At 43.0% G+C, this 288358-nt stretch overlaps 6 protein-coding genes and 1 long non-coding RNA gene across 18 annotated transcripts; 4 read left to right on the top strand and 3 right to left on the bottom strand.

Moving 5' to 3' along the window:
* Positions 1 to 39518: 39518 nt before the first annotated feature.
* Positions 39519 to 44692, top strand: EEF1E1 (eukaryotic translation elongation factor 1 epsilon 1). Its single transcript, XM_083624120.1, has 4 exons — positions 39519 to 39675; positions 41897 to 42097; positions 43275 to 43370; positions 44075 to 44692. The coding sequence occupies exons 1-4, from the start codon at positions 39565 to 39567 to the stop codon at positions 44210 to 44212; spliced, it is 546 nt and encodes a 181-aa protein (XP_083480246.1). The 5' UTR covers positions 39519 to 39564; the 3' UTR covers positions 44213 to 44692.
* A 5484-nt stretch (positions 44693 to 50176) lies between these two features.
* BLOC1S5 (biogenesis of lysosomal organelles complex 1 subunit 5) lies at positions 50177 to 81919 on the top strand. 10 transcript variants are annotated; one of them, XR_014550635.1, is made up of 10 exons: positions 50177 to 50552; positions 53525 to 53607; positions 55864 to 55993; positions 57385 to 57443; positions 61389 to 61581; positions 67580 to 67722; positions 69922 to 70087; positions 79167 to 79848; positions 80182 to 80324; positions 81492 to 81919. XR_014550635.1 is itself a non-coding variant. In XM_083624078.1 (6 exons), exons 1-5 carry the CDS (start codon positions 50192 to 50194, stop codon positions 61563 to 61565), a joined length of 810 nt encoding a protein of 269 aa, XP_083480204.1. In that variant the 5' UTR covers positions 50177 to 50191; the 3' UTR covers positions 61566 to 61581; positions 62310 to 66092. The 10 variants fall into 10 exon arrangements, 2 of the variants coding, with proteins under 2 accessions (XP_083480204.1, XP_083480203.1); XR_014550631.1 differs by lacking the exon at positions 79167 to 79848 and having other exon boundaries at positions 81545 to 81919; XR_014550632.1 differs by lacking the exon at positions 79167 to 79848.
* Positions 81920 to 85921: 4002 nt separating this feature from the next.
* Positions 85922 to 112992, top strand: TXNDC5 (thioredoxin domain containing 5). The gene is made up of 10 exons (XM_083623980.1): positions 85922 to 86391; positions 90284 to 90433; positions 93011 to 93116; positions 94414 to 94510; positions 96332 to 96447; positions 101505 to 101591; positions 102890 to 103033; positions 104252 to 104334; positions 108684 to 108813; positions 111395 to 112992. The coding sequence occupies exons 1-10, from the start codon at positions 86180 to 86182 to the stop codon at positions 111515 to 111517; spliced, it is 1248 nt and encodes a 415-aa protein (XP_083480106.1). The 5' UTR covers positions 85922 to 86179; the 3' UTR covers positions 111518 to 112992.
* On the bottom strand, positions 112829 to 201948 carry BMP6 (bone morphogenetic protein 6). Its single transcript, XM_083623927.1, has 7 exons — positions 199989 to 201948; positions 136183 to 136375; positions 123122 to 123270; positions 120963 to 121160; positions 116870 to 116946; positions 115613 to 115723; positions 112829 to 114253 (listed from the first exon to the last, which is right to left on the bottom strand). Exons 1-7 carry the CDS (start codon positions 200644 to 200646, stop codon positions 114104 to 114106), a joined length of 1536 nt encoding a protein of 511 aa, XP_083480053.1. The 5' UTR covers positions 200647 to 201948; the 3' UTR covers positions 112829 to 114103.
* A 5044-nt stretch (positions 201949 to 206992) lies between these two features.
* On the bottom strand, positions 206993 to 232469 carry LOC310767134 (enoyl-CoA hydratase EchA19-like). The gene is made up of 6 exons (XM_083624064.1): positions 231544 to 232469; positions 227329 to 227496; positions 223263 to 223360; positions 220753 to 220897; positions 218830 to 218979; positions 206993 to 209714 (listed from the first exon to the last, which is right to left on the bottom strand). The coding sequence occupies exons 1-6, from the start codon at positions 231674 to 231676 to the stop codon at positions 209491 to 209493; spliced, it is 918 nt and encodes a 305-aa protein (XP_083480190.1). The 5' UTR covers positions 231677 to 232469; the 3' UTR covers positions 206993 to 209490.
* A 371-nt stretch (positions 232470 to 232840) lies between these two features.
* On the top strand, positions 232841 to 236511 carry LOC310767265. Its single transcript, XR_014550819.1, has 2 exons — positions 232841 to 234004; positions 234969 to 236511. It is a non-coding gene; the product is annotated as an uncharacterized lncRNA (long non-coding RNA).
* Positions 236164 to 283857, bottom strand: DSP (desmoplakin). Of its 3 annotated transcripts, none has more exons than XM_083623649.1 (24): positions 282853 to 283857; positions 266794 to 266896; positions 264825 to 264973; positions 263889 to 264060; positions 261363 to 261491; positions 260530 to 260580; positions 259635 to 259796; positions 258742 to 258846; positions 258187 to 258282; positions 257328 to 257453; positions 256574 to 256726; positions 255714 to 255868; positions 254718 to 254844; positions 254071 to 254287; positions 252561 to 252772; positions 251545 to 251711; positions 250769 to 250907; positions 250210 to 250403; positions 248991 to 249153; positions 248558 to 248641; positions 247437 to 247544; positions 246131 to 246229; positions 242127 to 244421; positions 236164 to 240069 (listed from the first exon to the last, which is right to left on the bottom strand). In XM_083623649.1, the coding sequence occupies exons 1-24, from the start codon at positions 283071 to 283073 to the stop codon at positions 236869 to 236871; spliced, it is 8628 nt and encodes a 2875-aa protein (XP_083479775.1). In that variant the 5' UTR covers positions 283074 to 283857; the 3' UTR covers positions 236164 to 236868. The 3 variants fall into 3 exon arrangements, with proteins under 3 accessions (XP_083479775.1, XP_083479776.1, XP_083479777.1); XM_083623650.1 differs by having other exon boundaries at positions 243456 to 244421; positions 282853 to 283850; XM_083623651.1 differs by having other exon boundaries at positions 243924 to 244421; positions 282853 to 283850.
* Between the last annotated feature and the right edge of the window lie 4501 nt (positions 283858 to 288358).

The raw sequence follows: 288358 nt of genomic DNA, 5'->3' as shown, positions 1-288358 counted from the left end.
AACCCATTCACACCAAAAATTTCAGTGTATGGCCTCTTAGCTGGGGGGCGGGTGTCCCTTATTGACTCCTGTTCACAGGTTGGTTGCCATGTGCAAGGTTTCACTTTTGACATGCCAATTCAAATGATTGGTATTCAGTGCTCGTGCTATAGTGCCAGTGGCCAAACTCTGTGCTTGGCAGCCCATGCACTTGGGTAGTTGCAGGGGCTGGGAGACAAAACAGACAAGGGTCTACTCCGACAGTGCACACTCAACCCTGAAGCTAATTAGGTGGCCCTGTGCAACTTTTCTCCCAGCATAAAAGGTAAAGGGACCCCTGACCATTAGGTCCAGTCGTGGCCGACTCTGGGGTTACGGCGCTCATCTTGCTTTACTGGCCGAGGGAGCCGGCGTACAGATTCCGGGTCATGTGGCCAGCATGACTAAACCGCTTCTGGTGAAACCAGAGCAGCGCACGGAAACGCTGTTTACCTTCCCGCCGGAGCGGTACCTATTTATCTACTTGCACTTTGACGTGCTTTCGAACTGCTAGGTTGGCAGGAGCAGGAACCGAGCAACGGGAGCTCACCCCGTCGCAGGGATTCGAACTGCCGTGCCGACCTTCTGATCGGCAAGTCCTAGGCTCTGTGGTTTAACCCACAGTGCCACCCGCGTCCCATTCTCCCAGCATAACCTACCACAAATGGTTGTTGATAAGGAAGTAAGAACTGCCTCTCTCATTCCTCTGCTCTCCCCACTGTTTTAAACCCATGCATTTCCCTCCTTTTGTTGTCTGTCCATAGATTGTAAACTGTCCAGAAGGACCTGCCTTATTGTGCTTCTTTTACTTGGTAAACTGAAAACAGGTTAATGTTGCTGCATAAATAATAAAGCACTGGGTACATTCTTTTTTTAAAAAAAAAATACACACACACACTGGTACCCCGGTTTACCAACTTAAATCTGTTCCAGAAATCCGTTCTTAAACTGAAACCATTCTTAAACCAAGGCGCGCTTTCCCTAATGAGGCCTCCCACCGCCGGTGCCCTTCCACCTTTCGGATTCTGTCCTTAGACTGAGGTAAAGTTCTCAAACCAAGACACTACTCCTGGTTTTGCAGAGTTCATAAACCAAATCATTCATAAACAGGACTGTTCTTAAACCGAGGTACTACTGTGTGTGTGTGTGTGTGTTGGCACACCTTCCAGATTTTGAAAAGTTTCCATCTGACATCCATACGGCTCTCCTTTCTGCAGAACGCATTCCCTAATACGTTGAAGCAGCGAACAGTTTGCATAATCTCTTTGCTTTTCCCTGACTGCCAGTAATGAAATGCTGCTCTTTCTGAAATAATTTCCTGACTATTTGCTAAGATTCATCTCCGACATTTCATTAAATATGATCATTTAACTGTACAAGTACAAATGTATTTTTAATTTCGCTTACTGCAGATATTACAGATGTGGGGGGGGGAATGAATTTGTATTGCTCTAGGACAAATATATCGTTCACGTGTGCACACCACTGCCTGCACCCACCCACCCACACGCAGAAATATTAAAAATTACTGAAACTTCCACCAAGATTTATACTTAACATTTCCATTTTCAGTGTTGCCAGTGAAACATATTGTATGTCACTCAACCATACATGATGCTATGAGGAATGAGTGGGTGATTACAGTGGGAGGGCTTTATCAGCATCTCCAGCTTTCGGGCTTAAATATCATGCCAAGCTGTAATTTGTGGCTTTAAGACGTAAGGTGAATTGGACAGGGATTTGAGGGGCACGTTTTTAAATTATCAAACAGGCCTTTAGCCCAAGGATTTGCCACCATAATAGGTGAAAGCAGATACTGTCATTAAAATGTATTTGGAATTAGCAAACCACAAGCTGCATTTACTCCACCGGCGAATGTTGTGTCAGGCTAACGTACACCAGAGTGAGCCAAAATCTCCACAGCAGAGGAATAACAAGTCTCAGTGTGGAAGATACCCCCCACCCCATACTTAATGCAATATTTCTGTGGCCGTCAATAACACGTTCCAATTTTCCACAAGGATTTCATTTCCACCTCAGACAGGCGCTGAAAAATGCATGCATTCCAACAACAGACTTCATGTGATATTAACCGACCAGCACCTCTGACAGTTACAGAAAGAGACCGACACCTCTAACCGTAGTGTGTTAAATAGTACATTTAGGAAAACTTTCCTGAGGTCACACTGCTAAGAAAATCTCCTGAGCATTAGTGTATGCGCACTGAGGTGTCATGGTATCTGTCCTGCAGGGTCCCTTACTGACAAGAAAAAGAGCCATATTCCATATGTATTTCCTCTGTATGTTTCTTTAATCCTTTATTAAAAAGCAAAAAAAAGCAAGTTTCTTTCTTAGACCAAAACATACAACCATTGTGAGACTTCCTTTCCACACCACATGTCACTTGTGGGTAGTCATTTGTATGCACTAACTCCTCATACAGACCAGGACATTTTCCCCAGGCAGTGACAGACATATGGGCTCTACTGAGGTATGAGTACAAGTGGGAGAGCTGCTATAAAGCCACAGAGAAAAGGCTCCCATGTTAATATATGAAGCTGTGAGCATCATGGGTCCAAGATACCTTAAGGACCTCCAGATATCCCAGCCCAATCACGGAAAACATTTGGTAGAGGGCTGTTAGTTGCCCCCCATGTTACAGAAACCCAACTGGCCTCAACTAGAAACCAAGCTGGGCTTTTTTTCAGCTGGAACTCTCCGGAACTCAGTTCTGGCACATCTCAGGTGGGTGCCATTGACATTATAAGAGAATAGGGAAGGTGTTCGTGGTGAAAAATAGCACTGAAACCGAGCATTTAGTGTCAGTGGTCCCATGTTTCAGAATATTCTTCCAGCAGAGATTTGGCAGGCATCTGCTTATAAACTTTGTTATGCTGACAAGGCCCATGCAGTTGTTTACGACTTTCTTGAACGGCCAGTCATTTTGACGATTGTTTTGTGCTGCTTCAAATGATTTCCCCCCCCCCCAGCAATTTATATTGCTGCACCCTACCCTGATATTTTATGAGAGGGTGGTTCATAAATGATTTTGTAAATAAAATTGGTTCTGCTTCAGTGAACCGTTAGCGGGGGGCGGGGACTCACTGGTGGTTGACAACTAGCGTGACGTGACATTCACCTGGCAGCAACTGTGCAGATTTGGGGGGTCCATGAATATAAATCGTACCACAAGGACTGGCAGGAAGAAAAATCCAATAAAGTTTAATCTGCAGATCAGTCAGCCATTTTACAGCAGGACCAAAACCAGTCCAAGACATTTTGTTGCCTGAGGCAAAGGACAGGATGCTCCTCCCACCCCAACCTGGCTCCATGTACAGACTGGAAATCTAATCTTACATCACAACACTGCCAAGGGAACAGCATCTTTCACTGCATCTGAGGGTGGTAAGCTAGCTGAGGAGTCACAAGGCAGTCTGCTTTAGCCTTCACGTCATGGCTGCCCTCACCCCATCCCACCTCACAAGGGTAGGGCCAACCCTGCTCAGTCCTCCTTCCTATTCCCACAGCCTCATGTGAGCTTATGGCGTGTCCACAAACCACCAACTTTTAAGAAGAAGAAAACTGACAAGTGGGGAATCATAGCTCGGTGGTTGTGCATGTACATTGCAGGCTAAAGTTTCCAGGTTCCATCACTGGCATTTCCACTCAAGGGCTGGAAAAGATAGCCATTTTCATTTTAAATCTTCATTAATACACATACATTTTTCATTTCTGTGTGAACTGAAACTATTATAGTTAACAAGCGGTACCTTCTGCTAGCTTCACTTCAGGCTTCCTGTTCCAGCCCTTCAGGTCTAGATGTATGGCAGCCCACAAAGACACTGGATCATTGTGTCTGAATGTAAGGTTAGCATAGTTAACAACAGATATCTCCCGCCTAATGCAATGTGACTTCTTTTTTTTAAAAAAAAATACTACTTTTCTAAGCACCTCCAGCACAATATGCTATGTCGTCCTGTTAGATGTATTTTCTCCCTTTCGTTACTCTTCTGCGCTTTCAAACATCAAAAATACCCTATGTGTAGTATTTGTATATTACATGCGCTTGCTTGATTGCAATTTGTTATAAAGCACCCAACAGTTTTATACCCCACTGCTATAAGTGATTTGAAATGTTTTTGCTCGCTGTGTTCTTTTAAAATATAGGCTGTTTTCAAAAGTTATTTCCTTCCTTTCGACAGAGCTGGTGGAAGAATTGGCTTGATATTTTGACCAAGCAAATTACACCAGCTAGTAGGTGCTTTAATTTGTGTGCCCCAGGCTTAAACAATGCCACTTCCAGTTAGAGACCCAAGTGTTGCTGCTCTGCTGTGCTTGTAGTTAGAGATCCAGAATCATGTGAGCGTAAATGTGTGCTTGCATGAACTGAATGAGAGTGTGTGCATGCATGTGCATTTTTTAATCTCTCCAAGTGATGTAGCAGAGGTGAAGCTCCCATTAGAAGATACCATGCATTTGGTACATGTGAGAGAGCCAAACGAAGGATGTCCCTGGTGATCAAAAGTTGAGGTGTATAATTCCCGCTAATTCCAACTGATCTTGAATGCAGTATGTCAAAAGCTTTAGAAAGAATAAGAGGACAACACTAGATCAGTGTGACACAACATACAGCCAGCTACAAAAGACTAGCTAAACAAGCTAACTCTGGATTGTTTATTTACTGGAACATAACATGCACAAAAAAGGACGGCTCTTTTAAAGCAGTGTACTTCATTTTCCTGCTCTACAAATTTATAGGCATACATTCATGAACAAATAGCGATCAAATGAGTTTGATTAGTTTGAGGTCCTGTAGCCCTAAGGGAAGCACAATTAAGAGTTCCCCCCCCCAAAAAAAAGATCAGTCATCTTGCATGCTGAGCTCAGTCACTGTGTACTCATTAAGTTGCTGCAGATACCACTAACGAAGTGTTGCATCCACAGAGAACGTCCAGGACAATGTTTGGGACACTGAGAGTGTACTGTGCATTCTTGTGTATTTCTCCAAAATCTGGAACCTGGTACAAAATTTGACTTCCTGAAAACAGAGTTCTCACCTGCCTGATTTTCATCTAGGCAATATGAGAATCAAAGACTTACTGTCAGTTGTCCAGATCTGGATGAGCCACACACAGAGATGGCTTGGTGGGGAAACAGATTGGCTACAACAATGTTTACTTCACTCTTCCCAAGCTATCACTTGATTCATTCCTGATGGGCTTCATGCTCAACTCCACTTGGAAGCCTGGGGAAGGAGAGGGAAAGAGCTGTGAGTGGCAAAGAAGGGAGAATATTGGCTAGAATGGCTTTTCCCAGCACAGGCCTCCATGCTGTTTCACTTGGAAGCTGAGCCTAGACCTGTGTTTAGAGGGTGGGTGGGGGTCGCTCCAGCACAAAATCCTGGGTGTGTCAAGTGACAGCAAAAGATAGAGGAGAAACAGAAGCAATGGTGTCTCCAAAAGCCCTGTAAGATCAAACCACGTGTCCATCCACTCAGCATTGTGTTTGCAACTGTGCCTATAACCAGATCCCTCTAGGGCAGGGATAGGGAACCTATAGCCCTCCAAGTGTTGTTAGACTACCACTCCGATCACCCTGAACACTGATCATGTTAGCTGGAGCAGGTGGAAGCTTGTGCTGAATGATATCTGAAGGGCCACAAAGCTCCTCATCCCTGCTATAGGGAAATTACAAGAAGGAATCAAGCTACTGTCTGAGCTGTTTGTGCCCAAGAGTAGATAATTATATATTATAATAGCAAATACAGGCCTGTTGTTGTTGTTGTTGTTTAGTCGTTTAGTTGTGTCCGACTCTTCATGACCCCATGGACTAGAGCACGCCAGGCACTCCTGTCTTCCACTGCCTCCCGCAGTTTGGTCAAACTCAAGTTAGTAGCTTCGAGAACACTGTCCAACTATCTCATCCTCTGTCGTCCCCTTCTCCTTGTGCCCTCAATCTTTCCCAACATCAGGGTCTTTTCCAGGGAGTCTTCTCTTCTCATGAGGTGGCTAAAGTATTAGAGACTAAGCTTCAGGATCTGTCCTTCCAGTGAGCACTCAGGGCTGATTTCCTTCAGAATGGATAGGTTTGTTCTTCTTGCAGTCCATGGGACTCTCAAGAGTCTCCTCCAGCACCATAATTCAAAAGCATCAATTCTTCGGTGATCAGCCTTCTTTATGGTCCAGCTCTCACTTCCATACATCACTACTGGGAAAACCATAGCTTTAACTATATGGACCTTTGTCAGCAAGGTGATGTCTCTGCTTTTTAAGATGCTGTCTAGGTTTGTCATTGCTTTTATCCCAAGAAGCAGGCGTCTTTTAATTTCATGACTGCTGTCACCATCTGCAGTGATCATGGAACCCAAGAAAGTAAAATCTCTCACTGCCTCCATTTCTTCCCCTTCTATTTGCCAGGAGGTGATGGGCCCAGTGACCATGATCTTCGTTTTTTTTGATGTTGAGCTTCAGACCATATTTTGCACTTTCCTCTTTCACCCTCATTAAAAGGTTCTTTAATTCCTCCTCACTTTCTGCCATCAAGGTTGTGTCATCTGCATATCTGAGGTTGTTGATATTTCTTTCGGCAATCTTAATTCCGGCTTGGGATTCATCCAGTCCAGCCTTTCACATGATGAATTCTGCATATAAGTTAAATAAGCAGGGAGACAATATACAGCCTTGTCGTACTCCTTTCCCAATTTTGAACCAATCAGTTGTTCCATATCCAGTTCTAATTGTAGTTTCTTGTCCCTGTAGCTTGTGAATTTGTCTAATTCTTTTTAAACATTGTCTAGCCGCAGATTTCCTCAACCTGATGCCCTCGAGCTATTTTGGACTACAACTCCCATCAGCCACAACCCAGTATGGCCAATGACAAGGAAAATGGGAACTGGAGTCACAAACACCTGGAGTCCATCAGGTTGGGGGAGAATGATCTAAGCTAAGTTTTCCTCCCCCCCAAGATATTGTCATTGCCTCTATTCAACCAAAACAAAGACCTCCAGTCCAGAATCCCTCCCAGCTGACTGATACCATAATGTTGCTTGCACTTCAGAATATGACCCTGAAGCCTTGACCTTGTGGGAAGCAACAGATCTCACAGCAACAGCCACATCTTCTTGACAATCATGAAAGCAGAACAAATGCCTTGAATAATCTGTTGCATTCAGTGTTTGATTCTGATTTGGGGGGGGGGTTCATCTACACAGCTGCAAATAAAACGTTTTAAATGTGTTGTAAAGTGCAATATACAAATGTGACAGCAGACGGCGAAAGTGAGCTATGAAAAATTCAATGTATTTTTCCAAAAAAAAAAAAAATTAAGCAAACATATTCACAGCATTTTTTATGTGTGTGTAGATTCCACCTGGGTTTTGTTTTTTAAAGTGATGTCCATGATAGTCATTACTAAAATGTCATGTGAGGAGGATAAGTGGGGGAAGTGACAGCTTGAAAAAGACAGAGATGACTCTGAGTCAAAACTTTCTGAGGAGCAGCATTCCGGTTATGGAAGACCACCCCCAAAGAGATTCATCTAGTGGCAACACTGCAGTTACTTAGGCACCAAGCAATAACTTTTTTAAAAAATGCCCAGGCATTTTCATAGAGTTTCTGATTTAGTTGTGCAAGTTTTAGTCCATTTTCAGAGTATTGTCTGCTGTTTCCCTCTTGTTCTGTGTATTTGTTTTAAGCTATAGAAAACTTTTGTGCAGCTGGAATGTAGGCAACTGATCAAAAGTTTTAGAGCCGCAACTGTTGCTCCAGCCACTTGCTGCCTCAGGATTCATCTGCCACTGGCATGCATGTTCACACGTTACAGAAGGTTTCCTCTGAGAAAATGCGGGCTGCAAATAAAGTTCACCCTCCCCAATGCATTGTTCCTTTCAATGCAAATAGCAGCTGCGGGGAGGGAGAGTTTTTTTGTCAGGACCACAACAGGAGGGGAGGGGTTAACATGAAGATGATACCTTGCATTACAATAGTTTCCGTTTTGAAAGGGGAAGTGAAGTGCTCCTATATACACAAACCCATTGTGGAGGTGTTCACTTAAATTTGTAAAGTTTAAATGGAATAACATTTTGTTTTGTGATGGAGTTGCCAGCATTTGTATTTGTAGTGCTGCAATGCTCAGCTTTTAGAAAATTCAACAATCACTGAAGTATTCACCAATCACTGAAGCAAACATTTAAATCAGTCTGAAAGACATTCTCGTAGCCCCACATTCCCTTCATCTGTTGCATACTGGGTAGCTACAAATCTACTTTTACTTTGAAAGCAAAACAAAACAGGCCTTTATCTAACAAAATGCCTCTAGCAAGTAAATAAGCATCTTTTAAAAACTATTAAACTTCCTGTGGCAAGCGCCCTTCAGGTCCTCGGCATCATGGGAACAGGTAAATTGAGATGACAGGTTCATTTCTACGGAGCATTTTAGGGTGTATTTATTTTGGCAGAGGTCTCCGCTTGTCATCTTATAGAAAAATCCAAACTTAGCTCTTAGATTTATTTATTTTTTTATCTGTCTCGCTGTTAACTTATAAACACTTGCAAATGCCCCGTAAAAAAATGTTCCTCTATGCTTTTTGCTACAGAAACCCTGCATGTAGGAAATGTAACACACACACACATCAAATGAAGTAAGATAGATAACCACCAGCAGGAGAGGACCTTTTTAGTAGTGGCATCCCAGGTATGGAATAGCCTTCCCAAGCAGGCTCACATCATCTTTGTGGGGCAGGTGAAAAACTTTTTGTTCACGCATATTATACACTCACACACGCGTATATTATACATACACACATGCATATATACTCATACACAATCACTTTCCAGAGGGGTCGCAGTGTTAATCTGTTGCAGCAAAACCTAATGAAGAATCATGTGGCACCTTAAAGATGGTTATTGTGCCATAAACATCTGTGTCATATATATGCCATCTTTAAGGTGTGCAGTATATGTCATAACTTCTGCCAAAAGAGAGAGGGTGGTGCTGTGGTCTAAACCACTGAGCCCCTTGGGCTTGCTGATCAGAAGGTCAGCAGTTTGAATCAACACGACGGGGTGAGCTCTCATTGCTCTGTGCCAGCTCCTGCCAACCTAGCAGTTCAAAAGCACACCACTGCAAGTAGATAAACAGGTACCACTGCGGTAGGAAGGTAAACAGCGCTTCTGTGCACTCTGGCTTCTGTCACGGTCCTCTGTTCGCCAGTAGTGGTTTAGTCATGCTGGCCACATGACCCGGAAAGCTGTCTATGGACAAACGCCGGCTCCCTCAGCCTGAAAAGTGAGATGAGCGCCACACCCCATAGTCACCTTTGAATGAACCACCCAGGGGTCCTTTACCTTACCTTTTTTACCATAACTTCTGCCATTGTTATTATTTTCATCCAGACCTCAGGAAGGAGCTTCACCCAGAATAGAAGAATGGTGGGCCTAGTATCATGCTTCCAAAATAACAAAAATATTCATACTGGATCAAAATATGAGTTGTTGTGGCATTTCTCTCACATTTGGATACCGTTTTTAAAAACTGATTGGCGTTGTCTTCTGTTAAAGCTTCCCTAATTATAGGTACTGTATGTTCACCTTTCAGTGGTAGAGGGATGTGAGAAGATAGATTCAGAATATTGCTGCAAAATTATAAAGTGTTTCAGACTGTGTGGGGAAGGGCAGAATTACTGCTAGGCAACTAAGTGTGATAAAAAAGAGAAAAATCAAGTTGAGAGATGGGGATGGCGAGTCCACAATAATTGCTAGGAAGTAAGTTTTTCTGAGTATTACTCTCAACTTGAGCACATACATAAAGGCAGAGATGACAACCAATAATAATGTTTGCTAAAAAGGCGGGTCTAGGTCATTTCTGTATCTGGGCTCTACAAATTTGATTGACTGTGACAGACAGTGCTGAGTAATTGCTATAATCATTCTAGGAGGCACTGTACCTTGGCCAAGCAAAAGAAAGATGCAGTAAATGGCATCAGAGGATAGCCACCCCCTCAACCTGACATCTTTGACAGCAGCGCTTTGATCTTAATGGGAGGGTTAGTCAGAGTTACTGCCATCCCCACAGAAGGAGAGATGAGCAGGAACCCGGCGAGTCCCCTCCTACGTTAACCAAAGATAAGGGCCTCATTAAATTGCACAGGGGTGCTTATTTGCAGGTTGACTTGCTGTGGCATTCAGTTGGTGGAGAGTTGCGATAACAATGAGAAATGCAAAAGCATGTCAGACGGAATCGGCTGCCGTTTCCCGGCTCCTGGAGAGGAGCAACAATTAGGATGGTGTGTCTTCAAAACTTTCATGTCAATAGGGCGACGCATCCAGTTTAAATGAGACACAGTCAAATCTACTTAAAGCAAACCGCGGTAGGAAGGGTTCTTCCAAACTGCACGCCACTTTTGAGTTACCCAATTGTTCTTGCAAGTAAGCACAATGGGGGGAGCCCATTTCACCCTAATTTGCTATTTCCCTTTCATCCATTCAATTTCCTCCTGTGTCTTAACATGCTGCGTTCTGATACCATCAACATTTTTTAAAAATTAAGATCTCCTGTCGTCGCTGGAAAAGGGACAAAAAGTGGTCAATGGCCTTGTAATGTTTCTGTTTCTTCCTCACTATTGAAACACTAATGGAGGTTTTAAGTGTAGCATTGCCTTTATGGAAGTATTGTTTGGTGACTAAAGGATCCTGCAAAATCTGAGCATAGCCCACCTGCAAAAACATAGGTTGGTTCTGGAGCAAAAAGAGGTAAAAGCATGCTGAATACCCTCTATACTTTGTTGAAAATGGCAGGCATGTTAACTCGTTGATAAACTCAAATTTCTGCCCCAAGACATCTCTCTTTATTACTCACTCACTTGATGAAGAAAAGAAACATTTTCCTTGCTGGAATACTCTACTCCTCAATGTTTCATTTCACAAACGTAGGAAGAATTGGCACAGGAATATAAGCCAAAATGCAATTACGTTCCAGGTAAATTGGAAAACATTATTAAATATGCATATAGAAGAGCTAGACTTGCTAAAGAAAAATCAGCATAAAGAAAAATCAGCATGACTTCTCCAAAGCTAAGCCGGGTCTCAACAATCTTTTAGAGTTCTTCAAGCATGTTAATAAACATGTGGATGCAGGTGATATGATTTAAACTGTATACCTGAACTTTCAAAGTCATGGGATAAAAGGACAGGCCATCTTAAGGATCACTAACTGGTTGTGTGCCCAGGTGCTGTGAACCCACCCCATCATGACATTACAGTAAAGCCAAAAACTAGAAAACACCATTAACATGGGTTAATATTAGGTCACAGCTTTATCGATTTCAGATGTCAGTGAGTTCAGCATGGCACTGGGTTAACTGCATTGGACTGGCTGCCACCACCAGCAGCCCACCTCCTTCTTTTTTTCTCCTCATTTCTCCTCATTTTTATATGCAATTGTGCCTGATATACACTGTTTTGCAACACCATTTCCCCTAATACAACACATTTTTCTACGTCCATTTTCGCTAATGTATGTATTTATATGCACACTTCCCCTTAGTGTATGCATGTTTGTGTCGGCATCTAGGGGGTCGAAAGGCCCAGCTGGCTCAGCCCCAGCTGGAACGTCTACTTCTCAGCCTTACCGCTATGAAGGTTCATCAACCTCTGCTCCGATGTACATCAACGACTCAAGCTTGCACAATTGAGCACACTTTACTCAGCAGTGTATACTGCACAACAGAAGAGGCTTGAGGCTGTAGATACATACTAAACTACACATTTATTTTACATAAATCAAGACAAAGAAACATGTCGTCTCTCCTTGCCGTCTTCTCAGAGAGAGAGTAAAAACAGGAAAAAACCAGCTATACAGAGCGGAAGTTCTACTTACGCCAGCAATCTGTGCTAGAATGTAAACAGACATGTGACACACAACAATCCCGTGTCTGCAGCAAAGGGTGGAATGGAATCCCAACAGTTTGTACACGTTACTTGGCTGGGGAACTGAATTGCAGAATTCGGAGAAGTGCGAATTTGAAAGGATGGCTGATCAGGATTCAGAATGTGTGAATCTAGGTACCTTTGCCTTTAAATGTGAACTGATCAAATGTCTCCCCCATCTCGACATGTGAGCAAAGCATGAATAGGGCTTGCAAGCCCAATACTTGCAAGCATTTTCTATTCTCAGTTGGAATCAGGCAGCCTTCAGAGGAAGGGGAAAGACAGAGAGGCAGAAAGCATCCACTGCAGCCAACGGTGCCAGCATCACCTGTGAGAGAACAAGGTGTTATGCAACTGGGAGACAAGTTGCAATTGCCTTCCATCAGAACTGTTACAAGGAAAAGTTAAACTAGGATAAATGAAATTGACATGCATTTTACTGAGGCTAAGAGGAGCATTTGCAGACTACCGGGAAGAATCACTGCACTACTGTAATGGCAACCGAGAGTGAAAACGCTCTCATGTCTTAGCTTGGCTCCTTCTGCATTTTTCTTTGGCAAAGTGCTCCACGGGTTAAGGGGGAAATATTGGGCAATTCACACATGATGCCTATCAGAGTAAGTTTGTCAAGCAGACGAAAAGAGACAGGACTATTAGTTCAAATGTATATTGTTCCACCCTGTATGTGTGTTTTTTGGGGGTGCGGATTAATGTAAAAACTTCTTGCTACAGATGCTTGCATGTTTTCTTACTCTGTTTCTTTAGATGATGGTAAAGAGAAATCTGAACTCTGCTTTCATCTGCCTATGGGTGGAATTTTGTCCTGGAACCTGATACAGTAATAGAGTGACCCTGTGGGTTGCCAGTATTGCCTGCTCTCTGTTTATCTTTTTATATATATATATAATGATATTTATTAAAATTTCAAAAGAAGATTACAAAGGTAATAAAAAAAGGTAAACAAAAGAAAACAAAAAAATACAAAATACAGAGAAAATAAAAGCAATTAAAAAATAAATCCATCTTTCTATGTCTTGCCTTTCATTTACTTGTTTCCCTGACCTCCTCACGCCTCCCTTTTTTGTATTCCAGTTCAAATGGTTATTTCAGCAAATCCTTTCCCTCTTTGTTTTTATCTTAATTCCTTATCATAACATATTATAACTTTATATTTCCATCTATTAGCAATCCTTTTTTTAAAAAAGCTTAAGACTTAAATCTTATTCATTCCCATTTCTCATAACCATAGCACCTTCTTACATAATTCTTTTTAACATTTCTGCTAAAGCCAAATAGTTTCATTCCAACATTTTTCTAATACTCATTAATTTTACAAAGCATTCCTGAATAGATTTTTATTTTTTTTTCAGTCTTCATCCAACGTCTCTTCCTCCTGGTCCCGGGTTTTGTCAGTCCTTTCTACCCCATCCAACTAGTTCATTAACCTGGTAACCTTATGTCCGAGGCCCTTAAGTCTCTTCCATGTCCCTTCCGCAGAACTTCTTCATATTTATACCTGTACTTTACTTTGTCTTCTGCTCTTTTCACTCGCGGAGACTCCAGCTTGCTAATATTTTTGACCCTTCTCGACAGATCAGCCCCTTTTCCATAGTCAACACTGAACTTCATGTGATATTTAAAAGCATATTTCAAAGTCCCTCCAACATTGAGGACCCCCACCACCCCAAACTCCTCCTGACCCAAAGCCAGACCTGAAAAGTCAAGACATCCCTGCATAGGAGGGTCTATCCAACCCCCCATCTCCAAGCCAAGCACAACTCTATCTCTCCAAATCTGGCTTTTTCCAGGTTCATTCATCGGGTCCAACAACTCATGTTCCTGTTGAGCCACAGCTCCCTCCATCTCTACCTCCCGAAGTCCAGCCACAGTCCCTTCCCTTATCTGATCTGTCAGAGCAGACTCCTGGATTAATTCCTGAGTGGGTTCTGTATAGATACCCACTGCCTGTCCAAAGTTTCTGATCGCAGCAGTCATCAAATCCATCTTCTCATGTAACTGTTCCAATATAGCACTTGTCTTACAGAAAGCACGCACCAGAGCTTCCGAGTACATTCTTATACAAGGTCAAAGTCTGGTCCCACGATCTTAATCTGTTGCAGCTGTGAAGCTCCCCAGTTCAGATTTAATAACAGTTTTACCAGCTCCCTCTAGGGGAAAAGCTTCTATTTGTATCCATCTCTCTCTCTTCTTTTTTTTTTTAAATATAGCAACTCTAGCAACAAAGTTTCCTTTTTCAGATATTTTGTCGAAATTTTGTTCCTTTTAAATACGAAAGGGACCACTGGAGTCACTATGTTTCTCTTCTTTTAACTATTTGTCAAAAGCATTTGTCTATAGTCAATGAACTTCCCGAAAACATCCATCCTGACACCCCGCTCCCAGGTTCGAGACGGTGGAAAATTCCTTTTCTTTACACTCTCTTCTGCAGTTTAAACAGTCCAGAAAGAAACAACCCCCCTCTTCTCCTGCTTCCAAGGGGGGTTCAGTAATTTTAAATGATGAAAATTGATCCTTTACAAACGTTCTTCTAAACTCTAGCTTGCCGTGTCTTTGCTTTAATCTATCTACAAAAAGCGGAAGGCTGACTTCCTGTTTGGACCTTACCGCTTCAGTGCCAAATTAGAAGAAATTTCTTTCCGATTTTCCACTTTGCTCACTAGTCATTGTTTAAAGTCCAGTTGTCTCCTTTATTTCCGAATTTAACCTACTCACGGGTAGTTGTTTTTGTAGCCAGATTGTCACAGGAAAAAGGCAGCGCTCTCCGGTAACGGCTGTGCGGCTTCGCCCCACGGAAGAAGCAGTTGACTCTCAGCACCGCACCGCTTCCCCGCTTCGCTCCGGAGCCCACAATTGGGTTCCTTTACGGTCACAGGCTTCACCGCCTGTGATTTTTTAAAGGGTCCCCGCTTCGCTGTAGCGGAACAGACCCAATTTCTGTAGAGCCGGTCCCTCCAGATCAGAGGGAGTCCGCCATTACCGATGGCGCCACCCCGGAAGTCCTCTCTGTTTATCTTTATCCTACTAAAACGACTCTTCAGCCAGAACTGATTTTCCCAAGGCCGCCAGTCTCACACATAAGCGGTCTAGTCTTCCAATCGAAACGAAGTCTGCTTCTAAAGAACTGTGACTATGAACAAATAGGTGAAATACCCAGCCTTTTCAATGATGTGGGCACATCAGAGACACAAAACAACACAAAACTTTCATTCAGCTGGCAACAACAACAAGCCAAGTGAATCATATTTTGGGGAATAAAATATGAGATTTGTAATGCTGCAATAAATATTTAGACTTGTGCTACATTTTTATTGAACTGATGAGGGAGAATAAATGTCATTTTTGACACCAGATCTATCAAATTCTGATTCATTCACACTGGGATAAATGTCTAGTAAATCCATTTAAGTGACAATATAAAGTATCATGACAAGCACAGTCTATATTGGGGCTTGTGGCACAAATCCTATGACGCTCATTCGCTGAGGAGGCACACGGTGGCACAGAATGTTCTGTTCTCGGGGATGCTAAGCCATTTGAGGGTCAACTTCAGTGATGGGAGGGAAAGTTCTCAGTTGAGCTGCAAAGTAAAGCACCACAAGAAGCAAGCTTGTGGGAACAAGGAAGTGGTCAAAGGACATAAGGAATGTAAGAGAGAATGGAATTTGGAGGCAAGCAACCTAAAGAAAGAGTGCAGGACAAACAGTATATTGATAAAAAGGAAAGTGCAGGAAGGTTAGGCGAATAAGGTTTCAGGTAAGAGGCAAATGAGACAGGGAAACTATCAAAATGGGAGAATATTATTGTGGCCCCATGTCCTATGCAGACCCTCCAAGCGTCCCTATTTTCCAGAAACAATCCCTTATTTACAGAAGCCATCCCAGTTTTGATTTGATCCTGGAATGTCCCACTTTTCCTTAAAAGGGTAAAGGTAAAGGACCCCTGACAGTTAAGTCCAGTCGTGAACGACTCTGGGGTTGTGGCGCTCATCTCGTTTTACTGGCCAAGGGAGCCGATGTTTGTCTGGAGACAGTTTTTCCGGGTCATGTGGCCATCATGACTAAGCCGCTTCTGGCGAAACTAGAGCAATGCACGGAAACACCGTTTACCTTCCTGCCAGAGTGGTACCTATTTATCTACTTGCATTTTGACGTGCTTTCAAACTGCTAGGTTGGCAGGAGCTGGGACCGAACAACGGGAGCTCACCCCGTCGTGAGGATTCGAACCGCCAACCTTCTGATCGGCAAGCCCAAGAGGCTCAGTTGTTTAGACCACAGCGCCACCCGCATATCCACTTTTCCTTAAGACGTCTCTATTTTCATCAGAGAAATTGTGGAGGGTATGGATGTCCTTATTTTCATCAGAGAAATGTTGCAAGGTATGCTTCTGAGCTTCCCAAAGGCATCAGGTTGGGCCACTGTCCAAAATGAATGGTTGTCTTGAGAGGCCTTTCGGGCAAGAAGATGCAGAAGGGCAAATCTGGTGGGGAAATCTGGTGGAGTGGGGTATAAATAGTAAAATTATCATTATGGAATGAGAAGTCCCTATATTCAGCGGAGAAATGTTGGTGGCTATGAAGTTCACGTAAGGCCCAAAGGAAGAAGGGATATGCTTTATTGACAGAAATGAAATGAATAGGCAATGAAGGTTTGGGGGATGGGTCACAGAGCGAAGGAAACAGCATTGGTAGGTCTTGATCCAAGACGCGAACAAGGGAGTTCTGTCAACCGAAGCTTCTCTTAACAATTCTGTGGGGACAAGGGCCAAAAAATGTCAGTAGGTGCTGAATGCCTCATATTGATTTGACCTAACCAGCCAATTCTCTGGCTGCAGGCTTCTACTTTGGTGTAAATCCGCATAAGTGGTATTGACTGTCATGTATACCACCTGAAGATTAGGCTCATGAATCTGATGGTGTTTGTCCACACTCCCGCCCACCGGTGTTGAGTCATATTAAAATCCCAGCCTGATCGGCCTGTGAATCAGTTACGGTTTTAATTGTGGGGATTTACTAGCCAAGGAACATTGTGCTTGAATCTGATTATGACCTGCTTCTACAAGTGTAACACTCGGCAGGAAAATCAATCCTGCTTCTGTAATGAAGAAAAACAAGTCATTTTCCAAAAAGAAATATGATTATACATTCACAGTTTGGGTTGAAGAAACAGGAGGCAGGCTAATACAGAGCAGTTTTGCTCAGAGGGACTATCTGCTAGCTGAGGCCAGCATAACAAGATTCGATTCTAGTTTAATGTGGCTGCGGCTCAAATCCCATTGGAGAGTTTGTTTGACAATCTGACAAAGTTATCTCAAGAAAAATAGGTTAAAAAACATAAACTTGACTTGGGTAACTGCATTTTCTCCTCAACACATGGAGTATTTATTTTTTTATTTTATTTTATTTTTTGCCTGGAGGCCCTCTTAGCCCTCAACCCCACAGGTAATACCACTTTGTGCCTCTGCATAAACCAAAAATGTTTTTAGCAAGCGTTTTGCTCAAAGGAACGGCCTGTGTTGTGATCTTAATATGGAAAAAGAAACTCGCTTTTTAGATACATTTCTGTATAAAAAGCAGGGGGAATGAGCGAGGGAGGTATGAAACACAATTTGCCATTGCTGGGGGTCCACAGATGCTTCTTGGGTTATGTTATGCTGATCCCCTGGCATGCCTCAATGTGATGATTATAACAGGATAGTCATCAGATGTTGTTGTTGTTTAGTCGTTTAGTCGTGTCTGACTCTTCGTGACCCCATGAACCAAAGCACATCAAGCACTCCTGTCTTCCACTACCTCCCACAGTTTGGTCAAACTCATGCTGGTAGCTTCGAGAACACTGTCCAACCATCTCGTCCTCTGTCGTCCCCTTCTTCTTGTGTCCTCCATCTTTCCCAACATCAGGGTCTTTTCCAGGGAGTCTTCTCTTCTCATGTGGTGGCCAAAGTATTGGAGCCTCAGCTTCAGGATCTGTCCTTCCAGTGAGCACTCAGGGCTGATTTCCTTCAGAATGGTTAGGTTTGATCTTCTTGTAGTCCATGGGACTCTCAAGAGTCTCCTCCAGCACCATAATTCAAAAGCATCAATTCTTCGGCGATCAGCCTTCTTTATGATCCAGCGCTCACTTCCATACATCACTACTGGGAAAACCATAGCTTTAACGATAAGGACCTTTGTTGGCAAGGTGATGTCAGATGTTATTTATCCATAATTTTTCACCCTTGAATCTCAAGAGAACTATGCAGAGGTGACAGCATTGTTATCCCTGTATTACAGCAAGGGAATTTATGGCGTGTCCATAGAGGAGTTTCCTGCACTCCAGTGACATCATCTCAAAAGTGGTGTGTTGCACGGTCGTATTGAATTGTGTGGGTCACATCCTTATTTTGGGCCTACTGCCCCATAATTCCTTGGTCTAGTGCAAGAATGGGGAACCAGCCCTGTAGTCAAGGTGGGGCAAATGGGTGCACTGGCTCCCCCAAGCTCTGCTTCAAGCCACCACACCCTAACACAAGTTTTGTATTTCTTTAAAAACAACCACAAACACCTTGTGACATGATAGACAATGACACCCTCCATTTAAACAATGGCAGCTTGCTTTAAGAACAGGAGTTTTTAAAGAATTGGATTCTCTGAAAAATTCAGTGAATAAGGCAGGGCAAACTAATACCAGAAGTCTCATCTGGAAGAGCCCCCTATAGACTCTAGGAATTGCAGGTGTGGAGATTAAGAATTCTGTCAGAATTCCCTTATCAAAATACTATTCCCAGGGCTTAATTGGAATAAAATCTATATATATTTGCAGTGTAGATGACATCCTTTCTGGTTCCCTGGCACTCATGCAATAGCTTCTGAGACTAACATCATTTTGTGCTCGATGAAGTTTCAGCAGTGAAACCTGTAAGAGATTTCATGTATCCTTAGGGACCACCTGAGCCCTTATATCCCAGCTCAATCACTTGAGATTGTCTTTGAGAATATTGCTGGTTGTCTTCCAAGTCAGCCACCTGATGTCAACCGGAAACCAAGCCTTCAGTGTCATTGGCCCAGTCCTGTAGAATGCTCTTCCAACAGAGATTCAGCAGACTTCTATATGTTTGCTGAAAACACTTTTCATAGAATTGTAGAGTGGGAAGGGACTATGAGGGTCATCTAGTCCAACCCCCTGCAATGCAGGAATCATTTTGCTCAACATGCAGCTTGAACCCACAGCCTTGAGATTAAGATTCCCGTGTTCTATCAACTGAGCTATCCAAGCTATTTTTTTCATAATACTGTAGCTGGTGCTCTGTGTGTTTTTTATAGTATTTATGTATTTTTATTGTATGTACAATTGTTACAAACTGTTTTGATATGTTTTATGAAATTACTGTATACAAGCATAAAAAGGTAAAGGTACCCCCTGCCCGTACGGGCCAGTCTTGCCAGACTCTAGGGTTGTGCGCTCATCTCACTCTATAGGCCGGGAGCCAGCGCTGTCCGCAGACACTTCCGGGTCACGTGGCCAGCATGACAAGCTGCATCTGGCGAGCCAGCGCAGCACACGGAATGCCGTTTACCTTCCCGCTGGTAAGCGGTCCCTATTTATCTACTTGCACCAGGGGGTGCTTTCGAACTGCTAGGTTGGCAGGCGCTGGGACCGAATGACGGGAGCGCACCCCGCCGTGGGGATTCGAACCGCCGACCATGCAATCGGCAAGTCCTAGGCGCTGAGGTTTTACCCACAGCACCACCCGCGTCCCTGTATACAAGCATATTTATAAATAAATAATGCATTGAAATATCATTGACTCAGGAGTGTGTAACAACCTTTGAAAAAGACAGATTCCATCTGGAAATTGCACTAGAAAGGTTGGGTCGCTGCTTAGCTTCACTGTGATTTCTATCCCATTCCAAAAGACTGGGATAAATTAAATAATACAGTGTATTCTTACCATATATTCGCAAACATTCAAAATTCAGATTATTTTTCCAGTTTAGGTTTTGAATTAACACTTCCAAATTCATAATTCAACTCTGCATTATCCATGTGGTATGCTCACCTCAGCATTTGGATTTTAATGTCTGTGGCCGCAATCTTTTACAAGACTACTCAGAAGTAACTCTATTTTAATTCAACGGGGTGTAACCCCAGTTAAGTGGATAGAGGATTAGCACATCATGATGTTTTGGTAGGCTTCAACTATGAAACTTCATGAGCTGCCAATTGTCAATGGGTCCTATAGCTAGCAAACGGTTTTCAAATTTTAATGAAAACATTCATTAAAACGCTCAGGCAAATTAGAAGGTCTTAGCTTGGCATCTAAAATTCAGCAACCAAGGTGCCACGCAGAAGTCTCTGGAGAAGCACTCTACAAAGGGAGACTTTCAGTTGTTAGTGCCTAATTGCTTTCAGATTTTTAAAAAAGTTCCTATAATGCACAGGTGCAAGGGAAAGCTGGGTTTGTTCTAAAGCACACTCTTGTTTTACAGTGTGCAATGGTGAGGCTCAACAGTGAACTGAGGAACATGGACCAGAGTCTACCATTCAGACTCGGGTAGGGCCCTACCATTAGGCAGAGAGATACAGCCACCACAGGCAGATGATGTTGCAAGCATCCTGTGCCACTCAGTTTTCCCTTCCTCCTGAGGAACGTGATTCCTACTCGTTGCTGGCCTTGGCTGGTTGTAGCTGTCTTGCTTAGTTGCCTTCTCCCAACATGTCACAGTCAATGCTGTTGAGAAAGGTCCCATACCAAGAAAGTAGGTAGAAATACAGCCAACACAGTCCGCTTACTTCAGCAGGTGTCACACCTGTGCAATCATTTCTCTAAGCTAGCCTGCTGCCTTCAGGTGTGTTGAAGGAAGCTATCCAATCTCCAGCGTTGAAGTAAGAGTCAACCATCATTCCAATCAGCTTCTATATATGGAACCAGAAAGGCGTCATCTTGTCCTTTGCCTCCAGCTGGCCCTGTTCAGACATGACCTATGACAGATGTGCAGCAGTTCTTTGACAGACAAGTTCATTGAAATAGGATCTGTTAAGGAAGAAAGTTTGAAAACTTGGGTGATTTATCAGTGGTATCAGGTGCCAGCATAGTTAAATACCAGACTGCACGTCAACTCTCAAATACTGTCAAACGTCAACCATTGACACAGAATATCGTTGGGTATTAAATACAAGTACCAAATATTCAGACACTGTTTAGCAAATATTATAGAATTCAGAGGATTATCAGGGGAATGCACAACATCAGCATCAGCAAAGGAGAATTTTGGAAGCATATTCATTTCAGCTCTAGCTTAAAGGTGGGCTCTCCCCTCAGCCACGCAAAGCAGAGATCAACAAAATCATGTTGACATCCTACTTTGCACACTCGAGAACTGAGCTCCGACACTTGAGGTGAAGAAGTTCCCAGGCTGAGTCCAGCTAGGTCAAGGCTCCAATAAATGACAAGCTCGTCCTCAAAAGCTGATGCCATAATGAATCTGTCAGGCTTTAAGGTGCCACAAGTCTCTTTGCTGTTTTGGCTATGGAGAATAAGCAACAGTGAGGCACGAGGATATCAAAGAATGCCTGCTTAAGGCTTGCATACTGATTAAATTATGTGACCCAGATTAGCAGTACTTCCAACATTTATCTTTAATAACAAATGCAGTAATGAAGAAAGTTCATTCTTTTCTGTAATTAATTAGCTAAACCAGGGCAGATTTGTGTTTGATTTCATTCTCATGTTTCATCTACAGCTCACGCAAACATTAAAGTATAAGAACTGAGAGAATTCTTATGCTTGATTTGCCCTCCTCCACCCTTCCATTGTGCTTGTATCTTCTTTGTTTAGGCTGGGATTTTAACTCGTTTTTGTTGCATTAGATGGCCCCATCCGTTGTGAAAGGTAAAGACTTAGGTCACCATCTCTGCCTTTTGATTAAGCACGTATTCTAGTTTTGTTGCAGATCTGCAGCTCATTTAACTTCATCACTTCTCAGGCGGGAACTTAAGAAGCCGCCGTATACAGAGTCAGATCATTGTTCCTTCCACATAAATATTGTCCAAACTGAAGAAGAAGAAGAGGAGGAGGAGGAGGAGGAGGAGGAGGAGGAGGAGGAGGAGTTTGGATTTGATATCCCGCTTTATCAGTACCCCGAGGAGTCTCAAAGCGGCTAACAATCTCCTTTCCCTTCCTCCCCCACAACAAACACCCTGTGAGGTGAGTGGGGCTGAGAGACTTCAGAGAAGTGTGACTAGCCCAAGGTCACCCAGCAGCTGCATGTGGAGGAGTGGAGACGCGAACCCAGTTCCCCAGATTACGAGTCTACCGCTCTTAACCGCTACACCACACTGGCTCACTTAATGGCAGTTCTTCAGGTTTCAGATGGAAGTCTTTCCCAGCCCTACCTGAAGAGGCCAGGGATTGAATCTGGGCCCTTCTGCTTGCAAGTCATTTACTCTACCAGTGAGCTATGGCTCTTTCCCATACAGAATTAAACATGAACTGTAATGTCTGTACCCTGCTAAGAGGAGGCATATTCATAAGCAGCTGGCCATAGGCGGAGCAGAGCACACACACACAAGCCAGAGAGACAGGTAGCATGAGAACGATCTTAAGACTCTGTGAGTTGCTATCTTGTTCAGAAAGAGTTCAGTTGTACACATTTTGCAGTATAGACAGGATGTAAATGGTAAGTGATAGTACTGTGAATGGTGCACCAATTATTATTGCCAAAGTTTATTTATTTTAAGGAGTTGTACTCTGCCATTCAGTACAGTCATACCTTGGGTTGAAGTAGCTTCGGGTTGAGCATTTTTGGGTCGCGCTCCACGGCGACCCAGAAGTAACGGAACGCATTACTTCTGGGTTTTGCTGCTCGTGCATGCACAGACGCTCAAAATGACATCACGCGCATGCGCAGAAGCGACAAATCGCGACCCATGCGCACGGGGGGTTGCGTTCGCTTCAGGATGTGAACGGGGCTCCGGAACAGATCCCGTTCGCATCCAGAGGTACCACTGCAATTCCATATGTCAATAAAAACTCTTTAAAAAACCAAAAAGGCACTAAAACAACTGAAGACTATGCAGCATAAAAACCTTAAGACTCTCTTTTATAAATAACCCAAAATAAATAATTTTAAAGCCTAGAAAATTTTTTAAAAGGTGTTTTCTTCACCCAAAAGACACCTGAGTAGGAACAAGGGGAGTCTCCCTGAGGAGATCATGCGAGAGATGAGCTGCTACTTGACAAACCCCACTCCTCTCATGCATGCTTTTTACCATCTAATAAAAATTAATTTGAGTTCTTTTTATTGTAGGAAGGGAGTTCAGTGAAGCTCGTAACCCAGTTCTTGACTGTACTTCCCATCCATTTCCTAGAGAAATACTTAAAAGTAGAATTAGAGATTAGAAATGTATGTATCTTTCATTAATATTTTATTAAAATAATTTCAGTTATAGAAAATAAAGTGATGAAAAAGAAGGGAGAAAAAAGTGCAAAAATACATTAAGAAAGAAAGATATAGTAAGGTGCACTAAATATAACCAGTTACATTTCCATACATTATTATATAGATATATAAATAACATTATTGTCCTAATACGTTAATGATTATTAATTAACTGCTATGTTTCTGGCTGAATCTAAGTGCTAGTACAGTACTGGCCTTTCCAGTGGCCCCCAATGTTCTGTGACCAGGTTCCCTTATGAATCATTTGCTTCTTTAGACCTGCCTAGACTTTAAACCTGGCCTCAGAAGCATTGCCTACTATGCTGCCTCTGAGAAGGCTGTAGGGCCTTCTCAGTGGTTGTGCCATAGCTGTGGAATACCTTCCAAACAGAATGCCTGTTAACGTTTCATTGTTTAAATACTGCTCTTGCTTTACTTTTAGTCAGGGCTAAACGTGACACGGATTATGGAGGCAGGAGGATAGATGAAGGCTGGAACTGGTGTCTGATACCCCAAGAATTTATTAAAGCCTTGGCTCTGACGGTGCAGAGAGGAACCATTTGGGCTTTCTGCAGGCAAAGGGGATGACTGCCATTTGGGTTCTGCACTAGCCAGCAGAATGTCTTGGGCCAGTATTGGCTTTTCTCTTCATCTCAGATGTCTTTTGTGGTTTGAACTGATGCCTTTGATTCTATAGGACTCCTGTTAATTGCACTGCTGAATGCCACGTTTAACATTTTGTTATTAATTTTACTCTTTCATATATATAAACTGCTTCATCGCCAGAAGTTACTGAACTTCTAAAGACAATGAAACTAATTCTACCATTCTACAATTAATATTCCATAAAACATCTGGCTCGCACATCAGGGAAAGTCTCCTTAAATATGTTTAAGTGGTCTGATTATGAAGGTAGAAGAGTGGGGTATAATCTTTATCAACGCCATCATTTGCTCCCTGCTACCGGGATAATTTTATTTAACCACAACTCCCCCCCCTAAAAAAAAGCTACATGTGAACCAATTGCCTCTTGTAACAGCAGCTTCTGTTCAGATTGGGTTTAAAACAGTTTCTTGTTTGGGCAAATGAGACCTAAGGGTGTTTCTATAGAACACAGAATTGAAAAATATAGTTGGATTGAGGTGAGGGGAGAAAATATGTTCAATTTTAGTTGCTTGTGTGCGCGCACATCTAATGTATATGTTCCTAATTCAATTCTCCTCCCCACCACCACAAAACATGTACACATGAAAATCCATCCTTAGTTTGTAGTACCGAACAATTATATTGTATTCATTAACTCAATCAACCTCCCCTTAACAGTGTGAGTTTGATTGCTGTATTGCCTACAGGTAAATCTCCATCAAAATTACAACCGTCAGTTAGTCCTCTTTTTTTTATAAACTGAGGTAAAGATTATGTTGCTATTGCTCGTTCCTCCACTAGCAAGGTGCTTGCTTATCGTGTTCCTTTTTCTTTTTCTTGTAAAGGATGTGTTTTCTGAGATAATATGGTGCCACAGCGACCTCAGGTGGCTAAACAAACAGGCAGCATCAGGAAGGCGGAAGGATGAAATGGCAGCAGTCACAATGACAGTATATTGCAGAACAAATTCTAAACAGGGCCTGGTTGCCATGTGAAGAAGAATAAGGTGGGAATGACGTGATTTGGGTGTTAAGGTGGCAGAATGGGCTGTACCACTTCAGACTGCAGGAAGGGGGTGACATTTATGAATGCTCCTCTTAAATAAGAAAGAAACAGTGTTTGTGCTTGATATTATTATTGTCTGACTTCCCCCTTCACATACAATAGGATGCGCCCATAGCAGCAAGTGGGGCAGGAAAGAATTTCCCCCCTGATATGCTGGGTGCTTTACTTGCAGGAAAGTTAGCTTGCTTTTAAAATGAGGGCACTTTTTTTTTTAAGGTGCCTCTCATTTGCACCCTCTATTGGTGCATTCCGCTCCCACTAACACATTCTGCTGCACGTATAGTCAAAAGTCTTGTGTGGTGTGCATTATTTCTCTTAGGCAAATACTCCTTTGGGGGAAAAACAAGTGTTCTTTGGAAAAAAACAGGGTGTTCCAGAATACAATGAGGGGAGCTTGGGACCCTCTGGTTGTTTCAGAGGACACAGACAATTCAGAATACATTGATATGATATTTAGATACGCTGGTCCACATTTCAGTGTTGTGAAGTCACATAAGATGGTTATTATCGTATATTCCAGGGCTGTCCAACAGGTCGATCACAATCTACTGGCCGATCACGAGATGCCCCTGGTGGATCCTGGTCGATCGCAGGATCCTCAACAACTTTGGCTTCCCTAGAAATAGCTCAACAACTTTAATGAAACTTTCCTAGAAAAAGCCCAACAACTCTGGTCAATCCAATGGGTAGATCACTGCCAGTTTTTTTATAGTGTTTGTAGATCACAGTCTCTTGGAAGTTGGACAGCCCTGATATATTCCATTGGCTGTAGGCCATAGATGTATTCTTTGCAAAGTCTAACAACTTTTCCTATCTACGTTACAGAAATACATGGTGTCTGTTTAGTGCCTTGAGTTGTTTACTCTTTTGCATAGACTAAGCTGGAACCATCCCCTGTGCTTCACCACTTCATCTCAACACTGTGGCTTGTCTGGTTGGGATTGGTGAAGCCTAGTTGACGCAGCATCCTTTGAAGGCTGCTCCCTGGGCTGTGCTCACCAGCAGGGGTCAGGTGACCTGGCTAGGTTTAGCTATTGGCTTGCTGTGCTTTGCTCCCCACCTTATCTCTTGCCTAGAAGGGATTCCATAGAGGAGGGGTGGTACACCAAGACGTCAATTCACCAATACCCGGCCTTCCTGAGTGGGTCTGTACTTTGGTGTGAAGTCGGATGGAAGAGAGAGGATAGTTAGGGAGGGATGAGACATTCGTTTTGGTTCTCCTTTTAACACAAACATACCTAATTCACACTTCCCGGAACTATACCCAAACCGAAATGCAGCTCTCTTTTGAAATCCGTACTTCTCTAGATTTTGCAATGCAATTCTCCCACCAAAATAAAGTGACAAAGTTGTATGCAACAATGTGTGAATTAGGATAAATTCAAAGGCTGATAAATTTTCACTTTATAAAAAAAAGAATTGCAAATGACACAGAAATGTAGTGAACTGGACTGAAGAATGGACAAATGTGAAACTCGTAGAAACGGAAATTGATTAATTTGTCCATCCTTACGTGTAGTAAATGGGCAAGAGAGGTTTGGGATCTTTGGATGTTGCTTAGTAAGAGATACCATGTTCTTTGCAGGGCCCTTAACCCTCCCCATCCATAGAACAGCCTTATGCTCAGAGACTCTTATAGGAGAACTACTGTTTGCAAAGCCCTTTAGCATGAATTGGTCTTGAAACTCCATGGCAAGAATGGCATGCAGAACTGTAACTTTTATTTCCATATACCAGCTTTGTAGCATCTGACTCCACGTATCCATAAATTTTCTCTTGTCTGCCAAGTCCAGCTCTGAGGTATTTAATTTCACAGTACAATGAGCAAGTCATATTCGTGATTGTGTGTGTGTGTGTTTAAAAAAAAAATCATTTAGAGACTTACTGTTTTAGTATTCGCATCATCTGGAGAACTGGAGAGGATCCAGAGGTTGTTGATGTGTCAGAAAAAATCATTTGCAGGCAAATCCCACCCACTGCTTATATGTAGAAAATAGACATTTTCCATTCTACTCGCAGCCCGGAGTCAGTTCCATTCCATGTGCTGTAATGTGTTTCAGAACAGCCAAGTTCCCCTCTCCCTTGTTTCTCCCCCAGAGGACTGGATCGTGGGTTATTGGTTAGGGAAGGTTGTCTAAATCATGGCAGTGGAAATAAAAAACCCTGACAATAAAAACAGTAGAAATAACAATGCTTTTCTTTCGTTGATAAGTGAAAAGAACATGCTTTCTCTACCACTCTTGAGGTACAGAATACCTGACATGGGATGGTGTACAATATTTTTTTCAATTTTGCGAGGGTTTTCGGTGCATCGCTTAAGTTAGTGGTGACACAGCAAAGCAAAACACGGGCTGTCAGGTAGAAGACCGTCAGAAATGGGCCGGATTCTCAGCAGCTGGGAAATCACCCTCCCTTCCTTGAGGTTGCAGCCTAGTACTGATGTAACATCGTATGCATTATCTTTATTTTTATGCGCTTATCCAGGTATAAAGCCATGGATCTTGACTGCTGTGTGTGATTGCATCTGCATATTTCCAGTGCAGCAGGGGATCCAATAAGGCAGCAGCAGGAAATATGGCAACCTGTAACAGAGCGATGGCTGTCCATTTTTGGCCCAATGGACTCATTCATTCTCCGTCAGCTCCCTGGGAATGCAGTCCAGTAGTGTGTGTGGCCAAAAGTGGGAGTGGTCAGCCCACACTCCTTCATATATACAAAACACATACACAGGTTATGTCCAGGCACACAGCCACTCCTCTCCATCAGCTGAGATCACCCTTCCCCATATATCAAGATCTGATTACTAGCGCAGAGGTGATTTACATCCCCATCAGGGTATGTAGGAGAGATGTTTAAACTTCCTTACCCTCAAGTGCAGTGTCTACTGTTACGAGTTTTGTGGGGGAGGTAGTCTGAATGCCTGGACCCCCCCCTTCTAATTCCTGGACCCCACCCCCTTCTAATTCCTGGATCCAGCATGGATTCAATTGCTGGAATAGCTGGGCCAGCCTTGGCAATCGCCTGGGAGACGAGCCATTAAGAAAGACAATGGGGAAGGTAATGTCCCATTCAGAAAGCTATTAAGAAGGCAAAGACTGTGCCAGATGGCAAGTGGATGAGGCTCCCTCTGCTCAGAGTTAGTTAGAAGAACAAAAGCCAGGGTTTGGAGTGTGGGATCAGCTGAAATGTGACCTGGAGGGGAAAGGTTGCCGTCTGGTAAAGGTGGCAAGCTGGGAAGATGGTCTGATTGAATCCACAGCTGTAGATATGGGAGAAGCAACACCCTCTTGGGGTGTTGTTGTTGTGAACCCCCCCCCCCCAGCATAGTCTCAGGACGTATATATCTGTAAATAAACCATATATCACAAAGTCACCACAGTTTCCACTGCGTTTCATTTCCAAAAGGAAACACAAACCTGGAAGCCCTGGAATCTCGCAGCACTCAGAAATTGGGGTGGCGTGCAACACTTCTTTATTTCCCTTTTCTCCACCCCTGCCAAAATCATTGGGTTCTTGCGGGGCAGAAAAATTTGCTTGGAAAGCCAATCAGTCCCCAGGCTCTGGGGTTAGCCAGCTGTGCTGTAATGTATCAATAGGGCCTTAGAATACACTGGAATAACAGGCTATGAACACACCATACCCATTTAAAACACATTTTTTCCCCTCACCCAAAAAAATCCTGGAAACTGTCGTTTGCTAAGGGTGCTGATAATTGTATTTCTGTGAGGAGTAAACTAAAGTCTCCAAGATTTTTTGGGAATTATTTGTACGCAGCCTATGTGTGCTTTTGCTCTTCCAAAGCAATCTGGGTCTATTGGATAGAAAGGTGCTATATTCAATCATCCAGTTGTATTTTTCCTTCCTAAGGCTTTATTGTGCATCATCCATTCAAAGTTGAAGCGAAAGGACAGTGACATAAACCTGATGAGGCATTATGTGGGTTGCTCCACCTGGACCTAGACTTTCTCAAAGAACAGCCTTTAAAAAACTTGGCATGATTCATGCTAACCTTCCTATTTTCATGAATGGTGGAGCCTTAGATGCCAAGAGTGCAGGTGGAACTGCAGGTGATGGAAGAAGGTGGACAAATTAAGGAACCAGCCATTTCAGAAAAACCAGGAATATAGCAGAGAGAAGCTCTGTATTAAGTTTCAGTGAGATGGAGACCAGAGGGGATGTGGGGAGGATAGAATCCTCTTTCACTGGGAACCTTTCTTCCTTTTTAACAGGGTTGGGGAGTCTGTGGCCTTCTATACATTGTTGGATGGCAAGGTTGATGGCAGTTGATCTCGAATGGAACGGTTTGGAGCCAATTTCCCCCCATTTATTGGATTATCCCCATATCAAGCAAACCCAAATTTACAGGGGAAAGCTATGAAAATTAGATGGGAAAGTAAACAGCTGCAAACACGCAGACAAACCCATAGCATTTTCTCTCATTTTATTCCCACAGCAATCCTGTGAAGAAGAAAAAGTGACTCTCTATTTGAAATAAACGCCATTCAATGGTGCTCAATTTTTGCTGGATTTTGCCCCACGTCACCAAATACTGACAGAGGCTGGTATTTTTCTAAGGGAACTGTTAATATATTCATTGCAGAAATGAGCAACTACTAACGCCAGCCTATTCATTCAAAAGAGCAGGTTATCGTCGTTCTTGCTGTGCTTGACAATTCCTATCATTTCTGCTTAATTTTAATGTCTGTGCAGTACTTTAGATACTCTACTTTCCATGAGAAAGATAGAATAAGGAGGTCTCCCACAAATGAGATAATCTGTTTGGAGAGAGCTGACCTAAGAAAGAGATAACAGAGATGAAAATTTCTTGACATTTTTATGAACTCATCATTTCTGCCATTTAATATATATACTGGGGAAATCCTATTTCCACTGATTGATTACTTTAATGAATAAATGTACTGCTCTCTCAATGATTTGGTGTGTCGAGCAGATTAAATTCCCTTTCCTGGCAGAAAATGAACTTGCATGAAAAAGATTTGAAGACATGTTCCTATTCTACACGCACATTTAAAAAAAAAAAGAAATCTCAAAATGCTTTGATTTGTACTTCTTTTCTAAACTATTACCAGTTATCTTCTCAATCTGGTGTATTCACTGCATAGTTAAGTATTATCAATAACTTTTTTATAAGTGACTAGTATATTAATTGTGCAATCTCATACATAACTACTTCATGTAGGCTTAAGACTGCAGTTCTGTGCACACTTAGGCTGCCATCATAACTCCACTTACCTGGGAGTAAGCACCATAGAATTCAAGAGGACTTACTTCTCAGTAGACATTGTGAGGATTGCAGCTTTGCTAGTAAGAAGAAGAGTTTGGATTTGATATCCCACTTTATCACTACCCGAAGGAGTCTCAAAGTGGCTCACATTCTCCTTTCCCTTCCTCCCCCACAACAAACACTCTGTGAGGTGAGTGGGGCTGAGGGACTTCAGAGAAGTGTGACTATCCCTAGGTCACCCAGCAGCTACATGTGCATGAGCGGGGAATCGAACCCGGTTCACCAGATTACGAGTCCACTGCTCTTAACCACTACACCACACTGGCTCTCAAAGACATCAGAAAGATAATACTGCATGTCAAGTAGAAATCCTAATCCAGCCCTCCAAACCCATTTTCAAGGAGCTATGGAGAAATGTGAAACATGGAATATATTTGAAATTTCCCTTCAGGAAGGAGGCATCAGAATGAAAAGCAGGATGCACATTCAGTGAGGAACCTCAACTTGACACCCCTTCGCTACCATTGCACACAGCAATTCAAAGCTAAGAAATGTTAAACAAAACGGAAAACCCAGTCCATTCGCAACACAGTCTTTTACTCCCAACCATGGTGCATCACTAGTTTTGTTTTTAATCTGTTTTTTTAAAAAAAACACGTATGCACCATTTTTTCATCAAGAGATGTGCGAGGCAGTGCATGATAATAAAACAGAACAATACAGTTTGTTCAAAAACGCAGTCCTGCTCTGTGAAATGCAATTGGCAGAAGCACAGTGCAACCCTAGGCAGGTTCATTCACAAGTAGGTCCCATTGTGTTCCACAGGGCCTGCTCACTAGTAAGCATATTTAGGACTGCATTGGAAGCTGCCTTGCACCAAGTCAGACTATTGGTCTATCTAGCTCAATACTGTCTACACAGACTGGCAGCAGTTTTCTGGGGTTTCAGGCAAGTTTTTGGACTGCACCCTTAAGCTCTGAATTCATAACCTTTGTGGACCTTCTTGTTCATAAGCCATTGTTTGCCTAATCTGCTGAGCCACCATTTCATGGCAAAAGAAAGGAAATAGTAGTAAAAGAACAAACTGCTATATATTTCCCTTCAGTTGATCCTCAAAGAAGCCATTCTGCCCAATGCAAGGCTCTCAAGAAATAAAGGATTTTCTTCGCCTTGTGCTTCCCTTTTCAGTTTGCCATGCAGTATCACATTCTGTCCCCAAAATGCATCATACTGTATGCATATGCTGATGTCAATAGAGATGTTTTCCTTGGCTGCGGTTAATGTCAGCTTGGAAAAAGAGCTTTGACAAGCAGACGCAGTCTTAAATTCATAGAGAGAGACACAAATTCAGTTGTCCTTATGCAAGCTGATAGATTAAATATAGATTTGCACATAGCGATCATGTCCACTATGATGTTTTTCGGTTTGAGAGAGTTGTTGTGCTAGGAGGTTATATAACAACTAGCATGGGCCAAAATCTTGAGCTTTTTTTTTTTTTTAACCCTCCTGTCTCTGTGGAAGAATAAAATTACTTTGCGGTTTGATAATCCAAACTGCTCTTTAGCAATTTACAAAAACTCCTGTTGTATCCTGCAACTGTAAATTACGAAAAGCAACATCATAAATAGAGCTCCCATGAGACTGCGTTGGACTTGGGCCTGGGAGATGAGGGCTGAAACCCATATATTGCAGCTCAAACTAGAAACTAATCAAAAGACGACAGACATTTTTTACCCCAGTTTGGTTTGATGGTATCGTTCATACAAATATACAATACCTTTCCAGATCCTCACCACCATTGACAATTATGACTGGTGTAGATAGTCAACATACCCTCCAATATCCCACTGATCAAAACTGGGAAGCTAATTTTTTGGTCCTGAGCTCTTGCGGGCAAACCAATATGGAACTCATTCTTCAAGTGTTATTTTTCTAGAAAAAGAGGTGCTGGAACTCTCCATGAACACCTCCCTTGTTGCGTGTTGAGTCCCACAATGCCACCCCCCAAAAAATTCACACTTCACACATCAATTTTTGTTTAAGGTTTTTGGCATAATTTTGGCCACAACTTTATTCAAAATACAAAAATGTGAGTGGTGCTTAGGCATTGGTTATGACTATCTGTCCTTGCCCTCAAGGACAGAGCTGGCCTTCCGGACACCAACGGAAGCCAGCGTGGGAAACAAGTATTGGGTGAGAAAATGAAGCTGAGCCACAGACTCTCACTTCTCACCCTCATGTTCCTGTGGGGCTTGCACGGCCCAAGTCCGACTCCGGGGACAAGGACGAAAAGAATGGCAAGCCCCTGGATTCCTTTAACGGAAATCCCTTTCCGCATCATTTGGAGGGATAGGCACTTACCCCTCCAAGAACCAATTTAACCAATGCCTAACCGCCAACCTTACAAGTTGTGACGATTTGCTACGCAGTAGGCAAAAACCAAATGGCACCAGCCAATCAGCCAAATGGCAAAATTCCTACCAGGCCCCCGCTCCAAGGCGGACGACCCCATGACAGGCATAGCAAGGTCAAGCAATCAAGAAAAACCACCCTATAAAAGGGAGGGAGGGCGGGTGATCCGGCGCAAAACGGCCAAGAGGACGTCCAACGTCTGGCCCCTGTATTTAAAGACTCTGACCCCTCCTCCAAATTGGCAACAATCAAAACTCCCCAGCAACCCAAATTTAACCACTTAAAGGCTTGGGTTCCTTACCAAATTTGCCTAGTCACTGCAGGGTGGCCTGTTCCCCCAACCGCAACACGTGCTCTCTGTTAGGGAGAACACGCTTTCTCATATAATGGCAGTGGCACCCACCTGAGAGATGTCAAAACTGAGTTCCGGTAAGTTCTGGCTGGAAAAAAAGAGCCCCTGGCTACAGCTTATATGGTTGTGAAGTGAACCTAGGGAGAAACCAGCCAACACAGGTTGACGACCTGGTTCATACTACACAAGGATCGGATGCACTGATAATAGTGTGTATTTCTGATCCCCTAAAATCTAGGGCTATGAAGAGGTCCCTTAAATGGATTTTGAAGCACTTGTGCAAACAAAACTAAGGCAAAACTTGAGGCAGAACCCAATCACTCTGCTGGTATCCGGAAAGCCATTCTCAAGCAGTCCTCACTGTAGTGGTCACATGAAGCCTATCACATGAAGAAAACTGGCACACTTTAGGGTTAGAGCATGAGCTGTGAGGGGACACGGGTGGTGCTGTGGGTTAAACCACAGAGCCTAGGGCTTGCCGATCAGAAGGTTGGCGGTTCGAATCTCCGCGACGGGGTGAGCTCCTGTTGCTCGGTTCCAGCTCCTGCCAACCTAGAAGTTTGAAAGCACGTCAAAGTGCAACTAGATAAATAGGTACTGCTCCGGCGGGAAGGTAAACAGCGTTTCCGTGCGCCGCTCTGGTTCACCAGAAGCGGCTTAGTCATGCTGGCCACATGACTCGGAAGCTGTACACCGGCTCCCTCGGCCAATAAAGCGAGATGAGTGCCGCAATCCCAGAGTCGGTCACGACTGGACCTAATGGTCAGGAGTACCTTTACCTATGAGCTGTGAGCAGGAAGTCCACACCCATGTGCTCAGTGGCCTTGGGCAGGTCCCTTTCCTTCCTTCTACCCTGCTGCGGCGGTGGCCCTACTTGCAAGGTTGTTGTAAGGAAGACTTACCGTATTTTTTGCTCTATAAGACTCACTTTTTCCCTCCTAAAAAGTAAGGGGAAATGTGTGTGCATCTTATGGAGTGAATGCAGGCTGCGCAGCTATCCCAGAAGCCAGAACAGCAAGAGGGATTGCTGCTTTCACTGCGCAGTGATTCCTCTTGCTGTTCTGCCTTCTGAGATTCAGGAAAAAAAAAATTCTTGTTTTCCTCCTCCAAAAACTAGGTGCGTCTTGTGGTCTGGTGCATCTTATAGAGCGAAAAATACGGTAAATATCGAGCACTTCTGAATTCTATGTAAGACTTACAAATTATTGTTATTAAATTAAAGCCTAATGGGGGGCAGGGAGACCAGTGTATTAGAGAATGGGTGCTAGTATTGCATGTTCAGGCAACCCCATTTTAAGGGGCAGCGTTGAGGTCACCCCTCTTCCTGGGGCAAATTCAGAACATCAGAAAGACATTCTGTTGCAAAAATTTCACGACAAGCTGCCATCATCTCCCGTGGGGCAAATCCAGGAGCCTCCTTGCTGCTGAAGATGTGCCAATGGACCCTGCCTCAGGTGCTGACAGCACTTCTTTAACACATCCGCGTCTCTAGCACAAGTCTCGTTCACAACAGCAGCTGCTACTGATCTAGCTGCTTGCTGGTTAGAAGTCTCTCCCTCCCTCTCTCTTGGCTAAAAGGCTTTCGGAGGCTTCATAGACTGGTTTCCTATATGGAGAGATGTGGTCCGCTTGCTAGTATGCAGTGCACATTCAAGATGCCTTGATCTCAGGATAAGGATCTCAGGTAAGACAAAACTGGAAGTGAAAGACGTCTTGTCATCTGGCGGGCCCTTCCTTTCAACATTACGGATTAGATTGGGCTTGAATTTATTTGCTGCCTTTCCACAAAGGGAATCATGTTCAAGGTGGCTCACAAGGTAAACAAGGGGCAATAAAAGCAGTTTTTAAAAAAGCAGTAAGCATGTGTGTATATCAGCAATATACATAAAAATCAAATAATTTATTCAAATAAATAATCATTAAGCAAAAATGTTGTTCTAGAAAGGCAGGTCCATAGGAACCTCAATGATTCAGTCAGTTCAAGCAAAAACTGCAGTCTTTTTCACACACACCCAAGTCCACATGAAAGCGAATAACAGCAATATCTCTGTGTTTAATTGTATGGAGGTTGAGGCTGCAATCACACACTGACTTAACCTAACACAAGCCTCATCCACAATGAAAAGCTTGAGTAAATATGCAGAGGGGAACAACCACAACATCGTTTTTAAAACATGGAGGTTTGTCGGCTGGAGAGCAGAAGTGAGAGATGCAAATTATTCTGGGTGGGCATTATAAACATTGGGGTTGTGGAAAAAATAAATTAATAATAACAAATAAAAGGGAGGATGGAATGGGGCTGTGTGTATCCAACTGCTACGGGCCCTTTTTAAAGCTGATTTCTAGCCCCTTCTGTGCAAACTTGAATTCACCTTTAACCATGCCACTGTGGCATCAGAGATTAAATATGGTACAAATGAACATGGGAGAATCAGCCTGGGCTAAAATGGCTGGAAGTCGGCACCAGCTGTTAATTACATTTGTATTCCCCACTTCCATCTTTTCCTCACAACGACCCTGTGAGGTGGGTTAGGCCGAGAGTGTACAATTCATGCTCTCTCCCACTGCCAAATCCAGCATTTTATTTATATATTTGGTTGCTTTGGCCCCCTGCAAAGACTGAAATGCTGGTTATGAATCACTACTAAGATGCTTTTTAGAAATCTCTGATCCAGAAATAACTTGCATTCCCCATGCATACCTCTCCGTGGAAAATACAACACAGAGTAGAATGCATAATCATAGCAAGATAAAATGAAGATTTCCTTCTATAGGGGGACTTGAACTCATCCCAATGGCAAAGGTTCAAGGGTTGTATTAGCAACAGGAAAAAGATTTGCCCTAATGTATTAGTTTCGAAAGACTTTCCTTTCATATGCCATCCAACTTTGTATTCTTGATTTATAATTAAATCTCCAATACCCAGTGCAAACCGAAAGCGCATGCAGGCAATATCTAGCTGCCTTGTTTAGCTTTGGCCTTAATTGGCGAAGGCTTCTGCAATGTTTGAGACTCAAAGCTACATTGACAAAAAATTATGGTACAGCTAACAGCAAGATGACACACTCAAAAATGCGCTGGCAAGCAAGGCTCATTTTAACAGATCCTACAGTGACATCCATAAAGCTGTCAGGCTTTCTCCGAAGGACAGTCATATCCGCTTCATGTTTCATGCGCCAAATTAATTGTTTCTGACGTTTAATTTATAACCTAAGGTACTTTCAAGTTAAAACTTGACTATGATAACAGTAGATTAGAGTTGCGCTCTGTTTGACAGAATAGATATTTCAAGTTCTTTCCACTGAGACTGAGGGTCCTGACATGGGTGTGTGTTGCACGCGCATGAACCCATATAGCAAGCATGCTCACAGAACACTGATCCCTCTAAGCAAAGTGTAACTGCACCATCACCCTCCCTCTGCAAGGCATGTTGCCATCACCATGCTTTAATCATGAAGCTCCATCTACTGGAAGAAAGGAGAAATGCACACCAGAAAAAGCTCAGGTGCATGCCTGCATAGTTTTGCAGTCCAAAGAGAGCATGCTTTTAACATGAATAGGTGGAAATCCAAGAAATAAGTCGTCTACATTGCAAGATACATCATGCTGAGCAAAATGTCAAATGCGCTATTTATTGGGGGACTGCATGATATAGACATGGCAAGCAGGATTATTCACAAAAGATAGCTACATGGCAGTCAGTGGAGAATTTGACGCTGACTTCAGGAGCAGTGGCATTTAGATATAGATATATAGATATAGATATTTCTTGATTTCCACTTATAAAGATTTCCTATCTAAACAGCAAAAAAAGTCCCTAGAAATAGTAGGTGTATTAATAATAATAATAATAATTTATTATTTATACCCCGCCTATCTGGCTGAGTCTCCCCAGCCACTCTGGGCGGCTCCCAATCGAGTGTTAAAAACAATACAGCATTAAATATTAAAAACTTCCCTAAACAGGGCTGCCTTCAGATGTCTTTTAATGATAGGATAGCTGCTTATTTCCTTCACATCTGAAGGGAGGGTGTTCCACAGGGTGGGCGCCACTACCAAGAAGGCCCTCTGTCTGGTTCCCTGTAACCTCACTTCTCCCATTGAGGGAACCACCAGAAGGCCCTCGGCGCTGGATCTCAGTGTCCAGGCAGAACGATGGGGGTAGAGACGCTCCTTCAGGTATGCATGACTAATCAGCAGGTCTGTTAGATGCTAAGCTCCAAATATTTTTGAAAATCAAAAGAAAGATCTGCTACACAATATATGACCATGTTTTGATGGTGGCAGAATAGCAGGAAATTGTGCTGGACTGCAGTGTTCTTTTGGCATTTGGTACCAGAATATGGGGTCATGGGGCATTCATGTAAAAACTCACATTATCAGTCAAGGCTCCAAAAGAATTTGGTTAAACTGGATTGCACATGGTTTCTGCGTACTTCAATAATTATGATGATGATGATGATTAATAATAATAATAATTTCTTCCCCATAAGGTTCCAGGGTGTATTACAGTGTTAAAATAGTATTAAAATCAGCTAAAATAATTAATATTAACAAACCTACAATATAACCAATAGCCCATCATGTCTTTTTGGAAGACAAGTTGGGATTATTGCATCTGAACGGGGTCAGCACTCACTCCTTGACCTAGGTGGAATCTACACACATATAAAAAAGCTCTGAAAATGCTTTTTTTAAAAAAAAAAAAATAAATAAATTGAATTTTGCATAGCTCACTATCGCCATCTAGTTTCACATTTGTGTATTGCATTTTACAGCACATTTAAAACATTTTATTTGCAGCTGTGTAGCTGAGTCCCTAGTTCACATCATCACAGTAAACCCTAGCCCAAGTGAGAGCAACAAGCCACAATCACTTGCCTAGTGTTACATCTGAACCAGGGATCATGGTTTGTTTTGCTCAAGCAAACCCCAATGGATATTGAGTAATTGAACAATGAATAAACCTTGGCTTCACACTGTAGTCGGTTTGGATCAAAAAGGACATTTCCAAGGGAGGAGCATAGGCATAGTTGGTATTTATGTTAGATGGGCAGGATTTATGTTGGGGGGGCAGAACTGAACTATTTGCGAGGTGATTGGTCAGTTAGGTTTTTTTTACTTACTTGGGGCAGCTGCCTCCCTGGCTACACCCATGGTCCAGAGGGTATGCAAATTTAATAAAAGAAACCACCCTGTGATCCTCGGATGGAGGTATAGAAATTAAACAAACAAACAATAAATAGTCTACAAGGCAGAGTCCCCTCCTGCTGTTGTTCCCCCCAAAAAATAGGAATTCAATGGCATGCTGCATTTGATTCTGAGAGTTTCTATACAGCCACCAGGAGTGGCAGCAACTAAAACCACCTTATGCAATTAAAGAGAATAGCCAAAAAAATGATCTACAGGCGGTAACTGATGCTCAGTAAGATTGCAAAAATGTGTGAGAAGATCAAACTTATGTTGGAAATGTCTGGAAGTTGAAGGATCATTAATACACATGTGGTGGCTATGCAAGCTTGCAAAGAAATTTTGGGGGATGGTTTACAAGGAATTTTTAAAAAGTTTACTTTAGATTTACAGGGGATCTGACAGATGAATGGGAGATACGGTTTGTCAGTATTAAAGGACAGCTAAATAGAAACTTAACCCCAAAAGTTAGGACCAAGATTCAAATCCTGACTGGGTAACTTTGCTCACTAGTAACATTGAACCATGAGGACGAGATGGTTGGACAGTGTTCTCGAAGCTACCAGCATGAGTTTGATCAAACTGCGGGAGGCAGTGGAAGACAGGAGTGCCTGGGACAGGTGAGGCTGCTGATCCCTTATTTTGGCTGCAGATTCCTTATTTTCGAGGCTGCTGATCTCTTATTTTCAAATCTGAAAGTTGACAGCTATGGAGAGGAAAGGGTGGAAATTTATTTGGGGATGCAGCAATCCAAAGAATATGAAACAGAATGTCAGTGAAAGAGAAGATTGGGACAGTCTGCTCACTGACTGGGCACGTAAATCCATGCCTATACTGTAAATGTGTGCAATTTTAAAAACGAAAACAAACAAGCAATCTTCTGAGGACGAGGAGGAGAAAGGTCTTATGGCATGATCCAGTTCCTTCGTGCAGCTCCTTCCAGATATCTGGCAGCCTCTCGCTGGAGAGATGCACGCTGCGTTTGCTGCCCCAGCACACGGGACTGCGATGGATACCGCTTTAAACCGGCAGCATCCTCTTGGGCGCCAAGCAGGCTGGGCTATCAAGGGGCGCGCGCGTGTGTGCCCTCTCGCGCATGCGCGCCAACGCGCCCGCCACCTTGCTCACGTCAGTCCTTCCCCGGCGTTTTCTCCCATTCGGCCGGGGAGAGAGTCACGCCTCGCGAGGGGCGGGACTAAACGAGCCTCCCCCAATCGCGGCGCAGGCCGCTCGGCTGAGAGCGCCCCACCCCCTTCTTCTTCCCTTTCGCCGAAAGATGGCGGCCGCCGTCGTGGGGCCTGGCCCGGCCGCCGAGGAGCTGAGCCTGCTGGAGAAGTCCCTGGGCTTGAAGAAGGGGAACAAGTACAGCGGGCAAGGAGAGCGGAAGGTGAAGACGGACTGGGGGTGCCGGGGAGGGAAAAGGGGGCTGGCGGTTAATGGAGGGAGGGAGGAGCTGGCTGCCTTCGCCAGGCAGACCGACCGAGGCGCGTTTGAATGGAGATTCTCCTCAGAACTGGCTTGGAAGGGGGATCCCCAAAGCTCATCTAGTCCAGCCCCCTCTGACAGATGGTACTGTGGAATGGGCCGGTGCCAGGATGTTTTGCAGCTCTAGGCAAAGCTAACTGCATACACAAAATAATTGCGAACTTCGCAGGTGTCTCGTGGGGGGGGGGGGAGGGAGACCCGAAAAGTACAGCGCTTGAAACTGGAAGAATAATTAGCAAGAATAAGTAACCCGACTATACACACACACACACACACACACACACATATATAATTTTTATTTATTTTCCATTTAATAATATAAATTCACATCATTCTTATCCACTTTGCCTCCCTGGCTCTTTAGATCCTATCGAATTCCTTCCCTCCCCTCCCGGCTCATGGCTTTCAAAATTAACCTTTATATCATTGTAATTTGCACGTTTTCCGATTCTAATTACACTCATTACAAAATGGCTCAAATTTTAAATAAAAATAGAAAGGTATAAAAATTCTCATTAAAAGTCTTCAGGCAATCCTACTGATGATGTTAACTGCTTACAATAGTCTTTCAGATCTCGTATAAATTTACTCCAGTCCTTTTGGGAATACTTGATCATGCTGGTTTCGGATTTTTCCTGTCAGCTTTGCCTGTTCTGCAAAGTTAACCCGACTATTTGATTGCCTTTCTCAAATGCAAAAGAAAACGCTAAGGCACACAAATCCTTTTGAATAATCTGTGAGCCTCTAAGGTCCCTCTGGGGTCTGCGCCCTAGTTAGTCTCATGATAACACAGGCGCTGGTTATTAGCAGTTTATTTTGGGGCTGCGATTTGCACCCACCCCACTGAGCGTGATGGGACTTGCTTTCTGCCCAGACGTGCACGAGGTTGCGCTGGAAACGTTGGCAGAGGCTCCGCCCGCTCTCCCGTTGCCATTCATTTTAAATAAAAACTAATCTACACGATCTTAAATCTATACATGAGCACCAATGGATGACTTCTCATGCATCTTTCTCTTAACTGCTTCCTTCTCTTCACTCGGGCATAAAAAAACAACAACATATGTTTCTGTTGTATGGCTAGGCCTTAAGAAAATGTCTCAGCTTCTGATATTACAACTTTGGAAATGAAACATTGGTTTAGGGCTGTGTCTGGGTTGATTCTCTCCAGGTTGGCTTCTTTGGAAAAGGGAGTGAACGGGTGTGGGTTATTGATACACATTCATCGGATCTGAGTATTGCAGTTAACAATTCCATTGAAGGGGGGGGTGTTTTAAATGTCGGAACACTCTTATATTGGAGAAAATATGGTCTTTTGTGAACCCTTCTCCAAAATATGTTAGGTTGTTTTTAGTAAATTATCTCAAACTTTCATGTGCATACTGAAATGGTTCTTTCTGGGCAACCCTTAACCATGTGGTGGTGCTGGATGTATATGAACTTGAACGTGGTTCTTGCTGATAACCCATGAATGCTCCTAAAATAATAATAAATAACAATAATAATTTTATTATTTATACCCTGCCCATCTGGCTGGGTTTTCCCAGCCACTCTGGGTGGCTCCCAACAGAATATTAAAAACATGATAAAACATCAAACGTTAAAAACTTCCCTAAACAGGGCTGCCTTCAGGTGTCTTCTAAAAGTCAGATAGTTGTTTATTTCCTTGACATCTGATGGGAGGGCATTCCACAGGGCGGGTACCACTACCGAGAAGGCTCTCTGCCTGGTTCCCCATTACTTATTTTGTAGGAAATCAATAGCTGAAATACTCCATACTGGACCCACTTGTATTTGAAATATTATGAAGCAAGGCTTTGGGCCCCTTGGTGTTATTTCTCCGTTCAGTTTTTCAGCTTTCTTTGTGTGGGTGTGTTCTGCTCAAAATGATAAAAAAACGCCATGTGTAGAGGGTTATAAAACCGCATTTCTTCCTGTAATCACTTGAGTCTAGTCTTAATTCATTTATTAAATGGGATTAATTTCCAAGAAATTTAGTTGGATTTTTATTTCACACAAGGTAGCTTTTCTTTTATAAAATGGAGTTTGACAAGATGCCTTGCAGCAGAAGTTCAAATATTGTTCTACATCCGAATAACTGAATTGGCTTGAATTCCTTCTCTTAGACTCCTGTACTACAGATGAACAATGGCCCCAGTCTGACAGGACTGACAACTATAGCCATCCATCTAGTCAAACAAGCAAAGAAGGAACAGCTGCTTGGGAGCACCGCAGAAGAGAAAGCAATAGTTCAGCAGTGGTTAGAATACAGAGTAACGCAAGTAGATAAACAGTCCAGTAAAGAAGATATTCGACTAATTTTGAAGGTAAGAGTAACAATTTCTCACACTGAAAGTTTGGATCTCAAGGTAGCATAAGTGCTGGGTTGTTTCCAATTAAGTTTTACTCAGAGTAGACACACTGAAATTAGCAGTGTGCTTTTTTTTTTTTTGCAATATGGACTGAATTTAACAAGTGACAGTTCATATATAATATCTCTTAAGGTATTCATGGTAGTTGACTATCCCATTGAAATCAATGGGATTTAAATGTGCGCAGCTTCGGCTGCACAATGCTCTGTGCTTAGTACCAAATTTTCAGTCTGATTTTACAGTCGTTCTAATTCTTAGTTATTGGATTGTGTGACTGTCCTCTTGAAAAGAGCTGTCATTCACTGGTAACCAGTGGAAGCTGCCCATTGGAACCAGGAGACAGACCAACAATAGGTAGGGCCAGAGTCAATAGCAGCCGGAGTCAACTAGTTCTGGTTGTGTCCCCCTCCTCCTCTTTGCTGAATTCTGCAAAGGTAGCACGGAGACTTGAGAAGGAAGCTGACAGCCAAGGCCACCCCCTGAACTCATTGTAAAGAAGGAAGGAGGCAGGTGGGAACTGGTTGAGAGCAGTCTGAACTTGGTGAGGCAGTGCCCCATTAGCCCTTATGGATCATCCTCCACTACTTGTCTTCCATCCTTAGTTCATGCCAACTATTCTGAGTAAGGATACATTATGCCTATACAGTGGTACCTTGGGTTAAGTACTTAATTTGTTCCAGTGGTCCATTCTTAAGCTGAAACTGTTCTTAACCTGAAGCACCACTTTAGCTAATGGGGCCTCCTGCTGCTGCCGCTGGAGCACGATTTCTGTTCTCATCCTGACGCAAAGTTCTTAACCCGAGGTAATATTTCTGGGTTAGCGGAGTCTGTAACCTGAAGCGTATGTAACCTGAGGTACCACTGTATATTATAAGGAACTGTTGGGAGAGGAATGGAACAACAATTTTCACTCTGTATTTTCAGTCCCTGTCTGCTTTGGCACCCTGAGTCAGCATTGAGCAGAGTGGAAGAACTGGTTGAGGAATTGGGAGACTTGCCCAGACTACATATTCAATTACTCTGTAGTGATTGTGCATACATATAAGCCTATCAGTCGTGGTGACAGTATGTGGAAGAGTATATTTTAAGTATTTCTCCTTTTTTGAAGTGCATTCATTTTGTTTCTTTCTAGGACCTGAATTCATACCTTGAAGACAAAGTCTATATTACAGGACACAATTTTACTTTAGCAGATATTTTAATGTACTATGGACTGCACCACATCATAGTGAGTACAAGCTTGTTACAGCTTTGGTTGGGAGATGCCTTTCTCCTTTCAGAATTTGATTTCCGTTCCTCTGTCAATAGTAACTTCAGAAGAAAAGGGTCATAACGTTTCAAGGTTTTCCCATTATGTTAGTGTAGAATAGAAAAACGTTAGGTGTTTTCCTGACTGTATTTCCATAATATCAAGGTTATCTGTATCTTATATACCTGGAGCATGAAAGCACAAATTGGGGTTCTTCCCTCCATCTCTAATACTTCGGGGTGGAATGGGGGCAAAGGACCAGTCCAAGGTCATCCATCTTGAAGTTTACTCCCGCCCCCCTTAACCTTTGAAAATGCTGTTTCCATATTTTGCAGCTATTACATTAGCAAATAGAACAATAAGCACAGAATAAATTGTATTATTTGAATATTGGGGGTGGCAAAGTTAACATAAGTAACATATCTTGGGTTAGGCCAAGTTTATGTGATAGCAGAACAGATGAAACAAGAACAATAAAATAACTCATGGTTTTTTGTTGTTGCATAGGACAGAGGATTGGATCATGGTGATAAACTAATGAAGAATCTTACTTAGTATGAAATCAAATGCATGAGCCATACTTCCACAATTCAAATTTTGAGACCTGATTTAACAGGTTAATGGACACTCTATATTGCTGTTAATCATAATATGTGAAACTTACTTTTTCTTCCATTATTTAGGCCGACCTTACAGTGCAGGAGAAGGAGAAATACCTTAACGTCTCTCGTTGGTTTAATCATATTCAGCATTATCCAGGTATCCGGCAACATCTGTCTAGCATAGTCTTCATCAAGAACAGACTCTATAATACACATTAAGTGCTGTGTTAGGATTTCCTAGGAAGTGAAAAACGTCCTTTAGAACGACTAATGTGCAAGCCTTGGTTTCTGCCATTTCCATATGTGAAGCTGAACAGTTGGTGCCTAAAGTAATAAAGTTGCATTGAGTAGCTGTCTAGAAATACGGACTTCATTAAAACAGTTGTTTTGGCAAATTTCAACAAGTGAAATGTGAATCAAGCTTCTTAAAGTAGAACATTTATTTTAACCATACAGATACATAGGAACTTAGCTTTTATCGTATGGAAACGTATAGAACTTTTACTGCAATATGTCAGCTGTGCTATTGGTCTGAATTGTATCATGCATAGTACTCCCTTGTATTTTTCTCCTATGAATGTTTACACTTGTTTTGTAAAAAGTTAACTATGAAAAAATATATTGTGCCAATAATTTTGAAGCAGAAGCCAAATGTATTGGTAGCAAATCATATTTATGTGATAAATTATTTTAAAAGCCCTTGTTTTTATTATTTATTTCTGGGGTTGGGGAAGATAGAAATTGATACAAAAGATTAAAGTATCAAGGGTGAATGGAATAAGGAACTTATCTTTTAAAAACAAAACTCATACTATCTTAGTTCCGCAGAAACTTCTTCATTATATTTTCTGCTATTTTCAGGTTCCTGCCTTTTGTGCCTTATTATTTTCAGGCAGCAACTTATGCCCAGTGCAAACAAATGTAGGTGGTCTTCTCTCTAGTTTAGGCACATTCCCTGTTCAGTAAGAGGAGCTGGTGTTTACATATTACAGTACATTTAGGAATTGTTGACCTGCAGAATTGTTTGCAGGCATTTGTTAATAAACACATCTCTGTTGGTAACCTGACTGGTACCGGAATAGGAAGGTACCCAGAAACTCCATGTGTATCATTCCTGACCTCCTCAAGAAGGGTAATTACACAGTGGGTTGCATCGAACTGCATGAATGGAACAGACTTTATCTCCTGCCATTCTAACAAGTGGAGGCCAACTGTATCATTTTGCGGAAGCTGCTACATACATAGTGTCCATCATCATATAGTAGATAGCGTGAGACCCGCCACTTTATCCCTTTCTTAGCTGCTATTATTGTTTTATTTAGAAGAATTGCACTGGCCAGCCCCATTTTAAGTAACAACAAATATTCTGCTTTGCTTTTATGAGAGAGCACCCACCCCCCATAGTTGGATAGAATGAAGAGCATTAACCTAACCTGGGGCTTTAAATCACTGTTCACGTTTGATGAGAAATGTATTTATTTATTCCTCCTTAACTTTATCCTTACAGTACTATGTACACCGGGATGAAATGATTTTCAATTCATTGTCAGGTGATTTCCCACACCTTGTAATGGGTTCAGACATGTGGCAATCTGTCTTGGTTCCGTCTGGTATGAAACACTTTGTTTTAAAGTGGGAGAAGAATAAGAATCTTGCTATGCACAGCAAGGGATATGGCAGTGCCATGGAAAAGTATGAAATTCAAAGAGTGATCTCAAGGTGTCCTATGAAAGTACCATTTATATATTTACATACTGTTGGGTAAATCACTGCCTTTCAGCCTAACCTAACTCTCAGAGTTGTTCTGGAGATTAAATGAGGGAGAGAACTATGTGACCATCTTGAGCTCCTTGGGGGAAAAGGTGGGGGGGGAGGAAATATAATAAACTTAAATATGCATTTATAGCCATGCAGTCTCAAAACAGGTTAGCTACTATTACCATTAGTAAGATAATACTATTTCTTTGATTTAAGCAGTACGGATACAACTTTGCCCTATACCATCACTCATAGGAGTTAAGTCATCAGAAAACAAAAGATTGGGAAGAAAAGTTTTAAAAGGTTTTTGCCTGCAGGTAGGACAGCTGCTATCTCTTATCTTTTCTAGTGATAGTTTCCATTAAATTTATAGGGATCTATTATCCTGCTTTAAATCATCCTTACTCTGGACTGGCCATATTTCACTTTTTATCTTTTTTTGTCATAGAATTAAATACATATTCAATCCTTTCTCATTTACATTTTAAACAATAAAAGAAAAACTGCCTCCCCTGTTTCTATGGACTTTTAACCATCAATCTAAAACTTGTAGAAATATGGCAGTTTAATAGATTGGTTGCTTTTTAACTTTTGCCCTTTGGAGAGCAATATTTCTTCTCGGCATCCATAATTAGACAAGCCTGCTGTTCTCCATTATCAGAACACTCCATTTCATATATCCTCCTTACACTTTAAACACTTTCCTGTGCATTAGGAACCATAGTGCTATACTTCTGATGTAGTGAAATGAAATTATGTCCTTTCACTTTCAAATAAATCGGGTCAAATCTTTATCACAAAGCATTTATAAGAAAGTACCCCTGTTGTATATTCGTATGCTTTTTGAATATACAGATTCTTGCAAGCACTGTCACGTACACAACCTTCGCATTCTACCACTCCATGTTGTGCGGTGGATTTATATCATTAGCTATAGCCCCCCAAGCTTTAGAGTAATGTGGAAAGAAGTTAAAGATTGGAGAGGGAGCTTGATTTTGTAGTGATTGCTTGTTACTGCTTTGCCTAGCGTTTCTGCAGGCGTAACTTTTATTTCCTGTATGGGTAGTGACTGCAATCATTTCAGCTGCTGCTGAAGAGAGCCTGGCTCATCCTTCACTCCCCAGAAAAAAAGGGGGAGGTTGGTAATTTTTTATTGTGGTTGCATCTTAAGGATTCCCCCTTTTCCATTCCTGTGTTACCTTGGCCCCCTTTAGGAAGATATGGAGCCATTAAACTTTCCATTTTATTGGATGAACTAAATCTCTTTCAGCTTTTTCCAGTCTCATGATCTAACGTGACAGCTCGTCGGTGATGTCTATTCCACTTCAAAGAGGCAGGTAGCCTAGGGCCAGCCAGCTGTATTGTGGATTCCGTGGATTTGGCTTGCTGTTCCTGCTGGGTGTCATCTGTCTTCTTAGTCTTGCAGTGGGTAATTTTTGTGCTCCCCCTAACATCATCTGCCTGAGCAGTTCCTGCCTGGCAGGCCTGTCTGTCCAGGTTGAGCATCAAATATGGTAACCGTATGACTAATCTGACAAGGCAACTACTCCAAAAAGTGCAGCCCCAGGCTTGCTTTGACCAGGATCATCATCACAGCCCACAAACTTCCAACAATCACGACCATGGTCTCAGTCTTCCATCACAGATGCTGCCCATGGACTTATTCTGCTCACGCAATGTATGTCTCCCTTTCTGCTCACCCCTCCAACCCCTCTCTTAAAGGCTGTCATTCCAAATCTTTGTGTGTCGTGAGAAGTCTGCCTCAACAGGTTTGGGTTTCCCTGCCTGTTGCCAGCATTTGACTCAAACACCGCCACTTGGATGAAACAATCCTTTAGTGGATTATCATTGCTAGACAGCCTGTGGGAAAAATGACAGGACTTGGCATGTTAATCCGAAGATTTTACAATCCAGAAAGCCGCTAACACTAATCATAAATGGCAAGATGATCCCTAAAAGAGAAAGCGGGTTCCCTAGCAAGGCAAAAGTGACACAATTTGTTTAGTAAATCTTCCCCAAAACTCTATATGATGACTACATATGTTGATTTTCATGCTCAGAGCCATAAATATTCCCAGAGCTTTATGACTTGATGACTCTATCGTATGAACTGACAGGTACAGGATCTGCAAACGCTGCCTTTTTATAACTACTGCCTGCTTTCCTTTCCATTAGAAAGAAAAAACCGCTTCAGTGACTAAACTGTGACAAAATTATGTGACCATACAATGCAAAAAAGCAACAACCTGAATTGTGCACCTGTGCACCAGACCCTATTTTATGAAAGCAAAATTTGTGGCTTTGAAGGCCACCTGTTACAAAACTGGCTGCCATTCAGTTCAGTTCTGTAATTCATACATTGCATTTCCCCCCACTGCCTAGAAATATCTCTATAGAAAAAGGCATTTAGACCATCATGTATGAAATGTAGCCTGCATGTTTTGTTGTATGACTGCAGGAGTCATACATTTTTGCCAAAATAGCTGTTTTGCTATCAGAAACATATGTGCTCTTTCCTGTAGGAAAATTATCTCTGTGCAAGGGGTAGGGAAACAGATATGAGACACCTCGACATCTGACAATTGGTTGCAAGGTGAAAGTCCTGTCTTTGGATATGAACTGGTGCTAAAATCTTATCTGGTGATTGGAGCGGATAGGAAGGAATTCTCAAAGCAACACCTGGAAAATTATTGACACTATATTATTGGGGGTGGGGAAGTCAAATGATCAACAACATTATGAATAATCAGTGGATAGTGCTGTGACAAAAGCACACTACAGAATAGCCGTAGTTGTGGGCAAGTAGCCAATACCACCTGCCTACCACTCCCCTCCGATGCCTGTTTTTGCTAAATCACTTCACAGCTGACTCTAGTGTACCTTTCTGACAGCTGCCTTTACACCTTGGTGCTCCCTCCTCTATGGAGGGAAAAACATTGGTATAATACAGCTTACAGGGCCCTTCTGTGCAGTCCGTGCAAATGTCCAAGACAACACCAGCACCAAATTTTCTTGCTTCCTATTGCACTTCCCTCACCATCAGAATTTCACTACCCTCAACCTAAAGAGATGCTAGCTACATAAACCATGCTTCCTCTGTACAGCTCATTGGGTTAGGTGAAAGGGAAGTTTGTGTAATATTGGTGTTTGTGTGTACAGTGGATGCTCGGTTGCGATTTGGCGCTTCTGCGCATGCGCCGAAACCCAGAAGTAACCCGTTCCGGTACTTCTGGGTTCGGTGTGGTGCGCAACCCGAAAACGCACAACCTGAAGTGTCTGTAACCCGAGCTTATGACTGTACAGTATTTGGCTTTTTTTACAGTTGTTCTTGATGCTCTCTCTTTATGGTTCTGATGTCCCGGTGTGTCTGAGGAAAGATGGAGAAGGAGGTGGCTAGGCAATCAGTCTACACCTTAAATGTTTTGAGCGACAATCAAAACAATCAACAATGCTTTTTATTTTATTACATGTTTTTACCGTCTATCGAGGGCAGATTCACACCATACATTCAAAGGGCACTCAGAGCACATTTAAAGCACATGAATTACCACAAATCATTCTAGAACCCTATAGTTTTCCCCTCACAGGCCTACAATTTCCAGTACTCCTAATAAACTACAGTTCCCAGGGTTCTCTGGGAGAAGTTGCACATTGTAAATGGGCATTCAATGTGGATTGAGTTTAAAACTCTTAAAAGGCTTTCAAGCCACTTAAAAAAAAACTGGTAAAAATTTAAAATACAAAAACAAGCCAGGTGCACTATCACCCATCAACAAAGGCTGCAATCCTAAGACTTAAAGGTAAAGGGACCCCTGACCAGTTGTGACCGACGCTGGGGTTGCAGCACTCATCTCGCTTTATTGGCTGAGGGAGCTGGCGTACAGCTTCCGGGTCATGTGGCCAGCATGACTAAGCCGCTTCTGGCGAACCAGAGCTGCGCACGGAAATGCCGTTTACCTTCCTGCCGGAGCAGTACCTATTTATCTACTTGCACTTTGATGTGCTTTCGAACTGCTAGGTTGGCAGGAGCAACGGGAGCTCACCCCGTCACGGGGATTCAAACCGCCGACCTTCTGATCAGCAAGCCCTAGGCTCTGTGGTTTAACCCACAGCGCCACCCGCATCCCTAATCCTAACGCTTTACCAGGGGGTAAATCGCATTGAAGTCAGTGCGACTTACTTCTGAGTAGACAGGGTTAGGATTGCACTGTCAGGCATCCGAACAGTTAGAAAACTTGCATTTAAAAAAAATATATATGCCGCCCCTCCAAATTAAAAACAGCATTTTTACATAAAAAGTCGGGGGGGGGGGGAGAGATAAATTAGTACAAAAATGTAAAAGTAAAAAAAATAACACACTCACACACAAACACAAAGGGATCTAGCTATTTTATCCCAGCTGGAGGCTGGTTTCTTTTTAACTCTTTAACACTAACCATCATGACAGCACTGAACGAGCATATAGGCTTGGGTGACGTCACAGCGACCTACTCTCCCCCCCCCCCGCACTCGGGCGGCGAGCTTCCCCGCAAAACGAAAGCGCGCTCCTTGCGCATGCGCCGTACTCGCAAGGCTTCCCCGCCCTGCTCTCGCACACACTATGGCAGCTGCGCATGCGCTATCCAAGCATTGAGCCCAAAGTCAGCCCCTCCGCGGCGGTTGCTGGCAGTAAGGAACGAGATGAACGGTGGGGGTCCCGTGACCCTCAGCCCAAGTAAAACTGGAGAGCCGCCCCTGTCCGGCGGCGCTAGTAAGAAGCGAGGCTCGCTGGGGGTATCGTCCTCACATCCTATATTAAAGGGTAAGAAGGGCTCGGATTTTTAACCCTCAGTGAGAGAATAACAAACGCGGGTGGTGCGCATGCGCAGCATCGGTTTCTCAGGCTGAAAAGTTTTTTCCTAGAGCGCATGCGCGGCATAGGTTCTCAAGTTGGAAAGGCGCCCCCTGGAGCGCATGCGTGAACGGGTCCTGTTTGAATGGGCTTCTCTAGTTTAGGCGGCTGTTGCAAAGGTAAAACTTACAAACGTGCCCGGAATGGAAAGGGGCGCTAGAGCTGGTGAAATTGGATAACTCGTGAGGAACTCGTGAAACCGAGTTCAGCGGTGCTTTTTAAAGAAGTGTGTAAATAGGATTGCAGAGTCCAAAAAAATGGTCATGGCCGTTTAACTTGCATAACATTTGATCATTTGGATCCTAGGTAAGTTATGCATCTCACTGTGAAAAAATTCTGTGGAAGGAAGAGTTTTATTTGAAGAGGAGATCTACTCTGTTAGTATGAACAGTGGAAACAAATAAGAGCATATTCATAAGAAATTCCTTATCTGCTCTCTTCCACATAATCATTGAGAGAATATACTTTTAAATGGGCTGCTGCCCACCCTTTTTGAAAAGGTTACCAAAAGTTGAGTATAAAATAAGAGTGATATACCAGGGATGGGAATCTCATTCAGCCTGAGAGGAGATTTTAACGTGGACAGTTTTCCAAGGGCCACATTCCGAGGGTGGGTGGAGCAAATGACAAAACAAATAAAACAAAACAGGCCAACATACATGCTGGCAAGCCAGCAGAGATTCCTCTGCCTGACTTTTAAGAGTAACTAGCAAGTCATGACCGTGTATTTTCTAAATTCTGCCAGTTCTAATAGTGTTAAGCACCTAACAGCAACAATAGCCAACCACTGTGCCTCGTTCTGAGGCTGCAATACTATTCCTGAGAGTAAGTCCCACTGAACTTCCTTTTGAGTATCCAGCAGTGTTTGTACTGCAAGTTATTCCATTTTCTTAAAACGTTTAAAAGTTGCCAAGTGTTTGACTCTCCATGGATTTGGAAGGCCTTGCTGCAAAGCCAGACCTGGAACAGCTCACTGCCCTGGAACCTCCAGCACTTTTCTGGCCTGAGAACAGGGCGTACTTTGGTAATATGGCGCTCTGAGCGAGGACAAAATATGGCAACGCCCCCTGCCCAGATAAATATAGGTTTTATTGTTGGAAGGTTGCAGCACCTGCTGTGAGTGTGATATGAGAAATACATGCTTTGTTGCAGCTGGGGCAGATGCATAGCTGTCAACGTTTCCCTTTTTTTAAGGGAAATTCCCTTATTCTGAATAGGATTCCTCGCAAGAAAAGGAGAAAGTTGACAGCTATGGGCAGATGAAGGCGTTTGGTTGTGCTGCTGCAGATGCACCACAACATTTCTTCCCTCTGGGCTCCTCCCAGAGGTCATTCCTGGAGGTGGCAAAGGAAAGGGAATGAAACTTAGACAGGTGGGATACCTTTCAAATGCCATGTAGATCATTCCACTTTTTACTGTGCTTCCCAGTGCTGTGTAATACAGACTCATATTATTAACAAGGGACTTTTGGCATGGTATTCTATACAGTGTGCTGCTTGAGCAGCAATCGAGTGGTGGGGGGTAGGATTAGTATAGTGCTGCTTGCAAACAAGGGGCTGTAATGTGGATTCAGCCATAGTCAGAAGAATGTTTGGGTACAATATTCCCTGCAAATGTTTCCTTAAGATTTTGCATATAAAAGTGCACAAAAATTGTTACTCCTTGGTACACGCCTGATTTCAGATCCTTGGAAATTGCTTAGAGATTAGCGCTGGGATCCTCAAATTGCTCTGAAAAATTCCTAACAATCCAGGCCTATGCTAGGTTATACATGGGTTTAGGTACAACTAATTCTACATAGATCAGGTTTTTAAAATCCCAAAAATTATGATTGAACTGCAAGACCTTTCAGCTTGGAGAGTGGTGGCAAATGTTGAGAGGCTTGACAATGTCAAAGATGGAAAGGGTGCAGACTGAGCATAAATACCCCAGTGAGTTGAATGTTAGTTAGGCCTCTTTTATTTCTTTAAAAATGTGCTACTCCAACTATTTTATAAAACATTAGAAAAAATTTCATTAATCTCTGTGTACAAGCTTTAAAAAGCTCAGTTATTTCTCTTAAATATTATTCTGTCTACAGTTCTAATTGCCTTTTTTCCCTTTAGGAAGCATAGTATGTAGTATTTGGATAGTGTAACTTAATGTTGCAAAGTTATGTGCCTATCCTTTCATAGTTAAAAGGCCCTTTACATGTTTGGCTGCCTCCTCTGTTAGCCAAGGGGAAGGCATTTAAGGGTGATACAGCCCAGGCTTCGTATACAGTGGTACCTCGGGTTAAGTATTTAATTCGTTCCAGAGGTCCGTTCTTAACCTGAAACTGTTCTTAACCTGAAGCACCACTTTAGCTAATGGGGCCTCCTGCTGTAGCCGCCGCGCTGCCGGAGCACGATTTCTGTTCTCATCCTGAAGCAAAGTTCTTAACCCGAGGTACTATTTCTGGGTTAGCGGAGTCTGTAACCTGAAGCGTATGTAACCTGAAGCGTATGTAACCCGAGGTACCACTGTAATTCATTGGCTGTTTTACTGCACTCAAACTTTGAACTAGGCCTGGGTGATATAACCATATATCACCCAGGACTGATATTAGGGGCAGACCGTGATGACGAATATTATTATAGTGAAATATAGTAAAAGGCAGCAAGTCTAGCAAAACTATTTCATCATCCTGAAGGCTGTTCCCTCCATGTAGCTAATGGAAAAACAGTGAAAAAGATAAAGTACAATAGAAAGGAAGAAGTGGCCTGCCAAAAGAGGAGATGGAGTTTGGGGGTTGGAAGAGAGAGAATATCGGAGAGGCAAGAACCACCACGATTTCTTGCAGGTCCCTGATAATGCATACATGTTTTATTTATCATGAACATGTCTCGTTACTTTTCTTATAGATGTTGGAGAAATATATTCCAGACTTTTGGATCACAGACCAGTTATTCAAGGAGAAATTCGTTATTTCATTAAAGAATTTGAAGTAGGTTTGATATTCTATATTTTGAAATAATTTACCTTGTAAATGGGGGATGGATAGTTCTAAAGTACAGTCATCTTAAGATTTCAGAGAAATGTTTCATGAATGGCTGTTAATCTTTTTTATAAATAATAAACCCATCATTTTGACAAGTAAATATTTTTATAAATTACAACAATTATTCAATCAGCTTGTTAACATTTCATACTCCCGACTCCTTCCCCCTCTTTCTGTGGTTCTTTCGATTTCTTTCCATCTTCCTGCATGCTCCAAATTATCTCAACATATTCTGTTATATATTCTCATATATATCTCATATATATATTGAAACTGCAGGTTTTTACATTAATCCTGCCAGTGTCTTAATCTGTTTACAATTTGTTTGTAAATGCTCAATAAACCATTGCAATTCCTTCAAAAAAAATTGTTATCTTGATTTCTTATTCTTCCAGTAAGTTTTGCCATTTCTGTGTAGTCCTTAACTTCTGTATCCATTCCTCTCTCATCAGGACCTCTTCTTTTTTCCATTTTTGGGCAAATAACATTCTTGCAGCTGTGGTTGCATACATAAATAAATTTCTATACTGTTTAGGTAGTTCTGATCATATAATTCCTGAAAGAAATGCTTCTGGTTTTTAAAATAAATGTTATCTTAAACATCTTTTTCAGTAAGCTTTAACCTTATTACAAGACCACCACATATGAAAAAAGGTACCTTCTTTCTCTTTCTCCAACACATATTCGATTTGGATTTATACATTACTGCCAATCTACTAGGTGTTAGGTACCATCTATATAGCATTTTCATATATTTTCTCTTAAACTATAACCTGCTGTAAATTTTATATCCACATTCCATAAATATTTCCACCCATTTCTATATTATTACCAATATCTATTGCCCAATATACCATTGAAGATTTCTTATTTCTTTCGGATTTTCCACAACTCTTATCTCCTACATTTATTCTATTAATGCAGGGTTTTTCTTGTTTCTTCTTTATTTTCCAAGCCAATAATTTCCCTGACTTGTTCAAATTGTTTCTGCTTTAAATATTTAATTTTCCACTCTATTTCCTGGTTTATTATCATTGAAGATTCCGTTTGCAACATCTTGATATCCTGTTTCATTATCTCTTTTTGAGGGGAATTTATTAATTCTTTTCCTTTTTATTTCTTGTAAATTTTCTTGTTTTTTCTGCCCTCTTATCTTTCTTTCGTATGCACTTTTTTGGCAAGTAAATATGGAATAGATTATCTGCAGCTTTTGGATGTTTGCATTGCTCATGACTCTGTCTCTTGAAAATGCCAGCTGTTGACATTTGGGGACCAGATCTTTAAAAGCATGAAAATCATAATTTGGCAGTGTTTCAAAGCATCTAAAACTTGAAGTTTCATTTACCACCACAAAGACTATTAGTGTGATTTTTCTTTGTTTTTTACTTTTTAATAAAAGATCAGATTGTACGGCTTCTGGCCTTACTGTTTATCTGCCCTTTAAGATCCATCCAGATGGAAAGACTCACCTCTCCTTGTCTCCTGCCACTGTCTTTAATACTATCACTGCTGCTGTTTCTAATAGAAGAAACTACCACAGTAGTTTTCTCTCTCTTCATGTTTTCATGAAGGAACAAATGATAGCAGTAGCAGGAAAAGGCCAGCAGGGGAGGAGGAGGAACTGGTACAAAGAAATAGGCATTTGAGAGCATTCATGGGGAATCTCCTTCCCTTACCTGCAACATTTAAAATTATCCCAAGGAAATAATACTAAGTTCTTGATTTTCATAACCTGTCCGAAAAATGAAAGCATCTTTTAAAATTACCCATAATGTAATCAAACCTATATTTTCCCATTTTAACTAGATACCTTTGGGGTTTTCTTGTTTTTAAATGTTGAATATATTTTCCACAAGATGGCAGCAAAACCTCAACTGAATGGCCAGAGCAGAGGTGTATGTGGACCCTGAATTTAGTGATAGCTTCCAATTGGTTTCTGTTAAGGATTTTTGATGAAATGAGCAAAAGCAAAACTTTGGGTTTTAATTTTTTCGTTTTTGAAAAATGAGGTGTGTTAATAATGAGGTTGTGCTCCATAAACATTTGGAAGCATTAAGTGAGAAAGGTCTAGATATCCTGTACTGTTTAAAAACATTTTTAAAGGGGGGGGGTCCATTTACTAACTTAAAGGTAGTATCTAAATAACAGCAAATGAACCTTGTGGAATATATAGAAATGCCCCCTTTTTAACTTTCTCAATAGGAAAAACGTGGTTTCCGAGAAGTGCGGGTTCTTGAAAACTTGAAGAACACAACTTTTGAGACAAATGACCAAATTCTGCCAAAGTGTGAACAAATGATGCAAGGGAACCTAAATGAAGCTCTCGGGAGATGTAAGCTAGAAATTATTGGTTTATTCTATGCCTTTTACAAAGTGTTTGAATTCTTAGACAGACACTAAACAGCTCCACATAAAGTAGCCATCAGATGGCCCTTTTATTCACACCATTATGGGCCATATTCAAAAGGAGATAAAGATGTGAGTACAGTGGTACCTCGGGTTACATACGCTTCAGGTTACATACGCTTCAGGTTACAGACTCCACTAACCCAGAAATAGTGCTTCAGGTCAAGAATTTTGCTTCAGGATGATAACAGAAATTGTGCTCCGGGGGCGCAGCAGCAGCAGGAGGCCCCATTTGCTAAAGTGGTGCTTCAGGTTAAGAACAGTTTCAGGTTAAGAATGGACCTCCGGAACGATTGAAGTATTTAACCCGAGGTACCACTGTATTTTCTTCCTGAGCTTTCCCTGATGTTTTAATTGTAGAGGGAAACTGCTGTTTTGTTTTAAAAGCACTTTGCTTTTTCAGCAGTAGGAGATACTGCCATGTAAAGAAGTCTTTGACTTTACAAATTGTCCTCCCTATCCCCTCCTTGTTATGGCTGTTAACACTTCCATTTCCTGTAAAAACAACAACAACATTCCATTATGAGCAAGGCTAGCAATGGGTGGACATGTCAAATGCTGCATGAATTCGGTGCATCATAGTTAGGCTTGCATGGCTCTAAGGCAGCAAGATGGGATCTGGAAGGAACCATCCAAAACACACACACACACACACACACGGTATGGTTGAAAGGTACACTACCTTACTGATGCTAGGAAGTCTGGGTCTGGTTAGTGTTTGGATGGATGACCACCTGGGAACCATGTGTATGCCACCCTGGGTCCCATAATGGAAAGAAGGCAGGATATAAATGTAGGAAAATAAAAAACACTGTATGAAGTTGCAAGAATAATATAGCTGGAGATATCCACAGGCAGCAAAACTTGGGAGATAATTCTATTCCTCTTTAGCCATATATTTGTAAGTTGCCATGTTTAAAGCAGAAAATGGTTGCGGATATTACATTTTGACGCAGTGTTTTTCAGCATCCTGCATAGATCCAAATGTCTCAATGACTAGCAGAAAAAGTGTTATGCAACATAAGTGAATATTTAAATTAATAGAATATGTGTAGGCACAGAATTTAGACTACCTTGATTCAAAAATCTCAGTGGCTCTTAAAGTTCACCCAGTCATGTCAAAAATATTATGTATATATTATGTATATATATATATATATTCCTTTATATATATTTTGACAAGGGCATCCTGGCTGAAACTAGACCACAGTATGGTTAAGATCCACAGCTTCTCTGTGCAGTGAGATTAAATATCTCTTGTCAGAAATGTGTCCCTTAAGATGAGCCAATGAAACAATTGTAACGTATACATTTCAGTACAGGTAGCCAATGAAATGATCAACAGACTCCAGGGGAGAGAGCAGGAAGAAAGAAAGGTAAGGATTAATAAAATAGTTAAGAACTAACTGCAAGGTATTCTGGTGATATTCTACGTAGTTTTTATGTAGTTTTTTCCTTGCACCAAAACACTGTGTGGTTTCAGAATAATTGTTCTGCAGCCTTCAATCTTCCCTTCTCTACTTTTTCCTTCCCTACATCTACAGCTAGTTAGGTTTTGCTATGGTAAACGGGATTTTGTGGTTTCTTTTGTTTATTTGTTTGTTCGTTCTTACTATCTCAGCAGCAAGTGTTCTGCTGCTGAGTCTTTACTTTATATTATAATACTGCATTCAACACAGCATATAAGCCAGGGAGGAAACAACTAGCTGTGAACCAATTAATGAATGCTTTAGCATATGCTAAGTAGTGGATGCCTTACGGTTAAATATTTTTGTCCAGGTACATACCAGCTCTCTTGTCACTGAAAAAGCATGCTAACACACAAGGGGAGCTGTGCTACCTCTGCCCCGACCACCATTCTGCCTTTCAGCTTGTTAAGGGCTACTCAGTGAAGAAAAGGAACCTCTTGTATTTGTGGAGGCTCCCCCACCCTCGCATTCTGGACCTTTAGATTTTCTTGGGTTCCAAAAGTTTCAGAGAGCCTCCATGACCACAAGAGGCTCGCTTTTTCTCTAGGTCACCCTGTGTAAGATGGAAGGAGACAGCAATGGAGGGAGCTAGCACCCTAGTCCCCACAGCCTCCTCCTCGTGTGTGTAACACACTTTCCAGATGACTGAAGGGTGCTACTATTAATCCATAAACTGCAGCAACATGTTGACCTGGCCACTTTCTAACCCAGTATGGCTTTTAAGTAAAGCTATTTAGGAGTACAGTGGTACCTCTGGTTGCAAACGGGATCCGTTCCGGAGGCCCGTTCGCAACATGAAAAGAGCGCAACCCACAGCAGCACGTCTGTGCACGCGCGGGTTGCAATTCGCCGCTTCTGCCCATGATGTCATTTTGCGCGCATGCGCAAGTGGCGAAACCCGGAAGTAACCCTTTCCGGTACTTCCGGGTCACCACGGGACGTAACCTGAAAGAACATAACATGAAGCGGACGTAACATGAGGTATGACTAGTTTGTAGTTTATTGCAAACACAACTAAACTTTAAATGCATTCGAAACACTGTTACCCTTTACCCTCTTAGTCTTATTGTATCCTGTCTCTAACTCACTCTAACTCTTCTACCTCCCCTCACACAAGAACCAATTGCACTAACTGTCTCTCTATTTTCAACTGCATTTTCCCAACTGTCTAAACCTCTGGCTAAGCCTTTTAAAAACAGGTAGGCTCCGCCTCTGGGCTTTTCTATTGGTCTACCTATTAACCCTTTCTCTCCCCCGTACAGACATTTCCAAAAGAACGGGCAAACCCCACACTGCCAAACGGTAATGTGCAATAAATTTGCAGATTCCTGCAGTGCCTTCAGTAAAACAAAAGTTGGTTCTAGAAGCTCACTTTCCTTCAGAATAGCTGCAAAAAATGTAGAAAGAGGTTGAGGAGAGCCGCCATTAGTAAGTCTTCAAGAAGCACTATAAAAATAACGGAGTTACTAGATCCTCTTCCACTTTCTCGGTATGTGGAAAGTTTTTCTTAGAATTTCCTTCACAGCTTGAGAAAGGGAAAGAGATGGTTAAAGAAACCCAAATCCCTATTTTTTGTGGAACAAAAAATATCCAACAGAATGGAAATGTAAATCTTTCCTGCTTAGTTGAAAACACTGAATATATTATGAATACAGCTTATTGAAATGGAAGTGTTTCATACTTGTGGATGTTATTTAATGAAAGGCCATATTATAAGAACATGTGACTCACTGGAATCTCTCACATGGCTGCACATTGCTTGTTTGTAATACAGATATTCTAAAACCTCAGGATTAGGAAAAACTGTGCAAGAAGTTAATTCTCCATGTTAGTTCTATACTTCACTATTATAGGCAACCTGTTCAGCTCTTTAGCCTGTAATAGAGCTGCATTGTAAGATGGCTGCAGCTACAGTCAATGTCTCTATTTGTATATGAAAATGATGGATAACAGTTAAATGATATCAGACATAATATGGATGTAAAATTCCCAATTTATTCAACTTAGCTAAAATATTGGGAGTCTACCACAGGTACACACATTCCCTCCTCTTCGCTTACACACGAATTCTTTCCTTTAGCCATGATGCAGTGTTACATCTGCACCAATGTATACCTTTACCCACTTCAAGCGCTGGCGTCGGCCACTAGTTTGAACGTAACCACAGTTAAAGTTAATATTGATGCAGATGTAATACAGTACCATGGTAAGAAAGCCCCAAAGAGGTGGTTTCGGGTATGGCTGGGCAATATATTGATATGTCATCTCAAATCAGTTGGAAGTCCATGTGGTGATATCAGTTTCATAGTTTTTGACCTGGCAATATATCACAAATCATGATGTGCATGTGTGTGCTATGCAAAAACCACAATGTGGGGGGAAACATGAAGCCAGCCAATGCCTCTACATAGCTCCATCCTTATTTCAGACATGATTGCAGACACTTTCTGTCAATACATGTGGTAGCAATTTATTCATATATCTGTTAGATTTATCATGGTGATGGCTGTGTGAAGACTATAGGAGATCCACAGCCTGGAAGATTTATGATGTTTGTGTATAATGTTCAGAAATAGCACAATAGTGAGGCGTTAGTATTGGCTGGGGTAAATGTATGTTGAACATAATGCCCCAAACCATAGAATTGACCATGCTCTTATGCCAGTCTTATCTTGTATCACTTTATGCCTTAATTGGAAAGGACTGCTGAAAAATTCTTTAGAAGCAGCTTTAGTTTGCTCACCAGATTTCCCTTCCAGCCTTTGCACCATCCTGGGAAAGCTGAAAATTATTATTTATTAATTGATGGCATTCCCTGGTTTATGTGCATCATTGGACAGCTTAATTCTACATGAACAAGACAGTCCTGTGTCCTGACTATGCTTCACGCTTCTTATGTGTGTATATCTTAAGATGGAGGGTGACAAATACTAAATACAAGGTTCTTGTGATCCAGGGTTACTTTTTATTTTTTAAAGGAGCATATCACAATCAGTGGTTGCCATGCTGTATTTCATGCATTTTGCTGAAGTTAGCTATCAGCACTGGATAAGAGAGGTTATTCAATTGAGTTGGCACTGCTTATTAAACTTTCAAGTTAAATATTGAGCGTTGCCAGTCCAGAGTATAGCCAAGCACTTACTGTGTCTGTCTGGGTATTTATGTTAAAACAAAAACAATTTAAAGTGTCTGATAGGATGATTTTAAAAAGACAGATTTTGCTTTGTTCATTTACTTAAATTTTCCTTGTTCTGCAACAGGACCCAAAGCAATTTGTCCACAGCACTGTAGAACAGGCAACAACCATTTTGCACAGGGGTTACATTCCTGACCCTCCCGTGTGTTGGCGGAGTACATGGAAGCCCCTTTCACCCCCTGCCCCCTTTTCCAACCACTTCTGGGTTACGGCGATGTGCGCATGCGCAGTCATGCGTTAGTTGTTGCCTGTATACAGTTGCACATACTACGGGAAAAGTGCTAGAAACAGCACCATCCAATTTACAAATAGCAGCAGTGTAAGAAAAAAGGCAATAGTGCAAGGGGAAGCCACAAACTAGATTTAGCTGATAGCAAATAGCAATTGTGGTGGGGAGGGGATAAATCAGAATGAAAGCAAGCCGCAGCAGGGAGAAACTGAACCAAAAGCATGGTTGGGCAGTTGTTTTCTCACCCATGATGGTGGCAAAGTATAAGGGCCCCTGTTACAGTGAAAGCTGGTTTCCATTCTTGCCTTGTTAACAGTGACACCAGGTCTGCCCTGTAAACTACTTGTCATCTTTTTTGTTATATTTTTGTACCACAAAACCTAAACTACGTGGATGTTTTCTTTTGTAACTTCCTTTTCCATCTCAGCTTCAGACTGAGAAGCTAATGGCTGGTGAAACACGACGCAGAGCTCTGTGGGAGGAGTTTGTGAAGGAGCAGCAGAACGCAAAAGCAGTCGTGGACGAAGAGCACATCAAAGCGATGGAGCGCCTCAAAGAGCAGTATGCCGCAATGGAAAAAGACCTCACCAAACACACTCTTTAAGAAACTCTCATGCTCAGTAAGACTGCTCCTCATTTGCAGTATTGCTTTTCTTCTTATTCCAGCATCTTCCAATTTCAGGGTTACCAAGGAAGTACCAGAATTCAAATAGCATAGCAGGAATAACAAGGAATTGGGGAGGGAGGGGCTCTATAACTACTGTAATTATTCTTTGGCACTGATACTAGCGTCATTCAGATGATCAAGCCTTTGCTTAATAAGCCAGGATATTCACAAGCTCAGAGCCATCACACTCACTCCCTTTGCTCCCCATTTCCTTTCAGTGGAGAAACAAACCAGGAAGCCACAGTTAAGCATAGCTTCCTGTTGTGTCTGAACTGGGAAACCATGCTTAATAGCTCCCAAATAAGTGAGAATTTGTAAGCCAACTTTAACTCCATGGACATGGTTTATTGTGGCCTGGCTTGCTTGGTAGCCATTAACCATAGTTTCCTGGTCCAGACATAGCTGGAAGTTTATGGTTAACTGAAGTTTCCTGGCTTGTTTCCCCACTCGTATGAAGAGAGGAGTGAAGGGGCGCTATACAAGTACATGGAACATAAACTGGAGTTTACTAAACTAATAGAGGATTTGATTGTCTGAGGCAGGTATTTATGTTAAGTGTTATTTTTTAAAAAAAACAAAACAAGTCTATGTAGGAACATAAACAGTATTCTCCCTTGATAATCTAAATTAGTTTCTCTGTTTCTATGTACATCTTGTAAATGCATCCTGTTCTTCATGCAGGGAATTCAAATGATCTCTTTCACAGTTATACCTTGGCTTTCAGAACAAGGAAGATGGTGAAATTTTAGTTTGAGAAATCCTCCAAAGCTACAAAGTTATGGAAGTACAAAGCCCTGAGCTTTATGGACAGACTTTTTGCTAGAAAGCTCACCACAAAGAAATCTGAAAGATCTCTCAGAAGAACTGATATTTAAAAAAAATATAAAAATAGAATAGCAAGAATGGGTGACAACCTGAGATTTTCAAAAGTATTATTCCTCCTGTTAATCCAGCATTATAGGGGACAACTACTACTTTTTTTGAGCACTGCATGTGAGCAACTTTTGCTCGAGAAGAACAACTTCACATATCAATTTGTGTTCTTACAATGAGATGGTATTATGGAGCGCGATGAGCTCCTGTCTTCACTGTGATTAATCTGCATTAAGTATTAGAATAACGGAGGGAAAGTTCCTTGATTAGTCCTTTGTAACCTAACTTTCAAAGAATTCATTAATAACAGGATGAAAGCCAAGGCAGGCTAAGTGAGGAACAGGAAAATCAAGTGTTATTTTAACAGCTAGGCAGTGCATAAAATAGGAACATGTAAAACAAAATTACTCATTATCTGTGTTGCAACTGCAGATGGCCAACAATGGTTGCCTGTGTGAATGTATGGCTTAGTGTCAAGGCTCCATCCTGGCAGCCTGTTGATAATGTGATTAAAGTGAGCAGAGGAGATGGAATAAGTATTTGTGATTTCTTTCAATAACACTGAACTTCTGCCAAGCTGCTCTATCCACTACCGTAGGGCTGACAGCTTCATCAATCATCATCAGGTACCTGGGCTGAAAAGAGCACTTGCCAGCAACTGAGGCATGCTGGAATGTTGTGAATTCTCTTGTGGATTGGGGGTGGGGGGCAGGAGGGGAAATGGATGACTTTAAAGCATTTCACACGCTGCGAGGGGGGCGAGGAGAACCTCTAACAAAATTGATGCAAAGCAGTTTTTCAGATGTCTGTGAACTCACTGATGTGGTGAAGTAAATTAAGAATCTGCATGGCTTATTATAGAATTGAATTTGAGGCAGTTCAGAAGGTTGCTCTTGGTTTTTAACTCTCTGTTGGTCTTCAGAGCAAATGCCAACTTTTTGTAACTCGGATATTGGTGTTTTTTTTTTTTTAAATAATAATTTCTTCTATTGAAGTTAGCTTAAGGTATGACGCCACCTTTGTGACCCTTTCATGGGTTTTATAGCTCTGAGGCAGGGGTCGAAGGAAATGCCTAGTGCTGTGCACATCTGGGTTCAGCAGAAGCAGCAGAACTTCCCAGAAGATGTAGCTGCTAGTCTCTCACTATCTGGAAATGGCTGCCTTACATCTCGGCTTCACAATTCTCTAACACCCAGAGCCTCCTTTTCCTTCCACTCCTTGTCTGGTAAAAGCTCACAGCCCCTCTTGTGCCGAATTTGGCTGCTTCCCTTGTCCTACTTTCTTCATGACCACTTCCACTGCTCATTGCTTTTCACCAGGGGCCAGCAAACTTTTTCAGCAGGGGGCCGGTCCACTGTGTCCCTCAAACCTTGCGAGGTGCCGGACTATATTTTGCAAAAAATAATAATGAATAAATTTCTATGCCCCACAAATAACTCTGAGATGCATTTTAAATAAAAGCACACATTCGACTCATGTAAAAACACCAGGCAGGCCCCACAAATAACCCAGAGATGCATTTTAAATAGAAGGGCACATGTAAAAACACGCTGATTCCTGGACCATCCGCGGGCCGGATTTAGAAGGCGATTGGGCCGGATCTGGCCCCCAGTCCTTGGTTTTCACTGTTGATTTCACCCCTTTGCCATTTCCATCCTGCCTCCTTCAGCCACTCTAATTATTAACCATCCAGTTTCCTTACCTGCGTAGTACTTTCATATTTCGTGTCAGTAATATACACCAGGGGTTGCAGGACAGTGAGTTCAAATCTTGAGCTTCCCCCTCACTCCTGCCCTGGGCACTTCGACAGGTAGGTGTGGTTGCCCACCCATCAATATACATTACCATGACATCAGATTACCCCCCCCCCTTTGCATGCCCAGGTTGGATTCAAATCACACCTGCAAAGGAACTCCGCTGAACCCACTTTTTGGCATGGATCAGTTGTACTTTAGAGTTCCTGGGTGGATGAAGGTCACATTTTAAAAGCACCATATGAAAGCCCTGCTTTCAAGGAACAACTGTGGGGCACTTTAATGCTCTCTATTGTTCCTTGGCAGCTGCAGATTTACCCGACATCATATATAAAAGCAGGTATATATGATGTGCCCAAGGTGTGCTCAATTAGGACCCCTTCCAAGCATAATTTATTTCACAGATTGGAGGGTCTCCATGCCTGATACATACATTTTCCCAACCTAAATCAATGATATATGCATTTTCTTCTACCTACGTCATATTCCTGCTTCTTGCGAGAAAAAAAAAGTTACTTCATCCATGGTTGTTCTTTAGGAACCTCGTTCATTTCATTAGTCATTTGTTACAATCGTGTTTGTTATTAATTTGCTGTCTCATTTGTTTTCTTCCCTCCCCCTGTTACTCTCAATGGGAGTCCAAGCTGCTTTTCTTCTGCCTGTAAGTGCTGTGTTCTCTGTCCAATTGGCATTGGATTTTCAGACATTCTGCTACCCCTCCAAGGGATCAGACCTGCCAAATTTCAGACAAATAGGAAAAAGGGCCCCCATTGTTAGGCTATGTCTATGTCTGTCTAAAGTGGCATTTATTTTTAGTCCAGGTCCTGGACACTTAATAGCTACTCACATACAGCAAACTTAATTCCTCCACTCCCAGGGAATATTAAGGCTTTAGGAACCAATGAACAAGCCTAGGGACACTCCATGTATTACAGGAAATAAGCTGTACAGTTTGGGGCTTGTGATGAGATTTTAGTTTGCTTTATGTGAGCAACAATTGACTTTGACTAAAAACAGATTTAACTAAGAGCTGCTCATTTGCTTTTTTCACCCTTCCCTCCTTAGGTAACCTCCACCAGCATGTATTCCGAGTTTAGAGAAAAACAAAAATAAATGAGTAACAAATTAATATGTGCCAATTTGGAATTCATTTGGCATTTATCTTGTATTTCAATTTTTAATCAGTTGCCAAAATGAATCCGGTTTTTCTAGCATATGCTGTCTTGGCCTTTGTGCTCCCTGCTTCACGTCTTTCAAACTTCCTAGAACCTCTTCTCATCATTCCCCTTAGTCTGCCCGTACCAGAAATAAAGTTCATCCCGTCTCTAAAGGCATTTTGTCCAAGAATAGCCAAAACAGTCTTTCACTTCCCTCACAAAAGCCAGACAGCTTTTGAAAATTCTGTTGTCTGCATTTTCATTCCCTCAGTACTTAAAATGCTTGTGGACATTCAGCGACAGCACAGAGCTCAGCCAACCATTGGCAGAGATTTTAACTGCCATGAGATCTCATGGCACATTACAATATGTGTGTGCAAACTGACAAGAGTTCTTATGCCGGCAACATCTTTGGTATCAGCAGTCATGTTAAAATGTTAGGATGAAGAGGCCAATGTTATGTACTGAAGTTCTCACCCTGGGCCAGCAGGGGGATACTGTAGATAGTTTTCACTCAGGTCCACATATGCAAATAAGGGATTGAAACTGACGTTCAGTGATTGGATAGTTGCAGAAAGTGTTACAGTTGCGTTGTAGTGGAGCTCTATATAAGCAGGCTGGCTGAACCCTTCAGTTCAATTCTGTTCTGGCCTGTGAATAAATAGGAGCTGTTTGAAGAATCGCTGTGTCGTCTGATATGTTCACCCACAACTTAACAGCCAACATTTAAAATGGGTCAAAATTGACCACCCAAGGTTGGTAGAATTTTCAATGGAACCTAACAGACAAGGTTCTCTGTCCTCATTTCTTAGTGTTAACACAGGTTCTTTGAACCCGGTGCCTGATATAACTTCCAAGAGTGTTTGATACTACACCCTAAAATATACATAGCATGGTGGATTTGATTTAAATCAAATTGATTTAAATCACGATTTAAATCACTAGTCAGTAAGACTTGATTTAATTATTATTATTTTTTACAGAAAGACTCATTCTTGCTGGTATAATCTTAGTATTTACAACCATATGAAGGTTTCGTTTTTTGGAGTAATAAATGTTCAGAGTAGTTTTTAGTTATATCAAAAATTACTGATTTGGTTATGCTATTAGAAATACATTGACAGATAATTATGAAATTATTGTGAGGTTTAATAAGTTAACTGTTTATATTTGGACAACTTTTCTGCTGTACTTTATTGGAAGGAGAAAAATAACCATTTCCTTAATAACAATTTAAACAATTTATTTAACTAAAACAATAACATTGTAGCATATGTATCCATGCTTGTTAACTGATGTGGTTAAACAATTTTTTAAAAACCTTAGACTGAGTTTTAGCACACATGAAATACTTAAAACAAATCCTTATTTCCTGATGAATAGCCTTTGGACTATAATGTAGCTTAAATAGAAAACTATCTTCAGAAAGATTTTTCCTCCAAAAGCATTTTATTGAAAAAATCCAATTTAAATAAAAACAATCCAATTCAAATAAAAAAACATTGATTATATTTCACTATCAGTCCCCTCTGAACTCACCAACTGCATTTGCTGTGGGAGGGAATGGTGCTTCTACTGGGCAAATGACCCTAGATGAACCGTGTCCTTGTATTCTGTCAATAAAGTCTAGTATTTCATTGTGACTTTTACTGGCAGTGTAAAGGAAGCTGTTTCTTGTTTTGTTATTGTTTGCTCAACACTTTCTATGCAAAAACCAGAAAAAATATGAAGAAAACAGACTGTGATCAGTCTGCTTGTGAAAATTGCTCAGCCTGCTGACATAATAGTCAGTCACTTGATATCATTGTTATATGATTTGTTGCTCACCAGCAGGTGTCAGTATGAGCATTGAAGGTACTATGTGCATCTGAGATGTACTTATCTGCATTCACACCAGTGCTAACATCCCAGCCTTCAAACATTACTTAGAAGCAGTGCTTCTCTTCTAGAAAATGAAAAAGGTGTCGGTACTGCATACCCTTGAGTACCCCCAGGAAAAAAGCACTGCTTAGAAGGAAGTCCCATTTCAGCTTCCTTTTAAGGCCATCTTTATACCATTTTGGGGGTGCTTTTTGTCTTGAAGTAATCTAGCATAAGGTTAAGTTTGCCTGTTGTTGCTAACTTTAGTCTTCAGTTATTTGGGGATATTGTGCAGCCTGCTTTCTAGACCTTGTATGAGAGACCCTAGAGAAGCAACATGTGAAGAAAGAAGGGATTCTGCTTACTAAACCCAGCATAAAGAACCAGAACTCAAGTGTCTTTGATGGTGTGGATTGGTAGCCTCTGGCCAGTGAAGAATGTCACTGAGAGGTGATTTGCTTGTTTGTACTTCTGACTGTTTCTCTACATCATCCACCTACAGTCTGCAGTGGTGTAGTCTATGGACTTTGCCATCTGGCTCCTCCTCCTTACTCTGCATGAGCTGTTCTCAAATAATTGTTTTCCTTGTTCCTTTCCTACAATATCCGTGTTCATTCCTACATTGTTCGCAATGGAAGGCTTGGTAAAAGATGTATTCCCCATCCTTTCAATATCTGTTTTTCAGCCAGGGATCTGTGAGCATCCTGGAAGGGCTCGGGGGGGGGAGCCCCAAAAATTGCAGGGAGGCTGCAATTCTCTGCCAACTTATTTGGGAGTGAGTCTTAGTGAAACCTATGGGACTTCCTTCTGGATAAAAATCTACAGGAGCAGGATGTGAAGTGGTTACCATTTGTTCACATGACCACAGGAGACTAGGGATAGACACATCACAGAGTTTACTTCACTTTAACCCACATTTAAGATTCTACCAATTCAACACTAAAGAAAGCTGCTTACTTCTTGAGGGGGATTTGCTGATCGCTTAGACCTGCTTCTGCAACATTGAGAAAATAATGCAGGAGTTTGGTTACTACTACAGTGGTACCTCGGGTTGCATACGCTTCATGTTACATACGTTTCAGGTTACAGACTCCGCTAACCCAGAAATATTACTTGGGGTTAAGAACTTTGCTTCAGGATGAGAACAGAAATCGTGCTCTGGCGGCGCAGCAGCAGCAGGAGGCTCCATTAGCTAAAGTGCTTCAGGTTAAGAACAGTTTCAGGTTAAGAATGGACCTCCGGAACGAATTAAATACTTAACCTGAGGTACCACTGTACTCTTTGACAAGCACCACATATTCATGCACTGTTCTTGCAATGACTCCTGTCACAGGGCCAGATCATCCAGTTTCTAATCTGAAAAAAACTTTGGGTTGTATTCAATCAAGTTATCCCATTAACAGAAGGATTTCCACTTGTGCAGCAGACATTCCCCTACTTCTACCCCACCCCGTACACCCCTCAAGTATGTTCTGAGAGTTCCCCCAACCCTCCAAAGCAGATGGGGGGCAACAGGGAGAGGAGAAGAAGGGGAAGTTCTATTGCACTAGCAGAAGTTATTGGATTGATGGGAAGACTTCATTGGATACAGTCCTGCATATAGTGGATCAATCAGCTTCACTGAGTGCATGACATAATGCTTTATGTGTGGAATGGAGAAATGGAGCTGGGTGTTAGCACCGCAGTATCATACTGCACCAGAAAGTAAGGCAATGCTGGCATGGCAAAGAACTGCAGTGTGGGCTCTTTCCATGTGACTTGAGGCTCCTCACATGGAAAGGAGAAGGGAGGAGGGAGAAAGGTTGTTTTCTGCTGCTCCAGAGAAGCGGACACGGAGCAATGGATCCAAACTACAAGAAAGAAGATTCCACCTAAACATTAGGAAGAACTTCCTGACAGTAAGAGCTGTTCGACAGTGGAATTTGCTGCCAAGGAGTGTGGTGGAGTCTCCTTCTTTGGAGGTCTTTAAGCAGAGGCTTGACAACCATATGTCAGGAGTGCTCTGATGGTGTTTCCTGCTTGGCAGGGGGTTGGACTCGATGGCCCTTGTGGTCTCTTCCAACTCTATGATTCTATGATCTGGTACAGGAAGAATTCAGTAGCCGCTGTACCGCAAGAATAACATCACAAGACTGAGCGAAATCAGTTTTCTGATTTAGATGACCAGCTGACATGCCATACAAAGTTACCCAGCTAGAATTGAGTTGTTGAACTATAATTGTCCTAATGTCCCTACTGAAATTATTTTCCTTTAAACTACCCATGAAAACGATTTTGCACAATTGTCATTCTTATTACTCATAATGTCTTTTTTGTTAGGATCACATAGAAAAGTTCTGATTTGTCCCAGAGGCACGTTCTGGTTGTAGCTGATATCCCATTGTATAAACGACCTTTTTAAGTCTAATATAATAGGTTTTGTTTTGGGGGTGCTTTTTCTTTTCTTTTTTTTTTCCTGTTGCTTGCATGCCGTCTGAAATACTTTCGGTCGCATGAACAATTTGTCTGGGACAAAGTCTTATCTACAGAAAGTCTGATTCAGCTTCAGAGACTTAAGACTACATGGTCTTGTTGTGTTTGTTTCTTTTTTAAAAAAGAATACATATGTGTATGTGCGCCTTGTTAAAAAACATTGCTGCCCCCATCTAGGAACAATACAACACTCACATCATTTCCTGAAAAACGTGTAGAGTTGGAAGGCAATTATCTACTTACCAAACAAGCTAAAACAACAGTTCCTGATATTCTTCTGAAATATTTCAACTTCCCAAGAATCCGGAAAAAATAGTTCCATGAGATGGTGCTATGAATGAAGGTATGACATTTCAGTTTCCTTCGCTTGGAATTTGACATCTCAGGGCAATAGATTACTGTGTATTTGGCACTGGTGAGGGAGGAGATATCAAGTGAGGTGTGGGCAGAGTGACTGCAAATGACACGTTATTTTTCTTCAGTACAGGAACAATGAACCGTTTGTGTATGTTTCTCTCTTATAGTCACAGGCATATAGCTTCTTTCTTGGTGGCCTTTGAGCAACATCATCTGAACCGCCAGCAAGAGAAACAGGAACCACATGATGAAATAGTTCAGTAGCAATAGACACCCATCTTTTGTTTGTATCTCCATAAAGTAAAATTACTAAATAAACTGTAAACTGAATATAGTGGAAAATAATTTGGGGAAACAACATTAAGAAGACAGATGGTTTTCTTTTTGTTTCCTTTCTAGCAGTTCAACAGCATTCCCTTTGTGATATTATAAATGTGGCCCTCCATCTGTGGTTGGGGTGGTCAGGGGTGATGGGAGTTGTGGCATGCCCAAAATTGTTGGATTACAAGTTCCTCAGCCTTGTTACAAAGTAAAATAGGACAGCATGGTATAAATACTGCTTTTACAGTCTCACACATGGCATGTATTCTCAGTCTTTAGAAATCATTAGCTATTAATTGAAACTGCAATAGTATTTTGAGTGACGCTCTTCTACAATGGACATTCAAAGGGAATGCAAGGGTGATTTGCAAAGACGTCTGCTTCAAGCTCAGCTTCTCTGTTTCCTTATTAACAACTTCCTTTTTGTATCTGTGGAACATGCCCTTGCTAGACTGACATCCAAGAAAAGGAGAAGGTCAGATTAGTTTACTGGGTACAATATTTGGCTTTTGTGGGTTGCATTGCTGAGTTTTGCTTAACGCTTTGTTTGCAGGCCATGTGCAGCTCTAGAACTTGCCACTGTTGTTGGCACCAGTTGGTCCTTTTGGCTGGCAGATTCCTGGTAGAGAGTTAGGCAAATGAAGTCTGAAAGAGTGAACACCTTGTTTGCTGCAGATGGTTTTTTAAGGTCATGTTTGACTCATGTTGCTTCAAACCTTTTGCTTTTCCTACATGGAAAGCACTTCAGTATGGGACATGGGTGGCCAGCCTTGGCATGGGCACCACCACAAGTAGCAATAATTTAAAATATTCAGAGTATTTATATCTATTAATAGAGCAGTCTTTTTATTGAACAGTACTGTTCCCCACCCTTTTATTAATACCAACTTCCTGGTTAGCTCGGGTGGAGAGGTTTCCATTGAATTATCTACAATGGCTTTTTAAAAACCCATTTACAGTTACATTATCTACACACTAGATAATAATCTTGGTAATAAAATAATTGCTTTCCACTATTCTGCACTTCAACCGTGATAGTCTTCTTTTCCAAATTTTTGCAGCACCCTCCAACCCTCATAAACCCTTTTGCAAACTAACGAAATATTTTTGTTGTTGTTTATCCAAATATTTAAGCACTCCCACCAGTCTAACCTCATGCAAAATCCATTAGTAAACATTGGAGACACTACCAGCCTTACTGCAGGCCAGCAACTGCAAACTTTCTAGCTTCAATGAACCCTTTCCACATTGATTTCTTTGCCAAGGAAAAACAGCACATTGGTCATAATATCTATCTATCTATCTATCTATCTATCTATCTATAACATGCATCATCTTGCCATAGGCACTTTGCATGTTGCAGAGGATTCAGAGGCATATTTGGGGATGCACAATCAGTTCATACTCTGCCTCACCATTGTTCCACTTTGGACTGCACCCAGTATTGTTCTGTGGCTGCATGTTTTGGGGGTGTGATTGCTAATGGTGGGCTGTTTCACAGAAGCCTTTCCATCATTACTGGTCTCCTCAATGAAGGACCATTGACAAGCTTCCAAGAGCCCTAGGACATGGGTTGAGAACCACTGCTATAAACATTTGAGAGGTGGGGAATACTCCTCAATTAACTGTGTTTAAACCTAATTAACTTCCACTTCTCCTGTGCCTAGAAAGCAGGGGTCCAAGTGGTTTTCCGTTTGTCCCCATGCTTTCAAGGCATGGGCCCAAGCAGTTTTGTCTTTGCCCCACTGCTTTGACTTAGAAAACCCACTCTTTAGTGCTAAATGGGAGCAAATGTCAACCCAGAGAAAACTCAGTTGACATTTGCTCCAATTCAGCAGTAAATGGCAGGAAGGCGGTGAGGCAAGTCAAAGAATACTCCATTTCCAGCCTTCCCCTTTAGAGTCTTCCATTATCATGCAAAAGAAGTGAACAGATCTTTTTCATTTCCTTTAAAAGAACTCAGCTGTTCAAGCTCTGATTTAGGACATGCTGAAAGAAAACACAGGCGGAGGCAGTCAGAGTAAATGAGGAATGTCAGGACTCAGAAGGCTACGTTGTTTAGCCTGAAGGGCAGTTGGAAACTGAAGTGAATGAAGCCAGGTTAAAGGCCTGGATCAATAAGCGCTTACGGTAAGATGTCCCAGGAGTGAGCACACAAAGACGGCTGTAGTACTCTCAGCCATTTTCTTGCCCATACCAATATCATGCCTTCTGGCGAAATAGGAAGCCAACCACAGTCACGAACCAAAGGTGTCCTAAAGGAGGTTTCATATTCTCCCAGGGCAGAGGCTGCAGTTGTAGCCCCTGCCAACGGCTTGTGTTCAAACCAAGCCATAAAGGCAGAAAAAGGAAAGGCTCAAGAACACCCCAGCCCACCTAGGTGCAATTAAACTAAATAACTGAAACAAGTTGGCTGCTGCCGGCCCTTTTGGTGCCCTGGGGAGTTTTCTGTTTTGGAGCCTCAATTGCGGTAACGTGTAGGACGCACAAGACAGCGGAACCAGCCAACCGGATGGGCCTGCTGTCCGCTAATTGGGCTCAGTCTGCTCCCATGTCCGGCCACCGGACGACAGGCACAGCAGCCCCCGTCGAGCACAGCCTCCTGGAAATTGTCGCCACCAAATGAACCACTGACCTTAACTGAAGGAGCCACATATATCTTGGGCAAGGGAGAAACTAAAATTAAAAGGGTATTTTTTTGTTTTTCCACCCCTGCCTTCCTTCTCCCCCATCGTTCCAGAGTTTGTCATCCTATCACACCTATCAACAGTGCCAGCCTCGAGACATTTTAGCACCTTGCGTCGAGTGCCAAAACCCCCCTGAAATGACATGCTATCCCCCTGCATACTTGAAAAGCTGCCATTCTTTCCCCCTACCCTCAATAAAACTCACAGAATCTGAGCTGAATTGATTCAATTCAGGGTAGAGGAGAAGCTAGAAAAAAAGAGCCCACAGCAATATTGTAATTGAGGTGATATTAGACTTACTTTGCGCTCCCCCTCCACACGCCCTCTTTAGGTGTTGATGGGTATTACTTCACTTACTTCAAAACATGGCGGCAAGCCAACCTTGCCACTCTTGCTCCTGAGTTGGGGCCCTGGACATTTGCCCTAGAATACTACTCTGATGGGACTACTGGCCCATGGTCATCCCCTCCACACTTCCAAATTAATGAAGAATAGAGTCCCATAGACTGTATGTCTGTGTAAATTGCTGTGAGTATGAGGCTCAGCAGTTTAGCAGCAGGGTTGCCACCATTTTTTATTGCTTGGGGTGTGGGGGGGTATGTTGGTGGCATTTCTTTATAAACACAGGAGGCTGCAGGGGTTGATTAAAAAACTTGTTGATAGATGAAAACGATGCATCCGGCGGATCAAGCAACTTTCTTTTTTTTAAAAAGAAGTATTGTTAATTGTTTTTTATACAAGAGCATGCACAAGCATGGAGTGGCAAGCATCATCTTGGAGGAGGGTAAATGCCAAGTCTCTCATGCACGAGGGAATGCCTCTGTGAAGATGGTGCCTGCTGTCACTGGCATGTGCACAATGTATAATCTATAAACAACGAATCCTTTTGTCTCCAGGCGGACTATTTTATTTGAATGCATCTTGTTTGCAGGTTCTGTGGATAGATCTGTTCATTGACTGGAATTAATTCACAATCGACCTATTAGTATTTCCTTAGTTGAGTGACGACGGTCCTGCCACTTGTGAGGAGTGTTTAAAGAGCACTACAAGATAATAAAGTAAGGAGGACATTTACAGCCCTATAAATCCAGAGAATGGGCGTGGATCCAAAGAATCATAAACTAGTTCTGTGAGCCCAAGGAGGCTTTAGTCTTGTTTTTCTTGAACATCAGCCCACTCACCTCTGCTGCATGGCAAACCTAAGACACACATCATGCAGTTTTTCATTTTTCTTCTTTTTTTTGGGGGGGGGGTTAAATAAGTGGATGATGTTTGTATCTCTGTTTGTCCACATGAAAATCCAGATTCCTTTAAAAAGCAAAAAATATCAGGGTTGCATAAGCCCCACAGCAACACCCTTCATTTCAAGAAGGTGGGTCTTTGTAAAATCATCATCTTCTCCCCTATGCTGGACCTCATAGCTCAGGACTTGCTACTCCCTTAAAAGGGCAAAGAGGAGATCATGAAACACTGTAAGACAGCATGGCCATTCTCTTCCCAATTTGTATCATGATCATGGCAGAACCACATTCCACACAGCAGTTGTAATATGTTTGCACCATCTAAGCAAAGAATAGTGGACTGCTGAGAAAAATAGATATCCCCGCAATGGAAGCACTACCGTAAAAGAAAGATGTCTTGAGATTGTACAGTGAATGAGCAACAGCTGTGCATTTGTTGCATGGAAAAATGGGTTTGCGGAAAGGCCTTAAGATCTGGAAGATCCAGGAATTTGCCTTTCCAGATTGTATAGAAGATCCTTCTCAAGACATTAATGCAAAAACAGTCCAGAATCTTAACTCAGAAGGACTGAGTATTTTTATATCCATTGTCTAACTACACAGAAATACTCTTCCCACCAGGCGTCCTGAACTTGGTCCTGAATGCTAACAGATCTTTAGGCAGGTCTCCGAGCAAAGAAGTGCAATCAGAGCCATCTATCTGAGGTAGGGTTCAGAGAGGTTTTGCCTTGCTGGGCAAAAAGCATAGGCTTGAAGCAGTTGGGATTTTGACTACAGACTGCCAATTTGGGGTTTTAAGGTGCTGGTGTTACTTTTGGGATAAGCACTATATTACTGTTTCTGTACTCCTCTAGGACCTGTTTTGCCTGTAAATGAATTATGGAAACAGCACACATTTCCAATGTTCTGTCCTTGAAAGGAAGCTTACAATTAACTTAACCGCTTCTCGGGCAAATGGGGAAATAACCAATCAGTAGTTGGCCTATTCAGTAGTTGGTATATTTAAAAAAGTAAAGTGATTTTTAAAATGAAATATTTGCTTGATCTACATGGGTTGTTATATATGTATTGGCTGCTGTTTCTACAACAGCATGCTGTCAGAATAGCAAAAGTCAACAAAATACCACATGCTAGCACACAGTCACTGGTTGGCATCCTCAGTTTTCTATTTCAGCATACAAAAAAAAACTAAAGATGTTTCCACTGAAAGTGAATATGCATACAACATAAACCTCATGGTCAACAGCCCCCAGTGTATCTGTTAAACCAGCAAATAGCAAGTTGAAAAGGAAAGGTGCCAACACACAGCTATGGCGGGTGCCAGTCTTGATATAAAATTTCTCCATTGTTTGCCATTTGTCAACAGCATGAGTCATAATGCTGGAACCAATATGAAAAATAGTGGCCAGGTTCATGAAGAATTCAAGAGACTGTTCCAGTTTATAAGGTCAAACAGTTGCAAGATTGACAGAGAGAGAACAGGTCTTGGAGGTTTTCTTCCAATGTTGATCTTTGGGTGATATCCTGTGCTTTGAGGACTTGATGACAACAGCCTTGGCTTGGGTGCAAAGTTCAGGCTAGCATCTTAAGACTAACACAGTGCTGAGCAATGTAATTTTAATGTCACATAGCATCCGATCCTCAAATGATACAGTGACTAAGGAGACAATGAGTAGCCTGAGTAGTTTTGCAGCTTGTCTTTTCTAGTGTTTGTTGAATGGAGGCAGGACTACTCAGATATATCATGGAGATTCAAAGAATGGCAGAACAGCTCAATCACTCTTGTCTTTCCCTTTTCTTGTGAGAGTTATGCCTTCATCACAGCAAGATACACCAATATGTAGATGGAAATGTTTAAATTGTTTGTTCCAGTATTTCTTTAGTTAATAGATTGTCCTCTCTTTCATAATACCAGAATGTCAGTGAAGCTGAATGCTGGGAGATCCAGGACAGACAAAAGGAAGTCGTTCTTCACACAGTGCATACTTAAAATTATGGAAATTGCTCCTGCAAGATGTAGTGATAGCCACTAATTTGGATGACTTGAGAAGTGGATTAGACCAAAGCCATGGAGAATACCACTATATTGACTGGTACTAGTCACAATGTCTTTATATTAGTACCTCTATATTGGAGGCAGTATGAATACCAGCTGCTAGGGAAGGCAAATGGGAGACTGCTATTGTGTGTGTCTGCGTTAGGTTTCCCATAGGTATCCAGTTAGAGAGAACATGATGCTGAATTGGATGGCTTTCAGCCTAAATCAGTAGGGCTCACCATACATTCTTTAAAATGGTGCTCACCTCTAGTATAATATTGACTCTAAAATTAAGATGCATAAAAGGCTTACTAGACTCCCATATTAAATTTATATTATGATGCTAACAAAAACCTTTTTTAAAAAAACGATCAAGTTTAGAAGATGGGTGACGTGATAGAAATATGTAATATATTATGTGTTATGTATTTTCAGTTGATTTGATCTCTGGTAACTGAAAAGGGCACACGTAGGTGAAAATCGTTCAGCTATGTTTGAAATCAGATGTTGGTTAAAGTTCTTCTGTCACTGAAAAACCTTGAAATGAAGTAGGTTTTAGAAACCCCCTGATCTCCATCTTTAAGGTTTCTTACAGGAAGCACATTTGTTCCCCCAACAACACACACTCACACAGGATAACTTTGTGCCATCAGGATGCAAGTGTCTAAACCTGTGAAGCTATTATTGTAGGTGATTGTGTACATTTTTTACAGAGCGAATGTGGCCATGCATAAGGAGGTTAGATGTTACTGTCCATAAACTAGTATTTGGTCCCAAGACCAAAGATACTGGCCATCCTTGGTGTAGAGCAGGGATGGGGTACTGTGGCCCTCCAGATATTGTTGGGATACAACTCCCATCATCCCTCACCATTGGTTCTGCTGGCTGGGGCTGATGGAAGTTGAGGTCCAACAATAGCTGGAAGGCCTCAGGTTTCCCCATCTCTGCTGTAGAGCAACGACTGGCATTAAACAATGGTAAAAATATTAAATGGGCATTCCTGAGCTCCACCACCCCCATCCGTGAAAATGCTTAAAATATTTTCTGTGCTATGTAAGTAATACATCAACACTGAGGCTGATTAAAATTTGATAACCATTGACCTCCCCACTCCATTGTTAGGAAGACTGTGAAGCAAGATAAAAAACAGTGTCACAGCTATGAGGACAAACAGCATAGCATCCAATAAACTATTTTATGTACATATTTTGTTAAGACTGGTTCCCATTTCCTTGTTTGTTAATGAGTTGACTCATCCAGATTTTCAAAAGCCTAGTTTCCAACACCAGTGTGATAGGTTTGAATTTCTGCCAAGTGGGATTGGAGGCAGAGATAACAGTCAGCAACAACAATAGTCTTCCTTGGTCCATTTGCCAAAAACAATTGGCAGAAAAGGCTTGCCTTCTAACTTATCACTCAGTGCGGTGAGGACTCTGGAGTTCTGGAAGAACACAGATAACTTGTAGGATACAAGGAAGAGGCAGGCTCACACAAGGGACCATTCTTACCTGAGTTTCCACGTCTCACCATTAAAGTTGTTTATTTATGTTTGCAAATGTGTACCCTGGACTATCCTCATTCTAGGATCTTAACAACCCTCTGTCCCAGTAGTAGGCTATGAATGATCCCATAGGCTGCATTTCTCCAGCCTATGTTCTCCTGTTCCCATGGGAATCCCTTCCCTTGCACAAATTCTGTTTACTGTTTCATCCCTCCACTGTGCCGATCTTACTCCCTACTCCCTGGACCATCTAGTCCAGCATCCTGTTCTCACAGTGGCCAACCCGATGCCTGTGCAAAGCTAGTAAGCAGAACCCAAGTGCAGCAGCACTTTCTCACAGATTTGCATGAAATGCGCACATGCTACAGTTCAGAAAGACTAGGTGACCTATGTGCCTGCTCAGTCCACTGTCAAGACCTCTGTATTCTCTGTTCTTATTGTTCGTCTTTAAAACGAACTTGGATCTGGATATATGGCAACCCAAGTCATTTACCCAGTTACTCTCTGACATTAGTCTCTGCCCCCAAAACTAAAACCTTGAGCCACCTACAAACAGCCTGGTACTCTTAAAAGTCACCATTTCTACAGGGTTAAGACAGAAGATTATAGAACAAGTTCAAATATCAAAAAGCAAATACTAAGAATAAGTACTGGGAGTGTTTTCTGGAGTGCGGTCCTTTTTCAGAACACAGAGCGAGGCTTCGAAGCACACAGTGCGTTCCTAAACATGTCCACTCAGAAGTAAGTAAGTGGGAGTTACTCACATGTAAGTAAGTTTTGCACTGCAGCCATCTTGAATGCAGTGAGGCAGAGCTCCCACGAATCTATTCATAGGGTTATACTATAAAAAAAAATTATCTCAGAGGCATGGGGAGCAGGGAGTTTATATTTTGTTTTTTTAACTAGGTTTGCTTTAATTTAGTTTACAAATGTTTGCTTTTGAAATTTTATTCCTTTTTACAAGCTGTTTTGAGCTGCCATACTGTAGCAAGAATGATGGGGTATAAATGGAAAAAATAAATTTAGACCAGTAGTAAAAAAAAATGTCAGTGGATTGGTGGTCTGGAAAAACCATCCGATTGTTTATGGGTTATTACTGTCTTGGCAGAGACCTGCTCTGCAGTCCTCCGAGTTTTGAATGGCTGTGTCTAATATTGAAAACGATGTTGTTGTCTTCAGATCTACTGTGATGGGGTTTTTTTGTTTTTTTAATCCCTGGGGTTTCTGGCAGTATTATTGTCACTTATTTTTGTGTGCGATGCACTTTCAAATTACAGGTGGAAAACATGTAGCCTCTTTCCACAATAACTTACGGTGTAATGCTAAAAGAAGCATCACAAGTGGAAGAACAAAACAGCATAATAGGATGGCAGATAAAAGAAATACAATCGTCATGTGGTTTATCACTATGTGGTCCACAATGGTTTTTCTATATTCAGTAATTGTCACAAAAGCAGTCATATATTTTCCAGTGCGCATTGCTCTCAGCACCAGAAAACACAACCATCAATAGTTGTGCTGTGGTGCAGAGTCCTTGTTAACATATTCCAAATTAGAAGGCACATATTCCAACTTTTCACCTATTATAACGGGCAGGGTAGCTTTTTAACCCTGGGGGGGGGCACATTCCCTTCTAAGCAACTTTCCAAGGTGCGGTGGATGGGGCCGGAGGCAAAATTGGGCGACTAATGTAAATTTTACCCTCTTTTGTAGGAGAGCTTCTCCACACACATCTCTAGACTTGTCTAGCTCAGAGGACATCCCTCCAATACATGCAGCCATGCCATAGGAATCAGCAGTTACAGAATAGGGCACTGGCCCTTTACAAGAACAGAGAAAGCAGGGCCAATAGGAAAATCAGGTCAACCAGCCTTCATAGAAGCTCAGAAGGTTTCAGCATGTTGCTGAAGCAACAGCTCTTCCTGTGTGGCCAGATCTGGGTACAGTGAGCTCTCCAGGGTACTGACTGACATGCTACCTTGTGCTGGTTGGGATCTGGCAGTGCTGTTGGGGTCATGACCTCTGTCCCATTGATGGAGGTCCTGTGTTAACCTGGCGTCGCCAAGCAGGACAGAGCTTAAATCTGCCAAATGGTTAAAAACATACTTATCTGAAATAAAGATTATTTGGGTTTGTTGTATATTTGGTGCTATTTTATATATCTGAGTATTGTTCTTACAAAATTCAGTGTCATTTGTGATTAGTGCAATTGGTTATATTAGCGTTATTGGTTATATATTAACTTTATTGCTGTGGTTTTGCATTGATTATTGATTATATGTGGACCTCCAGGCTTCTCTGGCCCTCAGAACGATTTCTCCTCAGGCTACACTCATCACGAACCCTGTTCTGCACACTCAAGTGTTTTTGCCTAGCTCCACAGTGTCCATGGCAATGTCTCTTGCCTGCTTGGATAAAAGAAGGAAAGATGTAAAGTAAGTACATACATACAAATATTTTAAATCAAGCACTATCTGTTAATGTTAAAGAATCCTTTCACATGATCTCATTGTTCCAATCGTGTGTTTTCTGAATACTAAGGCAGGTTTGGGGTTTAAAGCTGTCACTTCAGTAAATTTATTATTTTGTTGGTACATCTAGTAGATTTATAACAAGCGTTTTTGCCCACCACAGACATTACACTCCAAATACTTAATCACTTTGAACGAGCTGGTCCTGGAACTCACCTCCCGTTATTTATAGCAAATTGTGGCTTACTGTGCAATCAGCAATCCTGTTAAGTCAAAGTACTTGGATTTAAAATGATTAAGATCTATGAAAGGGCTAAATGTCACAAATATGCATTTCATTTACAAGGCTGAAGTAACACTATACAGTCCTTAGATTATTCTTTTTATAGACTAATTTTTTTTCTTCCTCCAAAGGCTAATCAGATCAAATGTCTGCTTTTACAGTTTGTCTTCCACTGCTGTGAAGAGGACACTTGTTATTGTACAGCTCCCATTAATTTTAATGACAAGAACTGTGCAAGAGAATGTGCTATTTGTCAACTAGTGCAGCAAAGTTAAGTGGTAGTATGTATACTACCGTTATCTTCAGTTTAAGTGTTTGACATAAGAGCCCTTGGGACTGCAATCCTGAACTCAGCGGGACTCACTTCTGAGTAGACATGCACACGATTGCATTGCAAGTCAACTGCATATATTCAGGAACCAGTATCAGAATACCAATCTAGAGCAAAGCTATCGGCCGCCCAGCCACTTTAGGAGGACTAGGAAGCAGCATAGTATTTCTACCTCCCCCTGTTCTTCATTCCGATATTTCCCAGGCTCTCAACTAGTTCCCAGCATGGCCTTCTAACTGTCTGGGGGCCTTTATATGAGCTTAATGGGTTAGTACAGCTTCCACTCCTGGACATTTTGCTGGTAACTAAGGGCCTTCTAGTGCTGCATTTTCTTGGCAGCAGGCCAACAGGCAATGTGGATGCCAGTGCAAACATCCCACATAGACATCTTGTTAGCCACTGTGGAAACAGAATGCTGGGCTAGATAGGGATTTGGCCTGGTCCAACAGCAGTCTTCGTATGACTGAATGTTTTTAATGGGAGAGAATCGCAACAAGTGCATTGTGTTTTTTAACAGCAGCAGCAACGTACCTATGACACAGAAAATTTGTTTTATTCTTGCATTGCAAGCATTAGGCCCATCGGAGTTGTAAAGAAAAATATGAACCAGAGATTTCTCATAAAGAGAGTAAAGTTTCCAGCTCTGCTGTTGCATCCTCACCCCAGCACAGCACCGTGCAGCGACTGATCCACAGGATTCGTGGGACCAAGCTGTTTCCGAAAGAAGAAAACGTTCTACCCACTCTTCCATCTGTGCAATAGCCCAGCAGAACTCATTACGCTGGCTCTCCTGCAAGCACGTTTACTTAATGGAATCTGGCCCTCAGTTAATAGCTTAATGGAAATGTCAAGTGTGTGTGGCAGTTGTAAAAATGGCAAATTCCTTGCTAGGGATTGTTGGGAATCAGAAATAAAAATTCGAGTGCTGTAATGCCCTTATACAAAACTATGCTGTGGATGCATTTGAAACACCGTGTGCATTTTGTGGTTAGCCCATCTCAAAAAAGATACCTTAGAAAAATGACATTTTAAAACGACAAAGTGATGAAGGGGTTGGTGCACATTCCCTGCATGAAAAGGCTAAAGGGTTTTAGCTTAGGAAAGGACAATTAATGGGGAATATGATAAAGATTTACCCAGTTATGTGGAGAGTGGATAGAGGTTTCTCGTCCATTCCCGTAATACCGTAACTTGTGGTCACTCAAGGGAGCTGGCAGGCAGTAGATTCAGGACAGATAAAAAAGAGGATTTCTTCATATGTATCATTTATGGAATGCACTGCCACAAAATGTGATGATAACCATTGACTGAGATGGTTTTTTAAAAGGGATAAGACAAATTCATGGAGGATCGATCTATTAATGGCTAATGTCTGCGCTAGCTAAGTGGAGGCTGGATAAGCCTGGAAGTCTATTGACTGAAGTGCTAATGTCATGGCCTCAGAACTTTGCAGGACATACCCTATGTTACAGAGAAGCCTGGGATATTCCACCAATACCCACATTCCAAGCAGAGTGAATAGATCTGTGTCATAGTTTTCATGGGACAAACTACTAGTGCAAAAGAAAACAAAAGCGTTCCGTTGACTGTCAGCAACCTCTAGCTTAAGAAAAAATGGCTAGAGCAGAGATGATCATATCTCAGAAAGTTACGAAAGTAACCTAGCAGCATTTTTTCATTTGTTTTACACTTCCCCAAAGTTGGTTCAATGAGAGATGATCTCAGCTTTCAAGATAGGAAACCAACAGAACAGCACCTTGAGCCAATTCCGCCCAAGCAGCCAGTGAAGGGAAGTAACTGTTGAAACTGGTCTCTGAAACTGCATAGTCAGGGTGGTCAGGAATCCACCGGGTGATGGTGAATAGCTAATAATAGACCTGTGGAAGTTGCAGGTGCTGTGTGCAAAGTAGAATTAGTATGCAGTGTTCCTTTTTTGAAGGAACTGTGCTCTTCCTGCACAACTGAAGCCCACAGTTAAAATGCATAGAACTCCATTGCTCCCTTGCCCATCTATGTACATGGCTGACAGGAACCAAGGGGGGAAATAATATGGGGCACCTGTCACCATGCAGCTGTTCTTGAAAGCTTACCTGGTCTACTGGATTGTTGAAGACTTGAGAGGGTGGTGGTGACGATGATGCAATCCATCAATATACACGGTACTTTCATAAGAACATAAGAGCTTTGCTGGATCAAACCCAGCATTGAGTCCAGCATTCTGTTCTCACAGTGACCAACCTGGTGCCTATAGAAAGCCAAGTAGGATATGAGCACTCTGCCAGGACAACATAACTGAAACACACAAAGCCCTGCCTCTGGGAGCTGACCAGCTAAATTCAAAGGATGGGGAGGGAGAAGCTTGGGTAATGAGATGGATACGAGCAAATGCAATTGTCAATACTTAACACAGCTTTGTTTCAGTTGAGTGGTAGACTTCACAGGAATGGAGTGTTTTGAGGAGGGGTTTTAAAGGAGGAAAGATGGCACACGTAGTTATTCTGGACGGGTTTCAAGCATTGGAAGCACTAGACTAGACAAGACATGGGGATCAGGTTACTTTTTAGATGGCTAAGATGCAGCAGTGGGGGGGGGGGTCATGCAGGGCCGGGGAGCTTTGGGTCTTTTTTCAGTGCAGGAATGAGGGACAGAATCTGCAGGAATGCCAGGTCAGAGCCTTCTTGCTCTGGCAAGTGAATGAAATGCTAACAAGGCTTTCAACATGAGTTCAGTGGAATTAGTCTTAGGAAACAGGACTGATCCTAATAAAGTTTGTTTCAAGCTGCTCTTTGGTACCTCTGTGCATAATAAACCAACACATCTGCCAACATCTTTGGACTCCCTTTGGGGGCATGGCTATGGAAGCTGCAGCAATGAGCTCCTGAAGTTCAAGGTTTGGCTAGACAGCAATTAAGTATCTCCACCCAAACACACTCTGAGTCGAGGGCAAAAAGTAGAGTAGGGGTACAAAGAAGATTGACCTAGCCATTCTTAGGATTGTAAAACTGTTCTGGAGTGGGGCAGGGAAGCAAAAAAGTATCCACTTGTTACGAGATTGTACTTTCTGACTGCTCTTACCATCTCTTAAACTGTCATACTGCATAATGTTTTGTGGGTGGCAAAATTATGTCATTTTATTCAACAGCTTGTAGAAGTTTCCACTCCCAGCCCTACATGAGAGGTACAAATCATTGAAGTAATTGGGATAGACGCTTACAGATGGCAGAATCACTTTTTCCCTCTCCACTGAGATTATAATATCCTTCCTAACCAATGACAATTGGGCTGTCATGAAAATTACATCACATTATCTCTCTGGAGAGACCAGTATTTCAGTCAGACAGCTGTCAAAATAAAAAACTACTATATTTGGGAGACTTGAAGAATCTGTGTCCTTTTGAAGACTCTCTGAATTGTAGGACAAATTAATAGCAAATTCTCAATTGAAATTGTTCATTCAATTGGCTTGTTATAAGTCAGCTGTCTAACAAATGTTACATTAACATTGGTAGTATTTGTTAAGAGGGTTTTGTGTGTGTGTGTGTCAAAGTTAGGCCTGTGGCAAATAGCGGTTCCCTTGATTCAACTAACTGATATATTTCTGTCTTACAAAGTCAGCTCTGGTTACAGGTTTTGCCTAGCTACTTTATCCTTAGCTATAAAACAGGCTAGATGAGTGTCATAAAAGCCCAGCTCAGCTTTTAGGTATGATAGACACAGGAACACAAAGCCCTGTGTCCACTAGGTCCCTTTCTAATTTGTCCTAAACTTACATTCTACATATGGTACTCCCCAAATTTATATCTATATATTTATATGATTAGCTGTGCAATGCCTTTATGACATGGTTAGGTCCTCTTGTGTCATCAAGCTAGGAATGGAAGAATAATACAAGAGCAAAACTAATTTGTCTTAAGAACGTAAGAGCCCTGCTGGATCAAAGGGCCATCTTTTCCAACGTCCTGTTCTCATAGTAGTCAACCAGATGCCTGTGGGAATTCTGCAAGCAATTGTACTCTCTCAGTGTGTGAATCCCACTATCGCTATTCAGAGGCACGTGGCTCAGGTTCAGCTCTGCTTCCAATACTGGATGCGAGTGGTTAGGTTCTTCGGCATTGAAGAAAGCACACCTTGCAACAATTGCAATCTTGTGATTGATTATGCGGGGCAGGGCTTACCTGTGTGCGCACACCTTTCAATATTATATTAAGTTGGCTCCTATTCCTGGGAACAGCCCCCCCTCCCCCACGCGGTCTAGGCACGTCTAGAATTGCGTTGTAAATAAGTACCCCTAGTTAAAACTATGGTTTTCCCAGTAGTGATGTATGGAAGTGAGAGCTGGACCATAAAGAAGGCTGATCACCGAAGAATCGATGCTTTTGAAGCAGCCAGTGAAGGGAATTATGGTGCTGGAGGAGACTCTTGAGAGTCCCATGGACTGCAAGAAGATCAAATCTATCCATTCTGAAGGAAATCAGCCCTGAGTGCTCACTGGAAGGACAGATCCTGAAGCTGAGGCTCCAATACTTTGGCCATCTCATGAGAAGAGAAGACTCCCTGGAAAAGACCCTGATGTTGGGAAAGATGGAGGGCACAAGGAGAAAGGGACGACAGAGGACGAGATGGTTGGGCAGTGTTCTCGAAGCTACGAACATGAGTTTGACCAAACTGCGGAAGGGAGTGGAAGACAGGAGTGCCTGGCGTGCTGTGGTCCATGGGGTCACGAAGAGTCGGACACGACTAAACGACAACAACAACAGTTCCTTAAGAGCGATATTCCTTATTAGAGACCTCAGAGCCGGATGCACGCGCACGTGCTTAATGCGACTAAGTTGAGTAAAACGCGCTGCCCAACAGCAGCGGCCCTGAAGGGGGGTCCCCTCCTTCTCCGCTCCCCTGAGCCCCCGAACCGCTTCTCTTTCGAAACTTAACGGGCAGCTTCCTCACAGGCGCAACTTTGCTCCGAGCCACGAGGGGGAAAGAAGCGCGCTTCGGCGCCGCCGGCCTTTCCCTGCCGGCCCCTCCCCGTCGCCCTTTGACTCCTCCGAGGCAGGCGGAGCGGGGGCGGAGGCTGAGGAGACGCCGCCCTCGCAGCGGGGGGAGCAGCAGCAGCAGCAGGCGGGGTTGGCCGGGAGGGGAGACGTGGCCCGGGCCGGCTTCTTTCTTCCTTCCTTCTTTCCTCGCTCTCTTTCCGTTTGCACCGCCGCCATGGCCGCTGCCTCCTCCTCCCGCCACCACCACTCCACGGCCTGCCTGGCCCTGCTGCTCGGCTGCCTCTTCTTAGGCGCGGGCCCCGCTCGGGCCGAGGGGACGGAGGCGGGCGGCGAGGCGGACCCCCACGCGCGGCACCTCTACAGCGCCGAGATGCTGCGCCATGGCGCCCAGAGCGCGCCGCACTTCGTCATGTTCTTCGCCCCGTGGTGAGCGGCGGCGGCGGCCTGGGGAAAAGGAAGGGGGTGGGCGCGCGCCGAGGTCTGCTCCTCCCGCTGACGTGGCGGGCCGGAGGGCGGCTGGGTCGGGGGGTCCAGCCGGCTGGGGTGGGGGGCGGCGGAGGCTCCTCCTCCTCCTCCATCATCATCCTCCACCCACTGCCTCCCCAAACGCGCACACGCGTCCAAAGGGGTCTTTTAAAAAGTCTCTATTTGTGGAGAAGTTGGCGGGATCTCGCAGCAGCAGCCCCCTCTTTTTGGAACAGCTGCATCTTCCTGCACGGCATCGGGTTGGACTAGATGACCCCCTGGGTCCCCTTCCGACTCTGCAATCCTATGATTCTGTTAATCTAGCTGTGCTGCCTCTGCGCCCTATCATTATTCCTGGGTGCGGTTGGGGAGAGAGCAGGTGCTCTACCACCTCAGGGGCAGAAAACCCTCAAGGAGGTTTTCTTTCCCTGCAGAAGTAGCTGCTGCAGCCTGCCCCCACTTGTGACTTTTACCCTCTGTCCCCAGAGAGAGTTTAATGGCATTACCGTAAGCTGCCCTTGGCCCATGGGACCCAGCAGGGTATAAATACTAGCCATGTTGGTACCTGCACTGTCTTGAGGCAGTGTGCTTCTGAAAGTGGGTCGTTGGGGTGGATGGGCAAGTCAGGAGAGGGCTATTGGCGCTCAGGTCTTGCTTTTGGGCTTCCCATGGGCATCTGGTTGGTAAGAAGAACAGGATGTTGGGACGAGGTGGGCAGGGCTCTTAGGTTGCTAAATGAAAAAGTTCATGGGGGCAAGTTATGTCAGATCGATTGGTGGTCGTAATACCCGAAGTAGCTCATCACTTATCTGTGCGTGCATTTTAAGTGCAGGTGTGTTCACGTGATGGCCAGCACAGAAGTCAGGTAACTGCGCGCACACAAATGAGCTATGCATGTGAGCAGGGTACATTTTGGAGTGGAGGCACGCAGAAGATTGCAGAGACAACTTCTGTGATTAGAAAAATGGCAACTTCAGGGTTGCAGATTAGTTCACACATTGCTAGCCTACAGAAAGGTTTAGTAGTTTGCCTACCAGTACATTATTATTTTTTAAAAAAACTTTGCTGTTTTTCAAGTGTCTTTAAAAAGAAACTGAAAAAATATGTATCTAGCCTAACATTAAATAGAGAGTAAAGGGAAAACTAATGGAGTATTTGTGCCTTTTAAAAAACTTTGATATACTTTTTTTGTTCGAATTTTCATAGGCATACAAAGGACCCATAGAAAAATCATTTCCATTGTTGCAGATAAGTCTGTCATTGCTGGATCCCATTCACAGGTCCTAACTGACCAAGGGCAAAGCAAAAAATACATAACACACCCTAAGTGGAATCTAAACAAAACAGCAGGACATAACATGTTAACCTCTTTCCCCTCTCCTCCCCTCCTTTAATTTGAGCCTAGGTCTACTAAGACTTGGGCCAGAACTTGGTCTCAGACCAGCTCTATCATTAATAAAATGCCATTTTTTAACTCACTGAAAATTCATAAGCAGTGTTGCATAGTCCTCAAATAAAGCCCATGCAAAAGTGGTTTCCAAGCTATTTTCTCTTAAGGCAGCTGAAGCTTCTGCAGTAAATGCAAACAGCTAATTAAGAATTCACATCTTTCCTAGGTCTGTGCCTCAGGGCAAAGAAAAAGGTAAATAGAAAGAGCTCCTTCTGAGACAGAGTCTATATGCACAGATAATCTTGCTCTGAGATGTTAATATAGGAAGTGTTGATCTGTGCAGAGCTCCTGGCAAGGCAAAGCAGGAGACTTCTGGCGTCACCCAACCATCTTAATAATTGAGAAGTGTTCAATCAGCACTGAACTGACTTTAAAATTTTATTTTTAAAGGGGTAGACTCCTAGTAGGAATTGCGCTGCAGATCAGGAGCAGAGTCACCACTTGGGTTACGTGGGGGGCAATTTCAAGTAGCTAGCAATGGCCTAGTTAGGTTGCCCCCTTTAGCTCCAATAGTATCTCTGGTCTCCTGCGTGTCCCCACTTCAAATGTGAATTTATAGTTAGAAAGATAAACGGGGGAAACTCCTAACATGAAACATCAGCACAGGCTTTCTCCTGGTGCTCCCACCCCCGCCCCCTTCATCCAAATGAGGGCTATGTTGAGTTAAATAATCCAGAGGTTTTCAATTCCTCTTTCTGCAATACAAATAGGCATCTTCTGTGGGTGTCTTCACATATACAGCTCATTGTTATAAAGGCAGAATTTGAGCATTTCTTCTGCCATGAGATGTGCAATCTGGGTTTCCCCACCTTCATCATAGGGAAATGTCCCTTTTAACATGGGAAACCAGGGAGTTGGACTCCCAAGTCCTATTAGGCCCCAGCTATCATAGCCAGTGGTCAAGGATGTTGAGTTCAGCAACACCTGGAAGGCCACAGGTGTTGCACACCTGCATTATGTGTTATACATGAGGCATGAAAAGATTCATTATCCTTTGTCTTTCTCCACACATGCCTTGTGGTAGCCAGAGGGACACTTGGTGGGGTGGGGGTGGAATTTCCCTATGTATGCAAGTGATCCCATACTGATTGTAACATTTGCAAATAGTCACCCCAGTCATTGAGTTCATGGTCTTCCCTCTTTTTCCAAGATGCTTCTGGGTACACATCTAGCTTGCTATTTCTGGTCTCTGACCATAATTAATCAATTCATTCAAGCTAGCTTGCTAGAGGGTAAATCATAATGTGAGTTTTGGCCTTTGCAAAATTACTCTGAAGGGGACAAAGGAACCCTGGGAAATGAATGAGTGGACCATACATCTCTCTAATGCACAATACAGTAATGCCAGACTTGTGTGGTCTTGCACCAATCAGTGTGGAAGTAAAACAGGCCACCTATAAATAAAGGGATGATTTCTGCACACTTGGGGCAAGTCTTTGAAAATGGATACTACTTTGTAAAATAAAAGGAAATGTTAGGAAGCCCTAAAGCAGCTCAATTTTGACTCGTGGAATGTTGACAGTATATCAGTTTAAAAAATAGAAGAAAATGGAGGGAGATGGAATTGGTCTGCTTGAGCTCCTAAACACTTATAGATATCCCGGATTAGCGTCAAGGTGATACATATTGTGAGGTTAAAGAAAAGTGCCTTTCCCACCCTACATTGGGAGGTTTTATAGAGTATACCTGATGCTTCTTGGATTGAACTTCACATCAACTTGATGATTCGGTTTTCTGCAACATTCACACTGTTTGCTGTTGTAATGCAATCTTCTTATTCAAAGCAGCATATTATGTTTGTGATCCAAAGAGCTGCTTTAGACACACTCTTTATCTCTTTGAACAACTAACTAATGTCAGAACAAATGCTTAAAACTCTGCTGAGTGTTTGTCAAAAGTAATTAGTAATAATAGTAGTAATAATAAGTGTTTGAGGCACATTAGTTGCTAGATACAGTGGTTGCATACTTTGCATATTTTGGGAGTCCTTTCCATATCAAGTTGTGTGCAGGAAAACTGCTGTCTCTCATGGAATTCCTGCAAGATGCTGAGGTTTCTGGGATGTTCTAGGCTATATACTCATTTCACATCACTGTTAACTCACGTGAACTAAGATTGCATCCAGTACACTCCCTTGGTGGCACACCATCAGTAACAGGAGATGAGAAATCTTTTAGAGAATCTTTCCGGCCATTATTGAAATTACCGATAAGCTTCCAAGGAACCTCAGTGTTTCCCCAGAACACGGTTTGAAAAACATCAACTGAAACCTGAAATCAGACCAAAGCCCAGCTCCCGGGCTTCTGCTAGACGATAAGTGTGGTTGAAAATGGAGATTCTAAACCATTTTCTAAACCATGTAACAAAGGAAAATGAATTCATTAATCTTCTTTTTTACTCCAGGTGTGGGCACTGCCAGCGCCTGCAGCCAACATGGAACGATCTTGCAGACAAGTACAACAGCATGGAAGATCCACAGGTCTATGTTGTCAAAGTGGACTGCACTGCGGATACGCCACTGTGTTCCGAGTATAGTGTCAGAGGGTACCCAACGTACGTTTAAAGGAGCATTGCGTCTGTTAATTGTTCTGTGTATCTCCCTTAGGCCCATGCCAGCATGAGGGGGGGGGGCAGTTGCTTTTGAGTGCTTATAGCGTAGCATTGTGGTGAAATGCTAAATGTCAGCAGGCTCGTCTTTTTTGCCAAGTGCATGGAATATACTGTATTGTGTATTATACATTAGATTCTGTTTTGCACCTGGGAAGGTCCAGAATCCTCTTTTTCCCTGTTTTGTGAACAGACCTTCTACCTAGCAGCAGCCCATGTAGCAATCACATAGTGATTGTTTTAAAAAAGCCCTCTTAATATTGTTTCTTTATTTTCTTAAATTAATATCCTGACTTTGTTCTGTTATGGAACTCAAGGCAGCATTTATGAGGTTCTTGGGAAATCTTCCATCTAGGCACTTAGGCCAGGTGATAATATCAATATATCGTCCAAAACTGGTTTGATGTCCATATCGTGACATCGGTTTCATAATTTTTTGACCCTGGCAATATATCTTGAATTGTGATGCGTGTGTCTGTGTGCTATGCAGAAATCACAATGTGGGGAACACTGTGAAGTCAGCCAGTGCTTCTCTCAATTCCTGTAGCCCTTGTTAACTCTGCAGGCTCAGCTCTCACCTGCCTTATTCAGGGGACAGCGAACCACAAGAGCAGGCAGTGGCAAAAATCATGATGCAGGAAAAAGTGTGAAGCCAGCCAATGCCTCTCCTAGGCACTGCCCAGACCTAGCTTCAACATGGTTTGTGGGTTTATGTGCCCTTGGACTGTGCCATGGGATTATGTATTCTGAAGCGATACATATTTGCACAAGGAAATAAAAGCAACGGGCTGTATTCAACTACCTTCTGCTCAGAGTGGACCCATTGAAATTAATAAACCTAAGTTAGCCATGCTCATTAACTTCAGTGGATCTAGACTGAGGAGTACTAGTGGTGAAAACCTTCCAATATTAGATGTGCTTTCTGTTTCCTCCTTGCTCCTCTTGGGTTTTAATGAAAAGTGCAGTGAGCACATCCATATGTTTGCCTGTGCGTGGATAAGAGGAACAGCTGTGCAAATGTGCCACGGTGATGCAAAGGTTTTATAGCTAGCAGAAGGTGGTTGAATTGCTCCAGTAGGTTGGGGTGAGAGGACCACACCTCATCTGGTATAGTAATTACTGATCATTTCCTTCTCCACGGCCCGTGTTCATTTGCTAAACCAGGAAGAACGACACCCTGGAAGCTTCTTGGCAAGGGTAGCCTGTTAGATGATTCTGCAGATATAGCCTCTCTTTGATGAGCTCTTCCCTGTTGTGGGGCATGTATACCCACAGCCTGGGCAGGCTGAATTTGCATGAGGTCAGCAGGTTCTTGATTTCATACTTGCTGTGAATTATCCAACGCTTTATTGGCAAACGGCAGGTAACCAGGACTCCTCACTCGACGTGTATGGGCAGATAGTGATGAGCCTCTGGCCTAAGTTTCTTAACATTTTTTTCACTTTAGATTTCTTAATATGCTGATATAAAATGTTTCATAAGAAGACAGGTGTAACATTCAACAGTAGTCATAATGGGCTCTTTACTTGTAGTGTGAGAACCTAGCCTTGCGGTTGGGCTTGTAATACATATCTTGCAAGTTTAAACATGCGATTGGCTCTGTCCCTTTATGTTTTAGGCATGCTGTCCTCAAATATATACGTGTGTATATAAGCAGAGATTATATTAGTAAAAGCGGGTGGCACTGTGGTCTAAACCACTGAGCCTCTTGGACTCGCTGATCAGAAGGTCAGCAGTTCGAATCCCCGCAATGGAGTGAGCTCCCGTTGTTCGGTCCCAGCTCCTGCCAACCTAGCAGTTCGAAAGCACGCCAAAAAAGTGCAAGTAGATAAATAGGTACCGCTCCAGCGGGAAGGTAAATGGCGTTTCCGTTCACTGCTCTGGTTCGCCAGAAGCGGCTTAGTCATGCTGGCCACATGACCTGGAAAAAACTTGTCTGTGGCCAAGCGCTGGCTCCCTCTGCCTGCAAAGCGAGATGAGCGCCACAACCCCAGAGTCGTCCGCAACTGGACTTAACTGTCAGGGGTCCGGTACCTTTTTTTGCCCTTGACATTACCAATAAAAAGCAACACAAGCAATTTTAAAGCAGTTGCAGAACTGCACCGTGAATTGTTTGGGTGGAGGTGCAAATATGCTAGTGACGTCACAGGCGCTAATCTATAGACCCCCACATCCCCCAGCTTTCCCCCCAGCATTGCAAATAGTTTGTTTCGGGTACAGAAGGTGGTACTGTTCCGTTTTCACGGCAGTGAAAAGGCATTCAAACTATCTCCATCACAGTTAGATTTGAAGCTGTCTTCAGTTTTTTAAGTCTTTTTGAAAGTTTGCAAAGAAATTGTGGCCTTGGGAAGCCTAATGCCATGCTACTGAAATCAACACAGCTGTGAAAAATTAGGATTAAAGAGACCAGCCTGAGGAAGGTTCTTTGAGATGGGACATGATGGCAAAAGTACAGTCATTTTCAGAATGTTTCGGCATTGCATGACCTTAAAAACATTTGCATTTGTTGTCTTCCATTTGCAGCCTGAAACTGCTCAGACCAGGCCAAGAAGCTGCAAAATACCAGGGACCTAGAGACTTTCAGTCGCTGGAGAACTGGATGCTGAAGACACTAAAAGAAGAACCTGCTGTAAGTGATCAAAGTGTCCTTCCTTCTTTCAGGAGACACAAAATAAAATGCCATTCAAATTGTTTTTTGTTTGGTTTTAAAAGAGTGCAAATACAGCATATCAGTTACTGAATTATAAGGGGAGCCCATAGAAGGCCAGAAGGCCATATGTTTTGCATTTACCCCCTTAGATAATGTGTTAGAAAATAAAGAAGGGACGTGATGTGGCTAAAATTGGACAAGATGAAGGTCTGGGGCCTTGTGCTATCCTACCTCTTCCTCTAATAATTTGAGCTGGGCAGTGATGAACAGCCATCAATAATGTCCATGTTTTAAAAAACTAATGCCATTCACATTGAAGGGAAACGGTAGCTGAATGTGGGCATTATCATTTTTTATCCTTCATTCCTACACTGAACCAAATGCAAGCTCTCCTGGTTAGGTGTGGGCTAAGGAAGTAAAGGAAGTAAAGGGACGCAGGTGGCGCTGTGGGTAAAACCTCAGTGCCTAGGACTTGCCGATCGCATGGTCGGCGGTTCGAATCCCCGCGGCGGGGTGCGCTCCCATCATTCGGTCCCAGCGCCTGCCAACCTAGCAGTTCGAAAGCACCCCCGGGTGCAAGTAGATAAATAGGGACCGCTTACTAGCGGGAAGGTAAATGGCGTTTCCGTGTGCGGCTCTGGCTCACCAGAGTAGCTTCGTCACGCTGGCCACGTGACCCGGAAGTGTCTGCGGACAGCGCTGGCTCCCGGCCTATAGAGTGAGATGAGCGCACAACCCTAGAGTCTGTCAAGACTGGCCCGTACGGGCAGGGGTACCTTTACCTTTACCTAAGGAAGTAAACTGGTTTAACTTGGATCTCTACACACACACACACACACACACACTCAGCCTGCAGCCCCACAACATGCCCTCAGTGCTGCTTCGTCTGCTGCCAGCATTGCTTTGTTTTTTTTCCTTGAAAGTTGGCTGCCTCTCATTTGTTGCTCTAGGAAAATAAAATTTATTGATCTGCAGACATAACATACATTATATACGTGTGTGTGTGTGTGTTTACCTTTGGGGGAAAATAATTCCATGCAAGAAGTAGCTACATTTGGATGGATGGCATGAGTTGTGTTACGAAGGTGTATACAGCACGGTGGCTTATCGGTGTATGCTTTTATCTGAAAATGCGAACAAGTATTGTCATGTTTGTAGTTGTGAGTATAACCACAAATTTATAATTGCGGTTTCATTATGCATACAGCTATATAACCAGCTGTGTCTGTCTTGAGATACAATAGCGTTGTTAATCTAATTTTCCTTTGTATGATAGGAGAAAGATTCTGAACCAGAGTCTCCCAAAGACCCGGAATCGAAGCAGGGTCTATATGAGCTCACATCGGCTAATTTCAAAACGCATATTGCAGAAGGTAACTTGATAGTTATTGCTGCAAATCCTTCCTTTAAAAAAAAAAAAAGCTCTTTATATTTAATAAATTTATGTAATGGTGGTACAGTGTCCCATAATGAATAGGCTATCTAATGAATCTGTGTAGCAGAAATGAGATTTCATCTTGAGAGTTCCTGGGTCACAGCTCAAGCATTGCAAACTAATGACACTTGCCATGTTTTGAATGTTCATATCCCGAGTTTTGAAGCTGAGTTACAAATCATCCTCATGCCCTTTGCATGTAGCCACTACAACTCCTCCTTCCACGTAGGCAAGTGAACAAATGACAGCTCAGTTGGTAGAGCATGAGATTCTTAATCTTGGGGCCGTGTGTTTGATCCCCACTTTGGGCAAAAAGATCCCTGCATTGCAGGGGGGGTTGGACTAGATGACCCTCGTAGTCCCTTCCAACTCTACAATTCCATGTTTCTATGAAATCAGGAAGGTTTTAGTTAATGGTTTCAGAGCAAGCCTGAAACTGTGGTTGGAAGTTGGCATCATGCCCTGCATGTTCCGAAGCTATTAACCATAGTTTCCCAGTTCGGACGCAACCGAAGACTTCCTGACTTGTTCACTGGTTTGTGTGAAGGGGAAAGCGAAGAGGCTGTGAGCACCCAGGTCCTCCTTGCAAGCTTTCTATAGGCATCTGGTTGGCCACTGTAAGAAAAGAATGCTGGACTAGATGGGTCTTTGGGCTGATCCAGCGTGGCTCTTTCTGTGTCCTTATGGAGGCGGAAGGCCTACGTTCAGCTTACTAAGATGAACTGTAATCCTCAGAACTCGGCTGTTAACCCAGGACCTGATGCTTGGCAACATACTTACAGGGCAGGTGGAGATTGCTCTGAGCCTTCTTCAGACCCAGTGAGACCAGAGGTTTAAGGAAAGGCCTTTTCCCATCCTTGTTGTTCTGGCACCTCCAATGAACTTTCTCCACTGAGAACTCGAAAAGGCCATCAGTTGCTGATAACCTTTCACCTGCTGATAACCTCGAGGCTTGCAAGACTCAGAGGAGATGACATTTTAGAGGAAACATTTTGGAATCAAGATGCTTTAGTAGCCTTGTGGCACGGGTGGTGCTGTGGTCTAAGCCATCTAAACCACTGAGCCTCTTGGGCTTGCCAGTCGGAAGGTCCCGTTGCTCTGTCCTAGCTCCTGCCAACCTAGCAGTTTGAAAGCACACCAGTGTGAGTAGATAAATAGGTACTGCTCTGGCAGGAAGGTAAATGGCGTTTCCGTGCGCTCTGGCTTCTGTCAAGGTGTCCCGTTGCACCAGAAGTGGTTTAGTCATGCTGGCCACACGACCTGGAAAGCTGTCTGTGGACAAATGCCGGCTCCCTCAGCCTGAAAGCGAGATGAGCTTTGTGACCCCTTAGTCACCTTTGACTGGACTTAACTGTCCAGGGTTCCTTTACCTTTTACCTTTAGTAGCCTTGTGTGAAAAAAGAAAAGTGCTGCATAAAGTTTTTGAGTGCAGTGTAGTAGAGAGGGTATTGGGGAAGAATGCCAGGCAAGGTTACCTTGCTTATCTTACCAAGGTTTCTAAGTGGCTATGCTTGGGGACGTATAGCGCAGGTGACTGAGAGCTACAGGTGGGAGCGAGACCCCTGTTTCACACAGAGCAGCTGTGTGATGCTGGGATCAGGATCCCCACCTCTTGAGAATGGAAACCCAGTCGTGGCAAAGGGTAGCAGTACACCTTAAAGTGTTGTTTGTCTGCATAAAGACAGACACTTAATCACTGCTGGAATGAGTGAACTGAGTGCTGTTTCTTTACTTACGCCTTGTTTTGTTTTGTTTTTAGGCAATCACTTTATCAAATTCTTTGCCCCCTGGTGTGGCCACTGCAAGGCCCTGGCGCCAACTTGGGAGCAGTTGGCCCAGCACCTTGAAAATTCGGGGACTGCCAAGATCGGCAAGGTAGGCTTCGTTTATGAGGTCTTAAATTGAACATTATGTACTTGGACAGTAATATCTATGATGGGAGAACGCTGTTTGCTCCATTAACCCGCAATTAACTTCATTTACTCTGCGGTATAATACTCCTGGCAGTCCATTTGCACATCTTGGTTTTTTAAAAAAATTCTGGTGCCTTGCTTGTTTTGCTGGAACCTGCCTACAAAATATTTATCTTACCTGTGTGTATGTCACAGGGAAGCTTATTTACTCATTTAAAACCTTTGTACCCGGCCTTTCCACATTTAAAAAATAACATAAAAATACAGTGGTACCTCTGGTTATGTACTTAATTCGTTCCGGAGGTCCGTTCTTAACCTGAAACTGTTCTTAACCTGAAGCACCACTTTAGCTAATGGGGCCTCCCGCTGCCCCACCACTGCACGATTTCTGCTCTCATCCTGAAGCAAAGTTCTTAACCCGAGCTACTATTTCTGGGTTAGCGGAGTCTGTAACCTGAAGTGTATGTAACCCGAGGTACCACTGTAAAAATCAGGACAGTTAACAGCAAAATCAAACAAATTATCTGTTACAGAAACAGTAAGTAGCAAAGTGCTTACACAGGAGGGATTCTTACTCTTTGTGGGCAAGTGAATGAGTGGTTAATAGGAATATAGCCATACCAGGGCCTTGTTATTTTAAAGAAGGAAAAGGCAGGGTCCCTACAGCTTACTTTTATGATGATGGAGCCCTTCTTTCCATCTTCAGGCAGATGTGTGTGGGTGTTGGAACAACTTCAGCTAACTATAAAAACAGGAGTGTAGTCATATTGTTAGCTTTCTGGTGGAAAAGATTGCTCTCCCAGCCTGAAATGTTCAACTGGGTGCACGGTTAATAGTTTAGACGAAATAAAGTATTCGGGGTCTTTTGGGAGACAAACTACACATGACATTGGAAGGAAAGTCTGATACTTATTTTTTGTTTTTTTAAATTAAATCAATATTTTCATTTTGTTTTTCCTAACCAAGAGCAGGTTTGGAAGGGGGCAAATGAATGCTTGTTGAAACCAACGCGGACAAGTGTTCTGCCTGCCTTCAAAAATATTGAGATGGATCCACACCAAGCCTGTTACACTTTAAACCCACTGAAATCAATTGGATCTAAACTTGCCAAAACTTAACTGTCCTCATTGATTTCAATGGAGCTACAAAGTGTAATGGATTTCGGATGTAATCCTAACCCCGTTTACCTGGGAATAGGCCCCATTGAGTTCCATTGGACTTACTTCTGGGTAAAGTCCTGGGCAGGATTGTGCTGTTAGTCTGGATCCAGGCCATTGTGCGAAGTGTTTGCAATTTTGCTTTTCAAGGGTATTTGGACTGCTGTTCTCTGACGTCTCCATTTCCCCACCCCTTATTTCACGCTGGTTAGCTGGTAGTGTTGCTCTCAGTGCTGGCCCTACTGCATATTGCCCTCGTCATCCCAATTTAGTTTAAGTTCTCTGTCATGTTGTTGTTGGTTTGCCTTGATTATCATTCTCATTTACTTTCCTGCAGCTATCGAATAAGCCACACTACTTGGTTTCTTCCTCTGAATTTTCTCTCTTCTTGCTCTTCCAGTCTCTCTCCAGTTGACTGCTGCCTTGCATGCTCTTCCTTAAGTCATTCACTAGTCTTTTCTCACTCCTCCCACCTTGAAGTTTGTAGTGGCAAGTCATCTGTTCCCATCTTCTTGCTTGCTGCAGATTCTTGATTTCCCCTCTTCTAATTCTTTATCTTGTTTCCAACATAAGAAGAGCCAGCTGGATCAGGCCAGTGGCCCATTTAGTCCAGAATCCTGTTCTTATCATTGCCAAGCCTGTGATAAAGCCACAAGCAGAATTTGAGCACATGAGCACTCTCCCCTCCCGTGGTTTCCAGCAACAGAGGCAGAGCATAGCCATCATTAGTAGTCTTTGATATCCTCCCTGAATTTGCCTAATCCTCTTTTAAAGCCATCTAAGGTTGGTGGCCACCACTGCCTCCTGTGGCAGTGAGTTCCATAGTTTAATTGTCTGTGTTCTTTTCACTGCTCCTTTTAATTTGTGGGCTGCTGTGATTTATCACCATCCTGTTCATCCACATCTGACTTTTGAGTACAGTACTGGCTTACTTTCCTCCTTTCTTCCCTTCCAATTCTTATTCCTGTTGGTTTCACTTTACAAATTAACCCTCATTCTGATAAATTTGCTCGGCATTTTCTCTGTCTTCAAGATTCCCTCCTTCTGCCACTCTCACTTCTCGCATCTCCCATCCATTCTGCTGTTTGCATCTTAGACCTTGTCTAATCATTCCCTACGAATGGCTATGAATGCCATTGCTTATGCCGCCAAAGCAACGCCACCCATGCACAGCTTTTGATGAGGAAAGGCAGGCAAACAAGGGGTTTCAATAAATACATAAATCACCCTGCAATAGCTGCAGGTTTAGGGAAACCCTAAAAGGGGACTAACAGCTTACATTTGTTGCTTAGTAGGCAACAAATGCTGACTGATGGGAGAAAACTGAGTGAGACGAGGGAACAGAGTGGAAGAGGGCCTGGCTGACTGAATGGAGCAGTGAACAGGAGCTGCTCTCGCTGCAACGTTTACCCCAGGCATAGGCAAACTCCAGCCCTCCAGATGTTTGGGACTACAATTCTCATCATCCCTGACCACTGGTCCTGTTAGACAGGGATGATGGGAATTGTAGCCCCAAACTTCTGGAGGGTTGGAGTTTGCCTATGCCTGGTTTACCCCATGCACCTTAGCCTTTCTTCTCTTCCTTCTCATGCTCCTTTTGCTTCTGGGTCAGAGCTCCTGGATGCCCCTGGGCCAAATTTGACTTGATTAGCATCGGGTTTGCTACTTCATGCTCATCATTATCCTTCTCCTCTGCTGTCCCTTCATCAGTTTCCTGTAATAATTTTGTCCAACGGCGTATTGATTTGTGCTCTTCATTCTTCATTACTCTCTAGTTCTGGCTGTATTCTTCATCATCATTATTATCATCATCACTATTTTTTACCCATCTTCTCTGCTTTCATTTCCTGCTGTTGCTTTTCTTCTTCCTTCAGTCCTTTTGACCCAGTTCCCCCTCTTCCTTATTTCCTTCCTTTTTTCCACAGCAAATACTCCATCTGTTCTTTCCTCTCTAATTCTATTTATACGATCTGAAGAGAAACCAGAGTATCGTATGAATCTTGTTCTATTTTCAGCCTTTACTTTTCTTCTCACCATTCCCTGTTGTGCTTTAAACTTGCTATGTCTTCTCCCAATGCCCCCAGAGCCTATTTGAGGGCAGGACAGGAGGGGGGAGCCCAGTTGCACAAGTGCCCTGTTGCTTCCTTGCTCAGGGCTTCCACTGATAGGACTTGTTAGGTAAACCCTGCCCCGTGGTTCCCCATTTTTATTTTTAAAATAAAACCCCTCACCTCCTTTCCATTTCTATCTTTCTTTTGTTATCCAAAGTACTTGAACAACAGCACCCAGGTTTTCTTTTTACAACAGTTCCTTTTCCAGGCTGGTATTCAACATCTGCATTCTATTGAGACGGCCCTATATAAAATCCTCTTGCTCTCATTGATCTTGCCTCATGTTTTGATACAGTTGATCCCTCTCTGCTCCTTAGTCCTCGGCGTTATTTGGGGTAATGGCACTCTTCTTTCTCAGTTTCCTCTCTGAACTGGTGTCTGCTGAGCTCAGGCCTTAGATCCTTTCCTTGGCATTTACTCTTGCTCTTGAAATTCTTTCGTTACACGGTGCCATCCAACTCTGCCTTTCTCTTCCTTTCTTTCTCGCTGTGTTCCTTTCTCTCTCTTCCCCCTTACAAAAACACATCTCAAGAGCCTTGCTGGGTCAGCCTGAGTGTTCATTAGCCCAGCAGCCCTGTTTCCAAGAGAGACCAGCCAGGTGCCTTCAGGAAACCTAAAGCTGGCCGTGAAGGCAAGGACCCTCCCTTTGTGCTTCCAGCACCTGCTTTTCAGAGCCAATACTGCCTCCTAACTTCAGTTTCTCTAATGCTTCCAACTGTCTTACCACCACCTTCTGCTGGGATGTTGGATCATTATCGCAAACACTGTATACAAAGGATGGAATTTGTCATGTTTCCCCTTAAATCACCTTTCCCCTTCTCTTTCTCTTTCAGTCAGCAACTTCACTCTTCCGTCTTCTCAGCAAGTTAAGAGGCTGGGCATTGTCTTTGATCCTTCTTTCTCTTGCTTGGCTCACATTACTGCTCTAGCTGAGGTCTGTCGCTTCTCTCTTTTATAATACTGTTTTTAAAAAGCACCACCCACACACACCTTCTGATCAATTGGTTCTGCCTAAGCCCTTATACTCTCCCTTTTACGTTGCAAGGGTTATTGTAATGCTTCCCTCACCGATCTCCCCACTTAAAACTCTTCTCTCCATTCCCAGCTCTTCTGCTCATTTAACTTTTTGTTTGGTTGTGTTTCAATCATGTTACACCTCTGTATATTTCTCTCCTGTTTTTATCTTCACTGGCGTCGTCTGTTGGCCCCATGAGTCTTATTTTGCGTCTCTTCACATTTCTACTCCTGCTTTCTCTCTGTTTTCCTCCTGGGTCCTTCCATTCATCGAACCTATTAAGCTGCCCGTTCTAGCTATGTACTTTGTCTCTCTTACAGCTTCTAAGGCATGGAACTCCTTCCCCGTTACATATATGACCTCATATGTTTTATTGCATTCCCCTCCCCCAAATTTATTTCCTTTGATTATATTTTTCAGGTTTTATTATCACTCCTTTTACTTCGTTTTAGTTTATAGCATTTTTTCATCTCTTCATCCCAGGTCCCTTCTTTTGTTCCATGGTTTTTTAGATGCAACCCCAAGGGCAGGAAAATGTGCCGTTTTCAATCATGTGCCATGCCCAGTATGTTTAGCTGCTTTATATAAGTAATCATGGCGACACCCTTCAGCAGTTGTGTCTTCTTTTTGCACAGCAGCGAGAGTTAAATATTTCAGCACACCTGCTGACAGATTATACCTTTACTTTGTGAAATTCACAATGGCTTTTTTACTTGATACTTGTGTGGTGTTTCAGGTGGATTGCACACAACATAATGAAGTCTGCTCGGAAAACCAAGTGCGCGGTTACCCAACCCTCCTTTGGTTCAGAGGAGGAGAGAAGGTGAGGTTATTACGAAGCTTGCCCTCTTTATTCAGTTTCCTGTGTTTATGTGATGGGATCGATTACGTCACTTTCAGGCCTGCCCTGGAATGGACTGTGAAAGCCCGATGGTGTAGTTTGTGAAACTGAATCTTTATGTAGCCACAGGTCATAGGAGCTGTGAAATGCCGAGTAGAACAAACATGTCACACAAATATAATGCAAACACACACATATGAAATACCTCCAGCTTCCACTACTGAGCTCCCGCTTTCACAGAGGTGTAAACCATCATGTGTGTTGCCTTTGGACAAGGCTGCAAACGAGAACATGCTCCAGTCAGTGGAGCATTGAGTCCTTGTGGATCTTCCTCCTTACCGGGGTCAGGCGGGGTGGGATGATGGAGGGCATGCATGAGCATCAGGGGAAAGAATAATTACCTTGCTCCCGGAATGTGTGCTTTGGTTTCAGAGCACTTGCCTTAATTCCTGGCCCTTCCTGTTCAGTTATTGCTCACTTGAAGGGGCGACACAAGTTTTAAAAGGAGCTGAAGGCAGAGGGCCTTCTTGGTAGTGGCACCCGCCCTGTGGAACGCCCTCCTGCCAGATGTCAAGGAAATAAACAACTATCTGACTTTTAGAAGACATCTGAAGGCAGCCATGTTTAGGGAAGTTTTTAATGTTTGATGTTTTATCGTGTTTTTAATATTTTGTTGGGAGCCACCCAGAGTGACTGGAGAAACCCAAGCAGATGGGTGGGGTATAAAGAATATTATTATTATTATTATTATTATTATTATTGCATGGATCATGCCTTTAGCACTCCCTCAGTAGTTGCACAGCTCCTTTCAAGTTCCCTCGTGTTCAAGGCCTCCTATACTCACGGAAGCTCCTCACACCTTTTAGAATCCTGCTAACTCAGGGCTCTAGACAGCGATGTGAAATTTCCAGAAATTTTGAAGCTGCTTTTTCCTCACAGGGTGTTTTTGTTTTGTTTTGTTTTGTTTTTTGTGGACGGGTAGGTGGAATTTTTTGAAAAAAATAGGAGGGAAAAAGCAAAGTTTTATATTCTTTTTAAAAGGAACTCTTAACTTACTGAAACTCACTTTGTTACTCAAAATGCATTAAGATTTGCAAGGATCTCTTTCTTGGCAAAAAGCAAAAAACTTAAGCTGTGGAATTCAATAAACCAAGCTAATGAATTGGTAGGATGATATAGATATGTAGCAATGAGTGCTTAAACGTGAACAACTTCAAATGGGGATTCAAGAAAGGTTTGTTAAACTAAATGATTCACATGTTGTCGTTGTTGTTTTGTAGGTTGACCAATATAAAGGAAAGAGAGATTTGGACTCTTTGAAAGAATATGTAGAATCCCAGCTAAAAGACGCCAAAGAAGCCTCAGGAGATGCTAAACCTACAGAAGCACCGTCACCACCTAGAGAAGCAACTCCAGAAGAAGAGGTAAGTCCTAAATCAGGGGTCAGCAAACTTTTTCAGCAGGGCGCCAGTCCACTGTCCCTCAGACCTTGTGGGGGGGCTGGACTATATTTTGAAGGGGGGAATGAATGAATTCCTATGCCCCACAAATAACCCAGAGATGCATTTTAAATAAAAGGACACATTCTACTCATGTAAAAACACACTGATTCCCGGACCGTCTGCAGGCTGGATTGAGAAGGCAATCGGGCCACATCCGGCCCCCAGGCCTTAGGTTGCCTACCCATGTCCTAAATAATACCTCTTAAATGTTTTCCCCAAACTCTAAAAATTATTCTTGAAATTTTGCTGTCGCACCTCCGCTAGGGTTCTGGTTATAACACTCAATCAGAATTTGCAATAAAGCTGTTGCTGCTTTTTTAAAAGTGTGCGTTGACCACTGTCACAGAGCTGTGCATTGATGTAAACGTGCACATACATATGTAGCTATGCTGTGTATATCAGGTTTGTTTCTGAATGAAATGGTTCCTGGCTGCTCATCCTTTTGTGTTTAAAGATAATATATGGATAGATAATATATGTAGCTAAATAGAGAGGTGTCCCCTTCCTATTGGATGGTATATGTTACATTTCCTGTAGCCTCTTTCTCACTTAAGTCACCATCCTTGTGACATCACAGCTTGTTGCCAGGACAGAGGTAGTCATGATCAGATTCTGCCCTGTTTTGGGTTGGCACAGCAAGAAGGCAGGGAACAAATGGAGGGGGACGATGGGACTACAATAAAACAGGAGGTGCTGAACAAGGAATTTGAATCCAGAAAATTAAAACGATAGCGATGTCCATTTAGGCTGCAGTACTCATATGAGGGATTTTCAAGGAGTGCTTCGCAGATTGCTTTTAATTAGCTCCTCAGTGACTGTAGCTGCATATGTGTCTCTGAGTGCCACCCTTTCCCCCCTTCCAGTGGCTCTCACCTGATGGTAGATGAACTGCAGGGAAAACAATTGGCCTGGCCCAGCAAGGGCCAAGATGTTCAAGATGTATTGAAAAGCCTCATGTATTGGGTGGAGGCTGGGAAATCTCCACACTGCGGCATTTGGCATATGTGTGGCATGGCTTCCTCTATGCACCCCTTTTTCTTAATACAACATCATAGCAGTGGCAAGAGACTTGTATCACTTCCAAGTACGCACTTGGCATGTTTGCTGCCGTTTGACTTTCACCTCCCTTTCCTTTGACAGGGCAAAGTCCTTTCCCTCTCTGAAAAAGACTTTGATAAAGAAGTGTCTCAGGGAATCACCTTCATTAAGTTCTACGCTCCATGGTAAGTTTTCTGCATGAGGATTTTATTGATTACTAGATCAACAAATGAAGTGAATAGATAAATGTTTTCAACAGAGAAAACATTTGGGATTGCAGGCATTTGAACTTTTTGTTTCTGTGCTGTTGCTGCTGTTGTTCTCCTCACTTACTTATTTCCGCCTTTAGAGTGGGATAATTGTGACTTTATTTACCTGTTGGTAGCATTTATCCAGAAGTGAAAACTAGTTTCCATCTGGGAGCTATTCTTTGCCTCCGTGTCTTGTTAGAGATGAGCTGGAGGTACCCCTGGCAGACCGTTAATTTGCTGGCTGTTTACAGCAGGAATGGTGAGTCTACATGCTAAATCAGGCCTAGCAAACTGCATGAAGAGGTCCGCCTACCCCTGTCAGATTAGCCAATGGCAGCACCTCTACCTGTTGCAGAAGGGCTTCTCCTCTTTCTTTCGTGCTGCAACTACTGGGAGGTCTTACCGGTCAGGAAATGGAAAGGACTTTGCGCCTAGCAGTGGTGGTGCGCAAGAGGAAAGAGAGGCGCCTTTGAAAGTTAAGCAAGGGGATATATTCTCTATTAGGGACACGGGTGGCGCTGTGGGTTAAACCACAGAGCCTAGGACTTGCCGATCAGAAGGTCGGCGGTTCGAATCCCCACGATGGGGTGAGCTCCCGTTGCTCTGTCCCTGCTCCTGCCAACCTAGCAGTTCGAAAGCACGTCAAAGTGCAAGTAGATAAATAGGTACTGCTCCTGCGGGAAGGTAAACGGTGTTTCCATGCGCTGCTCTGGTTCGCCAGAAGCGGCTTAGTCATGCTGGCCACATGACCCGGAATCTGTACGCCGGCTCCCTCGGCCAATAAAGCGAGATGAGCACTGCAACCCCAGAGTCGGCCACGACTGGACCATGGTCAGGGGTCCCTTTACCTTTACCTTCTCTATTGCAATGCCGTGCTGCAAAGATCCTCCCCTCCTGCAGTTGCACAGGAAAACCACTCTCTCTGCTCTTCAGAGATGGCTCCCTGAAATGCAGAGAAAGCACTGAATTTCCACTGGAGAGGACAGAGATATTCCTCTCCTGCTAGCGCAGTGTTGCAGTGGTAAGAGAAATGGCTGCCTCAGCACTGTAGTGATTGCCAGAGAGGTTGTTTTCCTCCCTTTCCTCTCTACTGTGCTATGCTGTGGTGGAGAGGAAAGTTCTACTTTCCTTGCCCCTCTTCCCCTTCTACTTTTCTACTTTGATTTGTGTCTCAAATCTTTAAAAAAACATTTTACACGTGCCCAAATCCTGCTGAGATTGTCCTCTTAATGTACTTGTTCCCAGGCCTTTGTGTTGGATGTATTCGACTCAGGCCATAACAGTCTCAAGATTTTGCATGTATGACATTTTGTATGTCTTGCTTTATAACATACAATCTTGCCTAAGCTGGTACTAAAAAAGAATTCTGCTGTTCATGCTACATAGAACCCCAGAGGTTTAAGCATGTTTTATTTGGGGGGGGAGGGATATCAGATCTGATTTAATTGCCATAGGTACACAATCAGTACTATGAGGTTGGGGTCTGGTTCACATACATGTAAGTCAGTTTCACAGAGCTTCATTATACTGAAAGTATGAATTGCTTATATTGAAAAACATTGAGTTGGCTCCTCAACTGATTTCACCCAGTCTAAGAATGACACCGTCAAGAACCAACCCGTTCTGTCTGATGGACTAAAGTTCAGTTGTTAGAGTTATACCCCACTTCTCCACTCACATCACAGCAAACAAAATTGCTAGGCAAAAGTTCTGTTAGATCGGTGGTGGCTTACTGACAGATGTGTGCTTTCTGTAGTCATTGCGTGATAAATATGGTGTGTGGATCGGCTCAGAGACTGGCTGAAGACCACCTAGTGACTTGATGGCCAAGCATGGATGTGAAAATTTATTTAACTACGGAAGTGGTTCGGTTTTTGATCTCATGCAGTGCAGTGCTAGCTCCCAGGCTCCTGGAGACTTTCCGTCTTCTTATCCTATGCTGTTGCTGATAGTAGGGAAACCTGGAGTTTGGGAAAGTTGTTAGCAATATGACACGTAGGTGGTCCCTATGCAATTCACCCACCAAGCCTGCCACTTAGCAGGTGGCACTTAGATGAATGGCATTAGGTGAAACTGGCCTGGTCCTAATTATTTAAGGTGAGAAGGATACACGTGAAAGAGAGGAGATACCTGTAGAATTCACTGAGCTCTTCTGCAAATCTTACAGCAGAGCTGCATTCCAAATATAGCTTCCATTCTCTCCTGACTTCATTCTAAAAAGAGCCATGCCACAAGGATGCTAAATATCCAAAAGTGAGGGCTGCGTTAAAGATATTCTAAATGCCACCTGACCAAATCCACTCTCATTTGGCAACAAGTTGTTTCCATGAAAAGCTTCAGTTCAGGCTAATGTTTACTACACAAATAGCCAGTAGCCTATTCCTGGCCAGCTAAATTGTGTACACAATTATAGTTCATTGTATACAAATTGACCTTTTTCTCTTGCATGTCAGCTGTTTTATGTTTGGCTAAGCAACCGCTAGTTCTCTGAGGTCTCCTTTTGCCCTTTACTTTGTTTTAAGTAAATATTAACATTAAGCTGAACGACAAGTAAAAAGCCCATCTCATCTTAATAGTTTTCAGTACATATGGTCAGTAGCCCTCTTAATACACACCCTGTATATAGTAAGAGACCTTAAAAATGATTCCTTTTGTTTCCTAAGGCAGGGAGCAGGTTTTTAATATTTTTATAAGTGGTGCCTTGAATCAGCTACTGACTGGGAAAGTAGTGCGGAACTTAATGTCACAGCAGTGATAGATCGAAAATTGATTTACGTGCATAGGCTGATTTCAGATTGATGGCTGCCAGTTTTCTAACATCTACTTTATAATAACAGGGATAGTATATTCATGCACCGAGTTGGTTTGCAGGTTTATTCCAGTGCAGCTTACTGTGGACATGCTGTGGCCACAATTTAGTAAGTGTTTAGACTCTTTGCAGTGGAGCATCAGTGGAGCATCAAAGTGCTTCTCTTGTGATCGGATTGCATGCCATGTTGTTACATAACACAGACTGGGTGTTCCACGGGAAGCAGGTCTTTTTGAAAGCACAGTCCTGCATCTGCCCCTGTGCAAATGTGACTGGAACATTACATGGGCATTTGGATTGGCAGAAAACATTTAAGTATCCCAGTATTTGCCTGGTTATTCTGCTGCATCATAAGATAATTCTGTTGCTTGCCAGGTAAGTTATGGGATGCAGGGAGGAAATGAGCAAGCCAGCCACTTCCTCATATATAACCTCACAATATTTGGCCCCTCTTTGGTTTATGAAATTTATGAATCTGTTACAACAAGAACGGACCAGCAACAGAGGAATAAATCTTAGGTTTTTCTGGCGAGGTAACTTAAAGGGTTGGGGCACTAGCTGTGCTCGAGTTGTGATTTTGAAATAGACCTACTTCTAGAATAGCAAAGCCACTCCTACTCCTTCTCTAAAAAACACCACCATCTTTTTTGAGCTAGCGGGAGAAGTGATGGATAGTAGCATATTTTAAATTTTAGCCTCAGTGTTGTATAAACAACATGTCAGAGGTGGAAACTTTGCTTTATTGCTTTCTGAATTTTAGGTAAGTTTGAGGGCTGTGGCGTGAGGACATTTTGCTTCACTGATTTCAGCAAGAACCTACTTAGCAATAGGTGGGTTTAGGGCTGTGGCTTCAGAAGCGTTTGTTCAAATGGTACGTTATTTCCTAATTTGATGACTATGAGACATCACCTCCAACTTTAAGGAAACCTAGGTTGTTAGAGGAGGGAACATTTACATCACATCAGAAAAAGATGAATTATCAGTGGGGTTCCCCCCCCTCCTTTAAATTGGTAGCCAAAATTAAGTTTATTGCTGTCTCTGTCCCTTTCACAAAGCACTTGGAAAGCAGTAGAGTCTCGTGCTGCTCTTCAAGGAGACCTGCACCCTCCTAAGGAATGAGGAGGGCAGGGGCTATTCCTGACCTTTTGCCGAGCCTTGCCTCATCAAATGTGGGACAAAGTGTTATTTGTAATTTTTGGATGAACTAGTGCTGCCTAAGAATGGTTGAAGTAGATACAACTCAATGTTTTTTGGTGTCGTATGGCTATTGAAAATGATCCAATGTCTCATGCGGTAGGATTGATTTTTCTTAATTTGTGCTTTTTATTTGAGATTCTGGCTTGAAAAGTATTGCTTTGTACTTTAAAAATGTTACTTAAAAGAAACAAACCTTTGTTATATATTGAAATCAACATGGGGATTTTTTATTTTTTAAAAAAATGTTATATGCTTTCATTCTAATCCCTCCCCCCAGGTGCGGTCATTGTAAAAACCTGGCTCCCACTTGGGAGAATCTCTCAAAAAAGAACTTTCCGGGACCAGTAGATGTCAAGATAGCAGAAGTCGACTGCACCATGGAACGCAATGTCTGCAATAGATTTTCCGTAAGTATGGAAGCTAAATGACTTTACACTGCGTTTGTGCTTAATTGTTGAAATTGTAAGTGTGTGGCTGCTTGGTTTACAGTTAACTCTCCAAAGTAATTAGTGTCTGCTACGGGGAAGAATGTGTACAGAATCTTTTCACTATGGGTTGTGTAAAAAGACATGAGCTAAAGCTGAGGAGTTTCTACATAATGTGCTGGTTGTACCTGCTTAACCGCACTGACTACGTGTGGTCAGATGTCGTTCTGAAACTACAGTGGTACCTCCTGTTGCAGACAGGATCCGTTCCAGAGGTACGGACAGATCCCAAGGTTTCTGCAACCCGAGGACCGCTTCTGCGCATGCGGCAAAACCCGGTAAAATACTTCCGGGTTTGCCACTTTCGCATCCCGAAGTTTACATAACCAGAGGGTTATGTAACCGGAGGTACTACTGTACTGAATTTAGGGCGTGGCTTTTGGGACGCTTTGAAAACGGAGGAGGTAATCTCCAAAGCCCCACTGCACATACAGAGTTCTCAGTGTAGCCTTGATCATGACCAAGCTCCTTGAATACATTTCATTCTGACTGTGCTTGGCCAGAAACCTTTTCCTAATTAAACTACAAAGTGATGGGGACCACTTTTCTGGCAAGGCTGGGGGAGTTGCATGCGTTCTCTGTATGTTAAAGGTATTTCCTCTCTCCTGGCTATCTCCAGCTGTTATTTAACTTCAAATTAAAGCACCTTGCAATCCAGTTGTGTTGCTGAGAAAGGAGGAGGGGGGAATCAAATCAGTCCTGATGAGAGGTTCGTGGGAAGGGAAGCAGGAAGCAACAAGGAAGGGGGAGCCTTCCTGCTGTATGGAGATACCTGCCGCCTCCTGCTGCTTTTTTCTTTTCACAAATCACTGACACCTCCATGCAACAGGGGTTCCTCCTGCCGGAGGAGGGAGGAGAATCTTGGGCCACATGCACACTACACATTTAAACCAGCACTGGCACTGAATTGGGCCCCAGATTATGGGTGCCCAGCAGCGTCTGGGCCTGGGAGCCCCCGCCCCCCAGAGCCTTAAGACACGACTTCCATGGCCCCCGTGAGGCTGGGTGCCAAGTACCCATAATTTTTTTGTGGGTGCCTGGGCCCCCAGGAGTTTGTGCCAGTGTAAACCAGTATGATAACCTTAACGGCTTCCCCCAAAGAATTCTGGGAGCTGCATTTTATTTAAGGGGCTAAGATCTACAGTGGTGCCCCACAAGACGAACGCCTCGCAAGACGAAAAACCCGCTAGACGAAAGGGTTTTTCCGTTTTGGAGGCGCTTCGCAAAACGAATTTCCCTATGGGCTTCCTTCGCAAGATGAAAGCCCATAGGGAAATCTCCAGGACAGCGGGGAAGCGCAGCGCATCTTCCCCACTGTCCTCGGACCTCCTCCGAAGGCTGGCGGTGGGGCGGAGAGACCTCCTCCAGCCGCCAGCCTTCGGAAGGCTCCTCCGAAGGCTGGCGGTGGGGCGGAGAGACCTTCTCCCCGCGCCAGCCTTCGGATGGCTGTCCTGAAGGCTTGCGGTGGGAGGAGGGCTTTCCTCCCCACCGCCAACGTTCAGAATGCTGTTCTGAATGTTGGCGGTGGGGAGGAAAAACCCTCCTCCCACCGCAAGCCCCGGGAACAGAGGAGAAGCGCTGCGCGCCTTCCCCTCTGTTCCCGTACCTGTCCTGAAGGCTTGCGGTGGGGAGAAAAGCCCTTCTCCGCACCGCCAGCCTGGCAAGCGGTCTCCATAGGAACGCATTAATTGATTTTCAATGCATTCCTATGGGAAACCGTGCTTCGCAAGACGAAAAACTCGCAAGAAGAAAAAACTTGCGGAACGAATTAATTTCGTCTTGCGAGGCACCACTGTATTAGGAGATCCCTATTCCCCTCACAGAGCTACAATTCCCAGAGTTCTCTGTGAATAGGGATGGAGTGCTAAGCCACACAGGGGAACAGGGGTCTCCTAACAACTCCCAGCACCTCCCAGAATTCTTTGGGGGAAGCCGTTAAAGGTTTGAAGTGGTATCAGAGTGGTTTAAATGTATATAGATAGTATGACCTTTGGCGAAGCTTGAAAACAGAAGGAAGAGAATAAATCCCGATTTGATACTCCTCAGCAATACGAGCAGTTCTTGAGGTGCTTTAAGCTAAAGGTGGAGAATGTTTGGAGAGAGAGATTATCTTAATTTACAGAACAGTTGGCATAAGCATACCTTCAACTCAGGAGATTAAGCAACCCCAACTACTCACTCTGTCTTATTACAGGTCTTGTGCTATTTGCTCATGTTATGAACATGAGGGCCACCTGTTGAAACTCCCTTCCGTCCAGCAGTGACATAATATATATAACAGATTGTTTTAAGTTCTCAGCTTTTCTAAAGAGGAAATCTGGAGGGGGTGAGGGAAGTACAGGTTGGCAAGGATGGTGTGTGAACACCACAAAAAACATGAGAGATTCCAAGCAGTGCCATGCCCACTATAAACTGGCCATATGGAAGAGCCTTTTACTTTTGAGTCAGGACATACAGGATTGCAGTTGCTTTCTCACCTACATTCTTTTCTCTCCTTTTGAAGGTTCGTGGCTACCCAACACTGATGCTTTTCCGTGGTGGGGAAAAAGTCACTGAGCACACTGGAGCCAGAGATCTTGAAACACTGCACAACTTTGTCCTGGGGCAAGCAAAGGATGAACTGTAGAAAACATGTCTGTTTGGGTACTGCTCCTCAAGCTGTGTCTGTCCAGTAAACAAGGGAGTTGAACCAAGGTGTGCTGGTACCAGATTTCCAATAGTGGTCATTTGGGAAACTGAATGTACTAAAATGTGGTATCCCTGTGTGTGTTTGTTTCCTCTAAAGCCCTACTGTGCTGAGCTTAAGGTAAGCTTACAACAAGCAATCATAGTTCAAATTGGAGTTTTCATTATTAGTTGTGTTAATGAACTTCCATTTTGTCCTGGTAGTCAGTTGCCTTTTTGTATCTAAAACCAGTAAGGAAGGGTTGAAATTAAGGGGGGCTGGTAGATGATGGCAGTTTACACAAGTTACAAACTTACTAGATGCCTGGACCTTTGCAAAACTGCACATTGTAAACCTTATTTCTGGCAAATCAGTGCTTTTTAAATGTCTCATCAATAGAAACGTCAAAGGAAAACAAACACACAAACACACACACTTTGGAAAGACACCCCTGACCGCTGCTGTCATTTTGTGTTCTCTCATCATGAGGGATGTACAACAAAAAGCAATGGTACTATGTGTGCCTGCATTTATTATTGAACCATGCCATTTGTCAGGTAGTTTTTGACAGCTCAAAGACACAATAGTTCAGTTCAGCCATTTGCAAAGAAATTTGGCTCCTTTTGTGCAGACCTAGATCATGACCGGCCATCCTTTTTTTAAAAAAATAAATTTTTAAAATTCTTTTAAAACCTAGAGGTGGGTTATTTTTGTTACTTCAGGGGCTGTAGTTTATTAATCATGGTTAAAGAGCCTCTTTCCAGGTAATATAAAAAAGGAACAAAACCTACCTATAAGTTTTTCCAGGTGGTCTTTCATTCTGAGTAGTTTCTCTCCAGCCAGTCCCCCTCCTTTCCAGTTTGGTATTCAATATGACAGACTTAAAGCCAAAGAATTTCTAGTGCAGGTACTGATAGACACTTAAACTACAGCAGCAAACTAGATGCTGGGGGAAAAAAATCTGGTTTATATATAAACATTTATTGCCATTTTATTGGGGGAGTTTTCAGGTATGTACATAGGCTAGATGTTTTCTCTGTAGAAAGATGCTGTTGCCATTTGTTTGTTGCAGATGGAGCAATGCAACTTTCATTAGCCATATCTACATTTCTAATTTTTGTACTGTACTTTTGCCCTTCCTATTGAAGGCCAGGAAATGTGTCCAGCACAGATTTGGGGGTGGGGGGATGTAGAGTCAGGGGGTACATAACAGATAGGAAGAATGGAAAGGGTTAATTGAGATATGGCAGATGTATCAGATCAACACACATGTTTCTGCCTTAAAGGGAGCCTTTATTCAACATGGTGACTTTTAAAAACCTAATGAAGCACAATCATGAGCAGGCTGAACTGCAAGTCATGACTCCTGTAAAAATCAAGTGGTACAATTGTTTACACACACAGTTTCTGAATAAATTTTTTTTTACAAAAAAAAATAATCTTGGTCTTGCTAATAGTACATCAAAATTACTATATCGGACAGTTGCAATAAATTATCATTTTCATTTATTTACAAGAGCAAAGTAGTCAAAGGGAAGTGCACTTTTCCTTGCCTTGGGGAAACCTTTCTCTTACATTAGAAATAAGTATTGTATATACATTTTAAATTCATGTTTTTCAGAAGTGAGAGGTGCAAGTTTATTCCTGACCAACCAGATCACAATCTGAAGAGTGCTTTTTAATTGGGTCAGTGAGACTGAGTAACTTGCCATCTGCCAGTTCTCCTGCATGGTCTGCCCTACAGCCTCTACCCCCCCCCTTCCCACACACCTCTTTTTCCTCTTTAGTCAGGCTTTCAAAAGGAGGGGAGGGATCAAAACTAGCAAGAGGAGAGCTGTGGAATGTAAGCATAGAAATTGCCTTTAGAACAAATGTACAAGCTTCTTCCTGTTAGCCTGATGGGACAATTTAACCTCTAGAACACTTCCTTTTGTGATAACTATAGGGGCACATTGCCAGTTATGTCCCTGTTGAAGGGCAAGGGACAAAACTTGCTTTTAACGCAGTGTGTGTTGCAGAAACCTAAGTGCAGCAGTTCATACAAGACACTTACCTTGCCGATCAACCTTCTCACCTACAGTTTGCAGGCCTTTAAAGTTAAGCAAGGAGAGCTTGGTTTGGCTACATGTAAGAATGGAGATTTTTGCCTTGAATAGTGCATTTCATTTCTTAGCTACAGCCTCTGTTTTTTCCTTGTGGGCATCGCCACCAGGATTTGGCAGGTGCCTGCTTAGAGAAACGGAATTGAAGATTGAAGCAGCGCGCAGGTTTTTGTCTGTACCTTTGCTGCTTCAGCCATGGTCCATACTTTATAATCCTCTTTGGTGTACTTAGAAATTAGAAGAACCAAAGGCTACCATTGTGCAAATACTTTAAAAGGGCAAGTAGTATTGGAGTCCCCTGCTTCTGCTTAAAAACAAACAACAACCAAGAAAATCCTCCTTAAGGCACAAATACAGTCCTAGAAGCTTCAGGTTTTTCCCTTTGAGGCACTGGATGGAAGTTATTTAGAATGGCGCACCAGATCTTTCTGAAGAGAACTTTTTGTCAGTGACATCCACAAGCTCTTACCACCATGTTCCTGTATTTTTTCAAAATGACGTTGGAGTTGTCATCAAAGTAGAGAACTGATATTGCGTTCAGCTTCGTAGGGGCACAACATGGCTTAGGAACGTTCTCTGGATTCATTAGGTGAACCTGTTTTAAGTAAATTAACAAACATATTTGTAACTTCAGCCCAACTTGTTAATCTATCACATTTCTGAGCCTGACTCCAAGCAGCTTGGGGCAGTGTCTAGCTCTTTTTTATCTCCATGGCCAACTCTGTGCCCTAAAGATTAGACTTCTCAATGTATTGTTCAATTACCGTATTTTTCGCTCTATAGGATGCACTTTTAGCCCTCCAAAAATTAAGGGGAAATGTGTGTGCGTCCTATGGAGCGAATGCAGGCTCCTTGGCTTCAGCGATAGCAACGTGAAGCCTCTGAAGCGCAGAGGGAGCGCTCCCTCCGCGCTCCGGAGGCTTTGCGTTGCTTTTGCTGAAACCTGGAGAGCGCACCGACCCCTCTCGCTCTCCAGGCTTCAGAGATAGCTGCCTGAAGCCTTTGGAGCATAGCGTGAGTTCCCGCTGTGCTCCGGAGGCTTCAGGTTCCTTTTGCTGAAGCCAGGAGAGCAAGACTCTCCTGGCTTCAGCAGAGAGGGAGAGCTGCGCAGCGCCCCTTCAGCCAAGCGGGAGGTAAAATGGAAGGGGCTCCGTTTCTCCTGCCGCTTCGCTGAAGGGGCGCTGAGCAGAGAGGGGGAGATTTTTTTCCCCTTGTTCTCCCCCTCCTAAAACAAGGTGCGTCCTATGGTCGGGTGCGTCCTATAGAGTGAAAAATACGGTAATCCTCCTTATCCCTTTGTCTCATGGTAGATTTCCACTGATGCCAATGGCAACTTTCCTGCAACCTAAGGAAGGTTAAGCAGTTTTTCTTGGCATTGTGGTAGGGCAAGGAAATATTAAATCCCCCCACATGCAACATGATCCTAGTTGCCGCCTACCTGTTAGAGATAAATATTTATTGGGACTTGGAAGTGGCATTTTTAAGCATCAAAGGTGTACTGTGCCCATAAGCTGCATGAAGGCAGTATTTTGAAAAGTGAAATTACGTTGTATGTCAATGGTCTCTTAAAAAACTCTGCTTCCTCTCACCAGCATGAGAATCCCAGATCAAAATCCAACTCAGTTAGCCAAGTGTATTAGACTAAAGCAGCTGCTCTCAGCTCATTAAAGGAAAAGTTGGATAGAAAAGGTAATGGGGCTAATTTCTAATCCCGGAGTTGCTTTCCTCTCCCATCCTGCAAGTGCAATCCCTTGGCCATCCTCATTTACCCAAGACCCAACCACAAATGCTGGATGAATTGCTCACCCCCACAACCCAGTCTTACATTTTGCCACCAATATGAAAGAGACAAATTGGAGCCTCTTCACTCCCCCAAACCACGTTAGTGGGGAGGAAACCAGGCAGGGTGAACTGTTTTACAGCATCTGTGAGCTAAGCCAAGGCCTCTACTTACCAAAGTCTGCACAATGGCATGGTTGGTGGCGTTCATATGAGCATTGAGTGGGAAAGAACATTCTCCATCGCAGTAGTTTGCCGGATAGCCCTTGGGTGCAATTATCCAGTCCTTTATAAGAATAATATTACATCTATGAAGCATAACTATTGCAAATGCATACAGGTTGGTCCCTCCCAGTGTCAGACTACAGAATACTTGTTAGAAGAGTCTTACCACTTCCTTATACACAAGCTTCTTATGTCCTGGCTTCAGTATTCAAGTATTGGCTGTAGGTACAGAGTATTATAAATCTCTATGGAGCATGCTTCAATGCCCTGTTTAATTCTCTCTACACCCTGCTACACATATGTTCGTATCTGCCAGCTCCTTTCCCATGTGTAGAGAGCTTTGCATGCCAAAAGCAGACATAAACCAGAACATATTCTTAAAATGCTTACCTGACGACATTATTTTTATAATCAAAGTGTATGGTTACTGTAGCTAGTTAATACACATTAAACCATGGTTGTGGTGGGTTATACACTTGGTTTAGCTCATGATGCAACACATTATGCTTCAACCCCTTTTTTAAAGGTGTTTCAGGGCATGGGCAATCTGGGCTTGCACAAAATTGTGTGCAAATCTACTGAAGCTTCCAAGTGTTTTAAAGAGTTGGAACCATTTAACATGTGAAACCAGTAACAGTCAACCACTGGTTGATACTAGCATGTAAAAAAAACCCCTGCATTTTTAGCAAGAACCATGCAGCACTTATAAGCTGTGTTCAAAAAAGTCTTATGACTGGACTAGCCAACACACATTGTGTTAAACATTATACCATAAGTATGTACATTAGAAGACACATGGGTGCAATAGAGCAAAGAGGATAGAAGAAAGAGATCTCATTCTCCATGACTGCTATAGTGATTTTGGCTGCTAAACCAGCAACATAAGCCACATAAATAGAAACATTTTTTTAAAAAAGGTAGTTTAAAATGGTGGAAGCCAGCTTTAGTGACAATTGTGTGAAGCTTAAAAACACTGATGGTGAGCCTATGGAATTGTGCTCTACATACTAAAATGTGATTATCTACTTAAAGCTGAATACAAAATAAACATCTGAAAGAAAAGGTAACTCAATGAAAGTAGACCTTCACCCAACTTTCTTCCAAGCTATGCTAACACAGAACTCAGTCTGGTGGGGGGCGGGAATCTACTTTTGTGTTCCGAGCATTGTTTTCAGAGCATGTTTATGGACATAGAAACACCACATACCTGCCATCCCAAGTCTTGGAAGCTAACATAAAGTTCATGCTTTCTGCAAGCTGTTTTTAGGTCACTGCTGTTGTAATCTACGAGGAAGTATATGGGGGGGGGGAGGATATATTTGAAACAACAAATTAAAAACCATATCACCATAATGTGGCAGAGACATTTTGTGGCTTTAAAGACTAATGCAGATCCAAAGGAAATTCTCTCTCGCTTATCAAACTGCTATTTGAAATTAAAAGAACACGCACAAGGTTTTTGCCAGCACCAACCTGGCCACAGAGGTTTACATCATATAGGGTGCAGTGCTTCAGTTATCACAACCTAAGTCGTGATAGTGCCAGCATCCTCATTATTATAGTTGGATGCTTACAAAATTTTGTTGCAGCCTCTTGACACCTGTAATCTGCAAGGCTGCAGATATAGAGGCCCTTTGTTAACTGACTCAGTGCCACCAGACCGCAGAGAGGAGGACACGGGCAGCTTTCTAGATACCATCTTCCTATTGAAGTTGTTTGCAATTCCTCAGGGTCTCGAAGGAAACTTCTTTTTTTAAAAAAATCCAGTATTTACTTAAAGGGAAAAGTACAGTGCTAAAAGCACATCAAGCGATCATAGAATCCAGCTGGGGCACAGTGTTTTGGCGTCCCTCTGCCTCAAAATAAACCTAACCTAGAAACCACAAGAGATTGGGAGTTGTTTTAAAAAGAGAACAGTGTAAGAGCTTGGGGAGTGTTTCTTTTTTTATAAAAAAAATTACATCTTAAGAATTGCAATTTCAGATCTTGACTCTACTTGAATCACAAATTTAATCAACTTGGCAAAAGATGGTTAGCTAGTATAAGAATGCACTCCCCATCACTAGATGTTTTTAGACAAGCCGTTGGCTTTCAAATCAAGGCCACTTCTGCTTGACCAAAAGTGGAAAGCATTGTTAAATGCCTGCTTCTTGTACTTCCAGTCCAAGCTAGCAGCTGGAAAACAATCAGGAGAATCGTGTGGTGCAGTTTCAGGCCACATTTTACAGTTTTGGCCAACCTGGAGCCTTCCAGATGTTTTGGATAACAACTTCCACTATCCACACCCAACACTCGTCCATATTAAAACAACAACAAGGAAAACAACTTATATATATAAAAAAGCAGCAGTTAGGCATCAAGTTGTAGCAGAAAGAAAAATAAAGGCTGGAAATGAGCAAAAATTGGGTTGGTAACTATCAGTCTAGAAATCAGCATTTTTACATTTTGCACTGTTAAAGCACTGCAGACCCCTGTACTCAGCACAGGAATTCATTTGTGCAAAATACAGGATTGAGTACTGTATTGGTACCTAATAATTTGTATGTGGTTGGTTCTGAACTAGTTTTTAACTTTAGTTTCAATATCAGTTAATGGAAAAGTTTAAATTTGCATAAAAACTAAATATTCAAAGTTTACACAAATATAAATAGGTGCCACTCCTCCCCCCACCCCAGCCCAAGATGTGGGGAGCACCTTGGAGCGAACGTCCCTCGAAACTTAACCACAAGAAAGGTTTGTTCTAATGTGAAGTTTGGCATTTCCGTGGGCTGGACTTAAAATTTTTAAAAGCTTCTCTCCACTGAAAGTAGGTAAGCTATATTTATTGGCGCTAATCCTTCCAAAACACATGAACTGCTCCTAATGAGCCCATTCACCAGATTCCACAATGTAATTAATATCCAGGATACATCAACATTGTTTTGAAAGAGATCTCTACGACTCTCCTTTTCTCAGGGTTTGCTTTAGCAGGCGATTGTTTTGAAGGATACAGCTGTTGTAAACTGATTAACCCACTTAACATAAAAGGAGTCGGCTTAGGAGAGATAATGAAATGCCTTGCTTCAGTATACTCTCATATGCTGTACTTTGGCAGTATACACAAAGAAGCAAGATGCATGCAACTTTAGACGCCTGTTCCTGCTGTTCCTTCTTTCCCAAGTTCTCTGGCCAATGGTGGAGAAAAACTTACGTCACTTTCAAATTCCTCTGATGAAAACCACAGAGGGCCGCTGAAGGTTTTGGAATGGGCACAAGGCCTTAATATCCTGAAATGTGTGATCGTACCATGGCATTATCAGTTCACCAGCAGTTTGCAGTTAACTCAAAAGGAATCTGTGCTGCCTCAGACATCATCAACACAAGATGTCAGTCAAGTTACAGTTCTGTCATAAAACCCTGGACTGATATACACGTTGACTGAACATCTTTTACACCAATGATTTGAGAAAGGAGTAGGCTTCCATACTGAGAGCACGAATCTATTGCTATAGTTACTGAATAAGCAAACTGACCGGCGCTGTCAGATAACCGAAACAAAATAAAAAAATGCTTCCAGTAGCATCTTAGAGACCGACTAAGTTTGTTATTGGTATGAGCTTTCGTGTGCATGCACACTTCTTCAGATACCACTTTTTTCCTCAAAGCATTGGTGTAAAAGATGTTCAGTAAATGTGTATATCAGTCCAGAATTTTATGACAGAACTGAACTTGACTTCATACCACTTCATACCAATAACAAACGTAGTTGGTCTCTAAGGTGCTACTGGAAGGACTTTTTTTATTTTGTTTCGACTACGGCAGACCAACACGGCTACGTACCTGTTGTCAGATAACCGGTTGCAAAGGTATACCAAACAGCTGTTTATGCAGTTGAATCAAGGCCAATGCTTAAATAAGCCATTGCAGCAAAGGAAACTTAACTGTCTTAAAAGCAAAACAATTCACTGTTGTGTGTGTAGGAGTGGCACAGGGCTTTCTCGTTGTTGTTGCCTTAGACAAATTAAAATTCTGTGCCCGCTCTCAATGATCCACTGAGTAGTGTTAACAATAGCACAATAAATAACTGAGTAGGATGTTTTTACTGCCTGCCACTTCTTTATTTCCTCCCCGTTACAAATTTGTTGGAGCTCAACTGCTGTGACCTCAGCTAAAGGAAGCTCCTCTGACAGTGGGATAGGTTTAAACAAAGGCACTCCTAAGCCGTCCCTGGGTATCTCCTCTGAACAGTTCAGACAGCAACTCATTCTCTCTTCCCAAGACAATTGCATAAGTGAAGCAGGTTTGCACCCTGGACAAATGCTTAGTTTGCCACTTTGGGCCTGGACTTGTATACATGGCTTATTACTTACTTGTCAAGTGCAATAGCATTAAACAATCATTAAGGTAAAGGGGCCCCTGACCATTAGGTCCAGTCGTGACCGACTCTGGGGTTGTAGCGCTCATCTCGCTTTATTGGCCGAGGGAGCCGGGGTACAGCTTCCGGGTCATGTGGCCAGCAGGACTAAGCCGCTTCTGGCGAACCAGAGCAGCACACGGAAACGCCGTTTACCTTCCCACCAGAGCGGTACCTATTTATCTACTTGCACTTTGCTAGGTTGGCAGGAGCAGGGACCGAGCAACGGGCGCTCACCTCGTCACGGGGATTCGAACCGCCAACCTTCTGATCAGCAAGTCCTAGGCTCTGTAGTTTAACCCACAGCGCCACCCGCGTCCCTTAAACAATCATTACTAGGCAGGTAATTAAAATGTGCGTTTTTAAGGCATTTGTTTAGAAGGACAGTAAGTTCTGGACTTTAAGGACGAAAGAAAATGAGCTGACTGAAAGACATATTCAGCAATGCTTGGTTTGTTTTTTGTAGATCAGAGCAGATACTAAAATAATAATAACAACAAAAGCGATTAAGCAAACAATTTTTCAGTTTTTCACACGTTTCAGTTTTTTATCACAAGGCTGCAGGATAAGTTTGGTCAGCTACCTCACCCTGCCTAATGGTAGGGCTCCTCTATCAACTTTGCCTTGATAGAGCCATCATGATTTTGAGTGATGTCCCACTCTACACAAACTTGCAGAACAATGAGTTCCTGCTACCCAGGGAACAGATCCTCCCTTGGAGGGTCATCTAAACTTTTGTGACCATGAGAAAGAAAGAAAAAAGAAGAAGAAATGAAACACTCGAACGATGAGAGATGAATTCAAAGCAGCTTCTGAATGTAAAGTGCTTGGGAAATGAAAGCTACAAAATAGTATTTTTTCCCCTTTTCATTTTCACATAATCCAGGAGGCAATGAAAAGAGGTTACCTGTGATACTGGATACCCTGGAAACATCTTGAGGCTGAGTAGAGCGGTTTCGACTCTGTTCCCTCCGCCTGTTGGAGGCTGACCTAGCCGTCCGAACGTGAACCTCACTCACTTTGAAAAAAGCCACCATGAAAGGCTGTTTGTCATAAGGGCCATCCCGACCTATTAGTCCTGCTTCTCTAGGGTTTATACCGAGACCTATAAATTTAAAAAAAAAAAGTGGTGTGTCATATAAAGAGCACAGTGTTTCTGAATAGCTCTTTTGAGCAATGCAGCTGCTTTCCTACAACTAATGTTCTTCTGACCCCCCTCTTTAGTTTCCCCCTCTCTCCTCCTCCTCTATAGCTGATATCATAGGATACTCTCATTTTCAGTAAAAACTTCGCAAGCTTCTTTAAGGCTCCAAAGGCCGCAAGTATACACAAGTGCTGTAAGAGGTACTTCACTCTGCAAATTTGCAAATTTAGGAGGAAATGAGTGGACAATATTTAGGAACAGGTCAGGGTTATGTGTACTCCATATAAAAAATAATGACAACTCTGGGACCTGTGCAAAAATGGCAAATTAATCAAATTCAACAAAAATTATTTTATCTCACAACTCTTCTTATCTCGTAGCGTTTATTCTGGAGGGTTTATTATTTTGAACCATCTGTTCTAATTGCTTTAGCAATGGGGATGAGTGATGATCCTTCTCCACTCTCCAATTACCGGGCTTCAGAAAGCAATTGTGAGCCAGACTAGATGCTGAGTATAAAGGCAGCTTTGCATAGGAGCCAAATCCTAGGGGCTGAGGTCCCTTTGCACCCCTTAAGTAAAACATTTGAGCCCTCCCTCCCCCCCAGTTAATGGACAATGCCATTCAAATGGTGTGTGTGCTGTGTCTTGTGATTGATTATGTGGGGCAAGGTGTTATGTATTCAGTGGTCTGTGTTTGCCTGAGCTTGAGTCTGAACTAAGGATTCTGAGTTTCTATGTTCTGTTTCCATACATGGTGTTCAATCACAGAACATTTCAGGATTAGGGTCTCTGTCATTGGCCCTTGAACTCTGAGTCTTGATTCGCAGCTTGGAAGTTTAGACAGCCAATCACGGTGGGAGTGGGAGTGGCTCAAACTTCAGAAATGTATATAAGCAGTTTCTTTGCCCCCGTTTCCCAGTTATGTACCGTATTTTTTGCTCTATAAGACTCACTTTTTCCCTCCTAAAAAGTAAGGGGAAATGTGTGTGCGTCTTATGTAGTGAATGCAGGCTGTGCAGCTATCCCAGAAGCCAGAACAGCAAGAGGGATTACTGCTTTCACTGTGCAGCAATCCCTCTTGCTGTTCTGGAATCTGAGATTCAGAATTATTTTTTTCTTGTTTTCCTTCTCCAAAAACTAGGTGCGTCTTGTGGTCTGGTGCGTCTTATAGAGCGAAAAATACGGTAGTTCAATAAAGGTTATTGCTGTTATCGCTGTGTCTTGCCTCATGGCAATCCACCTACACTTCACAGGGCTTACCCGCCCCCCACTTCCAATATTTGATTCAAGTTGGTACCCTTGTAGCTTCATATGCTCTACTGAATTCCACCAGAAAGTGAAATATATTATGTCAAATTCTGGGGCTCCAAAGGCCCCAAATTATCTGTGGCATGTTGCAAAAGGGAAGCATGAGAGGAGAACTCCCCAAAATTTAGCACAAGTTCCTCTCTGTAGCTGCATCAGGAAAAGAGGTTGAAACACTGAGGAAATGTTATGCACTGAGGCATTTCATCAGCAGACAAGTAAACAGAAGGCCTCTTGGTCCAGTTGAAAGATACACAAAAATTGAGTTGAAATTGAGGAGTTCACATCACCCTCCCAGAAGACACTTCCACACAGAGACCTGTGGGTATTATTTATATTTAAGAAAAACCTTGCTGTAAGCACCTTCCCCAACCCCCCGCATCCAGAAGTCAGGCATTCCCAAAATTTCACAGCCACAGACATAGGGCATGCAGCCTAGAGAGAGCAGCTTTCCAATATGTGCAGTTGGATCCAGACCCCGACCATCACATCACAGCTGTGTGCTTGGCTACATTAGCCAGATCATCACATCACAGCTGAACACTATAAACAGAGCTTCCAATTAATGACTAGGACATTGGCCAGATGTTTAAAGTATGTTGGCCTGTTACCTACCGTCCCTGGTCACCACGCTCATCTGGAGTCCCAAGTTATGCTGAGGGTTTATCACCCACATGTTGCTGGTGGCAGTGATGTCAAACTCCAGCCAGCCTTCTTCGGAGGCCCATACTGCTCTGGTGTCCAGCAAAAACAGATCTGAATCTCTGAAGAAGAAGAAATGGGAGGGTGGGAGGGAGGAGAGGAGAGCATTTTACTATTATTCTGGTCCAAATTTCCCATTTGCTTTCACAGCTTCTTAGCTAGCAGGAGGCAATGTTAGAAACACTTCTCAGCTGTCACTATAAATTTAAACACAGCCTTAAATCCTGATTTTACATGCATTCAACTGTTCCCTGCACAATCATCATCATCATCATCATATTAATATGCCACTCATCAAAGGAAAGAAGTATCCAGTCTCTTCTTAATTCGTTTCCTCATTCTCTGATTTCCTCTACACCAGGCCATGGGCCTAACTGGGCCTGCCAGGCCTCTTAAGTTGTCCCACAAGGCTGTTTGGGAAAACCATACACACCTGGCCAATCACGTGTTGTCATCAGATGCTAGGCAAGGGACAGTTAAAAGGATCTCTTATCCCCAAACTAAGCACCACAGAGCTGTGCTTTCCTGCACTCCCCTACCAATACACCACCATACAAAACTCAGTGAGAACTGAACCACTGAGAACTGAACCATTTGCAGAACTGAACAACACTTGCATATTCCAGCCTGTTGCTTTCTCTTCAGGAGTTTGAAATGTGTGTTTGCAGAGGGAAACATATTTGGAACTGAGGAGGTTATGATTTTTTAATTTTTTTTTACAAAGCATAGAAATGGCACATGGAAAAAGTGTTACGCTCACACACACACAAGCAAATTCTCCTCGCCAGATCAAGGAGCAATCACACTTTTGTTACGTATGCGTGTGTGTGTTTTGTTTTAGAAATGTGAAGCTAAACCCTACAATGAAGACAATGACCCTAGTTTAAGAGCCACTCTGCAAAATGACGAAATGTTTATACAAAGGGGCGATAAGGGAGTCTCTGAATTGGAGGGAACATTTTTTCCTCATGGGAAGATAGAACTTGATAAAAACTTTTTTTTTTACCCAAAGTCATCGTTTCTACGTCCATTCACACAAGCATACAGCTTATCGGGAGCAATGTGTCAGTGGCCTGACACATCAATCTGCTGTTTGAGTCTGTTAGCCCAAATTCAGTGGACTTACATGATGGCATTGGGAAATCCTATACGTACAGGAATGCCACAACCTGTCCCACTAATACTTACGGTTTTCAAACACTAATTCGCACAAAATGTGTTATTCCCTGTTCACTGGCTTACCACTAAAAGCCAGATGGATTAAATTAACATTTAAATCACCAATGGAGATGACTCATAGAAATCTTCACACAGCAAAGTCCGTTCTGCACTTTGAACCACCTTTCAGCAGCTCTGAATATTTAGACCTTAAGTTCGAAACTCCACCACTTTAGCCACAAGAGCAGCTGCTATGTATTTACAAAATGACTGAAAGCTCTGCCTTTTCAAGTCAGGTGCAGATACACAGTTTCCAAACTGATTTCCAAAACAGCAAACAGGTCCCTGAGGGACTCGTGGTAAACTTTCTTAAGTACACTGACTCCTTCCCAATTCAGGTGTAAATACACACATTCTGCAAGCTGGTCCCCAAGCAGAAACACAACCCCCACCCCCGAGACCCACACCTGTTTGTTTGCAGTAGAATACAAACTAGAGGAGAAACCGGACCACACATACTCTAAAAACTATGCCGCTCTTTTCTGAAACAGCTGGCAGCATGCTGTGTTTTTCATGCCCGATTTCCACTCCTCATGACGACCTGGCCTAACCTTTCTTCATCACCTGCAATACAGAAGAATTGTCCTCTTGCTAAGAAAGATCCATCCATTCATAGAACCTTGTCTTGGTTCCTCCTCAAAAAAATAATCCTAAGAACTGTAATTTTACCCCTCAAAGAGCTTCAATCTCCAGCACCCTTAAACCACAGTTCCCAGGATTCTTTGGGGGAAGCCATCTAATTTAAACATAGTGTGTTGAGGAGACATGTTTAGATGGCAAACCGTAGAGTTGGAAGGGACCCCAAGGGTCATCGAGACCAACCCCCTGCAACGCAGGAGTCTTTGGCCCAACACGGGACTCAAGTCCACAACCATGAGATTTGAGAGTCTTAAATCTGAGCCATCTCCATTCACAAAGAAACACAATTCAGATTTTGCTCGCCAGGAGCCGTTCACAGCATATATGGGTTCGCATCCCCTTCCCACGCAATCTTAGCCTAACCTACTTTACAGGCTTGTTGTAGCGATAAGAGTGTGTGACTAGCCCTCCCCGATTTATTACATTGGAGTAGAAGAGACATCTCATTAATGACTGGAGAAAGGCCAAAGAACGTTGGATATCTGCTTGGGAGGTTTCTGACGCAGTATTAATTCAGCAAGGAGCCAGGAGTGAAACCGAAAGTAGACTGACCAGCTAGCTGAATCAAATTATATTGCTATGAGGGGCGGGGGGGTAAACCTCTAACATTTTACTCTATGATAGTTGTACTTCCAGTTTACTTGGTAACCCCCCCGCTGCCGCCGTCCACCTGGGAAAAGCTAATGTTTGAATAGCAGCTGGTTAAGGAACAACACTGGGCAGACGCCACGATTTGATTTTATCTGGACTATTTGCCAACATGGCAACTACCTGCAGTGGAAGTCTCCTGGACTGATTCGGCAGAAACACCAGTTTGTGAAAAGAGGATGTGAATTTACAGAGGGGAATCCTGGTCTACAGATTTGGACTATAAAGAAGAAGAGTAAATACATAAAATCCACACAGAAACATTTTATTTGGACTTAAACTCACTTGCAGAATGAATGCAGAGGCTGTTGAAAATAATGAAGGATTAACATCAGAATGTATTAAGGGAATTATTGTAATACTTCGAAATGCAGTAGACCTATGAGATTATTAGGATTCCCTCCGATCTCGAAGCATGGGAAGTCAGCTAAAAAATAATAATAATTTATAATTAGGCATAATATTGGGGTTGTTTATTGGATAATTTGTATAATTTTGAATATATAATTTGGTTTGATTGGAAAATTTTAATACAGTGGTACCTTGGGTTAAGTACTTAACTCGTTCCGGGGGTCCGTTCTTAACCTGAAACTGTTCTTAACCTGAAGCACCACTTTAGGTAATAGGGCCTCCCATTGCCGCCACCACACGATTTCTGTTCTCATCCTGAAGCAAAGTTCTTAACCCGAGGTACTATTTCTGGGTTAGCAGAGTCTATAACCTGAAGCGTATGTAACCTGAAGCGTATGTAACCCGAGGTACCACTGTAATATGAGTGTGTGACTAGCCCAATGTCATCTGCTGAGCTCCATGATTGACTCAGGATGTGAACCAGATCTCTTCAGTTCTAGCCTGGGCATTTTAATGCTGCTATACTACTCAATCAAAGAGAATATGGGAGAACAGCTTCTTGGGCATTGCCTACATACATATGTTTATGTACGTATGTATTTGTGTGTGTACACACAATACACACAATGTTTTTATTCTTCAGTAAACCCCTTCAAGAATAAATAAGGCCATCAAACACATGAGCTAGAAAAAAAGAAAGCAGTGACCAGGACTACCTAAGCAATATGGACTCTGTTGCTGACACAGAAATCATTTATTTCTGGAATTTCTATCCCACAAGGCTCTTGAGAACGGAAAAATTAGCTTCAGCTTTTCGAGGAAGAATGTCCATTTGCTATTTTATAAATATCGCCTCTGAGCTACTATTCTTAAACAGATACGTCCTGACACCTATTTAGAGCATTTGCAGGACAAGCACTTTTGCAACTGAAAATGACATTTCCCATGAAATCTAAACATTTCTTTTACTATAAAACTAAAACTTCTTTCTTTGGGCAAGAAGCTGGAAGATTTTAATTCATTCTAATCATTTATCTCAGCACCGATTATATTATAGAAATTTACGTAATTGGTGAAGTAGCTACTGGTTTTGCTTCTATATTACTGAGGCAGCCAGATTAAAATAATTTTTCCTCTCTTCCTTGAGCACACATCACACCATGGAGCACTGCCACAGCAAAACATCAGAGCTATAAAAAGCTATATTTCATATATACGTGTTTTTTTCTCAACATTGCCTACTTTCCTACACTCTCTATCCAGCCCTTCAGTTATGTATTTTTTCAACCAGGCATAAATATCCCTGAAAATGCAGTGAGAACAAACAGAACACTTTCTTCAAGCCATTGAATTTCAGACAGGGTCCTCTTATTTTAATTATGGTTCTGAGGACCACAGTTTTTGGCCTGTCTTCAAAGGTCAGCATTACTCAGGTTCTTAACAGGACTATTACACATCAGCAGCCATTTACTGAGCCATTAATTATCCCAAACTCACTAAAAGGTTCTTCATGCCGAACTTCTTCTTTTTTCGTTTGTTTACTATTCTTCAACAACACGTTGACATAGCAGTCTAGACTGAGCACAGTGGTCACCACAGGAAGGATATTTTTTTAAACTTAAGTTATGAGAGCGTTTGTGGGCACAGGCTACTACTCTGCATTTAAATGCAAGCCGTATATATTAGTATATCCTTCCTGAGTTGGGTGAAATCTTTGACCTGCGCCCGGATTTTTCTGGACGTTTTACCGATTTCAGCGCGGACACTGCTGCCGACTGCGGTATTCTGAATATATCTGGGAAATCCCGGACGTACTGCAACCCTATTTTGGATTAGAAACTCAGGCACTGGTTTGGCTCAATTTCCTGTTGGGATGGGGGGAATTTAATACTGTTAAAATTTAATACTGTTAATACTGCAGGGACCAAGCAACAGGAGCTCACCCCGTCGTGGGGATTCGAACCGCCGACCTTCTGATCAGCAAGTCCTAGGCTCTGTAGTTTAACCCACAGTGCCACCCGCATCCCTTACTCACCCTACTGTTAATCAGCATTAAATATAATAAATATAATTATAATATGTGGTGCAGTAGAGTAAAGAAATAGCAACAGTAGAGTTCCACCCTTTCTTCTATATTTACTTCTGCAACAACCTATACACAAGCACCAGGCCGCCTTTAATAAACAGTTCCCGTGCAAAAAGAGCAAGACAAACACTACCCATTGAGATGGAGTATCTCCCTTTGATCATCATCTCATGCCACAGACTTGTGGTTTTTAATAGACTACTTGTTTGGACAGTGTAGGAGGATTTGGGGGGGGGGGAGGGTTGAGGAGGGGTGAGTTAACAGGATATTTACCTTTGAAAAAAATAATCAAGCCCAAGGCTTTATATATTTGATCAGCCACAAAGTTTCAGTCCTGTACTTCTGACCTGACACCTCAAGGGGGTAAAGAAAATTTCAAAGTTTCTTTCTATATTATGTAAACAACCGCTTTCTAAAAATAAATTCCATTTACTTCCCTCTCACTTTAAAGGCCTCCCTCCTTCCAAATGAATTACCTCGTTTCCAGAGAGATCTAACATTCAGCTGCTGTCTTTACCACAAACTCAACACTTTTTTATCTTCTAGTCACAAGGATACTAGCTTCTTGACAATCATGTCTGGAAAATTTACTACAAACCTTTGCATTTGATAATGAACCAGATAAGACATTGGAGAAAGAGAGAGAGATGGAGCCCCATTTTGGCCGTCTGTCAAGGCAGACCCAGGATCTGCCAGGCTATGGTCACTTCCAAGGAGAGCAGATATCAAAGGCCAACATACTTCCCTTATAATCTGCTGCAGATCCTGGTAACTGTTCCAAGTTTCAACCCTCAGTGGCTTGCAAGGGACCATACTTTTGTCTGTAGCCTCACATTCCTACAGTGAAAACAAAAATTTTTTTTTCCTTCCAGTAGCACCTTAAAGACCAACTAAGTTAGTTCTTGGTATGAGCTTTCGTGTGCATGCACACTTCTTCAGATACAGTGTGTATCTGAAGAAGTGTGCATGCACACGAAAGCTCATACCAAGAACTAACTTAGTTGGTCTTTAAGGTGCTACTGGAAGGAAAAAAATTTTTTTGTTTTGACTATGGCAGACCAACACGGCTACCTATCTGTAACTATTCCTACAGTGGTCAGCAGCTTACAGGTGGATCTGTTGTCCCTTAAGGCAAGGATTTGCAGGGTGAATGAGATCTTGAACAGCTGGTGACTGGATTCCCTAGATGAGCCATTCATACAGGTGGTCTATATTACTGTTTTCAGGATTTCAGCCCAACCACAGGCCAGTCTTGAGGCTCCTGCATTGTTGCTCTTTCCTTCAAAGTGTGTAGACTCCATCTGCCTAATTTGGATCAGTGCCTCTCTAGTTGATAAGAGCCAGAGATGCAACATCTTTTGCTTTCCCTGCTCCTAGTCATTCTACCAAACTTCCTTCTACATCTCCAGATTCCTGCATTTTCTATGTGAAACAATTTACACTACCTAATGGCAGGATTACTAGTTGCAGATGCTTCAGAAAACATGGTAGCTCATCCTTTGGACTCTTTTATGACTGGTGCTTCAAAGTCTGCATTGACCTTATATCCTTCTGAATGTATAGTAAAGGGTAAAGGGACCCCTGACCATTAGGTCCAGTCGTGGCTGACTCTGGGGTTGCGGCGCTCATCTCGCTTTATTGGCCGAGGGAGCCGGCGTACAGCTTCCGGGTCATGTGGCCAGCATGACTAAGCCACTTATGGCAAACCAGAGCAGCGCACGGAAACGCTTTTTACCTTCCCGCCAGAGCGGTACCTATTCATCTACTTGCACTTTGACGTGTTTTCGAACTGCTAGGTTGGCAGGAGCTGGGACCGAGCCACAGGAGCTCACCCCGTCTCGGGGATTTGAACCGCCGACCTTCTGGTCGGCAAGTCCTAGGCTCTGTGGTTTAACCCACAGCGCCACCCGCGTCCCGTCTGAATGTATACTTTTGCACAATTTCCCACTCACTTCACTGGGCTGTCACAGGTGTGTTTCCTTTCCTAGCCATTTTACCTTTAATTACTGCCAAATTCAAACAGATTTTTGATGTGGTGCTGACATGGTTTAGGCACAAGAAGCTGAAAGTTAGCCTTTAATAGTGCTGTGCTCTTCTTTACTAGATTGTTTTCATAATAATAATAAAAGTTGTTGTTGTTACCTCACCCATCTGGCTGGCTTTTCCCCGTCACTCTGGGCAGCTTCCAGAAGAATATAAAAACATAATACAACATCAAACATTAAAAACTTCCCGATATAGGGCTGCCTTCAGATGTCTTCTAAAAGTTGTGTAGTTCTTTATCTCCTTGACATCTGATGGGAGGGTGTTCCACAGGGAGGACAGTACCACCGAGAAGTAATTATATTACAGTTTAATTATTTTTAAACTATTTTCTCTTATACGTTATAAATATAACAACAACAACAACTGATAATTGTAATTTGTACAGTCTTACACATCCTCCAAACTACTCACAACTTGCTGTATCATGGAAAAACTTCCAATATGAGCTTGGCAGGTGTTTGATAAGCCATTATCTGCGCTTACACTGGTGCATTTTCAACAGTCTTCAAGCAAGAAAGAATTTTTTAAAAAACTGTATTATTTCTACAAATTCCTGTGCCCTAATGATTTAAGAACTGTCATTAAATCAGGGAAGAAATAACTCATGGGGAAAGAGGTAAGAGAATGTTGTGGTTTCAACTTAGATGGTTCCTCTTGAAATAAGGTCAAATGTTACCATCATTTTCTTTTACTAGGGTTATTGCCTTCACAAACAATTGAAGAAAAGCTGTGTAATTTTCTCCAAGGGATGCTAAGGTTGGCCAGAAACCTGACCTACCTTACAAGAATATCATTAATCTTTCCATTATGTTTTGTTAACAATGCCAGCGGTTTTCGTAATGATAAAATGTGGTCTGCAATGATGATGTGATTTAAAACCACTACCACAACTTTCCCCCTGTATTATTATTATTTTTAAGAGCCCTAAAAGATGGAAAAGGAAGCTTCATTCTGACTATTCATTAAGACTTTTAAAACCCTCCTTTTTTAAAAAAGAAAAGATGTGCCTAAATTACATTAGGCTGAATGAATTTTATAATACCGTAACAATTCCACAAGCACTATTTCTACTTTTGTGTTGCCTTAAATAGTAGCAATACAATAATGTTCCCCTAAGACACCTTGCTAGTTTAAGAAGTACTTTGGACATGCATTTAAATGACGATACATTCAAAAGTTATATTCAAGTAATTCAAACAGCACAGCAGCTCGTTAAGGTAATGGGTTAGATCAACATTGTGCCCAACTCCATCTGCTTTTGGACTACAATTCCCATCATCCCTGACCACTAGGTGCTGCTAGCTAGGGTCCCTAGCTGTTTTTGGACTACAACTCCCATCATCCCTAGCCTAGGGATGATGGGAGTTGTAATCCAAAAACAGCTGGAGACCCAAGTTTGGGAAACACTGGATTAGATGATCTTATCTATTTGCCACTTCCCCATTAGGTAATTCTATCTCTGCAAAATCATTACAAGTCAAGGTTTTGCCTAATAAGCCCCAATCTATATGCAAAATTAATTTTTTTATGATACCTCATAAAATAAACTAAGTATCAAGTACCAATGTGATAAATAAGTAAATACAATTCAGAGGTGCCTGACTCTTGGCCATCTCTACAACATGGCAGAGAAGGGTTTGGCAAAAGAGGTCTTTTTTTTAATGTTCCCCAACTTAAATTTTGTCCATGGAGTTTTCTTGGCAGGGATACTGGAGTGGCTTGCTGGTTCCTCCTCCAGGTGGATCACATTTGGTCTTAACTCTCCACTATGACCTGTCCATCTTGGGTGCCCTGCTCGGCATAGTTCATAGCTTCTCTGAGTTATTCAAGCCCCTTCGCCACGGCAAGGCAGTGATCCGAATAGTTAAAGCTATGGTTTTCCCAGTAGTGATGTATGTAGTGAGAGCTGGACCATAAAGAAGGCTGATCACCGAAGAATTGATGCTTTTGAATTATAGTGCTGGAGGAGACTCTTGAAAGAAGATCAAACCTATCCATTCTGAAGGAAATCAGCCCTGAGTGCTCACTGGAAGGACAGATCCTAAAGCTGAGACTCCAATACTTTGGCCACCTCATGAGAAGAGAAGACTCCCTGGAAAAGACCCTGATGTTGGGAAAGATGGAGAGCACAAGGAGAAGGGGACGACAGAGGACGAGATGGTTGGATAGTGTTCTCGAAGCTACCAGCATGAGTTTGACCAAACTGCAGGCGGCAGTGGAAGACAGGAGTGCCTGGTGTGCTCTGGTCCATGGGGTCACGAAGAGTCAGACACGACTAAACAACAACAACTTAAATTTTCCTTTGTGTGTAACAAACTGGACACATTAGGGAAGTGGGCATGCTACACATGTTCTCTGATGTACTGCTTTGCTACATGCAGGTCACTGTTTATGTGGGAAGGTCTGTAGTCTGAATTAGTAAAGTCCAGGATTCTACTACCAAAGTCTCCAAAAACTATCGTATGGTTTTAGGTTCAATTCACGCTCACAGCCTCTAATTTTTAAAACTATTGTGAGGCCTGACATAAACAGTCTGGGATTTACCATGTCAATGCTGTATTGACTTTGCCCTCAAACTAAACAAACAAACCCAACTCAAAACTGCTCATCCTACTTCCAAGCGGACAACAGACCAATCTCTCTTTGCTTCAGCTTCACAAACTCTATAGATTCATAGTTATTGAAAACCATCTCATCAAATGTTAAGGAACATGTCATATTTGCTCACATCATTAGTCTCAAAGAAAAGACTGAGAAGTCTGTAGTTTAAGTAAAAGGCAGCTGTTCACTTTTGGCTTATATGGAACATTTTCTGGAACTCGGTGTCTTAGAAACTGTTGCTGGCTTGTGTTCTTTTTTTCTTTTCCTTTCTTTTAAGTAATTTTGTCCTTCTCTCCACTCTTGAGCCTTAAAGGACTGTTCCCAATAGGAAAGCAATATATTCCAAATGAATCATCAACACAAAGAAGCAAAAAATTAAGAAAAACATGTTAGCTACAACTTGTGCAGAAGTTCTCATTTTAAATTAGCAGATGGGGCAGGAAGAATGATAAAGAGATAATAAGGGGACAGAATTGTTCCAAGCAAATTTGGGTCCAAATTATTCAAAGAAGCTACAGTGAATTATGTTTTTTAAAAAAACATGCTTATGAGATCATGTATGGATTCATACTTTGGGCTTTCCTGGATATGGTGCTACTACTGCATGGCCCAAGAACAAGTCCCTGAGGTAGAAGAGTTTGAAGAAGAGTTTGGATTTGATATCCCGCCTTTCACTCCCTTTAAGGAGTCTCAAAGTAGCTAACATTCTCCTTTCCCTTCCTCCCCCACAACAAACACTCTGTGAGGTGAGTGGGGCTGAGAGACTTCAAAGAAGTGTGACTGGCCCAAGGTCACCCAGCAGCTGCATGTGGAGGAGTGGAGACGCGAACCCGGTTCCCCAGATTATGAGACTACCGCTCTTAACCACTACACCACACTGGCTCTGAGGTGTGATTCTGGCATCACTGAAGTGAATGGCAAGTCTCCCACTGGCTTCAGAAAAGCCAAGGCTTCTTCCCTGGTGACTGCTGGAGTGTTTGTATGAGATCTAAAATGCACCCATGATGAGACCAATGCAGAGCACACATTTGAGATCAAAGCAACCTGAGTTTATGCATTTGGTCACAATGCCTATTTTAAAGCCTGACATTTTCAGTTTGTGGAATTTTCATGAAATAATCTCAGAGTTGGCCCAGCGGGTGTTTAATACCATATATATATATGTATATATATGGCAATCCTTGTTTTGCACGGGGGTTCCGACCTCCACGAGCGTCCACAGAGCACACAAAAGCCCAAACCAGCCCCTTCTCATGACATTATGGGGCTATTTCCCACAGGTTCAGCGCTGTGCATGTGTGTGCGGCCGTGCACCATTCAGATGCTCCTAAACCAGGAATTGCCTGTATGTTAAATAGCGTTGCAACGATGCTTGGAATACACACAGACAACTCGGTTTGGCACAACTTGCAGATGGGCTTTCATGCCTTCTTAGCTAGCCAAAATGGAAGGGTCCATGGAAGCAAGTGTCAAATTATCCAATAATCAGAAGAGATCAGACGCACACCAGTTAGAATGCATTTCTGTTGCAAAGCGCGACTGAAAGTTTTCCATGAATTGGAGGGGGGGGGTTGTATACAGGGAACCCATAAAAACACAAGGGTATTTTCCCCCTCCACCATACCCTTTCTATACCTATAATTATATAATTAGCTATTACACAAACACCCACCCACCACAATATACATGGCTCTGCTTCCATTATATGCAAGCAGATTAGCTTCCTCACAACTCGACACACACAGCTTGACACATCTTCAAACTCCTCATCTACAAGTCCTTCATATTCAGCCCTGTTCAGCCCTTTAACTTACAAAATCTCATTTGTTCACTTTATCAGTACCACCATACATAAGCATATTCATGGTATAATCTAAAACAATGCAATTGTCCAAGAATGCTACATAGATTCTTATAATGGCAGTTCTAATTTAGTTAAAAGTACAGTGGTACCTCAGGTTACATACGCTTCAGGTTACAGACTCCGCTAACCCAGAAATAGTACCTCGGGTTAAGAACTTTGCTTCAGGATGAGAACAGAAACCATGCTCCAGCGGCGTGGCAGCAGCGGGAGGCCCCATTAGCTAAAGTGGTGCTTCAGGTTAAGAACAGTTTCAGGTTAAGAACGGACCTCCGGAATGAATTAACTATGTAACCAGAGGTACCACTGTACATAAAACTTTGGTTTCCAAATAGCTGGCTTGCTCAGTCTTTATTTTAGGCACCGCAGTGCAGCTCCCTGAGCAACTTTCTTGGTGCAGTTGTGTTAATGTTGTTCATATCCAATCACTGCTATTGAAATACAAATCATAGATATCAGCTATGGAACAGCTTCCCTCCAGAGACTCACTGAAATCCCAGCTGGAGCCTATTTCAGAAGCCCCCTAAAACCTCCTTATCTGGGCTGACTTTGAGTGAATGATGGGCTTTGGATTTTTAGCCAGGAGGAGTTTGGAATTTTAGGGTGGTGGTTTTAATTACCTTTATTTGGCCAGGTCCAACCTATTGGGATGGAACATTAATAAACAGTACAATCTCTCATACAACAAAAAATAATATTTAGAATATACTGGACCCCATTACATTTGTTTAAAAAAGGATCTATCTAAGGTATGGAGATGTTGGAGATGCGATAGGGATAATGCTTCTCTAAAACATATGTTTTTTCACTGTCTTATATTGAAAGATTTCTGGCAGAAGGTAACTGAAACCATCAACAGAACTGTACGGAACAACCTTACATTTACAGAGCAAAATATCCTCTTGAATTATATACCCAGCACATGGAACCTTACAAAAGGACAATATGACTGGACTCTCCGTGCCCTTACTACAGCAAAAAGACTGATACTGATGAATTGGAAAAATAAAAATGCGGCTCCCTTCTACAATTGGATTAAAGACTTATACCAACTCGCAACATATGAACAACTTGCATATAAACACAGACTTGCCATGGACAAATTCAATGGTATTTGGAATCCATTGTTACAAATACTGTAATCGGTGAAGATCTGGTGAAGAACAGTAACAAGCTTGTAAAATATACAGTTTCGGGTCCCCCCCCCCCTTTGTTTCCCCTTCTGCATGGATTTTATTTCTCTCTTTCTCTTTTTTGTTTGCATCTCGCCATGTTTGGTGCACATATAGTTATGTGCTTTTTGAACTTTCAATAAAGATGTTACAAAAAAAGAGAACCATATTAAACAGTACAATCCTATATATGTCTACTCTGAAGCTGTCCAAATGAGTTAAATGGGACTTATTTTCCCAGCCAACTTAAGTGTATCCAGTAAATGATTCCTGCCAACAAAAGGGGGGGGGGAATTAAGTCACAGTCTCGCTCCCTCCAGGTTTTACAGTTTTAGCACTGAAAGGCACAAACCTGTTCTGATGTTCTTTCAATACTTGATAGATGCTAATCAGAAAGGTTTGGTTTTTAAAGCCTCCGAAAACACAATCCTTGTAGATTCGGAACTCGGCAGCGGTAACAGCCTCTCCTTCTGGAATCCGAGACAAATTAAACTTGAATTCCTTGTGGTGTCGCTGGTAAGGTGTGAACTCCTTGTCATATTCAACTGTTTAAAACAAACAAGACAATTCAATTTAACTGTGATTTCTCCACATTCTCCACTTCTCACTCTATTTTGTTTCAAAAAGTGCCCCAGAAAATGTTCAACCTTCAAGTATTTTATATTAAAAAGCAGCTGAAATTTCACAAGAAAGCCTGTATGGAATTGAAGCAAGTGAGATCTTTCATTCACCCATTCAGGGGCGCCTTCCCCATAGAGGCCAGTGGCGTGGGGTGCCAGGGCGCCAAGTTCTGGAGAGTGCCAGGGAAGAGGCAGAGGCTGGACGCAGTGCCTCCCGGGATCAGCTCACCACCCTCGCCTGCCTCCGCCATGCCACACCAAAGCAGCGCCGCGCCTGGAGCCTCCATCTGCCATGACCACCACAGCACGAAGTGGCCAGCTGAGCCGGGACGCGCCACATCCAGCCTCCGCCTCTTCCCCGCCGAAGGAGCTGCCCACCTCCTCCAGCCCTGCCGGCAGCGCTGTCCTCCCTAAAAAACTCTGGGCAATGGGGGGTGGCGCCGTCGGGAGCTTTGCACCACGGTGCCAGATATGCTTAAGACGGCCCTGGACCCATTCATACTTGACATAGCCACATTTTCTTATCTCTCTTGACATGAAACGATTAAAAGTATTTGTTACATTTATTTCTTGACTTTTCCCAAATAATGTGGATGCAGTGTGCATGGGAATGCCATGCCATCTGAAACTCCTCTTACTTATTTTTCAGAGATGGAACTACATTAGGCACATCAGAATACAAGACCAGGGCCATATACTCTGACATTTTGTAAAGAATTTGTTATTGCACAGGCATATCAAACAAGCTTATAACCCAAATCCAGTATAACCCAGTGAAAGCTTTGCCACTGAGTTAAGTATCAATAGGTCTTTGATAACGGGGATGCATTACTTATGTGGCAAAATTAATAGGTGTGCTTGAAAAGTATAGCATGAGTAGCTCTTGCTCTCGAAGTTTTAAGTCTTGTTGGCGCAACTCCCTCCCTTCAACTCTTAAAGCTGTACCAAAACTACACACTCTACTCCTAAAATCAAACAGTTGGAACACTGCTTTTCTGCTAGCAGCTACAAGAACTGTATGCTGTAGGGTAGAGGAATAACAGCTAATTTTGTTTTGTTTTATTATTATTATTGATATTATTATTGTTGTTGTTGTTGCATTTTTCCATTACATACATTCATTTTTTCTGTGCTATTCTAGTTTTTCTTTATCACCTCTTTTAAACATTTAATACAGCATCTAATAGAATAGTAATTATCTATTACAGCCATAAAACATCTATCATGTGAAGACTTCCCAGCCTATCTTTCTTTGACATCCTAGATTTTCATCTAATTTTGCTGCCATCTCCTTGGTTTGTATTCCCTCCCTTTTTTCTTTCCCCCCCTGTACATATCCTTTTACCCTTTTTAAACTGGTATTCACAAATCTATCCCTGCTTGTTTATTTAACACTACTCCACTCTTTTTAAAATATCTTTCTAGTAATACCCACTCACTTATTATTTTCTTGTCCGTGTTCCTTATTATGGCCATCATATTGGCTAATTCTATAAATTCTATTAGTTTGAACAGCCACTGATCTTTTGCCAGGATCGCCCTTTCTTTCCACATTTTCACATATGTTATCCTTGCCACTGCTGTTGCATAGAAAAATAGGTTTTTCGTTTTGTTTGGGCTATCAGGAATGCTTCTGGTTTGGGGGGAGATTATCATTGGAGCATCTTCTTAAGTTCTTCATGTATCATCCTCCAAAATTCTTTTGCCCTTTTGCACTACCACCCACATGTGGATTAACATGCCTTCTGCATCCATACATTTCCAGCATCGGTTGAATCTTCTTTTGTTTATCTTTCCCAATTTGCTGGGTGTCAGGTACCACCTAAAAACCATCTTTAGTATATTTTCTCTAATTGTATAGCATGCTGAAAATTTAATTGTATTGTTCCTTAATTTCTCCCAATCAGCCAAGCTCTATATTATATCCAAATTCCTATTTTTAATCCAGGTTGGTTTTTACAGTGTACCCACCCACCACCTGTCCCATCAAACCAGCTCTCAGGACCAAAAAAGCTATGTTTCTGTATATTCAATGGCCCTTTAGACCTACAATTTCACAGCAAACCATGTGCAGCCTCTTCCAGCACCTCCAAGCAGCTTCACAGTATTACAGGAAGAAAAAAAGAGAGACCAAGGTCTGAGTACATCTCATAATCCCATAAGTACTCCTCATTTTTGCCGTTGTTTTTGTGACACTTCGTATGCACAGGCTCTTAAGGATTTTCCCAGGATTATCCTAGAAAAGCAACACATGAACAGGGTGGGATGTACTGTACTTTAAGGTGTCCACATTCAGAAATGGGAGAGAACAGGCTGGGATGGATTTGTCCATCCCTAGTTGGAAGTGCTCCACTGCAGTCACTCAAATACTTAAGACTAATCCTGCCAATCATACTTCATGTGTTGCCGTTGCTTATTATATCAGACCATTATTTACCAAGGAAAGCCAAAATCTAAGGCAATGTGTCTTACCAAGCTTGGCTACAACACAGCACAAGATAGCTTAAACCAAGCAGGTAAACTCAATATTATTCTGGGTTTTGCTTTATGTCACCTACCATAATGCACTTATAAGTTTCATGTTCTTTTCCATTTTCAAGCTATTCTCTACAACAAAACACGTTTCAGAAAGCTGACACTGGCTGCAGCTCCATGCCAGTAAACCTGTGTACGATTGTGCTGTTCCCTATGCACTTCTTTCTGTCTAAATACTTTGTTTTGCAAATTTTCTTCTTATTAAAAGATCCGGCTTCTTAGAAACCTTGGCAGACTTGGACAGGCAAACCCCCTTTCTGTTCATTTCCAGGACATAACCAGCTTGCACTGTTCTCATGTTACACTGCAATAAGTGACCTTATTATTGAAAGAACAGACCGTGTGCGCAAAAATGAAAAGCAGCCATGTTAAGGAGAGGGTCCTTGCTCATTCTACCTTCCAGTCTCTCCCCACCAACCTGCAATGTGATTTGGTTCAGGCTGGTCTGAGTGCTAGCTTATGGAAACCAATACTAAGCTATAACCAAATGTATCTGTGTACACCTCTTAATTTTACAAACCAATGGCATGTAGGGAGGGATGAGGCAATCAAGCAGTGTGGGGCTACGCTTTTCTCAGATATGCTTGGCCAACATTCTCCTAATGCAGAAGAACATGACGGTGTTCAGTGGCTGCTTCTATTTTTTTTTAATAAATTTTTATTGATTTTACAACATATATTAAAACACAACACAACTAACAATTAACAACACATAAACAAACAAACATATAAACACATATAATTTCTTAACCTCTCTTTCTTGAACCTTGTTTCAACGACTTCCCCATACCTCCCTTTTCTGCATCCCTGTTTTAAACTTTTCCAGCAACCCCTAATTTCAATACTTGTAATTCAGTTTCTAATCTTTTTCCTCTTACCCAATTATTTATCACTGCAATTCTGTTTTACATTACCCATGACATTTTAGCACTCATTAATTTTACAACAGTTCTTAAGATAAACTTTAAATTTCTTCCAATCTTCTTCCACCGTCTCTTTCCCTTGGTCAGGCTGCTTCTATTAATAAATATGATGAATTATTTCTCAAATTACCATGATTTCAAAGATTACCTGACACTTGCCTCCGACTGCTGATGCTATATATACATCTCTCTTTTCTTTGGTACGCCACCTTTCCATAGTGAACACCTTCCAGGTGTTGTTGAGCTACAACTCCCATCACCCCTGACTTGGAACTGTAGTTCAGAAACATCTGGAGGGCGCCATATTGGCTACTCCTGATCTAGCAGCTCCTTGATCAGTGGCTAATAACTTTAACATCTACCTGTTGTAATAGCTGATATACACTAATAGGTGTTTCTAGATAAGCAGACGTCCATGAGCCATTACAGATATAACCAGCTAAGAGCTTGTGAGTGGACTACAGATTCACATGCTCCCTGTACCTCTCAGGGTCTACTGGGAACAAGTTCTTGCCCCACATCTTAGACAGGCTTATGCCACTACCTGAATTAATAACAATCAAGACTAGAATATCCATGTTGGCCTGACCTAGAAGTTCTGGAATCCATTTTATTGTTGCCTTCTGTGACAGGGCTCCTATGTCTCTTACAGCCGTACAATAAGCTGAATACAACCACAGCTTTTAACAGTATGGAAATCCAATGCTGGTCAAAGCCACATCTGTCAAATTACCACCGGCCAGTTGTCTTGCAAGTCGGGGGAGAGGGAAATGGCAACCCTAATTAGTTAGTACACACCAATGTATCTTTGGTAACAACAACAAAAACGGTGCAATATATAAATGTTACAGAGTTATTTCTCTACCTGCCACTTTCCTTCTGGAAATGGTGTTTAGAATTCATTTAATGTTGCTGGTGAAAATGAATTATCAATTCAGTTGATGACAACAGATACAAATTCAATGATTCTGCCATGTAGTTTACAATGCACAGTAACATCACTGGGAGATTCTACTCCCCTTTACTGATGATGAGTAGAAAAGCAGGAGGTAATGGTAATTCCAGATCAGCAAATCTGAGATAAATGGTTATGAACCTGAACGTTGCAGGGCAAGCTCTGACCATCTGCACAGAGGGTTCGGGTTTTTTAAAACCCAGTTTCTAAATTCTCTCTCTACACATACGGTTTTAAAATTAATATCCCCTGATGGTTTAGAACATACTTGGAATGCCTCTGTCCATCTGATAAAGAGATTGGATGCTGCAGTTCAGTTGCAGATAGTCTTACTCTTAAAATATGTAGCTTCCATTTCTGCATGAAAACTTGCTGTAATTTTAAACAGGAGGGTGCAAAAGTCAGGGAAACAATACACTGGGAATTAACCAACAATCTTGGTGGAAAAGCTAGTGAAAAAGATTGTTCCAGTGGGAGGGGACAGCAGCTGAAATATGAACAAACAAGATCTGAAGAGTCAAAAGAGTTGGCTTAATTCTGACACAGTAGTACAGATGGATAAACCAGCTTAATAAAATATGAGACAGAGGCAAAATCAGCTGCGCATCGAGATCCCGAAACCACCCCCTTGTCAATGAACGAGACACAAGGACACGGATATTAGGTTAATGTTACTGGGCAAATTTTGGCCACAACTTTATTGGTTACAGAATGTGAGCGGTATTGGCTTAGGCTTGTGCCTCTGTTTAAATGGGGCCTGGCCATGCCTCCCCAGCCAGCAGATTGGCTGGGTGGTGGCATGGCTGGGAGCCTCCGGGTGACACAGGACTCTGTCCCCTGCCCCCGGAGGGGAGTTGGTGGCCACCTGGTCCACCGCAACTCCTCTTCACTGTTAAGTGGAGCAGATCTCTTGCCAAGTCATGCCAAGTCTTACAGACACTGAATTCTACCCCCACCCCCATATTCCATTCAGAACTCAGAAGATTAAACTCAAAAGCTTTTGCATAGGGTATGGATTTGAATAATATCAGTATGCAAAATTAATTGGAGAATGTCAGGTTAGCTTACTGGTGCAGCTAAGCCAGGGCTAAGCCATGAGGCAGAGCTTCTGGATTCCAAGAAGATCATGCAAGAGCCCCATGACATCGCACGAGAGTCCCGCAAGATCCCACGACATCTCACTGGAACCTGGAACCTGCGGCAGCACAACCCCAGTAAGTGGGGCTTCAGTGGGGCTAGCAATGGGGGGAGAGTGGAGGGCGGTGCATAGTGCAGGGCAGCACCTTTTGCCTCGGGCAGCCAAAAGGGCTGGGCCAACCCTGAGCTAAGCTACTTGCAGGCAGGACTGCCCAGAAACCATATTCACGTAGCTCTGAACAAATACCATAGCAATACAATAAAGGACACTTGGAACCTTGCAGTAAGAACCAGTCATTCATAAGCAAAGCTCTACTAAACCAGACCTAGGGGTTCACCTAGACAGCTTCTTAAAAAGCAGAGGCATCACCTTGCCAACAAAGGCCCGTATAGTTAAAGCTATGGTATTCCCAGTAGTGATGTATGGAAGTGAGAGCTGGACCATAAAGAAGGCTGATCGCCGAAGAATTGATGCTTTTGAATTATGGTGCTGGAGGGAGACTCTTCAGAGTCCCATGCACTGCAAGAAGATCAAACCTATCCATTCTTAAGGAAATCAGCCCTGAGTGCTCACTGGAAGGACAGATCCTGAAGCTGAGACTCCAATACCTTGGCCACCTCACGAGAAGAGAAGACTCCCTGGAAAAGACCCTGATGTTGGGAAAGATGGAGGGCACAAGGAGAAGGGGACGACAGAGGACGAGATGGTTGGACAGTGTTCTCGAAGCTACCAGCACGAGTTTGACCAAACTGCGGGAGGCAGTGGAAGACAGGAGTGCCTGGGGTGCTCTGGTCCATGGGGTCACGAAGAGTCGGACACGACTAAACGACTAAACAACAACAAAGGGGTTCACCAAGTCCAGTTTCTAACAATGGTCAGTCAGAAGTTTCCCAGGAAAGTTAAGAGCATGTTGGTTGGTTTGATTTTGCTAAGTGAAATGCAATATATTTGTAAAACCTCATTGATTTAGAGCAGATCCATGGCTTTAATACATTATGAAAAGGTCTCTATAAAAAAAGGCACTCAGTGCCCACAGTCAGTATTCAACACATGTAACAGCAAACATTTCATAGCTAACACTGCAGGAAACGAACTTATTGCAAAATGGAATTTATGTCAACACCAGTCACTGTTAGAAACATCAGTCCTGAAATGCTCTGGAAACTATCGAAATATGCTTTTGCTGCTGGAGGACAGTGATAATCTACTCTTGGAAAAAGTTCGCTGTATCGTAACTGCACTCTCCCAGAGCATGTTAATATGAAAAGCCCCTCAGGACTGTAAATAATACAAGTCATATCACATTACAAATGTTTCCTATTTAGGCACAAAACACTTATTCTGTAATTTCATACTCACATTTATATTAACAAGATTTGAAATGGAGAACAAAAATTTGAAGCCTCCAACGAGTAGGTGTATAAACAAACAGCCATTTCTGAGCCATTCCAAATCCTTGTGGTTTTTAAATACCCAAGGAAAAATTAGCAGAACAAACTAGTCTAGACCACAGATTTTTTGGCTATTTTATGCTACTTTAATATAATCAAAAAGAATGAACTTCAAGCTTTGGTTTTTTTAAAAAAACAACAACAACTATGTCCATGGAGGTCTGCCTATGCTTTTAAAAAGGAATTTGGAGAAGAAAATGTGCTTTCCAGTCGTCACCGCTGGGTAAAATCATTTGATTTTCAACATGTCAGCATTCTTCCATTTCTATTCTACTTCTTTGGTCTAGCCTTTCTGTCCTAAAATAGTTCATTAGGTTATATTACATAAACTCACTCTGTTTCTCAAGTTCCAAGGGTATTTAGCATTTAAAAAAGAAAAGGGGGGGGGAGATACTACAAAGTGGAAAATAAGTTGTTCAACTGGCAGGAAAACAGCTACTTACAAGCAAATTAACTATCCCCAACTACTACATGACTGCTCAGTTAAAAGTAATCTGTTATGGTTCAGGCTTTGCCAAACCTCTGGAGGTACAGCATTCCAGTGATCAAAAACTGTGAGCCAAAAAATGTTCTTGATACCTTAAACATTTGGTACAATTAAGTGGCAGGCTCTTCTGAAAAGATTGTGATGGGATGTACAAAACAGAGCACTGATATCCATGCTCCTTAGTGCTTCCATTTTAAATACATTTTGAAGTATTTAAAAACAAGGAAGGCCTCCAGCGAGAGAATGCTTAAGGAATCAGAATGCTATAAATATTCCATTATACGTGGAATTCTAATGAGATACCACCTGTCACCAGGGCGAATTGCTGCCCTGATAACAATCTGCATGGCATGAATAGAGGGAGGTCTTTTCTCATACCTGTATGTCATTGCATGATTTCACAACCCTCCAAAATATGCTATCAGTTATGAACTATACATTGTTAAGAGATAATAGCACAATGAACTCATTTGTGATACTGAGTCTACCAAAGAGGGGAACAAGTCAGCTTCTGAACTTTGGTTTCACCTTCTGGGTTGTGGGAAATGGTGCTGAACAAAATAGCTGACATGTTTTAAGAATCCCTGCGTGGAGAACTTTCCCTATATATGAGAGTTATAGAGAACAGATATGAAAGAAATAAAAGAGATTTCAGCCTGAAATCAAACTCTGGATAAAAGTCGCCTCCAGACTGTCAGCATTTTGGAGGAAGAGATTGCGAAGCAAACTAGAAATTCAGAATCCCACCATTAAAATGGCTTAAAGCGCTCTGTCACCCGAGCACAACAAATTCAGAGTCAGGAAAATGATGGGGAAACACACAGAAAAGTGTGGAATAAAACAAAAGGATTAGCAAGAAGACATATAAAGACTGTGAAGGCAAATCAGCATGAATGCACATTATAACTGCAGACAAACTCACTGAACACCAGGGGCAATCCAACCTCTGTGTAAAGCACTTTACAAGCAAATGCTTGATAATCAGGTAATCAGGAGTAGCTCGAAGCTTGAAGCTTCCAATTCCACTCTGCTTTAATGGAGGCAGTCCCCACAACAGTGGGAGATCGTCGGTGAAGGAAAAACAAGAATGATTGAGGGTAAATCATCCTTGCAAATTCCCCCCAGGGACGGGGGGAACAGGCTTCACCCGCAGTTCGTCTCTGTACCTCATGGAATGCGGGGGGGGGGGCAGGAGGTGCTGAGTGCAAAATCACTTTGCCTGCCGAAAACCCTCCAACGCTGCCATTAAGAAGCAGAGGTTCTCCCGTTAATTAGAGCTTAATTGGACTAAAGTGGAGGCACGTGCTAGAAGAGATGAAATCACAAACTGCAGAACAAACCAACCGCAAGGACTTTAAGGTTTGAATTTGAGATAAAACTTCATTTGGTGCAAAAGACGGTGGGGAGCCTACATTTTCTTTATTTAAAGTTCTATTCTCTACATTTATGATTCGGCAACCCTCCTCTGAATGTTAGTTCAAATTATATTTGTACAAGTGAGGATGGAAGAAATTGGATTATAAATATGGAATATAACATCAAATGGAACTGGGGGGGGGAGGAAAAAGGGAGGAAAGCTCTATTTTGCGAAAGGTTTACAATAGAAACTTAGAGCTGAGTCTTCCCCATCCTTTATTATCTATGAAGTGAACTGACAAATGCTAAGAGGACTTGGAATTTAATTGGAAGGATAATTGGCCATATATCTTCAGCTGGAAGGAAGGATTAAAGAAGTTTGGGAGCTGCCAAGGAACTAATGAGGTTCTTTATAGAGTCATCTGCAGTTCGACAGACCGCTCTTCTTCCCAGGCTGAGAGGAAAAATTGTGACAGCAGTTTATTTACTAGGAAAAAGCAACTTTTGCAGCTGTTGTTAAAGTTATCAGTGCAAAACAACGAAGCACAGGACGGAGCAATGGAGAAATTTATGGAACAATGGGATATCAGCACCACCCAAGGCATGGTGGATAATAGCAACAACCGGGGGGAAAGAAAGACCTCTTACAAGAACAGGAAGAAACTCCATGGGCAGAATAATTGCCACACACAGGAAGAACAAGGATATAGTTTGAGTTCCTCACTTGAAGTTTTATAAATAATTTAATGTGTCAACACGAATAGAAGTTATTAATATTGTAGTTGTTGTTAAAGGGATTATTATTATGACCAGAATGTAATTGAAACTAGTAAGATTCTGGAACGCAGAAATAAAGAAAATCATCAAATCTAGCACGCAGGGGGCCACTTTAACTAAATTATATAATTCAGTATTTGATTGACTGGTATCAATAACTGTATTTATAAATTGGCATTGTTATAGTGACGCTATTAGTGGACTGTAATTGAAAACTAATAAATTATTATAAAAATAAAAAATAAAAAAGGAGTAGCTCAAAGCTTCATGTAAGCAGGGGCTTCTCTCCCAACCCCATTTTCGTGTCTAGGAATGCTGTGAACTTATAACGAGCACCAAGTGAAGCACTACTTGGCACTAATATAAATGAGGGAGCCACGACTTGTACAGAGCTCTGTGTTCACACACTAGATCATGACTTATGAGGCACAACCTTCGCTCAGCAAAGACGAGACTGACTTACAACATTAACAACTCTTTGGTCAGTGTCAGCACTAGAAATGCTGTTTTACCAAAACAAGCGTCCTAGAAACTAGGACTAATCTCAGTGCTATTGCTGTGTTTGACTTTGCAAGCCTTTCGTTCAATCATAGGTCTTCAACTGGTCCTTTGGGGAACCCTCTACCACGTCAAGGTCTGATCTAAGGTGGGTCGCAACAGCAGCACGACCACCATGCAGATATATGCAGTGGGATGAAAAAACAGGTCCAAAAATGCATGTTTGGGTTAAAGCTGGATTCCAGGTCTGAAGAAGTTGAACACTACATCTTGCACCACATAATACAGCAGCATGGTACTGGACAGCCTCTCTCAAGCATGGGAGATGTAAATGTATTTTAGAAACTGTATTTGACATTTGAGGTAGTGAGCTGTGAGCAAAGACACTGAGTTTGGGATCAGATTTTTGCGGTCACTTGTTTGGAACAGTGGGCTATCAGCTCCAAGGCAATTCCTAGGTCATTTTAAAGAGCCAAGCATAGGCTCTGCCTATGCAAGATAAAAGCTAGATACCACTAGAGAGGTACTATATCTCCCCAAGAGTCTTCTTGGCCCAGGACAGTAAACTAGAGCTATTTATGCTTCTTACCGTAGGAATCTCTGTGGATGGTAACTTCCCTGTTCCCTCCATATTGTGTTTTGAAATGTTGCAGGCTTATTGTTTTATAGGGAAAAGATGGTAACTCGGAGCTTTCAGCAAATGTTTTTACAATTAGCTCAGATTGTGGAATGCCGACGGCGTGTATGTTTTCGAATGCTTTCTCCACAATATTACCAGACTCCTTTCATTTAGTCTTCATCACTCTTTCATCGGTGGTTAGCCATGCTTATTAACATGACTCAACAAGGAAATCAACAGCTCGCTGAAATATTCGTACACTGTGAGCCTTTTTTTTAAAAAAAAAACTGGCCTTACAAACTTACTGATAACTCTTAAACTTGCAACTGTTCTTAAGAAGAGCATTCAATTTCCAAACACCACCTTCAAAACAAGTTTCCAAAGCAGTCAGATATTTCATCTGCCCTAGACCAACTGATTCAACCACAGCATTAAGAAGATTCTTTGCAAGTAAAACAAATAAACTCTCATATGCATTTGCAAACTGAAGCTTATCAGTACTGACAAGGATGGTTCAACATCCAATATCCCTGCTCAGGTTCTTCTTTTTAATGTGTTGATAATATAACGATTTGTCAATACACAAGGCTACATAGCCCCGGAATTAATTGCAAAGGTGAGAGGGCCATGTTATTCATTTCCTGAAATCCCAGCTTTTAACACATTCCTCTAAAAACCCCCAGTTTCAAAACGCTTCCTTTACACTCCCTGCTTGCTCAACTGCATGATGAAATGTGTTCTATGCATGAGGTTAGCTGGGTCCAAAAAAGGAAAGGCACATTTGTATGAGGTCAGCAGCCATTTACCAGTTATAGTGAGATGAAGCATTCGACTATCTGTGTGCATGCCCTGTCAGTACTTAATTGGCATAACAGAATCAACCAATTAGAAGCTGGGGAAAACACAAAAGGGAACACCTACTGGTAATGAACAGGAAAGACTTAAGCTGCTCCTCATATACAGATACAATTACATATGAGTGTGAATTCCTACTCCGGTCTCATGTAAACGGAGGAAAAGTGGATTAACAGCTAGATAAAGCTCAGGGGACGCGGGTGGCGCTGTGGGTTAAACCACAGAGCCTAAGGACTTGCCGACTGCATAGTTGGCAGTTCGAATCCCCGCGGCGGGGTGAGCTCCCGTCTTTCGGTCCCAGCTCCTGCCCACCTAGCAGTTCGAAAGCACCCTTAAGTGCAAGTAGATAAATAGGTACCGCTTTATAGCAGGAAGGTAAACGGCATTTCCATGTGCTGCGCTGGTGCAGGCTCACTAGAGCAGCTTCGTCACGCTGGCCACGTGACCCGGAAGTGTCTCCGGACAGCGCTGGCCCCCGGCCTCTTAAGCGAGATGGGTGCGCAACCCTAGAGTCGGTCACGACTGGCCCGTATGGGCAGGGGTACCTTTACCTTTACCTAAAGCTCTAATGCAGCTGTTCTAACAGGTTTCAGCTCTAGCACCCATCAGCCAATACAGGACAGAGTCAAAGCCTGCTTCTCCTTGCCAATGAATAATCAGGAGTGTACTTTAAGGTTCCTGATTGGGCATTGGCAGCCATACACCAAATGTGAATACCAGGTGAGCCAAGTGTGGCCTGTGTACCAGAGGTTCCCCTCCCATGCTGTAAGTGAAGACTAGCTGCCTTGCCTTTCTACGTTGGAAACTTGGCATTGATTCTGAGGACTCAATTCAACACACTGATGTTTTGCTGGGGACAGCAAAAGACAAGAGGATAACCACTGCCTTGTCAGTTCTAAATTATTCTTTATAAAGGTAAAGGTAAAGGACGTGAACGACTCTGGGGTTGCGGTGCTCATCTCACTTTACTGGCCGAGGGAACCGGCGTTTGTCCACAGACAGTTTTTCCAGGTCATGTGGCCAGCATGACTAAGCTGCTTCTGGCGAAACCAGAGCAGCGCACGGAAACGCCGTTTACCTTCCTGCCAGAGTGGTACCTACTTATCTACTTGTACTGGCATGCTTTCAAACTGCTAGGTTGGCAGGAGCAGGGACCGAGCAACGGGAGATCACCCCGTCACGGGGATTCAAGCTGCCGACCTTCCGATCGGCAAGCCCTAGGCTCAGTGGTTTAGACCACAGCGCCACCCGCGTCCCAAATTATTCTTACAATGGCTCGAATCATTGGTTTTTTTGATGAAGGATGGCTATCTTAACTTGATTCGAGAACTTCTCTAGGGTTAACATGCATGACCAAATTGTTTCAGCAATGCTTGTACTTACCACATGATCACCTAGACACTTGAAGCCAAGAAAAATGAAATTTTCATTTCAGGGCACTCTTGGGAGCGTCAAGCACTCAGGGAACTAGGAGCAGACAAGCCACTGCCTGAGGCCATATGTTTCTTGTTTTGGATTATCCTTCACAATGATTTTAGGGGGTGGGGGGGAAGATTATTCACAAAGCAGAACCATATTTATTTGTGGCATTTTTACCCTGCCCTTCTTCCAAGAAGTTCAGTGAGGCATGGATTGCTCCCTCTCATTTTATCTTCCAGAAAAATCCATGTGAGGTAGGTTTGGCTGAGAATGTGTGACTGGCCCAAGGTCACCCAGTGAGCTTCATGGCTGAGTACAGATTTGCACCCAGGTCTCCCAGGTCATTCTCCAACGATTTAACCAGTACTCTACCTTGGCATCCTGCCATATTTGAAATTCAGACACACTCCCTTCTCAAGTATTTATGGCAGGTAATATTTTAAGAGTGAACACATATTAATAAATTACCTACCCTGAACACATATTAAACAAGCATTAAAATAGAGAATAAATACATGCTTAAAATATATCGCTTTCCCCAGGAAATCAGAAAAGTAGCTAGCTGTCTCTCTGTCCGTCCACCCCCCCCCCCAAAAAAATATACTGTGGTATCTCGGGTTAAGTACTTAACTCATTCCGGAGGTCCGTACTTAACCTGAAACTGTTCTTAACCTGAAGCACCGCTTTAGCTAATGGGGCCTCCTGCTGCTGCCATGCCGCCGGAGCACGATTTCTGTTCTCATCCTGAAGCAAAGTTCTTAACCCGAAGCACTATTTCTGGGTTAGCGAAGTCTGTAACCTGAAGCATATGTAACCTGAAGCGTATGTAACCCGAGGTACCACTGTATACTGAAGTTTTAATAGATATTTGAGTCATTTTCAACAACCCCGTTTCTTCATCTCAATAATCATATCATATTTTACTATAATTCTGAATGATCAAAGCTGGCACTAAAGTTGCCTCACTGTTTGCAATTCCTAACGGAGCCGCAGTGCTGTGAGTTATGTGCCTGTCATTTATCATAGAGGCCACCAGTGAAAAGATTTCTCTTGGTGATTGCCAAGCAGGTGCAGCTGATGTGAAAGGCACACGTGCAGACAATTTAAGGCTGAAGCTGCTCCTCCGAGATTTTTTCCAGATTACATCTCATGTTTGGGTAGAAACTATTTCATCTGATTCAACAAACTAAACCAACGCTGTAAAGAGTTAGAGAGTAGAGAGCGAGGAGATTCCCCACCCCACCCCAATTCTGATGGAGCTCCTCAAACATTTCTAGAAACCAGACGAGCGCATTAAAAGCAAGCCAAACCTGTGAGAGAAGCGTGAGCTGGCACCAGCTATCTGCGCTCCACCTTAGAATACGCTCATCCTGGATCTTAAGTTAACAAGGCCAGATTCTCTCCTGTCAATATACACACACACACAACTCACACTGGCTTCAGGAGAGTCGCCTACGCACAGAAGAGGGTATAATTTAATCCAAAAAGGAAATGATTCCCTATTCACTGAAATTTGTTTCTAATTAAGATTCATGTGGATCCAGACAGGCGTGGTCCGTAGCTGCAACATCACTTCTTTCTTGCAGGACTGTCTCTATCAAGTTTCAGTGAGTCAGATGCTAGTTATGAAGAACTTGATTTAAGTGCACAAGTTGTTACAATTTGAGGAGGAAGGAGAAGAATTGGGGGGGTGGGTATTGAAGCTTTAAGAATAGCAAAACACAGCGGCACTTGCAGCATTTGCAACACAGAAGTGGAGAGGTCATTTTTCCACAATCCATTTTATTCGTTAATTTATTTAAGGTGTTTTATATAGTACCTTTCATCATATTTATCTCAGGGTGGTTTGGAATGCAATTTTTTTTATTAAAGAAAACAACAGGACAATGAGAAAAGATATAATAAAATAATAAACATATCACATAATTAGCTCAATGTACAAATTGAACTGGGATGTGGGTGGCGCTGTGGGTTAAACCAGAGCCTAGGACTTGCCGATCAGAAGGTCGACAGCTCGAATCCCCGCGACAGGGTGAGCTCCCGTTGCTCGGTCCCTGCTCCTGCCAACCTAGCAGTTCGAAAGCACATCAAAGTGCAAGTAGATAAATAGGTACCGCTCCGGCGGGAAGGTAAACGGCGTTTCCGTGCGCTGCCTTTACCAGAAGCGTCACCAGAAGCGGCTTAGTCATGCTGGCCACATGACCCGGAAGCTGTACGCTGGCTCCCTCAGCCAATAAAGCAAGATAAGCGCTGCAACCCCAGAGTTGGCCACGACTGGACCTAATGGTCAGGGGTCCCTTTACCTTTACCTTACAAATTGAACTAGCAATGTTTTTTAAAAATCCTTCATTTCCAGTGCTTTTGATTATAGCATCCTCCTCTGGGTACTATACTAGGGCAAATTATTCTTATTTATTATTACAGGCCAACATTTAATCCAAATCTAAGTGACTGCTTGGATATAATTAGATAGGAAAACTACTTAAGTTGGCAGTCCTATGCCTTCCTCCCCCCCCAACTCACCCACCTACATGTGGAATTACCTAATCACACACAAATCAGGGTGACGTAGGGACAGCTTCTCCACACTGCTCCTTTGACAATTCTACATGCTTTTTTCGATTCATTCTTTTTCTATTCTCATTTAGACCACGATCCTCCTGCTTAGACTGGCAACAAAACTTCCCAGGAACAGTGGTTTCTTGACCATGTTGGCAGTTCTCCTAGAAACCGGACAGAGACCATTGATTCCACAGTACACACCATCACCTTCATGGGAATGTGTGGGTACAAACATTTAAAACTGGAGAACCAATTCAGGACATGGCTCCAAGCAACCAAAAAAAAAAAAGATTAATATGTGTCAGAAGAACTTTGCCCCCTGCAAAGTTCCCCCTTCACTAAAAACTTCTAGCCTCCAACCAGTTCTGTTCTGGTAACTCAGTTGCTCAACATCACACATTTTCTAGTGCTGCAAAGGCATGTATGATGTCCTGAGGAAGCTCACCAGACACAAGAAAATTTACTGCCCAGCAGTAGTCATGGCCCATCTTAAAACTTATTTTCACCTGTGCAAAGGCTCACAGTGTTAGGCGAGCCGACATTCTAGCCACCAGAACTATAGTATGAATTGTTTTGAAGTACACTAAGCCTGCAACCTACAAGGGGGTTACATTTCGGGGGCCGCACCTAAAGCCAAAATCATGTATAGTCAAAACACAATGTGTGCAGTGGCGGGTGGGACTGCCAAAGTCAGATGCTCGCCCCCTTTTTAAAATTATTTTGCTAAGAGCGTAAAGCTAAACATGCACAAGTTAAATGCACATAAGTTATGGTACCGGCTGACTATAAATCAGGCATGGCCAAACTGGGCCTTCCAGCTGTTTTGGGACTACAACTCCCATCATCCCTAGCTAACAGGACCAGTGTTCAGGGATGATGGGAATTGTAGTCCCAAAACAGCTGGAGGGCCAAGTTTGGCCATGCCTGCTATAAATGCTTATTACCAGGGCTGCCATTTAGTGAGGACAGGGAGAAGAAATGCACCCCATGCTTGCCATGTTTCAGACCACATATGATCGCTTAGGAGCTCCTAGTTTTCTAGTCAGCTTACTGGTTCTATATACACTGTGCGTGTTCACTGCTGTAAACAATTAAATGGACACCAGGTACTAGGGATATATGGCTCATATGCTTAACAAAAAATGGCTGGCTGGTTATTGTTATTATTCATCTATTTATTTATACCCTGCCTTTTTCCCTGGCTGGATTCAAGGTTGCTTACAGATTTTTAAAAATCTCTTAAAACTGAAAAAACTATTATTATTATTTTTAAAAAACAATTAAATATTACTAGAATTAAAACTATATACATGTATAAAATCTGTTTAAAACCTACAAATAATTACAATAAAGGTTAATTCCCAAAATCCTGGTGGAACAAGAAAGCCTTCACCTGCCAACAGAAGGTCAACAACAAGGAGTGAGCCAACACAGGAGAGACCTGTCAGGAGTAAGCCTGGACTAATGGTATCAAATAGTATGGGAACAGCCTTATTAGAAAAACTAACCAACGGGAACAAACAGAAGAAGACGCCTTCGCCCTGGTTTGGTTCTCCTTTATCACATACACAGCCCAACCAGACAATAAGAAGAAACCGCTGACAGCATACGAATCAATCTGGCTAGCCTGATTCAAAAATACACACTCACACCCGCTCACACACAAAAACAATTCTCACTACAGCCAACCAAAGACAACCAACCACACCCAACCTCTCTCACCACCAAGGAAATATAACAAGTGAATAGTAAGAGAACCCATAGGATGCGGGTGGCGCTGTGGGTTAAACCACAGAGCCTAGGGCTTGCCGATCAGAAGGTCAGCAGTTCGAATCCCCACGACGGGGTGAGCTCCCGCTGCTCGGTCCCTGCTCCTGCCCACCTAGCAGTTCGAAAGCACATCAGAGTGCAAGTAGATAAATAGGTACCGCTCCGGCGGGAAGGTAAACGGCGTTTCCGTGCGCTGCTCTGGTTCGCCAGAAGCGGCTTAGTCATGCTGGCCACATGACCCGGAAGCTGTACGCCAGCTTCCTCGGCCAATCAAGAGAGATGAGCGCCACAACCCCAGAGTCAGCCACGACTGGACCTAATGGTCAGGGGTCCCTTTACCTTTACATCCAAAATCTTGGAAGAAGCTTGCCCTCCACGTTGAAATGACACCTCCATCATCACACCAATATGAGAAATAGTGAGCAAACCTCTCAAGTTTCATAGGCACATATATTTTTACCCTTACACTTACAAGCCAGAAATCTCTGCATATTCAATTGTACGCTTCATAAAAGTCTATATATTCCTTAGAGTGTCTTGAACATTTTGGAGCAGCAGTTTGCACATTCAGAATTTTTATAGTTGACACCTAAGGTTTTCTTAACTAATTGGGATGGATACAGCCCAACATAAAAAAGGTTCTCGGCTATAAATCTGACTTTAATGAGATTTTGGAATCAAAATGTTTAGAGAAGGATCTTCCAAGGCAGTATTTAACAAGTTGCAGTGGATTCAAGAGGGAATAATATTTTTCTGTTCCAATTTATATATTTAATTTAAAAAAATAAAAAAAATACTTTTCCAGAAAAAACCTACAGAACACTTTTTATGTCGCTAGGCCAGAAGTAATTCACTGCTAAGTTTTCATACTTGGTATTCTCAGACTAATTCTGTTATGGTTTAAGGCTTGGCCAAAATAACCCCAACTGAAGTAAAATTAAATTGCAAGTTTACATGTGGTAGTATTTTTATAAATTCATGAAAAGTAAATATTGAGGGCTATGGGATGAGAGTGTGCAGAACTGCCGCTGACCAGCTGTCCAGGTTGGGGGAATTCCACAAGTAGAACATTAAAAGCATTTTGTTTTCCAAAACAGGGTTGTATGTTTCTCTTTCTTTCCTTTATTTTAAGCGAAGCATTACAAACATCCTGCCAAAATTAAAGAGAAACTTTTAAGTTCCTGCTGTTGGCTTACTGATAAACTAAATGTAGGCATTCAGCCATTTATGCAAACTGTACAGCTTTGATCAAACTGTTCAGCAAGTGCTAAGTATTAAATTAAATGATCAATATTCTTGGAAACTGGAGATTATTTTTTTTAAGAAACACTGAAAATTTCCTCTTTAAATTAATGTCAGTGGGAGCAGGAGTCTGATGTTTTCACATATTCGTTCATTATTTCTTCTCTTTTGTCATTGCTTTGGTGGAAATTATTAACAGATAACATTGCTTTAGGGAGTAATTAGAATGGAAGGAGAACTATGGAAGGGGATTAAGCAATATGCTAAATGTCCATCACTAATTAATTAGCAAGAGGTAGGTAAACTGGCAGACAGTAGGTGTATTATATATCACTGTTCAGCCTACCACCTGTTCAGCTTCCCTCATTCATCAGACTACTGCCTACAAAAGGTCCTGGCAACATCAGACCAGTTAGTTTGCAAGGTGCTTCTGTCTCCTTATCTTAATGAAAATCTTCTATATCACTGCAATGAATAAACACCTCTTTCTGGCTACAGTTTGAAACCCCGCCTATCTATACATTAAAAACCTTGCCTTGATAGTACACAATATCATGCTGATGAAGAAACAAAGGAATCTGCCAGGGCTGGCCCTACCATTAGGTAGAGTACGGCAGCTGTCTCAGACACTCAGTGCAGGGAGGAGAGAGATATTTGCAGAGAGTTATGTGTGACACTGAGGGACGCGGGTGGCGCTGTGGGTTAAACCACAGAGCCTAGGACTTGCCGATTGGAAGGTCGGCCGTTCGAATCCCCGCGACGGGGTGAGCTCCCGTTACTCGGTCCCTGCTCCTGCCAACCTAGCAGTTCGAAAGCACGTCAAAGTGCAAGTAGATAAATAGGTACTGCTCCTGCGGGAAGGTAAACGGTGTTTCCGTGTGCTGCTCTGGTTCGCCAGAAGTGGCTTAGTCATGCTGGCCACATGACCTGGAAGCTGTACGCCGGCTCCCTCGGCCAATAAAGTGAGATGAGCGCCACAACCCCAGAGTCGGCCACGACTGGACCTAATGGTCAGGGGTCCCTTTACCTTTACCTTATGTGTGACACATGGCCAGCCCTGTGGCCCCTAACCTAACCTGCAACTTTCAGATGTGACCAGAGGATGCTGACTTAATATTCAGCTGCCAGCCACGTTGGCTTCTATATCTGTAATGGGACAGAGGTGATATCAACTTCTCCTTCGCCTCAAGCAGCAAAATGTCTTGGGTTGGCTGCAAGTGACTACCATCAATATCATTTTGTGCTTTGTGTTAACAGTGCCTATGAACTAGAGATTTTTTTTGGGGGGGGGGGAATTCATCTGGTTTGCATTTCAATTTGAATCAAATTTGCACTTCTGGAACCAATAAGTGAACCAAACCACACCTCTCATTCAGACTTCAATTCTCCAAATTAATGGTGCTTTTCTCCAAGCAAAGAATGCATACAAGTATGTGCATATTAATGGGAATTACATGCAGAAAATGCATGTATTTGTGAAGATAATACACAAAACAGCAAAATAGAGAAGTTAGAATTCTAACTCCCCTTCTATTTTCAAAATTGCTCATATTTTGTGGATTCCCCTGCTCCCCACTCTCTTTCTATTTCACCAATAAAGCTGTCCTTTGCATGTATATTAGGAAATGTAATTAGATAATGTAATTAATCATAATATTTACTCACTGTAGCATATGTTTCATTCTAAGCCACAGAGTTGTATACAAATTCACAGAAAATGTTCTAAAACAAGTAGTGTTACCTTTGACTTTCATCTTACTCTAAGCTAATTGGATAAACTGGGCAGCTCTTAACAAAAATTCAGAGTTGGCAACTGTGAGCATTTGTCACACAGAATTTGGGTCACCACTGGTAGGAGAGAGAAAAAACCTATTAGTTGGTTTGAGCACATCTGCTTTTCTGGAATTCTAAGCTGTAAGCTTTCCTGTTTACTGCCTGCTCCTGCTCGAAAACAAGGACAGTTGTTATGTGCATATTGCAAACAACAAATCCAGGCTTCAGCAATAAAACCTCAAAACCAGTGTTTACTTGTTTCACTGTCAGGAAAATAACTCATCTAGATTCTAAATCTCCACTGCCTACCCAGAAGCAGTAGAAACCAGAAATAAAGAGCAATTTCTCAGGGGGATGACATGAGCAGGGCTGCCATTTCTTGCTCAAGGCTGCAATCCTGACCTCGCTTAACCTGGGTGTAAGTACTTGCTGGACATGGTTAGGATTGGGAGTCCTAGTTGCAAGAAAAATTTGTAGAGAGGACAGGTTAAAATCGTTTTGAAGGCCAACCCACACCACCAGATTGGAGTCCGGTTTTCCCTCTTTGGAGACTGTTCTCCACTGCCAACCCTGAGGTCACAGTAGGCAGAAATACTGCAGTACTGAAGCAGCGATCAGAATGCCCCATTACATGCTCAGTTCTCCGTTTTTCAAACATTTCCAATTCTGCACTAAATTGAAACTTGGGGCCACAGTGCAGCAAATTTGTGTGTGACCACTTCAATTGCATTTTTTATTTAGGGCAATGGGGTAGAGTCTATGATAATGTGGCATGTTAGCCTAAGAGTCCATTCTGTAAATCCATTCATTCATTCATTTTTTTAATATTAAAAAAACCTTACTAAAAGCAACAAATATTTTGTTGCATGTGCTCTCAAATTATTTCATATGTAGACATACTTATGTAGTCATATTTCTTATTTAGTTTCCTCTCTAAGCATCCAAAACATCTAACAATAGCACAATAAAACATGAGAGAGAGACCAGCCTGGTTCCACCCACTGGACAGAGGGCGAGCAACTGCTTGCTTCTTGCTTCTGCCAGAAAGAGCACTCTGCTCCAGCAGAAGGTTTCCATGGGACTGAAGAAGGGAAAGGAGGCACACTCTGGCTTCTGCCACTGGTCAGGAGACCAAGGGCTTCTGGGAAGGTAAGAGGCTGCACACACTGCCTTCCAGGAGGAACATAACGATGAGGCAGAAACCAAGACAGCCACATCTATTAGCCAATAAACGAGCAGCTGCATCAATGTTTGCTTTCCTCTTCCCTCCCCATTCCTTTTTCCTTTTGTGCTGTGTCTCATTAGATTGTATGCCTGCAAACAGGGACTACTGTTAGATATCTGCACAGCACTTGGAAATATTAGGCAATTTATTCAAAAAGCATTTATATTGTATATTTTATTTACTCATAATAAAATATAACAAAACGTGTGCAGAAGATGCCAGGCAGCCAAAGCCAAGGTTATTGGAAATAAAGCAGTAAGAACAGTGTGTGATTGCTGGAGGCAGGAGTGAAAGCATGTCAGGGAATGTTCAGAGTGGGCCTTCAAGTGGCAGGCCAGGGGATTCAGCCTGTGCCCCAGCACATATTTTTGGCCCAAAAAGAAACAGCAGCAAGACCAGCCACGTTGGCAAGGAAACATTTTTTCACCAATTGAACAGGTTAAGTGATATTCCCTGAAACTTCATAGAATCATAGAAATGGAAGGGACCACGAGGGTCATCTAGCCCAACCCCCTGTAATGCTAGAATATTTTGCCCAATGTGAGACTCGATCCCACGGCCCTGAAATTAAGAGTCTCATGCTCTACCGACTGAGCTACTTATCAGGCTTGCTGTGTACGAATAAAGGATATTGGGGTGGGTGGGGGTGTCAGTTTATGGAAATAACAGCAAGGCAAGATGGGCAAAGCCTTTACACAATTATCTGTAGCTCACAGTGGAAGATTCGTAGGTTTTAGTGAAGTTTGTACTTAAATCAGAGCTTTTGAGGATCAAGCTTCACGTCACTGGTGTTTTCTTGTAGCTGGTTCCCCACTCCCTTCCATTTGAGCTCAACAATAAAAAAAAGTTATGCCAACAATGAGGTGACAGCAAGTCACCAGTAGAGCCTTAAAGATGATACAAGAGAAACATTCCAAGAAGTGCCAAGGGCATTATTTATTGGAGAGCGGCAAGGGTTTATGTCAGGCGCTTTCCAACTCCAGACAAAGCCTGTCTCTAGTTACTGCCATCAGTTTACAGCCTGGGTTTTCAAGGTCTGCACGGATACTTGACTCCGAACAGGAATTCAACGGAATTCCGGACAAAAGTTCAAAATCCATCTCCAGCTAAACAGCTTCCCTCAGCGATACAGCAAAAAGCAGAGTCGCCCTGGGCGTACCTGAAAAATCTGTTAGGTTTAGTTTTAAATGCAACGCAAGCGTTTCAACATGAGCAGAATTATATATCTATCTAATGGTAAAAGCAAGCAGCTTTTCCAAAGTAAACTCTCCTGAATTAAGAAAAGATGGTGCTCCCGACATGATCGACTTAGCAAGTTACTCTACTCCTGTTCCTCAACAGCTTTTCTAATTATATCATTAAACATGTCAGAGAGGTCAATTGCAGCAGAATCCCATGCTTGCTGGAACAGGGGCTGAGTGCAAGGCCAGCCAGTAAACTTCATAGCTGAGCAGCTAACCTGCCCCTTTTCCCACCTCTTTGGCTCTCTAAGAATGTGGGAACAATATAAAATCGCCCTTGCAACACACACACACACACACACACACACACACACACACACACACAAAAGCTCTTCTTTAATTATTGGGTTTAAATGGTTGTGCTGTTTTCTCCTCACATGAAGGGAGCAGAAGTCTCATTCCAAACCAGGTTGTTTTTAAAAGTAGCCCACAACAACTCAACACTTCTCAGCTTTTTCAACCTCTCGGCACCTGGAAAACAGGCAGTACTTTTGCCTAGTTCTCGGAGCCGATCTACATGAGATGCAAGACAACTGTGATTGGCCCACAAACAAATATTTAAAAAAAAATAATAATGCAGAAGAAGCTGCAGGGTTCTCGGGATTAGATGGGAGCCACAATGGCATTGGAAGAGTGGGTGGGTTAACCATTTCCCCACACTCAGTATTCTCCATAGCTCCGTTGCTTAGAGCATTTGTGCTGATAACACCAAGGTTGCAGGTTCGATCTCCACATGGGACAGCTGCAGATTCCTACAATGCAGGGGGTTGGACTAGATGACCCTCAGAGTGCCTTCTGACTCTACAGTTCTATGATTCTATAATCCCCGTGTCCATCCCAAGCTGCTGTTTATCTCAATAGGGTGAACAAAAGCTCTGTGGGAAGAGCAAAATGGAGAAAATTGAATATATTTATATATATATTTTAAAAAATAAATCCCTGCATACAGAATACTAGCATATCAGGGAGAAGCCTATGGTAGAAACCTTCTCCCTGATATCAGGTTTTCTATGTGCAAGGTTTTGTATACAGGAGAATCCAGTTATGCAGCCCCCTCCAAGCACCTGGCGCAGTCAACACACAGGTTTATCACCAGGGTGAGAAGTGGACTTTAATCAACTGCATGTCATCTGTCACAAGTTTTCCTATTTAATGAGTTCCAGGAGCAGTGCTTACCCGATTGCTTACCATAAGGACAGATGACTTGAAGCTTGTGCTATTTGCATTTACTTGCACACATGCAAATTTTAGCATATGAAGAAACAGAGAGCATAGTACTTCCTACAAGCAGCAAATCCATAGTTTTTCACAGTTCTCCAAAGAAGCAGCTCAACACACACACACACACACACACACACACACACCTCTCTCTCTCTCCCCTCCCCCCCCCCACTGCCCATTGTTCTGGTCAGTTACAAGGAATGATTATATTTATTCCTGGAATGCTTTGGCCAAAGTGCATCTCCATTTTTAATCCAGGAAAGCAGGGGCCCAGGTATCAAAAGTTAGGGGAACTTATGAGATAAGCCACCTAGTTAAAGCTTTTAAAATGGACTGCCCTTAAGGAAAACCTTGGCTTCGATTTCCCTGTGCAGGGGTTTGGGGCCTCAGCCATCGCTCCACAGACCAAGAAGCATTTTCTCCATTTGCGAGTGAGTTCTTTTCCATCTCCTCCTGTGTTGTTTTATGGAATGCTAGATATGTCAGGCGTGTCGCTGGGGGATGACAGCTCTCCGAGGCTGATGGAACCTACAGAATCTTCACACATATGCTTCCTCACTCACACGCACACAAACCCCCCTACGCACCCAACAAAAACAACCTGTTAAATCTATAAACCTACTGTAGTAACAGGTGCTACTTGTGAAGCAATATCTCTGTGCAGCTCTCAAATACTTTCGGCCGAGGAAACAATTGCCAGAGTTCCAAGCCAAGGGAGCCTTCCCCAAGGGATTTGATAAATAAGGGAAAACAGACGAAAGAAAGGGAAGGCAGCTGTTTGGAAACGAACTGCAAAAACATCTGTACTGCGCTCCTGAGGAACTTTAAAGGGATATGGCTTTACAACGAATTTCAGTCTACTGGAAAGGACACACTCAGACATGAAACAAACTTGCAGGAAGGAGGTCTGATGCAGAAGTGTGCCCACACTGAAAACCTTCTTTTACAGGCATTGAAATATACAAACTGGAGTATTCTTAATGGGTGTCCTTGAACGTTTTTGGTTTCTTTCCCCCTTGTTATATGTAATAAAGTATTTGGGTTTTGTTTTTGCAATCTGAATGGCTGTGGACTAGCAACTTGAACCTGATTAACAAACTGAAATTGGGAAAGCTATTAATGGGCCCATCTACACCTTGGCTTAACACGGATTTGTCAACCCCTTAAAAAAGGGTAAAGGGACCCCTGACCACTAGGGTCCAGTCGTGACCGACTCTGGGGTTGCGGTGCTCATCTCGCTTTATTGGCCAAGGGAGCCGGCGTACAGCTTCCGGGTCCTGTGGCCAGCATGACTAAGCCGCTTCTGGCGAACCAGAGCAGCGCATGGAAACGCTGTTTACCTTCCTGCCAGAGCGGTACATATTTATCTACTTGCACTTTGACGTGCTTTCGAACTGCTAGGTTGGCAGGAGCAGGGACCGAGCAATGGGAGCTCACTTTGTCGCAGGGATTCGAACCGCCGACCTTCTGATCAGCTAGTCCTAGGCTCTGTGGTTTAACCCACAGCACCACCTGTGTCCCTCCCTTGCGTCAAACCCTTGCCCTCCCTTTAATTCCCCCTCACCCATGCATGGTTCTCCTCCAACTGATGTTGTTCCACAATCTCTCCTCCAAAAATCCAGAGACTCCCTATGCAATAGATGTAGCGCTCCTATTCAGGTTTCCAAAGCATAGGGAAATTCCACAGCCAAACAGGGAAGGACAGGAGGAAGAGGAAAAAGGAGGAGGAGGAGAATCAAGTGGCCTTGGTGGACGCCAAGGGGGATGTGGAAAGGTGCTGTGAAATTAATGGGTTCCATGCTGGGGACCCAATACAGATTACAGCTTCCAAAACCCAGCCAGATGGGCAGGGTATAAATAATAAATTATTATTATGAAAACATCAAAGGAAGGACAAAGTATGCTGAAGGCCGCACTGCCCCCAACCAGATTGTGAACTCTTTGTAAGCCTGCTGCTAGAAAAGGTGACCTGAGGAGTTTATTTTCAAGTAATTCCTATGCTGCTCTTTGTACAGGTGCGCATGAAAAGCAGCGCAGAATGTGAAAAGACCGTTTTCCCTTTCATGTCCCAGGTAGGAATGTAAAAAAAAACAAAAAAAAAAACAGGGAGAGTTTTGCTTATTTCTTACATTTCTATTCTGACTTTCCTCTATGGACTCCAAGGCAACATGTACATTAAAGTCCCAGGTGGTCTCCCATGCAGATGGCTTGGCCAGAGCCTGATGTACTTGGCTCCTGCAAAGTTGTGGCATGATGTGCCTTCAGACTATGTCCTGGGAGCTACGGACAGTGCCTCCCTTCTAGAAAAAGCCTCACATTTTACATGCCTTGAAGTAGATTTAAATGCATTATATGTATTATCACCATGTTTCTCAAAGGCAGGGAGGACATCCTTTAGGAGGTGAGATGTGAACGTCTTCTCCATCCTTCAGAGCACAGCTGTCTGTGTGAGCCACATAACATGTGCTAGTCAACTTAATGCTGATTGGCAGCACTGGGACCAGCCTCCTATTCTTCCAATTATTCTCTGGACGTGTTCCCTGCGGAACACTTAAAATATACTGGGGTCACTTGTGTGTGGCCTTATTCCACCACTTTTAGGCTGCCTGGAGTTGGGAGTTGCGTGAACACCAATGAGTGGTCTTCTTTTCCTTAGTTATTATCTAAGGAAAACTCAAAACACTTCCCCCATTTCACCATGGACCAACAATACCCAGTACTTGTATGTGCACTGATAAAGCAGTAATTTCCTTATGTGGGATTAACCTAAATGCGCAATGAATACCGGGACGCGAGTGGCGCTGTGGGTTAAACCACAGAGCCTAGGACTTGCTGTTCAGAAGGTCGGAGGTTTGAATCCCCGCGATGGGCTGAGCTCCCGTTGTTCGGTCCCAGCTCCTGCCAACCTAGCAGTTCGAAAGCACGTCAAAATTCAAGGTACCACTCCGGCGGGAAGGTAAACGGTGTTTCCGTGCGCTGCTCTTAGTCATGCTAGCCACATGATCCGGAAGCTGTACGCCAGCTCCCTTGGCCAATAAAGCGAGATGAGCGCCGCAACCCCAGTCGGCCATGACTGGACCTAATGGTCAGGGGTCCCTTTACCTTACAATGAACACCATAATGCGCAATGCATTATTCCTTCATTATTTGCCTAGATCCCAGTTTGTTGCTGCTAAAGGCTTCCTATAGCCAGTCACTGGCAGCACTGTTATTTGCGTGCCCAATTTTTTTTGGGGGAGGGGGGCACTGGATAATGAAAAACCATATTAGAAAGGAGATTCCAACCAAACTTCAGGAAGAATTTTCTGACAGTAAGAGCTGTTCAACAATGTAACGGTATCCCTTTGAAGGTTGTGGACTCTCCTTCCTTGGAAGTTTTTAAGCAGAATTTGGATGGCCATCTGTCATGGATGCTTTAGTTTAGACTCCTGCATTGCAGGAGGTAGTATTGGATGGTCCTTGGAATGCCTCCCAACTCTTCAATTCTACGATTCTATGTTTTAGTTCACACCTGACCAGGTGAGTGCTGATCTGGAAAAAGTTTTGAGAACTCTCGAGACTACTGTGCAGAAACTGCCGTGCTACTCAAAGAACGGATAATATGTGTGACCCAATTAGCTAAATTCAAGGGTATCTTTTAAACTCGGTTCTGCCTATGAGCTAAAGACTTTGGATCAGAGGACAGGCTAACTTCAAGGTCTAAGTAGCACAATTTATTTTTCAGTAACTAAGTTACCAAAAACTTGTAGCAAGATTGTATTTATTTTCTGAAGGAGTATCCAAGTTGGCAAAGAGGTCTTTGGAAGTACATATTTCTTCACGTTCTCTTGATCTCAGTGTGTGGAGATTCATTTAACAGCTGTTTTATGTACAAGTGTTTTTTCAGGCACAAACTCCTGCCCCATAAACAGATTAAAAAGGGAAAGGGGGGGGAGGGTCCAAATCCATTAAAAAATCAAAATGGAATTAAAACAAACTGCTACAAATCTTCTCTTCTGCTCTTGTAGAAAGTATGGGCCGTCTTATAAAATGTGTGTTTTCCATAATGCTGAAAGATGCAAAATGCCTAAAGGCTACACTTCCATCTCTCTCTCTCTCTCTCTCTCTCTCTCTCTCTCTCTCTCTCTCTCTCTCTGTGTGTGTGTGTGTGTGTGTGATCACACACACACACACACACACACACACACACACACCAATTAACCCTGTGCTACTATAACAAACTTCTTTTGCTGCCAATTACTCTACATGGTCGAAGAAAGAGGCAAGCTGTACAAGTGTTACACTGTTAGACATTAAGTTTATTTCACTTATACTTTCCAAAACACTTTTGCAAGCACAAATTCTACTGTCATAAACACCCTTTGCACTACAAACATGGGAGGGAAACCTACGTAATGCTCACTGAGGGCCACCTATTAAGCAATGGAAGGCTGCAACTAATTTTTATACTTATATTTGCATGCGTGGCATAATTTGCATACCATCTGCATGGACATGGTGTATGCCAAGACACATCTGGTTTGTCTGTTGCACTTACTGTGGAATTTATGTTCTGGTATTGTTTAAAATCCTTCAGCTGCCCCTTTAAAAATGGGCTTAGGAATAGAGACTGTGGAAGCAGGAATGAAAAAGAAACCCAATAACATCTCAGACTTTTAGGGGACCTTTTCCATGCCAATCCATCTGCTGCAGAGGGTCTGCCAACGAAACCGTCTGCGATGGAACTGCAGTGTTTTGCAGAATATTCTGATAGGTGGGCCACTCGCCCACTTGCTTTGTTGAGCTTCCCTGCTACCCTGCGTGAACTGAAAGCAAATCCTAGAACAAGTCTAAAACTCTCCTATGGTCCCCCCATCAGAGATGGGTATCAATACTGGAGGCATTTGCTGGCCAACGCCTATTCTCTTGCCTCTTCCTTTGCTCCATATTCTTAAACCCACCACCCAGTTTTCTGTGAGCCCCTTTGCTTACGCTCCCCTCCTCTGCTCCCACCACCACAATGTTTAAGGTCTTTGTTTTTGTTAACTTGGCTTCTTTAAATGTGCATTCTGTAATTGACCCTCCTTTGTAATTTTTCATTTTGAAAGCTTTAGTTTCCTGTTAATTATGGTTTTTTGAATGGATAACTATGTTTTACTTCCTTCTGTCATGTTTAATCTGGGTTGTTTTATTTGATGCTTTGATGTATATTGTAAACTGCTTTGGTATTTTTCCCCCCTCTTAAAAATATAAAGTGGTATAGAAATGAAATATATCATCATCATCATCATCATTATTATTATTATTCAGGGTTGCATGCCAGCAGTTAGTAACATTAGGTCAGTTGAGATGTACCACCAAACTACTGTTTGTAACTACACAAAATGAATCCTGTGCTCACACATTCCCTCCCTCAACCCTCATGCATTCCAATTTCCCTTCTCACATCCAGTTTAGCATTACATTCAAACAGGGCAAGTATGATTTGTTCAAACCATAACTTGCCAGTTCAGGTGCTAGCAGCAAACTATCATTTTCCATTATTTCAGATCTGAGCACAAACTGGGAGAATTGGGAACATATGAGTGCAGAGTTTGTTCATCTATTTCCAACCTGTGGTCTGGAAATTCAAATGACCTAACCATATTGATGAACCCCTGGAAAGCTCCCAGGATCCTTGGATCCTTGTAGCAAAGACTACAAATCACTAGTAGCTTGACCCGGACTTGCAGGCACAAAGGGTTGGGAGCCAGTGGCAGACTGAAGAGGCATCGAGCCTGAGCCAAAAAGCACAGAGTTCCTGATTCTGCAGTCCTTGAACCTGATTTTGTCGAGGGGTTGGCCTTCTCACCTCCAAGGGCACTGAGCCTGCCTGCCAGCAAAGGCAACATGACCAGTAACAGACTGGGGAACTGATAAAGAGTGCCAGATTCCAAGGCAGACAGCTCCTTTTTTCATGATCTCTCCACCCCTGCAGACCAGAAAGGAGTAGTCAGGCCCAGGACACACAAAAGTGCTCAGCTGAGACTGAGCTCTCATTGGAACAACTCTCCTGTTTCCGGGGCTCTGTCCAGGGTCCTGAAAACCTGCCTTTGGTCACCCTTGGTACTAGAATCCTGATCTGTTTCAGACTGTCCTTCCACCTCTTCCGGCGCCTGCACTCTCCCAATCCACCTATAAGTTCCACTTCACCAGAACTGGACACTGGCAAATATTATTGCGTTTTCTTAATCAACCATCAACAGTATCATTTGTTATTTAAGCAAAAGGCTCAAAAAGAGTATAAAGTAAACCTTCAGAATATTAAAACAAAAATTCCATCCAGTTTTTTTAATTAAAAATGTGATTAAGCTATGATCCTTACAACACATTACACTCTTGAATATTTTATGTGCTGCAACAGCATATCCAGCCGCTTTTATCATAAAAGCATAAAACCATCCATTCTAATTTAGACCAAAGGCCCATCTAGTTCAGTATCTTGTTTCCAACAGTGGCCAACCCGACACCTATGAAAAGTCAAAAAACAAGATATGAAGGCAACTCCTGCTGTTGCTTCCTGTTCCTGGAAGCAGTATAAAGCCGTCATCCAGCCAGTGGGTATAGGCCACTATTTGGTGAGATGAGACAGGACCTTCTCTGTTGTAGCAGCCTTCCTTGGGAATTATCTCCCCCAGTAGATGTAGATAGTTTTGATATTCCACCACAAAGTTAGAACTTAACTTCATCTAATGTCCTTTTTAAGGTTGGCAGCCATCACTACATTTTATGTTAGTGATTTCCATAGTTTAACTATGTGCCATGTGTCCTGTCTATCCATCCCAAACCTTGCACTATTCATCTCATAGGAGCCAACTGCTAAGGGCTGTGGGGGCTTCAGCCCCCACAATAAAATATTTGAGAAGGAATGGGCATTCCCATTCAAATGGTGTGTTTGCACTGCATCATGTGATCAATTATGCAGGGCGGGGCTTACCTGGGACCAAAGGCCCATCTAGTTCAGTATCTTGTTACCCCACAATATTTTATTGAAATTGATCAGGACAGCCCATGAAAAAGGTTGTTCAGAACCACAGTGATTAGCTAGAATGTATGCCATAAATCAGGGAAGGTACCAACCAACCTGAGATGATACAAATGTTCTAATTCGTCAATTAGCTTCCATACACATAGCTAACTCACTCTGTAGCTTATAACTAACTTCATCTTTAGTATTAATTGTAGTGATTGTAACAGTTGCTCTTTTATTGCTACTAATTGTATGGTTCCTCTTAACACTGTCATATGGTTTGTCCTTCTATAGGACAACCCATGAAACAATCAACAGTGTCTGGGCATAATGGTAAGCCATGGTTTATCATGACAAGAATGTGACTGTAAAAGCCTTGGATTAGTTGCCATTTCTGTTTTAGATTAACCGCAGTTTGGTGTTACGCTGAACTAAAAATGGTTGTATAGGTTAACTATGGTTTGTTGAAACAAGTCAGTAACATAAACTATGGTTTAAATACCAGACACTCTGCTTTCATTATTTTGAAAAGCATCTGGCTGGTCACCATTGGAAGCAGAATGATGTACTAAGACTGACACAATCAAACATGGCAATTCTTGTTTTGTTCAGGCTCACAGGAAGTCATTCTGAGCAGTGGTGACACAAACCATTTTCTGTGCTGTGAAATATTTTCAAATCACCAGAACCCAAGTATTAGTGACATAACTTAATCCTATACAGTGGTACCTCGGGTTAAGTACTTAATTCGTTCCAGAGGTCCATACTTAACCTGAAACTGTTCTTAACCTGAAGCACCACCTTAGCTAATGGGGCCTCCCGCTGCTGCTGCGCCGCCGGAGCACAATTTCTGTTCTTAACCTGAAGCACTATTTCTGGGTTAGCGGAGTCTATAACCTGAAGCGTATGTAACCTGAGGTACCACTGTATGTGCGATATTGAGTTTATTATGCAAGGGAGGGTTAGACTGAGAAAAACAGGAAAATGGCTCTTCTGATGTTTTGTTAATAGCATGTACATACAATGCAACTTTGACCACACCCCCTGGTACCCATCACCGCAAACACATTGCCAAAACACACAAGCAGACACAGGACTTGCCTAGACATCACTCATTCAATGCTCCTTATTAATTCTTCCACATCATTACTCATCTGCTCAGGCTCAGCTATTCATCCATTCTGCAACATTCTTGTGTCTCCTACTCATTTTACTCATCTGTTTACCACTCCTGCCAACTCAAACATATAACAGAGAGAGAGAGATTTCCCAGTCACCCACCTGGGCTCCAGATCCAAGCTTCTAGGACAATGATGCTCTTGTCCTGGCTGGTCATAGTTTTCCCTTATTCTTATAAGGAAGGGGAACCCTGCTTGTGTTTCTAAGGACAACATCTGTATGGAAGTTTCCTGCGTGGGCAGTTTAGTGTGGTAGTGCACAACTGGGAGGGCAGGAAGCAACCCTGAAAAGGGTCAAGTCTCTTTCCCCTCCAGAATGACTCTGCACAGATCCAAGGAAGTTAGTCATGTAGTTCAGCTGAGCTAGCCCCACCGGCTCCCCTTTTAGCTGCACATAATAGGCTGAGCTATGACACAGATCTCTGTCCACAAGGCTATGCTGGTGCTGTGCTTCTCCAGGGTAGGTGTTTCACCTGCAGAGGGCGCTGTGCTGCCTGAGGCAACTGCTTCACCTCGCCTCATGGGTAGACCTGGCCTGGCTGCACCTAAACAAAAGAAACCTTTGCTCCCTCGAGTTCACCTCTTCCTTTGAGTCAGCATTTAGAGTTAAGAATAACACAGGTGACTAAACCAGCCTGGCTTCTTAAAACACCGACTTCTGATTTATTGTGCTACCCAACCTCCCACACTTACCCACAACTATGTACCCGTTCACAAAAACAGCTGCTTGTTGCTTTTTCAGACACATCCAGACAAAAAAAAGGAATGAAGTTTTGTCTCTAAACTGGGTTTGATAAATAATGTTGATGATGATGATGATGATGACACAGAAAATTACGAAGGATGCCAGCTTGCTTTTGCTTAAGGGGCACTGGTATGATACGAAAAGGACTCCACTGGTTTCCTCTCTGCATTAGCAACATTGGTTTTATAAGCTTTAAGACACTACGATGGTGCTCATTGTCAAGGCAGTAGCAAACGTGACCGTGAAGTAGTGGATGTTATGAACAGCCAGAGAGTGGAATAACTTGTCAGCATCCTAATAATCCCAAGTATTGCATGTCCAGATTCACATGTCCTCTCAGTCTGTGTCTTACACAAGTACCGTATTGGCCCAAATATAAGCCGCACCCACATATAAGCCGCACCCTTAAAATTCAAGGTAGTAACTCAGATGTAAAATTTAGAACTCCCTAGTGTGTAGGTAACAGTAGGTAACTTCCCCCCAAGTGGCGGAGCTTCGTGTTCTGGCACCGGGGGGCGGAGAGCAGGCGGGGGCAGGACTGGTACGTGTCCCGGGGGCGGGGTGCCCAACTCGGGTGGGCAGGGCAGTCACGATGGCACCCACCAGGATCGCACTGCCGGGGGTGATGCGCTCCCCCCGCACTCCTCTTCCTCCACCAGTGCTTCCCCCTCAGCCACTGCTTTGGCATCTGTGTGTATACACATGCGCGCGCACACACAGAGAGAGAGAGAGAGAGAAAGAAAGAGAAAGAGAGAGAGAGAGAGAATCAACCATTATTCTACATCTGACTGCAGAAGATGAACCTCAGGATCCTAGCCGTACAAGCTCCTCCGAAATTTGGAGTTTAATATTAAGGACTATCAAAAAAACCGGCAGAGAGGAACTGAGAGAGAATTAAGAGCCTCGGACGTGAGATCTCCAGGCTGATAGAAGATTAAGACTGGACATTTGTTGGGGATCGAAACCGGGAAAGGGGGTGGTGGGGTTTGAGAATCCAAAGGGTGTATAATTATGATCTGTCTTATTTTTTTTGTTTGGTTATTAATATGAAAATTGGGAAATTCGTGGAATGGAATTAGGGTCGACTTTAGGAAAAAGGTTTGTGTATTGAGGTACAAATATTGATGTTTATAAGTTAAAATAAGTTTTTAAAAATGAATTAAATATAAAAAGGTTAAAAATTGGGGATAGAAACTTGTTGAACAAACAACTTGAATTGGAATGCAAGAAGGGGAGGTGTGGGGAAGTCTGGGAAATAAGGTAATGAAAATATGGAACTGTAAATTTTATGTGTTTTTTAAACTTTTTTTTTCTTTTTGTGTTGATATAAAATTGGAAAATCTAATAAATATTTATATATAAAAAAAGGATCCTAGCCGTACAAAAAAAGGGGGGGGGGGAGAAGAGGGCAGATGTGGGGAAGGGAGATAGAGAGGAGATATAACCACCTGCTTTTCAGCTACATCTCACTTTCCCACATATCCCCCCTTCCATAATAAGCTGACCCAGTTTGGGAGTTTCTATCCCTTTCTATATACTGGCGAAAGCATGAAGATCCAAGATAAGCAGGAAGAGGATAAAAGGGAGGTAGAATCATCCATATTTGGTACATAAAGGTAAAAGTAAAGGGACCCCTGACCATTAGGTCCAGTCATGACCGACTCTTGGGTTGCGGCGCTCATCTCGCTTTATTGGCTGAGGGAGCCGGTGTACAGCTTCCGGGTCATGTGGCCAGCATGACTAAGCCGCCTCTGGTGAACCAGAGCAGCGCACGGAAATGCCGTTTACTTTCCTGCTGGAGCGGTACCTATTTATCTACTTGCACTTGGTGTGCTTTCGAACTGCTAGGTTGACAGGAGCAAGGACCGAGCAACGGGAGCTCACCCCGTCGCGGGGATTCGAACCCCCGACCTTCTGGTCGGCAAGTCCTAGGCTCTGTGGTTTAACCCACAGCACCACCCGCGTCCCATTTGGTACATACATGGTTAATAAATAACAGGATCCATAAAAATGTCCACACATTTCCCTTTTTCCTTAAATCACCAGCTCCTATCATGTGTGCCCCAAGAGAACTGCTAATGTGCAATGAGAAATGAGCTGAATAATCAAAGGCTCTAATAGAGGCCTACTTGCCATCTCCATGCATGATTCACTGCTCTGGAAAGTCACAGCAGAATTGCCCTGTTCCGAGAGGTATTTGCCAATGGTGTCTCTGGATTACAGTCTCGGGTTCACCTCTTTCCAATTAGAAGGCGTGGCCAGAACATTGACTCATGCAGTAAAACAGGGGCCTGACTCTTCTGAGGGCAGGTCACACTTACCCTTACCTCGGCTGAAAGAAATGCCTTTTTTTTTATATACACACAACCTATTTTAATTCAGAAAGTAAGTGTGCCTCAGTTGTGGCAAGTTTGGGGACATTCTGGCTTAAATAGTTCCATGAAGCCTTGGGCTCCTGTGCCAATGAAATGTGAGGTGGAGTGAACGGACTGAATACTTACACACACACACACCAATAAATATGACACAAATAACCAACCCAACCCAAAGCATCCTTTTACATTTACACAGAATAAGACATCTGGCTGACAGCCGTGTGTGGCCAGCCACATGTACTAACTGCACCAGTAAAAATTATAGAGTTATTCAAACTATTCCAGTTGGGGAAAGCCGCAAGCTGAGACTGGCTCCCATAATGAACTCTGTAAACGTTTGCGGACATTTTGGCCCTTTTCTTGGCAGAGTTCTCCTATTGTGTTGGCTTCCCCACCCCCCCTTCTCCTTCGCAGACCTCCAGCATTCTCCAGGAGGAATGCTGGGAGGCCCATAAAAATTCCCAAATAGTCTCAATGGACAAAGTAGTCTTCCACACCCAAGTTTAGTCATGTCATATTATATATATATATATATATATATATATATATATATATATATATATATATATACACACACACACACACACACACACACACACACAGTCTGTTATTAAAGAATGATGCTGTATGGCAAGAACTGTATTAAACCGGCATTTAAAATTGCTGTATATTTTTAAATGCCACTCAGCAGAGCTTTTGCCCAAGACTTTTCTTTTTCTTTTTTCTCAGTCTTGAAGATTACTCAGAAATTCTGGCCCAGCAACAGAGGACCGGTGACATACGCAGAATAACATAAATGAAAAACGATGAGGACAGAAGCTTTTTATGTCACATGTTAGGTCGAATGTACACAAAACCAGATCTTCATGAAGACCTGCAAATTCTTTTGCTGCAGTCTCCATGGCGAGTGCCTGTCCCCACCCCTTCCACTTCTCCCACTGAGTGCAAAAAGCTGAAGTTGACAGCGATGAGATCCTGGCTCCCCATGCAGCAGTGACCCATGCAGGAGCATAGGGAGGGCATGACCACTCTGTTGCCTTCCAAACACTGTGCATCACTGGCACTTACTAGAGAGGTGCAAGGCATGGGGAGCTCATGGCAAAGCCAATCCAACACTCTTGCTGTTGCAGCAAGTTCGGTGCACCTTGCGCCTCCCCCTGTGAAAAGCACTAGTGATATATTGTGTTTGGCAGCCAGGAGAGCAGCAGTGTCCCACCATTGGCTGCTACTGGTCCCAACTCCTTGCACGGGAGCAGGGAGGACAGGAGCATTTATCTCTCTGTAAGGCTTTGGGTGGGGGACACACACACCCCCTGCACTAGCAGGTGAAGGGTGTTTGTGGATTGCTCTGTCCCTCTCGAGGGCGTAGGTTTAGGACTCCACTGTTACAGTGCAATACTATACATGTTTACTCAGAAGAAAGTACCACTGAGCTTAACAGCACGTACTCACAGGTGACTATAGAATTGCAGCCTGAATCTCTTTCCATTTCTGAGAAACTGACATTTTCATTGGTGAATAAACACTTGAATATTGTTTAACTGGTGATTGCACTTGCCCACTAAAGAAATATTGGCTGATCGCAAAAAATAAAAAATAAATAGTAACTAGTTCAGTTATTTTTTATTAATTCTTTCAAGCTGTAAATATTCTGCTCAGCTAGAAAAATTAAATTCTGCATTAGATACAGAAATCTTTGCACTGACTGACATTTGGAGTGTTGATGGATGTTGAGTTTACTGAATAGCAACTCTAGAAACATTTGACATCCAGCTCCTTTTTGGGTTAAAAAAATAGAAGCTTGTTATCAAACTCTAATTTTATAGTGTTTATCTTGGGTAGCACACACATGCCTGGCTGAATTATGTGGTGACAATTGCCTCAGGTGGTGGGCTTGGCGGTCGGCAAATTAGAACCCTCCAGACCCCCCACTTACTTGCCTCAATACTTGCCCAGGGAGCAGCACAACCTCCCTTGAGAGGTTGTGGATTCTTCTTCCTTGGAGGTTTTTAAGCACAGGTTGGCTGGCCATCTGTCATGGATGCTTTAACTGGGGTGGCTGCAATGCAGGGTTAGACTTGATGACCCTTGGGGTCCCTTCCAGGATTCTCTTTCTCCTCACCTCTGCCTCACATTTAGAAAGGTTCGGGGGCAGTCCTTCTTCAGAGCGATGCCTTCTGGGCAAGGTATACTGCAACTTGCATAAATGCATACCCTCCAACATTTCTCTGATGAAAATAGGAACATCCTATAGGGACGTGGGTGGCGCTGTGGGTTAAACCACAGAGCCTAGGACTTGCCGATCAGAAGGCTGGCGGTTCGAATCCCCGCGACAGGGTGAGCTCCTGTTGCTCGGTCCCTAATTCTGCCAACCTAGCAGTTCAAAAGCACGTCAAAGTAAATAGGTACCGCTCCGGCGGGAAGGTAAACAGCATTTCCGTGGGCAGCTCTGGTTCGCCAGAAGCGGCTTAGTCATGCTGGCCACATGACCCGGAAGCTGTACGCCGGCTCTCTCGGCCAGTAAAGCAAGATGAGCGCCGCAACCCCAGAGTCGGCCACGACTGGACCTAATGGTCAGGGATCCCTTTAGTCAGGGAGTCTGACTAAACTGCGGGAGGCAGTGGAAGACAGAAGTGCCTGGCGTGCTCTGGTCCATGGGGTCACGAAGAGTCGGACACGACTAAACGACTAAACAACAACAACATTCCATCATAATAATAACAATTTTATTATTTATACCCCACCCATCTGACTGGGTTTGTCCCAGCCACTCTGGGTGGCTTCCAACATATATAAAAATATAATAAAACATTGAACATTTTTTTTAAAAAAAAGAAACCTGCCCTACACAGGGCTGCCTTCAGATGTCTTCTAAACGTTGTATAGTTACTTATCTCCCTGGCTCAGAGGGTTGCAAAACTCCACTCCCTCCAACATTTCTCCACTGAAAATAGGGACATCCTAAGGAAAAGCGGGACATTCCAGGATCAAATCAGAAACTGGGACGGCTTCTGCAAATCTGGGACTGCCACTGGAAAGCAGGGATACTTGGAGGGTCTGTGTACATTTAAGCAAGAGCTACCAAATATATTGAATATTATTTAGCTATTGGTTCCCAGACTTTTTTTGCCTCTGTCTTTATATCCAGTCCAGACCTGGCTTCTCTTAAATCTTCTTTTAACACACATGGAGTATTCCAGTTTGTTCCTTGAAATACTTATTTAACAAGAGAACAAGCAATATTCTGCTGGTAAGCTTCTTTTAATAAGGTCATAACAAGAGAAGCATATGAACATCATTTCCTTCCAGGCAGTTGTGTCAGACTTCCCTCCCAGACACCTCAGAAGAGAGTCCATTCATCAGCTGCTCATGGAATAGACCAGAAAACATGAAGGGACATTACCCACAGTTCCATCTCCATGATACAGGTTCATTAGTCTGAATGAGACAGCTGTTACATCACTACGTGGTGGGAATATAACATACCTGTCTGGATAACTAATCCTAAAAACATTTTAATAACCCTCCGTTGTGCAAATGTTTCCCAGTTAAATAACAACATGGTTGAGCACGTATGGTTCAATTTGTCAACTTGCTGTGAACTTCACAGGAGTATGTCCATTCCTTGCTGGGGGTGGTTCAGGACGGTGGAGCTATACCAGCATCTGTTAAAACTTGGTTGTTGTTTCCACTCCATTCCAGGGTTTCACGGTGTTAGTACAAAATGTCCCCTTAACCAACATGTTTACTTCCACAATGGAAACCCGCTTAGTGACCACTATCCATTGCAAGTCATGGCAGTACTATAATCTCAAATGCAATCTTCGGAGTGATAAAATTCCTTCTGTATATTGAAAGACCAAGTACTAGCTGAGGACACTGAATCCGAAAGTCAAAATTCAAGCACTGAAGAAGTACCATATAAGTTGAGTACAAAGTATTTTACCTATTTGTGATTTATTAGTTGGTGTTAATTAGCTGGTGTGGTGGCTTACAGTGTGAAAAACAATTTAAAGCAGTCATCATCCTGATAATGTCTGAAAAAAATATTTCTACTTTCTCATTAACTACTCTCTTAAGCAAACAAAGGGACGTGGGTGGCGCTGTGGTCTAAACCACTGAGCCTCTTGGGCAGGCATAGGCAACCCCGGCCCTCCAGATGTTTTGGGACTACAGCTCCCATCATCCCTGACCACTGGTTCTGATAGCTAGGGATGATGGGAGTTGTAGTCCCAAAATATCTGGAGGGCCGAGGTTGCCTATGCCTGCTCTTGGGCTTGCTGATCAGAAGGTCGGCGGTTCGGATCCCTGCAACAGGGTGAGCTCCCGTTGCTCGGTCCCAGCTCCTGCCAACCTAGCAGTTTGAAAGCACACCAGTGCAAGTAGATAAATAGGTACTGCTCTGGTGGGAGGGTAAGCGGTGTTTCCATGTGCTGCTCTGGTTTCGGTATTCCTTTTGCACCAGAAGTGGCTTAGTCATGCTGGCCACATGACCCGGAAAAACTGTCTGTGGGCAAACACCAGCTCCCTCGACCTGTAAAGCGAGATGAGCGCCACAACCCCAGAGTTGTCTGCAACTGGACTTAACTGTCAGGGGTCCTTTGCTTAAAAAGGTAAAGGTAAAGGTAAACAAAAAAGAAGAGTCCAGGGGACATTCTCTCTCTTTTTAAATATTAAATGGGATGGGATAAATTAAAGCAGTGCCTCCTGCCACTTAGACCATAGGAACTATTCCTGTTATTAAAAGGGGAGTATAGAAGTTACAGTACAGAGCATATACCTTGTGGCAGTGTGGCTCTGTGAACCAACTATCCTCAAGGGTGTCAAAACCTGTCAAATGGGCTGCTGCAAGATAAACTGGTGCTGAAGAAGTTTTACCAATGACTCTCTTCTTGTGTCACTAATCTTGCAATGTGCAGTAGTTTTTAAACGACATATTTGCAAAGATTTAAAGGAACAGTTACCAACTCTCCGCTGGCGTAAATAAATATTTCATCAGGGACATATTAGGAAGGCACCTGCCTTCCAAAAAGGGAGAGCACATATGAACACAGACCCTTCAAGTGTCCTTATTTTCCAGGGACAGTGCCAGATTTACAGAAGCTGTCCTGGTTTCTGATTTGATCCCAGAACGTTCCACTTTTCCTTAGGGCGCCCCTATTTTCAGGACGTCCCAATTTTCTTCAGAGAAATGTTGGAGGGTATGGAGTTATACGACCCCCCAAACCAAGGAGATAAGTAACTACACAACCTTTAGAAGACAAGGCAGCCCTGTATAGGGAAGGGGTTTTTATATATATATAAAACTGTTTGTTATATTATGTTTTTTTATATGTTGGAAGCCTCCCAGAGTGGCTAGGGCAACCCTGTTAGATGGGCAGGGTATAAATTATAAAATTATGGAATAGGACGTCCCTATTTCCACTGGGAAAACACTGGATGTTATATGAAGATACATCTGACCAAATGCTTGTAGGCCATTTCTCAAAGTTTAGCATTATCAGCGCAACAGCGCTTAACATTCTGGCTGGCTTGTTACATGAGCTGTTGGGGAATGAGAACGATTTACTCATGTTAATGTTACCCTACAGTCCCATAAATATATGAGCTATATAAACACAAATGGCCAATCTCAGCCGAAGATAGCCTCTAGTCCTGACGCAGCCTCGTGCGTTACATATTTTTTTCTGCCGTGATCTCACTAGCAACGCATCACCATTTTTACCGCTCTTATTCACCGATTCTACACTCAAGCAGCTGTGTTTGTTTACAGGGCTAGGAACTGACTCAGGATAAATGGCCTTCATCCAGCAGATTTTTGGGGCATTTTCCACTACACTTCACAATATATTGGTCCTCGTAGTCCAATTAGGCATTCGTCACTCGCACTAGTCAGAGACCTCGGTTAAGGCAAGGCTCTCCAACATTATGTGCGGAAGCTTTTTTTATGGCTTCAACACACACACACACACACACTCACAAGCTCATTAACAATTAACGTATGGCCTAGCTAACTTACTTTCGGAAAAGCCATTATGGTATTGTCCACACTTGACTTTTTCACCACAGACATAAAGAATGTCATCAGAGTCCATCCTGCAGCCTGCACAGTGCCAGTCTAGTAAAAGTGATGAAATCCAGCAGTATTTTATAGTTTCAGAGTCTGCCAGTATCCTCCACACATATTATAATCCAGCTCAGAAAAGCGAATGCTGAAAGACCATAAACCAAACTTTCACACTGTGACATGTCAGCTCTTTAAAAAGCTTGCCATTTAAAGTCTCCACACGGGTTTGAAGTAGAATCTAGGTAATAAAACATCTAAATTTAAAAAATGAAGGTCAGCTTAAGACAGCCTGTGGGTTGTTGGGTTTTTTTAAAGGTGTGTGTGTGTGTGTGTGTGTGTGTGTGTGTGTGTACGGTATGTATGTATGTATGTATGTATGTATACAAATACAGACCAAGGTTTGCCAAAAAACCCTGTGCTCAGTCTACTAATTGAAAAGTGTTTTGTTTTTTAAAATAGCAATTTTCATAGCTAATAGCTTTTGAGAGTTATATGCTCTTCTCCAACACACTGTCCACCTGCATTTATCTTCTCACACTAACTTCACCAGATTCTGGCATTTTCATAATAGTGGAGCATGTCTCTTCAAATGGACCTGTTTCATTCATGTATTCCGATAACCTCTTTCAGGACATCTTTCAGAATTACGAGAGTGCAAACATTTTAGCATTTGAGAGATAAGACCTCACAAATTGTGTTTTTTCTTAGTGTGACATATTTAAAGTGGAAATGTGTGTGTGCAAGACATTTTGCAGCTTACGGGGAAGGACAACATGGACACACAAACACTACCTGGTCCATATACTGTACTCCAAATGCCACCTGAATCTCACTTTACTACTGGTGACAAGAGAGTCCTTCACTGCACCTGAGACTGTTTAGGTTTCCTAAGACAGTTTAGGGGACCCAGGACAGGCCATATAGTATACATATAGATCTGGCGTCCCCTTGAGAGTGAACAGCAGTTCAGGAGGAACAGCAGGGTTGGGGTCTGCTGATCAGAAAGTCGGCGGTTAGAATGCCCACAACGGGGTGAGCTCCCGTTGCTCTGTCCCAGCTCCTGCCAACCTAGCAGTTCGAAAGCACGTCAATGTACATAAGTAGATAAATAGGTACCACTGTGGCGGGAAGGTAAATGGCATTTCCATGCACTCTGGTTTCTGTCACGGTGTTACGTTGCGCCAGAAGAGGTTTAGTCATGCTGGCCACATGACCCGGAAATCTGTCTGTGGACAAATGCCAGCTCCCTCGACTTGAAAGCGAGATGAGCACCGCAACCCCACAGTCGCCTTTGATTGAACTTAACCATCCAGAGGTTCTTTACCTTTACCTTTTTACCTCACACCGTCTGTCACCTAACCTAAAGCATTCACATCACTCTACTGAATGGTAGACCAATCTTGTGTACATACTGTTGTGAGATATATAGTGTATGCTCTTGCAAGATTTACAGAATGGCTCAAATCCAAAAGCTGTGAGGTAGGGCTTTATTATATGCAGGCCAATCCACATGCAAAATGACATGACCATGAAGGCTACCCACACAATTAAGGTGAATGGGAAGGCTTGAGTGAACATGACAATTATATGTACACATCAGAGCTGCCTTTTGCACATATGGGCTGATAGGATCTGGGCAAAAGTCATTAAAGTCCTTTAAAACGAATTGTGCCAGCCGTTATAGCCTATTAAACCAGCATGGGGCCACTTCCGGTCAGCAGTCATCTCATTCCAGTCCAACAGAAGCCCAATTAATGCAGGAGAATGGCATGATGTTCTCCTTTTTAGAAAAGCATTGCCTCGGCTTTTGGGAAGACTAATGTTGGCATCAGAAATAGCCTTCAATGTTACCAAAGCAATGCAAGAAGTGGACATGACTCAAAGGCTTCCAAGCCATTGAGGTAACATTTGTAGGTATCCTTTCTGATCACAGCTCCTCATTTCCACGCCACAAATATATTTGCACCTATCACCTACACAAGCACAGAAGACCTGACATATATCAGGAGACTAGCTTATAAACCTTGCAAATGCATTCCTCAGTTGCAATAAATAGGTACTGTACATATATGTAAATTATACCCCTGTGCACCTCCCCAAAATATTTATTTGGAACATCTACACCATCTATTAATCAGGATTTTGATGAATGTGTACACAATAGGTTAAGAAAGGTCTTTCCCAAACGACATGCAAACAGTTGTGCTGCATATTAGTCTTGCAGTTCTGAGTAGTGGTGAGATAATGTCAAGAGATCACAATAAGGCACATGGAGAACGCTGTCAAAGTAATTTATTGTGCTTTTCTGTGTAATTATGTTATGTTGGAGCAGAGTGCTGGAAAAGTTCGTATAATCATTAGCAGAGTGGTGAATGTTTTGATTGTCAGACAGGTTGTATATGATGCAAATATATGACTCAGAAATGATTTCACATAAACATTTTGCTTAACAGTAATCTGACTCATAACCTCCAGCATAGAAAATAACAAGCCTCACAAAACATCTGTGCGCTACAAGTATTCCAAACTTGTAACAAGCCTTAATAAATATTGCACAGCAAAATCGAGTGAAGGGGTGGGGATGGGGTGGAGAAGGAAAGGGTGGTTTTCAGCCATTATTCTTGAGAAGGTCTGAGGACCTCAGCTACATCACCAACTTTGTTCCAATCAAATTTAATGTTACTTGAGAGGGGGGGTGAGGAACTCTGTCTCAAAACACCCCAAGTGCCAGAGGCACCCACTTAAATATATCTGGTGCAACACACAAGCCACACAGGGGAATGTGCCGATTGTTTTCAAAAGTCTGTCCAGGATCTAGCAAAGCATAGCGAAACACAGAGCAGTGACTACAATGCGGAACCCGGTCTTCCTCACGGCATCCATGCCGCTTCAGGTTTAATGCTACAGTATGAAGTCAGAGGGACGCGGGTGGCGCTGTGGGTAAAACCTCTGTGCCTAGGACCTGCCGATCATATGGTTGGCGGTTCGAATCCCTGCGGCGGGGTGAGCTCCTGTTGTTCGGTCCCTGCTCCTGCCCACCCAACAGTTCGAAAGCGCCCTTAAGTACAAGTAGATAAATAGGTACCGCTTTCCGTGTGCTGCGCTGGGGCTGGCTCGCCAGAGCAGCTTCGTCACGCTGGCCACGTGACCCGGAAGTGTTTCCGGACAGCGCTGGCCCCCGGCCTCTTAAGTGAGATGGGCGCACAACCCTAGAGTCTGACACGACTGGCCCGTACGGGCAGGGTACCTTTACCTTTTTTTATGAAGTCAGAGATGGGTTTAACTACTTCTCAGAATGGAATTGTTAAGTTGTTGCCTTACAAAAAGTAAATGTAGCTGTGTAGGCCTATAATAAAGGTAATTTCCCCGATACAGATTTTGCAACTTTACAGAATAAACCCGCAGTTACTAGCCCCTCATAAACCCTAGTCTGCCAGTCCATATACATGTGGCCTGAAAGAAAAAAGAACATTTTGTAAAGTTTCCCTGCCTAGTTGGCCTTAAAGTTATTCTTATTTGCTGCAGGTGACCAGGTGAGCAGCTATTTCCAAGATTTGGATTAAATCCCTCTTTGGATCTGAAAGTATACTTTCTATAAACCACATTTAGTTTAGATGGAGTTGGTCTGGATTGTGTAGACACCTGACATTTGTTTTGTAAAAGCCACTCATGGAATTGCTTATTGCGAAGATGTCGTCTTACCTAATTCAGTCTTCAGACTCAATTCTCCTGACCCTTTGCCTTCTCCTTGCCCTTCCTTCTCAAAATATGAGTACTTATTTTTCTTGGGAAATGGGTGGAACTTTTAAGGAGGGCTAAAGAGCTGAAGACGTGGGGGGGGGACTTAAAACACTAAACATACAACAACAACAACCTCTCAGCTTGAACACTGGAGCGGCCCAGTTGATTTTAGCGATGGCTTACTCCACTGTGATGGCTATGTGTGTGTGTTGTTGCTTCATGCTTCCTTCAGATTTGAGCGCATCTGTAGGCAAAAGCACATGGCCAGTAGAATAAGTTAGACCATGTGCCTTAATTGGGATGGAAAACTGATGAACAATGGCCATGTTCCCACATTTACCATGCATAAACAGCATACTGGTGCATGAATTACAGGCATTGCCTGTAGCCATGCAAATTAGAAAGGTTCTAGGTTTATTTTTACAGAGTATAGCAACTTACGCCCTGAAACTAATTTATCCAACCCTCTCTAGTCTGTTGTTGGAGTATACTATTAATGTGGAAGTTTTTCAGCATGCAATGATTTGTAATTTATTTATTTTTAGACACTGGGTAGAATTAAACATTGCACTATGATGAACATTCCATCTGCACAAGACTTCTGTTTGCCAGATGGAATGATTCCCCCCTCTACCCCTCTCTGGCTGTGCTGGGGGCTCTCCTGACTCCCCCCCCAAGCCAGTTTTGGGAGTGTGCAGGGGGAGGGGGGAAGCCCTACTGCACAAGTGGAAGTTCGTGCACAAAGCTTCTGCTGAATCCCACCCACTGGATTTGTTTTTGTGCCCCCATAAATGTTGAAGTTCAGTTTTGCTATCATTTATGAGAAAATCCAGATACCTCTCATATTCCAAAACTGAAGAATTTATGATACCAATGAAGAAATCATGCTTTCATCTGCTTCTGCCAGTGTAAACATCATAGTTGTGCCTTGAGATTTTCTCCATCGGGTTTTACTCATTTCAGCAAAATGATCAAGTTTTCCACATTTTCTCCATTCTTTCCCACATTCTGGGCAGACCACACTTCTAACAGGCTTCGGCCAGCTGGTGCAGAAGGATCACACCCATGGGAGTCGGCAGGGGGAGGGGGGGAAGGCAAACACGATCATCTCTAACAAGCGTATCATTCACATCTCCTTTTTATGTCAGGTGAAAGTTGCTTCATTTTTGCTTGCATCAGGTGCATTGCAACCCTCCCTCTATTTCTTACATCTCTTGGAACTGCCTTGCATCCAACTCCAACACAAAGAACTAAGCCAGCTTTATCTTTCGGTCCTTTGCATTTCTGAGCATCGCACTCAGTTTCTCTCTCTTTGACATAGCTGTCAAGCGTCCCTTATTTGGCGGGACAGTCGCTTATCCCAGCGCCTTGTACCACTGCTGTCCCTTATTGATGATGTCCCTTAAATAAGCTACTGAAGGTAATGGGGCCCTTTCTATGTCCAGCTGTGCTTTGTCAACAACAAATTGTTGCTGTTTTTTTGAGTTGAATATATGCTATATAGTAATTTATGGACCTAATAGGTATCTAAAGCCATTTGCACGCAACAAAATATGTATTTTATCCAAGTAATTGTTGATCCCTTATTTTCGAGGCTGCTGGTCCCTTATTTTCAAATCTGTAAGTTGACAGCTATGCTCTTTGAGCCCTTCCCTGGCCAAGGGTCCTCTCTCTCCAAAAGAGTGTTGCTAAGAGTAACTGGAAGACTCAAGCTAACCGATGTTCATTTCTGCAACTTCCAGTCTTCTTTAAGGCAGTGGATGAAATAGAATCAGTCTGCCAGCAGTGGTATCCTCAAGGTACATGGAGGTTTTGAGTATAATTACAAATGTAAATTATCAGTGGACCTTCCAGCTCATGATACATCTCAATGTGACCTTAGCCTCTTGCGGTAGTGAATGAAATATGAATTATTGACTCAACAATTATGTAAATAATTTGTTAGGAATTTACTCCCCCAAACTCCCATGTCTACCTCTTGGTATTTTGTTTGGCCTGAAGCATCCCTTTGGAATGATCTGAATTAAGACAGGCACTGTACCAAATATATTCACTACTTTAACCTAAAAAAGAGCCTGCTTTATTGTGTTTTTATTGTTGTTCCTATTGCACACAGTTATGGCAAAGGACACCAGCCATATTTAAAGCTCCCATGCACATTGCTTACAACTGTGGTCCATGCCTGGTTGTGTAAATAAGAAATGTTGTGAGCACACACTGTACCAATGCACCCATTTTGTAATACTGCACCAGAAATAAATTGCTAGGTGTTTTATTATTAAATTGGCAATATTTGCAAACTGTGGCTGTTAATTCCAAATCGACTACTATTAGCGTTGCACAGCATATTGCCCGCAAGGCCAACAACAGCTAGATCACTGGCAGTCAGAACTTTTTTCCAACAAGGACCTTCACTCCCACAAAGAATGAATCTATGCTCAAGGCTGTCAGTCGCAAGACTACCAAATGTGATTAACAAAAGCCTATAAGGTAAAGGTAAAGGTACCCCTGACCATTAGGTCCAGTTGCAGACGACTCTGGGTTTGCGGCGCTCATCTCACTTTACTGACCGAGGGAGCTGGCGTTTGTCCACAGACAGCTTCCGGGTCGTGTGGCCAGCATGACTAAGCTGCTTCTGGAGAACCAGAGCAGCACACAGAAACGCCATTTACCTTCCCGCCAGAGCGGTACCTATTTATCTACTTGCACTTGATGTGCTTTTGAACTGCTAGGTTGGCAGGAGCAGGGACCAAACAATGGGAGCTCACCCTGTTGCGGGGATTCGAACTGCCGACCTTCCGATCGGCAAGCCCTAGGCTCTGTGGTTTAGAGCACAGTGCCATCCACATCCCTAACAAAAGCCTATAGCCCTGCTAAAAACAGAATATAACTCTGAAGTATCAGTCTTCTCATCTTGAAAGCATTTCTCCAGAAACATAGGAACACTGCAACATGGGAACAACACAGCTACCAGCTTAGTAAAAGCTGCTGGCTTCCTTGCATTGGCTGCCAGTTGGTTTCTGGACCAGGTTCAACTGGTGCTACATACCTCCCAACACTGTTTCCCTGTATGTCCCAAGTTGAGTATTAAGGTCAGGAGATGGGGGCCTGTTTTGCATCCCTTTTCCCACAGTAACATCTGCATGGGAGCAGAGCAGCGCTCCCTCTGTACCTCCTGCCTACCAGAGCAAATCCTATTGCATTTTCCTGACCAAAAACACCAATTTATGTAGGCATCACATGCTAATGCTGTGTAGAAGCCACATCATCTTAGTTGGATGCTGCTGCCGCTGCTGCAGACTGTTTAGTTTTATTGGATTGTTATGGCTTTATTTTATGATTGCATGTTGAATCGAGCACTCCTTGGAGCAGAATTGCAAGTAAATTTTTATTAAGTTAATAGTGCTGCCAGGAGACCCACACCCCAGGCACTTGTGGACACCCACATAAGAAATCTGCAATGGGTGATGCACCCTTCCAGAAAGGCAGCTGCCATTGCCAACCACCACCCCCCAAAAAAACCCTGTACCATTCAGTTTTTCAAAATTTTATCTTGCAGATTTCCCAATTGTTTGGAGAGTGGCAGAAAAAGTATAATATGGACCAACTCCCTTGGTTCCCAAGCACCCACAAAACTCCCCATGAAGGGACCAGGCACCCACAAATTTAAGTGTCTGGGCAATGCACGCTGCATGGCACCCATGGCCCTGGGCAACTATTGTCACGGGGCCAAGCTGACACTCCTGATAGCGATCATACTGCAAGGGAAGCAATGAAAGCAATGGATTCACACAGGAGGAGGGGAAAGTGGAGCGTTGCACCAAAGGCATTGCTCAGCAGCAGTTGTTGTTGTTGTTGTTGTTGTTTAGTTGTTTAGTCATTTTCTGACTCTTCGTGACCCCATGGACCAGAGCATGCCAGGCACTCCTGTCTTCCACTGCCTCCCGCAGTTTGGTCAAACTCATGCTGGTAGCTTCGAGAACACTGTCCAACCATCTCATCCTCTCTCGTCCCCTTCTCCTTGTGCCTTCAATCTTTCCCAATATCAGGGTCTTTTCCAGGGAGTCTTCTCTTCTCATGAGGTGGCCAAAGTAGTGGAGCCTCAGCTTCAGGATCTGTCCTTCCAGTGAGTCAGCAGCAGTATCACTAGTCCAATCCTATACACTTCTTCCCAGTCAACAGACAGAAGAAAGTATTTAGATCTCCCCTGGATCACAAGGCCCTTCAAACATCCCTGTCTCTCTCTTGGGTATGACTTCTAGATCAGAGATTTAAAAAAAAAAATGCAGTTCTGCTCCATTGGGTAAATTAGTAAAGCTAATGACAACTGTGGGTTCATAGAACAAGGCTGTTGAAGACGTGACTTTAAAGAATTTCCTACACGATTTCAAACCCAACTTCCCTGGCATCCACAGGCAATTAACATTTTATCCATTGTGATTTTAGGTATGTATAATTAATGCTACTCTATTCTATAGCAAGTATTGTTATAAAGCTTTTAACTTGTCTCTCTCCCATTTAAAGTCTCTCCCTTCTAAAAATGCAATTTCCACACTGTTTTTTGTCAGATAAGTGTTTGCAAAATAACTTCACCAAAAAAAGTATCACGAAAAGGTATATAATTTACATTTTCCAATTTCTAAACAACCTGTGCACTATAGAATGGAAAGTTTTGTCTAAGCTGCTGTTGCAGTCATTAGCAGTACAGTGACGTGACATGACGACTCCTAAGTGAGCCCTGTTGTGTTCAGACTTACTCTCAAGCAAATGTGCATAGGATCTAAGTATTTAAAACAAGGAGCAAAAGAGGAATAATCCTCTACTTTGAGCCCTCTTTCCTTGTAGTAAAAGGTTGTAGTCTTTCATTTTAACAATCCCAGTAAGCAAAAGAGTATCCAGTTTAAAAATAGGAAATTGCACATCCCTTGTTGAAGAAAATGAGAAAGGCAAGGGAATGACATTCACTAGAGCTTATTCAGTATGCTATACTGAATGTTGGCATGACATCCATGTTTATGCTTTCCTTGCACTGTTTATAACAATAACTTAAACAAATCATTATCTCTATAGCCACTGCTCATTTGCTTTGAAGTAAAATGAAAGGGTTCCTCCCACCTCAACAATTAAGAAACTGAATATCTGTCTTGCACTGGGAGGTGAAGAATGGTTGGTGGGGAAAGAGAGATTTCCATGACTGCCATGTGGCTGGGCTGGCTTCCCTATTTACCCTTCCTCAAATCAATATGTGGGACAAATAAAAGGCTAACAATTTGCTTAATCTCCACCCCCAAAAAAGGAATTGTGGAAAAGGCTGAGGAAGCAGGGGTGGAGAGCATATTGCAGAAAATCTGGTATTCAACCATTACTTTTTAAGTTAAGCATTCTAGTTCTCAGTTAAAACTGGGATTTCCATCACTTTCAAATGTGCTCATGAAACAAAGATTAATGGCAGATTGATTATATATATTCAGCGGTTAGTATGCACAACAACCAGCAATTGTGCACATTTACCAGGCCTCTCCCATGAAGAAAGAATTATGCACATTAACCAGCCAATATACATAACCCTCAACAAATATTGGGACATGCACCTATATCAAGTGAATTTTGTATATTGTCTGGGCAGCATGTGCTTTCTCCAGTCAGTACACACAGTCTCTAAGAAACATGCCCCCTTTTCTATTTTTTCTGTTTCTATTGTTGTTGTTAAGCAGTGTGCAATCTGTGCTCCTTGGGCTGCTATTGGCCCACCAGCCAAGCAGCAGGAAGAAGTGGATCAATTTATTTTTAAACAGTTTCTCCAAAGGAGCCCTTTTTTCTGCAGTCTAGCCCCATTTCCACCAAGAGCCAACCAGTTCAACAGCACAAGGAAGACTGAAAGGAGAGGGGTTTTTGATTTTTTTTAAAAAAACCTATTCTCTCCCTCTTACAACGCTTATGGAAATCCCTCCCATTATCTATTAAGCATAGGAAGAATTAGCTGGGGCAATTAGAATAAGAAATATTCTAGGAAGCCAGTGTGGTGTATAGGGAGCCAGTGTGGTGTAGTGGTTAAGAGCGGTAGACTCGTAATCTGGTGAACCGGGTTCGCTTCCCCGCTCCTCCACATGCAGCTGCTGGGTGACCTTAGGCTAGTCACACTTCTCTGAAGTCTCTCAGCCTCACTCACCTCACAGAGTGTTTGTTGTGGGGGAGGAAGGGAAAGGAGAATGTTAGCCGCTTTGAGACTCCTTCGGGTAGTGATAAAGCGGGATATCAAATCCAAATCCAAAGATCCACTATTTGACTATTGATTCAAAACCCTAAAATGCATTTTATATAATCGATTTTTAAATTTCTATTCTTTGTATATCATATTGTTGTTTTATTGCTATGGCCGATGGCTGATGCAAATAAAGATTCATTCATTCACAGGAAGAAGCTTAATAGCAGCACAGGCCCAATTATCATGAGAACACTGCAGAGGAGGTACAGTTTATCTAGCTGAGGAGGGGTTGCTCAGCAGGGAAAAGAGGACTGGGAGAGAAAGCGTGAGAAGTACCTCTGATCTTAATTTTTGGCCCCACTCACTGCTTGCAAATTACCTCCCTCCCTGCCTTCTCACCCTGCATAAAACATTCTCAGTTACACTAACATTTAGGGGGAAACTCTATATTACTGTGTATGTTATAGTTTTCATAAATGGATGTAACGTTTTGCCCACATTTGCTCTCTAGCTGGATGTGGGATTGGGGGCCTTGCCAACAAGTATGAACTGCAGCGACGAGCAATCCCTAAATTCAAGCGTTGTGCTGATGTGCCTCCAGCAATGTTCCCCCTGCCCCCAGTATCTCCATGCTAAAATATAAACATCCCAATATGCCTAAGAAGCCTTGCTCTGTATTCAATTAATCCTTGTTGCCTAATGGGAAAGGTGCCTTTGCTTCAAATAGACGTTATGTCACTCTTTCGCCGTTGGGTAAACAGAACATCTAACCTCTTTACAAGCAATACCCTCTAAGCAACCATAATATTGAAAATGACAAGATAAGTATTTTTTGCATATGCACCTGTGTGGGGCAGTTCGCTAAAAACATATGCTTTTATGGCTGAGGATTTAAATGATGAAGCAACAGAAAACTGCAAATCATGATTCTTTAATAATGAAATTAATGAAGAATCTTAAACAAAACATTTATTTTGTTTGCTTAAAAAGAATTGAAGGACTGACTCCTAACATACTATGGCAACAAAAAAGCCATAATCATGATAGCCTGGATGATTTTCACAGCTACTCAATCTGTCCAGCATGTTGACTTGCTATATGGTGTTATGAATTTGTGTGTGCCAGGCTCCCCTAAATCCCTGGGTCTAGTAGGTGTTAGAATTTAATCAAGATTTGAGGTGTTAAATTATATGCCAGACTTCTAATTCTTGGACCAAGCTTTCCATGTTCAGGAGATCACCTGGGAGATGGGCCATTAAGAAAACAAAGGAAAGGTAATGAGCCATTAAGAAAGCAAAGGCTCTGTGCCGGATAACAAATGGGTGAGGCTCCTTCTCCAGGTCTGAGATAGTTAGAACAAAAGCCAGAGTTAAGAGCTGACCCTGATGTGAGGGGAAGGGGGGAGTTACAGGCTGGTAAAGACAGCAAGCTGAAAAGCCAGAGTGGCAGAGCCGTGCCTGATTTCTCTTGGAATCCAAGGCTGTGGCTATGGGAGAAGCAAGACTCTCTTGGGGTTGTTGATGCTGTGAACCCCTCCATCGTTGGCTCAGGTTGTATATATGTGTCAATAAACCATATAGTCTAAAGGTACCAAAGTGTCCGATGTGCCTCATTTCCAAAAGGGAATATGTAAGCACCCGGAGCCTTGCACTGCTCAGAGAATGGGGTGGCTTGCAACAATATATTTGTCATCTGGCTGCTCCTCATCAAGTGTAGCAAACTTGACTTTGCTGCTGTCTAATAAAATGCAATTCTAGAACTCTAAGGAATACTAAAACATTTGCATAAATAAATGTGAAGTATCAAACGTTCCAGTACGTATATACTATAAACAAATGTTTGAAAAATCTAGAGGGAAACTGAGTTACTGACCTGCTGGGCATCAGTACACTACATAGAGCAGTCACGTTAAATGTGAAGATTAGCATTCTTGCAAAGTCACTTAGTCACTATGTAATACATTATTTTTGTTTTTAGTCTCTGGCCCCAGCAATAGAAACAAGAGATTATGATTTACTAATATGAGTTTTTTAAAATATATTGCTACTCCTGGGAAACTACTCCTGGACCTTTTGCACCAACTTGTGAACTTGATACAGTCTAGTGCAGAGGAAGAGCCAGTTGGCATACACTAGGCCAGGAGATTTCTCTACTGCAGGGGTGGCTAAGCTTTGGCCATCCAGATACTGCTGGAGTAAAGCTATCACCCCTGACCATTGGTCATGCTGACCAGGGATGACAGGCATTAAGAGTTCAACATTTTGCCACTACTACACTGGTATTTAGGGACGCGGGTGGCGCTATGGGTTAAACCAGAGCCTAGGACTTGCCAATCAGAAGGTCAGCGGTTCGAATCCCCGCGATGGGGTGAGCTCCCGTTGCTCGGTCCCTGCTCCTGCCAACCTAGCAGTTTGAAAGCACGTCAAAGTGCAAGTAGATAAATAGGTACCACTCCGGCGGGAAGGTAAACGGTGTTTCCGTGCGCTGCTCTGGTTCGCCAGAAGCGGCTTAGTCATGCTGGCCACATGACCCGGAAGCTGTACGCTGGCTCCCTTGGCCAATAAAGCGAGATGAGAGCCACAACCCTAGAGTCGGTCACGACTGGACCTAATGGTCAGGGGTCCCTTTACCTTTTACACTGGTATTTAGGCAGCTCAAAGTGGGAGGCTGTGGAAGTGCAGAACATGGGCTGGGGGAAATAAAAGGTATTATACATTCCTGCTTAGATAATAAGTTAGAGAACTTAGCTCATCAGCAGTTTTTGCTTCATTCAACCCCCTCAAAGCATTCCAAGTACAGTATTGTGATCTCTTAAAGGTAAAGAGACCCCTGACCCGCGTCCCATTGTGATCTCTTACATGCACCATAAAAACTACTTTTGCATGACCACTGTAAGAAAGACTGCATAAAGTGATCGTTCAAATATTTAGTACCAAGAACATGCTAAAGCACTGCACGAAGCCAGAAACACAAATTCACAAATTCTTTAGACACCATATCACCATCTATGTAGGGGTCTCCTTTTGATCTGCAATTTCAAAACTACCCTGAAAACATCACTGGCTTAAAAAAAAAAAAGAAGTACTGCAGGTACTTTCCTTTTCCCCCAATTTCAATTCTTTCAATTTGGAGCAAAGCTGGGTGGTGGTGGTGGTGGAACATATCAAAATGCAAAATGCATCACAATGCAGTATTTCAAAAGAAATGACAGGATAGATACAGGATATGGGTTGTGGCTAGCATCATGTGTACTCTGCTTCTCTAACCAGCAGTGGGAGTGTACTGGGTACAGAGTAAACAGGAGTGTGTACACAGGCAGTTACACTAGACCAAAAGAGCTATGAACTGTGTGTTAAAAGTATGTTGCTTAATTCGGACTTTTATTTCTTTGTAACATACGATTGATAGACTAAGTGCCATCACCATTCTGATTTATTGGGGGGGGGGGAGTGAAATATAGGCACCCTGAAATTTTGTCAGTACCATGCGTATTTGTAAAGACCACCCCACCTTAATATTCCAAACAGGCCATGTTCTCTACCTTTTCAGAATAGGACAGATAAGCCTATCCTTGCCAAAAGCAAACTGCCTACTTAAGGCCCAATTCTCAGTTTCATGGCATATTGTTCTGCTTCTTTGTAAAGTTTCATTTTTTAAGATAAGAACTGTAGTACACTACACTAAGAATAGTAGGGGGGAGAAGACAGAAGTCAAAGCAGCAATTACCGTATTTTTTGCCCTATAGGACGCACCGTCCCATAAGGCACACCTAGTTTTTTGGGGGGGAAATAAAGGGGGAAAAATTATTTTTCCCCCCCCAGGCGCGGGGCTGGGGAAGCCCGAGCTTCCCCCGACCCCAGCCCCCAGAACAGGCAGCTCTCTGCAAGCCATGGGAGCCCAGCGCCGGCTCCCGCTGCTTGCTGAGAGCTGCATGAAGCCTGGACGCGCTGAGCTCAGCGCACGCAGGCTTCAGCATGCAGGCAACTCTCCGCAAGCGGCGGGAGCCCAGCGCCGGGCTCCCGCTGCTTGCGGAGAGCTGCGTGAAGCCTGGAGAGCTAGAGGGGTCGGTGTGCACCGACCCCTCTCGCTCTCCAGGCTTCAGCGAAAGCCTGCATTCGCCCCATAGGACGCACACACATTTCCCCTTCATTTTTGGAGGGGGAAAAGTGCGTCCTATAGGGCGAAAAATATGGTAACTACATCTGGTTAAAGCCTAGTTCCAGTTAAAGAATTGAAATGCATCATTGAGGCTTGTAAGCTGGGTGCTAGTGAGAAGTTTCTGGTGTTGATTCATATTTCCTGGTACTTTATCCATGACATGACATGATTCAGAATTCTTCTGCTGTCTGTCTGTCTGTCTGTCTGTCTCTCTCTCTCTCTCTCTCTCTCTCTCTCTCTCTCTCTCTGGAATTATACTTCTCACTGTCCCTCAAAAAGAAGACCTTAAACCAGCCTTTCAAAGGGTTTCCCTTGCACCAAGTCATCTACAAACACAAACCTCCATTAGTCACTTATGTCACAATAATGGACTACAAAGAAAATAGATTAAAATTTCTTTCAGGTGATTATCTGCCCAGCACAAAGTCTTTAAAAAAATAGTTTTCAGATAAATTAAAAGTTTAGAAAAGCAAAAGGTCCCCAAAAGTAAAATGCAAAACAAAACAATGTAACAAAAAGAAGGGTCATAAACATATTGTCCAGCTTTCATATCTATCAAGGGTGTTAACAAACACCAGATGAATTACAGTGTGCTCAGATGTTCTGAAAAAGTAAGTGTCACATATTCCAAACATCCAACAAAACAGGTGGCAAGGATTGTTTTAATTGTTCTACAGTGGCATGTGAAGCAACGTCCCACCATGCAGATTGAAGTAAAGCCCAGCTCTTATTTGCCATGGGTGACTGGACATCTCTAAGCATGGCTTTAACTCACTTTAAACTCACTTTAAACATGGAACACAAAGGCAAATTAACATACTATCTACCCTCATTCTTACTCCTGGCTGCACATCCCCAGGCAAGGGGCTGGTAACCAACTGCTGAGCAACAACCTGCAGAGCTCAGTGAAGTGGGAGGCCAGAAGATTATCTGAGGTGTACTTGCCTGGAGGCAGAGTCAGCATGCAAAGTCAGGTCCAGCCCTATGGTCAGGCGAACGGCAATCCAGGGGTCAGGGAATCCGAGGGTCAAGGGTCAAGACAAGCAGGAAGCAGCAAGGTAGGACAAGAAACTGTAAGCGTGGTTACCAGCATCTGACTGCTGCTGGAAGCTCTGCTTAAGAAGGCCGAAGCCAGCTGGTTCTCATCAGTGCCTTCTCCACTGTGTCCCTGAAGGCTGATCAGCTGCAGGTGGAGTCACTCTGCCTTCTCCCCCTTCAGGCTGCTGTTCAGCAAGCAAAGCTGACTCCTGCCCCATGACAAATTGCTGCATTAGCAGCAATGAAGTGACCTCCCTGAGGTGCATGGAGGTCCTGGGCTGCCCAGTTTACAGAAGAGGTAGGACCAGGTAGATAGCCTTCTCAGCAGTGGCGCCCAAGCTGTGGAACGCCCTCCCACCAGATGTCAAAGAAATAAAGAACTATATGACATCTGAAGGCAACCCTGTTTAGGGAAGTTTTTTATGTTTGGTGTTTTTAATATTCTATTGGGAGCTGCCCAGAGTAGCTGAGGAAACCCAGCCAGATGGGCAGGGTATAAATAACAAATTATTATCATTATTATTATTATTATTATTATTATTATTATTATTATTATTGCATAATCATCATGGTTAGTAGCCACTGTTAGCTTTATCCTCTAGGAAAGAATATCCTTCATTAAAGGATTTCCTTTATGAAAGATTCAGTCCTTTGAATCTTTCTACGGTTCTTCCCCCAGTGAAGTTTCCTTCCCCACAAAATCTGAAATGGAGGAGTTTGCCTTACATATAGATGCCACCACCATCAGCAGGTTAGGATACAACTAGGTTAGGATACAATGAAACATCTTGCCTGCTTTTAGTGTGTAAATTTGGGGAGGGGTGGGGGGCTTAAGATTCCATATAGCAAAATGCAGTCTCTACTGTTTAGGTTCTTTTGAAGAAACTTATCCAATATAATTTAATGAAATTAATTAACCAGACTTCTTTTAAAATATGTCTTAGCAAAGTGTTCATTCTGGTTCCCATACTTCTGTTGCCAACTGGGAGTGTTTTGAAAATTGATGTAAACATATCGTTGGACTAGAACTGAAAACATGAAAAATGTTCAGCAGGGTATTTCAACAGCGCAATCATTAAAGAAACCATTTCCTGCATAGTTATCGTAGTTCTACTGCTTAGCTTAATGATCAACATCATTTATCAAAACATCTACATATATATATATATATATATATATATATATATATATATATATATATATTAAATCCACAATGAACTCAACATACCAAAATTCTCTCACGATCTCAGAATTTCATTGTGCATGCTGAAGTTCATTTTCATTATTCCCCCCTCTCAAATGGCATAATATTTCAGTTCCAAAAATACTCTTCAAATGCCATCATCTTTTTTAAAAAAGAACTATCAACATTTTAATCAAGCCTGCTTTAATACTTTATTCTTCTGTACTCATCTTTCTACTGCATTCCAGCTGTCAGTCAGTATTCCTTGGAGAAGAGAGAAAAGATAATTCTCATCCATTCTGCATTATTCTCTAAGATAAGAATCACAATTGTGCAATGTACTTTCATCCAAGTTAAGCACATTCCCTATAGCTGGAAACAATTTTTATGGGCTTTCCCTCATTCTCTGTGTTAATGGACTACCAGAAGGATGAAGTGCATTTATAGCAAGACCATGTACTTACACACACACAACCTAAACAACTCTGAAGTTCGTGCAGACTGTACAGTCATTTGTGGTCCTGCACCACTTCACATTGACTAAGAGGGACAAGAATGAGATGTGAACACTGAGCACATCCATGCTGTGTAGCCTAGAATTGCAGGAACACTGCAGCTTAGGACTGAGCTACACAGCTGCAAATAAAACGTTTTAAGTGCAATATACAATGTGATGCTAGATGGCGATGGTGAGCCTTATGGAAAATTCCGTGTATTTTTAAAAACACTTTTTAAAAAAGTATTTTCAGACCGGTTTTTATATGTGTGTAGATTCCACCTAAGTCTTTACATCGCCTTGCAAACATTCATTGTACTCATAGGAGACCATTACACCCAACTATCAAAGCACAATTCGTCTTTTGAAATCGTCTCACCAAAATGCTCTGCACACAACACAGGGTTCACCAAAGCTTTTCCCCAGCCCATGGGCCCCAGATATATCTGCTCAACGTACGCATGGCATCTTTTAAAGTATTTGCTTCTGCACAACACAAGTTATGTGTGCTTCTGGTTTGGTTTTGTTTCACTTATCTGCAATATTTAAACTAGCTCTTAAGGTTTAGCCACACTTCCTCTTCACTTACTGCTTCTTCCCTCCAGGAAAACTGCTCTTCTGTGCTCAATTGAAGCAAATGGCAACTCTGGTTTTCTCCTGCTAAAGAACAGGTTTTCCTTAGAAAAGGAGCAGGCAAGGGGAAAACTGTTCAGACTCGTTCTTAGAAAGCATGGGCCAAGCAGACAGTGTGGACAAGCCCTAAGTAACTGCCACTTTTTTGGGGGGGGGGGAGCAAGTAGTAAGCTCTTTCCGATAATAAATAGTTGAAGAGGAAAATCAGCATGTTCTGTAAGGGCTTTAAGTACCTCCCTTTCCTAAATCAGAAAAGGGGTGGCTTTTTTTATTTTATTACATTTAATGTTTGTGTCTGCACCTAGCGATGCCTTTTATCAGCATATACACCAAGAAGCAACTCACAAGGGATCAGAGGAATTATGTGCATTTGGGAGGGGTATTTGGGGAACGAGTTGCTAACCTGCGTCCATCCATACACAGGAAAAGACAGACCCTGTTTTCCTAGACGGTATGTCAGACTTTAACCACACAAACTCACAGCCGCTGAAGTTTTTAGTGCTTTTAATATCCAACATAAATTAAGGGACTGGAAAGTATAAAATGCTCTGGAATATGCTGGCACGTGGTTTACCTAGGAAGATAGGACATCTGGAAAGAGGTCATAATTTTGGTAGTAGAGAATGTGTTTTACATGCTGGAGGTATCAGGTTCAATTCCTGGCATGAAAAGGATTTTGGGCAGTATACCTGCTTGAAACCTAGGGTCAGGAGAGACATGGCTGGGCAAGATGGAACAGTGATCTGATATTACAGTGGTACCTTGGTTCTCAAACTTAATCTGTTCCGGAAGTCTGTTCCAAAACCAAAGCGTTCGAAAACCAAGGTGCGCTTTCCCATAGAAAGTAATGCAAAACGGATTAATCCGTTCCAGACTTTTAAAAACAACCCCTAAAACAGCAATTTAACATGAATTTTACTATCTAACGAAGCCATTGATCCACAAAATGAAAGCAATAATCAATGTACTGTACTATAAAATAAGTAAGACAGTATTGTAGATGATAAAAATTAAAATTATTATTTTTTCTTACCTGCACTGATGAAAGTCATTATTTGGATGGGGGGCTTTTATCCATTTCTGCAGTCACACAATAAATCAGTCAGTAGCTGAACTGGGTTTCACACAGTCACAAAAACAAATTAACCGAAAAAGCCTCAAAAACAAAAACGCAAAATAAATGGCAAAAACGAAAGTGCCAAACTTAATCCGTTCCAGAAGTCCGTTTGATTTCCGAAATGTTCAAAAACCAAGGTGCAACTTCCAATTGGCTGCAGAGGCTTCCTGCAATCAAGTGGAAGTTGTGTCAGACGTTCGGCTTCCGAAAAACCTTCGCAAACCGAAACACTTACTTGTGGGTTTTTGGCATTTGGGAACCAAGGCGTTTGAGAACCAAGGTACTACTGTATTGCACACACACATTCACACAAACATGCACAGAGAAAGAGTCTCTGAGTGACTAGACATCACCTCCAGCCAAGGAAGTGGGGGCAGGAAAAAGAAATGCCCCCTTCCAGAAGCGTCTTCAGCTATTTTGTTTCTCTGGCAGCACACTGCATAACTAAATAGATGGCTAAGTATCGGTAAAGGCCCGTTCCACAACAAAAGAGAATATGTCCAACTGATATTAACCATTTTCTGCAGTCCTCTTCTGGCAAACACTGATATTACCATTAGAAAATCAAACGGCTACCAGGCAGCCGCAAAGGGGGGCGGGGCGCAGAGGGTGCCCTCCCACGCGCCACAGTTCAGGGTAGGAGAGGGGTGGGGAAGCTGTTGCTCACTCTCCTCCTGCTCTCCACAGCTGGGTCAGACACACACCCTGCCACAGCTGAGGATGGCTGCTCTCTGCCGCCAGGTCAGAAGAGCTGCTGCTGTCGGGCACCCTGGGTGTCAGTCATGACACCCAAGGCAGACCGCACCCCCCTGCACCCCCTTCCTATGCCTCTGCTACCAGGGACCCCGAAACAGCATCTATTGCTACCCCAAACCTGTAGCAGTATAAATCAGCTTCGTTTGTTCAAAGAAGCAGAGGTTAATGTTATAGGTGGCACTCATCAACCCTCCAAGAAAATGCAAGGGATTAACAAGAGCAATACTATGCAAGTTTATTCAGAAGGAAGTTCCACTAAGTTCAATGGATCTTAGTCCTATGTATAAGTTTTTAGCTGAAGAGTTGTAGCCAATGTTAGTCCTACTCAGAAAATAGATGACTGAAATTAAGGGGGGGTAAAGGACCCCTGGACGGTTAAGTCCAGTCAAAGGCGACTATGGCATTGCGGCGCTCATCTCATGTTCAGGCCAAGGGAGCCGGCGTTTGTCCACAGACAGATTTCTGAGTCATGTGGCCAGCATGACTAAACTGCTTCTAGCACAATGGAACACCGTGACGGACACCAGAGTGCACAGAAACACCATTTACCTTCCCACCGCAGCAGTACCTATTTATCTACTTGCACTGGTGTGCTTTCGAACTGCTAGGTTAGCAGGAGCTGGGACAGAGCAACGGGAGCTCATTCCGTCATGGGGATTTGAACCACCAACCTTCTGATCGGCAAGCCCAAGAGGTTCAGTGAAATTAAGAAAGGCTTGAAATTAAGAAAGGCTTGAACTGAAGTTAATTTTAATGGGTTTACTCTGAGTACAACTGAATTGCATACAACGCTAAGTGTTTCATCACTGCACAGGTGCTTATTCCAGTGAACAAGCCTTTGGGTTTGTTTTCAGTATTGGATGGGCATACATGCTCATGACCTAAATGCAATGTATGTTTGAAGGAAACAGACCTCTGGTATCATACTTAGAGTCAGCTATCCTAAGCCAGCCAAAGACATATGGAAACAGTACCATGGTCAGTACCATATGTTCTGCAATAGGCATAGACAGCGATCTCTTCCAGATGACCTATTTATTGAGCATGCATTCAGATTTGTCTGCAGAGAGATGCAGTGTCAATCAACTGTTACACCATACTTTCCAGAGCATTTTCTCATCACTTTCCTTATTGCAAAAAGTTCAATTATTTTGGAAGTGTGTTTGTGGCACAAGAGCACCAGATTCACTTTAATTGTGTAAGTTGATTCTGCTGGTATGTGACTGAATCCCATCCACAAAAGTAGTGAAAGCCTGGGGACAGTCAGTGGCTACTTGAGGTGACTAATGAGCAAGGGATGTGCAGCAACGAAACTGTGCAAAGTACATGATGCTATTCAAAGTCCTTATTAGCACAATTCTGAATTAACAATGGCCAATTTAATGGTTGGACTTCACCCCCAAAGGAGCGCTCCTCCGTTGTCTCCTAAAACAGATGGGTGCCAACCAAATTAACAATATAACTTCACTGGATTGTAGAAACAAGCCCTTTATTTATGTTGCACCCAATAGGTGTGATTTCATATGCCACAACCACTACTCCATCTAGCCCAGAGCTTACTCTAGTCATCAGCAGCTCTCTAAAGCAGAGATGTTCCTGGGCTTATGTGAATCTTTGATACCAGGGACTGAACCCAGGATCTTTTACATGTAAGTAAATTTCCAATGTATGGAATCAGGAAACTTTTGAGGTATTCAAAATATTTGTTTATGTCCCATACAGCTAAAAGCTCCTCTGATATGAGAGGAGGCTTTAATCCAGGCGTGGGCAAACTCAGCCCTCCCGATGTTTTGAGACTACAATTCCCATCATCCTTGACCACTGGTTCTGTTAGCGAGGGATGATGGGAGTTGTAGTCCCAAAACATCTGGAGGACCTAGTTTGCCTATGCCTGCTTTAATCAATTAATATTGATTGTACAGATGGAGAGCTGAAAGGCTCCTGCTGCTTTTGAGTGGTCCAATCATAACTACCAAATTGGCTGTTTGGCCTGCACACCCAAATGTGCTTTTTAGACACTTCCACCATCCCAAGAGATGGGTACACACACAGAGACACACACATCTACATACGTAGGTACATACATACATGCAGAGAGGCTGGCAATAATTCAGTAAATGGGCGTAGCCAGGGGGGCAGTTGCCCCCCCATCAAGTGAATAAATAAATAAAACCTTGACTAAAAGTAAAAACCGTAGAAAGATTTTGACAGGTTTTTCTGAGCACCTGGGGCCAAAAGAAAAGTAATTTAAAGCAACTCTTGTTGAGACATTTCATTCCGAATCTGCCAGACAGAGGATGATGACAGATGGGTGTCTTGTTCCCCCCCCCTCCCCACTCCACATAAATCCTGGCTGCACCCATGCTCCAGTAAGATCGCTTCTCGGGCTTCGTATGCACCTGCCAACTTCATAAAATGGCATGCAAATCATGTCATCTGAACGCAACTCAACTATGCGACTTAAGATTTGGGAGCTCATTTAGTACGTGAAATTGGCGAGGGGCGGTTGCATGTGGGTGGCACTTTTTTGGCGCGACGATAAACCGAGATATGCAACTTTCCAAGAAAACGAGAGAGAGAGAGAGAGAGAGAGAGAGAGAGAGAGAGAGGGAGGAGAAGAGAAGCAAGGCGGGGGTAGATAGAGTAAGCGAGAACCATAAATGCACCCCCACCCCACCCCACGCGCGCACTTCTTGTTTGCACGACAAGTTTCTAGCGCGCGCGCGCCACACGCGCACAGGCCGCCAGGTGTTAGCGAGGGCTACGCAAAGGCTCCACCCCTTTCCTCCTCCTCCTCCTCCTCACACTCACCCAGGTTGACGAAGCTCATGACCATGTCCGCGTCGCTGAGGAAGGCGCTATCCTGCGAGGTGGCCAAGGCTGGGGAGCCGCCGCCGCTGCCGCCGGAGGATCCCGGGTGGTGGCTGAGGAGCGTTTTCCGCTGCAGCGGGTGCGCCGTCGGGGGTTCCCGGCCGCTGGTGCGCTGCTGCTGCTGCTGCTGCGTCCCCTCTTCGTCCTCCTCCTCGCTGGACAGGGTATTGTACAGATCCAGCATGAAGAGCGGCGCCGAGTTCAGCCTGCCCGGAGGGGGCACCAACTGTTGCTGCTGCTGCTGCCTCCGCTGGTGGTGCGTCGGCGGCAGGGGAGCCGCTCCTTGCTCCTCTTGCCGCGCCAAGCCGTGCGCCGGCCGGGGCCGGTGCGGCAAGCCCAGCACCGAGAGGATTTCCTTCTGCATCTCCCGCTTTTCGTGAGACTTGAGGCGCCGGTAGAGGAAGCCCGCCGCCGGGGACGACGACGAGGAGGTGGAGACTGGCGCCTGGGGCTGCTCTTGGCTTCTGCTGGCGCCCTCGCCGCCGCCCGCCAGCAGCGCCCCCGCGACGGGCGGCAGAGGCAGCGCAGGCGGCGGCGAGCAGCAGCCGCTACTGCACACCAGCGCCCACCACCAAAGCCAGCGCAGCCTCGCAGGCATCGCTCCTCCGCCCGCGCGCGCGCGCGCCTCGCCTAACCTGCTCGCTTTTTCGCCCTCGCAAGCGCTTCTCGAGCGCGCCCTGAGTCTCCTCGCTTTATCTACCCCCCTCGGGGGCTTAATTCATTGAAAGGGGACGGGGAGGGTTGGGAGACTCCTTTATAGTCGTTAACCTCATTCCTCTCCCTGGTCAGGTGCGAATTCCCCTCTATATAAAGCGAAGAAAGGCTCGCGGAAGTTCCGCGCCCGCCGAGCGGGTCTCAGTTTCGCCCGGCGTCTGTTCTTTTTTCTCCTCAGCCGGCCGTTTGCTTGCGCGTCGAAGAGCAAAGTGAGAATGGAAAGCGGCGCAGCGGGGGAAAGAGCAAAGCCCCCGTTTCCCAGAGAAATTCCCTCGCAATTCGGGCAAGGAAAAGAAGACGCGCTTCTTGACAGAGCTGGGCGAGGGGTGGGAAGGACCCAAAAAGAAGGACCCCGACCTAAAATGCCGAAAGTAAAAAAAAAAATGGGGAAAAGAAGCGTTCCTCCCACGTCCTTGCTTTCTCCCCAGGAACCAAATTCCTTGCAAAAATAATAATTAAAAAAGCAAAGCAGCCCAATTCCCAGCCGGGTTCCCTGTCAAATTCGCCTTGCGCGAAAGCCTGAGGGCGCTTTTCAAGGCAATCCCAATTGCGCGCGCTCTCCTCTCGCCAGCTCGGGCAGCCTCGAGTCACTCATGTGAGCGGCGGCAAGTTGCTCGCAGGTACCACGACCCAGCCGAGGGAAGCGCCCGCCTCCTCCTCTCCTTGATGGGCAGCGGAGGCGACGATTAAAGAGGCTCCGGGTCCCTGTCTGTCATGGGCGAAGCCTCTCCTCCCCGGGAGGGGGCGTTCCCTCCCGCAAACTCCAGAGCTCGGCTTCTCTGCTTGTTTCCCAGAATAAGATATAGGCGGATAAGGATTAAAACAGAGAAAGGACATCGCCGGAATGGAAACATGCATGTGCAAAGGACGAGGGAGGAATGCATTTGATTTTCTTGCTGACCCCGAGCTAAAGAATTAGATTGGTTCTCAAGCGTTTGGCGCGGGCGGGGAAGGGGAGAGTCCCTTCCAGGATAAAATCCAGATGTTTGGACCATGCGTTTCCTATCATACCTGACTATAGGCTCTTGTTTGAAACATCTGGAGGGCACCAGCTTGGAGAAAGCTGCAATAAAATAATGCCTTCGACGGAACATAGGCGAGAGGATTTTTATTTTATTTTTTCCTAGCGAGGTTTCTGCAGGGTATTAAAATTTGTTAATGTTTCTTATGGTGAAAGAGAAAAAAAGGAAGCAGTGGAGGGGGGGGAGAGATCAGGGAGGCAAAAGGAGAGAGATAATTTGGAACAGAAGTTAAGTTATGTGTAGGAATTGGTAGCTTATTCAGATACCATCCCATTCTTGAAGCACAGGCTAATTCTGTGCATGCTTTCCTTTTGTGTACCTCCCTATCCAATATAATGGCTTAGTTCTGAAGAAACACATGTGGTATTGTATAGTATAGTGTATTTTAAAATGGGGTTCAGAGTTTTTAGGGGTTTTTGAATGTTTTATGTAGTTTTTATGTAGTTTTATGTGGTTTTTCAATTTCATTGTTCTACATGGGACAATGACAATAAAGATATCGTATATCATATATTGGCCTAAAATCCGCTAGGCGAACTCCACTGAACAACTCTGTGCAGACTTCCAGATTTCAAAGAGCTATTTAAAGCAAAAAAACCCTCTTCTACTGTAGGTGTGGCCATGGAAGCCTCATTCCTTAAACCTAGAAACATAGTTGAAGGATACAATCAGGTGCCCTAGCATGGGTTTCTGTAATGGCCTCAAAGAAGGCAGGCACATCTCAGCTACATGCACACCTATGCTTACAGTTTGTCTAATCTAAGGTTCACAAGCAAGTAAAGGTCATTTGGGAGCCTGGAACATTATCTAGAGTAGGTATTTCCAACCTTTTCAGACCCAGAACCCACTTTTAATCAAAACAAGCATTTGGGGACCAATTTATTAATATTTTACTATATATCTGCATGGTCAAATATATAATTTACTATGTACTTGCACTCTTGTAGCAACCCACCTTGGATCAGGCCACGACCTGCTAGTGGGTCCCACCACCAGCTGAAGACCAGTACTCTGGAGAATATGCAAGGTGGACTTGGAATAGCAGGATGGTCCTCTTCATCTCCAGATGATCAGAATGAAGCCTCTTTGTAACGGCACATACAATAGTATAATTTACACCCTATCCATGTGTGCTTATGCCCATGACTTTTCTGTTATGAAATGAGGGCATATGGAAACCCACCTAGAAACTATTTAGACCAGCAGCTATTCTAACCTTATTTGCTTGGCCTTGTGTTTCAGAATGAAGATGTCCACCACATTACAGGCTCAGTTGTCATATCCATTATCAGTTCTTTTCCTGTTATTCCACAGGACAGTAGCTCTCCTCCTCCTCCTCCTCCTCCTCCTCCTCCTCCTCCTCCTCCTCCTCCTCCTTCTTCTTCTGAAAGCAGGTGCCAAGTTTAGATATTAAGTTTTAACACCACCCTGAGCTCCTTCGGTAGGAAGAGCGGGACATGAACTTTTTTTAAAAAAAAACTGATGTAAATTAACAACGTTCTGTAACAAATTCTACCCTTTCTAAAGAAAGAAACCACCAAAAAAACCACCCTAATATAAAACACCTCCTATCTAAGAAGTCCAAGAGTATGCAAAAGGCACTTTTCACTAGAGAACTGCGTTAGAAATTGTTCCAAAGTCTTGCTTCCACAAAATCTGATCACACTAACTCCATGGAAGCCAGAGAGTTTCACAGGGGTGGGGAACCTGTTGCCCCTCCTCCTGATACTACTGGACTACAACTCCGATTATCCTCAGCCATGGACTGTGCTGGCTGGGACTAATAGAACTGGAGTCAAAAAACATCTCGAAGGCCACAGATTTCCCCACCTTTGGTTTAGGATATGAACTTGTCTTCATCCACCACTCCTCCTATCCCCTGATACCATATCAGCTGAGCTAAACACTTATCTGGATCGAGATAGATTCTATTTAAATAAAAAACTTGATAACCTCAACTTGAAAAATTCTCTCATCCTTTTTAACAGCGAGTTTAACCTCCCACCCTATGCCATACTTTGTACAAAGGTTCTTACTTGAAGCTGCTTTGGAGTGAATGACTTAGTGAATGCAGCTTTTCAGAATAAATTTTCTTAAGTTCAGTGGGTCTTGTTTAGAATTGTCCATTGCAAACAGGGTAACTAACCAGCTGCAACAGATGAAGGCAGCTGGGGTTTTAAAGCAGGGGTGGGAAAAAACTGTGGCCCTCCAGAAAATGGACTCAGACTCCCATAAGTACTAGCAAGCATGGTCAGGAATTAAGGAGAGTTGCCATCCAAACAGAATCTGGGAGGGCCCTAAGTTCACCATCTCAAAATGTGCAGCAATGGGACGTTCAACATAGCTGCTTCACAGCATAGTGCTACAAGAGAGAAGTTGCATCTGCTGAAATTCCCCCCTCATCTATACAGCTATCGAAGGGCAGAGCAGCCCTGTCCTCCTTCACACGTGGCCGTCCTAAATTTCCACGTCAGTACACTGACTTACATTGGGGCGGTGACTATGCTTTTTTTTTTAATGGATCTGTATGGATCTTAAGGATCCAAGTCCATTTGAAAAGGGGTCACAAGAACAGGTACCCTTGCTGGCTGCCGAGCATGTAATGGAAAAGAAGTTCACAGATGATCAGATGCAAGTTTATATACTCCCATGTGTTTCCTCCTCCCTTCCACGACTTATTTATGGAGGCCTTCAAACCGAAAACAACGTATCTTATTTCACAAGGAGAGTGGTTAACAGGAAGTATAATAACCTGTGAGTAACTTTAACAGGAAGTCCATGAACTTAGAACAGGGTTGTTGTTGTTTTTTATAAACTAAGCAGTTAATCTTTGTTCATTCCAAAAGATCCTTTAAGATAACAGGCATAGTTGCTTTTTGTTTTGCCTGACAAACAATCCAAGCTATAAAAAAAAGAGTGGGTTGTGTATTAAATTGTACATGTTTTAATAAAAACAATGCTACTTAGAGCACTACATAATTAAGTGCTGCAAAAAAACCACCACACAGCCCAATGTATTATTCAGCGTTTTTACAACCATACAAAGGCACAGCACTGTTATAGCTCCCGTGTTACAGAGGGGAAAAGGCCAGCACTGAGCCTGGGAAACACGGGCTTGTCTAAGGGAAACCGAAACATTATGGCTCAGACAAGATTCTCTCTCGCCACCTATAAAAACAGAATTCTTTTTAATGTGTTCACCTTTAAGGTAGGGATGGGGAACCATGGGCATAGCCACGATTTATATGGGGGGGCAGGCTTTATGTTAGGGTGCGGAACCTCAGTTAGTTAAGTATTTTTACTGATTTTTATTGATTGGTGGGCAGCTACACCCATGTGAGGAACATATGCTCCTCCAGATGTTGCTGGACTACAATTCCCACCATGCATAGCAATGCACGCTAAGGCTGATGGGAGTTGGAGTCCAACCATGTCTGGAGAGCTGCACAGCTACCCCATCCCTGTTTAAATGTAAAGTATTTCACCACTGCAGGACATTAGTAAAGGAAGAGGGAGGAATGTACAGAAAACTCATCTTATTATCTCCCCTCCTACCACCTGCAGGGAACCCAGAGGGATTTTGAGGAGGTCTCCATTGATGCAAAGTTGACACAACAGTCCTAAAAACAAAATCATATTGTGACAGCATTCCCTAGAGATTAGCTATAGGAGAAACAGGGGCTGTAAAATATATAAAGGTAAAGGGACCCCTGACCATTAGGTCCAGTCACGACCGACTCCAGGGTTGCGGCACTCATCTCACTTTATTGGCCGAGGGAGCCAGCGTACAGCTTCCGGGTCATGTGGCCAGCATGACTAAGCCGCTTCTGGTGAACCAGAGCAGCACACGGAAATGCCATTTACCTTCCCGCTGGAGAGGTACCTATTTATCTACTTGCACTTGACGTGCTTTCAAACTGCTAAATATAAAATATGTAATATGTAAAATATGTAAATATGTAAAATATATAGGCTATAACATATTAGCATAACTAAAAATTAATTGCTACAGGTGAGGTCCCACAACAAAACATCACAAAGGGTAAGATTCTCTCTCTTCTCCCTCTCTCTACCCATACTTTCTGGTTCTACAGGCTGAGTCACTCCTAGGGTTGACCTGGGAATGTTAACTTTGTTGTTGTCTTTTTACTCTGAAGCCAATGAGAGGTCTCTGGGGAAGAACACAAAACGTCCTCTGAGCTTATGGTACTCAGGCTTACACGACAGCATCTGGGGCAAAAACTGTGCGAGCGTGGTAGGAAACTTGTTCCACATAATACAGCTGATCATTTGAGGGGGGGGTTCAAACGCAGTGCACCCCTCTTCTCAGCCAGCTCCTCATTACTTCGGTCACTCAGTCCTCCTCCCTTAACGTTCCCCCCCTTCCTCCTGGCTGAAAGCTGCCACTGGACTTCCTGCCTGCACACCTCTTTGACCAAGTTCCCCTCCCAAGCTGTCAAGGGGGATGGAAGTATCACCATGAGCACAAGGGGATTCAGAAACTGAGCTCTGCAAATATATGCTTGATCATCTGCATCCCAAAGGGCCAGTTCTTTATTTTATTTACAGGGACGCATATCATTTGTTTAACTGCAAGCATTTCCAAGTGGTTTACGTAAAATAAAACCATACGGAATAAAACCATCATGCAACCAAACAGAAACCTGAACGCTACCTTAAAATGGCTGGTGGAGTAAGAAAATTTTTGACATGCTCTTGAAGTTCAGCTTGAAGAGCGCCTGTCTAATTTCAGTTGGGAGGGAGTTCCACGGACTTCGGCCCGCAACACTGAATGCATGGCTTCTTCCACTACCAATTGCCTCAGGCTGAATGCTGTACTCCAGCCAAATGACTACTTAGCCAGTGAGGGATGGGCCCTGGATCCTGCTCTCTGCTGTCCAAGTTCCATGGCATCATGAGGGCAGGTTGCATGTCTCCAGGCGGTTTGCTGGCTTTTTTCTAACCAATGTATTGCAGACCTCAAAGAAGTCACGCACATAGGTTGGGGCACCTTCTCCCAGCTTTCTCCCTAGTCCCAATTTAACTGGGCACCCTTCAGATTTGCATGGAACATACCCATTTATTAAGAGGCAGAGCAATATTTACTTAGAGGCAAACCAATATATCTTCAGCCAGACCTTATTTACACTTGCACATTTGGAGAAGTATGACCCTGGGGAGTCAGAGCTCAATATTGCAATGTTTCCATTTGGATTCAGGTCATGTTACTTTAATTTAAAAAAAACAACAACGTCTGGATGCTCTACAACTGTCAAGGAACTGATGAGAGGAAATGTGAATTTATACGTACATATATGTAAAATGAACATTTTTCCATTTGAAATTTTAAAGCTTTTTTTTTTAAGGGTACAGAAAATTATTCCTTGCTGAACAAAACGTAAAGGTGTTCCATGAGGTCTCAGGCTACAGAATTAAAACACCAATACTATTAAAAGAATGTTTCACCTCCTAATATTTGCTCTCTCTCACTCTCAAACTTTCCTTTCACTGTCCTGTCTTAGAATGTTATGAATGCAGAATACAGAATATCATATTTTCCTACTCATGGAGGACACCTGGTGGCGAACCAGAGTTAGCTTTCTAGAAATTATTCCATACAGGAAAAATGGGCAAGTTTGCTTTTTGAATTAGCTCCTTAAAATTCTTGCCCTAAAGCCAAGGTACTGTCTGTGCTAGTACTCAGAAGGTGTGTCACCTCTTTGTCAGTGATGTGCTGTAAATACACTCATGAAATCATCACCAGAGGAATCTAAGATATAAAAGCATTTATCAGGGAGAAAAAAACCTAAAACACTGCACTTAAATGTATAATTTATCTGTCACCTTATAATCTCATCTTCCCTCCAAAAATCTCAGGGTGGTATAATTGAAGTTATTTCATCTACATAAGAACCCAATGATGTAGGGTTGTATTGCAAAAATGTCTTTTTCAAGACCACCTAGTGTCGTTATTGCCTCAGGGTTTCAATCTGGCCTTTTGAATGCATAGCCAAACTTTGTTCCCTGTCACGAAGATTTCCTCTGGCAGCTTTAATGAGTAGGACAAAGGTTCCCAAACTGTGGTCCATGGACCACCAGCGGACAGCAAACTTCATTCAGGTGACCCGCAGCAAACCCACATTATATAGCCGTTTTGATTTTTAACTGTATTTTTATTGCTTCTTTTATTTCTTAGGCTCTATTTTATTACATTACCATTGGAACTCTATGTAATTCAGTAATTGCAACGGACTTATTCCAATAGAATGGAATTTTCCCCATGGAATAAGACAATAAAATACACTGCAAGAAAGAAAAGAATCAAGGAAAACAATGAAAAAACATACAGCATCTAGCATTGAATATTGCAAGTCCAACAAGAGGCAGAAAAATATTTTAAGTGGCCGAAACCTTCGGCAATTTTCAAGTTGGGTAGGCCGGGTCTAGGGCTGAATCTACATATATATTGAAAAATGCTGTGAAAATGCTTTATACACACACACACACACACACACACACACCATAAATCTTATCTGTCTGTCTATCTATCTATCATCTATCTATCTATCTATATCTATCTATCTATCTATCTATCTATCTATCTATATCTATCATCTAATTCTAAGCCCACCTGTGCCATCTAGTGTCACATCTGTATAATGCACTTAAAACACGATTAAAACATTATCTTTGAAGCTGTATAGCTGAGTCCTAGGTCATAGGTAATTAAAGTTGTATAACTCATTCCTGGCCCACATAACAGATATTTGAATCTTTAAAAAGCACACTTGCTGGCATGTACAGCACTGTGGCGCACCCAAGTGCACATATCAAGGCCCTGTGTTTGCACGCTCTTCAACCACTTTAATACAAGGGGAAGCACCTCCCTAGAGGAGCAAACGCAGAAGCTACTGTGTTTGAAGACAATGAGCTTACATATGAGAACAGCAGTGCCGACCTTCGGACTATTAAACTAAAGAGACTTCCGCGCAATACAAATGTTCTCAGAAAAAAGTAACATTGGAACTTAACTACCAGGCAACTAAGTACAGGATTGCAGCTTCATTAACTGACTATTTTGGAAGCTATTTCCTTAGGGTTTCAGATACACATTAGTGACTAATATTTATTAGGGATCAGAAGTATTTTGTCAACAACAACAACAAAGGTAAGTATTTATAGGAAGAAACATTTTCAATGAAAATTATATATATGAGATATATATATATATATATGATATATATATATATATATATATATATATATATATATATATATGATATATATATATATAATTTTCAATGAAAATTATATATATGAGAGTTCAGAAGCAATAATTAACACATATTGTCATGGGCACATTTAAAAACACTAATAGAGCAGTCCTATATTTGTCTGCTCAAAATAAATCCTATTGAGTTCAATGGGACTTACTTCCGGGTAAGAATTGCAGTGATTCTGTGACCATTTTAGGCCTTAAATATGCAAATAGCTGGCAATTCTTAGCTACGTTTACATTTTTGAAAAATATAGCCCTCATTAGCATTAGTTCAAGTGTGGATTTTCTATAAAACATTTTTAAAGGCTGCATTTCAGTGGGATATGCATATATACTGCATGTGGCTTTTCTTATTTTGCAAGTGCAACATAGATTTATTTCTATTATAAAGCAGGCGTTCAAAGAGAAGAGCCATTATATGCAACTGCTACAACTTTGCCCCACCACGCCCGTGCCCCAAGCTGAACTTGTTAGCACCAGGAACAGATTCTTCTAATACCACCTTTACTCCAGTGTCGAACTCAAACTGCATGGCTTCTGTGAAGGAAGAGGCATCAAACGCACTGTAGTAAGCAGAATTTCTGTCTGCGCGCATGCAGTGCTGGGGAAATGCTGAAATTTGTTCTGCTAATTCAATGGCATGCTGGAGGCCTGGAAGAAAGAAAAGGGAAACACAACCATATATTAAAATTAGGGAAAGTGGGCCACAATAATAATAATTTTTTATTTATACCTCGCCCTCCCCGGCCAAGACCGGGCTCAGGGTGGCTAACACTGAATATAAATACAGTAAAAACATTAAAAACAAACAGCCCCACCCCCAAAAGCAGTTGATTAAAATATAAGTTAGAATACAGTTTAAAATGCAGCTTAAAATGCAGCCTCATTTTAGTGATAGCCTATAGATCAAAAAGCAGAGACATCACCTTGCCAACAAAGGTCCATACAGTTAAAGCTATGGTTTTCCCAGTAGTGATGTATGGAAGTGAGAGCTGGACCATGAAGAAGGCTGATCGCCGAAGAATTGATGCTTTTGAAGCAGCCAGTGAAGGGAATTATGGTGCTGGAGGAGACTCTTGAGAGTCCCATGGACTGCAAGAAGATCAAACCTACCCATTCTGAAGGAAATCAGCCTTGAGTGCTCACTGGAAGGACAGATCCTGAAGCTGAGGCTCCAATACTTTGGCCACCTCATGAGAAGAGAAGACTCCCTGGAAAAGACCCTGATGTTGGGAAAGATGGAGGGCACAAGGAGAAGGGGATGACAGAGGACGAGATGGTTGGATAGTGTTCTCGAAGCTACCAGCATGAGTTTGACCAAACTGCGGGAGGAAGTGGAAGACAGGAGTGCCTGGCGTGCTCTGGTCCATGGGGTCACAAAGAGTCGGACACGACTAAATGACTAAACAACAAATGGATCAAAGTCATAAGGGGAGAAAACGGCAAATATTCACCAGGGCCAACTATCCATGCTGGTCCTACATGGGCCAGCAAAAAGAGCCGAGGGGAAATTTATATACAAATCCCATATAAGGGGTTCCATCAAAAAAATAAACGAGAGGGGGTTTGAACTGAGTCCAGCCCAAAGGCCAGGTGGAACAGCTCCGTCTTGCAGGCCCTGCGGAAAGATGTCAAATCCTGCAGGGCCCTGATCTCCTGCGGTAGGGCATTCTACCAGGCCGAGGCCAGAGCTGAAAAGGCCCTGGCCCTGGTTGAAGCCAATCTAACGTCCTTGGGGCTCAGGACTTCCAAAGTGTTGTTATTTATGGACCTTAAGGTCATTTCCAAAGCAGAGGAATTGCATTTTCTTACAGGATGTGGCCTGTTCTATATCTAAGTCCCAGCTCTGGGTTTGCCTCCTTTCAAATCTTCTATATTTATTATTATTATTATTATTATTAAAACTATTTTCTTGCTTTACAAAAGTACACGCTTTGTCTCTTTTTTCAAGTTGTACAGTCTTTTCTACAGATCAGTTACATTTGTTATGAGACATTAGTGTTGAGTACAGTATAAGGTCAGGAAGAAAAGGGAGGGGGGAATCTTCTATACTTATATACTTCTGCAGAAATACAGCAAGCCGGCTTCTCATGAGAGTGAATAATTCTCCCAGACTCTAAAAGCAAACCTCTTTGAGGGGTAAGAGCAAAAAGAGGTTCTCATTTTAATTCAGAAGGTAGGTGAACTTCAACAAGTTATGGGAACACTATCATGATCCACTGACCCTGATTTGTTGCTTAACTTACGAGAGGAAAAGCATAATCTTCATGCAAAAATCACAGCGGCAACTTCCATGAGCAGGAAGTCCTGGTGGAGTGGAAGTCCTTGATCATAGAAATTTTTATTGCCATCTCTAATCCCACTGAGACTTTGCTTCAATTATTATTTCCTGTCTACTCTTCATTCTCACTCTGCTTTGTACCACTTTATTGGTGCAGTGATTCCTATGTATTAATCCAGTAATTCCAAAACAGTGAGTCAAAGCTCACTCATTAGATCACAAATTTCCTGCTCTATATGTGTTATGCTTTTCAGTATGTTAGATAGGCTTTTATGATGTATGTATCATCTTCATTCTTTCCAGACAACTCATTAAAATGAATTCACACATGTTCTACATTTCATGTAATGCCTTCAGTCAAGCCTCTAAGTACTAGCGCTATATTTTTTATATATATAAACTGCCTTTACATTTCCATAACCTGGAACCTTTCATTTCCTCAAGGTAATGCCAGTCTCTAAACACCCTCAATGTAATAGGAATCCATTGCAAAGAGTAAAAGGGAGGGATGAATGCTTGGCTTAGAAGAGAATATTCTGCTACCGAGGAAGACACAACAGATGCCAGGAACTTCAGCACAAGACTTTCTGTTTCACAGCTGCCTGCATATCTTTCTGCGAGAACATTTGCTGAACACATTGCAAAACAAAACTGGCGGAAGACAAGTAAACACATTTCAAAGCTGAAGATTCCAAACTGCAAGAAACAGGTCCCACCCCTCTGCTCCATACTGTGACCTCGGTCCAGAGAAGAAGACCAACAGCAATGCATAGTGGTGTTAAGAGGATCAATGTCTCTCTGATAATCTGCTGGAAAGCCTGTGGTCACAATAAACAAGGCTGTGAAATACAGAGCAACTGATCCCGCGATAGCTGGGAAGAAGGAGAGCCTGGGAAGAAGATACCATCTCTGGGCAACATTGGCAGGGCCAAGAACTCTGCATCTATGGAAGAGCATGGAAGAGCCATCTAAAAATAAAAAATGATGTCTTTGCCCTATTTTCTTTCTTTCTTTTTCAAGTGAATGCATATTTTAATGGAAGACATCAAGCTGTGGGCATTTAATGAGAAACAGCAACACCTTGCTAATTCACACAACTAGCAACCACTCGCTTTTCTTTGCCCAGAAATATTTTTCCAAAAATATCGCACGGATCTCCCAGATCAAAATCTTTGCGAGAGAGAGAGAGAGAGAGCAATGGCTGTGGTGAATAAACACTGATTAATTCAATAACAACATCACTAAGAAACCAATATTGTTTGTTTATATAAACATTTGAAAGCGATTTAAAAAAACACACACAAAAACCTCATACTTATGATTCTGCACATAATCACAACTTTGTTTGAATATCCATGTCCACGCTTAACCCAGTGTAACTTTATTTGTACTTCCAATACATCCCAATATAGAAATGTACACATATGCGCCAAAAGCTAAGTGTCAAGCTAGATAGCAGCAGTTCTGTGCATTTAAATATAGAACTGCCTCAAACATGCAGAAAGACGGGTGTGAGGTTGTGGTCTGATTTTAACCAAGAAGGCAGGGCATGGGTTGGGGAGCTGATAACAATTTTTTACTTCTCCAGAGCCATCTCCTCTAGTGCTTTCCACCCAACTGAAGTTATTATTTTTTTCTGTACTCGGCTGAGAAGCGCTTGGGGAGAGGGTTCTGTACTCCTTACCCTTTTACTGTTAAAGTTAGAGTTAGAACTCACCCCTCATCTCCTCCTTCTGTGCGATCAAGTGCCTGAGAAATTTTTTCTGTGTCAATGTCTATCATTGAATCTCCGGACATCTGCCATGGGACCCCTGTGTCACAAAGGATTATGGGAGTGTGTTTTGAGGCGCATGTTGCGGTGCACAGACTAGGTCTCATAGGCCTGGCCATCACCTGATGTGAACTGAATGTGTCCACTTGTCCACTGGCAGCTGCATGAGAGGATAAGGAGTGATGGGCAACCATCTTAAAAAGGGGAAATTTCTCCACTGTTACTCACCTTCTAATTAAGTAATTCCTAATAAGGTTCAGTTGTTAGAACACCCCTGGCCTCTTCCAAAAAGAAATAGTAGTCATACCTCGAGTTGAATGCGCTTCGGGTTGAGCGCGTTCGAGTTGTGCTCTGTGGCAACCTAGAAGTAACGGAGTGTGTTACTTCCGGGTTTCGCTGCTCACGCATGTGCAGACGCTCAAAATGACGTCACGCGCATGCGCGGTAGCGGGGAAACGCGACCCGCGCACGCGTGCTGTCGCGTCTTGCATTCCGTTCAGGATGCGAACAGGGTTCTGGAACGGATCCCGTTCGCATCCCGAGGTACCACTGTATGTGCTTAAACAAGTGCTAGGCATGATGTAGAAATTATATACCGTATAAAAGGGATGGAATCTTTACCACCTAAAACAAGACAGTGGGCAAAGGGCAGAGGACATGAAAGGGAAGGGAAGGGAAGGGAAAGAAGGACAGGCAGAGAAGACGGCCCTACAGCCAGGGGCAGTGCATCAACGAAACATGAAGGTGCCATTCTGCTACTGCCGCCTCTTTACCTGGGCTGCACAGCAGCACCTGCAAAGCGGCAGTGCCATATCACAACAAGATATTATGCAAGATTTTGACGAGATCTCATGAGATTTTGATGAGATCTCACCAGAACCTGCAGCTGCCGCTTCACCAACAAAACAATAAAATACAGCTAAAACAATAAACACGCCCCCAAAATGTCACAGACAAAAACAGGGACTCTCATATATTTACCCTTTTTCTCCCACCACATGCCATCACCAAAATAGAAACCGTGATTTGCCACGGACAAGCAATACAAAATAAAAGAATTCGTTTACTGGAATTTATCACACATTACAGAAGGCTCTTCTTCTCCATCAATTGTACAGAGCTTTGTTTAAGTTCTGTGATTGAACTAGTTTCTGATGCAGTGTGCTAATAAAACGGCCACAACACTTTCTTTTATAACAAACTAGAAAACAAACCCAAATTTAAGCATTCTTTAAAACAAAACAAAAAACCCAAAACTTAAGGATCTTCTAATTGATACAGTTATATTTATTATGGAATAGCTGAAATACATTCTGTAACATTTAGTATCTATCTTGATGAGTAAGGAACTGTGGGACAGACTAAAGCCCTATTCAGGCACAGTGAGGACAAGAGTGCGAGCTCTGCACACACACACACTTCACCACTATCATGAGTTGGTGGAGGCTGACCTTTTGAAGTGGGGGGGGCCTCCTGTACTTCTGGAACACCCCTGGGGTTCTAGAACCTGGATTTTCCAGGATTCTATAACACACAGGAAGCCTTCACAAATACTGCTGCCTCCCCATTTCAGAAGACAGTCTTCTGCAAGTTGGAGAGGGATAAGAATGCAAGTGGGGGTAGCAGAACTAAGACACTGGTCCCCGGACTGCCCAGGCCCTTGTGGTTAACTTTTTTACACTTATTTTGGCAATGTCTACAAAAGGCTAGAGAGGAAGTAGCCACACTGTCTTTAGACAACCAGAAAAGAATTAAGTTAACAACCACAGCCTGGGACTCAGATGACTTTTAAAAAGCAAAAAAAAAAAATGCATTTTATTAAAAATTCTCCCAAAATATGGTTACACTTAGCAAGTTCAAAAGCACAACCAGCTACAGTGTGTACAAATGTCAAGCTGTACCCCTGCTTAGTGACTCTGTGTCTAGGCACACAGCATCTGTTCACACACACCCCAATCCTCGGGGGTATTTAACTTTTGGGAGCTGGAATAGCAACTTAGGTCAATGTGCAAATATTATTTAGAGCAAATTCTCAAAAGCCTCCCCAAATACAAAAATATGGGCTTTGCCATGGACAAAGCAACAAGAAATAAGAATTCACCTTAGGAAATAGGGGCAGCAGGGGTACATGCTTAGGTGCAACCTGTCGCCTATGCTATTTTTTATTTCATTTAAAATAATAAATAAATAAGAAGCACAGAAGTGCAAGTCTGTTCTTGGTCTATGTTGTAATCAAGAACTGTACATACAAATTCTGTCACTAAGAACATGTGGCTTTTTACATGTGGCTTTGAGTTTATAAAAAAAAAAAGGTGTTTTGATTTTCAGTACACACATACCACAAGTATAAAGACAGAGAATAGGAGTAATCACAGGATATGACATTTAATAAATTTAAGCCCTAATTTTGCTTCCTGGTGATTCCAGGAAGCAGACTTTGGAAGGCCCACCATGGCAAAGTACAAAGTCCTATGGCCTTCCAGTTGTTCAACAGCAACTTCCATCATCCCTGACCATCTTCCATGCCGGCTGGGGCTTACAGAAGCTGAAGTTCAACATGTTCCCTATCCTATGGCTTTAGAAAGGAGCTGGCAGACTTCTATTTCCTTGGCAGCCACTCTGTATGCCAACAATTGTTTGTGAAGCTGGCTAAACCAGGTGAGGGTAGCTGATGGGTCTCAAATGCTTGGTGAGTTAGGGACTTTCCCTGCATGCAAAGACAGGCTCTGGTGATTTGAGCAGACAAGACCAATAGTGGGTCCAATGGTCAAGAAGGCAGTTTCTGCGTGTGCCATAGAGGGAAGTGAGGGGCAGACGGGGCTCGTCAACCTGGGAAAGTAGCCCATCTAGGAGAAGGGAAACTCTGATCCTAAACCTCTGCTGCCTTGCCTTGTGGGACACCTTTAGGAGAAGAAAAGGCTAAGGAGTAAACCCAACCCAAATCCAGAGCGGACTCCCTAAGACAATTGGATGGCGCCTTGTACGGCTCCTTCCGGCAATTCCTTCAGCCAAGTTGGTGCCAAACGTATTGCTCTGTTCTGCTTTGGACCACATGAGCACAGCCGGGGGTGTGGGTGTCTTGTCATCTGGGAAGCCCAGGATCTCCATACACACTGCCCAGGCTTGCATCTCAGAGAGGTCACTTCGTTGCTGCTAATGCAGCAGTTTGACTTCACCCCCAGAGACACATCCCATTGTCTCTCGAGACAGACGGATGCCCAATGCCCCTGCAACTGTTGCTCCTAAGCAGTAAAGCAATTTCCAGTTATATACGGTGTGTGTTTTAATTACTATTACATTATTATTATTATTATTATTATTATTATTATTATTATTATTATTTTATTTAACATTGTTATGTACTGAGCTGAATCCTAGAACAATAGGATCCATAATGCAGCAGTCTGATTGGTCCACAGGAGCCACCCAATCCAGCTCCAGGTGGAAGTGAATCAGCGACCTGATTGGCCTGCAGGAGCAGCCAATCAGGCTCCTGGATGAAGTGAATCAGCAACCTGATTGGCCTGCAGGAGCAGCCAATCAGGCTTCTGGAGGAGGTGAATCCACAACCTGATTGGCTTACAGGAGCAGCCCGCAATTAACCAATCACGTGGGGCCCATTGTGTAAATAATGTATATATAGCTAGACGTTTTGGGGAAAGCTTCATTCATTACTACTATGAGCTGAATAAAGAGCGTGAAATTCACACTCGACTCCAAGTATATTTCAAACATACATATATTTATAAAATCCAGAGATGCCACATTTAGTGCATGTCTATGCTTGTCTGATCAAAATGAATTCCCGCTGAGTTCAGCAGGACTTGCTCCCATCCCAGCCCCAGGTAAACCTCACACTCAGTTTCTTGTACTTGAAAACATTTGCTATTTTTCTCACAAGTGAAACAGTATGAAAATACATCTCCAATTAGGTTTGGAAGGGCTGCTAGAGGGAGACAGGTAAATTTTTTTGGGGGGTGGATCTGGTCCACAGGGGGCTCCCACTTGGACATCCCTGGCTTATGGTAAACAAAACAGGGTTTCATTCATGTTTGTCTCAAAAGATACGTCTCCAGATGCCAACCAAAACAGCCATATTTTTAAAAAGGAATCCGGATATCAGGATGCACAGAGCACATGGGCAGAAAGTCTGTGGAGACGTTAGTCACTTCTTGGACCTGAAGAATGGCGGCAGCTTCAGGAGGGATTGAATAACTTACTGTGTTATTAATGATCTCCCTCACCCCACCCCACCATTACACTTCCACGATCAAAATAATCTAAATTTTAACACACCCGCATGCACAGAAAGCCTTAAAAAGAGAGAGAAACATCTGAATCTGTACCTTTTTTGTTATGGCTAGTTGACTCCTACTTACTTCCTTTCTAAAACTCTGCTACAATACGGATGTCTCACCCCACCAGCTATTTCCAAAGCCTGTTTTGCATTCAGATATGTACATGCTGTCATCGTTTTGTTAACAGGTCGGGGTGGGGAGGAGAACAGCAGCCCCACCAGCTTAAGCTGAATCAAAGCAGCTGTTGCTGGTCATTTTTTTAAGCCAGCTTCCATGCCAATTCAGAATGAGGTAAAGCCTGATTCAGAAGGGTCTTCCTTTTTCCTTCTGCAGGAAACCTCCGGAGTCTAGTCAAGAGAACTGCTGTGTGCATTTACCTTAACGGAGGTAGTTCCCCCCTCGGTGGTGAAAGGTTAGCAGCAGGAATGTGTTTTCGCGATGGGACACACCCTTGTTATTGGAAGAAATGTATTTCCATGTTGTCAAACCCGCGCTCTAAATTAAACAGAAATCAGGGTTCTGCCTTCTGAATGGAATGAAAGTTCGCAAAGAGCTGCCAGTTGCTGGCTACAGAAAGGATGCTATACGTTCACATGCGACATATGTGTTCTACGTGGCTCTGAGAAGGGGGGGAGGGCATCCTGCCTAGCCTCTCCCACCCATCCCATGGGAAAAAGGGGGGGAAATGCTGGAAAGCTAGGCTTCCAAATTGCTTTTTGCCTGCTAGTCTATGGCCAGTAAGAACTTCTCTAAAGCAGCCTTTGCAAACCCGGCACCCTCTGAACACTTTGGACTACAACTTCCATCGGCCATGCTGGCTGGGGCTGATGGGAACTGTAGTCCAAAACTCGTGGTGCGCACCAGCTCAATGAAGGCTTCACTACAGCAGATGCCAACAGGGCCCTGCAACAGATTAGACCAGGCATCCCCAAACTCGGCCCTCCAGATGTTTGGGGACTACAACTCCCATCATCCCCAGCTAACAGGACCAGTGGTCAGGGATGATGAGAATTGTAGTCCCAAAACAGCTGGAGAGCCAAGTTTAGCTGTGCCTGGATTAGACCTTTGTGCTGCACCAGCCTATTGGTCCAATCTTGACCAAAAGTCATCTCCCTATCTAAAAACATGACTCAGCAAAACAAAGGCTGTAGTCTTGCATCCCACTAGGTGCATTTAATTCCATTCAGGTTGAATGAAACTGAAACACGCAGGGTTGCAGCAGCCCAATAATACATTGGATTTGTCCAATCTTATTTATTTACTTGATTTATACCCCATCTTTTCTACAAGAAGGTACACGTGATTCTCCCGCTCCCCAGTTTATCCTCACAACAAACTCTGTGAGGTAGGTTACGTTGTGAGACTGTGACTGGTTTTAAACCCAGTTAATAATGACATGCTGCGAAAGACACCTACCTTGGCCACTGGGAACTATTCGATTAGCCAGTCCAAGCTGAAATGCTTCCTGCGCACCAACAGGCCGCCCAGTGAGAATGAGATCCAGCGCACGTGAAAGGCCAATTAGCTTTGGTAGTCTAACAGTGCCACCATCTATCAGCGGAACACCTAAAAAAAAACCCAACCAACAATAGTTAAAGGGGGGGAACCCCACTCAAATAACCATTTTTTAAGCAAACTGGAATGTTAATGTCTCTGAAACTAGGGTTGCCATGTGTCCTCTTTTTCTAGGACACGTTCATTTTTTCATGGGTATGCAAAATGAGACTCATCAAATGTTAAAGTCGGCAAATGTGTCCTCTTTTTTTGCTCTTCAAAATATGGCAACCCTAACACATTATACTCCCATAATGTGGGATAAAGGCATGTATAATCCTCATCTACCATCCAACTGCCTTCTTATCATGAAACACATGGCCAAAAGGTAAGCAATGAGATGTGTCCTACAGAGACTCTGGCTATGTTCACAATCGCAGTAAGTCATAAACCATGGTTTACTGTGCACAAGCCAATCACATCCACTTTGTTCCTCCCTGGGGAGAAGCAAATTGTTATATTTGAGCTTAGGGTCGTGTGCAAGCCAAGCACCGTGGTTTGATTCACTCCTAGCAAACCACCCTAAGCCAAGGTTTGCACTTGGCTTATCAATCATTATCTGTTTGAGCAGACATCATGCGATGCCAAAGATTGTTTCTCCGCAGCAAGAGCAGGGCACAATCAGCTTACTGTGATGTGCAAACAACACGGCTACTTCCAACACTCTGAAAATCCAACAAGCAGGAGACAAATGTACTGATACCAGTTGTATTGATCCCAGTGCAATTTGAGCAAATGCCTCTTTACTAGGCGACAAAAAGATACATTACCATAATAGGAGTTAGTAGCTCCTTTTGAGTAGCTAAGGAAGTTACAAGAGATGCAAGCAATTTCTGATTCTTTTAAAACTGATTTGCTTGAAACACGTTGCGCTTAATAACGTCGGCGTCAATGAACCTGTCTCCCGCACCTGTTGAATTTCCATCTTTTCCTGGTCTGCGGTGGTTCCCTTTTCAAATGTTTTGTACCCTTGGCTGACTTTAACTAGTGCAAAATGAGTGTAATGAGCAAGGAAACAACTGAAGTTAGCAATTTGTCTGAAATGCCAGAGAATAGCGGCCGGAGAGTAAGGGCAGGATTCAACTGTCCTGAGGGGTAGCTCAGTCAGTACAGCATGAGACTCTTAAAGTCAGGGTTGTGGGGTTTAGCTCCACGTTGGGCAAAAGATCCTTACATTGCAGGGAGTTGGACTAGACGAACCTCGTGGTCCCTTCCAACTCTACAGTTCTATGAACTGATAAGACCCATCAGTGGAAGCCCTGGGCAAGTGCTTCCATTTGTGCAATGGGACTTTCCTCTAACCCCAGCTTCTCTGAAATTGGCTCTGGAGGGGCTATGATAAACCCTGGAACAGCGTGTGGGTTGGTGGTGGAGAGGAGACGTCGTTCCATCTGGCAAGCCAAAATGCTTTCCCTGATGGAACCATCAGGGCAACACTGCATTCCTCCCTATGTCTCCATTGGGTGGGACTCAGCGAAGTTCTGCTCAGAGTAAACACATTGAAATTAATGAACACGACGTGCGCTGCAAAAATATATTCAATCTGAAGATGAAATGGCTTTGCTCTCTCCACTGAGCCAAACTGGCCCAACTTACTGAGTGTACTACATACACTCAGTAAGTCAGCTGTGCAGATCTCTTGGTATTTTATACTTTTATAGCCTACCCCGTTTTAGCTTAATCAACTAATCAGAGGCCATGTGCTGTGCTGACCATAAAGATACAGGGCGCACACACTTTTTATACCCATTCAAAACCAAACTCCATGCAATTCACAAAACATACCGAAACGCCTACAGAACACTCCAAAGATAGCGCTTTCTTCTACCACACGCAAGTCAGCCAAGAGGGACAGCTCAAGCCCACCAGCCACTGCATATCCACTCACCGCAGCAATCACTGGCTTAGAAAACTTCATCCGCGAAGGACCCTGTAACAGGTATTGGAATTGTGTTAGAACTATTATTCAATAGGACTAGAATATATTCCAAACAGTATTGACCCAGAGACAGTGCATTAATAATATTCACAGTGATGCAGAGCATATACCGTATTTTCCGGCGTATAAGACAACCCCCAACTTTTCCAGTTAAAATATAGAGTTTGGGATATACTCGCTGTATAAGACAACCCCTCTTCCAACGCACACCAAATAAAAATTAAAAAACCAATCTCCAGTCGGGCTCGGAAATCCGCTCCACTTCCCAGTGGCCGGGGGCTTCTGGGGCCAATTTTCAAGCGTATTTCTGCTTCATCTAGAGAGCTTGTTGTCTTCTGATTTAATTTGCTGTCGTTTTATCCTTTGGTGGGGAGTTGCTGCAGGAGCTGCTGCTGTAGCGGGCGTATAAGACGACCCCCGACTTTTGAGAAGATTTTCCTGGGTTAAAAAGTAGTCTTATACGCCAGAAAATACAGTAGTCAAAACTAACGTGCGAAGTGTGCCCAAGGTAGCTGGAAATTACAGGATGTTACCATGTTCAATGCCAAGGGAAAAGAAGTTGATCGAGTTTTGCCCATCCCTTAAGCAAGAGGCCTACCATCTAGGGCAGCCTTTTATGTCCAAGTCTCCAGAAACCAAAAAATATATTCAGGCATTTATTGATTGTATCCATGGAGGAGTTGTGTATGCTGCCCTTCTTCCCACGTTGAGGGGGAAGGTCTGACAGGGGTTGTAAGCATTTGGGTAGAAGTGGTTACAGTCCTTCCTATAACTGGAAACCATATTCACATGGTGTTCCCAACCACTGGGAGGAGAACATTTGGTCACTTTCAGTTGAAATCCAGCTTCAGAGGAACGAAGGGGCACACACAATGATCCCCCACAGCCCCTTCACACATTCAATTAAATAAAGACCCAAATAGACTTCTGAGACATCTCTGGAAGTTAGCGTCCTATACCGTCCATTCGGATTACAGGTATAGGTAGGCTTTGGCTCAGGCATTGTGCATGTAACCTGTATTAGCCTTCTGGCTGAAGGCCAATAATCGAACAGGGTTGCGCCTGGGTTAGGACCCACCCCCCATAAAGGCCATCATTGGCCTTGTCAGATTCAATTTTTGTCAGATTCAATTGGAGGATCCCAATAGCCAGTCACGAGGGAGAAAATATTTCCCGCATCCCGGGGGAGCTGTGCCAGGCCGCAACCACTGCCCACCCGGAATTTGGGTGTTGGTGTTGTTGTTTAGTCGTTTAGTCGTTCCGACTCTTCGTGACCCCATGAACCAGAGCACGCCAGGCACTCCTGTCTTCCACTGCCTCCCGTAGTTTGGTCAAACTCATGCTGGTAGCTTCGAGAACACTATCCAACCATCTCGTCCTCTGTCGTCCCCTTCTCCTTGTGCCCTCAATCTTTCCCAACATCAGGGTCTTTTCCAGGGAGTCTTCTTTTCTCATGAGGTGGCCAAAGTACTGGAGTCTCAGCTTCAGGATCTGTCCTTCCAGTGAGCACTCAGGGCTGATTTCCTTAAGAATGGATAGGTTTGATCTTCTTGCAGTCCATGGGACTCTCAAGAGTCTCCTCCAGCACCATAATTCAAAAGCATCAATTCTTTGGCGATCAGCCTTCTTTATGGTCCAGCTCTCACTTCCATACATCACTACTAGAATTTGGGTAAGCAACCCTTATCATGACAGGGCTTTTAAACTTATTTCAAAACTAACAGAAACCCATACTTCATGGCACCTCTTCTCACATCTTTTTCGTCTTCTCTGAAGTCATTTAAGAATATAATCCTGATGAATCAGTACAAAGTGGCTAATCCAGATGTTCCCATCAGCCCCAGGCTGTGTGGCCAATGGTCAGGGGAGCTGTAGTCAAACCACATGTGGAGGGTCATGAGTTACTCAGTCTTGTCCATTGAGGCCAGTAATACACGAAGGAAACACAATGTGTTGTGTGACTCATGAGCAAGCAAGAAGCAGCACTGCAAATTAATGCTGACGTAGGCTGGATCACGGCTTTCCCATCCACACTGCATAATTTACCTCTGCTTCCATAGGTACCACAACTGCACACTCAAACACCTAGTTCACATTATATAAAACACAGGACAGAGTGCTTGATTCCCACATTTGCTGGGAGTAGACAACTTACAACTTTTCTTTTGGGAAAACAATCCCATTTGGTTTGAGTTACTTTCTGAGAAGGGAAGATTCCTCTTTTCTCTCCCGCTTTTTTTTTATGTCTGTAACTTTAACTGAAAAGTGCTGTGGTTTCCATAGCGAAACAAAACACTACCATGGAAAAGGGCATCAGTTTTTCAGAAAATCGTCAGGATTTCCCTCTGGAACATACCATGGGGCCAGGCGTTTGGGTGACATCTTGTTCCAATTTGATAGAGGCTGGGGCATGCACCAACTCCTTCAAATCATAACCAGCACAAAAATTGCCACCTAAAAGACACACACATAGAAGAAGACACACATAAAAGTTTAGATTATGGAATGAAGAAAAAAGTTTGGTTTCTATTCAGCCTTTTTTATTGTTTGGCTAGGTTCTTGGTTATTTGAGCCATTCTAGATGTTCTTCAATGGGATAGAGGCATTTTCATGGAATGGCAGAGTTGGAAGCAACCTTCGAGATCCAAGACCTGCAGAGCGAGATGAAACTACAGCATCCTTGACATATGCCCATCTAGTCTCCATGTACATATCTCGAGCAAACCACTGCCCAAGGCAGCCTTTCCCACGGTCTAACAGCTCCTACCATCAGGAAGTTTCTGCTAATGCTTAGGCAAAAGCTGATTCCCTGCAATTTCCCCATTGGTTCTAGACCTGCTTTATGGAACCACAGAAAATAAGGCCACTCCATCTTCTGCATGTTAGCTCTTCGGCTGTTTGAAGACCACTATTACGTCCCCCACTTACTCTTATCTCACCAGGCTAAACACACTGGGTGGTAAAACTAAGTTTTAATCAGAACAGACCTACTGAAATAATCATGTCCATTAATTTCAATGGGTCTCTGAGTAACATGTATATGAATACCACCCATGGTGCTTTTTCAACAGTCTCTCATGGGACTATGTTTCTGATGAACTCTGACTATCCTGGTTGACCCCCGCTGGATGTACTTCAGTTTGGTGGTGTCCTTCTTAAAACGTGGTGTCCATAATTGGATACAATACTCCAGATGCAGTCTGATCAAATAAAAAGGGTAAGGACCCCTGGATGGCTAAGTCCAGTCAAAGGCGACTATAGGGTTCCAGCGCTCATCTCGCTTTCAGGCCGAGGGAGCTGGCGTTTGTCCACAGACAGCTTTCTGGGTCATGTGGCCAGCATCACCAAACCGCTTCTGGCACAACAGGACACCTTGACGGAAACCAGAGCGCATGGAAACGCCGTTTACCTTCCTGCCGCAGCGGTACCTATTCATCTGCTTGCGCTGGCGTGCTTTCAAACTGCTAGGGACAGAACAACGACCTTCATCGCGGGGATTCGAACTGCCGACCTTCCAGTTGGCAAGCCCAAGAGGCTCAGTGGTTTAAACCATAGCGCCACCTGCATCAGATGCAGTCTGACCAAATGCAGCATAGAGTGGAACTATCACTTCTCATAATTTGGACACAATGTGCCTGTTAATGCAGTCTAAAATTGCTTTTGCCCTTTTTTGCTGGTTGGTCTGCAGCTTGTGATCAACTAAATTAAACTTTGCAGGCCAAATCAACCAGCTTCTTCTTCTTCTTCTTTATTAAAGTTGCATACCGCCCTATACTCGTAGGTCTCAGGGCGGTTCATAACACAAAGTTACAATATACAAAGCACAGAATTAAAATAATCAAAATTGCTTTTCATCCTAAATCTTAAATTAGAACAGCCAAAACCTGAAATTGGGGTGGGGGGATGTAAGTGTATCAAATTCACTCCCTTTTAGAATGGCATTTTAATAACTTCCAGTACAAAAACCTAAGAAGGGCACATCATTCCCCCCCTCTGCCCCCGAAGAAGCATATTAACCACAGCCAAGAATTTCATTCAAAGGGTTCCTGGTGGCATGTATACCGGCCAGAACATCCTCCACGTCATCAGCAAAACCGTGTCTCCCTACTCTTCCTCTACCGCAGAGGCAGCTAATTCATGCCTTTTCTTGATCGGCGGGAGAACCATGACTTCTTGTGTGCATTGGAAGCAGAAGAAAGAGCTGCTGTTGACTGTACCACCATGATGAAAACCAAAGCACGAGTGCCCGCAGTATTTACTTTAAGATCCAGCTCTGCAACTGTACAGTGAGGGGAGGAGGGGAATCACTCACTTGCTGAGCCCAGCACATTAAAGGCCACAAAGCAGGCATCACCCAGATATGAGCTTAACAGATGGGACCACTGTTCTCGGCTCAAGTCCCAACACTATAATTTTCTCAATCAAATTGATGGTCTAAAAATAACCTTATGTATACACATCCTTGGGGGACAAAGCCCTTAAAAAAACATAAATATACATAAATCTTTCTTGTTTTAAAGTTTCCAACGGTAATCTCTATCCTTTCCCCTCAAGACTACCAATAATGCAGCTGGTTCTGATTCCACTAAATACTGTTTTTCTTTATCTCAGCAAAGTAAATATTGTAATTATAGAGCAGAATTGTTAAGTAGACCATCTACTGAGGAAGGAGAGATGAGGAAGAGAAAACCAGGGCTCTGTTTTGCTTTTCTCTGAAAGCTTGTTATGCTGTCATGCTGATAGCTGCAACTATCACTCGCTTACCGTATTTAAATGTGTGATTCATTATCACATATCACAATGGCCAATTTTCTAAAGGTTGTGCCGAGTGGGTTGCCCATTTCAGTTTTTTGGTTCAAAGAACTGCTTTCAGAAGGCCTGGAAAAATTTAAGCCTCACTGCAAATAACCACTCCTCCCATTAAGAACATTCATTTTTTTTTGTGCCTGTTTGTGGCCATTGCTATTGCCAGCTCTGTTTTCCTTGGTTAATAACTTAACTTATCCTTCACAATGTGATTCGGGCCAATCAGGGTTCATGTTATGAATGAGATGACATCGTGGTTGTGTTCACACATCACGGGAAGCCATGGTTAAACCATGAACATGCAGACTGCTCCCACTTCACTCCCCTCCACTAAAGCAAGTGGGAGCTACAAACCACAATGCTTGGCTTAGTGCTGCATCCAAACTGGGGATCATGGTTTGTTTCTCTCCAAACAAACCACAATCAGAAGCCAAGGTTTGTTCCATGCTTACCAACCATGGTTTCCTTGAAGTGAAGAAAACCACAACCTGCAGCTCAGATGGAACGCTAAGCCAAGGATCATGGTTGCTCCTACTCACTACCAGGGAAAACGAAGTGGGAGTAGTCTACACGTTTGCCGTAAACGAACCATAGTTTACTATGAAGTAGAAACACAATCCCTAACTATTACAAACCTGGCACCATCCTTGACACAGAGCAAAATGAAGCCTGAAACTTCAAAGTGAGCCTTACCTGAAGTGAGGCATATACAAGTCATTTTGTAGGCATGTATGAGTTCTGGTTGCTGACGCAAGTATTCCAAGCCACGGCAGATAACTTATTTTAAGGCTTTTATGACACACATACACACCCTTCATACCTTTTGCATCAATTTGCTCTTGTGTCTATTCAAATATTACAGTTTTAAGTGTACAGTAGGCCCGCAATTTGTGCGGGGGTTATGTTCCTTGGATTGTGCTAAAAGTCAAAGCCACGTCTAGTCAAAGCCCATTGGGTTCAATGGTTGGTGGGATTGCCAAGGTTATTTTCCACAGAACTCTGCCCACTTTTCATTCATTTATTTCTTTTGCTATGTGCCTAAAGCTGAAAGTTCACAAATTAAATGTGTGGAAGTTCTGGGCTTACTGTATATGCAAAACACTGGACACTGCATGGAAAGGGGCTGGGTTTCAAATGAGAGCACGACTGAAGAGTATTGTTACAGGCCACCCCAACCCCTGTAGAGCCATGCATGGAGTTCCAGGGTCTCTGCTCCTCTGGAGAATTGAAGAGGTGGCAGAGGTTGCTGTAGCTTTAAGAATATTATTTATTCACATATTTACATCTGAGTTTGGAGGGAGGGAGTCCAGATCTTACAGCATGGTCATCTCAAGAGGCACTTGTTTCCCCACAGCAGTGCAGCACTGGAGAGAGCCAGGCATCTTTCCCAGCCCGCCTTCAGCCAGCCTGCCCCAAGATGGATCTCCGCCTTTGTGTTCTCCCCCTACTTCTTCCCAGCACACCTTGCTAAAGACACTCTTTACCTGTCACCTCACACCCAGTTACACCCAGTTTCTGGGCAGGGGGAAAGGACAGTTCTCTTGCATTGCCAATGGCACTGAATGGCCATTGCATAGGCTCAGGAATGGCCCAGGAATACAGTATAAAGGCCTCACCCAACCCATGAAGCACAGCCACAGTCAACGTGCCGTTCTCTTCAAACGATCTGAAAGCCTCCACCAGCAATCCTGCAGTCTCCTGGTTCACAGCATTCCTGGCTTCTGGCCTGTTGATGCCAATTGTCATTATGGTCCCTCGGATTTCAGTAATTACATTCCTTCTTCCTGAGAAAACAGAACAGGTCAAATAGAAACCCTGGTGTGTGGCTATTAATTCTTTCTTTTCCTTTTTAGAGTCACCCGTTAATATAAGTAAACTACATTTTGGAAGACTGGCTGAAGGGGTTGACACGTGAAACGGTTACTAGGTAAAGCTAATACTGTATCATGTTTACAATGTCATCATGAACACAAGTAACACTATGGGCTGGATTCAATCTGTTTGCAGTTTGTCGTTCCCTGTCCACTCCCTTAAAAAAAGACAATAGCCAGAGACAGAATGTGAGGCAGTTCATCATCAGGCTTGGATACAAGGAATAAAATTAAGACACTGGGCATTTCCTGGAAATTAATAATAATGAACAGCTGGGTTTTTTTATTTTAAAAATGGGCTGAAGCACAGCAAGAAATAACTGAATTGAGAAGGAATGTCTTAGGTTGAAAAATGTTTTAGACGAATCATTTTAAAACTTTGTTCTCGACCCAAACTGTTAGCCCCCAGATTCCAAATTCCTCACTTTTCTTGCTATGAATTTCTTTTTTTCAGCCCACGAACTCCAAACTTTTGGGAGCTGAGCAATGTTGCCTTAATAACACTTAAGGCAAAGCAACCGTTCTCACTTTCACACCTCTTTTTGATGTCCAAAATAGAACTTGGGTGCATGCCACCTGCAGCAAAATGTGCATGCTTCCAACATGAACAGCCTGTGCATCTCACAAACAAGGGTGGGGGGAGCACAAATTCTACTTTAAATCAACAAAGGACCAGAAACAGCTCAAATAAGCCATGCATTTCGTTTCCAGTACATATGAGGCAGCGGAGTTATTTTAATTTAGTACTCCAGATAGAAATCTCTGTCTAATGGACCATAATGGTTCTCCATTGTAAGAGCTGTTCAACAGTGGAACGGTCTCCCTCAGGAGGCTGTGAACACTCCTTCCTTGGAGGCTTTTAAGCAGAAGCTGGATGGCCATCTGTCATGGGTGCTTTAGCAGAGATTCCTGCATTACAGGGGGTTAGACTAGATGATCCTTGGGGTGCCTTCCAACTCTACAATTCTATCATTCTATGATTCCATGATTACAAATCTTGGGCAATGGCTCTCCAAACAAGTGTTTCATAACATTCAAAAGCTGGTTTCCATCCAAAGTATAGTAAAGGTAAAGAGACCCTTGACCATTAGGTCCAGTCGTAGCCGACTCTGGGATTGCGGCGCTCATCTCGCTTTACTGGCCGAGGGAGCCGGCGTACAGCTTCCGGGTCATGTGGCCAGCAGGACTAAGCCGCTTCTGGCAAACCAGAGCAGCGCACGGAAACACCGTTTACCTTCCCGCCGGAGTGGTACCTATTTATCTACTTGCACTTTGACATGCTTTTGAACTGCTAGGTGGGCAGGAGCAGGGACCGAGCAACGGGAGCTCACCCCGTCACGGGGATTCAAACCGGCGACCTTCTGATCAGCAAGTCCTAGACTCTGTGGTTTAACCCACAGTGCTACTTATGCAAATAACAAATTCTTTGTTGCTTCCTTCCCTTGGGGAGAAAATTCGGGGAAATTAGCTAGAGGCAATTAACTCATATTTTCCATGCCCCTGTCCCACACCTTCCCCAAAGTCCCTCCCCAACTCTCAGCAGAATCCAAGAACTCAGGTGGAAAGTTCTCCCTGAGCTAGGCCTGCTTTGAATGCATGTACTACAACCCCTTGTTTTTACTGAAATATCCACAATACAAATTAACTAACATTGGAGTTATTATAAATTATTAAAATGGAAAATAGATGTTCAGTTTTTTAATGAGTCATCTCCCAATATCAGTAACCCTAAGGAGGACAGAACTTGCTCTTACATTACTGACCTTAGCTAACTATGAGTAGACTTGCCATATGTCAGGAAAATTCCCAACATGTCCTGGTTTTCGAGTATAGAAATGGTGTCAGAGGGGAATTTTGCAGAATCAGCAAAATAATGTCAGGGAAAACCCAGATGTATGGCAACACGATGGAAAAAGCAACAGAAACAGCTCCAAAAGCTTAAAACCACTATTTTGGGGGATGGTTTCCCCCCAGAAACCTCAACAACTTTGCGGGTGTCAGGAATTTTACTTTTTGAAATATGGCAACCCTAATTATGAGACACTTCTTTCTCCTTTAAAGAACAAAGAGAATTAATTCATGTGATGAGTATTTTAAAACCAGTTGTTATTTTCATGCCTACAAACATAATTTGTAACACTGCAAGTTGCATAACTAAATTCATTTCATTGTCTTGTTTTAAACAGCCAGGGTAAGCAAGTTTTTAATGGCATATTTATTTGCTGATGTTTGCATAAATAACATAAAGCTCACGAGCCAGCTTATAATTGGTCTCAGCATGCGCAATAGGTACTACTACCACATGAATTGGTAAGAAAGACCACCAGAAAATAAAATATTTTTTTCAAAAACGAGGCTACAGTATGAAGGGTCTTTAGTAATGCTTAGTTACTCCTGAAATGCCTTTCATTTAAATGTAGGCACAGGGTGGCTTGATGGATCAAAGTCTATGTGTATCACAGCTGTTTACTTGGCCTACTCAAACATGAAGGACTTCAGTCTCTGAACAAGTTCCTTCTCACTGCGCACGAGAGCATGCTTAATCAAAGCACAATTAGAGCCACTTCACACCCTGGGAAATTACCTCCACCTTGTATTAGCAATGTGCGCCATCTTTTATTGGACTGCCTATACAGTCTGCAAGGAGGCACAGTCAGCTCTAGGATGTCTTATACCTAGTCTAGTTTACCTCGTTTCATATTTTTAAAAAGGAAGGGGAAAGTGACCCAATTTTTGATGAAGCCATGAGAATGTTGGCTTTCACATTTCATGCTTCTAGGCCTCAAGGTTACGGGCAAAAATCTTTGGTCACCCAATGAGCTTTATAGCTGGGCAAGGGTCCAAACTTAACATTCTAACCCTAATGTGGATTTTCATACCAGAAGGCTCCTTAGTTCAGATCCCCAAAGAGCCACAAACTCACTACATGGCCTGAGCACGGGAACCTCTTAGCCTAACTGGAAGTCTGCCACATCCTAGCTCCCTCATCTCTGCCAATCTAGGGTTAGGATTGTGTCCTTAGTTATTCATGACAGCAATAAAGGGTGCCATCTTTTTTCCTGGCAGTACTGCACCTAATTCCAAGCACTTGAAAGAGCACTCAGATCAGCAAATGAGGCACTCCTAATGGTCCCAGTGTTGGAGGAGATCCAACACATGGGGCACAGGGAAGGGCCATTTCTGTGGTGGCTCCACACCCATGGAACTCCCTGCCCACTGAGGTCCATCCTACTACTTGACACCATTATTTCGGACAACAACAAACATTGCACATCCTTAGGTGACGGGTGGATGAATTTACTTTTAATTGATCCTATAACTAGGTAGCTAGATAGTTTTAATCCTATTAATGTTTAATTGTTTTTAATGAGTGGTTCCCCTGATGTTGCAGCAGTTATTTTATCAGCAAGCCACCTGGAGTCTCCGTCAGAGAAAAAGATGGGGTATAAACAAATATGCAACAACGACGACGACTTTGATGAGTGTTCCCATCTTGCACTGCTCGTATTTCTGATGTTGCTTTCTTCTCTTGTTGGAATTTTAATCTGGTCCAGTTTCCATTAAGTTTAATTTGCTTTGTTTCTGTACACCAACAGTGACTGTAAGGTTAAAGGGGGGTGTATATATATTCAAATAAATAGATGCATTTAAAAACCACAGCCTTGTGCTGCATACAAGTCGAAAATCAGAAGGACTTCTGCCAAGCCAGCAGCTGATGGGGGGTGGGGATTGGGGGACTCGACCTGCTGAATTTCTGCTTGGCGCATTTTCCTTTCCTTTCTGCAGCGCTGGAGCTTGACCTGCAGGCGTCGCCGCGCGGCTGCAGAATAAAAAACCTAGCCCGGCCCACCACGGCGCCGAGGAGGCTCGCTTTTGCGCCGAAACGAAAAAGTTACGCGCGCCCCCGTGCTTGCCAAAGGGCTCTTCGTCTTCGCTCGCCAAAACCGGAGAACTACTAACCTTCTCCGGGCGGCTCTCCGGCACTCGAGCTGGCCGAGCTCGCCTGCATAACGACGGCGGGGGTCCCCGCGGCTGCTCTCGGACTCCGGAGGCCTCGGCTGAGGAGAGGCGCGCACAGGAGCCGCTGGGCCATTTCTCCAGGGCGCGCAGTTGGAAAGGTCAGCGGGGCTCCAGTGACGGCAGGGCTCGACGGCGCCCGCTATGGCGTCGAAGCGGAATGAGCGTTGTTTACTCGGCCCCGAAGTCCAACTGGGATGGCACCGCGGAGCTGCTGTCAGCCCCTATATTTGCACAAAGAAAGCCTCTCCTCCTGCTTTGCGTACGTGGCTGGGGACCATGAAGCCTACTCGGGAAGAGAGGAAAGCCATACCCTCCAACATTTCTCTCATGAAAATAGGGGTGTCCTGTTCCGTTGTTGCTGCTGCTGCTGCTGTTTTACTCTTTATCCGCTGCCAACCTGACTGGATTGCCCCAGCCACTCTGGACAGCTTCCAACATATATAAAAACAATATATAAAAAAGTAAACTTTCCCTATCCAGGGCTGCCTTCAGATGGCTCAGGGGGTCGGATAACTCCATACCCTCCAACATTTCTCCAGTGAAAACAGGGACGTGCTAAGGAAAAGCGGGACATTCAAATCAGAAACCGGGGAAGCATCTGTAAATCCGGGACTGTCTCTGGAAAATAGGGACACTTGGAGGGTTTGCCATGTGGAAATCTGCTTCTCTGTTCCTGAAGGCAATGACAGGGGACACACCCTCCCCTTGGTTTCCCAACCATCGCCTAGGCCTCCATAGTTTTAGGGCTGTGGTGGCAACTAATAGCGTGCAAATCGTCCCGGAGTTGGAAGATCTCAAGGGGCTATTTTCTTGCATAGGAACCAATAAAACATCTGAGGGGACCAGTAGCCCACCCACCCCCCAGTTGATGGGTAAGGTAAAGGGACCCCTGACCATTAGGTGCAGTCGTGGCCGACTCTGGGGTTGCAGCACTCATCTCACTCTATAGGCCGAGGGAGTCGGCGTACAGCTTCCGGGTCATGTGGCCAGCATGACTAAGCCGCTTCTGGTGACGCTTCTGGTAAAGACAGTGCACGGAAACACCGTTTACCTTCCCGCCGGAGCGGTACCTATTTATCTACTTGCACTTTGATGTGCTTTAGAACTGCTAGGTTGGCAGAAGCAGGGACCAAGAAATGGGAGATCACCCTGTTGCGGGAATTCGAACCGCCGACCTTCTGATTGGCAAGTCCTAGGCTCTGTGGTTTAACCCACAGCGCCACGTGCGTCCCACCCTGTCGCAGGAATTCGAACCGCCGACCTTCTGATCGGCAAGTCCTAGGCTCTGTGGTTTAACCCACAGTGCCACCTGCGTCCCCAGTTGATGGGCATTGCCATTCAAATAATGTGTGTGTGCCGTGTCATGTGATTATGTGGGGCGGGACTTACCTGCCTCCTACATATTTTATTTAAGTCGACACCTCTGTTTTCTTGGCATGCAGCTGGCTGCCCTCAGTGGGTGGTGTACTGCTGTTTTATATTCAGTGTTAGCCCAATTGATTCCTGGTCAATGAGATGATAGCACTTTCAAGTCTCGAGTGATGTTTAAATGGCTAAATAGGAAAGTGTGACACAGCTCTGCATTCTTGTAATGTGTGTGATGCATTACACAACTACTAGGGTGATGATAGAGCAGCAGCCTTGAGAGTCTGTGTAGGGACCAAGTTTGCTAGGGCTTAGTGCAGAAAACCTTAGTGTCTTGCGTTTAGTCAGTGCATGAATGGGGAGCTGGACCTCACTGCCCTGCCCTCCAATATCTTTACGTGTTGTCTGAAGTAGGCTATTGAGGGAGGCCTCTGTGCATGGAGCTGTACACAGGAAGGCTGTGATGATGGTGCTGTAGGCACAGCCCTGCTGCTGTTTGAATATGTGGGCATAGCTTCCAGTGAATAATCAAGAGGACCCCTTCACCCTTGATGGCAACAACTAGAAAGATGCTTTCGGGTTCCCACCAGTGTAGTTGCAGTCCGTCCCTTCTCTTTTTCATTCAGGCGGCGCAAGGCACTTGAGAGTGTAAGCAGCCTGCTTGTGTAGTTGTGCAGTCTGCAGACTCTTGCTGGTCCTATTGCACAACCTCCTTGAATGTTGCGTGGCTGGAATGTGTTCTTGAACTGTGATAATGGACCTCGCTTGTCTGGATGAAGAGATGTGTTGTGTGCACTCAAGAAACCTCGTTTGCTTGGCTGGAATGTAGCCCACTAAATGAAGAGAGTCCTGTATCTGTTGCTCTGCTCAGTTTTTGTCCAGCCACCACTGGCATGTGGTCCCCATGATACAATGCAGCCCTTGGGCTAAATGCATGCATGCATCTCACTTGATATCTCTACTCTTGATCATGAGCAGCTGAATATTTTTTAAAGGCAATGTGATATGAAACCTCTATGTCATTGTATCCACACATGTAAGTTATCACGTGATACTGAAGTCGTCAAATGATGTCCACACACACATTAGCAGAGTATAAGGCAGACCCTTATAACTGAGTTTAGACTCTTTTAGCAGTGCAGTTCTCATATTATTGCCATCTGAACAGGCACCACTGACGTGCTGCATTGGGTTAATATTTGGGAAAAAATAAATGCAGTTACTCTGCAAACAGGGCAAACCCTGTGTTGATTGACTAAACTAGTGGGACTTACTGGGCATCCTGGAGCTAAAGGGGCTGATGGAGACAATGCTAAGGACCCCAGAGCTTTTTACTTAACCATTTAAATCATCTATTTCAACTCATGGAACTTTGTGAGATATGCTTTTGCTATCTAGGAGGAAATGGGCAGAAAAGTGAATGGAGAAAACTAGGTTCAGGCCTCCCTGGACCTGGTAAGATTCCAGAGTTTACGAGGCAAATGTCTAAGTGTGCTACTCCATTTCCCCATTATGTTCAACTACCTTCTGTGAAACTCTGCATCCACTTTAGAATAAAGCAACCAGACCTAACCACAGCTGTTTTTTGCAGGCAGCTGAGCCAACCATTTTGGCCATTGTTTCCCAAAGCATCCTTTGTATATTTGTATACTGGCTGATATGTAGCAGGTCTGTCTTGGGGTATGTAGTCTGGACAGAGGTGCATCAGTTTCTACACAAAGGCATATTGTGGCCAAGAATACAGGTTAGTTCTCACTGAGGTAATAAATCGAATGCCTTATGGCATTCCATCCCAAACCTCCAAGGCTGTTGAAAGGATAAAATTAAGATAACTTTGTTTTATTGATTTCATTTATATCCCACCCTACCAAAGGAGACAAGGATGATTGCATATGCCATATTTTACTAACGTAAATAAATGGCTGAATATTCTTTCACTTCGCACTCAGAAACCAGGTAGCAGGAAGGATGACCCTGTTAATTTCTGTTTCTTCATCCAGGATTTCTTGGCTATTCTGCAATTTGGCTGTTCCAAAATTGGCTATTCCACTAGGCTCCCCTGGATATAGTGGTCCCCCGGGTGTTTCTGGACTGTGAGAAGTAAGACTATGGCACCCACCCTCTCATCCTGGATTAGTAAAGGGGTTGCCTATTTATAGAACATTCAGTTGGAAGATTCTGCTGACATGTGTTGGAACACTGCAACATGAGATTATGATAATTTGTAAGTAAAAATGGCAAGTGTCATTTTTCCTCCTGTCCCTAATTTCTACTATATGCATCCTTGTCTAACTTGCGTATTGTCAAAGTGTGCTGTCTCTCCAAATCACAGGTGTATCCCCATCAGGTATAGATAAGTATCCACTATAAAACAGCCACGCTAACACGGGTTCCTGTGCTTTGTTCCCCTGCTCTTTCCAGCAACGCTGTTTTTTGAGTAGAAGTTCTTGCAATAGATGGATACATAAAGGATGCTTTAAATGGTGGCTACGATATAAGCCACCCGTGTCTTGCTTTTCCGAGAGAAAAGAAATTTGTTCCCATGCTAAACTCACTGATGGTTTGCCACAGAAGAGAGCTAAGAGAGATACCATAGCTCAGGTGTAGAGCATATGATGTAGCAGGTCCCAGATTCAAATCCCTTGTTTTTGAAGTATCAGATGGTAGGTAATGGAGAAGACCTCTGCCTAAGACTCTGGTGATGGAAAAGACACTTCAGCCAGTCAGAGCAGTCAGTATTGGGTTAGATAGAACAAATACTCTGGTCTGATATAAGGCAGCTTCCTATGTTCCTATGATCAAGTAAGTTTTAAATGAATGGATGCAGTTCTCCACATCTGTACTTCAGCATTTAGCAATGGAGGTGTAGATCTAGAAAACTGCTCACCAGTTACTTCCGATAGGAAACCAGAAGCAATTTGGAATGTACTTGGCAATGGCTTCCCATCCACTTCCATGGTTTCTAGTGATCATATTCCCACCATGAATTTAAAGTGCATGTCTAATGCCTAGCATCCTTGACAACCACAGATATTTACAGCTGAGATCTGAAGCAGCCATTAAATGTGAGACTAAGGGAACCTCCACTTCGCAGTACTCACTATGCAGTCGACTACTGCAGCTAGTTTAGCCACTGCCAAGAACGCACACAAAACAAACACTTAATGTCAAGATATTTACCACAAAGGAATCAAAGGTGGTTAATTATTTTTTTTATTGCCAGAATAGTAAATGTTACACAGATGGGCCTGCATGGTATTACCCGGGTTACAAGCAAGCAAAAAATGAATAGAAATGTTTGGCCACAGCAAAAGAAAAGGCACATTCTAATAAATCTGCCCTAATAAAAGCAGTGTGACCAAATGAGAATATAGCATAGCACAATTGGGTATAACATTTGTTGGAGAGGATTTTCAGACCATCACCGTTGTGCAGTGCAACATCCACATTGATAAAAAAGTGGCTTTAAAAACATCAACACTGATAAAAAACAATATGAAGCCTGGGATAATAGTTTGTGGCCATGCATGACTATTTGAAGGGGACAAAAGCAAATGCTAAATACATGAGAAAAGATGCTTGCACACCAACATCAGAGAGAGAGAACTTGCCTCCTCCATTTACTATGAGAAGTCTGCACCCAAGACATTTAGAAAGCATGCACACATGCAAGTGAGTTGTATATATATATACATGTATGGAGAAGCACAGCATCCCATCCAGAAAGATTTATTTTATTGGCATTTGGGTTTGGCTTCTATTCTGCAGCTTAACTATTTCACCCAAGCAAGTGCTAATATCACCAACAACCATTTCTTTCTGTTTGTTAAAACAAAGAAGGAATACAGATCCCAGCAGATGCTTCCCCTGCAAAATTCAGATAGGCTGGCTAGCTAATGACTAGCGCCCAAGCGAGCTGCTGCTGCTGACGGTTGTATAGGAATAAGAATACGAGGCATTCGTGTTTGCATCAAAGCTTCCTCTCCTGGATCCACTCCGCGAGCCTGAGCGGGATCCACTGCGTGATCCACTGCGCGAGCCTGGTGCTGAAGAGACGTTGTATGGGCTGGAGATGCCTTTGGATGAAACCGAAGAAGCTTCCAGTAACCGGAGCCCAGTTATGTCTTCCACCATCGAACGATTCATTGCATCTCTGAAGGAGATTTTCAGCTTTGTTTTGGGACAGGTCAAAATCTTCGCATAGTTGCTGGTGTCTTGTAACCTCTGGGCTGTCCGGCCATCAATCAACCCTTTTCGAATGGCTTCTTCGGTACTTATTCTCCCACGAACTTCGGGGTCAATGAGACCTCCGGTGATAAACTGAAACTCAAGGAAGCGCTGGCCAGCCTCGTAAGGGAGCCACTTTTCCTTCACAGCCTCTGCGGCTGACATTCTGTTTCGGCCCTTGATGCCTTCAAACCCTATGAAGGCTTTATGAGCTGGCTTCAGCCGTGTTGACATCTCATGATCAATGAGGCCTTGGGTGACCGCTTCCTGAAGGGAAAGTCGCTGTCCTGTGACGGGGCATATTATGCCTCCAGTGCAAGCTTGGGCTTCCAGCAAACGCTGGGCAGTAATGCTGTCAACAATTCCCCGTTGCACGGCTTCTGAAATGGAGATCTTCTCCAAATTTTCTGTGTCAAATATGGCTGCGATTGGAGTAGTTTCCTCGAGGGACTCAGAAAAGGAGCCCGAGCCCGAGCTGCTCTTTAGCTTGATAGATGAACTCTTGATACTCAGTACCGTAGGGGAACGAATGGACTCGTGTCTGAAAACTTCATCACCGCCATTCCTGCAAGCAATCATGTCTGCAAACTGAGTGAGGCTTAATGACCCGGAACGGTATTGCTCAAAAAATTTCTTGTCCACAAGGCCTTTGTCAATGGCATCCTGGATGTCATACTGGTGGCCCGTTTTCCTGTCAACAAGCACTACTCTTGTGCTCCCATCTGAACCTGTTATAGTGATTTCTTCCCATTCGCATTCCTGGTCAGAAAGCTCCAGGTAAGTGTCATAGTCTATGAGGCCTTTATTGTACGCTTCCTGGACGGACATTTCCTTATTTGTGTCTGGATCTACGATGACGACCCTGCGCTTCCTGAGGGTGTTTTTTTGCGAAGTCTGCACCACTTTCTTCTTCTCTCTCAGGGGCAGGAGACAGAGCCCACTTCCTTCATCGACTATGCACCTTTCTTTCAACTGCAAGTAGGTCAGGTTTTCTTCTGTGTTGGGGTCAAAAAAGCCTTTGGTATCGTCACTGGGATCAGAGAGAATGTTATTCAGCTCTTTGTCGAAGTAGCCACGTTGGTATGCCGTGCCGACTGGCAACCGATGACTTTCCTTTGGGTCGATGATCCCACCAGTGGCTATCTGGGCCTCCAACAAGCGAATCCCGTGGCCTCTCTCAATGAGTTCCTTGTTCATTGCTTGGAACAAGGAGATGATGTTTCCTGTTTCTGGATCTTTGTACCCAGTGACTGCTCTTTCAGCAGACAGGAGTTTTTCTTTAAATTCTATTCCAACTAGGCCTCTTTTGTAAGCTTCTTCCACCGTGTGTCGTGAATTGTTCACAGGGTCCACAACAAATCCAGTGGCTGCCTGGGCTTCCAGAAGCTCAAGAGCTGTTCCTGGTCTAACCAAACCTATTTTCATGGCTTGGTAAATGCCAAGCTTCTCTCTGGTGGCCTCGTTATAAATGCCAGCTATGCAGCTGGAGCCCTGGAGGAAATCTTTGATTCGGTCACTGACTTCTTCAACCGTGATTACCCCACTTTCCAGATCATTTGCCGTCGACTCCCGAATGATGCCAGAGTCTACTAACTCAGAAATGTCAATGGGCTTCCTGATGCCTTGGAATGACATGCTTCTCTTCTGCACGGGAAGGAGGAGCAAACCAGTGTGTGGTTCGATTCTGCATTTCGCCCTCAGCTTCGTGTAACTTATGGCCTTCTTGGTGATCGGGTCAATTAAGTTATTTAAACTCTGAGGTTGGTTCAAGGATCTGACCAGGTCTCGATCAATCAGCCCACGAGCTAAAGCGATGTCTTTCGGCAAGAACACACTGTTGATGGGGTCAACGATTCCTCCCGCAGCCAGCTGAGCTTCAAGGAGACGTATCCCGGTCTCCCTGTCGATAAGCTGTTTACCGATGGCTTGTGCCACAGGCACGGTTTTCCCTGAGAAGGGATCTTTAAATCCGGTGATAGCCTTTTCAGCGGTGTAGATTTGCTCCCGGTCATCAAAATCAATCAGGTCTCTAGCAACTGCACTGTCCACGCTGAGAAGTTCGTTGCGGTGGGGGTCAATCACACCTCCGGTGGCTGCCTGGGCTTCCAAAAGGAAGACGGTGTTCTCTGGGCTGAGAAGCTGCTTCCGTTTAGCCTCCACCAGGGAATACTTGTCCTTAGGGCTAAGAGAGGCCCCAGCTATAGCCCCAGCTCCTCTGAGATAGGGTTCGAGATCAGCAGCAACTTCCTCCACGGACTTCTGCCCCCTCAGCAGCTTATCCAGGGTGGACTTGTCTATCAGCTGGCATTCGTACAGCTGGACAGCAGTTATTTTTTTCCGCAGGCCATTGAAGAGTAATTTGGAAGGGTCAATGGCAAAGTCATCTTCCGTCTGGGTGACTCTGCTGGCCACATATGGGCGCTGCTTCAGTTTCTCAATTTCCCTTTGCAGCCTCAGGCGCTCAGCCTCCATCTCCGACTGGCTCTTTCTGCTTGTCTCTTCCAAGCGGCTGCGGTACCTTTCTTCGATTCTCTTCATCTCTGCCTGCAGCCTCTCAATTTCTATCAGCAAGGCACTCTTCTCCCTCTCGCTCTTATCTCGCTCGGACTCAATCTTCCGGATTGTCTCTTCCTTCCGGGAATACTGGCTCTTCCACTGATTTAAGTCGTTCAGGATTTGTTGCTTCTCATTCTCCAGCCGCATTTTCAAGCGGGATTCTGACTCCAGTGTGCCTTTGGCCCGATTCAGCTCTTCCTCCAACCTCAGCAACCTTGCTTTGTCTTGTTCCAAGGCATTAATTTTTATCAGCAGCGCTTCTCGTTCCTGCATAATATGAGTATACTGGGATTTGGATTCTTGGATCCTATGGGATGTCTATGGTTTTTTTTAAAAGAAAGAAATAAACAAGGAGAAAATTAGTGCCTCTTCTTAATATCCTATATTCCCTATATTTCAACCTATCCTATAAGGGGTACTGGATAACTATGGCCCTGAGTAATAAATATGATGTTTTGGATGCAGCTGTGGATTTGTTTTATTAATACAGGATAGTACACTGATAGAAATGGGCTAAAAAGAATTCTAACAGGAGAGTCTGGGGCATGACCCAGCAAACTGGGGTCCTGCCAGTTTCAGTGGAAAGATTAAGCATGTGTTTAACAGCGCAGTCCTACACGTCTACTCAGAAGTAAGACCCGCAGAATTAAATGGGGATTACTCCCAGGCAAGCGTGCATAGGACTGCAGCCTTGTGCATACAGCACAATCCTATCTCTTCCCTTTGAAATCAACAGGAATTAAAAATACTTAGCTTGGGGTGGATTGCACTGTCAGTGCTTAATATTTTCCATTTCTCACCTGTACATATATACGACATGCAGTCTTAATTTTGACAGTAGTCTAGTAGAAGCTAAGTATTTTGGGATGCCTGCACTTCAGTACTGCCTCTGATAAAATCTTGTGTCTACTGAAAGGGGACCTTCATCTTGCTCTGTTTACAAAACATATGTATCACGACATCAAATCCAGACTGATCTTACCTGGAGCCGATTTACCCACATTAACAAAAAAAAACCCAAAACCAAAAAACTAATTACTTAATTCCACAATCTTTTTCTTCTTTCAAAAAAGCGCTTATTTTGAGACTACAACTAGACTAATGGATAAAGTTCCATCACGTATCTTATGTGATGAATCTGAGTGAATGAAAGTACATAGATAATAATGTGCGTGTGAATTACAGGTGTGGGGAGGGGACAATGAGAGCAAACAGATACCCCACTGAGGAAAATACTGCTTGTGGACCAATCTTGCACTAGCAAACCAATATAGTTCAGCAAACATTGCTTAAGGTAGGCTCTCCATTCATTTCAATGAGTGAATTGATATGAATCGAGGCTGAACTGTAGCAATGCCTGATGGGTTGCTCCTAGTAAACAAAGACAGGGAAACATAACTATCATTTTACTTGAAAATTATGAGCCCAAGCTACTAGGCAAAATGGCCAGACTCCAACACAGAAGAAAGCACACTTGAGGCAATGTCAATAGGCTTAAGTATGCTCTACTCTGTGCAGGATTGTGACTCATAGATTTCTTTCTTTTTTTAAGAAAGAAATGAAAGCAGTGACATGTATAGCATGCACACATACACACACACACATATAATTATGTATAATGTGCATTTTAGACAATATACAGGTACATAAACAATAAAATGTATACCAAATATACAACACCAGTATAACTGTGTATACACTTTTGCATATGTACACTTTTTAAGGTATACATGTATGTATTTATGTATATACATATACTACCCTACAGCAAAATAAAAAATGAGAAGAGCAAAGGAGATAAGGATAAGCTCCAATATGCAACTTCAAGAATAACATATTGTATACCCCTCTTTGGGGGTTGAGATGTCAGAGTAACCGAACTTCAGGGGGTAGCTTCTGTAAGAACAGGTTTTGGAAATATGGCCTGGTCTTCAAAGTCCTGCTCCTTTCTAAGGATGATGAAGAGTTGACCAATTTTCCATAGGAAAAAACGCTAAATTCTATTGGAATGACATATCACCCAAAGATTTTTTTAAGCACCAAAGGTAACAAAAGCAGGTGCTAGGTAAGATTTATATCTCCTTTGCACTAGTCTAGAAGTGACCCAAATCTGGGCCTACAGCTAAGAACATAAGAACAGCCTGCAGGATCAGGCCAATGGCCAATCTAGTCCAGCATCCTGTTCTCACAGTAGCCAATCAAATGCCTGTAGGAGACCTGCACTTAGAAGCCAGTTGGAATTTTTATATCAAATTTAAAAAGGAATCAATTAAAATCAATATACATAAATTTAGGGTCCAATGATTGGTTGGAAATGCATTTGGTGTTGAATTATTTGAGGGACAGTAAAGTTGTGATCAAATATTTGTGAATACCTCCATAGCCTGCTTTTGGAATTTCTCAATTTCCTGTCTCAAATTGTCCCTTTCTTTCTGTAAACCATTTATCAGACCCTGAAGTTCCAGGGTATGCTTGCTGCTTGTTTGTAGTTGACTCTTAAGTTCAATAATTGTGGCATTTTTTTCCTCATCCACTTCACTTCTGCCCCTTCTTAGATCATCATACTCCAATCTCACATTACGCAGCTCTTCCTCTAACATCAAGTGTTCTTTTGTAAGGTTCTCGGTAAGAGACTGAAGTCTTTCAATTTCTATTTTGCACTCATTGAGGCTTTTGCTCTTGTCCTCAATAGCCTTTTGCAAGTGCTCGTTGCGCATGTGAGCTTGCTTTAGATTCTCTTGCTCTTGGACCACCTGGCGGCGCAAGGTTTCGATCTCTGAAGTGTACTTCCTTATCTCCTCCAAGTATCTCTGCTTTTCCCTCATCTGACCATCTAGCACCTCTCTCTGGTGCTTCAAGTCATCTTCACTCCTTTTCTTGACCATCGAGACCTCCTCTATCTGCTGAGTAAGGTTTGTGATCTTGACAGATTGCTCTCTGTAAGACCTCCTCATAGATTCTAACTCTGCTTCCACTTCCTTCCTCTTGGCAGTTTCTTCTCCTATGGCTCTAGCCTGCCTACTAAGCTCCTCCTCCAGCTTGCGTTTCTGCTGCTGCAGCTCTTTCATTGTGCCCTGCAGCCTTGTGCTTTCTTGATCTTTCCCCTTTTTGTCCTGGGCAAGCCTCTCGTATTCGCTTTTTAGCCGCCCCAGTTCCTGCTCTTGGACTTTCAACCTGCTGATGGTCTCTGTGGCATTGATGTTTACTTTCTCCAAATCGTACTGGACTCTTTGCAATCGGATATTCTCCTCCTCCATAGATTTCCTCTGGTTTGTTTCTGCTTCCAGCAACTTTCTCAGCTTTTCAATCTCTTTGTTTTTGTCCTTAATGGTCCTCCCAGCATCGTCAAGAGACTGCTTGTAACGCATGGTCTCCTCGGAGTATTTCTGGACAGTCTGTTTTAACTCAATCTCAAGCTGCTGCTTCTTTTGCGAGATCTCAGAGCCAATGGCTTTTTGCTGGTGAGCATTTTCTTCCACTTGTCTAAGGTTCTCCGATGTCTGACTTATAGTGTTCTTCAGTCTCCTAATTTCCTCACATAAGCTCCTATTTTCTCTCACGACATTGTCGAGCTGTGCTCGGTAATTACTGGATTCCTCGTCCTTCTGCAGTGTCACCTGATTTATTGTGGTCTTTGTGATATTAATCTCAGTCTCATATTTGTTCTTTAAACTAATAATTTCCTCGTCATAACTGTTCCTTACCTTAGCCAATTCATTCTCAAGTTCCCATCGGCTTTTAGCCTCTTCCTGCAGCTGAATCTTTACTCTTTCAAGCTCCTTGGTTTTGTCCTGGATGGTCAAAGCAGCATCTTCAAGCGCTTGCTTGTACCTCGCGTTGTCTTCGTTGCGCAGATGAATGATCTGTTTCAGCTCCAGCTCGATCTGTTGCTTCTGCTGAGCCACCTCCGAGCCACAAGCCTTCTGCTGAAGAATGTTTTCTTCTGCTCTCCTCCGCTGCTCTGTAGCATCCAAAATGCTGTCATTGAGCCTGATGATCTCATCCTTCAGATCTCTGTTCTCTCTCTGCAGCTTATCGATCTGGGCTCGGAGGTTTTTGGCATCATCTTCTTTCTGGGATGCTATCTGGTGGATGGTGGTCTTCTTAATGTTAATCTCGGTTTCATACTTGTTCTTTATATTACTCATCTCCTCATTAAACTGGTTTCTTACCTTAGCCAGCTCATTCTCATATTCTCTCTTCCGATTCCCCTCGTCCTGGAGAAGCACCCTTAACCTTTCTATCTCGTACTCCTTCTCCTTGATGACTTTCTCAGATTCTATCTTTTGCCAACCAAGGCTTTCTTTCTCATTCTGCCTTGTCTTCTGTAGTTGGTCAAAGTCAGTCTTCTGCTGGTCATATCTGTCCTCCAATAGCTTCCTTTTCCTCTTCTCGTCTTCAATCTCATAAGTCAGCCTTGTTATTCTGTCATTCAGATCTTTTATTTGAGCATAGCACTTGTCCAAGTTTTGTTTGGCAGAGCCACCATCCAACTCTGCTTGCCTCTTCATCTCTTCCAAACCCATCAGTTTGGCCTTCAGCTGGGAAATTTCCAACTGGTACTTCTGTAGGTTTTGCTCCAGGAATTTGTGCTTATTGCTGTTATCGGAATTGGCATCTCTGGCTAGTCTCAGCTCTTCTTCCAATAGTTCTATTTTGGTGCTTTTCATCTGCAGATTCAGAAAGCATGAAAGATAAAAATTACCTATCGCAACCATTTTTGACCAACAGCATGCTACTCATTCACACACACACCCCAAAAAAATCACCACTCCACAGCTAATTTTAATAAAATGCCTTTTTTGCTGTTTGGTTGTTTTATTTCATTTTTTTTAAAAAAAACTTCACATTCTCTTGTTAACCATAATGGACAAGACTCTTAACATTCTCAACGAGGCCTTTTTAATATTTCATGGTTTTCAGTGCAAAAGTCCTAGTGCACCAGAAAACATTGGATCTGGAGGAATATATGCTACTCTATGTCAAGCTCTGAAAGCAGACTTAAACCAGAGCTCTGGGGTTCATTTTTCTGGTTTTTACACATCTGTTAGCCTAGGAAAACATTTTTAAAGGCATGATATAAAATGTTTCTTGAAATAAAGAAACTCGTTGATCACATATCATGTCTGAACCAATATTGGACCAAATAGAAAACAACTGTACAGAAACCAGGTGTCTACAAACAGGCTACTTTATGCAAAAAGGAAAAAGGGGAAGGCGCTAATGCTCACAGCGGCCACTAAATACTATTCTCCCTCTTGGATGCCCTGCACGCTGATCTCAATATGTGAAGGAAAACTGGTTCCTTAACGGCAACTGAACATTATTCTGTACATTCTCAGTTTCCTGTTTTTATTGCTTCATGTGTTCAGTGGCCAAGACTGGGCATCCAAAGCCATGCTTAAATTCAGGTTATGCCCTATGTAAAGCTGGTGGCAAAACCAAATTCAGGGGTCCTGAACTTGAGGGAGTGACGACTGAAGCTAAAATGAAAAATCTCATCTACTCAGGGTGGATTTCAAATTGATTTAAATCACTAGTCAGTAAGACTTGCTTTAAATCACTAGTCAGTAAGACTTGATTTAAATCCTTTTTTTACAGAAAGACTCATTCTTGCTGGTATAATCTTAATATTTACAACCAGATGAAGGTTTCATGGAAAACTTAAAACAAATCCTTATTTCCTGATGAATAGCCTTTGGCGTATAATGTAACTTAAATAGAAAATTGTATTTAGAAAGATTTTTTGCTCAAAAGCATTTTATTTTAAAAATCCAATTTAAATAAAAAAATCTGATTAAAATTTTTAAAAATCTGATTTTTTTCCATTTAAAAAAAAATCAATTTTTTTTATCCACCCTGCATCTACTATAACAGGAATAACTAGGAATCAATCTACACAAGCAACAAATCATCTGATAGTAGCTCATTCTAAGCTATTACAACTTCAAACTGCAGATGAGCCCATCACTTGCTTGAAGGATGCCTCATGGGGGAAAAAATCCTCATGCACCTAAACAACTAACATATCCAGGAAAGCTACTCTAAAATCTTCCTAATATGCCCATTTTTAAATGTGCAGGGAGCGGCATTTGTTTTACAGGAAGCAGTGTTCAAACAAGGAATCAGCTCTATCTGCAGTCTAAACTGGTCTAGTCCACAAAAAGCTGTATTGTATGAGTCTGCTGAATGCACGCCTCACATTTAAGACTAAAAAAGCTGAACCGTGTATAGCAAGAAAGTTTGGTTTCCATTGTAGAAGTGTAGCCTTAGAATGTTATTTATTATTGCATGAAGGTATTATTAACAGCATCAGAAATATTTACAAAGCACCCAGGAACCTGACAATTCACAATACAAAAAGGAAGAGGGATATTACCTTTAAATCTTCCAAGCTCTTTAACATTTCACTCAAAAACTTGTAATAGTCTCCTGATTTTGTAAGAAGTTCAATGTAACGAGACTGGATCTCAGCAGCCTGCATGGAAAGGGAGGGAAAAGCAATCTATTGTCAACCTATCCCAAACGCTATGTTTCGTCTGCATCAACAGGCTTGGGGTTTTGCGTTGTTATTATTTTAAAATAAAATGCCAGCCTGATCCTAGATTGACTCTGACTTAAGTATACAGGTAAAGGCAAATGACCCCTGACAGTTAAGTCCAGGTTGCAAACAACTCTGGGGTTGCAGCACTCATCTCGCTTTACTGGCCGAGGGAGCCGTTTGTCCGCAGGCAGTTTTTCCTGGTCATGTGGCCAGCATGACTAAGCCGCTTCTGGTGAAACCAGAGCAGTGCACGGAAACGCCATTTACCTTCCCGCCGGAGTGGTACCTATTTATCTACTTGCACTCTGACGTGCTTTCGAACTGCTAGGTTGGCAGGAGCTGGGACCGAGCAACGGGAGCTCACCCTGTCACAGGGATTCGAACCGCCGACCTTCCGATCAGCAAGCCCTAGGCTCTGTGGTTTACACCACAGTGCCACCCATGTCCCTGACATAAGTATAAATGAGTTGAAATGGATTTAGAGCTGATCTACAAATAGTGGAACGTCCCGTGGTGCAGCCCTTTCTAGATTTTACCACTTTAGACTACAGTAGTACCTCGGGTTAAGTACTTAATTCATTCCGGAGGTCTATTCTTAACCTGAAACTGTTCTTAACCTGAAGCACCACTGCCGCGCCGCGGGAGCACAATTTCTATTCTCATTCTGAAGCAAAGTTCTTAACCCGAGGTACTATTTCTGGGTTAGCGGAGTCTGTAACCTGATGTGTATGTAACCTGAAGCGTATGTAACCCGAGGTACCACTGTATAAGCCTAGGGGGGAGTGTGTCATGCTTAACAACTTCTCTGTGTTTGAAAAACAACCACCACCCTAAACCACCCTGCCTGCAGAAAAACAGCCAGCAAGGAGGAAAATTAGGCTAGAACACACCAACTTTTGATCGCAGAGGGGTTCTGACATATCATATATATACCAAGTATGCAATTCCCCAATCTGCATTCCAAAACACCACCCCGTGCTTTTCTGGAACACCAGTCTCTCGTGTGGTTTAGCAAACAGGTTCCTGCCCAGGGCTACAACACCATAGATTTCCTTCAGAACTGTGTGCACACCTCCTGACTTGGTTTCACCAAGCAAGAACATTACCAATTATCATGAAAGTGCACTTTATTATCATTTACCTCTTTCAGAATTAGCCCTGAAGGAGACTGGACCATGCTGCGCTTAATGGGGATGTTCAGCAAAGTCTCCAGTCCTGAGCAATAAGCTGCAGCCTGCAATTCATAATCCTGCAGAAGAGAAGAAAACACAATTCATTTTGTAAAGACAGCCAACGTATGCCTCCTGACCTGGATTTTCAGAACTGCAGGAAGGCAATAACCTACTCTTTCAACCTTTTGACACCAGCTGAAGACCTGGTTATCTGCCCAGGTTTCTGATGGAATTTTGGTGCCAGTGTTGATGTTTATTTTAGCTGGCTGGTCGTAAATACCTCCCTTGTTTTTAGTCTCTGTGTGATGTATTAAATTTGCAAGCTGCTCTGGAACTGCATTTGTAATGAAGAGTGTGTTTTAGACAGACAGATAATAAATAAAACCCCAAATCCCGATTTTAAGAATCAGTATGGTAGAGGGTCAGAAGAGAGAGTAGTTGCTAAAAAGAAGAATAAGAAATGCATTTAAAACCAGGCATGCCGGAAGTAAGGTAGAGAAACTTTTTTCCACAACTTGCATTAAAAACTCTTTGAATGAAAGGCAACAAAAAAGGATTGATTGTACAAGCAGATCAATGGGGTTTAAATGACATGTCTTAAACTTCAAAAAATCAGCCCCACGATTAACCCAGACAGGGGTATGACAGAATGATTTGGGAATAAGACCCACTGATTTTTTCTTTTTCAAATGCTTTCTAGAAGTATGCTCAGTACTGCAATCTGAACAGAACTACTAGAAACACAAAAATAAAAATAAAATCACAAGATAATCCTGTGTGTATTTTCTTTCCCTTGGTGTAGCCACCTCAGCTTGTTGTCAGCATTTGTGCTTTTCCAAATTTGCCCTGGAAGTTTTGGACCAGCCAGACTATCATGGATACACTTGCAGAAATACAGAGGCTGTCAGTTGGTCTGTATCTTGTAAACTTTGGTTTGCCCAAGAACTGAGCCTATTGTGCTGAGAAATGTGAGTGTGTGAAGAGTGAGAAGGATTTAGTCTAGGATTAAGAGGAGAGAAGGGAGCCTTGCAGGATTAAGCTCTTGTAGGAAAAGATATATTTGTAGGGGAATGTTCAAAAATAACAGTACCTTGATTGCAGCTGAGCACACCTCTGCATTCTTCATCACATCTTCCACTCTGTCTCGCTTGCTTGTTATTTCAGCATGTAAGTTCTGCAAAAAACAACAACAACCCCACAATATTAATTTTATCAGATTTCTAGCCGTCAAGTCTTCTTTTGGTTCAGGAGAATGGCAACACTTGTCAATCACTCCACTGATGATACTATATCTCTCATGGTGATCCCAAGAGACAATTGTGGTGACAAAGATGTATAAAGCAAGCTTAGCTGAGGTGGGATTTGAAATCAAGACATCAAGCTCATAACTTGCACCCTTAATCATTATTACATTAGCAGGGATTCTGACACAAACTCCTAATACTTCACTGAATCTAAGTTGGTTTCACATCAGCCAAATTACTTAGGGGAAACACTTTGCAACACTGAGTGCAAGACAATACCTTTTGCTCCTGCAGATATCTCATGACAGTGCTAACATCTCCCAGCTTCATGGCTTCAATAGTTTCCTGCCGGCGCCTGGCATCACAAATCCATTTATTCAGAGCCTGGTAAAGATCCCGATAGGTTTTCAGCTGCTTCACCTGTTTTTCTAAATCCCAGGTCCTGTAAGACAAAGTAGCAACACATGAAGCTGCCTTAAACTAATTCACATCACTAGTCTATGCAGCCCAGTGATGCCCGCTATGATTGAAAGCAATCTTCCAGATGTGAGATAGAGGTCTTTGCAAGCAGAATTAATCCTAGGACCACTACACAAAGCATATGGCCTCCGAAGAACAGAAAGAGATCCACTTTGCTACTTCAAAAAGCTCCAAGTTAATGCACGCATCATGCAATATCTGCAAAATCTGCATACCATGCAACAGTTGCAATATAGATTGACATATGCCAACATAAAAGCCTTCTGCTTTAAAAGCCACCAGTCAGTAGTGGATAGCGCAGTGAAGCAATGGCACTCAGCTGACCTCCCACCAGATGAATTGCTGCTGCTTACCGGGAGGGAGAATGTGAAGGGTGAAGTTGCAGGGAGGTCAGAATTGTGCAAACACACTGGCAGAGCCAATCCAGCGCTCCTGTCAGTGTGTTTGCTCCACACTGACCTGCATTCTACCTCAACCCCTCTCCTTTCCCGTAAACAGTGGCAACTCAGAAGGTCAGGGAAGTGTTACCTCCTCCAACATTCTGTGTGACATTCCATTCTAAACATAACATATAAACTGGAATCTTCATAGAAGTAGCTGTAGTTTCCTAGGGAAGGACGTTTTCAGCTACTACGATCTCAAGTCAAACACTCATCAGTTCAGTCTGGAAATGACTTGGTGTTATGTATGAACCCAGCCCAGTATTGGCTTATTAAGTTACAAACCATAGGTAATGTTAACCTGGACCTCCTTAACTATGGCTAAAGAGCTGGCACAGCCCCAAAGCTAGAGAATGATGAGTCTAGAGCAGCAAAAATGCAAACCACTCTCAAGGCTCAGCTGATCTCCCTGGTGCCTTTAACTATTACAGGAACTAGAAAGTCAAGTTTTAAATTATTATTTTTGCAAGATGCCTCAGTTTTAACTATTAACTATGGTTAGCATTGATGGGTGTACGAGGTCTACAGCTTACTGAACACCTGATTTGAAGTTTACTCTTTAGAAATCACAAACAAACCTGTCATCAATCTGCTTATCCACCCTTTGCCAACGGTCTGTGAGGTGCCCGACTTTTTCAGTGAACTTTCCAAGATCTAAATCGTGGAGAGGATACGACTGGCAAGACTGCGAGTGGACCTGGTGAGCCCTCTGCAGCTCTGCCTCCATGGTACCAAGCAGCGACTTCTTCATACTAAGGTCTCCTTTCATTTTCTGGAAAAAATAAGCAACAGAATAATCTATCTTCGGTATCCCAGATCTCACTAGAAAGTAAACACAACCACAACATAATCCAGACAGCTGCAAGAAAGGGCAGAATAGGTTGCATATGATCAAACTTAACATATCTGGCAATATTTAGAGAACGCAAACAAGCATAAACTGTATTATTTTTTCATAGGAAATAGAATGTGTTAATTTATGAAAGCAAGACCAAATTATAAATCGTAATATACAAATCTATTATAACATTAAGCTTTCCCCCCCTATATTTAAAAACAGCACAAGGTCTTTAAGACATTGTGAGTAACCAATTCATGGCTCAATCTCCGATATATACATAAAACCCTCTCTCTTACCTTCAGGCAGGCTCGATAAGCTTCCACCTTATCTGGGTCCAAAGAAAGAGTATCCTCTTCTGTAAGTCTGACTTCGAACACTCGGATCACATCTTCTGTTTGGAGAATTGCCTGGAGCAGGGACCTCAGCGCATTCAAGCTGTAGCAAAACAATGCCATCAGAAAGTCATATGCAGGGTTGGGAAAAGATCGTTTGCTTTCAGTCTCTTTTCTCTCCACCCCTCATTGCTTGGGAGTAAGTGCCACTGGACACAGCAGAACTTAATTCTGAGTAATAGGCATAGCATTGCTCTATGAAGTTGGTTTTGGTCGCCAGTCGATTCTAAGGAAATTTGAGCCCACATGCAAACTGTTCCACATGCAAACTGAGGAATATGTATAGAAAATGAAACTGGACGCCTTCATCTGCCCCAACTGCAATAAAACATGTCCCTCTCCTATCAGTCTCCACAACTACAGCAGGCGTTGTTACGGTTTGACTTCACCCCAATGGCACACTTTCCCATCATCTCTCGAGATGGATGGATGTCAACAACAGTATAGAAAACTAGGCATCTGCATAAATGACGCTGCTTGGTACAGCTTATTTTGCTGAAGAAGTTGGACCTCCTTGGTTAGAGTTACCTTAGTTTAAAATATTAATAGTTACGGGTGTATGTTGGATTTAAATCCTTAAAACATGCAGTTGATTAAATAAAAGCACTAATCACTAAAGAATAACAACAAAGCACACCTATAATATGGATAACCATAGGACTGCTTGTCTATTTCCTTACCTGTCCAAATAACCAGCAGAGACCCCATTAATATTTTCCAGTTTCTGAAACAAGGTACTTATTTCAGACTGCAAATAGAGATACTTTTCAGAGCCTCTAAACCTGGGGAGATAATCTTTCTGCCCATTGAGAGCGACCGCTATTGCCTGAGAATCATTTTGTATACCCTGAGAGAGAGAGAGAGAGAGAGAGAGAGAGAGAGAGAGAGAAGAAATGTTATTTATTCTCACGCACTTCTTAAGATCACATTAACAACCTGCAATTGATGTATCATCTATCTTGCCCCACGAACATGTGTTTCATGTTTAAGAAAATAAAAGGACTGAAAGAGATGTTCAGACACTTTTCTCTTTGGTATGCAATCCCATAATAAGCAACTTCTAGTACAAATCCCCAAAAGGTTCCTACTATCCTTCCAAGCTCTCTGCACACACATACTGTTCAGGGACCAGATCCACCAGCTGTGAAAGATGGCCATCTTTGCAAGCTAAGAAATTCTGATTGGATGAGATAAATGTGTATTTTTTAAAAGTCTGCCAGAGAGTTGTTAGGACTGACAGGGGCAGGGTCTTCTCAGTGACTGATATTAAATGTGCTGCGCTGCTTATAAACAAGTGGAGTTGATGGGTGTTTTATTGTGATAATGTTGTGTCCATCTAGTTCAGTATTTTCTAGTGACGGGCAACTGCCCTCCAGCTCTCAGGCAGATCTCTTGTGTCACATATTAGCTGATCCTTGGCTCTCTACCACTGAGCTATGGTCTCTCTCCTAGTAGCTGCTGTAATACTTGCTCTAGCATAGATAGAAGTCATCTCATGACCTCACTGCACAACAGATTGGCCACAAATGCCACCAGTGTTATTATACTAGTGATATCAATTCATCTTGGCACTGCTGGTGCTTCTTAAGAATATGAAGAGTGGAAAAAGAGAGAATCAAGAGGATTTGGGAGAGTTTCATTCAGTCTGAACCACACACAACCATGCTACGCCTGTCCGGTGCAAATCAACACGTACCTCTAATTCGTTGATTCTGACGGACAAATTCTGGGAGGCCCCTTGGTCTGGCTGAAGGATGGTTCTCTGCGCCATGCGGAGCTCACAGTTCTCGATTTGGCGACGAAGCTTCTGGAGTTCCATAAGCATCCAGGCTTCATGCTTCTCTAGCTCCTGCTTCTGATTCTGGACTTGCTGGGATGAGCCCAGGTGAGTGACTTCAGTTGTCACAACTGGTATAAAAAAAGGGGGGGGGACAACCAGTGAGTCAGTTTTCGTTTTTTTGGAAAATTAACCCCTGTGAATTGAGGTGGTGTGACGTCATGGCAAACAATGCGCTGTGGATAGGGAACAACTTGTATGCACTGCTGAATAAGTCTGCCTTCATTTCTCCTGCCCCATCACCTGGCAAAAGAACATGCAAGCAATTGGGCGTGTGCCAGGTGAGGTTCTAGATCGGGGTCAGCAAACTTTTTCAGCAGGGGGCCGGTCCACTGTCCCTCAGACTTTGGGGGGGAGGACTATATTTTTGGGGGGTAATGAACAAATTCCTATGCCCCACAAATAACCCAGAGATGCATTTTAAATATAAGGACACATTCTACTCATGTAAAAACACGCTGATTCCCGGACCATCCATGGGCCGGATTTAGAAGGCGATTGGGCGGGATCCGGCCCTGGGCCTTAGTTTGCCTGCCCATGTTCCAGATCAGCAGTTCTCAACCTGTGGGTCCCCAGATGTTGTTGGACTACAACTCCCATCATCCCTGAGCTCTGGCCTTCCTAGCTAGGGGTGATGGGAGTTGTAGTTCAACAACATCTGGGGACCCACAGGTTGTTCTAGGTGATTAAAAATGTGCTTGCCTATAGCGGTCAGCACCCATTTACCTACACACAGACTTCAAGTGTGCTATTATTTGGTTTAGTGTACCCATTGAGCCTTTTAGTGAAGCAGAGGCCTACCTATGAGGAAGCTATGGGAAAGGGCTATGGTTCAGTGGTGAATCACATGCTTTGTGTACAAAAGAACCCAGGTTCAGTCGCTGGCATCTCCAGGTAAGGCTGGAGGAGAACAGTCTCAGAAACCTTAAGGTTCCTGCCAGTCAGCACAGACCATACTGAGCTAGATTTGAAGCTCCCAGAGCAGCTTACATAAACTCAGTAATGAACAAGGCAACCTGGCCCTCAGTCTAAAAGGCATGACACAAAAGGAAGAAGCGGTGAGGAGGGAAGAGGACAACAAGCAAACTCAGGCACCATGGACTAATTGTCTGTCAAGTTACTATGTGTCAGGCTGAATGCAGTTCACCAAGTACCTGTTGGCCCAGCATGTATTTGACATTCCTGTATTTCTGCAGTCCCAGGCATGGAAGAGGGACACACAATTGACTGCAACCTTGGTGAATTGCATGCATGGTTGGTGGACTGCATTTGGCTCAGTGGGTCGCAAGTTGTGCAGGCTTCCAAGGTGAAGCACGACTACACCCTGCAACAGACGGTGCGGTTTCTACCACTCTTGTGGAAAGCTGACCTTGATTTGGTTGCTGCGGACGCTGCTGGTGTTGGCCTGGCAGCTGGATGACCAATGTTTGGTAGTGCTTCTGAGCATCCGAGAACTGAGTCTGGATTTTCCTCTTATCCTCATCTGCAAACATCTCCGAGCCCTGGCTGTTCCTGATGAATTCTTGATAATGAATCTCCAGGTCAGCTATTACTCTCTGGTAATCTTCTCTGCGCATGGTCTTCAGCTGAAATGAACAGGCAGAAACAATTTAAGGAAAAGCAGCCAAAGAAAGCTGATGCAATCCTCCGGAATGATGACTACAGAAGAGGGGCATTCTGGAGAGTTATTTATATTTGTAGGATTAACAATGACAAAATGAGCTAACCGTAGAGGTTTACGTTAGAATGAAGAGCTTAAGGTTGCATGCAATGGAATGAGCCCATAAAAGAAAACAGGGAGAGTCTTGGTCAGCAAAAGCAAGAGTTGACTGCAGAATTGCCAGTCATGTTATCAGTACAAACAAGGCTTGAGAAAAGGCAGACAGCCCCTGTAAAGTCTAGAATGCATATACCCAAGTCTTCTTATATATGTGCTCAAAAGTTAGGAAAAGTGCACATTTGCGAAGACTATGACAGCTCCTGGTCAAACTTTATAGAAGTCATTTCAACACCCACCTTAGCAATAGTCAGAGCCTTTATCTTCTCAATGTCAATCATGCAGTAATGCCAAGACACCAGGCTTTTCATGTTGATGTAGAGTTGATTCCAGAGAGCCATAATGGCCTCATAGTATTGCTCAATCCTAAATGGCAATGAATGTGTTAACTCAGGTTCGAAAAGCAACATCAGTGTCTCCTAGTCAACCAGAAGACGAGCGTCCTGAGCAGATAAGGGCTCAAAACCCCAAATAGGAAAACGCAAATGTTTTCAATATAAATGTGGACTTTTTTCGATGCAGCACATTGAGAGCTAGAAGTCTGCTCCTTGTGCAATGATTCCAAAACTAGGTGCTGCAGGGCTAAAGTGTGTTGGATACCATATTGGATACATTCAACTAATGATGTGACCTCATTTAACCCAAAAGAATACATAAATAAATATGAAAGAACCCTATTCATATTTAGCCTGTACTGAATAACCACAAATTAAAATGAATCTGAATTAAATTAAACCAAAAATTTTGTTTCCGGTCAGAATTAGCTTTGCTTAGAATCTGGGAGAAAGGCTGCAAAATGGGCTCTTGAGGGGTGGGGAAAGCCCACCCTCTAGAAAGGTTTCTTGTTGCAACACAATGGAGACTGACCTTCTATAGCAGGGATGGAGAACTTCTGGTCCTCCAGATGTTCTTGAACACTCATTCCCATCACCCAACATGGCAAATGCTCCTGGATGATGGGAGTTGGAGTCCCACAACACCTAGACGTTCCCCTTTCCCTACAGACTTGCTCACAGCCAGCACTTCCCACTCAAAACACAAAATTAAATTTTTGCTCGCTGGCTTTGAGTTCCTTAAATAATATATAGATGGGTGCACAGAGTCCACCCAGTCACACTGTTATATGCAACTGGGCTCTTTTCTGACCCAATCAAAGATACACAACATACAGAGCCAGGGAAGAACTCACACTTTTTTTTCAAGCAATATGGCTTCAGGTTTTATGAATAACTCACTTAGTCGCCAGATCCACAGCTAATGGATTAGGGGGAGGGATAATGAGACTGACAGATGGCACCAGCATATCGACTCCTCCTGGCCCAGTCACATGCCACTTGCTACGTTCGCTGTTGTCTTTCAAAATGCACTCGTCTCCTTTGCGCATGGTTTTCTATGGAAAAGGCAGGAGAAAACGATTGTAGGCGTTAACACACTGGGACAACGTAAATACTTATGATGTAGTTTTCAGTTGATGTAATTAGGACCCTAGGACTAGACAACTTTTAGTCATAGGTCTGAATACACATATAAAAAAGGCTTGGATACCCAGAGGCCAAGATGTACGGGATTGAAGCTGGCATGCATTCCTATTAACATGCAACTTTATATATACGTATGCATAAAATAACCTCATGGAAAAATTGTTAGGCTAAACTACTGCAATACACTGGGGTTGCCCTCTGTGCCCAGTGATGTGATGCAGAACACCATAACCTACCATTTGTTGGGTCAATCACAGGGTGTTCTCTGTAGTGCTTAGAACACATCATACTTCATTCAAGCATGCCGTTTCCCCAACCTTCAGGAATGGCATAGTCCTATGAGGGCTATACCATGCCATAGATTTGAATGGAGTTCAACTCCATGCATCTTTGGAAACATTTGAAGACATTTCTACCTGAGCACCTGCTTAGCAGCTGCAGTAAAGAAGAAACTAGAACAGATTATTTATCATCCAATACGTTTGGTCCATTTTAAGCAGATTTTAACTGAAGCTACACAGTAGCCTGCCTCAGGTGCTTGGGATGGGATTGCCAATACATCTAAAATATATACGATCAATGACTGAGTGATTAATCAATAGCATGATTCTTACCAGATCTTGTTTGTAGTCACACAGAGCCTTGAGAATGATTGGCTTATTGCTCTTGTAATCAGGGTTCCGTGGCTTTAGCTGGACAATCTTCTTAGACTTATTCACCAAATTTTGCACTTGTCTCTTGTATTCCAAAATTTTCTCTCGCTCACTCTAGAAAGACAGAGAAAGTTTGTCATGGCAAAAAATACTTATAAACAAGGAACCGCATTCACTAACACAGACCCGCATTTGCTATCGGTCAAATCTAGATTCTCTTAAAATTTAAGACAAGTATCTTGGTAGACTTCAGTGATAACATTTTGAGAAAATCAGAGTTAATATTTTAGAGTTCTATAAACTCTTAAGAGTTATAAACTCTAAAATTAGGGGTTCTGCAATCAATAACAGAGGAAAAGAAAACTAAAAAATCCATCTGAAGTTTCTGACGTTCTGCTTGAGTACATAAAATGCTGCAGCAGTCCCAAATATATGAAGCATAATATACTCGGTGAAACAGACCAAAGCAGTGGCTGCTCATTTTTAATCGCATCAGCGTGACAAGAAAGCCTGGAAATTGCAATTTCCCCCAGACCTTTTCCTTAACACCTCTCATTTCCCTCACCCAATAGCTTCAAACAGCCACCATGAGCTTTCATGTCGCCTGTCCTTCAAACACAGTATCTTTCATATACAAGGAAATCTGCCCTTATGGGCTTAGTCCTGCTGAAGATGAAAGAAGCTGTGGGATCTCAAAACAAAGTGGCAACTATACCTCCAACTCTTTGATCTGCTCCAATAGAACTTGCAGGGACATATTCTTATCACAGATGAACTTCTTTCTGATGGAATCCTGTAGATTCTTCAAATAGCTCTCAGTTGACTGGGCTTCCTCAAAAAACTATGCATAAAAAGCAAACAGACATATGATTATCTTTATCTAATCACACTAGTGGGGCATAGTGGTTGGAGTGTCATACTAGCACTTGAGAGACCAGGACTCAAATCCCTATTCAGTCATGAAGGTCACTGGGTGACTTTGGACCAGTCACTTTCTCTTAGTCTAATTTAACTCCCAGGATTGTTGTGGGGATAAAATAAAGTGGGGAGAACCCTCTATGTTGCCTTAAACTCCTTGGAGAAAAAGCCAGAACACAAATGTTGTAAAATAAATTAAAGTTGTGAAGTGTACTTTTTGTACATAATGATTACAGTGGGCCCTGAATGAGATTTCGGTAGTCTTGTAGGATCCAACAGACTTTTAAGAGATTAGTAATGCTGAACTCGTAAAATCTATACTGGACTAACAGGCATTAATAGGAAATGCAGCACTTGAACATATGAATACAATCCCCTTTCAAGAGCATGGGTATATGAAGAATAAATGAAGGAAACTAAACTAAAGACAGCCTATTACCTTCAATCCAATTTCAGATGCTTTATTTAGCAAGCCTTCCTTACTACAAGCTAAACTCACAATCTGCTGTTTCTTACTTACTAATAATTGGAGTGCAAGATACTGCATGTTTGTGAATCCTCTCCCCCCTCCCCCCAAAAAATTATACAACCAAACATAGAGTTTAAATGCTGTTGCTTGGGATTCAACTTCTAATATCCGTTATGACTGCACACACCTGAAAGTATGCTGCATTCTCCTTGAGATGAACATCAATGCACTTGGTGATCTGGAGAATCCAGCTCCACTGAGTTTGCAGTGTATCCATGTAGGCCTATATATTTAAAGAGTAAATAAATCACAGTTCATCCTCCATTCATTCATTTCTTTTACCTAGCTAGCAACAAAACCTCTCAAAACTTCCTAAAACAGCTTTGGAGTGAGGAAGAGACGATAAACAGGACTTGGCTTAAAGGAACTGGACTTGCTTAAAGGAAAACCGACAGGAAAACTTGGCCCTCCACTTCAAACACCAAGAGTGGCCCATCATTAAGCGTAGTTGTAAACCAGGGCTATAAAACGGTCACTCACACAACCAGAGCAACCAGCCTTTGAATCGTCACACCTGTGGCGTGATCAGCATGCAAGTCGTCCTGCATTGTTTCTAACACTGACTCTTGTTGATCAACCAAAAATGTCAAGGTTCAAGATCTGATTTGCAATACCTTTCACTTCTGTATCTCACCCTCCAGAAAAAAGAGCAGAGCAAGAATGTAGGAAGTTAAAAATATACCTCGATTTTGTCTGAGGCAGGATGCTGGTTGACCACCAGTTGGTCACATTCTTGCTTCAACTTGTTGAGTTCTTTTTCCTTAACTTCCAGTTGGCTCATGCGTTTCTGTATACAGAAAAGGAACAAGCATTAAGGCCAACCTTAAAATAAGAAGGACAGTAAAAGTTCAATGCATATAAGGTCATATCACCAGCATACAGTGGTACCTCGGGTTAAGTACTTAATTCGTTCCGGAGGTCCATTCTTAACCTGAAACTGTTCTTAACCTGAAGTACCACTTTAGCTAATGGGGCCTCCAGTGGCTGCCACCGCGCCGCCAGTGCGCAATTTTGGTTCTTATCCTGAGGTAAAGTTCTTAACCCGAGGTACTATTTCTGGGTTAGCAGAGTCTGTCACCTGAAGCGTATGTAACCTGAAGCGTATGTAACCTGAGGTACCACTGTATAGTAAGATTAGCGGGTTTGTAACTGAATGAAGCTAAACTAGTCAAGCCCATTAATTTCATTGGGACTTATACCGAGTACAGTCAAGAATATTTCTACCATGGCATAACATTTATAGGCCTGCAAACCTTTTGCTTTATATTAGCAAAAACAGCCTTACTGACTTAAGCACTCAAAAGATCCTTCGTACCTTTTTCCTACCACACAAAGTATTATCATCATCACTGATTCATTAATTGCCTTCTGAACAACTGTCTCAAGGAGAATTACACCGAAGATAATTAAAAACAGTTCAAACCCCAGGCCAGCAAATACATTTTTAAAAAAGACTGAAACTAACAAGGTAGACACTCATGGCAAATTTTATTTTATTTATTACATTTATGGTAATGACCCCTTTATCCAGCTGGGAAAGCTGGTCGGAACAAAGACGTCTTAAGTGTAACTTACAGAGAAGGCCTCCTGCTTCCGGGCAATATCGGTGTTCCTGTCACTCCAGTCGTAGAGAAGCTCCTCCTCCTCACAGTCATTGATCCACATGATTTCTCTGCTAGTGGCCTGGATGATGTTTTGCAGCTGGCGCAACTGATCCATTCTCTCAAAGGAGAATCTCTACAAAACATCAAAGTAATGAGCTTCAGACTTAAGGATCAAAGCTTATTGTGCAAACAAAACTGTGGAACAAAACAGAGGGATCAAGACAGAGCTCTGGAAAGCAAATGGCTACACACCCAACACTCTTTTGCCCCCATTTGGGCTGGGGATACTTTGCACTTTAAAAAAAAAAAAAGAGGGGAAATCTGCATTCTGCTCCATGACATCATTTTTTAAAAATGCAAATGCAGTTGTACCTTGGATCTCAAATGACTTGGCTCCCTTACAAATCGGCTCCTGAACGATTGAAACCCGGAATTGAGTGTTCTGGTTTTCCAACATACTTTTGGGAGTCGAACGTCTAAGGCAGCTTCTGATTGGCTGCAGGAGCTTCCTGCAGCCAATTAGAAGCCGCACTTTGGTTTCTGAACATTTTGGAAGTCAAATGGACTTCCAGAACAGATTCCGTTCAGCTTCCAAGGTACAACTGTAATGGACATGGGTAAGTTGCCATGCAGAGATACTTCAGCAAGTATTGTCCACAAGTTTCTAGATGCAACTTTATAATTAAGGATTAATTGTTGAAATAAAAACTAAGAACGGTCAAGTTCCACCATGACTGGGCTGAACCTGCACTTTTCATCCTCATGGGATCCATAGTTGTCTTCCCTGACTCAAAGGATGCTCTACTGCTAAGAAGGCAAAGCACACATAACAAGGCCTTCGGAAATTAAGTTGCTCTTTAGCTTACCAGAAGATATTCATATTCCTCCTCCAGCTGATGAACAGCAGCCTTCTCACGCTGCGGACAAAAGAATAAAAAGAATAAAGATCTTCTACAGCTTACAAATTTGACCCATTTACCAAGGGGGCCTTTGCAGAAACAAAATTTAAGATGGATGAATTTGTACAGTCAGGTTCCTGAGGAGCCTCTTTATATCACAAATAACCACAATCAATGGCCACATGCCTCAGCAAGAAGGGGCAAGGGAATGCTGGCAACCAAAGGACAAGCAGAAGTGGCAAAGGAGACCGTGTTGGGGCTTGACGCCAACCTGAATGGGAAACACAGCGTGCTTTAGATCAGGGATGGGGAACCTGCGACACTCCAGGTGTTGAAGGACTCCAGCTTCCATCATCCCTCACCACTGGCCATGCTGGTTGGAGCCAATGCGAGCTGAATTTCAACAACATCTGGAGAACAACAGGGTCCCCAACCCAGGAAGTGTCCAAAAGAGAACGGAGGCAGAAAGAGTGCAGAAAGGAGTGGATGTAAATATTTAAACATTTTGATAGAATACCAAAATGTGTAATGGAGGCCCCTAGATACATTGCTGCTGACCCCAAGTTAGACTCATTTACAACCATACAAAGTGTAGGGGGGCGAGAGAGAGAGAGAGAGAGAGAGAGAGAGAGAGAGAGAGAGAGAGAGAATGCTCTTTCATGCACCAATACTTCTGAATAAGCAAAACACAGCAGTGCTAAAACAGGGCTCTTTCAAATATTTCACCAGATGTGAAACCGGTTAGCAATTTAAAACAGGCAGTGATGCAAAAAATCAAGGAAGCAGAATCAGTATCTTACCAGGTCGGTTTTGACTTTGTCCAAGTGCCAGCGATAGTCTCCAATGGAATTATGGAATCTCCTGTGGTCAGCAATTTGTTGCTCAATAGCTGCCGCATCAAATCCCCATTTTACTAGCTCCATTTCAGACTGAAAGGAAGAATGAGCATCTTCTTTAGTGGTTTATTTATATAGGTGCCAATGTGAAGCAAAATTAAAACAATGGTGCACAAGCAAAGGTATATAGAGCTGCTTTGCAAGGAAGACAATGGTTCGGCAGCTACCAGGTGGTTATCCTTGCTTGGGATATAGTTGCTTGGGGTTACTATTTCACAGGAGTCGTGCAAATCGGAAAAGACTAAAGCCTTCCCCAATGTCCCCTTCTGCTCCACAAAGCAGGGGAGAAGGTAACAGAATAAAACTACCTTAGGTGCCACAGTAGAACAGGCACCAAAGAACTTCAGAAGGCATCTACAGGTAGCTATAGACCAGCAGGAGCCAAGTTATCATGCCACCTTTTTACAGGGAAGATTGATTTCCACCCAGCCACCCTTTCCAGCCACATTAGTGAAGCAATCGCCCAAATACTATTAAATTTGTGCACCATGTCTTGTTGCTCTGCAGCCCTCAGCTCCATGCACACCATGACAGAAAAATGTTTGCATTTTCTAAATGGTAAAGTTAAGAAGGTCTGTAATAATTTGAACTTGAAACTAGCTCTTTCTACACACACACACACACACACACACACACACACACACACACTCCTTGCTAGCATGTGTTACCGTTGCTTTTAACATGTGAAAATTAAAGATGACCAGCCAATATGTAAGTACTGATAACATACGAAGTATTAAGAAGTGTGCCCTATCCTGTTCTTTCACATGCCAACTCTTTCAGATTCCCATTTTGCAGACAGTGGACTAAGGAAGGGAGACACTAAGCAGCCTTGGGAGAGCTGAGCTGCATTTGAGAAAATGCTCTGCCCATTCAAATGGTGTAGGATATTTCTCTTCTACCTTCAAAATCAGGTATCAGCTGCTATTTCTTTAAAAGAACTAATTATGATTCAGCACAGCAATAACGCTACCACAGACACCACCCTGAGCCACACCTGTGCTTAAGCGAAGCTGGAATGGCTCCAGCGAGCGAAGCCATTTTAGGCTGTCGGCCATCTGAAAAAAAGAACTTTATTCCTTCTTTTTTTCAGCTCACCGTGAGCCAAAGCCATCAAAGCAGCAGCGAGAATGAACGTTTGTCAATGTGTGTGTGAACGAAAAAGGTGGCTCATTTCCAGCTCCCGGCCCCACCAGAGAAACCCAACCCAGGTCCGAAGCCCACGGCTTTCCTATCTCCAAAACGACAGGGAAGTAAAACAAAACACTTTCAAGAAAACAAAAGCTACCGGCGGGGCTTCCCTACGTATCACATTTCTTTGGCATGCTGTAACTTGGGCTCTGCAGACAGAACGCAAAGCCAGAGAAGGTCAAGGTAAGATAAGAAAGTTGGAAGGCAACTAGGTAAGGAAGCCTATTCACATTGGGCTGACAACACGGCAGGTATTTGGGGAGGGACTTAAAAGGGGGCCCCATCTCCCCTTCTGTACCTGCAGAGTATGTAGCAATAGTGTGATTGTGTGTGTCATCCTCTCCTGCTTCCTGCCCTATGCAGGTGACGTTGCTTTGTTTGGAAAGCGCATTTCACATTTATGGTAGGTAAACTGTGATGATAGTTGGACTCTGGCACAGCTGAAACGCTGCAAAGGCTTCCTAGGCGGCGGCTGCTGCTATAGGAGGGGTGCCTGTTCCCTTGCAGAACAGGTAGGGAAATTACGCTGCCATTCAAACAGTCATCTTAAAGAAAGCCACTCCACAAAAATCAACTGCAAGCCCCTTTAGCAAATGACTTATTGCCGTATCTGCAGGTCTCTTGTTTTCCTTTCCATTTTCCAATTTGCCAGCCAAATGAGATCTTTCATTAGTTTCTTTTCCTGTCCACTGTATTATTTTTTTCTTCAGTTATTGTCTGAACCATTATTTTTCCCCACCCCTTTTCTTTATGCAGAAATAGGATGACTGTAGCAATGCACTGTGTACATAGAGTTAATCTTTGCTGTGCTTGGGTGAATGTTCTGAGCTTGCGATAGGTGCGTCCAGAAGGTTCTAAAACAACACAGACTCAAGAGAAAGGGGCTGGCTTACTTTCCCTTAACTCCTGCTGATATTTTATTTTGAGGCTGCAAAGTGCCGTGCCCGGGAGCAGACAATGGGAAGGGGACTGCCTCTCCGCAGTCCTGTCGCTGTGGCTTACCGGGAGGGACACCTTGGCAGGAGCAATGAATTGGCTCTGTCACTGCGTCTACACTGCACCAATCTCCCCACCTCACCCTTCCCAGCAAGCCACAGTAACGTCGGCAACGGGAAACCAGGGAGACACCCCTGCCACTCCCTGAATTGTCAGCACAAGAACTGGCTGGTGTGGTGTTGGAGGGGAGAAAAATGCAGTTCCATTTTCTCAACAAAAGCCAGAACACGAAGCACGCTTTACCTTCTGTTGCCTCATCCAGTTCAGACATTCTGTGGTGCAACGCCTGGTGTATTCGTCCCATCCCGATCCACTCTGGGAGGTAAACGCACCACCTTTGGAGCTAGCCCTACGGGCACGAGGGACACTGATCGCTTTGTAGAGGGCGCGCATCTGCTCCTGAAGCTGAAGCAATCTGAAAGGACAACGAAGGGGAACAACGTCAAGGGGCTATAAGATGAAAGAGGTGGAGCAAAGGAGGCGGAGGTGGCTCTGAGCCACCATAAGTTTGTAATGTAAAATAGGGGGGGGGGGGAGTCCTCCAATGTTCCCCATCACTATAACTTACTGGGTAACATCCAGTAATAGCAATGGTGGAATATAGGGATAATGCACTAGATGCCTGATCCACTAAGATTGTTCATTGCAGTTTTGTTTTTGTTTAGTTTTTGAAAGACAAATAAATAAGTGCAATGAACATGACATTCCTGGCTTGAAAACAATAGGAATGGAAGGGAAAAATCCATGCTTTGTGTTCCACAGAATGAAATAGTATTAAAAATTCAAGGTACACAGTCTCATTAGATGAGCAAGAGTCCTGGAGGAGGAGGAGGAGAAGAAGATTTTTTATTTATATCTCGCCCATCTGGCTGGGTTTCCAGAACATAAAAAGCACAATAAAACATCAAACATTAAAAATTTCCCAATACAGGTATGCAGCACCACTATTTACTGTAGTACTGAATGGCTTGCCATTTGGTACGCCTGACGAAAAGGACCACTTGACTCCACCAGAGCACATACCTGGTACAAACCTCCTCGTATAATTCATGGGCATCTATTCAACATGAGGCAGAGTCAAGCGCCTGGACTACGCTAAGTGTAAACTGAGGTAAGCCCACATATGATAACTAGAAGTCTGAGGGAAAAGGCCAGGAGACAAAAACAGATCGGCGGTACCTTTTCTGGTACAGCTCACAGGGCTGCCCCATTTGCCTCATCTCTCTGATCAGCCCATCGAGGATGTCCATGTGCTCATTTGCCTGAGCAAAGCACTCCTCCAGCTCTCGGTTCCTGCTAATCTGGATACCATCCCCATACTTCAGCTCCTAAGTGAAAGGAAACAAACAAAAAATCACCATATTTGGTTCAAAAGCCCCACCACCACCACAAAAATAATGTGATAGCAGGAGGCAACGTGTGTAGGATGTTCTAAACTCCAGATTTTTTTAATGCTGCAAGTTTTCTGTCGGTAATGCACTGAAACCCATGAAACAGCTAATATTTGAAATATATGTGGCGTATTATTTATCGTTGCTGTTATCCATTATCATTATGACTATGCCTAAACTACACCAGGTATGGAAACAAGTGACAAGCGGGGTCTAAAGAAGGATCTGCTGGGTACAATCTCCTGGGAAGCTGTCCTGTGTGAGCCACTCAGGTGCCTGGGAGCTTTTGCCCATTAACTCTTGGTTCATTCCTGCCTTCCTTTCAACACCAGGATGGTAGCACTGCAGGGAAACGCCATTTGTTAAAGGCCTAGCAACATCTGAGGCTAGGAAGGAGAATGAACAAATTGCACTTGCAGGTTTCATAGCAAGGCTCTGTTAAATAAGGTCTCACTTTCAGGCCAGTGGTAATAGCCGCTCAAAAGCAGCTTGGCTAAGGCAGCGCTGGACATGACCTCCTTGGAGAATTGAGGCCTATCCAAGTAGAGAGCAACTGGCCAGATGGACAAGTGGCAATCATTCCCCCTGAAGAGTCACCTGCAAGATTGGGTTATGTTTTATATACCAAGTCAATCCCAACCTTATTCCCTGGTAAGTGGCCGCTTGGATGGCCACTTCATTCCTCCTAGATTTGTTTCTGAGATTATGTTCTACCAGCTAAGAGGGCGTTTTCTTAATAGGCATTTCTGCAAACAACCTAGAAAGCTGTCCTAGAAAGTGTGAGCTGTCAAAACAGTGAATCCCGAAAAAGAAGAGGCAGAGCACCAGAAGCGGAGGAGCAAGCAAGAAGGCAGACCTCAACATGGAGCTGAGATTGTTTATAAGATGTGTGTGTATACAGGAACCAGTAGGCATTAATATGCTCTTCCTTGGGATGAACTGGGGGAGGGTGTAAATAAATGTACATGCTATTATAGTCATACTGCCTACTTTCTCTCCCTCCCTTTCTCTCTCTCTCTCTCTCTCTCTCTCTCTCTAATATTCGGACAGTTAGGTATGTTTTTTACAGGAAGCTGCCTAACACCAGAACATACCATTTGTCTATCTAGCACAGCATTGCCTAATCTGATAGGTATCAGCTCTCAAGTGTCTTTAGCCAAAAGACCTACATCTCTTGCTAGCTCCCTCGTAACTGGAGAGACCAAGGATTGAACCTGGAACCTTCGAGTTTGCAGAGCAGGTGCTGCACCACTAAGCTACAGAACCTCTCTTCCTTCCTTCCTTCCTTCCTAATAAACCAGGGGTCACCAACATGGGTGCAACAGAACCCTTGAAGCATCCTCTTGGTGCCCACAAAGCCCCTGAGCTCCCCGACTCCCAAATACTCCTTTGATCAGAAGATCATACTTTTTCTCCTTGAACTGGAGGATGACACTTTCTACTCTGGTTAATTCTACTGAATTCTACCTTGGAAAAATGAAACTACATTTGTGTGCACTTGCCATCTTTTCCCATCTCACAAGAGTGCAGCTGATCCGGGGGAGCAGGGAAAGAAGTGACCAGAGGGACTGGTACCCACAGAACTTATTCAAAAAAGCCAGAAATGCACACAAGTCTTAAAAAGCAGGTGATGTCTGTAATAAACTGTTCTGCAGCACTTTTTCCGAGTTCTGCATTTTCGCTTGCTCATTCAGAACGGGGAAACAGAATCTCCCAGGTTAGCATTCATATAGGTTCAGGGATGGAACGAAACTTACAGGCTGCACTATGAGTTCGGCACGCATGAGGCAATCAGAGCAATTTTGCAGAAGGTCTTGAATGGTGTTTTGACGCCTGGACATTGTGCCGGTTCCATTGTGGCTAAGGAAGGAGAAAGAGAGGCCGAGAATTAATCACACAGATGTAATTAATCATGGATTTTAAATGCATTTTCCAAAGGCAAGCAGCACACCTTATTCAAATTAAAGTGTTGTAACCTGTGCAGCTTCACAGAGATTCTCCTTGATACACTTGCCCCTCCTTTGTGTGTGTGTGTGTCACAAAAGAATTACAATGCTGAGTCTGCAGCCTCATAAAAACCACGGTGGGAATGTGAGCTAAGTAAAAAATAAATAAATACTGGCTTGTGGTTACCATTCTGCCAATGAAACAAACACAAGGATGAATGGTGTATGAAACAGACATTCTTAGTCTAGCCTAGAAACACACAGGAAGACCAGGACAGCTGGAATACTCAAGTGCAAAACTGCTCAGACCATTCTCCCTTCTAGCCCATCATTCTGTAAATTCCTCCAGAATTATATATGATACCAGCTGTCTTCCTTCAAATCCCTCCTTCTTCTGTGAAATCTGGACTAAGATCTCATTTCAAATGAAGCCAAAGCACACACCACTGTATTTGATTTTATACCCATCCCTTGTTATCCGTGGCCAACTCCTCTGTTACCTCCTCTCTGAACTGTCTAAATTTAGGCTAAAAGAATATTGGGACAGCGGTTCACTTACATTGTACTACAAAGCATTAAGAGCACTGATGGTGGTGATGATATGATGATGATAAATGCTCAAGCTGAAGCCTGTACCTGATATTCTGAACCTGTTATGCATATTTAACCAGACAGAGAATACAGACCTTGCTTTCTCAACCAATCTACAAAACAAGATACTATTCCAGATTCATATATGTGGCATCTTGGTGAGGGTATTGCCAACCAGCTTTTATGTAACAGCGCCTAAGGGCCCAGGCATGACAAGGTTTTGTAATAAGAAAGAAGAAGAAAGCAAACACATAACGTAAACTTCTGCTGCTACTGAAGTTTTATCCAGAACAGTATTCCCAAGTAAACTGATCCTGTCCTGAACAAGATATTCAGAAACAGTTTGGGAGCTTGGGATTATATACGTCCAAGGAGAAGGGATCAGAGTGGATTCAGAAAGCCGGTTTGGAACCCAATAATGTGTTTCTTTCCATTTGTAAGTATTCCTAAGAGCTCAAAACACATTAAGTATGATCAGAGGATTTCCGTACCTGAGACTTAATCTGTCTTTTTAGACACAATGATTCCATAGTGGTGACAGTCCAAGAAAACCATCTTTTGGAATTCTGTATTGTCAACTGGAAGACTGAGCTCCGTCAATAGAGCAGGAGACTCTTAATCTCAGGTTCATGTGTTTGAGCCCCACGCTGGGCAAGAGATTCCTGCACTGCTGCAGGGAGTGGGACTAAATAACTCTTCAGTTCTATGATTCTATTACTTTCAAGGCAGAAAAATACATTCTGGAAATCATGCTTCTAACAGGAACAGCTTAGTAATGTAGTCTGCTTAGAAAATCTCCTTTTATGTAGGTAAAATGTACCAGTACAGTAGAGAAGAGACTACTAGCTTTGGATAACCTTTTTTTTAAAAAAAAAATGTATGCTACCAGGTTGGGAAACCTCTGGCTTGTCTAATGTAGCTTATCAGACCATTTCCCCCAAACAACCACCAGCTGACGTCACTGGTTCTGTCAGCTGATGGGTGGAAGGATAGGGTTTAATCCTTCACTCCTCTGTTCCCAGCAGCGAACAGGATCACAAAGCCTAGACAACAGGATTTCATCTTTGCTCATCAACCGATGAGCAGAGATTAAAGTCCCTTGCCTACTTATTTTAGGGGCAGCAGGAGGGAGATGGGGGCTCCCTCAACTCCCACCCCGCCACTGCTGCAGCCTGCTAATAGGAGAAGAAGAACAAAGTGCATTTTGAAACAACCTCCCTGTTAAAGGAAGGGGTGTTCTGCTTCAAAGGGTGCTTTATATATAATATACACAAAGGATAGCTGTGTGAGAGAGGCTGCTTTGCAAGGGTTTGGTCACACTGCGTTCAGCCACAGGTGCAAGCCTGCACTAGTTGTCTATGGGTGAGGTGCTGCAAACTAGGAGCCACACCTCGCTGATGGCATCAGAGCTCTCCCAACAAGCTCAGGCATTTCCCAAATCGAAGCACCTCTATTAAAACAGATACTTTAGTAAACCAACAAACTTCCAAGCCTAATCCAGCTGGCTAAGTACATTCACTTGTACTGATTATTTTCTGCAGCGTAAGCTAAATTCTATCCTGGGCACTCAGATTCAAGAGCTCTTTCATAACAATAACAATAACAACAATAACAATAATAATAATTTAACGCGTGAATTATTACAGTCAGCATGCATATTGCTCACCTAGCGACTTCAATGCGATTATGGATTTACATGCAAGTTCATAAAGCAATGAATTAAACATCAAGTGACAACTGGCAATATTCAAAATAGCCAATGCTGTTCAAATGCACAATACTTTTAATATCTGCCAAACTTTGCAGCCTGTAAATAACTTACTTCGTATGACAGCAAGGGCTGCCCCTCCAAATTTAAAGTAGGCTCTTATGTATGATCGAACGAAGTAAAGGAGTAGGAAAAAAGAAAGAGAAATTAAGTGAGCCATGTTCATTAATTTCAACAGGTCTACTCGAACCAGGGTGGTGATTTTCTAAAAAAATTAATAAAATCAGATTTTTTTAAAAAAATTAATCAGTTTTGATTTAAATTGGATTTTTTTATTTAAATCGGATTTTAAAATAAAATGCGTTTGGAGGAAAAATCTTTCTAAAGATAGTTTTCTATTTAAGTTACATTATTAAGTTACAAAGTTACAAAGGCTATTCATCAGGAAATAAGGATTTGTTTTCAGTTTTCATGTGTGCTAAAACTCAGTCTAAGTTTTTTTTAAAAAAAATCATTTAACCACATCAGTTAACAAACATGGATACATATGCTATAATGTTATTGTTTTAGTTAAATAAACGTTTAAATTGTTATTAAGGAAATGATTATTTTTCTCCTTCCAATAAAGTACAGCAGAAAAGTTGTCCAAATATAAACAGTTAATTTATTAAACCTCACAATAATTACATAATTATCTGTCTATGTATTTCTAATAGTATAACTAAATCAGAATTTTTGGATATAACTGTAAAAACTACTCTGAAAATTTATTATTTCAAAAATGAAACCTTCATCTGGTTGTAATTATTAAGATTATGCAAGCAAGAATGAGTCTTTCTGTAAAAAAAATGATTTAAATCGAGTCTTACTGACTAGTGATTTAAATCGTGATTTAAATCAAATCCACCCTAACTCTGAGTACAACTAGCATTGAGTGCAACCCAAAATCATTTTCACGTGCTGTTACACATGCATATGTAATTCAGCCTTGAACTTGGAAAGATGTTTATAGTCATTTTTCCCAAGGCCTGGCTTTTCTACATCAGTTTTGCACTGTGACCATTTCAGTGGGGTGTGCCCTTTACCAGGGGAACTCTAGCATTTACTATGTTGCTGTGGGGGTATTTTTCAATAGATTGCTCTCATGTGGCAAGTTCCAGATTTAACCACACATGGGTGTGCGCAAATGAAACCCGCGACACAGAGAACCGATACAGCAAAGTCACTACATCAAAAAAAAGGGTGTGAATCATATGAAAAGAAGTGTCTTCTAATCTACTGTCACAGATGCCAGTGCTTGCTTTCAGACATAGTAATAAACTACAGGAAAAAACATTCGACAGCCCCAGGCTAGCACAGGCCTCCCCCCCCCTTCCTCCTCTGGTACAACCATGAAGCGATAGAAGCTTCCACTTGCATTTTTTATTAAACACAATTTGTCATAATGTTCGAATCCGGAGAAAATCTGGTTTGCTGAAACACTTCAATTCACATCTTGGGCAACAAAGCTGCCAAGTTTCAACAAACCATAGTTTTGAGTGACTGACTTTTACGGTTTGGACGAAACACTAAACTGCAGCTAATCAAATACACAAGTGAAAGCTTCTGATCTCCTCTCAGCTAGAAGAGAGAAAAGCGGAGGAGTATATTTACTTGGAGTTCACTGCGGCTTATTTCTGGTGCCACAGTTAGCCATTACTGTACAGTTGTACCTTGGTTCTCGAACGCCTTAAGACTCAAATGTTTTGGCTCCCGAACGCCGCAAACCTGGAAATGAGTGTTCCGGTTGGTGAACATTTTTGGGAAGCCAAACATCCGACGCAGCTTCCGATTGAGTGCAGGAAGCTCCTGCAGTTAATCGGAAGCCGTGCCTTGGTTTTCGAACGTTTTTGGAAGTTGAACGGACTTCCGGAACGGATTCCGTTTGAGAACCAAGGCACAACTGTAATTCCAAAGCCACTATGAGTCTGTTGGGTGTGTGAGTGTGCATTGGGTGTTTCCAGAACTAGCCAGCATAGATTGTAAAATCAAGTATGGACAGCTATAGAAAGAATAAATAAGGTTGGGGAAAGGTGAATAGGTGATGTTTCAGCAACTGCTAGGTTTGACACTTGCACTCAGGCTTCAAAATTAGCATTTTGCGCCTAAAGATTCTCCATTTGTGAGCACCTTAAAAAGTTTGGGTGCCAGTTTTTGCGCCTGGCTAGCACTCAAGGATTACTGAAATGTATGTGCTTTGAAGTCTCGAAGTATATGTTAAGGATAGACAATATGTTAAAGAGTTCAACAATAAAGAGCAGAGTGTTTTGAAAACTTAAGTACTTTACCAATATTTTTATTGTAAACACCAAATTTATGCTAAAAACGCTAACAGTTTCTGCTAAAAATATGATATTAACACCACCGTGTTCATGAATATCAAAAGTGTTGCTACCCAACCGCCCCCCCGCCTCCCGTGGCGACTTGACATTCTGTTTCTGTGCCCACAACCCAGGTCCCAGAAGCCCTCTGGCTCCTATCTTTTCCATGCCAGTTTCTAACACTGCTGCATTGTTGCCATGCAGGGCGACAGAAAAAGGAACCAAACTCAGAAACGACATATTCAAGCAGGGTTCCTAAATCTTCCAGATTCTTCTTTTGGAACTGGATGTCGTGGCTTCACCTGTTCCGCGCATGGCATCGTAAGATGCCAGGTGAAGCACAGGTGGGCATGGCTCTGTCAAGTCTGCGTTCCAGGCCAAATGGAGAAGACTTCTAAGGAGAAACATGGCACCTATGTGACCTCATGTACGCAGAGTTCCTGCTGATGCCTTCTCCAGTCTATATGCTTCTCGTGCCCATCCTCCCACTTTAGACAAAGCCCTTGAAGTAGGCAGAAGAGAAAAAGCAGAGAGGTGGACCCCCAAATAAGTCTGTGAACCCCCAAAGAAGTACAAGCAGCCACCTATTTTCTCCCATGGAAAAGTAAACTCTACCAGCATCCATAATGCACCTTGATGCCACTGTGAGCCATAAAGTGAAGTAGATTGCTCGCAATTATTGTCGAGGAAACTGTGTTCCCTCCAGCTCAGAGTAAGGGCATTCTGGGAAGGACCACCTATATTTGTTGATCCAGCATTCAGATAAGAGACTGGTGTTTATTGGCCCAGAATTCAGGTGAGGGACTGGAAGAAAGCAAAGGAAGCTTTCAATTCATTTTGTGTACGTCCCCTCCTTGAATGCACGGAGGAGCCAACAGTCTCCTGCACTGTGGGGGGGGGGGGAGAGTAAATGAAACATCTCTGCTGAAATAATGAAAATATTCATTTCCTACCATTCTCCCTGCATGCATTTTCGAATTGCTAGGTGTCATTTTTTATTTGCAACAACAACTTTTGCATACTTTCAGCAACAGCCACCAATCAGATTTTTCATGTCCCCCTTTGTAAACGGTCCATGCACCCCGAGTGTCACAGAGAAAGAGTATCACAAAAAAGGACTGTTTTTTGCTCCACACTTGGGCCTAACTCAGCAAAGTGCTTTGGGCTTACGGCATGAGGCAGCTAACATGAGTGTGCATAGCCCAATTCATTCAGCTGGATGTACAGAAGTTGTCCAACTTGTATGGAAAGGTCAGAGCAAAGTGTGCGCAGGTGAGAATGCATGCCCAGATATGCACAGATGTGATACAGTTGCTCCACCCTGAGTGGAGTCTGTTTTGAGTTTGAGGTAAATGGGAATAAGGACTCCTCTCATTTTTTACGCTTTCACACAAAGGCTGATCGGTAGCTGGCCCTAATTATTATTATTTAGATTGTAAACTCTTAAATGGCTGCCTATGAGCCCTACCCAGACACACACCCTTCCTTGGATGTGGGTGGGGTGGGCAGGCAACTCTACACCACCCTAGGAAGAAACCTCAGAGCAGTATTACTCAGGTGGGGCCCCACAAGCAAAACTCTTGACTACTATTAAATTTTAGGAATGGTTAAAAACTTCTTTTAAGTGTTGCTTTTAGATAAGCTACGTACCTGTGTGTGTGTGTGTGTGTGTGTGTGAGAGAGAGAGAGAGAGAGAGAGAGAGAGAGAGCACGTGCATAACAAGAATTAGTTGCGACTTCTTATTGCTCATATTTAAATAATTAAGCAATTCTCCCATGTGAAAAAAGGAACTGTGCTTTCTATTTTCACCTCCCAACCAACCTGTCTGAACAAGCATAGGATTACAATGAAAGGCACGCTGGATAAAAGAAGTCAGATGCAAGGGGGGGGGGAGGGAATACTGTATGCCATGATTAAATCATTGAGGGACTTTGTACAGTCACTGATGCATCACTTGGAGATAATGCAGGCAACAGTAACTTCTGACATTAATTACACATGGTAGCCCTTAAAAAAATAATGCAGCCTATGAGGCGTAGGGGAAAAGGGAGTTGAGCTGTTATTATGTGCATTAATTTTTCTGTATATTGATGCAACGTATTACCACTGTGTTGAGGTGGGTAAATATATGAGATCAGAGGTACAGAACATTTCAGGAGATGCTCTGATTCTGAAATGAATAGAAATAGCTGGGGGAAACGCCATGGATCACTAAGGATAGGACTCCTCTCTCGTCAAGTACCATACAATGTACTCTGTCCCACTGCGAGGCTCTAAGGCAGGCACAGGCAAACTCAGCCCTCCAGATGTTTGGGACTACAGTTCCCATCAACCCTAGCTAACAGGACCAGTGGTCAGGGATGATGAGAATTGTAGTCCCAAACATCTGGAGGGCTGGAGTTTGCCTATACCTGCTCTAAGGTCTGCCAAGATTCTCCTCTAAAGTACCTGTCAGACACATCTGATTAAAAATTATCTTCTGATGATAAGAGCTATTCGATAGTGGAGCAGAACTAGGCGACCCTGAGGTCCCTTCCAATGCTATGATTCTATGCTATGGAAGAAGGCAAATCCCATTTCAATCAATCCCTATCTTTGCCACGTTTCCTACCCACACTCCACCGGTCTAAATCACCTGTGATACCTACTTCAAAACATCTGCTGGTGGAGATGTTCTGAAAGAGTCCCAGTTATCAATTGTTCACAGCGCCATGATCCATCACACACCTATTATCCTTTTTTAAATCCCAAAGCGACCTTAAACATACACAGCTGTGAACTTCACTGCCCCCACAAGATTGGATACTCCCCCACCGAAAAGTTTAAACCCCAGAATAAAAATTTGTTGGCATTTACAACTATGGTTGAATGCAACTTGCACAGAAATGAAAATCAAGTGTAAATCTACACCACTAGTAATTACTATTTTGAAAGAGTTCACACACCCATTCCCCATCAGCTGCAGAATGCTGCTATGATTGGGTTTCCATTGGTTTTGTTTCTTAAACTTTTAAAAGGTTAAATGGCACAAATAAGACAGATCCAATGTCTGTCCCTTTCAAAACTAACCCAGGAATGTGCCAAGCAGCCTGTTTGCTTGTTTTTTTTAATAGGTTGAAGGCTATTTGGATAATTACAAATTTTATACCTTTTATACATTGCATACCACTTCAAAAATAATGAAGCAATTAATAAATTGCTCAAATAAATAAATAAGGCAAACCTGTCTCTGCAATCGTAAAGAACTTTACCGTACTTCCTTTTTAAAATGCTAACAAGAGCCTGAGGTCACACAAAACACTGCCCATTCCTAGCTTTGGAGAATTGTAACAGCAAAACATTAATCTTCCCAGGGATTATCCAGTGACATTATCCCCCACTGTACGTTCCCTGCACTTTCCTAGCACAGTCACTCTCCAGCATTAATTCCCCTTGCTTTGTTCTCCTTAACCATGGTTCAGCATTACATGCAAACCATCGCTAACTATAGTTCAAGTCTTTCAACCAATTCTTGAAATGAGAGTTAAAGTCAGCACGCAAGACCTTGATCAAGAAACAACCTTTTTAAGTGTTCACCACGGTTAGCAATAGTGCGTAGGTAATACTGAATGGTGATTAGAAGGAGGATTATACAAGCCCACAACCTACTTCTGATCCATTTGCCATGGTTAAGAGAGTAGCAGACTAAAAATCTGCACTGGGCCCGAAATAGGGATTTGAACACAGGACTTGTTGTGTTGCAGCCTTTCCACTATGACACATTGGCTTCACTCCTTTAGGACTATGTACCCCATATCATTTGACATAAAAGAGAATCATCACACAGTTAATGACACAATATTTAGGCATCAAGCATGCTGCCTCAGCACACCCAACTTTTGGGCAATGCTTCATGTGCAACTCTCCCAGAGTCTGTGGCAAAGAGGCCTCGCCCATTTTTCTAATGAAAGACTTATCCCTCTTGTAGTTCCTCGTGACTAAAGATTCACTGTGTTGCAGCACTATTTGCTTCTAGTGGGTTTATTTTATTATTATCATTTCTCTCTCCCTCTCTTGAGCTAACCCACCTGCAATAATTAGCTATGTACAATTGAAGAGTACTTGGCAAGCAGATTCTGCTCTCTGCTTTTTATCGTGTGATCATTTCATTAGTCACGGCATATACAGGACACTCCTAACGCACAACTTGGGATATCGTGATGGGGTGGCAGCCTTCCTTTATTAGCAAAGAAGAGACTTGGTGTATTTATTCACACAGGGCAGGGCTCTGGAAACGGAGACATAGGAAGATCCCAATTTCTTTTTCAAAAAATTAAGCTGCAATTCTGGTCTTTGCATGACTGTTCAGTCTGCTATTCCGACTTGCCTGTGCAAGTTACATCGGAAGGACATTTGCTACAGCAGATTTTGAAGCGGCTGTTATGATCGTAAGTATCAATGCAGGTACCATAGACTTGGAAACCTTACGCAGGCCAACTTTAAAGGAAACAGTTACCGGGGGTGTGTGTGTATTAAACAGTGGTAACATGGTGACTGAGAGTGCGAATTGTGAGGCAGGAAATCCCCAGGTAAATATTGCCACGAACTCTCTAGGTAACCTGCTGCAAGCTACTTAATAACCTTGACCTCGGTATATGTCACTGGTAGAATTTCTAAGATAACGCATGCAAATTATTCTATAAACCTCTGTACCTCCAAACAGCATGATGGAGAAAACCCCCTGGCTGAAGATGGCCATCCTGTTATAAAAGCACCAGATAAAGAGATCAAGAAGCTACATGCTGGAATTAGGCTTGAAAATAACCTTCTGCTGGTGGCAGTAGACAGATGTTTTCAAGCCTAAATGGGGGTCTGGGGTGGTGAGGAGGAGAAGCTGTGAGAGGGATGTAGTGGTTAAGAGTTTGGACTTGAGAGACCCAGGTTCAAATTTCCACGCAGCCAACAAAATCAATTGGTGACATTAGGCCAGTTACTATCTCTTAGCTTACCTTGCAGGGTTGTAGTTAAGAGAAAATAGGTGAGTACTCTGAACTACATGGGGCAGGGCAGGATTTATTTATTTTTAAAGTACTGTACTAAGTACAGAATCATAATATTTTCAGCAGACATGTTTTATCATCATAATTATTCAATGCTCTATCACAGTGGTACCCAAGGTTTTCCCCCAACGGAGGCCTGGAAATTGTTGATGGTCTTAGTGGACCTCTTAATTATTACAATGGTGTGTGTCACAAATGTAATGTGCTGTGCCAGATGCTGTGCATTTTTAAAAATTGTCTTTTTATTGCTCCTTGCATTTTATTGTATTGCAATTTGCGTTCCATAGAATTCTAATTTCAGCACCATTAAAATGCATGCAACGTTAAGAAACGGAAGATGTTGCAGAGCAGAGGGGGAAATACAATTAAAAAACAATACGGACATTGAAATGAGGACATGCCACAGACTTCCTCAATGATGCTTGTGACCCATCAATGATCCATGGACCACAATTTGAGAACCCACACTACTCTACCACATGGTGCACCATCATTTTTATCTCATTCAGCATCACTGTTGTGGATCCTGCATCAAACTGGCTAAAGTTCTGAGCAAAATAAATATGTGGACCGCCCCGCCCCCCGTCAACACACACCTGTACAAATAGCATAGTGCTGCGGATGTTCATCGAGTAAATACTTGCAAAGACTGTGTGTCGACAGGAGGCAACCACCACCCTGTAGTTACAGAAGCCAACACCACTAGAGCAGGCATAGGCAAACTCGGCCCTCCAGATGTTTTGGGACTACAACTCCCATCATCCCTAGCTAACAGGACCAGTGGTCAGGGATGGTGGGAGTTGTAGTCCCAAAACATCTGGAGGGCCGAGGTTGCCTATGCCTGCGCTAGAGGTATATAAAGACCTTTGGTTTATCTCAAACCTACTGGGAGTAGCTTTAACTACTGTGCTCTGCAGTGTACACAATTCAAAGGGATTGCTGGTTTAAAACAGTGCTAAGGGTGTTATATATAAAAAAAATTAACTGAATTGCAGAAACAGGCTGGCAATTGAGGGCAGCAGTGTAATTCCCTGTCAATTGAGGTTCCACAGAAACCACCCTCTTCCTCAGTTCCCAGGGTTACAGAAGCTGGGAACATTACAGAGACAGCTTGCTCAAGCCCTCAGGGCAGGGAGAGGCTGGCAATGCTACCTGAGCAAGGTACTAGTTAATAAAATGAACAAAGGGCGACAGAATAAGGCAGGACAGAGACTCCGCCCCAAAGGTAACTATGCTGAAACTCAGATGGAAGTATCGTCACTTTTGCATTTAAATTTCCATATTTCTCTCTCACTCACTCACACACAGAGAGCAGTATTTCTGTTTGAATGCAGTTCATAAAAAAATAATAAATGGGCTAAACGCCTGATCCTCAAGACTCATATCCGAGAAGTGTGCAAGGTTTCGGAAGTTTTTGCAGGCAAAAAGGGAGCAAAGAGAAATAAAGAAAACATGCACTGAATTCTGTGTTTAACAAGTGCTCCTCTGAAATGCTGCATGCTTTTCAGGAAAATCACTACTTGTTAGAAGGATAGGAGTTATTGTTTTTACAGCCTTCTATTGCCTCATGCACTTCCTCTGCTACCAGGTTTACTAATCTAATCTGAACTAATTTCAGCAAGGGATGAATTCATGGATAAGCTATGCTGTCACTAAAGACAAAAGCAAGGTTTCTAGTCCTGGGTCTATCTTGAAACATTCTTCTGAGGTTACATAGGATAGTAATTAAATTGCTGGCAGCTTTTGCTGGGCTGACAAGGGTGTAAATCTGCCATGTAATCAGACTCCAATTTGGGCCCAGATAAGGTTTAACCTGTGAAATACAAGAAAGCAAGACATTGCAAAACTTGCAATACTATGTGCAGTTCTAACTAGTAAATCACTGATTAACAAACAAGTGGGCAGATCCTTTTGAAACAATACAGAGCCAGCATTCCTTTATGAATTTAGGCACCAAATTATACTCACAAGTAACTCAACTTTCTGAAATAAAGTTCTGCAAGACGCTAAATTTTTGGAAACCAGCCCTAAACTTAGCCTCCAGTTCTGCAACAGAAAAAGTACAAAATTATATAAATAGTTTAGCATATCTACTTGTATAGCAATTTATTCAGGGATTCAAACTGGGGTCATAATGAACCAGGCACATCTATTGCATACCTTCAGTTAGGCTGCAATCCTAACCATGTGTATTCAGAAGCAAGTTCTATTGAATTCAACAGAGCTTATTCCACGGTATGTGGAGTTAGGACTGAAGTCTTATTTATCAACAGACTTGTATGGTGGCCCTGTTCAGACACACAAGCACAAAGGAGCTGATCTGCAACAGCAGCACACTGGAAAAAATGGCGGAACAGCTCAGAGCACCTTGAGTTGTTCAGTCCTACACAAAAGGAAGAGTAATAATGAGATGAAGAACCGTGACTGCTAAAGTCAACCTATACTTATAGAGCCCTGAACTTTTCAACACCCATGTAAGCATCATGGTATTAATTCCAATGGAAAGGGAAAGTTCCTGGAATCCTGTGTATGGTTACCAGGTTTAATTCCTTCAGGGCTCCTGTGCACTTAACAGCTACATGACAGGTAAAAATCCAACAGGTGAAATTCATCAGCCTGGCAAAATATTTAACCTACTGCATTGCTGCCATTTTCCACATCCACAAGAGTGCCTGCCCATGATCACAGACTGTACTACATATGCTAAATACTATCTTGCCTCTGCATAGCTGTTGCTGAGCTAGCCTGGGGTGGTTGAATGTCCAGATATGTAGGAAATCCTATTCACATTTTCCAATGTGAAGAAGTGTATTCTTCAGATACAGGGATTCAAACTAGGGTCATAATGAACCAGGCACATCTATTGCATCTATCGTATCTGAAGAAGTGTGCATGCACACGAAAGCTCATACCAAGAACTAACTTAGTTGGTCTTTAAGGTGCTACTGGAAAGAAAAAAAAATTTTTGTTTTGACATTTTCCAAGGTCATTAAGGCTTAATTTTAGAAGGGGAGAACTGGGCCCAGAATGCTCCAGAATTGTACCACTAGAACTGGTGCACATAGCTTATGTACTTAATGTATGAACTGATTCCACTGAAAAACATTGCGTTTGTGGTGATGTAACATATGAAAACTCTACCCATGTGTTCATTTGTGAGATTTCATTCACACGGGCAAATCTCCCACTAGATGCTGCTGTTATCAAGAGAAAGGCATGATTGCATGAAGCATTCTTCAATAGACTGGGAACTTAACCCCATTTATCCTCACTCAGTACTTTTAACTCACTCAGTGAGTACTTTTAAGGCAGATCTCTTTCAACCTCCATTCCCCATCTGTAAAATGGGGATTAACCATTTTGGATGAGTTACAGATAGGTAGCCGTGTTGGTCTGCCATAGTCAAAACAAAACAAAATTTTTTCCTTCCAGTAGCACCTTAAAGACCAACTAAGTTAGTTCTTGGTATGAGCTTTCGTGTGCATGAAGAAGTGTGCATGCACACGAAAGCTCATACCAAGAACTAACTTAGTTGGTCTTTAAGGTGCTACTGGAAGGAAAAAAAATTTTTTTGTTTTAATTTTGGATGAATTAGGTTATTTGTCCCAACCTGAAGAAGAGTTTAGGTTTCTAGCCTTAAGCAAATACATTCTGAGTGTACACCACTGAGACAAAACTTCTACTGGAGTTTTTACAAGACCAACAAATGCTCATTCGATTTGCTTCCACGCAAAAATACACAACTGCAACTGTTCTGATGTATGACGTGGTTCAAACTCGATATATTGCACATGAACAATGTATGTAAAATCTCCATTATGGTCTTTTCAGCATCAGGTGAATACTTTATTTTCCCAGGCTTTTCAATCTGAAATATAATTTTAGTCCTTTTCAAATCACTTGTACTGATGTTATCCTCTGCTGCTATAGTCTGTTTTGGATTTGTTGTCACTTTGCATTATTGTATGCTTATAAGCCATACAGAGAACTTTTTTTGTCATTGGGTGGTATATAAATATTGCACATGAATAGGTAAAATATATGTGAAGCTGCCCTGCTAAGCTGCCTACACCCAGTTTCTTGGGGGAATTGGGGGGGGGGAGAGAGAGACAGAAGCAATATATACAAAGCAGAAGAAATAAAGTGCCGAGGGTTATGAGGCAGGGTGGGGATGAGAATGGAATGATTCTTCAAACACAGAACACATTAGGGGGACTTGAAAACAAGCATGCTGTTTTACCAGCTGCCTCTGGATACACGCCCACACAGAAAGTGCAGCCCAAGTTCCGAAAAAGTAAACAGCTGCGTTGCAAGGTGGACTGTGAACTTGTATTTTTATCATTCATGCCGACAGATCAACTCGTCCTTGGTTTCCTATAGCAGCTTATCTACATTCCTCTGGGAATTTTTACATTCCTAGAACACCACACACCAATGTGGCACCATTACTGGAATAGCTTCCAGGTGTCATTTTTACTGCACATTCATGATGATTTGAGCTCATGGTGCTAATCAGAGCAGCCACATGCAATCTGGATTTGTACCAGCATAGCAAAGAGAGTCCTCCCCCCACCTTTTGTGGCATTTTAGCTCCTGCTGAGAGCATTGAAGTGGTAGCATTTGAGCTACCGATCCATGAGTAGTGCATGATGATTGTGTCAAGAGCAACAATTCAGTAGTAAAACACGGATCTGGAGGTGTCCATGGTGCAGAGGAAAAGTCCTTTCTGAGCTGTCTAACAAACTACAACCCAGCTATTAAAAAAAAAAATCTGCTGAAACTCATTAAGAAAAGCAGTTGGCCTTTGTTTAAAGAAAAGGAGAAAGAAATTTCTGTGAACTTGAACTGCAAAACACATTCCTCAGAAGTTGGTAACTTCTAATCTGCAAGTAAAATGTGTGGGACGGTATCAGACTCAGTAAAAAGGGCAATGCTCAGAAGAGCACTCCCATCACAGTTAGTCCATCTCTTCCACAGCTGAACCACACCATTGAAACCACATTATGAGCCACAGTTAAATGAAAACCAATCAAATGTAAATAATAAAGCAAGACAAAGGAATGTTTCACACGTCAATGTTTTCCTTCTACAGAATGCACTTCCACGTTAAGAAATAACACAACCTGCATGTATGTGCACCGTTGAGTCACAAATGTCTACAGCTTCCCACTACTGTACATGCATGTTCACTGAACTACACATGTGAAGGACTGCACAATTCACAAGACGCTGAGGCCAGTCACTGCTCCCTGATAAATCTGATACGCTTGTTTGGAAAACATTTGTGGCATACCTTTTGGGTGCACTTAAAAGCTTCATAGGAAATGTAATGTGTGAAGTTGCTCACAGGTGCATGTTATCTTGTAAACAGCAGTGCCTTCTGAACAGGAAAACAACACATTTTTCTTTCTGGGGTAATAAATCAAAAGTCTTTCTCATGGGAAAGCTAGCGACATTTAATTATCCTTCAGCAGTTGTATCACTTTAAAGAACTGGGTAAGGATGAAGACGTTCTCAGCCTCGATTTTTGGCAACTCCCACTCACAAAGGAAGTCTCTTTTACTGCAAAGAATCCTTATCTGGGAAAACTTAGCTGGAACTCATCCAGGAGGTTATCAGCCAAAGGCATGTAAGAGATAAGGACAAGAGCCGCCATGAAACTTTACATTTTCAATGGGGCTGAGATAACTGGTAGAAACCCCCCAGCATTCCTCCTCCCCACCCCCCACTTGCAAAAAGTTCTCATCAGCCCCTTCTCTCCCCACCCCCGCTGTAAAATCCAACAACAAACAACAACTGAGCCAGACTTCAAAACACAGAACCTGCAGAGAACCAGCAACAAAAAGTTCTCAACTTCGCCGCGCGCTCACTTTTTTTTTTAAAGAGGCCCCCGAGGAAATAGCTTTGCCAATACTCCAAATGCAACCACTATCTTCTCCACCAATAAATTAAGTGCAATGTGGAAAGTGGGGAGGGGCGGCATCAAATGAATGGATGGATTTATTATTCACATTCAGAGAGCTTTGATCACAATCAAGGGTGGGAACCATTCCATAAACCGCTTCGGATTAGCAACAGCGAGCTACAAATGCGCGCCTTAACGCGTGCGTCTGTTTCCAACTGGAAAATACGAAAATCAGGATGGTAGAGCTCTAGACTGGTTGGACTTACGTGTAGCCTTCCGAGCTCATGTCCCCGTAGTTTTTCTGGATGTAATACATCTTGTGAGTGTGGGTATGGCTGCTTCCCCCTCCTCCTCCTCCTCCTCCTCCTCCGCCGCCGCCGCTCAGCATCGCATGGTTGTTAATATCATAGCGCATATCCGGCCCGGAGTCGGTTCTGACCATCCTCCCCACCGTGTTGATCCTGGGGTGGGATCCGTTGATGCTCATCTTGGCGGCTGGGCTGGCTCAGACTTGGGTGCCTCAGAATCAGAAAAGGAAACCCACACAGATCAGAACAAAAGCATGAACTTCTCTGGCGGGCGAAAGGCTGCTCCCCTCTGGCTCGCTCTCTCGTGCGCTTTCTTCCCCTCCCTCCAACGCCCGGCAGCAAGCGGCCTTCGCAAGGCGCAAGTCCTCAAGGAGTTAGCTCCCCAACCCCAAAAGCGACAGAGTCCCAAAAAAAAGAGAAAGAGAAAGCGTGCAAAGGTGGTGAGGCAAAATGGAGGTCAAAGGCCGGGGTTGGGCGTTAAAGAGGGGAAGGGGATCTGAAGGGGAAGGGAGGGGTCTACGAAGAGCAAAGTAGGAACTTTTAAAGTAAAACAGAAAGAAAGAGAGAGAGAGAGAAAGAGGCAGGTGTTGGTGGTGCTGAGCTACAGCGGCGGCGTCCAGGTGAGGAGGCAGCCGAAGGCGCGGCGCTGCTGGAGATGGTGGCGGCGGGCGGGGACTGGGGAAGAGGAGGAGACCGGCCAGTCCCCTCCCTGCTGGCACCGGAGAGGCCAAGCCGCACCTTGGGGGATGCTTCGCTCAACTTGCAAGCCTGGGCGTGGAGCCGCCGCCGCCCTCCGCCTCCCCCCCCCCCAGCCCTCGCCCGGCGACTGTGGGACACTCATAAGATCGCTGCGTGTCGGGCCGCCCTCCCTCCTGACATCTCTCTCTCCGCCTTTACCTGGGCCCAACCCAGAGGCGAGGGAGCCGACGCCCGCCTTGCTCAGGCGTCCTTAGCGCGCAGGAGGAAAGCAAAGCGCCGAGGCCCGGCTGGCCCCACCTTGGGCGGCGAGGAGCCTGGGGAAGGTGCGCGGAGGGGGCTGGGCTGCGCCCGGCAGCTCCGTGGGAGAAAACCTCCCTCTTTCCCGACCGGTCGGCGTAGGAAGCCAACTCCTAGGGGTCGAATGTTCGAGGGGACCGCCCCCCCCACAAAGTTTTTTTAATTATTATTTTATTTTTCGAATTTATACGTTTCACCGATTTTACAATCCTTTTGACATTTCAAAACTTGACTTCCTTTCCCCGCTTTCTGCGGTTCCTTAAATTTATTTTTCATATCTTCTGCATATCCAAATTAACTTTTGTTAATTTATTCATCTTTTTATGAAGCTGCAGGTTATTGCAATAATCCTGCCAATGTTTTTATCTGTTTACAATGTATCTGTAAATGTTCAATAAACCGCTTCCGTTCTTTTATATAAAAAGTTTGTTGTCTTGATTTCTTATTCTTCCAGCAAGTTTTGCCATTTCTGCGTATTCCATAGGTTTTTGTATCTGAACTTCCTTTGCTGGGACTTCTTCTTTCCATTTTGGGGCAAGTAAAATTCTTGCCACTGTAGTCACATACATGAATATATTTCTATACATTTTAGGTAGTTCTATCCCTATAATTCCCAAGAGAAAAGCTTCTGGGTTTTTTAAGAATGTTATTTTGAACATCTTTTCATTATATATCATCACAAAGTTGATGAGCATTGCCATTCAAATGATGTACATGTGCCACATCATGTGATCAGTTGTGCAGGTTACCTGGCCCCTACCCCAATACTTTATTTATTACATGTCTATCCAGTCCTTCCTTCCAAAGGAGGGGAATATGGACCTTGACCTTGACCAAATACCATTTACTGTTCCGGATCAGGCAGCTAAGGGTCTTGAACCAGCCCTGGTTATTCTAGATAAAATAATGCAGATTACCAGGTTGTGTCGGGGGTATATGCATGGAGTGTGTGGTTTGTTTTAAAATGGTATGCTTGACCAGGGATGCCCCACCCCGTTTAAAGGTAAAGGGACCTCTGACCATTAGGTTCAGTCGTGGCCAACTCTGGGGTTGCGGTGCTCATCTCGCTTTATTGGCTGAGGGAGCCAGCGTACAGCTTCCGGGTCATGTGGCCAGCAGGACTAAGCCGCTTCTGGCGAACCAGAGCAGCGCATGGAAATGCCGTTTACCTTCCCACCGGAGCAGTTCCTATTTATCTACTTGCACTTTGACATGCTTTTGAACTGCTAGGTTGGCAGGAGCAGGGACCGAGCACCGGGAACTCACCCCGTCGTGGGGATTCGAACCGCTGACCTTCTGATTGGCAAGTCCTAGGCTCTGTGGTTTAACCCACAGCGCCACCTGCGTCCCTCCCACCCCCTTTAGCACGTCCAAATTTATGCCTTAAAGTTTCCTTAATTTTTAATAGTAGCAAAAAGAAGTAAAATCACAGTGCAATCATTCGAAAAACAATTACTTCCTATGAACCGATGCACACATTTTCTTATACCAACTATTAAAGATCTCTTAAAGACCTTTAAGGCCAAGTAAGTCTGAGCACATCAAGTTAAAGCCAAATGGGCTCAAAAAAAGTCATTCTCTGTGGTTGCCGATAATATTGTAAAAGATTCCCTTTCCTGAGAAGACTGTCAGATTTTTGAACCTTTGTGGAAGAGCCGTTAAACTTTTCTCTTTATACTGGCATCCAAATCCTCGGCTTAATTCTAAGTGAATAATGTTCATTTAATTGGGTACCTGCCTTTGTTGTGTGTGGTTTATTTTGTTTTGTTTTCTGCTGGTGTTGCCTCCCTTGACCCCTTAGGCAAGGACCGTATTAGAAAACTGAATTACTAAAGTGCAATGTTCAAGAGGCCTTGCTTCACAATAGAGGTAAAATGACTGCAGAGGTTGAGCTGGTGTTTACAAACAAGGGTTCTTCCAGACTGAACTTTGAATGCTGCCCAGCCCTAACTCTTCCACTCTTAAGCTACATACAGAATTGCAGCTGAATTCACATTTCAGCTAGCATAGCAATTCTGTGTGCGTGTTCCATCCTATGTTCTGTCCACCCTGACCATTAGGTCCAGTCGTGGCCGACTCTGGGGTTGCGGCGCTCATCTCGCTTTATTAGGGGAGTGAGGGAATTGGCGTACAGCTTCCGGGTCATGTGGCCAGCATGACTAAGCCACTTCTGGTGAACCAGAGCAGCCCACGGAAACGCTATTTACCTTCCCGCCAGAGCGGTACCTATTTATCTACTTGCACTTTGACGTGCTTTCAAACTGCTAGGTTGGCAGGAGCAGGGACCGAGCAACGGGAGCTCACCCCGTCACGGGGATTCGAACCGCCGACCTTCTGATAAGCAAGCCCTAGGCTCTGTGGTTTAACCCACAGCGCCACCCGTGTCCTGTCCACCCTAGTGAGACATTAACCATTTTGCCTATGGACACAATTTCACCAATGTGGGGTTTTTAAAGTCAGTTTTTTAAATTGTGCTAAAATTTAAGCACTATTGCTATTTCATTAGTATTTTAATAATGGTTTTAAATTGTGTGACATTGACTAGAAAGGTAGTAGTTAAGGTGCATCAAAGTGAAGAGCCAAAGGAGTCTGGCTATTTGGCATTCTTCCTGGACTCCTTGAAAATAGGTGTAAGGACCAGACTGGTGCTGCAATTTAAAATGCAGAAAGCATGTGCAAACTGCTTTCCTATGACAGACTTCAGCCTGCCTCACTCAAACATCTGAAATTACCGTAGTCAAAATGAGAAGGGATTACTTCTAACTTGAATTTGAGAATAGGGATTACTTCTAATTTGTGTTTGAAAATAGACAAGTCTCATTTTAGAAATTAAATTCCGAATGCCACTTTTGCATCTGTAGATGTGAAATGCCTCTACGATAATTTGATATGTAAATGAAATGATAATAACATCTTTTAATCAGTGAGCTAATTGCCCACTATGAATACCATGTAGCATCACTTGCATCTGACTAATTACATTTTCAAGTAGGAGTATCAGTAAGAGTACAAAGAAATCAGAGTGTCAGTGGTGAAACAAGTTAGCTAAAACGGCTGATAAAGTGTGTGAATGCTGATTATGTTATTTAAATGTTAAGACTACGAGCTAAAGTAGATATAATGTAGTTGATCCATTAACCCATAGACATTAATGGCAGACACTGGGAGAGGGAGGATTCAATTAGGACGTGGAGTTGGAAAAGGGAAGGTTTAACTTTTCGCTCCAAAAAGAGGCACTGCATTACACAAATTTAAATAAAATTTGCATGCACAGATTTATATGGATAGATGCACTTGAAGAACAAATAACTAAAATTAAAATAAAAATACACTGCATCTCACTACCATGTGGATCACTATAACTAAGTGGCCTGGGTACCTGCCATATGCTGATTGTTGACAGACATCTTCGAGGTCTCCATTTTCCCTTCTTATGATTCTTTAAATTGGACAGGATGACCCTTCAGATAGAGGGCTGTCCTCTGTAAAGTTGAGCATCCTTTCAGTCACTAACTGCCTTCATATGTGCTTCCACTCTGTTCTTTAGTTCATACATTTGCCGCTGGAAGAAGGGGAGCATTGAGAAAGCACAATGGATGGGGAAATGTGCAATGTTCCTGCCTTACACTCATTTTTAAGAGGGGAAATTTCACAAATAGCATTGCTCTATTTTCATGAAGACCTCTACTTACATGGGAAGTTATCTTCTACTAGTTCCACAACTACCTCTTGTCCCCTCTTCTATATACCTGTCCTATTCCAGGTTCATTGGTTAGACTAGATTAGACTAGAAAGGTGGCCACCCCGGAGAAGGCCCTTTCAGTGGTGGTACCACAATTATATAATGTCCTCAGGACTGAAAAATAGTAAAACATACTTTCAGTACAACCCTGTTAAACACAACACTGAATTTCAATGGAGGAGACTTAAGGATGTAATCTCTCCCACTGAAATCAATGAGAGTCAAAAGTGTGTCTTTTTTTAAAGAAGAATCCTGCAATTTCATTACCCGTATTTTTGTTCTAGTAGATACAGCTGAAATAACTTGTCATTTGTCAGGTTTACAGAGCAGAAGGCGTGTGCATGGCAATGTTTTCATGGTGGTAAGAAAGGCCTAACAACTTTACTAAACAATGCTGATCTTCCTCACCCAGACCACCTCAGAATAAGTCTTTCTGATCCCCCTGTGGAAGAAATTTGGGTGTCAGGATCCAAGTCAGATAAGCGAGCAAATTAAGATTTCATCCGGTCCTTCTACATCTTAAGTACGTTCAGCGAGGTGGCTCTGTCCATAGCTCCTTCCCAAATACGTCATCCTTGACAAAACTATTCTAAGTACTTTGCCCAGGACGTCTTCAGTTATGAGTTATTTCGCACAAGACAAAGCACATTTCAAAAACCTTTATAGGACTGCATGCCTGCTTCCATGAAGCGCCCAGAATGTTTCTCACAGAGGGTGTGGTGAGTG

The sequence above is a fragment of the Podarcis filfolensis genome, assembly GCF_964270895.1.
Source record: "Podarcis filfolensis genome assembly, chromosome: 7".
Classification (NCBI taxonomy): domain Eukaryota; kingdom Metazoa; phylum Chordata; class Lepidosauria; order Squamata; family Lacertidae; genus Podarcis; species Podarcis filfolensis.
Note: the sequence above shows the minus strand (reverse complement) of the source record. Positions and strands in the feature narration are given on the sequence as shown.

Excerpts from the sequence above, each read along its gene's own strand:
- EEF1E1 (XM_083624120.1), top strand. The coding sequence starts at position 39,565 with ATGGCGGCCGCCGTCGTGGGGCCTGGCCCGGCCGCCGAGGAGCTGAGC. Across the intron at positions 39,676-41,896 it reads GCGGGCAAGGAGAGCGGAAG|ACTCCTGTACTACAGATGAA; the intron begins GTGAAGACGGAC and ends TCCTTCTCTTAG. Across the intron at positions 42,098-43,274 it reads ATATTCGACTAATTTTGAAG|GACCTGAATTCATACCTTGA; the intron begins GTAAGAGTAACA and ends GTTTCTTTCTAG.
- BLOC1S5 (XM_083624078.1), top strand. The coding sequence starts at position 50,192 with ATGACAGCACTGAACGAGCATATAGGCTTGGGTGACGTCACAGCGACC. Across the intron at positions 50,553-53,524 it reads CTCACATCCTATATTAAAGG|ATGTTGGAGAAATATATTCC; the intron begins GTAAGAAGGGCT and ends CTTTTCTTATAG. Across the intron at positions 57,444-61,388 it reads GAGAGCAGGAAGAAAGAAAG|CTTCAGACTGAGAAGCTAAT; the intron begins GTAAGGATTAAT and ends TTTCCATCTCAG.
- TXNDC5 (XM_083623980.1), top strand. The coding sequence starts at position 86,180 with ATGGCCGCTGCCTCCTCCTCCCGCCACCACCACTCCACGGCCTGCCTG. Across the intron at positions 86,392-90,283 it reads GTCATGTTCTTCGCCCCGTG|GTGTGGGCACTGCCAGCGCC; the intron begins GTGAGCGGCGGC and ends TTTTTACTCCAG. Across the intron at positions 104,335-108,683 it reads ATTAAGTTCTACGCTCCATG|GTGCGGTCATTGTAAAAACC; the intron begins GTAAGTTTTCTG and ends CCCTCCCCCCAG.
- BMP6 (XM_083623927.1), bottom strand. The coding sequence starts at position 200,646 with ATGCCTGCGAGGCTGCGCTGGCTTTGGTGGTGGGCGCTGGTGTGCAGT. Across the intron at positions 123,271-136,182 it reads TTGAAAGAACATCAGAACAG|AGATTCAGATCTGTTTTTGC; the intron begins GTTTGTGCCTTT and ends CTTCTTCTTCAG. Across the intron at positions 115,724-116,869 it reads TCCAAGACTTGGGATGGCAG|GACTGGATAATTGCACCCAA; the intron begins GTATGTGGTGTT and ends ATTCTTATAAAG.
- LOC310767134 (XM_083624064.1), bottom strand. The coding sequence starts at position 231,676 with ATGGCCCAGCGGCTCCTGTGCGCGCCTCTCCTCAGCCGAGGCCTCCGG. Across the intron at positions 223,361-227,328 it reads GGCTGTGCTTCATGGGTTGG|GTGGCAATTTTTGTGCTGGT; the intron begins GTGAGGCCTTTA and ends TGTGTCTTTTAG. Across the intron at positions 209,715-218,829 it reads AATAGTTCCCAGTGGCCAAG|GCCTCCAGCATGCCATTGAA; the intron begins GTAGGTGTCTTT and ends TCTTTCTTCCAG.
- DSP (XM_083623649.1), bottom strand. The coding sequence starts at position 283,073 with ATGAGCATCAACGGATCCCACCCCAGGATCAACACGGTGGGGAGGATG. Across the intron at positions 258,283-258,741 it reads CTGCCTCAGACAAAATCGAG|GCCTACATGGATACACTGCA; the intron begins GTATATTTTTAA and ends TTAAATATATAG. Across the intron at positions 257,454-258,186 it reads AGAATGCAGCATACTTTCAG|TTTTTTGAGGAAGCCCAGTC; the intron begins GTGTGTGCAGTC and ends TTTTATGCATAG.